Raw genomic sequence first — 288,358 nt, forward strand, 5'->3', positions numbered from 1 at the left:
TAAGAGGAATATTACTATAAAAGGATAGTATGGTTATAGTCCTAAGAGTACTGGGATGAGCACTGAACATTATACTGATTACAGCAGCAGTTACAGCACTCAAGTTAAATCCTAGGGTCACCACAGCATACTGGAGAAATATAAGCGCAAAAACTCCAAGCAAAACATTTTTGGGATAGGGCATATTGATGAATAAGATTCCTAATCAGCCACAGGCCAAATCAGGCAGCAGAGCCTAAGAGATTAACTAAAACACAGAGTTATATATTACAACGGCTATGATGACAACCTGTGACAGAAACATGGCAACTAACAATTATATGCAATAATTCTATCACTTGCATGTTTTTGAAGCCTGCTTGAGTCACACATATGTATGTTTAAATAAAACATTTGATTATTTGTATAAAAATGGTACAAGCCTGTAAATCAATCTGCTTAGGAAGTTGATGTGTTGAAAGCAAGAGGATCTGAGCAAGCTTTGCAAAGAACAAATGAGCTAGATGACTGGCTCAGAGACTCTATGGATTGGCAGGTCTTGTGGGGTACCTCACAAATGTGCCCAAGGAAAGACAACCGTTTAACTGACAACATGATCCTATCACTAGGGGATAGATGGCACCATATAACACACACATATATATATATATATATATATATATATATATATATATATATATATATATATATATATATATATATATATATATATATATAGGCAAACTAGCTGTGAGGCTCTGGGAAATATTTTAGAAAGAGTCTAAGGGTCCTGTTAACATCAACACCCACCCAAACATGGTAGCAGACCAAGTATGTTCAGGAACAGTTGAAGAAAAATAAATTGTACATTCAAGTCCGATTCATAGAGAGTTGCAATTATCCAAACTAAAAGACAACGTGTTTTGGTGGCACAAGGACGAACTGCAAAATGTTATAGATGATCAATGGAAATTCAACACACAGTGAGGTCAATTCATCCCGTGCTTGATTTACCAGTGCAAAAATCCCTTTGTCGTTGCTGTTCCTTTTAATTTTTAATTTTGTATGCATGCGGACCTCCTCTTGCTCTTTCTTTGCACCTGAAAATCCGCATCCGCACGATCTATGACACAGCTCGAGGTGGCGCTTGCGCTGCTCTCTATGCGCGCTCTGATTGGACCACGCACCAGTCTCTCAGAGGGCGAGAAGAGCTCTGGTACTCCAGAAGACACCGGTAAATGCGGTCTCGGTTAGCGCGAGGAAGAAAAACGAAAGAAAGATAATCGATCATGCCAGAGAAACCGGTAAGCGCGCACCAAACTTTCTTTAGGCCACTTTCACACGCGCGATCACCGCATCGGTGCCGGTGTTATGTAACATGTAGCGCAAAGCTTAAGCGCAGCTGAAGCGCGTTTCATTAAGACGCACCGCGCAACTTAATGCCGCATTTGCTCACAGCTGTGATCTGGATTGCGTAAAGTAAGTAGAGTCGGATTGTTATGGAAAGCACACGACTGCATAATAATAGATTTTTAAGACTGTTATTATTATTATTATTATTATTATTATTATTATTATTATTATTATTATTATTATTATTAGAATCTCTTTAAAGAAAGCAGCAGAGTATTTACCACCAACAATTCTGACAACACAGAACATAAAACCAATAACAGCACTGCCATACAATTCCCTTACAGATATAATTGCATAATACTGTATAGACATGAGGAAACGTCTATAAAGGTGCCTCACTGAATATGAAATAAAGACAACAACCAATACTGACCTATGTACCTATGGGTGAACCTATTCAAAAGTCTATGTACATCATATAGTTGTTGTTATAAATGTTTTCTTGTTTTGTTTTTGGAAGCTAAGAACTTTTGATTAACCAGTAAAACCTTAAAGATCTTTGAGAAATGAAGAGTGTAACTTCTCCTATTCCCAGTAATGCACAATAATCGCTGGGTTACTGCTTTTTTTTTTGTTTTTTGTTTGTTTTTGTTTGCTTAAATAATAATAATAATAATAATAATAATAATAATAATAATAATAATAATAATTGCACTCTCACTAATAGCTTTTTGTTCTTAACAGATTTTCAATTGCCAAGGGGATTTTTTTCCCAAGCAATCCACTACTAATGCTAAGGGTCTTGGAGTGGTCATATATTTAAAGTGTGTGATTGATTAAATGGCTCCCATAATGGAGGGCACACACACAGTGCTATGCCTGCACAAACGAATTGAGGAGTTTATTTACATCAGCCCATACTTCCCCACTAGGGGAGTGCGAGGCTTTACACGCAGTGGCCGCACCTCTCATCACTGCCAGCCCCTGTACACCAATCAGCATGTCCAGACAGCTGAAGATCCTGCAACGCAGAAACAAAGAAGCCAGTCTTACAAGCCAGCAAGCAAAGACTTACAGTCCCATGAAGGAAAAAAAGCTTTAGCTGGGCTTCACTGGCTCTCTGAGGAACATTGCCAGTTGCTTGTAGATCTCCTGTCTTTATGTGGTGACTGTGCATCAAGATTTAAAATGGGCAACCAGGATGGCAAGCTGCAAGCTCAAATTGAAGGATATGAAAACCATCTTTTTCAACATGTTAGCAGCAGCAACCTCCAGCATACCCTTTCTTTGTCCCCAGATCATAAGAGGTCAGCTTCTCAGGTTAGGAAGATCAAGAAACTAGGCAGCAAGAAGAGAATGGAATATGCTGAGGAATTCTTGCACACCAAGATGAAAAAAAAAGTACAGAGCATCAAAACTTTACAAGTGTTGAAAAATCATCTGGGTGAAGACTTGAGTCAAGAAATGGAAAACCAAAAGTTACCCGCAACCTCAGAGTCTATCCGTGTACAACATACCTCTGGCTCAGACTCCCATGGTAATGTCAACAGTGAGCCACTTCTCCCAATGGAAGAAGCCTTTTTGTCATGTCAGGAAGCCTGGGACTTTATGGATGACTCACATCTGTTTGAGTCAGAGATAGACCTCTGCAATGAGTTCAGTGAGTTTGAGGACCAGTTCAGTCTGAGTTATGGAGCATTTTCCTCTAGTCTCAAAGAAGCGAGGCAGTACTCTAGGCACCAGAAGCAAATGACCAAAGGAAATAATATTGCTTCACATGAAAAAATGGGTTACGATGGGAAATACAATTTGCAGAATGATCCTGGAGGTAAGACTGGAGTAATGTTTTACGGTGACATAAAGCAAGACATAGATGTTGAAGTGGCAACTAATTCCAAATATGGAGGCAAAGAAAATTCTTCTAATTTCTTTGAACTAGGACTTAATACTGCTAATAATAGCTCTACAATGAGAAACAACACCTGTCACCATATGAGGAAAGAAAAGCTGAACATTCAGGACATTAGACAGGAGAACAACGTGGAGCTAAAGTTTAAAGACAGCTGTTCTGAGGCAGTGACATTTCCCCTCATAGAATATCAAAATGGATCTTCCAACCTTAGAACTAAGACCAAAAGCCCTATATCTCCTTCTCTTTCTGGGGTTTTTAATGTGTCCTACTCTCCAGCTAATAGCCTCAAAAGTATGTCCCCAATTCTGTCTCCACTGTCATCTAAGCTCTCCAGTCCCCAACTAAACCACCGAATTGTATTACTGCCTGAAGGGGATGGGGGTACGGATGTGAATCAAGACAGGTGGTTCCATGAAACAGCTGGTTCATGGTTTAAAGCTGGGGATAAACTCAATGATACTTCAGAGTCTATAGACACAAATGGAAACAATAGAGCTATCACTGGATCTGGAAAATCATCTTCAGACTTCAGTGGTAGTGCAACCGCTTCCAAAATCCCAGGTGAGTGTAACATATGGTTTAATTATTTACCCACCGGTGTATAAAAGAGAGGGGGCTCGTCTTGTGCTTTGCAATGGGCTTAACCAGTTTGAATAAATTAAAAGATAACATTTGCTAGGAAATATTTAATATGTAAATTATATTACTTTAACTGTATTATGTCACATACTTTCATTGTCTTCATTTTCTTTTATTAAATACTGTACTATTATAGGTAGTTCAAGCTGCTACCTTTTCATTGTATATACATAGGTTTTTCATTCATAAAACTCAGTCAGATGGTTTATTAACGTGGACAGGTTTCCTCCCAAACACTGGAGATATTTTTTTCTCTCTTTGTGAACAAAAGTCAGTGCATATCTCATGTTGGTTACCAAAATTCTGTCTGTTGTTAGAGGCACTATAGTAAACAGAGCAACAGTTCAATCAGTAAAGCCTGAATAATGAATCTGCTACACATATGGCATTATCCTTTTGTTCTGTTTTATTATATAATATCAAATAAAGATAATGTGTGAAAAACATATGGTCTAATAGGCATAGACAAATTCTGGGATTTAGTAGAGATAGAGGGGAGAGAGTGTATTTCATGCAGTAAAAAAAAAAACCTTTGTGTTACATGTACATCACTCAAGGGCATTTAGTGGATACCCTAGACCACTAACACTCCTAGGGTATCCTGAGTGAAGATGTAGAACTTTCTTTCAATAATTTAATACTCCAGTAAATTTAGCAGGAAAACAAGGACAAAAATAGAATGTCTAAAACATTGTTGGTTAGAATGCCCTTTACAGTTTGCCCCGACAGAATTACATCCCTTGTAAGGCATACAGAAGTGAAGAAAGCAACACTGAACATGAACTGAACATGTCATTAACTTAATGGCAAATTAATATATTTTTTAAAGATTTAAGAATTTGAATCTTAACAATGCTAAATCATCTATGCTCTCTCGATGGTCTGTAGAGTATACTTGCTATCCCCTGTGAATCACAGTGAATCTAAGCAATTATTTCAATGTGTGAGGGTAGATATAGATTTTCTGTGAGTGTGTTACAATGTCCTGTGATGTAGCATGAGCAGCATTTCCGAAAGATGGATTAATGTGTCTCAGAAGGAACATGTGTTCATCTTTACACTTCCTGGTTTCCCCTCCCTGTCTGTTGAATGAGAAATGGCATGTAAACAAACTGGAGTGGAAAATGGAGATAATAATAAAAAAAGATATATGGAAATTATTTGGATAAATATATAATGCAGATGTGTAGAATATATGCATCCCAGAGTAAAAGCTTATAGCTTCTCTAAAACAGTAGCGCAACAATAATCCTGCCTTTGTCCTTTCTAGCATAAACTTAATTTTAGTAATATCTAAATAGTATTATCTAATCAGTCAATGGGTCATATGAGACTGATCATTCCATGGAGAATCAGCTGATATAGGTTTGTTTTTCAGGTCTAACCATCACCAAGAAATGTTGCACTATTCTCAGTGCTCTCAATTCTTTATTAAGTTATCATGAACAACACGAGACAGGGAGCATTTATTTTTCTGTAATAATTCATTTAAATTCGTTTTTATTTGTATAACACTTTTAACAATGAACATTGTCTCAAAGTATTTTTCACAGATAAAGTGGTAATAAAAGAAGGTAAAAGTTTTTTCATTATAATATGAAGTTTGTCCCTAATGAGCAAGCCTCTGATTACTGTGCTAATTAAAAAAAAAGTTCCTGATGCTGATTCTGAAATGTAAAGTTAGAGATATCGTTCTGCATTCTGCTGGGTATAAGAATTAAGAGATTTACTTAGCTTGTGTTTAATACTATATAGGTAACAAAACGTTTCTTTTTTTATTGGATAATTTAATGTACAGTATTAACATAGTGCAAAGTACTGCAGTTGTAGTGTTTCCTGTATGTGTGCAACATGCAAATTAAACATGACTGCACTTGAATTTATAACAGTGGTTACTATAATAAAAAATACCAGAATCTGGGACTGCTGGTCACAATATTGAATGAGAGGCTTAAAGCATTTTGCTGCAAAACAATAATTAGATTTTACTAATCTGAAACCCTCATGGTTTGGCCTTAGAGCATGTGGTCTGACATAAAATTATTATTCAGAAACACACAAACTTAAAGGCATAGTGTTTCAAGCCAGTAATCATGTTGTGCTCCATCCAAATAGCTCGGCAGCCAGCTCTTTTGTTTATACCACACAAAACCTGCATTTCTATAGGTGAAAGAAAGTTTGAATACTGTTGAGACTTAGAAGTCTATTGACTTCTAGCTTCTCCTCTACAGGCATTTGGAAAAATCAGAGGTTAAGAAAGAATTTCACTTCATTTGTGCTTATTTCATTAATTTATTTTCCATGTGCTCCATCAATTACTGCTAATATGCCGTAGATCAGCGGTCTCCAACTGTTTTTGCGCTACGGATTATTGTCAGACAATATTTTCACGGACCGGCCTTTAAGGTGTGGCGGATAAATACAACAAAATAAAATGATACGACCGGCATAAAAAATGGTATTTTCTAAATATAATAATAAACATTAATCCACTGTGTTGTTTTATGTTTATTTTGCTAGCTTGGGGGTTTTAAATTAGCGGTAATGTATCATGTGTTAACGGCCTAAGCAGCCCCTTTAAGAATTTTGCGTATGTAGGTAGACATGTAACCAAGGCAAGCATCTTGACATGCATCAAGAGTAAGTCATAGACAGATGTGGTGGAGAGAATACGGTATTTTCCCAAAATTAAACATTATTCAGAATGAGATAAATAAAACGGAAATAATGTAAGTTATGTATTCTTTCTGTGCGGATCCGCAGCCCGGGGGTAGGGGACCACTGCCGTAGATGCTTCAGAAAAGCAAGCTTATAATCAGTTTATTTTCATTGTACACAAAATTAAATGGTGTTTCATCATGTGCAATTTCCTACACATGCTATAAGCAAAAGGCTGTGTAAATCTACTGTTTGGGCTAGAAAGAAATCAGCCCCAGCAAACTACAAGGGAGGAGATAAAGAAAGACATGTGTGGGAGAACAGCATGCAGTTTCAAGGCAAACCAGAAATTCCAGGGAAGTATCAGAGAACAGGCAGACAGCATGACACTAGCGTAATCTATGATCAAAAACAAGTGTAAGACAAAACTGGTATATCAGACTAGGAAACATGAAACATTGTATGACAAATATACAAGTTTTAGAGCCAAGTGACACAGAAGCCTGATAAGATTACACATTGAACTATCAGAGGATTTAAACAGACTAATTAAAGGAAGAAATGAAAACCGGTGAGAAAAGCATTGATAGTGACGTGGGCCAGACACAAATAGCAACAAAGTGCACATACTCAGGCACTGTCGCTTAACTATACAGATACACAGAAGTGTGACATAAACTGTCTTGACAATACTATTTTGTGTTTTTACTTGTGGCTGTTGGGGGTGCTGCTGTTCTTGGTCTTACACATAAATCACTTTAAGCAATCTACTAACAGCTTATTTAATTCAATTGACCCTGGCTGTATGTAAGTACACACAAACATTAACTAACTACTGAATATGATTGCAAAAAAATTATTTACATTTTGTAACTGCAGCAAAAAAAAAAAATAAAATTGACACCAGATTTAAACATGTGAATACACAAACAGACCGTAACAGAAATCTGCTTTTTAAACATAGGCTAAAACAAGTGGAATTTTTCATGTGAAGAAAAGGTTGACAGATGCACATACAGGTGGGCAGTTTTAATAAAAAAATAAAAATAAATAAAAAACGTAGCAAATGACCTGTAGAACCCTCAGTAAGACTTGATAGATTCAACAGAAACAAATTTGCAGTTTTTGCTCTGTAAAGTACAAGTACATGCTCCTGTGTGTGTACTGCAGAATTATCCATCTTAGCCACTCTCTTTTATTGTAGCAGTTACCGAGAGACAGAACTTAGTAAGTGACCGTAATAAGATTCAGGTAGGAATTTTTACACATTCCCCTGTTTGTTTGATCTGAACCTGTTTATTCTGTTTGACATTTCAGTGTATCTTTTGCAATGCATAAAAGTTGGAGCGTTATTTTTATATACCACTGTGTGGACATGAATAATTGTGCACGGGTGTGCAGTTTTATTGTGCCCTGACATGATAGTTAATATATAAATCAATAATACAAACACAAACAATTGTTTAAAGATTCTAGTGGTTCAAAATGTTTTTGGTGGACAGTGCCGCCTGAGTGAAAATAAATTTTGAAAAACATGCTGATAGAAATCCACAAAGGATCTTTCATTTAGCAGATTCAAGTATGATGTGTTATAATGGAGGCAAAGATTAATAGTTAGTGGCCAATGTTTTAACTAATTTTTGAGTAAATGGAAGTATGGGCGGGTGGGTCATTTAAACTGTAATGAACATAACTGACATCCCAAAGCTGTTGGTGGCAGGTAGATTTGCTTGGAAACAAAGTGGTGTTTATTTAGTACCCTAAATCCAAACATCATGATCAAAGAATCACCAATACTTGACAATTAAATATAGAATCTTTTTTTGCTAAATTAGAACTTGGTGATTTAGATTGCACGCATTCTATGTGTGCATATTAGGGGGTTTCTTGACAGCACACTGTGCCCTCGCTTTGAAGTTCTAATTTAACTGGAATTACAGGCACAGCACAAAGGATTACACTTCACACACCACTAGAGTATTCGGAGAGTAAAAAAAGGATAATGTTTTGCTACATTGCACTTGACCTATTTAGATATGCTTGTGAGAAACAGAGGTTTTAGAACAGCGCTGAAGCTCTTTGTTCTAAAGAATAGGGAAAAGGAGAAATAATGTCTACTTTAATGTTATGAAACTTTCAACCTTTCCAATGTTGTATGAACAATATTGCACAACACAGCTGGTCTAGAATTAGTGTTGCCAACCAAATTGCGGTTTTCACTGTGAATTAAACATATAGTATACAGAGAAGTTCAATATCCAGTATTCACATTTTTCAGACTCTGAGATTTTACTTCAGCTACAATACACATGTCTGCCCTGTTTAGATCATGGGAGTTCTTATTCTCTTTCTCAACCTAATACGATGAGCCTAAAATCATTGAACATAGAGATTGGATGTTATAAATTAATCTGAAAAGCTATCAGCTTCTAACAACCTCTTTCTCATGATATACTACAAGTACTGTTCCAACAGCACCACACATTGACAAAATGAATGAACGAACTTATGTACATAGTATTTTTGTGTATGCATTTGCAGGTCTGCACACACTTTATGTAAGAAATAAAACCTGTACTTGGCAGCATGATGGTCTCATGTTTTATAGCGCAAAGTTGATTGGTTGCTTAAAAAAAAAAGGATGCCCTGATCTCTTAGAATTCTATGTATCAGGTTATAGAAGAGCAAATGGTTCAGGGAAAGGAAGACCAGTGGTAGGCGACGACCAGTTTTGACTAAATCAGGCGTCTTTATTGTATATTTCCTTTTTACACACACACACACACACACACACACACACACACACACACACACACACACACACACGTGTACACGGCCTCACCCTCCATTCACAAAATCGGCGGTTGGCCACAGAGGACATCATAAAATCATCTGGTCTTTATTAAATTAGGATAGAATTAGGTTAATGCAATGTCAGATGAACAATAATACATGACATAATGTATTACATGGTCATCATTTATTTTTACATGTATCAAGCCGAAATGAAGAAATTGTGTGTGAAAAATCCAATTTAACCAAATTTAATGATTCAATAGTTCATAGAACTGTCTTTAGCAGCAAATAGAGGTTTTTGTGTTCTGTATGACTATCAGTCTCTCACATAATGGAAAATAAATTCTTTAAGGGTTTTTTTGCCCATTTTGTTCTAGATTTGCTGGTGAGCTGGGTATTATTGTCCTGTTGCATGAACCAATTTAAGATAAGCTTCAGCTGTCAGACAGATGACTTTCAATTGACTCTAGAATACTTTGGTATACAATGACTTAAGATTCCCAGGCCCTGTCAAATAAAATTGAATTGACCATGAATAGAAAAGCAGTGATAACAGACAAAATCCAAAATTTGAGAAACAGAACTGTAATATCACAAAGAGAAAACAGAAAAAAAAAATAAAACAGAAGAGGACTTTCTATTTTAAGAAAACAATCAAAGATAGGGTACTGTGATGCATTAGAAATTAATTAAAGAGCATGCCGGTAAGCGTTCTATTTATAATAGTATTTAATTTATAGCAAACATTCGACATAAAATAATGAAATGCACAACATTTAGAATAAACATATTACCTTTAATTACTAATCACACACTTAGTATTAGTAGCTGTTTATTCTGTATAGTCTCTGTAGAACAGGAGGAATGTATTTGATTTGAGTTCCTGTACAGTGTTTGTATTCTATGGTCGATTTGTTAAGTAGATGGAGGCTTTTTGAGGACAAGTCTAATTTAGGGCAGGCTATCCAGACAGAAAGCATTGCACACACACACAACAGGATGACATGCCCCTGGAGCTAACACACACAGCAATGAAAAAAGAGTGAGGTAGTACACTTGTGTGTGCTCCTTAATAACATGCATTTAATGAATAGAGTTAATTATTCATGACAAGGTCTGTTTTGAGATTATATAATACCCTGTACAGCTTGCTCTAATGGTACTGAACTTAACTTAACCCACAATCAGTGCTGTGTGTTTTGTGTATCCCTCTAACAGTAGTTTTTTTTAGGCCTATTCTTATCCCAGCACATTAAATGCATGAGGCGTGCAGAGTTTAACTGAAATACATTTTTTCATGTACTCAAACTCTGACAGAAGTGTCTGTGTCGACATGGCAAGTAAGACAGTGCTAAAACATGTTTGGGAACAGTGCCAGACTTGGGGTTTAATCAGCAGTTTCCAGATTGCCAAATACAGCTATGCAACTCTTAGTAATATGAAATATTATGTGGGAATGGTTCAATTATTTTATAAGTCAGTTAAGGACTATTTCCTTTTATTTGGGCAAGAAATGTTTTGGCTATTATATAGAAAATATGATCATTCAAGGATAAAATGCACTTTACTATATGGGTAAAATACAAACAAATAAGTAATATATTAATACTTAAATAAATGATTCATAATGATGAATATATGCATTCATCCTTTGTTGATCTCAATAGAACTTTTGTATTACATTTATGTGTCATAATGTCTGTGAAATGTTAATAATGATGTGTTAAGTTTAGTTTGGACTTGTGAGTTCAGGAAAACATAAAATCCTTAAAAAAAAATATTAAAACAGAAATGAGTCTAATTATTATAACAGGTTGTTACTTATTTGTAGCTCTAGCCAGTGGGAGTTGCTTAGCCAGTTAATAAAGAAGAGAATTCTTGTGCAAATTTTTCTTTATCTCTGGATCCACTGTGACAACCCCTAAAAGAAGCAGCCCATAAGACAAGTGTAGTATTATTTGATATGAGGCATATCATTTAATGTCTGTACAGTATATTTAACAGACTGCAAAATAAAGTACAAGTGTATGTATGCTATATAACAGCCTTGTGTCCTTTGTTTCAACATTCCCATTAATCAACCCTCGACTCACTTATCAAACCTTGTTTGAATACATTAGTAATTGTAGAAATTTCAACTTGTGCAGCACACGGTGCACTACAACTGTGAAATCCAGTATTGTGATTTTTGGAATTTGAAAAAAAGGCCTCCAAAGTCACTGCTGGTGTTTTAATATTTGTCTAGACATTTAGAGTTCTTATTTATGGCATTTGGCAGAGGCTTTTATCCAGAGTGACTAAGTTGTCTCGGGTATATGGCTGAGCAATTGAGAGTTAAGGGGCTTGCTTAAAAGTATTGATGTAGTCATTTAGTTTGTTAATATTGGGTACTTATTTTTCATATGCAAATCAAATTTGCAAAGGCATTTTAATAGAATTGTGGATGTGGATGTAAATGTGATTGAAAGATGCCATTTTTTCATCCCCAAGGTGGCACTATTACACACTCATTGAAAAACTGACCAGTGGGTGTGTTTATGTGGCGCACAGTTTAATGTATTAGTTCACTAAAAATTATACCAAACTATAACAGAATATAACATACCGTTGAGAGTGTTAATATTCTAGAAGGCTAGATGTCAAGTCAAGTTTATTTTTAAAGCCTCTTTACAATGAACATTGTCTCAAAGCAGCTTTACAGAATTTAACAGTGAAGGTAAACGATGTGTATTTATCCCTGAAAAGCAAGCCATGGTGACTGTAGCAAGGACAAACTCATTTCGATGTTATGAGGAAGAAACCTTGAGAAGAAACCAAACTCAAAAGGGAAACCGTCCTCATTTGGGTGATATCAAGAGTGTGATTATAAATCTTTAAACAATACAGAACACTGGAGCGTGAGAACTAACATGAGCATTGGAATGTAATGTAAACTCTGGAATGTAAGATTATGAGTAATGTCCTTCTACATTCTTATACAGTCATTTGAGATTATGGAACCAGGAGCTACTGAACAACTCATAAAATAGCTCAACATTTGTGATCATCATAGATCCAACACCAGCTTTTCCATGCCACTCAACGGTGTCCAATGTCAAAATTCCACATGAAGTGGGCTCCAAATGGAGCTGGTACGTGTCTAGATGGTTTGGGATGTTTGCTGGCTCGACATCTACTTTTTTAAAGGTCCATAATCTTCATGAGGTGGGACGTGACTAGAGCTGGTGCAACCTCATCACGTCATCACGTCACTACGTCACTATTGACACAAAAACACTAAAACTTGTAAATAAAAGACATTAGTTGTCCATAGCAAAAGTAATCAAACAAAACCCAGAATAACTCACTAGACAGAAACAACTCAATAATTAAAGCCTAAACTTCCAAAGGTGACATCGTTGACAGCATTGTGCAGCTTGTACAGGATACAGCCGCACTGACAGAAACAAACAACACGAGAAAAGTAAAAGGAAACAAGAACAAAAACAAACAGCCTAAACAAAAACAGTAAATTAACAAAAGTAGCAAAAACAGCAGCTTGACCTGAAGTTGACTGTCCAGATCAGGACAATGCTGAAACAAAGAAAATAGCATTACCACTGGCAATCAGCCGATTAAGAATAAAAGAAGAAACAATATCCTGACCTACATACCTACACACAGAAAACAAAACAATTTGCCTTCTAAGATAGAAACAGCTTCCTACCTGTGAACCTAAGTTGTAACTTAAGCTGGGAATGGATGCCCATGGCATCAGAAACAAGCTAATTACAAAAAAACTAAGTTAACTTAGATCAGATATGGCCACACACGGCCCGTTGGGTTTATTAATCCGGCTCACCGAACGTGACCAAATTCTATTAAAATAGGTACGGGTAAACATTGTTCAATTTACCTTTCCCCTGTAATGCCCACATTTCCCCTAAAGATGTCGCACTTCAGCTCCATTGACGTTTTTCGCGTGCAATACTCTCTTCTTCTCTTTAGAGAGCTTAATCTGATACTCTTTAAAATACTGCGACAATTTCAGACAAACACCTCGGATCTATCCTGAGAATTGCCACAACAAAACTTACTCCAGACTTTGATGAACTGGCAAAATAAGGAGTTCAACAACATGTATATGTATATGCATGACCCGGCCCCTCTGTCAAAATTTAGAACCCATTGCGGCCCGTGAGTCAAAAAGTTTGCCCATCCGTGACTTCCATGGCTACAATGATTTAGCACACAGTACAACCCCTAGCTTGACAACAGGAACAGGTAACCAAAAAGGGTGGGAATCAACCGACCTTCCTACACTTAGTTTCTGGGCATTTAAATACAAGTAAAAGTACTACAACTAGACATCCAATTAACCACCTGTGAGGCAATACAGCACCAACACACAGGGAGTCGCTATTCTACTCTGTCACATTTAGATGTTACTATGTCTAAATATAGTGTGTTTATATGTCTTAGTCATATTGTTTTTTTTAATATATATTTCATTCACCTATTTGGTTGTATTGCATATATTAAAATGTTGGCTTTAAACCAGATGTTAATACCAAACATTTTACACAAAATGCTGTATATAAGAGTGAAGTGGACAGTAATTAGCTGCATAAGCAGATTTTCTGAGTAAGAATGATAAAGAGCAGTTTGCAGGGATAGGACTTTGCATTTGGAATCTAACCAAGATTGCAGTCAGCATTTCAAGGTCTGGCAGATTCAGGCTGGAGAAGCATTATCATAATGAAACTTTAATTAAGGTTTTTAGTTTTCCTTCCTAATTATGGATGTTGCTATTTTTATTTTGCTGATACAAAAGGATACATGTTTCATTGCTTGCATTTGGGCAAAAAAGATGTTTTACACAATTTTGGCATAGACAAATAACTATAGATATTGGTTACTATTATTATATCCCATGTCATCTTTAACCCCTGACTTATACATTTTAATCCAAAGAAATTTTGTAAAGCTACTTTATAAAAAAAAGATTTCATATTTTTTAGATCAAATGTAATTGAATTTATAAAAAATCTAAATGTAAAGTTATTTATTTACTTTGACATTTACTTTGACATTTATAGAATGTCTGGTTTATTTGAGAAAGTGAGATATGACTAATGTGCTATGCTTGTGTTTTGTACACCTGCTTATAAAAAAAATCATGATTTTACGAATTCACGACTGCTTATGCATTTTAAAAATCCGAGAGAAGAAAGCAGAAAAGAGTGGGAACAGTAATTCACAATAACCTGGGGCATTTAGGGCAAAGCTGATGATTCAAAATGACAATATATAATAAGAAGCGCGGTACAGTGTTAAACAAAGGTCTTTACTATACAATCAGTCTTATTATTATTTATTAACTAGTTAGCCATGGCTTTGACCTTTGTGTGGCAGTTGCACCGTGACTCGATTACAGACACTACATTTCTTGTTAGTCAAAAATTCAATTCAACTTTTAAACCTAATCAGTAAAGACATTAAAGCCCAGAGCAAAGGCTAGTTATAGTGGGTAGTTCGTTCCACACCCGGAAAAATGTTGATAGGTGCACTTTCATATAGAGGTTGCTCTAGATAATGGCCACAATGCCTACCAAATGCCAAAAATATAAATGTACATGTTTGAATTCATGTTTCCCAGTGCCAGCAGCACTCATGCAGCCCCAGACCATGATGCTACCACCACCATGCTTGTAGGCAAGACATAATTTTCTTGGTACTCCTCCAGAGGGTGTCACCACACATGCTGGACACTTAATTCATGCTCTTCGACAGATTGTCTTTAGCAAACTGTTTGCAGAGCTTTCTTTTGAGCCAGCTTCAAAAGAGGCTTCCTTCTGGGATGGCCATGCAAACCGACTTGTTGCAGTGTGCGGCTTATGGTCTAAGCACTGACCATCCACTTCTGCAACCTCTAAAATCATGCTGTCAGCACTCATGTGTCTGTTTATTGAAGCCAGCTTCTGCACCTGACACACAGCTTGAGGACTCAACTTCTTATTAATCAACCCTTGCGAGGCCTATTCTGAGTGGAACCCGTCTTGGAAAACCTTTCGAATGATTCTGCCCACTGTACTGTAACTCATTTCAGGGTGTTACTGTTCTTCTTATAGCCTAGGCCATCTTTGTGGAGAGCAACATCCAGTGGTTGAACATCCAGTGGTCCGTATAAGATAATTGTACTCAAAGCTAATACAAGATACACAAATGATGAATAGGACATGTGGCTTTGCATGGTTACATGACATGCAGCTGTTATAACTTAATGTGTACTTACGCCAGCTATTTAGACAATAATGCATACAGTATATAATGCATACACTTTCAGCCATAACATTATAACCACCTGGTTAATATCGTGTAAGATGGTGGACAGGGTGCAAGAATGCAGTAGCCATAGTTCTCACAAGGTCAAGAAAATATGATCACATAACCCTAATCTTATCGTCCATATACTGGCTACCTGTTAAGTTTTCAATCGACTACAAAATACTGCTTCTCATTTATAAAACATTAAGTTTAGCTCCCAATTATCTTTCCAGTCTTCTAACACGCTACAATCCGTCACGCTCTCTGAGATCTCAAAACTCCGGACTTCTAGTAGTTCCTTGAATAGCAAAGTCCACTAAAGGTGGTAGAGCATTTTCACATTTAGCTCCTAAACTTTGAAATAGTCTTCCTGACAGTGTTCGGGGCTCAGACACACTCTCCCAGGTTAAGTGCAGATTAAAAATGTATCATTTTAGCAAAGCCTACACATAGCAAACATCACATCATATTCTTGATACTTGCTCCAGAACATCTGATCACATGCACATTATCAACTTGTGCTGTTAATATCATTCACAGCAGCTATGCTAATTTTATTACCACAATGACTAAAAGACTGTAGAAAGATCATTACTCATAATCTTACACTCCAGTGCTCATGTTAGTTCTCACTCTGCAGTGTTCTGTATTGTCTAAAGACTATAATCACAGTCTTGATGTCACCCAAAGGAGGATGGGTTCACCTTTTGAGTTCCTCTCAAGGTTTCTTCCTCATAACATCTGAGGGAGTTTTTCCTTGCCACAGTCGCCATGGCTTGCTCATCAGGGATAAATGCACACCATTCACCTTAACTGTTAATTTCTGTACAGCTGCTTTGAGACAATGTATGTTGTGAAAAGAGCTATAGAAATAAACTTGACTTGACTTGACAGGGGTCTGCATCAGCAGTCTGACTGGTCTGTAGCTACATAGCCCCATACACATCAAGCTGTGATGCACTGTGTGCTCTGTTGTCTTTTGATAGTGCTTATAGGGCACCCATATACCCCTGTTGTTGGTTTACCAGTTGTCCTGCCTTTGGTCACTTATTGTAGATACTAACTACTGCATAACAGGGACACCCCAAAGCCCTGCTCTTTTAGAGATGGCCTGACCCAGCTGTCAATTAAACACAATCGGGTGCTCCGATTCTTACAATTGCTCATTTTTCCTGCCTCCAAATGATCAACTTTGAGAATGGGCTGTTCAAATGCAGCCTGATATATCCCACCCATGAAAGGTGTATTTGTAATCAGGCGATTAATGTCGTTCACCTCTCCTCTCAGTAGTTTTAAAGTTATGAAGCAACAGTTGGTGAAATGGTTCTTTATTATTTTACAGAAGATTCTCTGAGACAAGATGACATGTGGTTGATGGATGGTGATGGTGATGACTCTATTTCTAATAAGCCCCTGTGTCGAGCCACTAGACCTGATCATCTTGAATTTTTGAGGATCACACCACCAGAGGATGATATAATTGGAGAAACACTGTGCTATTCAAAACATGAGCCAGCGGTACGTAAAACACATACACACCACACACACACACACACACACACACACACACACACACACACACACACACACACACACACACACTCGTCACTAAAAAATAGTAACTAGTTACAGTTACTCGTTACATCATTCAAAAAGTTGATTATATATATATACAGTGGGTACGGAAAGTATTCAGACCCCCTTAAATTTTTCACTTTTTGTTATATTGCAGCCATTTGCTAAAATCATTTAAGTTCATTCTTCTTCCTCATGAATGTACACACAGCTCCCCATATTGACAGAAAAACACAGAATTGTTGACATTGTTGCAGATTTATTAAAAAAGAAAAACTAAAATATCACATGGTCCTAAGTATTCAGATCCTTTGCTGTGACACTCATATATTTAACTCAGGTCCTCTCCATTTCTTCTGATCATCCTTGAGATGGTTCTACACCTTCATTTGAGTCCAGAAATGTTTGATTATACTGATTGGACTTGATTAGGAAAGCCACACACCTGTTTATATAAGACCTTACAGATCACAATGCATGTCAGAGCAAATGAGAATCATTAAGGTCAAAGGAACTGCCTGAAGAGCTCAGAGACAGAATTGTGGCAAGGCACAGATCTGGCCAAGGTTCCAAAAAATTTTTTGCTGCACTTAAGGTTTCTAAGAGCACAGTGGCCTCCATAATCCTCAAATGGAAGACGTTTGGGACGACCAGAACCATTCCTAGAGCTGGCCGACCGGCCAAACTGAGCTATCGGGGGAGAAGAGCCTTGGTGAGAGAGGTAAAGAAGAACCCAAAGATCACTGTGGCTGAGCTCCAGAGATGCAGTCGGGAGATGGGAGAAAGTTGTAGAAAGTCAACCATCACTGCAGCCCTTCACCAGTGGGGCTTTATAGCAGAGTGGCCCGACGGAAGCCTCTCCTCAGTGCAGGACACATGAAAACCCGCATGGAGTTCTCCAAGATGGTGAGAAATAAGATTCTCTGGTCTGATGAGACCAAGATAGAACTTTTTGGCCTTAATTCTAAGCGGTATGTGTGGAGAAAACCAGGCACTGCTCATCACCTGTCCAGTACAGTCTCAACAATGAAGCATGGTGGTGGCAGCATCATGCTGTGGGGGTGTTTTTCAGCTGCAGGGACAGGACGACTGATTGCACTCAAGGGAAAGATGAATGCGGCCAAGCACAGGGATATCCTGGACGAAAACCTTCTCCAGAGTGCTTTGGACCTCAGACTGGGCTGAAGGTTTACCTTCCAACAAGACAATGACCCTAAGCACACAGTTAAAATAACGATGTAGTGGCTTCACAACAACTCTGTGACTGTTCTTGAATGGCCCAGCCAGAGCAATGACTTAAACCCAATTGAGCATCTCTGGAGAGACCTAAAAATAGCTGTCCACCAACGTTTACCGTCCAACCTGACAGAACTGGAGAGGATCTGCAAGGAGGAATGGCAGAGGATCCCTGAATCCAGGTGTGAAAAACTTGTTGCATCTTTCCCAAAAAGACTCCTGTCTGTATTAGATCAAAAGGGGGCTTCTACTAAATACTGAGCAAAGGGTCTGAATACTTAGGACCATGTGATATTTCAGTTTTTCTTTTTTAATAAATCTGCAACAGTGTCAAATATTCTGTGTTTTTCTGTCAATATAGGGTGCTATGTGTACATTAATGAGGAAAAGAAATGAACTTAAATGATTTTAGCAAATGGCTGCAAAATAAAAAAGAGTGAAAAATTTAAGGGGGTCTGAATACTTTCCGTACCCACTGTATATATATATATATATATATATATATATATATATATATATATATATATATATATATATATATATATATATATATATATATATATATATATATATGTGTGTGTGTGTGTGTGTGTGTGTGTGTGTATTATTTATATATATATATATATATATATATATATATATATATATATATATATATATATATATATATATATATATATATATATATATATATATACACACTCTATTTCTGACATAATGTCTTAAGCCCCTGGTCTTTAACCTGATTAGCTTAATGATTATACAAATGCACATGAGACAGTGGATAAATTTAATGGAGTAAAGGTAAAACTTTGATTTGCAAAACAACACTTTTAACTAACAATGTATGTATGTATGTATATATATATATATATATATACAGTGAGGAAAATAAGTATTTGAACACCCTGCTATTTTGCAAGTTCTCCCACTTAGAAATCATGGAGGGGTCTGAAATTGTCATCATAGGTGCATGTCCACTGTGAGAGACATAATCTAAAAAAATAAATCCAGAAATCACAATATATGATTTTTAAACTATTTATTTGTATGATACAGCTGCAAATGAGTATTTGAACACCTGTCTATCAGCTAGAATTCTGACCCTCAAAGACCTGTTAGTCTCCCTTTAAAATGTCCACCTCCACTACATTTATTATCCTAAATTAGATGAACCTGTTTGAGGTCGTTAGCTGCATAAAGACACCTGTCCACCCCATACAATCAGTAAGAATCCAACTACTTACATGGCCAAGACCAAAGAGCTGTCCAAAGACACTAGAGACAAAATTGTACACCTCCACAAGAATGGAAAGGGCTACGGGGAAATTGTCAAGCAGCTTGGTGAAAAAAGGTCCACTGTTGAAGCAATCATTAGAAAATGGAAGAAGCTAAACATGACTGTCAATCTCTTTTGGACTGGGGCTCCATGCAAGATCTCACCTCGTGGGGTCTCAATGATCCTTAGAAAGGTGAGAAATCAGCCCAGAACTACACGGGAGGAGCTGGTCAATGACCTGAAAAGAGCTGGGACCACCGTTTCCAAGGTTTCTGTTGGTAATACACTAAGACGTCATGGTTTGAAATAATGCATGGCACGGAAGGTTCCCCTGTTAAAACCAGCACATGTCCAGGCACGTCTTAAGTTTGCCAATGACCATTTGGATGATCCAGAGAAGTCATGGGAGAAAGTCATATGGTCAGATGAGACCAAAATAGAACTTTTGGGTCATAATTCCACTAAACGTGTTTGAAGGAAGAAGACTGATGAGTACCATCCCAAGAACACCATCTCTACTGTGAAGCATGGGGGTGGTAGCATCATGCTTTGGGGGTGTTTTTCTGCACATGGGACGGGGCGACTGCACTGTATTAAGGAGAGGATGACCGGGGTCATGTATTGCGAGATTTTGGGGAACAACCTCCTTCCCTCAGTTAGAGCATTGAAGATGGGTCGAGGCTGGGTCTTCCAACATGACAATGACCCGAAGCACACAGCCAGGATAACCAAGGAGTGGCTCTGTAAGAAGCATATCTAGGTTCTGGTGTGGCCTAGCCAGTCTCTCAGACCTAAACCCAATAGAGAATCTTTGGAGGGAGATCAAACTCCGTGTTTCTCAGCGACAGGCCAGAAACCTGACTGATCTAGAGAAGATCTGTGTGGAGGAGTGGGCCAAAAGCCCCCCTGCAGTGTGTGCAAACCTGGTGAAAAACTACAGGAAACGTTTGACCTCTGTAATTGCAAACAAACAAATATTAACATTGACTTTCTCAGGTGTTCAAATACTTATTTGCAGCTGTATCATACAAATAAATAGTAAAAAAATCATACATTGTGATTTCTGGATTTTTTTTTTAGATTATGTCTCTCACAGTTGACATGCACCTACGATGACAATTTCAGACCCCTCCATGATTTTTAAGTGGGAGAACTTGCAGAATAGCAGGGTGTTCAAATACTTATTTTCCTCACTGTATATATATATATATATATATATATATATATATATATATATATATATATATATATATATATATATATATATGTGTGTATGTATATATATATATATATATGTGTATGTATATATATATATATATATATATATATATATATATATATATATATATATATATATATGTGTATGTATATATATATATATATATATATATATATATATATATATATATATATATATATATATATATATATATATGTGTGTATGTATATATATATATATATATATATATATATATATATGTGTGTATGTATATATATATATATATATATACACACATACACACTGGTGATCAAGATTAGAGTACAATTTATAAACAATTGAACAATTCTGAAATAATGTCATCTTCACTGCTCAACAGTTGAAGGAGTTTTTGTCCTGTCTATACCATGCTACCAGAACACCTTTTCCACAAATTAACTAAGGCATTTCCAAAAAAAAACATCATTTTGCAAAAAACACACTGATCAAACAACAATGACTGTAGCATGGAAAAAGATTACAACAAAATTTTCTGAAGGTTACAACAGTCAGCAATTAGTAGGAAGTGTACAGGCTTCTGCTCTTCAGCACATCTGCGGCCACAGGACAGCACTAGTCTCTCACACTGCTCTGGTGTGATTTTGGTCCACTCTTCTTCCAGTCTCCTCCACAGTTCGGTGACTGTAGTGGGTTTCTTGGCCATAACTTTGTCGCCAAGGATTTTCCAGAGGTTCACTATTGGGTTGAGATCAGGACTCTGAGCAGGCCATGTCATTATTTTAATGTTTTCAGTTTCAAGGAACGGCTTTACCCGTTTTTCTGTGTGACATGGAGCGTTGTCCTGCATGAACACTGCAGGCTGATTGGGTGATGAACGCAGGGAAGGAACCATATGTTGTTGAAGAAGGTTCTGATAAACATTTGCATTCACTCTGCCATGTACCTGTATAAGAGGCCCATCTCCTGCTGCAGAAAACATGCCCCAAACCATGACACTTCCTCCTCAACTTTTCACTGAGTTCTTTACACACTTTGGGTTCAGTCTTTCTCCAGTTTGTCGCCGAACATAATGTTTCCCATCGGACCCAAATAAATTAAACTTGCTTTCATCACTTAAGTGAACTTTGGACCAGTTCTCCTCTGTCCACACAACATGCTCCTTAGCAAAGCTTAGTCTAGCCTTTTGATTTTTTCTGCTAATGAGGGGTTTGGTCACTGCAGAGTGGGCTTTCAGTCCAAATGCTCTTAAACGTTGAGACACTGTATGACGAGACAGATCCTTACCCTGTTCAGCGCTGAACTGGTAAACAATCCCAGCTGCAGTCTGGAAACGATTGCCCATTGAGATCCTCTGCAGTATCCTGTCCTCTCTTGTATTTGTCTTCCGTGGACAACCAACCTTCTTGGCGGACTTGAATGAGTTTGTGATGTTGTAAAGATTCAATATTCTTGAAATCACAGATTTGTAAACGACCAACTTTTTCTTGCTATGGCTGATAGGGTCATCCCATTGGCCTTCATCCGGACAACCTGCTGCCGGAGGCTTTCAGTCACTTTAGAACGGCCCACCATCTTGCAGAGTCAGTGAAACTGGAAGGTAGGCTGCCAGTTAAATAGGGGTTGACAGATAATCAAGGAAATTAGCACCAGGTACCAGATTAACACCAATAACTGGGAGGTATCTGAAAGTGTTCTCTAATTTTGATCAGTGTGTTTTCTGGAAAATAATGTTTTTTTTTGGAAATGCCTTAGTTATTTTGTGGAAAAGGTGTTCTGGTAGCATGGTATAGACAGGACAAAAACTCCCTCAACTGTTGAGCAGTGAAGATGACATTATTTCAGAAATGTTCAATTGTTTATAAATTGTTCTCTAATTTTGATCGCCAGTGTGTGGCGATCAGAAATATTTATTAGGTGGATGGAAAGGTATTTGGTAAAAGTGTGATGGGGAAATAAAAACAAAAACACTGGGGTATCGTAAATGGAAGGTGTATTGAAGTATGTACAATACGAAGCACCGGGACAGACTTCAGAGTGGACCAAGGCCAAAATAATAAACAAAAAGCACTTCGGACATACACTAACCACCTACAAATAAAACCCAAAATAAAAAAGACAAAACACTTCCCTAGCTCCCTCACCAAAAAACAGGGAACAAACACACCCAACAGAAATGGCAGCCACACCTCTACTACCGGTGAACAAAACAACAAATAAAAAACAGGACAAGGCAAACTTGGAGTCAGAACAGGCGTAGGTCAGTAACAGAAAATCACAAAAACGGACAGAATAACAAGCAAAGCGAGCGTTGGCCAAGCAAGCTCCCGAATACCAGCTTCCCCTGGACTTTATAGGCCTCCTCCTGGTGATGTCATCAGAAGGGAAGAGGGTGTGACTTTAGTTCACAGGACTGCAGTGAAGACCTGGACTGGAGTCTCGGGATGGCACCTGCATACAAATACAATACAACCCGCAAAATACTGCGCGTTGTAACACCCCCCCACACAAGTGTGAACCTACCACATTGGTTCACATAATTTAACAAAACAACAAAAAAAAAAAAACAAAGTAATCCTTTTCAGCTATGTGAAAGAGCGTCCGCAACAATATTAAGCACACCCTTCTTATGAGTGATGACCAGATCAAAACCTTGCACAATCAGGGCCCAACGCATCAACCTCTAATTAGTATTGCGCATTTGATGCAGGAAGTCTAAAGGGTTGTGATCCGTGGAAACATGAACTAGAGCACAACTGTCACCGAGATACACTTCAAAATGCTGTAAAGCTAACAGCATGGCCAGTGCCTCCTTCTCAATTGTAATGTAGTGAAGTTGATGTTTTAAAAACTTCTTGGAAAAGAAACACACAGGGTGCTCCACCCCATGATCATCCTCTTGGATGAGTACCGCACTGCCACTAGCATCTACCTCTAGCTTGAAAGTTTTGCTACGCTCGGGAGCAGCAAGAACGGGGGAGCTGGTGAGTAGAAGTTTCACCATATCAAAGGCAGCCTGGCACTCTGGGGACCACTTAAATAGGACACTTTTACACAAAAGATTTGTGATGGGTAACACAACATCTGAAAAAAGAGGTCTCGTCTCGACTTGTGAACAGGGAAGGTATTAATTGCCTGTATCTTAGCATTCAAAGGCTTGACTATACCTCGGCCCACTATTTTACCAAGTTAAGAGTCCACCCCATTGCCAAACTCACATTTGTCCAAATTCAATACTAAGAAGCCTTAGCAAGGCACGTGAATACAAGCTCCAGAAGGTTCAAGTGGTCTTCCCAAGTATCAGAATACACCACCACATCATCAAGGTAAGCAGCACAGTTCAAAACCCCTCCTAACACCTGGTTCATTAGCCTTTGAAAAGTCGAGGGTGCATTCTGGAGACCAAAAGCCATTACTGTATACTGGAGAAAGTTGTCTGGGATAGCAAAAGCAGAGATCTCAGATGCCCGAGGTGTGAGGGGCACCTGCCAATAACCTTTTAGAAGATCTAACTTAGTCGTAAACAGTGCTGTGCAGTGTGGAAAAAGTGTTTGCCCCTTCCTGATTTCTGGTTTTTTTTTTTTTTTTGGCATGTTTGTCACAATAATGTTTCAGATCATCAAAATCATTTGAATATTATAAAAAAATAACACAAGTGAACACAACATGCAGTTTTTAAATTAAGGTTTTTATTATTGAGGAAAAACAAAATCCAAAACTACATGGCCCTGTGTGAAAAAGTGTTTGCACCCCTGTTAAAACTGGTTTATCACACCTGAGTTCAATTTGTTTAGCCACACCGAGGCCTGATTACTGCCACACCTGTTCGCAACCAAGAAATCTCTTAAATAAGACCTGCCTGACAAAGTGAAGTAGACCAGATGATCCTCAAAAGCTAAACATCATGCCGAGATCCAAAGAAATTCAGAAACAAATGAGAAAGAAAGTAATTGAGATCTATCAGTCTGAAAAGGTTATAAAGCCATTTCTAAAGCTTTGGTACTCTATTGAAACACACTGAGGGCCATTATTCACAACTGGCAAAAACATGGAACAGTGGAGATCCTTCCCAGGAGCGACCAGCCGACCAAAATTACCCCAAGAGCACAGTGTCAACTCATCCAAGAGGTCACAAAAGACCCCACAACAACATCCAAAGAACTGCAGGCCTCACTTGCCTCAGTTAAGGCCAGTGTTCATGACTCCACCATAAGAAAGAGACTGTGCAAAAATAGTCTGCATGGCAGTGTTCCAAGACGAAAACCACTGCTGAGCAAAAAAAACATAAAGGCTTGTCTCAGTTTTGCCAGGAATCATCTTGATGATTCCCAAGACTTATGGGAAAATAATCTGTGGACTGGCAAAACAAAAGTTTAACTTTTTGGAACTTGTGTGTCCCATTCCGTCTGGCGTAAAAGTAACACCGTACCAACAGATGTTCTTTTTTCAGAAAAAGAACATCATACCAACAGTAAAATATGGTGGTGGTGGTAGTGTGATGGTCTGAGGTTTTGCTGCTTTAGGACCTGGAAGACTTGCTGTAATAAATGGAACCATGAATTCTGCTTTTTTCAAAAACATACTGAAGGATAATGTCTGGCCATCTATTTTGTGACCTCAAGCGAACTTGGGTTCTGCAGCAGGAAAATGGTCCAAAACACACCAGCAAGTCCACCTCTGAATGGCTGGAGAAAAACAAAATGAAGACTTTGGAGTGGCCTAGTCAAAGTCCTGACCTGAATCTTATTGAAATGCTGTGGCATGACCTTAAAAGGCGGTTCATGCTCAAAACCCTCCAATGTCGCTAAATTACAACAATACTGCATAGATGAGTGGGCCAAAATTCCTCCACAGCGCTGTAACAGACTAATTGCAAGTTATTGCAAACGTTTTATTGCAGTTGTTGGGTGGCCCAACCAGTTATTAGGTTTATGGGGCAAACACTTTTTCACACAGGGTCATGTAGTTTTGAATTTTGTTTTCCCTCAATAATAAAAACCTTCATTTAAAAATTACATGTTGTGTTCATGTGAGTTATCTTTTACTAATATTTAAATTAGTTTGATGATCTAAAATATTAAAGTTTGCCAAACATGCAAAAAAAAAAAAAAAGGAATCAGGAAACACTTTTTTTTTTCACACCACTGTATGTATGTATGTGTGTGTGTGTGTGTGTATATATATATATATATATATATATATATATATATATATATATATATATATATATATATGAATTAATACCAGTGCAGATGAGATTGGCAGTATTAGAAAATGTTATTTGGACAACGTAGATCTTAATATAGAAAACAGTTTATTTACACCACAGCACTGACAAAATACATAAATAACTTTGCAAAAATAGGGTAATTACTGCTCAGATATTTAGTATCTGTATCTTTATAGTTATAGCAATCTGTGTTATGTAAATGGGATTTAGCTTTAAATACAAATTAAGTATAAGAATTCAGTAATGGCCCAAATCACCAGGTGATTCTGTTCTGTCCGGGTGAAGGTAAATGTAATCATGGTCACACACACCTTTGCTTTGTATTGTTACAGGCATTATCACCCCAATTATTGGGTGATAGTATGATTCAAAAGCTAATCATGGTTACGTACACCTTTGGTCAGAGACTGTCCTTTTCTAAAGCCATTTCTAAAGCTGTATCACGGTATCTTGAAGTGGAATCTGGGTTGAGACAGTTTACAGTTTTTCTCACATCCGAAAGATCCAGTTTTCTGTGAAACTCAAGAAGCACAAATATGGATGGGACTGTAATTAATATAACCAGTCTGTTACAATGGCTTAATGCTGCATTTGGCATGAACAGTTTTGCCTGCAAGTGTCCCTCAGAACACAATTGATAATTTTACAATGATGGAACTATAATTAATGGACATCTGGTTACCCAGATCAGTTTGGTTTCCCTTTTGAGACTGGTTCTTTTCAAGATTTATTCCTCATACTATCTCAGAGAGCTTTTATTGGCCACTAAGTTATGATGCTAAAATGAATAGTCTCTATAATCTTTTTAATTCTGTGTAGCTGCACCCATCTTGTTTCAGTTTTTTTTTTTATATCTCACATATTCCTAATTAATAATTTTGTAGTAAATTAATTCCTTTAAGCCTGAGTATATCTACAAAACATTAAATATTTTTTATTTGTATTCCTCTTATTAACTGGGGTTAGCTTAATCTAGATCTATAACAAATTGTCTTTGTATTTCATATTTCAACATTTCAGCCTGAAAATAAACATGTAGCATTGTACATTTTATTTAGATGAGTTAAGGAAGGTAAGACATTACAATAATTATTATTTTAAAAATTATAAAACAAATTACAACACGTACTCCTCTTTGCATGCCTTTTTAAGCTGGTAGGACAGTATCATACTTTGTTTGGGTGTGGAGTTACACCCAAGCACAGATAAGCACAAAGGCATTTTTACATTTCTAAATATTCTGAAACATAATAGGTACATCCTTAGTGCATCCAACTAACAGCGCTTTAAATTATAATTAAAACAGAAGAAGAAGAAAAGCTGTTGTTTTTTTTTAGCAGTATATAATAAATTATTGGCAGCCTACATTATAGAATGACAGAATGGTTTGTATTTCATTAAATCCAGCTTTCTCAGTTCAGTTCAGACTTGATTTGGCTGTTTGTCAGGTGGAATGAATGGCATGTCACTAGCACTTGTAAAAGATGTTAAAGATAATACTTGCCTTTTTCAGTGGAAAATGCATAGCTATATTTAGCATTTCCAGACTGTTTATAGCTGAGGCTAAATGTTTATGTACAACTAGGTAAAAGATATTCAAACTCAATTTTTTACATTTTATGTTGCCCTACAAGTCCTGTGTTGTCAGTTACGGTGTCTAATTTATATCTACAGGAGGTTGTTTTATAATATATATAATAAATATAATAATAATATAATAAATAAGAGCCATCTTAATTACAGATTGGTCAAAATGTAGTATTTGATAGTATTAATTTTAATATTATTTTGTATGCTCTTTGCTTCTGACAAATCTGGTGTAACTGTAGAGACACACTTTTTAATTCAGTCACACAAATTGCATGAGTGTGAGGTCAGGACATTATTATGGCTTACCAGTCTTGGAGTTGGGGCATTCGCGCTCCACACTTTCAGGATAATGTGAAGTAGAAATCTCTAAATAGTTGATGTACATATTTGGTTCTTGATGCCTCTAAGTTCTCCAATGTTGTTTTGTCTTAGGTTTCAGTTGAAACTTTTGGAACAGTTTATCAATTGTGCCTCTTTTGTGAATTATGCAATGGCTGTGTGGTCCAATGATTTTTATATTACCTCATGGTACCATCAGTTGTTTGGAAATTACTCCAAAGGACCCAAACGTGTAGTGCTCTTGACTGATTTGCTCAGATTCTTCCATGATTTCAACAGCAAAATAGTTAAATAGTGCACTATTTCTAAAGCAAGACCTTTAACTTAAAATTATGAATAATTTTCTGAATCTTGTAGTCTGTTTAAAGAGATTGTGTATATAAACATTTGACCCACTGGTATTCTTATAAACTGAATTATAGCTTAAATAAATCTGTCTGAATTTGATTGTTATAAAATGACCTCTAATGTGAACAATGTGGATTTGTGATGTGAGAAAGCGCCGATTAGATGTTATAAGATAAATGTAAATTTTTGTCCTTAACTAAATAATGTATAATTAATGTATAATAATAACTAAAGTAAATGTGTATTTAGATGCCAGCTCTTATATTGTGTAATCAGACAAGTTGCATTTTGTAAAATAGCAGAAAGGAAACATCTGTCATGTTTCTTACATAAAAGCACCTAATACTATATGACTTTAATAAGAGCCCAGGATTTAAAAATATGTTGCAATGCCAAATTCTTTAAGCTGATTATTTCTTAAAGTATGCTAATGGTATTCAACTTATAGTACAAATTTACATGATTCTATTCTTTGTTCTTTCTTTTGTTTACTATTATACAATTATCTTTGTGCATTAATAAAGATGTTAACAGGTTACATTTTTAAGATGTATTTAAATACTATCAGCTCTAAATATGAATTGGCTGGATGATATATGGTGCAGTTCTACAAGAATTACTTTTAAGAAATATGAAACACATTACATTGTGACTTTGGAGTTATTTGCAGCAAGATAGATGACTGAGAGAGAGATAAATCTTTTATACCAGTAATGCATTATGGATTTAAATATTAGCACAATGAAGCATTTGCTGTTTTAAAAAAATTTATTAGTGCAGAATGTACTATATTTATATATAATTACATACATCTTTGCCCAAAAGGCTTAATTTCATACATTTGTTCAGTTTTAAAATGTGCAAGTAAACCAAGTTGTTTTTTGTTGTTGTTGTTTTAGCAGTGTGGAATGGTGGCGCTGTAGTGACTTAGCCTTATGGGCAAAAGCTTAATGCTTTGTACAGGGTTATTCAGTACCGCCCACTCCACCTGAGCCACTGGATTAGCAAGACAGAGAGGGAGGGCAAAAGAGAGAGAGAGAGAGAGAGAGAGAGAGAGAGAGAGAGAGAGAGAGAGAGAGAGAGAGAGAGAGAAAGAAAGAAGGAGGAGGAAGGGAGGGAGTGCCGTAGGTTGTACAGACTGCCATTATGAGGAAGTAAGTATAAGTAATAGGACACCTGGCAGTACAGTCTCTTCCCATGGAGCTGAGAGGGGGGGAAGTGTAGGTAAACCGGTGTGACGCATTCTAGACCGAACCTCACTGATATTCACAAAGACAGCGCTAAACTTTCTTTGGTAGACACACAGACTGTTAAATACTTTCAACAAGAAAGAAGAAAGCACAGTGCCAAGAGACTACCATGCACTGAAATTTTATGCTGAGGACAAATTGGACTACACTTGCTGGAGAGAAGTATAGCTTTTTAGCTTCCAGAAAGATTCTTTAAACTTCCAATGTTTTGTAAACAAGCAACATGGCCAGGACTGTCAGTCGGTTTTAACCTAATTTACAGCACTGGATGGTCTGATATTTGCTGGAAGAACTAAACATCATGTTGTGGTAAAGATTTATGTTTTTGTCTTGAAGAGGGCACAGCTCGAATACAGCTTTACCTGCCAAAAGGAAGCAAGATAAGAGGGAGCTTTATTGAGGCTATAATCGAAACACTCAAGAAGGCAAGAAAAACAAGCGGATTTGCTTTCACAAAAGACTTCTGTTTTCTGACCAAAATGTCACACTGGTCTTGATCACACTGAATGCATACAAAAGAGTGATTGAACAGTTTTATTTTTAAGTGGATTAAAGAAAGCTTTAAAATTCTTGTAATGGATGGGGACAATTCATGTGGGTCATTAATCCATAAGTTATTAGCCTCTCCTAGGTTTGCAAGAACAGACTCTCAGCAGCAAGCAGGGGAGAGCGCTGTGCTTAAGTCATTCCAGACATTGCCTGAAGAAGAGTCATTTCCACACCCTGCTAACTATGGTGATGTTAATAACAGCTTTCTTAATGTTCCTCCAAGTGCAGAAATGAAACATACTCTCAGATCTGGGCTAACAGTTAAACAGTTCAATACTGAGTACTATAAGGAGGAGAACTCTCTCTTTCCAAGTTGGAGAAGGCCTTTTTCTTCTTCCATTAATGTTTTTCCAGACTCAGATGTGGTTCAAGTCACCAGAGTGGAGACCTACAGTGACAATGAAAATGAGGAGGAAGATGGAGGGAGTCTTGGCCAGCATGAAGAGTCTAGAAATCATCATGCAAGGGAGAGTGATGTGTCTAAAACAAGTTTAAACTTTCCAGTTCTCACAGATAGAAGCGATTTGGAGTCTACAAGTAAAGATGGTGTATCTATTCTGAACAGGACATTTTCCAATAAGAGTTCTGACAGTCAGCAGGACTCTTCTCCATGTAAAGACCTTCTTGGAGATTCTTATCTATATAGTGGAGCAGACAGCAGTGGAGTAGAAATGGGTTTAGATATGTCATCTGCCAAAGATCACATATTCAGGGAACAAACCAATCTAGTTTTGCCTGGAGATTATAGTGCTGATGGACATACATTTTCTCCATCCAGGACTGAAGGCTCTCTTCCTGTTTCTCCATCTATGTCTGAAGACTCTGTTCTTCTTTCTCCTGGCAGGACTGAAGATTCTTTTCCTATTTCTCCATATAGGACCAAAGTCACTCTTTCTGCATACAACACTGAGGACTCTCTTCATGTGCCTTCAGCTTGCGAGTCTTCCATTAAGCTAACATTAGACTCTCCAGCTATACCAACAACAGATGGAAATGCTTTGGACTCCTCATCGATTTCAGAAAAGCAAGGAGACAGGAGTTGGGGAACACGAAAATTTAGTTTCACCGGGTCAGAGTCTCACAGCCCAATAAACGATACCTTTCCTATCTTAGCTCTTCAACCAAAGGACCCTTTATCCTTGGATCAGAAAGAGTCCCTAAATGATGTCATGCCAAGTGCCACTTCTCCTTCACAAGACATTAAAGAGGACATGTCTGCCACCAAGAAAACCACCACAAATCATTCCACAACTCTCTCTCCCAAATCACTCTCGTTAACATCCAAGGAACCCTTCCAGTTGCCAGCCCTTTTCAGTGGTTTACGGGTACTAAAGAAAGGTGCTGTAGGAGAGGATAGAGAGACTCTGTCTGAGATCAAGCAAAAAGATACAGATCGGGCATTGCTGAGTCTTAAACAGCATGTCAACAAAGCTAAACTGAAACAGCACCAGGCAAGCACTTCCACACACAAAAAGGGAGCTGATTCAAAAGAAAAGGCTGAGTCTAAGAATCAGTGGCGCGGATTGATATATTTTGATGACATCCGCAGTGAGGAGAGTGCAGAAAAAGGCCCAAAGGACACAGAAGCCCTTAATACAGGAGACAAAGGATTAGCAAAAGATACAACAGGAGAGTCTTTAAAGTTTTTGTCTAAGCCCTTATTAAACAACACTGTAGATGTTTCAGTGGATTTAGAGGCTGTCAAGAAGAAAATAAAAAATGAAAGAGAGATGCTGAAATCCATCTTTGAGAAACCTATAACTAAATCACCTAGCATTGACAAGAGTCCAGGAGAAGGCAAAGTATGTATCACTTAATTTATTTTCCAGTACGAATGACAAGTTTATAGATCCTTGAATTGCATCCTTAGTTGCTATAAGCTATGGCCACTGCCCAGGCTAGTTGTAGTCATCAGTCTATGATTACTATAGCTGGCCTAAAAGTCTATGATATTGTAGTTATATGACATAACTTTATTGTAATTATTACATATTCTAAACTTTGTGTCCTGTCTCTCAACCTACTGTGCATGAGGCAAGGATAATGAAAATAATCAGGATAATTGGTGTTATAAGTCATTAGGCACTGAAACTGGTGTTGAAATTGTTTCTGAAGCATTTTTCCTTTTTTTTTTGTATCAAGGATATAAAAAGACATTTATTGAAGATTGTTTTTTAATCCATATCAGTTTAAAAATGTAGTTATTATTTAATTGCTACATCACTGTGAGCTGAGGTGACCAGAAACCAAATAATGGAATATGGAACATATTTTTAATACAGAGTGGCCTATTCTTTTATTGTTTATCTAAATAAACAAGTAACAGGTATACTAAAATTATCCAACAAAGAAAAAAAAATGATTTGGATACTGTGGACGATTACTACTGCAAGCTGTCAAAAAAGAAAAGTAGTGGGGCAAAACATGGCATATCCAATTAAATACAAGTTTGTGTAGTCAAAGCTATATATTAGCTGTATAGGTGGCAACAAAGTTTTAAAACGTAATCTATAACCTTTTATAACATTGTCTTAACCGATTTCTTTTCTTCCAAGACTGAGCTGTCCTCCCCAGGAGATAATGATGACAGGACACCTGGGAGACTTCAAGCAATATGGCCCCCACCCAAGCCAAAGGATGAAGAAGAGAAAGTGGGACTCCGTTACACCGAAGCAGGTCAGATCATTTATCTATATACAGAAACATGCTTAAGACTTCTTTGACTGTTTGCTCTTACACCAGGCATTCTTCAGTCAAGACACCTCTCACATTATAATCTACTTCCATGTTGCTGAAAGCAGAAAAAAAACTTTGGATTCGAGTGGTAAAATCAATTGCTAAAAGAAAATAAGCTGGACAAAATCGATGACACCGTTGCATTTGATTATTTATGTAATATAATGCATTTCTGAACACAGTGCTAAATTTACAGGGTATTGTATCCAAATGACTTTTATTTTCTTTTAGAATATGGTAAATACATTTAAATGTTTGTTTCTCTAAATTACTTATATTTTACATTGAAAATGCATTGCATAGCTGAAAATTTCCCCTGCTTTTAATTAAAAGGAGTATAAATGCAAAACCAGTTTCACTGAGAAGTTCAGTGTATGTAAAATAGCCATAGCACTTTAGAATTGTAACCACTTGTGGAGTATAAAAGGAGGGGCAAAGGGGTAGAATAAAGGGCACATCTTTAGCCCATAGTCTACACCCTGCAATTACTGATGTGGCTATTGTGCATAGGCTCATACTCGACCATGTAGATAGAAATCACTGTTTAATTGGATTCTTTTAGTTGTAATTCATGTTTCCTTGTGCCTTCATGCCTTAGTAAAATTACATTGGTAAAAAAACACAATGGGGCATCAAGCATTTAATAAAATCATAATTTATTTTACTATATAAAAAACCTCTAACCTCTACACAAAGATGAAAACATTAAACATTTTGGAAAAATAGTAACCTTCTCTGTAGTCTATGATAACAATAATTAGCCTAGCAAATCGTGCTAACTATCATAAGAATGATAGTAACTTGTTTTGAATCATAGAAATCAGCCATTAAATATGATCACACTGTACTTCTGCAGACAACTTACAGCATAAGAAGTGAAAAATAGCTCATTATTATTGCTGTAATTGTTCATCATAAAATGCTTGTATGGTAATTGTTAGAATAATTACCATACAAAGCTCAAATCGGATTACTACTACTGGAATAATCTACTAAATTACTGATTTGTTGAAATATACCAAAAGGCTTCTTTGAGTCAAGTGGCATGGATTGATATCATGGCTGCATTTCTGGAAATATTTTAATGCTAACAGTCAGATCACATCAGCATGTGTGATGTATAAACTGGTTTAAAAGTCATTAATTCCCCTTACTCCACATTCCCTGGTAGACAAATCATCATCAGGTTGATGGATCATGATGGCATTTTTTTCCATCATTATTAAACACCAATGAGGGAATAGATTTGGTAAATCAGTCAAGTACAGTTCCAGAAACTTGTAGTAGCATTGACATGGTGCATCAAAAGTATTTTGATAGGTTTTGTGGTCCAATACCTTACTTAAACATGTTGTTTCCTTTAAATGTCACAAAACTGTAGAGTCAGTCTTTTTAGGCACAGGTTTGAGATCTGATCTGATAATGAACATGATGAAACTTTGTTTTGTTCCTGGATTTATTTAGTGATGATTTTCTTCTGGAAATCAGGAGAGTGTGGTGTTTTTCATTTGAGATTTGCTTAGGATAATATAGTGTATTTACATTAATAAATATATGAAATACTATTAATTCAATGTATTTACATAAATAAATAAATACATTAAATAATATTAATTATTTTCACGCTTATCCTTCCTGTCGGTGAAAGTATGATCAAATGTTTTTTGGTGGAGTGTCGGAGAATTCCCCTTGCTCTCTTTCTCTTTCTTTCTCTCTCAATTTATCTCCATTCTGCATGTGTGTCTGTCATCTCATACTTTTACTGTTTCTTAAGGAGATTGACAGAATTTTTTGCAACTCTACTCTTCTACTCTACACTTTTCAATTTGAACTGTTCTTTCAGAACACCAGGCTGCTCTTCTGCAGCTGAAGAGAGAATGTAAAGTGGAAGTAGAAAACCTGAAGGTAAGATCTACATTTTTCTTATCTTAGTTCCATTTAGAAAATGTAGTACGCTCAATAGGCACTAGATGTCAGCATACACAATTGATTCCACAGGTCATATGACAATTTGCTGTCTGCTCAGTCCTGATTTCCTGCACAAAACTAGTACAAGTGTGAGGTACTGCATTATAGCGCAGGAGTAATTATAGGTTAAAAAAAAATTATAGCCAGCAAATGCAGGTTCACGTAAAGTTTATTGTGCTATAGTAATCCACAGCAGGGGTTCTCACACTTTTTGGGGCACGGAAATCCTTTCAGGGGAGAAATTTTCACATGTATTCCAATTATAACATTATATTATTATAACATAATTACCATAATTTTTGTATTTTCAATTATAACAGTCATTAAGCATATGCTTGCTACAATTTGTACTCTTCGAGGCCATTGGATCTTTTGCAAAAAAAGATTTAACCTAAATACTTTAAAACTGAGATATCTTTTTAATGATTTTAATTAAAAATAATTAAATTTTTATAATAATTAATTTTATATTTAGCAAACAGCGCTCCACAGCAGAGGTTTACTGTAATGCTCTTTCTTTTTTTTCTTTTTTTTTTATTATAATAAAATTATATATAACGAATATTTAATAGAATTGTTATAATGAATTACACAATCACACAATATACTGTATCATTGCTACTACTGCATCTACCCTAGTAGTAGAAGTTACTCTCATAGAAGCTCTGGAGATGAAGTTCATGTGTCCAAGTCCCCTTATAGTAAGACGGCAAATGTGATGCACTACATGCATCATGCGTGCTTTGGTATGTTTTTAAAACTTATTGAATAGCTTTTAATAACTTTTGTGGTTTAATGTTCACAGACACTAGTCCATTTGAATGTTCACAGACACTAGCCATTTCTATCAAATTTGCTACATTGTGTGACGTTTCACGTTATACAGTTAGTTCAGTTGTTATGGCTGGATTTTAAAATCATCACAAAATCATAGTGTTCTAAAAAAATTAATTCTGACCCCCCAGGCTACAGGTCATAGACCCCTCAAGGGTCCGTAGACCATACTTTAAGAATGCCTGATTCATAGCACTAGCAGAATTAACTAAAGAAGCCATTCTGGACTTATAGTTTCCAGATGGAGGTCTATCTCCAGCTAGCTCCTCATATGAAACAAGATCAAAGTTTACAAGCTGGATGTGTCCTGACATTCCATCCATAGAAATTACAGTCAAAACCATTACTATTCTATATGGCAACTTTTTAAAATTATTTATTTGAGATACGCCAAAAAATAGGTTAGAATTAATTCCCATTGAATTCCCATTGTGCACCCTGTACTGATGTATCTGCTGTAGAAAAGGTCCAATTAATTGTTTATGCTGCTAAATGGCAATTTCAAATGCTTTTTTACAGAAATCTCAGGAGAGAGAATATTTCTGATACAGTTTTTTTTTTTTTACATCCTTTCTTTATGTTCTAAAAGTGATTTACATATGTAATGACAGACATTGACACATTAGAGGTTAGCACTCCGGTCTGGTTTTCTAAACAAATTAAGCCAGATTGAGTAGACCTTGTCAAATATGTTTAGATTGTCAGCGTGCATTGCTCAATAAAACTGTTTTTCACAGTCACTGGTGTTGAACTCAAGCCACCCATATGAAATAAAATTGCTTTGTTGAAGTAACTGTTAGTTTTAGTCTTTTGGGAACATTATTGTGTGTAACGCTATCCATGCATTATTTGTTATAAAATATTAAACTATTAATTGAATAAATATGCCTGCCAAAATAAGCCATTAGAGAGGCTTCAAACCATATGTTCTGTAGCATTTATTTTTTTTGCAGTCTTTTTACGTGTCATTGAGGATGATTAATGTTACCCTATGTAGCCACATCTATTGTGTCATAGCATGTTGTTTGTCACAGGCCCATTCGGTTTGAGGGAAAACAAAATGGAGATGTTTAGCACTGACAAGCAGAGCGCTGAAAGACAGAAACATGCCTCATTGGGTTCTTCATAGACTACATTATAATAAGAAACATGTGGAAATCATATAAAACATTTGTTGTTTTTCACATTTCAACAGACCAAAAATATTTTTGCATTTACTTTCATGGTTGAAACTTGATAATATTACCACAGAGCCTAGAAGAGTAGGAAGCTGAAGCAACTTGAATTGATATAGCCTGGAAGTGTTAAAAATTACTAAAACGTCAATTTTGCACTATGGGTGATATTATCATATCATTTTAATGAAATATTGTTTATCTTCTATAACACTATATGATAGTGTTTTAATGGCAGTTTGTAAGATAAATGTTTTATTTTATTTTTTTAATTGTTTTAATTGCTGCATGATTTATAAATCTTCATGATCATTGCTCAAGCAGAAAACAGGATTGCATTAGCAGAAACATTATTTCTAGGCCTTCCTCTAATTAATGTGTTTTAGATGAATGTCTATTCTGTCATATTCTGATGTTTCAATTGAAAAAAAGTTTTACAGATTAGAACTGTCAGTAAAGTCTTCACACTGTAATAATGTGTAATTTTTGTTTTTGTTGGCTGGCTTAAGATACATTTCAGGTTCATTGGACTTGTTATACTACTAGTAGACTCCTAAAGATCTGGTGATCTTAGTTTTTAAGTAATATTTCATGTATTAGCCATTTTCTTAATGCTTAGTTGCTTTATGACATGAATGATTGTCATTACATTATCACTCTCTACTAACACGAATATCTGTCAAATATCTATACCCGCATACAATTCCAGGCTGAGTTTGAGCTCAAGGTCTTCCGTCTGCGTGGAGAGCATGCAGTGTCTATTTCCCGGCTGCAAGAAACCATTACTAAAATTGAGCAGGACCAAGGCTATACACGGGGCAAGCGAAAAGTGCGTGATGCTTGTGTGTCCACAGAAGATGACGCATCCCTCAAAACATATCGTAATGTTTGCATACAAACTGACCGGGAAACTTTTTTGAAGACTCCAGAAAGTGAGAGCACCAAGCCTGTTCAAAGCCTGCCACGAAAACTTGACCTAGATTCAATCACCCAGAATCTAGGTGTGGTACCTGGAGCTCCACCTCCACCACCTCCTCCTCTGCCTGGCCAATTACATGTCCCACCAGCTTCGGGTCCAACACCACCGCCCCCACCACCACTGCCACCTCCGCCCCCACCACCACCACCACCTCTACCTGGGTCAACAGCACCACCCGCTCCACCTCCTTTACCTGGAGCTGGAAGTGCACCACCCCCACCTCCTCCACCCCTTCCTGGAGCCGGTCCTCCTCCTCCTCCTCCTCCTCCACCTGGTATGCCTGGAGCACCACCCCCACCTCCACCCTTTCCAGGGTTTGGCCCCCCACCTCCTTTACCGGCCTTTGGGACACCGATGGAAAAAAACCCACGCAAACCAGCAATAGAACCTGCATGTCCCATGAAGCCTCTCTACTGGACTCGAATTCAGGTTCAGGACAGCAAGTAAGGACACTTAAATATCTAATTTTGAAAGCACACACACAGACACAATAATGTGTACATACCTCACAAATATTAGGGAAAATGGACTACTTGTTTTAAAGTGCCTGTAGTTTATACAGCTGGAGGGCTTGGAGTGCAGCACAGGAGTTCTATGGACTCCTGTTACAGTAAGTAGGATTAAGACATGATCTGCACTGCCTTAGTGTCCTTCATCACTCAAGTCTAGAAGTATCAGGGCTAAACTCACTTTTCGTGTTAGTCATCAGTGCTAAAGTTTTATTTATTTTTTATACATAGACATATAAATATAGATTTGTTTTTATGTGTGTACTGAGAACACATCATTACACCCCATAAATCATGATTTTAGTCTTCAACGCTAGTCTTTGAGTTTGCACTCCTCACAAAGAAACCTTCAAAGGTAAAATTTTAAAATGTGTAAACATTGGCTCATCTCCAGCGAAATACTTTCAAGTTAAGGAAAGAACTAAGATGCATTAGAGCTTTTTAAAGCAGTGGGACAAATGGTAGGCAAAGAGTAAAATTCCCATCACATCCGTTTTAACAATACTGCTGGAAACCAGTTTCTCCAAATGCTTCAGATTAGTCTCACTTTTCCTTAATTGAATCACTGGCAGCATGGCTGATTGCTATGGTATTCTATCCGTGACCAACTATTTGACCCTTTTATGTACTTTAAAACCTCGTTTCTCGCTTGTAAAATCTTTTACTCAATCACAAACACACCCTGCCAAAGCTCTCCTTAATGTCAAGGCAGCTTATTATGTGAGGTAAACTCTGCTCAGATTATATCCCTAAAGCTTCAAATAAACAGAATTGAATTAAAATCTTAGGTTTATAGCAATGAGTTTATTCTGATATGTAATCATCTACAGTATATAGTAACTGCTCCTTTACAGTTGTTTGCATGGCAGAAGTGCTACATAATCTAAACAGGTTTAAAAAGCATGCTGATTTGCATGGTGAGGAATTGAGTAAGAAGAAAGAGGTTTTTATTTAATATTTATAGAAAAAGTTTCAGTTGTAAAAAATTCTTTTTATTTTTTACCATTCAATGCATTTTGCACTCTGTCTTGTGAATAGTCTTGAACCCACATTCTTTACACAAATTATAACAATACATCCTAAAAAATTGGTTCCATTAAACTGTCCTATGTGGCATAAGATTTATGCCTTTTTAAGCCCTCTCTGGCTTTTCCTCAGTCAGGAGCACTTTACATGAGCAGATGGAGATGAACTGCTGTATTATCTGAGGTTTTGATTCCCTCCCCCCCTTCTGGAGGAAGAGACAAAAAGGAAGGTAGCAGAGTCAATGAGGGCAATGTTAGTTTCCCCGCTTCTCCTGACTAGGCAGCCTGTTTGTATTAAACATGTTACTGAGCAACAGGCCAACTCAAATACCGCTCATTCATAATGACGCAGTCATTTTGGAGGAGACAGTGGTTCTGTCCAGACAAATGCAATGCTTCTGGAAGAACACTTGAATCATCTCTCTGTGACACGTGTGGGACAAAATCTTTTCAGAACCTTTTCTTTTTTATGCTCACTTTTACAAAAAAATCAACATTTCTCCTCATCTCGCAAAGCTTAAAAAATCTTTGGATAAACGTTTTAAGCATAAATAATTGTTGTTTACAGCAGGGAGTGAACACCATGCCTAATCTGCACTTTATAATCCTCCCTTACTCTGTCACAAACCGTTGTTTTTTTGCTGTCTGAAACGTAACATATCTCTACATGCTTTTTGTACAGTGATATGGCTGGTGTATCTCTTTTTCCAGTAATAACACATTGTGGGGCTCTCTGGAAGAGCCAGATATTGTTGACACGAAGGAGTTTGAAGAGCTTTTCTCCAAAGCTATGCTGCAGCCAAAGAAGAAGCCTCTTTCCGACACATATGAGGAGAAGCCCAAAGCCAAGAAGGTATGTCTTCTCCTCCCACTCCAACATGTTTGGACCAAATTGAGAGGTTAAGGTTTCTACTTTCATCCTGTAATGGCCAGTCATCAGTTTGAAGGCTTGTTATATTTGCTGTCCCTTAACTGAACTGGACACAAAAACGCACACAAAATATGCAGTATAGTCCTTTATTCCATATAATTAATAGAATGATGGAGTACTTTATTACTACCACTAGGGGGTATTTGGGGCTCATTTCAAATCATATTTCTGCACCATTATTCATTATTTCAGCACTTATTGATGCTGTCATGACACAGTTTTCCATCTTGCACTCTTTGTTTTGTTTTATGTTATACTTTTTAATGTTGCACACTGGCACCAACCCAAACCCAGTTCTTGTGAGCACATAAAGTATTTCCAATTCTGATTCCAAACAGTGTAATTGAAAACATGCTTATATTATACATTATACAGTTTATTTGAAGACCACTAGGCATGGCCCACAGCACTCTGCATAATTGCAGTTTCTTTACATTGTCCATGAAATATTTTAGATATAAAAGCTGAATATCTACATCTCATTTAAACACCTCTTCACATTTCTCCGTAACCAATTTCAAAGGCAAGCTTTTTCATAAAGTCTTTGACTTAAAACAATTACATTTTTTTTAGTATAATTAATAGAGTTAATAGGTGAAAAAAAAAACTTCTAAATCTCTAATAATAGCATACTGTAGTTCTTATTGCATATAATTCATATTCTAGTTCATTGTTCATATTTGCATAAAATATTATTTAAATGTTGCTGTTCTATACAAGGAATACAATACTTTGGCACTTGCTATTATAGGAAAATAATCACCTACAGGTGGAAACTGCACAACATAACCCAGTTATTGATTCTTTTCCTATAACAGCATACCCTGTTGTGTTTAAGTCCTCATTTATATGACTTGACTCATAAACACTCTGTTGTCAGGGTGTACATACAGACGTTAAGGCTCAACCAAAGAACCATTTAGGGGTATTGTGATGTTGCATTGTCACTGTGGTGCAGTTTGTGGTGTTTTAAAGGAACTTATAGTGCAAAAAAAACACTCTCTTGTCTATATGATATATTAATGGTAGACCAATATAAAAACAGACTGATATGTTTGGCCGGAACATTGAACGTTAATTCTGAAGACATCCAAACTATGAAAGAACATTAATGTAAATATGTAGTAAACAAAAACAGTGTTTAAATGTTTTTATATTTTAGATTGTCGAAAGTAGTTTATGCTCAAGGCATTCTCTCATCGGATTATTGAGGTAGTCACCTAGAATGGTCTTTCAAATATCTTGAGGAGTTTTCAGAGGTTTTCAGTGCTTGTTGGCTGCTTTTCCTTTACTCTCCTGTCCATCTTATCCCAAATCATCTCATCTAAATTTTGATTAGGGATTGTGAAGGCCAGGTCATTTGATGTAGCATTTCATCACTCTCCTTCTTGGAGAAATGTATTTTGCATAACCTGGAGGGTTGTTTATTATTGTACTGTTGGAAAACAAATGATTGTCCCACTAAGTACAAAACTTGTGTGCCCTCGATTTTAACTAAATCACCAACAGTGTTACCAGTTAAGCAACCCCACATCATCACACCTCCTCCTCTATACTTAGCTTGTTTGAAACCCCACATTCGGGGGAAAAATCCATTCAGCCTATGTAGTTCTAAAGAGGTTAGAAGCAAAAATCTGAAATGTTGACTCATCAGACCAACAGAGCACTGATGGATAAGGTGTGGGCAAATATTTGGTACTCTGTGTGTGTGTGTGGGTGTGTGTGTGTGTGTGTGTGTGTGTGTGTGTGTGTGTGTGTGTGTGTGTGTGTGTGTGTGTGTGTGTGTGTCAGAGGCAGGCCCTGCATTTCACACCTAGGATTTTAATGGTGTCATACCTAAATCAATTCACCTTTAAATAACATCATTATGACATCACAGTTATAGAAAATATCAATATTATACAAAAATGGAGTATAACAGAGCGTTGTATCATAGACAGGAATCTCATACAGCCAGAATGAATGCCATTACTAAAGCAAGAAACCCAATAAACACAAATCATCTCTAGCCGATTATTAACCATATAAAATGACCCAGGTTTTCTGTTGTTTTTTTTTTTTTTGCATGTTTCCACGCATTACCAGGGATTTAAACTTAAGGTAAACTGTATGTTTTTATGCAACTTTATGCAACAGGAACGAAAATTCAAACGTAGAAATGGTTCATGAAAAAACTTAACAACTGTTTTGAACTATTTTGGCTGACCTTTTCTCATGATGTCCATGATGTTTTTTCTTGAAAAGTATGTCTTGTCCTTGTGAGTATTTGCGACCAAATCAATTTCTTTTCCTCTGTCAACCAAATCGGATAAAAAAAAGTTATTTAATCCGCACCAATATATTTCATTTTGTGAAATTTGCCGCAGTTGCAGTTTGATAGCTCTGAGTAGCATGCTCTGACCATCCAATCAAAGAATGTGAAAATGCCAACGTGTTCTGATTGGTTCAAGCAACGTAGAGTTTATACAAAAAAAACACAATGCTCACAGTGCTGGCCTTACAGCAACTAATCTAATCTGAATTCTGCTGAAAAAATCAGCTGGAATCTGATTTTATAGAAACTCCAACATAAACAGGCACTCAGTGGTGTGGCTCCTAAATGCAGCATCTTTGAGAGCAAGGCTATGGTGAAGAGAATAGACTATTAGGAATAACTGAATACATATTGATGGACAAGAATATATTAAAACCTAAGTCAATATTCTGATAGAATTCAGGCCCACAAAGAAGGCCTTGCTGGCCCTAGTGGACCTGCATGCACACAGTATGCAGCATGTTATATCTGTCTCAATCAGCACACCTCCTAAAAGATTGTAAAGATTTAGACTGGTTTGAAAAGATTTTGGCTCCAACACTGACAATGATGTCCCATTTAACAAGTCAGCACTTTGCCTGGCATCCAGACAGCTCAGCTGGCCCTGTCTAGTCCTGCTTTAGATCCATACACATTCTCCTTCTGATCAATCAGTTGGGGCACCAAGTCGCCAATGTGTGCATGTCTGTTCACTCTGGCCTCAGAGGTGGCCTCAATGAATTTGATTTCAGACAGGCTGTGGTCTTTTCAGCTGTCTGTTTCCTAGAATCTCTACACACTGCAAGGCTAACACCTCATCACTCATCACTAGTTTGTTTGCTTTAACATACTGTATATATTCCACTGTTTTTGCCAATAATCTTGCTTTTTTTTACAGCAATGTTGCCGCAGTGTTATGTAAATTTGCTCTCTGTAGTGTATAATATTATAGCATAAATCTGTACCATATTTACTGTAAATGCAACATGTCTATGCAGTTTATTATATGCTCAAATTGCTTAGCATCACTGTTGGAAATGATCAGGAAGTTTCTGTTTGGTATGCCTTTTGCTCTTTTGTGTGTTAGCAACCTCTCAAGGAACAACAAATGGAAAATATGATATGATTGAAAAAATCCCTGAGCATAACTTTTCTAACTTCTCTAGCTTAATTTTTAATATTTAAAGTTCATTGAACTCAAATATTTTCAAAAACAAACTTTGAAAAGTAATAAGTAAGGACCATTATCAAGCTTTAACACTGTGTCAGATAAAAGTGACAGATGAACATTGGTGAGGATGTTCTTGGCAAGACCAAGCAATTTCCAAAAGGTCAGCTAAACAAAAGGAGCACGTTTACATCTCCATCTCTTTTTTTTTATTTTCAATTGTTTATGCTTCAAGGTATAAATAGTTTTCCTTCGTCATTCTTCCAAGAAATGATGGTGACCGAAAAACAAAAGATTTCAGGGTAAAAGAGTGGAGAAGTTTCAGGAGGAGGGGGTGGCTGACTCAGACAGCTAGACATGGCTCCTTGTCTGTTTCCTGCATTGGCCATCCTTACGCTGCAGTATAGGGGGAAAAAGCCAATAGTAGATAGCAGTCAGGTGTGTCAGGATTGGATCAATGGGATCTGAGGAACAATGTAGTGGACTGCAATGGGGTTTTGTGCATTGGCATCCTCTTTCATGAATACATTAGCAAAGAGTGATGACAGTGCTTGTGTGCATTACCAGCTCTCAAAGTGTTGCCAGATTGGGCCCGGGTCTCTTGCTTGAGGGTTTAAGGCCTTTTTTTTTGGTGGAAACTATATTCTGATCATTATGAAAGTTGGGTTTGTCCTTGTGGGTTTTTTGGTATCTTAGGTATCCCGACAACAATGCAGATATTGAATGTTTCCTCAAATTTTTTTTAAACTGAAACAAGTACCTCATCTTTCTACACAACTAAATGAGGTAGTTGTGTAAAGGGGGAAGGGAAAAACTAATTTGTTTCATGTGTCCCATTACACGTCGTGCATATTCCTAAGGCCTTCTCTCTTTCTCTTCATTATCATATGAAAGAAGGGGAGATGACATAAAGTAAAGGAAGTCTCTGTCATCTCAACCCACTGGACTCAACCTAATTGCAGGCATGTGGCTTCACTTGTGAAAAAGGCATGAACACAGCCTTTGATGAGACTTAAAACCTTGTTTTTTTAGCACATTTTTCTTGCTTTGCTGAGTATTGTTAAAAAAACAATGATGCATTATGTAAATTGTGTCCTAATCTATTTCCTTTCTTGTCATAGTAGAGGGCTTAGCATATGTAGCCTTAACACATAAACTTTACACAGCAGTTCTAGTCACTAGATTAATCACAGTTAATACACCGTTTGTTTAATGATAATGCTGGTCAAACAAACCAGTTTAATTGGTTCTGACTCACATGTTCTGTGATAATTTACAGGCACTATCACCTCATGTTTACTGAGCAGTTATTTTAGGATAGTTTTGAAGCCTGAGAGTGGGTTCATGATATTCAGCCAGTGGTTCTGGGTCAGGATGCTCTCTGGCAGAACTTTCCAGTGATTGTGTTATTTCAGTTGGTGTGTTAGTCTCAAGAATTTTGGCCTCAATATTTGCTAAATGCTGTTGATGGTGTTTAGTATTAGTAATCTTCACAGTTTGTGTAAAGAAAAAGTCTACATAAGTGTTGCAAAAGTCAAACATTTTACATGATTTTCATTTTGATTTTGACTTGATCAGCTGAATCATGAAATGAAGCACATGGTTCAATATGGCAATATGGGTTACAGTATATATATATTCATCCTTATGCTTGTTGCTTAATGTTTTCAACAAGGTGCATGTCACTTAGAAGTGTATCGGTACATGTATTCATACTGAAATTTTTCGCTTTCGGTTTGGTACACATGTCCTTTTTACGTGTGGAAGATAGAACATAAAATCTGAGTTCCTTCAGGAACAAGTAAGTGGCAGACCCGAAACTTGAAAACAAACACAACAATGGCAGGGGTATAAAAAAATTTACTAGAGTTAGCACAGGATGCAAGAGCTATGGATTCTTTACCGTTTTATGTCCAGCTTCAAGAATTCCTCTAAAAGGGAGAAAAACCTGACTTTCCACATTTTTAAGGGAGTGAATGAATAAAGGATGGAAGGAATGAAGAGATTCATTAAATTCTGCTGAAATAAGTAGAACAGTTAAGTAGATCATATCTTTAAAAAATTAAATATTAAATGTAAAACCTACACACACACTAACTTACACATCTGTAAGTTCATCCAAATGGGGTCTAACAAATGCAAACTATTTTATTTTCTCGTTTATTTAATTGTATGTAATCAATTTAATTTGTGCCAATACACCAGAAAACAGATACTGAACCCTTTCTCTAAATTGACAGCAAACAGTAAAGGTGGTTTCAAAACCTCACAAGGTTGTTTTCCCTGATTAGATCTGGGTAAAGCTGTGTCAGTCATGCCCCACTGATGCTAAAGAATTTGTTTCTCATAGTTGGCTTGGCAATGTCTGAGGATCTTACTGGAGAATCTGGGGTCTGAAAAGTGTTATTTGACCTTGTCAGCCTGTTACCAGTTATAGTATAAGCTTAATCATGTTTTATATGTTTCTTAATCCTATTCAATCAGCAACCTGCTACTTTCACAGTTAGATATTTTTGATATAATTGCTGACTTTTCTGCTGTGGAATTCATTTACGTTCCATAGATTCTTATCTATTAGTCATATTCAAGCTCTGCTAGTTTACCACAGTGCTTAATGTATTAGACCTGGTGAGCACTAGCGTCACTCAGTCATACCACAACACATGATTTATAAGGTTGGTTAGCTTTAACACTTTAGTTCATTAGAGGTGTTAAGAGAGGTGCTCTCACTTTTGCAGTGTCTCTGGGTGGGGAGACCAGTGTAGATCCCTGGTGACATTAATAATGAATGCAGGAGCAGCATGCCCACTTTGCTGGCTGTAATGCAATACTCACTTTAAAGACCCCTCTTGCTGATTCCCACTGAACGCCTTGCTAGCTCACTGCCTGTAAGAGTGTTCAATGGCTACCTAATGAATAAGTCTGAGACAATAACTTTAAAAGTGGGGCTTCAACTTGCCAAAAACTGTTTTGTCCTTTATGAGGATATTCACTCATATGTAATTGTGACCATGTGTAGGGACAAATAAAAACCGTGCAAATTTATAGTTTGTTATAAATGTTAGCCTGCTTGCCCAGAGCCAAAAGAATTTCTTTCATCATTCCATTTTGTTCTTTGTTTATTCCCAACTACATCCTAATTTTGACTATATTACAAAATGAAAGATTTTTTTGCTGTTTTATTTGTAATGAAATATGCTGCTGTATTTAAGCTTGAAAGTCTGATATGGTTGAATGATTAGGCATATTTTTAATCATATATTATTTTAAAGAAGTCTTGCCTGAATCAGTTATGTGGCATCTGGGTAAGACTTAGAGGTATGATTTAGGACTAGGATCCCAACAAGGAAAATTAGAGGTTTTTATGTTACTGTGGGCAGTGAGCAGTCAGAAAAGAAATCATCCCTAGTAACTGCCTGCTCAGGGCATATTTGCTTAAAATACTGTACTAGCTTGAATATATTTTTGAAAGCAGCTGATTTAATGAGAATGTATTGGTATTAAGTACAAAAGCATAATATGTAAGCAGGATTGGTGAAAAAACGGTGGTCTTTATTTCAGATCAATTATGAATTATACTCGTTGAAGCTGAAAATCTATCATAGCCAGAATTCACAGAAAATGCTGATATTTTTAGGTTTCTAGCTTTGACTAATGACCAATATTTCTACACTAGAAAATACATAGTTTCTAAAATAATTTAATAGAAACCTTAAGAGGCCAGGTGGAATCTTATAGCTTTTGACAAACAGAAAATTTTCTAGTATTTAAAGACCTATTTTGAAGCTGTCTTTTATTGATTTTCATTATTATTATTTTATTATTATTATTATTATCTTAAACTTTTTATATTTTATCATGTGGAACATTTTGATATATATATATATATATATATATATATATATATATATATATATATATATATATATATATATATATATATATAACAATTTTACTAGATCTTTGACTTAATACAAAGCAGCTTTTCAGGGATTATATTTTTGATGTTATAAAATTAGAATGTATTAGTTTAGTGACTATAAGTATGTTCCTTATAATTTTTTGTGTATCCATATCCACAGATGTGGATATAAATAAATGCCATTTTATAATCGATAGTTTTAAATGAATAAAAAACTTAATTGAAGTTTTTCAAATATTTGTATTCTTTTCAGATCATCAAGTTATTAGATGGGAAACGTTCCCAAGCAGTGGGGATCCTAATATCCAGCCTTCATCTGGAGATGAAGGACATTCAGCAAGGTAAGAACAGTACACTCCTCTGCACAACCTGTGCAAACATTTCCTGTTTTTCTTGAATGTTTCCCCACTTTTAATTGGACAGCAATTCACCTAAATCCTTCTTTCAGACTTGATAACTCACAGATGGGTCAATTATTATTAGCAGGGGAATATGTGAGCAATGCACAACTGTTATTTTCTCCCATTTTCACTTATGTCTTTTGATTTACTTTGTCAGCCTTTTTTTGGGGGAAATTCTTGCATTTTTGGTAAGCACTGGTGTCATTTGAATGTAATGTGTGTGTTTGTGTGTCTGTGGGTTGTTAAGTAAGTGAGAGACACAGTGCAGGAATTTGTGAAAGGGTTTATCCATTAATATATGCTTTTAAGATAATGGAAACATCTATTTCTTATAGATTATTTCTTATATCTTATATTCTTATTTCTTATATCTAACTTTCTATTTGACTAAGGGTAATGGACAGTGGGTATAGGTGAAGGTCCAGGAAGAAAATAGGACAAAGTAAGTGAGCAAGGCTGCAGTATTCTGTTTTGAATGTATATAAATTCACCTAATTATATATATATATATATATGGTCCCTTACGAGGGAAATATCAAGGTCCGTTACGTCGGAGTGACGTGGGGCCGCCTTCCCGTGGGCTCACCACCTGCAGGAGGGACTGTAAGGGACGGTGATGTGAGGATTGGGCTGCTGTCAAAACCGGGGGCCTGCTTAGACTGCTGCCCCCGCGACCCGAATTACGGATAAGCGGGAGAAAATGAATTAATGAATGAATATATATATATATATATATATATATATATATATATATATATATATATATATATATATATATATATATATATATATGAAAGAGAGAGCGAATACTACATAAATTAAAGGGTTTTTTTAATAGCAGAAATGGTATATATTTTTGAGTAGTCATTGTGCAGCTAGTATAGCACTACAGATTTACTGTCCTCTGAGAACTGAATTGACTGTTCTTTCAGCATGCAGCCATTATTGTAAAAAAAATACAAAAGTGAGTAAAACCTGAAGTGATCATGTCAAAACTGTGTCCAAAGTGTCAGTATTTTGTGTGAGCACCATTATTATCTAGCACTGCTTTAATCCTCGTGCTCATGGAATTCACCAGAGCTGCAACAGGTTGTTGCTGGGATCCTCTTGCACTCCTCTGTAATGACATTATGGAGTTTTTCCACCTCCTCTTGAAGATGTCCCACAGACATACTTGGCCACTCAATCAACTTCACCTTTAGCTTCCTCAGCAAGGTAGTTGTCATCTTGGCAGTGTGTTTGGGATCATTATTATGGTGAAAAAACTACCATTCTGCCAATGTCACAGTACATGTTGGAATCCATGTTTCCCTCAATGAACTGCAGCTCCCCAGTACCAGCAGGATTTATGCAGCCCCAGACCATGATGCTACCACCACCATGCTTGACTGTAGGCAAGACACAATTTTCTTGGTACTCCTCACCAGGGCATCACCACACATGCTGGACACCATCTGAGCCAAACAAGTTTATCTTGCTGGAACCAGGACAGCAGTGTACGGCATATGGTCTGAGCACTGACAAGCTTCCGCTTCTACAACCTCTAATGCAATGCTGGCAGCATTAATGCATCTGTTTTTTTTAAGCCATCTTCTGCATATCTTAAAATTCTTTGATGGACCCTTGTGTGGTCTGTTCTGAGTGGAACCCATATTAGAAAACCTCTGTATGACCCTGGGCGCTGTACTGTAACTTAGTTTCAGGGTGTTACCAAACCTCTTATAGCCTAGGATGTCTGTGTGGAGAGCAACAATTCTAATTCTCAAATCCTTAGAGAATTCTTTACATTAGGTTTCATATAGAACATCCAGTGGTCAATATAAGAGAATTGTATTTAAAGCACCACATTTTAACTGCTCTAATACAAGATACATACATTTGTATGGTCCTGTCAAGCAGGCAAAAACATGAAGATGATGAATAGGACATGTGGCTATGCATGGTAAAATTACGTACAGCTGTTATCACTTAGGGTGTACTCACTTTTGTGCCAGCTATTTAGACATTAATGGCTGTATGTTGAGTTATTTTCAGAGGACAGTAAATCTATACTGCTATACAAACTGCACACTGACTACTCTAAAAGATATCCAAGTTTTATTTGTATAGTATTGTCCCTTGAGAAGTTATACTAAAATGGTTGCTAAAAACGTGAGGGGTGTACTAAATTTTGTGAGATACTGTACATACACATAAATCTTTAATGTAAGTTTTTGGGAAAATGCAGCATCACGGTAAAACAAAGACTTATAGACATGTTGAAGATGCTAGCGTGGTATGGTGTACATACGTAAATCAGAAAGAAACAGGCATAGAATTCAGGTACAGAAACATTCTCATATGTATGCCTAAACTAATTTTGTGCCTGATAACACATACTAGGTGTATTTAGGTACTGATATTAGCTCGCTCAAACACTCGCACGCACACAGGCCCCTCACTTAAGGTGGCAGTAGCTGATTGCCTTTGATCTATAGGTGTTTAGAAATTTCCAGAACATGTGCTCCTCTACACCCCTTTATCAAATACACATAGCCTTAATCATTGTGTGACTAAACAAGGAATCAACAGATAAAAACCTGATCCACATCTGCTGTATATGTAAGTGAAACTGTCAATATCTTTTCTCAGCAGGGGAAAGCAGATAGCTGTAGTGTTATTTTAAGGGTATTGACATCTGCAAATCAAAAGGGAAAATCTCTTCTCTTCTCTTCTCTTCTCTTCTCTTCTCTTCTCTTCTCTTCTCTTCTCTTCTCTTCTCTTCTCTTCTCTTCTCTTCTCAAGCAATATTGATCATTAAAGAACTGTGGTAGTTCTCCCTGTGTGGGTCTTGAGGTTTAAACAATTACAGGCTTTGGTTGTGACCTATGGCCTAGAGGCTTTATCCACTATGCTTTTTGATGTATAATAAAGCACACAACACATACTTTTACAGCTTTACACAGGTTCGCATTCTGATTTTTTTTTATAATAGCTCATAATGAATCTTGACTAATGACTAATAAACTGAACATTGTGATTAAGTTTAGAATGGACTGATACAAAGAACTAAAAAAAAGTGATGTACATTATATTAGTGAAATCCATAAAAAAGTAAGAAGAGTGAAAAACACTTAAATTGTTGAATTGAGTAAAAGTTTTTAGTTTTTCTTATAATGCATAATTCTGTAGAACCAATACTGCATATACCACAATTTGTTGCAATACTGTGTTAACAATGGTGAAGTACACAATAATTTAGTGTTAACTGTCGGGAGAGCGAGCGGTTCAGGGGAAGGCAGAACAGTGGTGTGGCAACCAGTTCAAATGGAATCAGGTTCATTTAGATTGTTGTCACTTTCGCTCGTGCAAGCGTGCGTGCATGCGTGCGTGCGCACGCACACACACACACACACACACACACACACACACACACGTTTCTCTGTCTCTCTCTCTCACTAGCATCCTTCTCTCACTCCTTTTATCTGCTCCCTGCAAAAGAGAACACTGATTAGACACATTCCCAACAAGTGTGTGACTCTTTCCACTTCTCCCCTGGCCTTGCCCCTCATTCTCCAGTGCTTGACCATGCCCCCGCTGCCACATACCCCGACCACCCAACCCGGCGTGAGAGGAAATCGCCCACGGTCATCGGGGCCCCGGTCAGTGCCAGATACCACCGAGTGGTCCGCGCGTTGGTATCTTTCATGTGATGAAGACACTGGGGCATGGCATGGTCCGAACAGAGAGTGAAGGCCCATACCAACAGATAGTGCCAGAGGGTGAGGACTGCCCACTTGATGGCAAGACACGCCTTCTCAATGGTGCTGTACCGGCTTTTCCACACCGACAACTTACGGCTACTGTACAGCACCGGGTGCTCCTCCCCTCCACCACCTAAGACAACACAACCCCCAGCCCTCTGTCTGACACGTCTGTCTGCAAGACAAAGGAAAAAATAAGTCAGGAGAATGTTAAAGTGGTCCATTACAGAGTGCAACTTTTACATAAGACAAAGCCTGCTGGCACGACTCAGTCCACTGAACCGGATCTGGCGTTCCCTTTTTAGTCAGCGGGCTGGTGACGCCTGAATACTTAGGTACAAACATCCGGTAATAGTTTCTTTTTGGTCTTGGGTCTCAGACAGGCTGCAATCGCTGCTGTCTTATCATTTTGGGGACATACCTGCCCATGACCCAAGTGAAAACCCAGATAACGTACTTCTACCCGTCCAATTGCACACTTTTTTGGGTTCTGCCTGCTTCAAGGTCACCTCACTCTCTCTGAGGTGATGCCTACCCTTTATGGGGTTGGGGAATTCACTTCATGAGACGTTGAAACATTGCTGGCGCCCCGAACAAGCCAAACGGAAGTGTGAAGAACTGGAGTAAATTGACCGGAGTGAAAAAATAGTTTTTTTCACTGGACATTAATCAGGCAATATCCCTTGGTTAAATCCAGTGTTGACAAAAAATGTGCCAATCGAGCAGCTCGTTGATGTGAGGCATTGAATATGCGTCAAATTTAAACAACGCATTGACTTTTCGATAATCCACACAGAATCAGACCGACCTGTCCCTCTTGGGCACAAAGACCACCGGGCTGCTCCAATCATTGTAAGACTCCTCTATTACCCCCATGTCAAGCATAGCCTTGACTTCATCCTGTGCACATCTTTTGTGTTCGGGTAGTCGAACGCGAACGGTCAGCCAACTTCACGGAGCTTAAGGGAGCGGAATCACTGTCTGTCAAACTGAGCCTCACCGGAAAGGAGTGCCAGAAAGTGAAGGTCCGCTCATTTCCCGGGTTTCAGCACCAGTGTGTGCAGAGCGAGCTGTTCATGGGAAGGAAGAACAGTGAAGCGGCATCCAGTTTTAATAGAATCAGGTTCTTTATTAGATTGTTGCCATTTTTGCCTCTCTCTCTCTCTCTCTCTCTCTCTCTCTCTCTCTCTCTCTCTCGTCTTTCTTTCACTCCTCTTATCCGCTTACTGTAAAACAGAACAATGTTTAGACACATTCCCAACAGGTGTGTCCGTACAGCGGAGTCCCTGACTATCTTCAAGCGACGATTGAAGACTTACCTCTTCCTGATACACTTAAATTAGCATTTTCCAAGTTTGCTCTGTAGAATTTAAGAGTTATATTTATAAGTTTGTAATCTTGCATACCAGTGTAGATTTATTCATTGCTAGAGCCTCAAAGCACTTTTGTACGTCGCTCTGGATAAGGGCGCAAATGTAAATGTAAATGTGTGACTCTTACCGCTTGTCTTCCCCCAGCCTCGCCTTCCATTCACAAACTGGCGCTCGGCCATGGCACAGCTGCCCCAGTAACCTGTCAGCAATAAAAATATATTACTGATACATATCATATTTGACCAAATTTTTTTATTATTGTTCACTGTACTGCACTCTGGTGATCTAGTGAAAATGTATGTGGTCCACCACCAGGCAGTATGTTATGTTCTCTTTCTACAGTGGTAATGATGAAATATAAAAGAGAAAATTAAAAACATTCAGTGAGAATTACAAATTTCTTATAAGTGCAAAGAAGAAAATAATTAATTTTAATTTCTAAATGTGTGGTGGTGCAGCAGATCTGTGGTTTATTTCTGAGCTTTATGTTTTATTATGGTGACTTGAACATGAGAGCACAAAGGTAATTGTGTAGTCAATGCATCAGTGTCAGCCATTATAAAACAAAAGAAATACTGTAAATCATATCACTATCATTAATATTCATGTTTAAGAACTATCTACTTTAATGTTTGTCTTTATTAGGATTTTGACATCTAATGATATACAGTGTTACATCATGCATTATTCTAATGTGTAAAAATATGAAGTATAGAATATAAAATACCAATATGCTATGTGATAAATCCAGGTAGGAACCAGCTCTTGAAATCAGGTTCAGAAATGTTCAGAAATGTCAGAAGAATATACACATGCTTTCCAGTGTAATCACTAATATTGCAAGTTTGCAAAAGTTTATTATATATATGTGTGGGTGTTTTTTAATAAACCGATCTATTGTTGCAGCGGTTCTTAGAGTGGACAACTCCATAGTGGATTTGGAGACAATTGAAGCTTTATATGAAAATGTGAGTAATTTCATAGCAAACCTGATTTTGGCCTCTTTTTATTTTGGGTTACCATAATTTCCGGACAATAAAGCGCACCCATATATAAGCCGCACCCACTGAATTTGACAAAGATTTATATTTTAAACATAAATAAGCCGCACCTGTCTATAATAATAATTATACATTGAAACTAATGAACTTTACACAGGCTTTAACGACAGTGTCTGTTACACGGGTAAAATATGTTGTGGCTTCTTTAAGAGCAGAGCGGCATTTTGGGAATAGCCTGCCGCCGCATTTTTCCGCTATTACTGCATGTGTGCAAGACCGAGGAATATGTATTTATTATTTTCTGATGCTCATTTCTAAGTTTCTTTTACTAACCCGTAACGCTGTTGCCAAGAAAAATAAAAAAGCACGAGTTTTGGAAACCTGTCTGTGCTTATATGATTTCTGTTGCAACTGAAGTTAGTGAGCTATCCCTTGACCCATTGGTCTAATGTTATGGGGCTCAGTTTTTTTGGCTTGAAGTTTGTGAAACCGGGAAAAACCCAGGAAAAGTTCATAAATAAGCCGCTTCGTTGTTTAAGCCGCGGGGTACAAAACGTGGGAAAAAAGTAGCGGCTTATAGTCTGAAAAATACGGTAATTTTTTTCATTTCTTATTGTAGTTAATGGCAATTATAATAACACATAACATTTAGTTTCGATATTGTGCCAAAGTAACACATTGATAGCTCTGCTACTGCTTACCTTGACTCTTTTTCTAAGATTTATATTGTTATTTTATGTTATTATTAGCTTAACATTAGAAGTTGTTCTAATGTTAGGCTAATCAGTAATTGTTTGGTTTTAATTACAGAGGGCTCAAAATGATGAGCTGGAGAAGATCAAAAAACATTGCGCAAACTCAAAAGAAGATGAATTCAAACTTTTGGATAAGCCTGAACAGTATGTCTTTTTAATGGGTGGTTTTTTTTTGTTTTTGTTTTTTTATTGTTTAAATTGATTTGAAATATTAAGCTGCATGTACAGCTATGAACAGTTCAAATTTCTTGTTAGAAGAGTGGAAGGTTTTTGGACTAACATGTATAAGAATCTAAGCTAAACCTTACTTCAAATACAGTCATGTTCAGGAAAATGAAGTTTTTAACTTGTTTCACTCTGAGGTTCTGAGTTATTGATTCCAGCAGTATGCTATTTACATTGAAAATGAGCCTATGACACTCATAGCTTTGGTTCTTAAGTAAATCACACTTAATAGCTCTTAGTTGCATCCAGATTTTGCAGTTTGTGTTGAAAACCAGGTCTTCCATGACATCTCCAGTTTGCATGCAAACTGAAAAAATGGTAACTTATGTGCTAGTCCTTGTGGATTTTATGTAATTTTCCTCCCCTTTTTTTTCAAAGATTCCTTTATGAACTGGCTCAGATTCCAGATTTTGCGGGTCGAGCTCACTGCATCATATTCCAGGCTATGTTTCTTGACTCCATATCATCCATCCATAGTAAAGTGGAGATCATCTCTAGAGTGTGTAAGGTACGTCCAGATATTGGTGCCAGACTTTATTGCTGAGATGTAAATTGCTGTATTTATGTGATTATTATAAAAAAAAACTGTTTATAAATTAGCTTCTTTTTTACGATTTACCTGTAATATGTCTGTGTCTTTGTGTGACCCTGCAGGGTCTCTTGAACAGCGACAATATTAAAGAAGTGATAGGTCTTGTTCTGGCCTTCGGGAATTATATGAATGGAGGGAACAGGACCAGAGGGCAGGCTGACGGCTTTGGCTTAGAAATACTGCCCAAGTTGAAAGATGTCAAAAGCAGGGTAGTTCTACTCATCCTCACTGAAACATGAAGAGGCTATGCTGCCAGTAATTCCGAATAATTCCGAATGGCTTTTGCCAAATGGCTAATTAAATATAAATTGTTTGATATTGTAATATCAATCCTCTATATCAATCCTCTATATTTTTATTTAAAAATTAGGCTTGTGATACTGTGTGTAGTTTTGTTTGAATGAAACATTCGAATGAAACAGTTTAATTTAATAATAGAAATAAAGAAAACAGAAAGCACCATGCTACAAATCAACCCCATATAATCTCATGTGTATATTCTTATTTGGTTTAGTTAAGACATTCTAACAACATACAGGCAATATCAATTTTGTTTGAAGTGCACAGCTCTCCCTTACCCCTTATTGCCATTCACAGGACAGTCGCATCAGTCTGGTGGATTATGTGGTGTTATACTACCTACGAAACATAGATAAGGTAAGAACTACTGACAAGTCCTGAATTGTCGTTGATGTATAGTCTGCAGTTTTGCATCTGAAGTACGTGTTCTGTTGTTCGCCGCAGGATGCAGGAACGGATAAATGTATTTTCCCACTTCCCGAACCTCAGGACTTCTTCCTTGCTGCTCAAGTCAAGTTTGACGACCTCTTCAAAGACATGCGGAAGCTGAAGAAGGATCTCACAGGTATGAGAGTAGAGTGGTGGGAAAATTTCTTTAAAGGGTTTATGTATATCAAGGCACCAGTTAAAATACCTTTTGATGTTGCTCTAATGCCATGCCGTAATTTATTACTGCTCTTTTTTCTATTTTGCTTTTTGGGGTGTTGAGGAATATGAATCTGCCAGAAATAAGACCTAGGAGACACTTCCTCTGTACAACTTCACCATGCCCTGAACATTTCACAGTAAAACGTTTTAAGATTAGTAGATGATGGTGCATTTGTGTGTGGAACGGGGGGCTTTTACATTTTGCCGTCTACACGGCAGCTCTATAAGCAGCCGGGAGGTTGAGGGTCACGCTCCCACCAGCCCTCCATGTCTGCGATTATTTAAATCAACCAATAATACAACATATGAAACCAATTAGCTCTGTTCTCCCAACTCTTTTCTGCATTCACAGTTAAACAAAACACCCTAAACCTTACTGACCCTGGGGGGGATACAAAGTCATCTACAAAAGAGTTGCCTGCCTACCTTAAGGTGTCTTTCATTCATTTATTAGGAAGAAAATAGAAGACTTAGAGACAATAAATGCAACAAATGTGCTTTAGCATTTGATCTGGACCTCAAAAGAAAAAAACCTTGAAACATCTCACCTTTGAGTCCTCAGGGTATTGGCACCAAATTGTGAGAAATTGCAGCGCTTAGGAAAAGAGAGCCTTATTTATCTTTTATCCTCACCATGAGCTGACAGGATTAAATATTTATGCGCTGCTATCATAAACCACACTAAAGAGAGCAAGTGTTCTTAATTAACCCACTGGTAATAGAGCCAAGATCTGGTAATAAATATTGGTTTGTTCATAAGTTACACATGTAGAAGAGATAATTTTGCTTAATGCCTTATGTTTAACATCTACATAACTCTAGAGAGAATTAGTTAAGAATACATGCAAAACAATGTATCAAATGTATGTTCTACTTCATGGTAATTTAACAGAAAGAAAAAAAGTACTGTAGGTTCAAAGAAAGATGTACATTTTCTGAAAGGGCAAGAAATAATTTATACCTAGTTTAAAAACGTTTATAATATTTTATTTTTATTTTGATGCCTACAAATATTGTTTACTAGACAAAATGGAATTTATAGTTAAGTAAAATGCTTTATTATAATCTTGCCATATCTAATTATAGAGTAGAATGAAATTCATGAAATGCCTTCTCCAGGGCCTTGGTGCAATATATTACAGAAAAGTGACAAAGAGGTACTATCAGCAACATGTAATGCAAAAGTTGTGACATGGTAAATACACAAGACACAAGGCAATGACATTTTCACTAAGTGTCAAAACCCAGTACACACAAAACAACACGAAACAGCTACTTTTAAAGAAGCAATAGTTCAAAATTATATTTTGCATCCTACTTTTAAATTAAGATGATCGAGTGAGCGAGAGAGAAGTGAGAAAGCCTATGAGAAGGAGACATGCTGAGGAATCAAGGTGATAGTAGTCTGTGTGCTACATGTCTGTGTGTTTAGGGCCTCATGGGTCTTCTGCTTTTGCTGCACTCATGGTTTGGTACATGGCCTGATATAAGTTCAGGGTCAAAGAGCATGACTGAGCCTTGAGACACTCTGACCACTGTACTTCTTTCCATAAACCTGCAACCTGAGCTTTATTTAATCTATTTTTTTCTTCTTTTTTTTTAACCAGGACCCTTTGTGCCTTTCACTCACATTTACTCTCTCTCATTCTTTCCTTTCCTTTCCTTTCTTCTCTTTTATTTTATTTTGATATCAGTGTTTAGTTAGTGTAAGTGTTTTGGAAGGTTTCTTCTTGTAAATACATTACATTTTTTGAGAAGTGTACATGAATAGATTTGTCTGTATTTTTCTTTGGTCTTACAATCCTGATGAAATTGTATGATTAATATACTAATTCTTTTAGAAATTTTTACTTTAAATACTAATTTTTTATTTTTTTTTACTATTGACTATTATTATTATTATTTTAATTTCATTTCATTTCATCTTCTCCCGCTTATCCGTAATTTGAGTCGCTGGGGCAGCAGTCTAAGCAGATTCCCCAGACACTTCTCTGTGTCCGGGGATCGGGCTGCCCCGCCTTCGACTGCTGCCCAATCCTCTCAGCACCGGTCCCTTACGGTCCCTCCTGCAGGTGGTGAGCCCACGGGATGTCGGCCCCACGTCGCTCCGACGTCACGGTCCTTGATTTATTTTTCTCGTAAGGGTCCTCTGGAGCATAGAGGGTTAAGGGCCTTGCTCAAGGGCCCAAGAGTGGCAGCTTGGTGATACCGGGGCTTGAACCCCCAACCTTCCGATCAGTAACCCAGCGCCTTAACCGCTGGAGCCACCACTCCCCCAATTATTATTATTATTATTATTATTATTATTATTATTATTATTATTATTATTATTATTATTATTATTATTATTATTATTATGATGGCCTGAAGGTGCATTGGCACTTTCATAATAAAATACTTCTTCATCTTCCTTTTTTTAATTTATTTTTCCTCTTCTTTTATCGTTCTACTTCTTGCTAAGGTATCTAAAACAGCATCATGGAACTGTCTGATTTATTTTTGTTGATTGTCATAACCTTTAAATTATGAAATTATCAAAAATATAAAAGCCAGGCATCCCTGAATTTTGTGCGTCAATGTATAACGTTTCCAGTTAAATGCACTGTCCGTGATCTTAACATTACACCAGTGAGACTATAAATACACACTTGAATCGCTTTGCCTAAAGTTATAGCTCTGCTATCCGGTGTTTGATTAGGCAACTTGGCACGTTATTAACTGAAATATTCAATTCACTGCTTGGCCCCTAAAAATTGTATTATTATTATTATTATTATTATTATTATTATTATTATTAATATTAATATTAATATTGCTGTTGTTTTGTTGGTCGTGTTGTTACTGCTGCTACTACTACTACTAATAATTAATAATAATAATGATAATAATAATAATAATAATAATAATAATAATAATAATAATAATATACAATATCTGTAAGACAATAAAAACTATATACACTGAAAGTAAGAGGAAAAAAGATCTTCTTAAAGGCACCCCAGCAGTTGTTTTTTTTGAAGATCTAGATGTGCAGATGAGTTTGATCTATCGGGTTATAACCTCATGTTGTATACTCTGATGATAGTACTGACTATGCCAGTGTGAAAAAAGCTTTATAGTCCAAAAATATTTTCTCAGATACTATCTCAAGTGGTTCAAAAGAGTTCGGCTGTTTAACGAGCAGTCATGTTTTCAAGGACCACAGAGATTTTCAGTGCAATGTGATGAACATTGTCAGTCAATATGAGAACAATTCTGTAATTATATATTTATAATTCCAGCCACAAGAGAGTCCTTTGGAAGAGTAATATAAAACAAATATTTGTTGAACCTTTTTGTTAAGGGCTTGTGCTTGAATGCTTAACATGTATCACAGATGAAAGAAGCAAACAAGTGAAAACGCAAACATGTAAAAACACAAGGCTTTTGTCATGTTTTGGAAAATCTTTCCAGAGATGGGACCTTTGGCCATGTACTCTGTGATCTTTAATATGCCAAGTGGCGTATCATTTCCATTGCAGCAAAGCCGAAGAATTCAGCAGATAATCCACAATTATATACGAGCTCAGAGTGCTGTCAGTGCTCTACATAAATCCTGGCTATTACCTTCAGAAATATGAATCAGCCATGGTTCTTTTCCTCCCCACTGCAAACTCAGCTGTCTGCACCACAGCACCCACAGGAGGCTGTTTCACTGGAGCAAGCACATGTAGCATTTGTTGATTCCAATTAGACAGAACAGAGACACTAGAAATTTAGATAATTACTAAATTATATAAGTCTCTACAGAACTTTGACATTACCATGAGGTTACATGACATGACACTGTGAGACCACTAAACCGCATCTAATATACTCTCATGATTCATGCCCAGTGATAGTATACAAGATAAACTAATAGGCACTAACAGAAATTTACATTTATATAACCTTATTTATCTCTGTAAAGCTGCATTGGGATAATATACATTGTTAAAAGCGTTGAACAAATAAAACTGAATTCAATTTCAGAATTTCTCTAAAGGTATTTGAGGAAATTGGTCAGAATTTCTTTGGGAGTTTCATCATGGTTCCTTTGCTAGTGGGTGAAATTGGTTTGAATTTTTTCTGGGTGGCAATGTTTGCTAATAATTTCTTTAGGAGTGGACAGAATAAGACATAATTCCCAACATTCCTTTGGGAGTGGGTAAGAAACCTCTAGGATATTCTGCAACAAAGTTACCTGTTCAAGGCTGTATAATTTCTGTAATATAATTACCAGTACTCATTATCCCAATCAGATCAGTGTTATCCAACATTAAAGATTAAAACAGAAGTGTCATTATATACCTGCTAGTCATTTTTGTGCAGTGCTTATTGTCCAGGAAATGCAAACACTAGAGTAAAAAGGATTTAGTTACTACCAATTGAAACTCGGTAAACATAGAGGACAAAAACAGAAGAATTTCCATAATTTCTTTACTATTTTTATTGAATGTAGACAGTAATAGCCTCCACATAAAAATTACCGAACATGGATGGCAGGCAACAAAGCACAAAGAGGCTCTCTTTCTCTTTGGCGCCTTGTTTTCAAGTTTTGTCTGAACACATGGCGTGGTGTTGACTGTGCCGGTTCCACAAGCTCCAGTGAAAAGGGGCCCTCACACTAAAGACCTTGCCCGCTACTGACATTTAGGGCTGTTTAAAGCAGGAGCCTGCTGGCTGACTTGCTACAGTGATGGATGATTTAACCTCACTTGGACCCTTCTCTGAAACACTAACCTTTTCCGATTGCCAAGCAAGCTCTTGCAATATTCTTTCCATTCTGCATATCGTCCTCGTTTAGTAGCATAATTTTTTTTTTTTGCTGTTTACTAATATTTTTTCAAGTGGGGACAGAGCGGCTTCTGTTCTTTGAATGTCAGAGTCCAGCTCATAATTTCCAGTAGTCCAATCAAATGTATAAAATGGACAGAGAAAATTCACTGGGATTTGACTGGGAGGTGTTCTTAACTTTCTTACATAGTGTTCATAACTATCTTACTATATTATATAACTATCTAACATAAAGGTACACCGGTAAGCACATAGTTCAGCAACAAATACAGTGGTAAAAGTACAGAAGTTCACTTACTTTCACTTTCCCATACTTAGGTAAAAATACAATACCTGCCTTAATTTTTACTCCAGTAAAAGTACTTTTTGTAAATTTTTAATCGAGAGAAAAAGTTCCTTCTGTTCCTTATGTAGGTATATTCCTCTATGAGAAATATACTGTAAAATTGAATTTATAAAAAAATTTTTTTTTTCCATGCATCATACCTTTTCAACGAGAGAGATTTCTATTCTTACAGTCACACAGTGACAGAACCCTTACTCCATGCAAACTTTAGCAAGAGTTGTGGGTTTATGGTTGTGGTCTTGCCACCGTTTATGATTTAACGTAATCGCTGCATGTCAGGTTTTAATCACATCTCATGCCCAGTGTTTCCATCAGTGTATTTTTATCTTTCTTGACCTTGACCAGGATAATGCAGTTACTGAAGATGAAAGAATGAATATACTTGTGGCAGGACCACACTGAGTAAACAGGACCTTGCTACACAGAGGGCCTGAGGTTCCATAGTGTGCCACATTTGAGATGTTGTTGTAGTACCTGAACATTTTTGCAGTGTTGAGCCTAAAGAAAAAAAATCTTAACATCTTAACAGAGTGTATTCAAGATGTTTTATTTGTTTTACCAAATATTTAACATTAAACACGTTCCACATTAGACTGTTTAGATCATCATGCTTTCCACCTCAGGGTCCTTCCCTATGTTAACACTACCAGCAGCTTCTTCACAGCAGTGACTGTTAGATTCATGTTGAGTTCCAAAGCTTATTTAAAAGCACAGATCTCACAGAGTATTTACAGCCTTTGATAATGACTAGCAGGTGAAATAAATTTGGAAAGGCACTCTGCACTGTTTTTATATTATAACCCAAGATGGCTTGTTTTGAAGAACTAAAAAAAAAAAAAGAAGTTAGCGGTTGCCAAGTCTCTTTTCTCTCTCTCTCTCTCTCTCTCTCTCTCTCTATCTCTCTCTCTCTCTCTCTCTCTCTGTGTCTCTGTCTCTCTCTTTCTTTGTGGGCGTGTGCGAATCCAGTTGTTTGGCTAGACAACAAAGCCAAGCATTGGCACAAACAACACAAACATGTTTCACAGATTTAGAATGAGTCGAAACCCAGTCCAGTCACTATGTCTGGTCTAATTCCAATGATCTAAAATGATGTCAGCTTGTCTATATAATTGTTCCCATTACACTGTACAAAATGGTTTAAAAGCTCCGTTTTGATCATAGTTAAATCAGAGGTTGACTGCCGTACATTTAATATTTTGTGTCTCAAAGAAAATCATGTCATAATTAAAAATATTATGAGTTCTAGCTTTTCATATACGTATGCAGTATCTCTGATGTTATATGGTATTGTATATATTGCTGACTGTAAAACTGCAAACCAATTCTGGTTAATGTTAATATAAATATTATTCCATGATTTAATATTAGTAATAATGCTAACATAAATAATAAAAAAATATATATATTTAATTACAGATTAAATGTAAACATCGGTTGAAATATAGCACCTTATGCAGGGCATGATTTTCCACAAAAACTAAAACAGATGAAGCAAATAGAAGATATTTACGGGCTGAAAAGCTGGCTCAGTAATTACATTATGAGTTAAGTCAGGTGTCTTTGAACAGCGAAAACAAAAAACAGGCTGTGCATCTGTGCATGGGATCCCCGGGCCTGGAATTAGTAAGCGTTTCCAAAAAAACAACAAAATTGTGTCATTGTGTCCATGTTAAATGTGTTAATGAAAAGAAAAAGATTCTTTTTAAGTTGTGTTGCTATAAAATCTTGTTGAATCTCTGAAAGGCAGTGATTTTGATTACAGAAGACTGATCGGCTAATGAAAAGCATTGTTTCTTTTGTTACATTCTGAACTGGGCCCAACTTTGACTAAAAAAAGGTTTTTAATAGCCATCTGTTTGTATGTTTTCACGTATATACACACTCGTTTCTCTTCACGTGTTTTTTTTTAATACTTTTTTTTTTTTGCTTCAAGTGTTGTTAATGAGACAATCTCACATGCCTTTCATTATTATCTGGCCAGTTTGTACACCCTGTGGTGAAGCAAGCTGTAAGGATTTCCCCAGTGACTCCTGAATTGTACAGAGCGAAAAAAGAGTGCTATCCACCATCTTATACAGCATCACATCACTTGAAGTAGAAAATCATGAAACATGCTTTTTTGTCATCAAATTCTAACTTTAAATGAATTATTAGTTTGAACATAACATTTAAAGGAAAAGCTGTCAGAGTTCTGGACAGCAGTCAAAATTGTGTGTTTAGTGGAGTTTTGTTTGCCAGTTATATACAGGTGCATCTCAATAAATAAGAATATCATCAAAAAGTTGATTTATTTAAGTAATTTAAATTTCCACACACACAGACTGATACAAACCCGATTCCAAAAAAGTTGGGACACAACAAATTGTGAATAAAAACAGAATGCAATGATGTGTAAGTTTTAAATTTCATGGCATCAACACATCTCAAAAAAGGTTCCCTAGTGGTCTAGTGGTTAGGATTTGGTGCTCTCACCGCCACGGCCCGAGTTTGATTCCCGGTCAGTGAACCAAACCCAGCCATTAGGGTTGCACAAGCCAGTATGCATTAGTGTAGTGATTAATGTTAATCATTGTTGAATAATCTTGTTAATATTGTCTTTGTTTAGATAATACAAACATTTAAAGCTTTGTTTGTTGGTGTGTATTCAGAGTGTGGCACTGAAAGGTACTGTATATCCAACTTCTGATGACATGGCGTCCCAGTTTTCCAAAAAGAACTTCAAATTTTGATTCTTCTGACCACAGAACAGTTTTCCACTTTGCCACAGTCCATTTGAAATGAGCCTTTTCCCAGAGAAAACGCCTGCGCTTCTGGATCATGTTTAGATACGGCTTCTTTTTTGACCTATAGAGTTTTAGCTGGCGACGGCGAATGGCACGGTGGATTGTGTTCAACAACAATGTTTTCTGAAAGTATTCCTGAGCCCATTTTGTGATTTCCATTACAGTAGCATTCCTGTATGTGATGCAGTGCTGTCTAAGGGCCCGAAGATCACGGGCATCCAGTATGGTTTTCCGGCCTTGACCCTTACGCACAGAGATTGTTCCAGATTCTCTGAACCTTTTGGATGATATTATGTAGATGATGATAACTCCTTGATAATATTGCTCCACTATTTTTCGCCGCAACATTGGTGATCCTCTGCGCATCTTGACTGAGAGACACTGCCACTCTGAGAGGCTCTTTTTATACCCAATCATGTTGCCAATTGACATAAAAAGTTGCAAATTGGTCCTCCAGCTGTTCCTTATATGTACATTTAACTTTTTCAGCCTCTTATTGCTACCTGTCCCAACTTTTTTGGAATGTATAGCTCTCATGAAATCCAAAATGAGTCAATATTTGGCAAGACATTTCAAAATGTCTCACTTTCAACATTTGATATTTTATCTATATTCTATTGTGAATAAAATATAAGTTCCAAAATTCAGTATCTCAGAAAATTTGAATATTGTGAAAAAGTTCAAAATTGAAGACTTGTGGTCACTTTTTCACACTCTAATCAGCTAATTAAATCCAAACATCTGCAAAGATTTCCTGAGCCTTTAAATTGTGTCTCAGTCTGGTTTGGGCTACAAGACAATCACAATTAACTAAATTTATGTGAAAAGAATCCAAAGACACTCTTAGCACATCAGTCAATTAATAAGTCAAACACTGATTGATATCTATTAAAATTATAATGATACGAAAACCTTCTTTTAAACTACTTTAAAAAAAAAGGATCATGCTAATAAGGCCACAGGTGTTGTGGCAAGTTAGAGTCAGAATGCTCGTGAACCACCATTAGAATATATTTCTAGCACTTATTAGTTATGGATAATTTTGTCTGCCAAATGCCTTAAATGTACATTTAGAAAAATGTAAAATTAGAAACCAGTTTTGAAAATGTCTACAAGACTCCTGCAAAACAGACATGAGCACTTACACACTCCGAATACACACCAACAAACAAAGCTTTAAATGTTTGTATTATCTAAACAAAGACAATATTAAAAGATTAATCAACAATGATTCAAATTAATTACTTCACTAATGTTGGCAAAAAGTCTATGACCTTTTAATGTGGCAAGTGACTTTTAACTCTAACGATGAGCCAGAGAATATTGTAGATGTTAACTTGATAATCAGCATATCTTTTATTTAATAGAAAATAAAGTCTTAAACAATTTAGTACTGTACTATATGTATTTCAAGTTATACTTTAAAGCTGACAAATCCAAAACGCTAATCCAAATGATGATTAAGAAACAGGCAGAGTTCAGGCATAACTGAAGCAGATGTCTTGTTAACATCAAGCAGCAAAAGTCACATTAAGCATCGGGTGAAGTGGTAGCACAGTGGTTTAGGCTCTGGGTTACTAAAGATTGGTGGTTTGAGCCTCTGTATCGCCAAGCTGCCACTTTTGGGCTCTTGAGCAAAGACCTTAACCCTCTGTGCTCTAGAGGTGCTGTTACATGGCTGAACTTGTGCTCTGACCCCAACTTCCTACCATGAGATATGCAAAGAAAGACGTTCACTCTGCTGTAATGTACATGTGACAAGTAAAAAGCCCTAATACTTTTCACATTTATTATACATGAAAGTTCATGAAATAAGGTGTGTGTGTGTGTGTGTGTGTGTGTGTGTGTGTGTGTGTGTGTGTGTGTGTGTGTGTGTGTGTGTGTGTCTGTGTGTCTGTGTGTCTGTGTGTGTGTGTTCTGGGAGTTTAAGTCCATTGTGGCCATATTTTAATGCCCTAGTGGTTACTGGGAACGGAAGACTCAGGCTCAGATGTGAACATTTTCAGTCTATTATGAATTTTCAGCTTTTTCACAATTTGCCATAACAACAAATTACAAAAAAAACCCATCATTTAGTCCAGAAAATCAAGCAATTCTCAAAATTATATATAATTCTATATGTAGATATATATATAATTTATATAATTTTTCTATATGTCGTGACACAGTTTTATAGTTTCTTACTACTATACTACATATGTTGCGGTCAAATATTGAACCACCTTCCTGTTGTTTTCTGTTGTGTTCTGCAGCTTGTGAGAAAGATGTCCAAAATGTGTGTGCCAGCTCTTTAGAAGAACACCTCCAACCATTCAAAGACAAAATGGATACTTTTCTTACCACTGGTAAGTTAACATTTGGAGTCCTGTTTGTAAAATGGAGCATTTTACAGAATGGACAGGTCTGATGTGGTTTGTTTCTTGGTCAACCATTTAGCTTTGTGTGTGTGTGTGTGTGTGTGTGTGTGTGTGTGTGTGTGTGTGTGTGTGTGTGTGTGTGTGTGTGTGTGTGTGTGTGTGTGTGTGTATCTTTCTTCTTCTTCCTCTTCTTCTTCTTCTTTTTCTTCTTCTTCTTCTTCTTCTTTTTCTTCTTCTTCTTCTTCTTCTTTCGGCTTCTCCCATTATCGGTCGCCACAGCGGATCATCCTTCTCCATACACCTCTGTCCTCTACATGTGCCTTGGCATGTGCCTTGGCTGCATGTGCCTTGGCCTTCCTCTTTTCTTCCTTCCTGGTGGCTCCATTCTCAGCATTCTCCTACCAATATACCCCATGTCCCTCCTCTGCACATGTCAAAACCATCTCAATCTCGCCTCCCTCACCTTGTCACCAACCTACATGCGCTGCCTCTCTAATAAACTTATCTCTAATCCTGTCCATCCTCGTCACTCCTAATGAAAACCTCAACATCTTCAGCTCTGCTACCTCCAGCTCCACCTCCTGTTTTTTACTCTATGCCACTGTCACTAAACCATACAACATCGCAGGTCTCACCACAGTCCTATAAACTTTCCCTTTCACTCTTAAAAATACCCTTCAACACACTCTCCATTACTTTGCACTGTTGACCCCATGTACCTGAACTCCTCCACCTTCTCCGCCTCTTCTCCCTGCAAATGCACCACTCCACTGCCCTCCCTCTCATTTACACACATGTACTCTGTCTTACTCCTACTGACTTTCATTCCCCTTCTCTCCAGCACGTACTTCCACCCCTCCAGTCTCTTCTCAACCTGCTTCCTACTCTCACAACAAATCACAATATCATCCGCAAACATCATAGTCCATGGATACTCCTGTCTGACCTCGTCCGTCAACTTGTCCATCACCACTGCAAACAGGAAAGGGTTTAGAGCCGATCCTTGATGCAGTCCAACCTCCACCTTGAACCAGTCTGTCGTTCCTACTGCACACTTCACTGCTGTCACACTGTCCTCATACATGTCCTGCACCACCCTCACATATTTCTCTGACACACCTGACTTCCTCATACAATACCACAACTCCTCTCTTGGCACTCTGTCGTACGCTTTCTCTAAATCCACAAACACACAATGCAACTCCTTCTGACCTTCTCTATACTTCTCCATCAACATTCTCAAAGCAAATAATGCATCTGTGGTGCTCTTCCCCAGCATGAAACCATACTGCTGCTCACAAATGGTCACCTCTTCTCTCAGCCTGGCTTCCATTACTCTTTTCCATAACTTCATGGTGTGACTGATCAACTTAATTCCCCTGTAGTTACTGCAGGTCTGCACATCTTCCTTATTCTTAAAGATTGGTACCAGCACACTCCTTCTCCATTCCTCAGGCATCTTCTCACCTTCCAAAATCCTGTTAAACAGCCTTGTTAAAAACTCCACTGCCATCTCTCCTAAACATCTCCATGCTTCTACCAGTATGTCATCTTGTCCAACCGACTTTCCAATCTTCATCTTCCTAATTGCTGATTTCACTTCCTCCTTGCTAATCCTATCCACTTCCTGCGTTACCATCTCCACATCATCCAACCTTCTCTCTCTCTCATTTTCCTCATTCATCAGCTGTTTAAAATACTCCCTCCACCTTCTCAACACACTCTCCTCACTAGTCAACACATTTCCCTTTCCATCCTTTACTGCTCTAACTTGCAGCACATCCTTCCCAGCTCGGTCCCTCTGCCTGGCCAATCGGCACAAATCCTTTTCTCCTACCTTAGTGTCCAACTTCTCATACAGCGCCTCATATGCCTTTTCCTTGGCTTTCCCCACATCCCTCTTCTCTTGCTGCCGCAATTCGTTCCTGCCTCCTGCTTACTTTTCTAATCTCTCTGTCGAGTCCAATTCTGTTTTGCCAACCTCTTTCTCCTTATGCTGTCCTGCACTTCCTCATTCCACCACCACGTCTCTTTGTCTTCCTGTCTATTTCCAGATGTCACACCAAGTACCTTTCTAGCTTTCTAGCTCTCTTAATTTCTGAAGTAGTTGCCCAATCATTCAGCACCTCTTCACCACCACCGAGCCCCTGTCTGACCTCTTCCCTGAATCTCACACTACAGTCTTCCTACTTCAGTTTCCACCATCTTTTTCTTCTTTCAGTCCTCACTCTCCTCCTCTTTTTCTTCACCTCCAAAACCATTCTACAGACCACCATCCAATGCTGTCTAGCTACACTGTCCCCTGCCAACACCTTACAGTCTTCAATCTCCTTCAGGTTGCATCTCCTACATAGCACATAGTCCACCTGTGTGCACCTTGCTCCACTCTTATACATCACCCTATGATTCTCCTTCTTTTTAAAATAAGTGTTCACCACTGCCATTTCCATCCTTTAAGCAAAATCTACCACCATCTGCCCTTCCACATTCCTCTCCTCAAAGCCATACCTACCCATCACCTCCTCATCACCTCTGTTCGCTTCACCTACATGCCCATTTAAATCTGCCCCAATCAGCAATCTTTCATTCCTAGGTACCCCTTCTACCACTTCATCTAACTCACTCCAGAAATGATTTCCTTCTCCTTCATCTCACAACCCTCTTGTGGAGCATAAACACTGATGACATTTATCATCATGCCTTCAACTTCTAGCTTCATGTTCATCACCCTATCAGAAACTCTCTTCACCTCCATTACACTCTTACTAAACTATTCCTTCAGAATCACCCCTACACCATTTCTCTTTCCATCCACACCATGAAATAACAGTTTAAACCCACCTCAAATGTTTGCATTTTCTTGTGTTATCCACAGTGGGTTATTGTGTAAACTGGCTGTTTTGTGGTGACTCTAGAAAAATGTCTATTCATATTATTTAAATTAAAGTAAAAAGTGAGTATATCTCCCCTTGTAAGCTGTTACTTTCTACCCTCTAACCTTATTTTCATACATTTGTTCAGTCAGTTTAGATAACTTTTTTTGTCCATCACCAAAATAGCAATGATTGTTTATGGTGATCAAAAGAGACTTCTTAAATTTTAATTGTCGTGCATGTTCAATCGCAAGAACTGGACCAAGTTAAACATTATGGGCCCTTTTTTCCTCTGTACATCATCTGAGTCTTGACCTTTCCCTTCATTGAGAAGTCATTCACAGTGCTGCGGAATGCTAGCTGGTTTCACAGAGCGCCAACTTGAGGCCTTAACCCAGCCAAATAGGGATCAGGTTGCCCTAAACTAGCCGTATGTACTCAGTGGTGCTATAAAGCTAGCAGGACATCACTGAGTGAGCTCTCGTAAAGCCTGGCCTGCCTCAACAGGGACAGATTCAGGGGACCACCATGGTAGAAGATGCTGTGCCTTGGCTGTGTCTTCCGTTGTCTTTTTCTTTAGGTTTAAAATTCAATAGGTTTTTGTTGAATGCAACAATAAACCCTTATAAACAAATATACACAGGATGATTCAGAATGTATTATTAAGTCCACATCCATTCAATATGAATTCAGTGCTAAACAGATCTAAAAAGAAAAAACCATCAGCATTACAAATTACCGACTTACATTAATCATTAACTGTTATGTAAGATACTGGTTAAATCCAACATTCCTGAAGTCAGAATTTTTAATAACAGTTTCATAAAATAAAGCTAAATTTTACTTTGATCTGAGACATCCACAATCTATGAGAATTGCCAAATCTTTAGACAGTGCAACATTTTACCTTCCAAATTTACAGCTTCTTCTGTCCATTATATCCAATGTTTGAAACATAGCATTTGGGAGATTTGGCCATTAAAGATACATCTGTCAAAGTACATCTGTCCAGCTGTGCTGTGTGAGTGCATCTAACATCTGAGTTCATTTTAATATATCTGCACTCTTACTCAATCTGAAAAAGGCATTCCTTAAGATTTTATTGGATGCATAAGTCATCTTAGTCTAGTCATCTAAACAAAATCTACTTGAAGGAAGAATTCTCTGTTTTGGTTCTACATAAACCCTTTAAGGATTCACCCACACCATCAAACCAATGACCTCTTTAAGGTATCATATTGTGATGGAATCATGTGGCCTTAAGTTGAAATCTGTGATTTGTAATGTGTCTGCTTCATATTACCGTACTTTTTGTTTTACTCCTATGATCACTGTGATCACTGCTATGATGCTTATCTCTAGTTCACAAGCATCGTTATTAAAAAAAAAAAAAAAAAAAGTAATCTACATAGTGAGACATTAAATGAAAATGGAAATACTACTGGGAAAATACTGAATATTTTTCAACTAAATTGATTTAAATCATATTTCCTACTATAAGATTACAGGAAATCAAATGTAAGTTTATTAAACCTGTAAGTTTATTAAACCTGCAGGGGAAAAAATCTAAATGTTGTCATCACTTTTTTGTGGTTTAAACATGAACAGCTGTAAATATCTAATCTACTACTTTTTAAATATGTCCTGTCTGTGCATATGTAGATAGAAGTGTAAACTAAGGGGATTTGGGTAGAGTATTTAGCAGTTTTTATTAACCGGAATCTTGCTGATTAATGGTGTATTAGAGTATAATCTTGAGTCTTGTGGGCATTTGTTGTTGTGGGTTACTAGTTAGATGGTCAGGGGGTTCAAGCTTTGACAAGCTGCCACTGTTGGGCTCTTGAGTAAGTTTCTTAATGTTATCTGTTCCAGGGATACTGCACCTTTGACCCTCACTTCCTAACAAGGAATAGTCCATGGCTAGGTGTGCGTTACACGATTGTATTGAATGACACTGAATAGGAGTGTGTGTGTATGTGTGTATGTGTGTGTGTGTGTGTGTGTGTGTGTGTGTGTGTGTGTGTGTGTGTGTGTGTGTGTGTGTGTGTGTGTTATATAACATGGATCTTTGCTTTTTCTCTTCTAATAATGAAGCTGTTGTTGTTAAATCGTTGTTGTTTTTTTGTTATATGTTTTTTTTTTATTTGAACTTTATTCTCTCTGTCTGTTGTTCTTGAAAAACACTTTTACATTGAAAAATGGCTATATTCACGATGTCAGTTACACAAAATTAGCTGTTTAAGTCAGTAAGGTCATAATGAAAATTTTTCATCAACTTAATATCTTCTACAGCAGTTCTAATTGCCAGGCCAGGTTATGCCCCTGCTCGGTACCTATACTTACACCTCACACTGCTTAAATGTGTGTGTCCATGTGTGCAGTACTCTAATTTATATATGAATGCTTTACTGTGAGGTCTCGCTGACAGGGTCTGTCGCAACAGGAGGCGCAGTTGAACTCGAACGCCCTGTGTGCAAACTCTTAACACTGCCTGTGATCTGAGCAGCTTTAACATCTTCCAAACTCATTCATCCATTTTGCTATATTCCATTCATTACCCCTGCCCCCACCCCACCCCCCCCCACCCCCCCTTTCTGGCACATGACCTCTCGCCTCTTTTGTCAGACAGACCTCCCCCGCTGCTACCTTCGTAGGAGAGCCTAGATAGATAGATAGATAGATAGATAGATAGATAGATAGATAGATAGATAGATAGATAGATAGATAGATAGATAGATAGATAGATAGATAGAAGAGATAGAAGAGATAGAAGAGATGGGAAGTAATAAAGTAATGAATACTTCCTTACTTTAGTACATTTTTCTGGTATCAGTACTTTACTTCACTATTTATTTTTCAGACATTTTACTTTCATTTATTAAATCTTTTACACAAATATCTGTACTTTATACTTTTTACATTTTCAATTCAGGCTTGTTATTTTAGTTTTAATCTATTTGGAGACATAATTAATACTTCTTCTTCTCCTTACCCGGCGTTTTCTGCCCATCAACCTATATCTTGTCATTGCACTGCTTTTTTAACCTACAGTGCCACTGGTGTATTGTTTCCTGTCTATCATGCACTACAGACGTCTGCTAGCCTACGAAGATAACAACAAGCAAGGCAGAAGGCAACAAGAAATATAGGGTTAACGTAGATGAGACAGAAGAAAACCGCGATGTAAACATGACTGAGAACAGAGACATTCCTGATCACCTGAACATCATCATCTTTTATTTGCTTGTGTTCTATATGGTGGTTGTTCAGCCTGGATACATTCATTAGATAACAAAATTAGAAATTATTTTATATCAATATATTAATATGGTGTGAGGTCCATTTTTCAGCGTGACACTAAAAGAGGCAGTAGTAATGCTCCTTTTCACTTGAGTCCTGGTCAGAGCAAATACTTCTTTACATTAACTTGAGAAGAAAGTATAGTCAGTACTTTAACTTTTATAGTTTTTTTTAAACAGGAGTATGTACTTGTACATGAGTAAAGGATGTGTGTACTTTTGTGTACCATCTTAGATAGATAGATAGATAGATAGATAGATAGATAGATAGATAGATAGATAGATAGATAGATAGATAGATAGATAGATAGATAGATAGATAGATAGATAGATAGATAGATAGATAGATAGATAGCCAATGTCCTGATCTTATGAAGGATTTCGAAAATTGTCTATTAGAGTAAAAAGTTGCAATTGCAAAGTTAAAAGCCAAGAAGTGTATCTATACAATTAAAGTATACTAAATAGCAAAAAAATGTCCTGAATCTATATTTCCCTTAATTGTACATACAGATGAATAATATATAAATAATAGACAAAACATTTTAGATCACCTATTTTTAACCTGAAGGAGCCACTCTTTTGTGGATAGAAAAGGTTTCCTTATAGGATAAAGGTAACCAGCCTGAAGAAAAAGCCCCAATGAAAGCATAATTTTTAACATAGACAGTTGAGTACATGTGTTACATGTCAAAACTTGTTAGCGGACTTTGCAATTACAATTTAATTTCTAAACCGTGTTTCCAGGAGGCAAGTGGTGCTTTTCGAAAGGAGCGAGTCAAGCTTTTAAAGCCTTAATTTATTGTAGCTCTCAGCATGCGAGTCCCATAACTTTCTAGTTAGCTACTACTGGTTTCATGTTTACAGAGGGAGCTCTGGGGGGAAAAAATTCACACATCCTTTCACTCTATATACTCTCATGCTGCTCTTATGAGTGGCCCTGCCACCTCCAAACACACACACGCATCGAGAGAACGAGAGGGACCCTCGGCGCCAGTCCACCCCTGCTGAGACCAACGCCACTGGCCAGGGGCCGCCCCTTTTGTCCATTATCCCACCACAGTGCCCCTCTCCTGTCATTTGGCTCACCTCTGATAATCAGCCACACACATTCAGACTCACACACACACACATACATACACAAACACTATAATGGAACGGGGTGTTTTCTAGCACACACTCGACTCCCCCCCACACTTTTCCCCAACCTTCTCAGCTAAGACCCCAAAAACCTGCCTTTGAACAATTTTTGAAGACTTCCCCCCTCTTAAATCTTTTCGAGTAAGAAAAGGCCCGTCTCCCCTCATCAAAGTTTTTTTTTTTTTTAAATAGGATGAATCAGAAAAAATGCAATAAATCTGAGATCACAGGCTCTCTCTGGCCCTAGATAAATTCTTGCACCTCAGCTTGGCCCACCGTACACATCTGCCTTACATTTAGACACTTTTTACATGGTCCACTCTACAGCCTCTAGTACTAAAGCTTTACTTCTTGCTCCTGCTAAACACGCAAATATAGACAATCAAAACATTTTAATTATTCAGAAAAGCAGTCGTGCAGTTGTCTAGTCCATACTCACGGCAAAAGTGTTTTCAGGCTGCATTAAAGTACCTGTCAAAACATATTCACACTTTATCTCCACCTGATATGCACAGGATACAAATAAAATTTACAACTTAAGTGCTTTTAGGCTGAACTAGTAACAATGAAGGTAAATAGATCAGTGCATAGTATGTGCAAAATAATATATTATATCATATTGTACTAAATAATGACATACATTTATATAATGCACTCATGTGGACAGGCTGGTAATTGTGACACTGAGAGTGCAGCACACATATTTTTCAAAATATTGTGTAATATTGTGCATTTGGCTGTAGAATTGGCTTAATTTTTAAATTATTTTTAGCCTTGCGTGCTATGTTTACCTTTCTTTTCTAAATCTCCATTCAGAGTGTGTGTATGTCTGTGTGTGTGTGTGTGTGTGTGAGAGAGAGTGAAAAAGAGAGAAAGAGAGAATGCTAACTTAAAAATTGCTTATATTTTGTATTAGCCAGGAGTCAATACCATTAAATATGCTCCCCATTCTCCTGCACACACACACACATACACACACACACACACACACACACAGAGGTTTGCTACTTCTGTTTTGTCATATAGCCTTATCACATGCATTAGTGACTTCCATGCAACTTGTTTTGTTGATTTATGCAGAAACATTTGACTCGCTGACGCCAAACTGCAGAAAGTGTATCTGGATTGTTTCATAAATGGAAAATTACTTTTGAAATGTCAAACAAAGCAAATTGATATTTTTTCCTTATTTACTTAGAGACAAACGACAAAAGTGATAAAAGCTTATTAAAGCAAGAAAATGAATGGAAAAAAACTTTTTTTTTTCCAAAATGTAATATTGTGCATTTGGCTGTAAAATTGGCTACATTTCGTCCAAATTAATTTTAGCCTAGCGTGGTTTCTTTACCTTTTATTTCTGAATCTCTATTCAGTTTGCAACAAAGTTGTTCCACAGTCAATGAATTCATCATATAGTCTGTAAAACCCCTAAAATCTACTACTAAAAATTTTTTTGGAATGTATTTTAGAATGTCATTTATTCTGATTTCAACCAGCTCAATCCGAAGTGTAAGATTAAGCAGATGTTTGTGTTACATGCATAACATCAATATTATTGCAAGTTCAAATTTATATTAAGTTTTCTGTTGTCTGTTCATCTGCAGCAAAAGCAAAGTATACAGCTGAAGAGGAATGCCTCAACTCTGCCCAGAAAAGGTAGGTGATACATTAGTTATTACGAGACACTTGAAGTATGCAGTATTTGTTATAAGTTTGGATTAAAAACTGTGCATTGCTATGCATGGAAGTGTATGACATCCACTGTGGAGCCCAGCCAAGTGAGATTTATGAGAGATGTCAGCCAGGCATTGCTGGCTGTTCTACATGTTAGACAGATAAGCAAAGACCGCATCCTCATAACATTGGGTAATAGCAATGCTTTTATTTGTTGTCTGTGGCTGTTAGCGCTGGGTGATAAGGAATCAGGTGTGTGTGTGTGTGTGTGTGTGTGTGTGTGTGTGTGTGTGTGTGTGTGTGTGTGTGTGTGTGTGTGTGTGTGTGTGTGTGAGAGAGAGAGCGAGAGAGAGAGAGAGAGAGAGAAAGAGAGAGAGAGAGAAAGAAAGAAAGAAAGAATGCTCAGTTAATGTAATAACTTACAAAGTATTTTCTTCTTATACATTATTTTTACAATTGTTAGAAAGTGTATCTAAACGTGCATATGCATTTGTCATACTACCCTTGTTCAAACTATAAATGCAGCTACTAATATAAATCTACACAAAAGTTAAAATAAGGAACTAAGGAACCTTTTAGCTTTTTTAAATTATTTTTGTTAATAAAAACTTAAAAATTGCTTATATTTTGTATTAGCCAGGAGGCAATACGATTAAATATTTTATCCTTTTAGGGATACCATCCCATTCTCCTGCACACACACACACGCACACACGCACACACACACACACACACACACACAGAGGTGGGCTAATTCTGTTTTGTCATATAGCCTTATCACATGCATTAGTGACTCCCATGCAACCTCTTTTGTTGATTTATGCAGAAACATTTGACTCGAGATGCCAAACTGTAGAAAGTGTATCTGGAACTTGGAAACTTTCATAGATGGAAAATTACCTTTGAAATGACAAACAAAGCAAATTGATAATTTTTCCTTGTTCACTTAGAGACAAAGGACAATGAAAACAAGGCAGAATTATTCTATAAATAAAAAAGTGTTCGTGCATGCTATATAAAAGGACAATTAAATAATTGAACCCAAAACATCAAGCCTGGCTTTATCTCAGGGTATCCTAATGAGCCTTCGAGGTTAACCTGCCCACTTGGACTCCACTCTCATTGAGGTGTTGAATTAACTAATGTTGATCAAAAGGCCCAAGCAGCTAAAAAAAGGTATTTAATTCACCATTTATTTAGTCTACAAATGAGACCAAAGAGCTGTTCCGAGGTGGAGTGAGTACGCCCCCATTTCCCATGAACACACCTCATTAATGTGACATAGTGGTGATGGATGTGGCTGCACACTCAAACTCTTAGAGCTGGGTGGGCGTCCATACCAGAGGTGAATCTACTTTTGCACAGTTACATTATGTGGCCAGTGTGGGTGCCAAATTTCTTAGTGAAGCTTTGATCAGCAATTTTGCACTAACAAATAATTCCAGCATGGATATAATAAATTAAACAAAAACTAATAATAAAAAACATTTGATTATTAGTTATTGCATAATTTTTACTCAACTTTGCTTCTTAGTAACATAACTCTTTTTTAAAGCGTTTATTTAAAAAAAAAAAAAAAAGGATATATAACTCCAAATATCATATAATGCACAAATAGCACACTGGAAAGGAGGAGAAGGCTAAAACAGATTAAGAAACTTTTATTAAAACAAACAATCCAAGTCAGCAGGCAAAGTCAGAAACATAAAAGTGGCAAAGACTAGGCAATTGGCAAACAATGTACATGAGGCAAAACAAGAATGTGTATATGAACATGGAATAAAACCAAGATCAAAAACTGGGAAAACATGAAACATCAGCACTGTCAAGGCAGATAACTGAAGGTAATATTTTACAAAATATTTTACAAATAAAAACACTGGGGTACTTAAACACAAACAAATTACAAGGTAAATCATAGACAGCTGATAACAGAGGGACATGTGAGAGAAATGACAAATCACAATACGGGTGGGGAATTAGCATCAAATGAATCAAAACAAATATTCACAACATACAAGTCAGTCCAGTCAAATGTAGTGGCTTTTATTGTCTTTTCAAACATATACAGTACATTCCACACAATGACACGAAACTCACAGGACCAAGGTTCTAGATAGTCTTTTATTAAAGATCCTGTAAACATAAAAACAGAGAATAAAACCTGGAATTACACCACTCAGCATGAGGACGGTAATCTCTAACAGTGCTTCCTTGCCATTTGTTTTTATTTTTCTTGTCATTTCATAGAATTAACCAACATCACTGTTTTTTATAATAGATTATATTAAAGATTTACATGATTGTTTGAGATTGGCATGGTGGAACTAGGATCTACTGCAGCCTTAGTGCTCCAGGGTCCCAGGTTAAATCTCAAACTCAATACTCTATGGAGTTTTGCATGCTCTTTCTGGGCTTAATTTGATGTGGTTCATTCTTTTTTTAACCCACTTAATTTTTTTCCAACCTCCAAAAGTATGCCTGTTGGTGAATTGGCAACTTTACGTGTGTGTGTGTGTGTGTGTGTGTGTGTGTGTGTGTGTGTGTGTGTGTGTGTGTGTGTGTGTGTGTGTGTGTGTGTGTGCCTGCCTGCCTGCCTGCGTGCGTGCGTGCGTGCGTGCGTGCGTGCGTGCGTGCGTGTGTGTGTGTGTGTGTGTGCCTGTGTGTGTGTGTGTGTGAATTGGCATTTTAACCAGGATGTAGAATTTAAGACAGGCTCTCTAATACCAAGATGTCAGAGATAGTAGTCAAGGCATTTGCAGGCATTTACCTGTAAGTGAAGACCCAAAGTGATTAGTCGATCAAATTAAAGGGGTGAGTGAACATTTGTATTAATTCAGTTCTAATCTTGATGAGGCAAGGCAGATGAAGTAGTCAACTTAATTTTCTTCTTTACAGGATATTTCTAACATGTCTAATCTAAACAGCCCTTTAATTGTTTGTGATATTCTGAGTGCCACACAGGTTCCAATTAGTCACACTGTTCCACTTGCCTTGTGGCTTTCTAAATATGTTCTGCTCCCCAGTGTCTTTCTGTTTTCAATAAAAGATTAATTCTCGTAATCTTATCCCACTGTCATAACACAACCATTTAGTACAGAGTGTGGTGTCACAACAGCAGTCAAGAGTATAAGTAAAGGCAAAGACAATTTCCTCTACCTCTATATTTGTATAATTGTTTACAGGTTATAATGCATAACCTGTAAACAAACTATAATGCATAATGTTGAAAAAAAAAACTATTTCAACATTGTGCATAAACCTCTTTGTCAGAGACAATTATAATGTTTTATTTTTATTCTTGGTTATTCTTTAATGTTAATTCTGTGACTGAGGTTTGTATAAAAACAAGCTCTTTAAAATGTGCTTTATTAAGATTTAGTTTAAGTTTAGTTTCATAATAACTGAACCAGGTTGTATAACTTCTACTTTGAAAATAGGCTTTCATGGGTTAGCTGGGAATAGTTTTAGCTGGAAACAGATTTTCACTGTCGTGTATTTTGCTAAGACAGCCTCTGTGCTATTGCCATTTTCCTGCCTTTCAGAGGGAATGAGGAGAATGCTTGTACAGTTCCAAACTACTAACAGCAAGATGTACCATTATGATGGAGAAGGATCTGTTTTGTTCATGACCCTCTGTCTGTTTCATGTCCAGATCATAAAAGCATCTTGTGAGAAAATAGATCAGTGAGTCACAGTTCATAAAGCTCAGAATTTGCCCAAGAAATGAAAGGAACTGAATGTTCCTGCTAGGCCCTGGATAACAAATGACCAATGGTTTTATGCTGCGCACCGTACAGAAAGTTTGGAAGCATCTTGGCACTGGCATGGTGCCATCCAGTATGCAGCATGTCTCCTATTAGCACAGTGCTAGGCCTCATCCGTCTGGATGTCAGGGGAGCATTGTGAATCCCCATGCAACCTTCGAAGTCATGGCTGGCAGTAAGACAGTCATGACAGCAACAATAGGAGTGGTGCTTTAATCTCTGAATTAAAGCAGGTTGCTGAGCAGTGTGAAGCATCTGCAGCTTGTGGAACACTGCTGTGAATGCTGGGAAAACATCAGTTTTAGTTACAAATAAATTGTCTGTGGTACAGTGCAATAAACACTGCAATTACAATAAGCACACCCTCTCATTTGTGATACTGTGCTGAAAGTGGGACTGTGCAAATCAGTCGTTCAGCTGACTGAGGATTGCTCCAGGCCAAAGTTCTCAAATACTTCTAACCTGATTTCTTAAAATGTTAAAACATTGATGGACCAAAAATGTGCTCTTATGTTCTTTTATCTCCAATGATTCAGTACTTGTTCAGTCTGTGCTATCTTAGTCTTGGTTAACCCTCACTTTCTTTTTCCCCTCAGCTTTAAGGAAATGGCCACCTACTTTGGGCTTAAACCCAAATCCGGAGACAAGGAGGTTACACCTGAATATGTTTTCTTACTATGGTTTGAGTTCTGCAATGATTTCAAGAGTGTGTGGAAGCGTGAAAGTAAGAACATCTCCCAGGAAAAGTGAGTAAGGTTACAAAGTTGTCTGTAAGATTACTGCTTTCTTTTTTTCTTTTCTTTTTTTTAAGAAAAAGGATAAACTTGCCCCTGTGTATTTCTCTTGTTAGATAAACAAAAACATTTCAGCAATTTAAACAACTAATAGTTTTAGATTACTTTATTTAAACTTAGCCTATCCACTGGTTAGCCAATTCTGCAGAATATTTCCTCTATTTTTCAAATTAAATATGAGTGGATTTTCTATCTATTCAAATAAACAAATCTCTTAGAAAACGGTTTCATCCTGCACCTTTACAAAGTTTTTGATCTAACAGAATCCCTTAGCAGCAACGCAAGTAAATACAGTATTCATAAAGTCCATAAATTGTGTGTAAACAGATATAATACATATATGATTGGGAGTCCCACTCCTTTGTTGTATTTGTTTGTTTGGTTATTCACATGGCATGTGGTTAAGACTAAAAGTTTCCATCAAGATGGTATCCAGTGGGACGCAACAAACAAGTTGTGCGAGCAAGAGGTTTTAACTTTCATGCGATATGAGAGAGGTATCAGTTATAAAGTTAATGGATCACTGTTAATGCCTCTGTGACAATGTTGTGACAATGCTGTGTTCCTAGTAACTGCCTAATTAGGTTTGCAGAGGCAATAAGTTTACAAGATTATTACATATTACAAGATACAAGGAAGAATTATAGCAAAAATAAGGTACCTTAGTATCAAGGAAGCAAAGATAATAAATACACAAGTGCAATAATATCCACAGTCCTACACATTTCTACTTTTGACTAGTTAGGATCTCATGTGATCACAAGCCAGAATACACAGACCAGTGAATTTATCAAGGGTTTTAGTAAATGTAGGGTGTATATTTAATTTCAAAATCCAAATTGTATTGGTTGCATGCACAACCCTACAAAGTGAAGTGAAATGCTTTCGTTGATGGTCTGTGGCATAAAAATAGAATTTACATAGTAAAAGTAGAATTTGCAACATCAGAATGTGGACAAAAAATGAGAAAAAGAATATGGCAAATATAAAACTATAATATGTGAAAAACAAGGATGTGTGGTAGAAACAATATGACTTCATTCTGATTAAGCAATTTTCAATTCAATTCAATTTATTTTTATTTGTATAGCGCTTTTAACAATGAACATTGTCTCAAAGCAGCTTTACACAGATAATGTGGTGATTAAGAGTGAATATGTTCTTTATGAGTAAGTTTGTCCCTGATGAGCAAGCCGGTGGCAACAATTTGACTGCAATGAATATGGAATGAATAGTGTCCCAACTCTATTAATATTATTAAGCAGCCTTTAACTTTGCTTTTGTGTTGTTTGAAGTTAACACACATTATTGAAGTTGAACACTTACTCTACACCTTTACCATCATTAAAATTCTCACACTCTTTATCATGGCTTAGTACCTTTGGGTACTGTGTTTCAATTAGGCAACAAAGCGACTGAGCCCCATAACACATGCCAGACTTCCAATTGCGTCTACTCACTTGAGACCCAGCCCAAATTTTGCAGACGATGCAGACAAATAAAAATAAACTACTTTTAGGTCGTTGTTTAAGGTCCTAGGGGCATCAAAGCTTCGGCCCTGACCCAGGGCATCTCAGCCGGGGGCACAATACCTCTCACTGCGGCCCCCTGGAGGCTTTACTGGCACAGAATGGTGAGGGAGGCTGTTAAAGCTAGCGCACATGGTGATACTGTTTAAACCGAACTTCTAGCTGAGGAATTCAGAAAGCATGGTTACTGTCAGTGTGAAGACACTTTACGGATTGGACTACACGTTCAACATAAGATGCTCAGCTTTTCAGTTCAGAATCTTTTGCCCCTTGCTAATGATTTACATTGGGTGTAAAAAAAGTTAAAATCCATATTCTTAATATTTAATTTTGTTAATATTTAAAATAATGTTAACAGTTTGTCCACATTTCTTAAAATTCATACATAAATTTAGCTGACATGTCCTACCTTGATATTTAAATCTTAAATTTTAAACAGTAGCTGCTGTTGGAGTGGGAAGGTTTATGGTTCTACTCAGACCCACAAGCACCTCTATTCATCTTTTTGAGCTTATATCTATTATGCAGCAAATAATATCTCCAGAATTATTGTTTTTTCAAACATTATTACCAAGCAATAATTATTATGATTTTATGAATAAAGCAATAAATCTAACCCTAACTTTTAAATAAATAATTCATACTTTTTTTTTTTTTTAATCATTATTTTAATTTCATATTTAATTTGGAAATGGTAAGTATAAAGTACCTAGTTCAGGACTAAGCAAACAATCTGTTACATTTTATATTTTACTAGTGGTATGTTGTAAAACACCTATAATAAGGAATTCTAAAATATTAAGATTATGTAAACTTATACATAATTTCCAAACAGGGTGTGAGGAGATATATTTATTTATATATATATATATATATATATATATATATATATATATATATATATATATATATATATATATATATATATATAAAATGTTTAAGTGTTCAAAGTGATTATAATTGATTAATTCATTCAAATTTTTAATTGGTCTTATGGTCAACATACTTATGGCAATTTTATTTCATTTTATAACCTTATAGCTTGTTATTCCAAGGTGACCCAGTGTGCCATGTTAAGATATTTAATACTTCTACTACAAAACCATATGGTGTGTGAAGAAACTAAATTTGAATACCATTATATCCAGTTTGACAGTTATCATGCCATGAATTATATTCACATTGTTCCATCCTTTATTTATTAGTTATTTTTAATTATGAAAGATGTATAAAACATTTTAATACTTTGAAATTATCTTCTTAAATCTTAACGAGGAATTCAACGAGCAAAATAAAACAATAGAGATCATTAGAAAAATAGATATATATTTTTGAATGATTTTTAAACTTTGTAATGTCACATTTTTTAGGCTAAAGGAAGCTCAGCAGAATGTTAAAAAGATCACAGCTGAGAAAAAAGTGGAGACAAAAAAGGTCAATGCAAACAGTCTGGTAAGAAACACACAAACCCACAAATACATTTGTCACATTACCTCAGATACATCCTGAACATTTTTTACCCATGCTGTATATTCTATTACAGAAGGAAAGGCTAAGGCAAAAAGAGGCGAATGTGTCCTCCAGCTGAAGATGGCAGAGGGTACAGCCTGATAAAGCATAATTTCCTCCTCCATTAAAGAAAGTGTTTTGCACAGAAGTATGGCATTCTATTGTGCTACACTGCTCTTAAATGAAATCTCCACAAAAAAAATAAGACGTTTGGGTTTACATCTTTTTGTGGACACAAAATTGCAATCAGGAGCTGTGGGACATAGGACAGGAACCATCTCCACATGAAGGACAAGGATGTCTTCAGCAACATTTGTCTCCTGCTTACCTGGTTAGAACAGGTTCCATCATAATAAGTACATAGCAAGCATTTCCAATGGCAGAATCTCAGATTCCCCTGTAAAACCAAAAAATAAAGATTCACACACAAAAGGGCATTAAAAAGAAAAAAAAGAACAACCCAACCTTTTCACAGCCATCTTGTTAGGTTTAATGGATTAAATGTGAAGAAAGAGACAGAAAGAGAGAAAGATAAAGTTAATGCTTTGCCTATTCCACTTTATTTTTTAGAGAAACTACACCTTGCTGCAGACACCAGCAGAATGTCTGATCTTGTCCATCTAACCTCACTTACAGACCTCAAGCTATAAATAAAAAGAAGAGATACAAATCCTGCATTAATTAGAGCGGTTTAAAATTTTTGTCCTGTCATGATTTAATTTGAACTGTACAACTACACGTTCGGTCTAATAGCTGTAGCTTTATCACTGTTACATGCACTTTCCTGCTTGATACAGCAGCCCTTTTGCCACATCTAAATTATATATTTTACCTCCGTTGCAATGTATCATCACTTTTAGTCTCTATGCAATCTCCTTTTTGAGCAACAGCTATGGCTTGTGAGAGGATATATTTATTTTCATAGATTTTTCATAGCAAATATTCTTTAAATGGTGTGTTGAAAAGTGAACAACTTAGACCTGTACTGAAAATATTTATAACTTCTAATGGGTGAAGTATTTTTTCTCTCAAGTAAATTCCTCATCGTTACCAAATTGCTTGTGATTTCCCCCTTTTGCGTAGTAATAATAAATAAAGTGTCTTGGACGAGTAACCGGGTCAAGTAAACATAAATGTTCATTTTTTTTTTAATAAGCTAACATTTTGTTCTTATTTATTAATTCCAAATATGTAGTGTGTGCTTTCTTTTCTTTTCTTTTTTTGCCCTCTCCTGTCTGTCTTTCTGTTCCTATTAACTTTACCCAGTCCTAGTTGTGGTTTGTGTAAAGTTTCAACAGTCTGTTCATGTGCATTAAACTGAACCTAATGACCTCTGGGAAAATCAGGACATGAACAACCCTAACTCACACGTACCAAATGTTTTCCCCTCGCTTCACACCATCCAACACCAAAGTCATGCATTAAATCTGAAACATATTTGTGCTACTCTAATTTTTTTGTATTTGGTGTGTATTATTTTAGATTTTAAATAATGGGAAATGTTTCTCAGTAAATGCCATTTAATTTATTGTCTGATAGTTTTGAATTATGTTTTACACATGATATAAAGGCATTTCAGTCCTATTTACTTCCAAACACATAACAGGCTCTTCTTTTTTTTTTTTTAAACCATGTTACCATATAGGTAAGTGACAAGGATGGTTCATGGTCTATTTGTGTTTTTGATTAATACAGACACATACAATATCAAACAATATGCAAGTGTATAGTACTATTAAGTACTAGTTTCATATAAAACATAAAAAGAGACTTATAAATATATTTGTACTTTTTATTAACACAATAACTCAACAGGCCTACAGTCAAGATAAAGCAGCAATCCCATTTAACAGTCACAGAGAAAGACTTGTAAACAGAATGGACCACAATATGTTCATTATAACCAGGTTCTGTACTCTTCTTTTTTTTTTCTTTTGCATGATTTCAATTCTAATTTTAAATAAATCATATATGAAGGGTTTAAGATCATGTCATTCTCAGGCAGGTCGTATAATATTAATAATAATAGGTACATAAAAATATGTCTACAAAACAAAATTCACAACAAACAGACAGACAATATAATACACCAGCTATTATACAAGCGTCCTTCTATCATATTAAAATCATGTTAAATAAAAGTCTTCTTTACACGTTTTATTAGATCACCAATTATTTCCACATGGTGGAAAAAACACTTTCCAGCACTCTCCAAAAAGACAAAAAAAAAAAGATACCTGTTAATACTTATTACATGATTAGGCTTTAATGTCCCAAAAAGAATGCTGTGTGTTTTGCCAGTGTTCTGTTATTTGTATTTATTTATTTGTTTTACTTATTTTATGTATTTTTTTTATTATTATTTATTTATTCATTTTTTTTGGGGGGGGTGTTCTCTTTGTTTTGTAAACAGGTTGCAAAAGTGAGGAAAATAACACTTGCATATGTTTAATGTTTAGATGAAGCGTGTTTTTTCTGGAGGAAAACATGCGATAAGAACTCGTGATGGGATTGTTGAAGGCAGGATGAAATGCGTGTTGCGCTTGGATGGAGTTTGATTGCGCAATATCAGTGTCCAGTGTCCTCTTTTTCCCCTTTTAGAAAACGTGCTTTATGCTTTTCATCTAAATAAGTTTTCTGAATGTAATGCTGCGGTGTTCAAGTTCCGACAAAAAAAAAAGTAGATATTGTTTGATCGCACGCTTCAATCCAGTTCGATAGAGATGCAGCGGCACTGTTTGACGCGCTGCACGCGCTTCTTACGCGTGGGCGGCTGCAGGTCAGGGCAGGACAGTGTGTAGGTCATGGTGGTGAAGCGCCTGGGCTTGCAGAACGAGCACGACTGGAAGGCTCCCTCCTCACGGCGCACGTGGCGCGGGATGTAGAATGAGTTACACTGGCCGTAGCAGAAGCGGTTGATGATAGTCTTGCTCACGCAGCCTTCCTCGTGCAGCGTCTGCTTCAGCGGCTGCGTCTTGCACCAGTCGCGCTTCAGGTAGCGGCGCTCGGTCACATGCAGCGCTTCCTGACTCGACTCCAGCACCTCTTCTGCAGAGGACGACGTGCCTCTGCCTCTGCCCGAGGATGAGGATGATGTGGAAGAGCCGGTCTGCCGTCTCTCCGACTCGTTGGGTTTGTTTTTGCTCGGGTTAGGAATGGCGCCCTGGGTGGATCTGGTTTCCGCCGCGCAGGACACAAGAACCCACAGCAAGAGCACTGCGCACGTGAGCTGCACCGATCTGGTCATTCTGCCAAAATATATCGATACAAGATGCAACAAGATTTGTGGACGAGGTTAAAAATACTATTTTGCATTGCAAATTGTAATCACTCATATGCATCCTTTTACTCCAATACAAGAAATACAACTTGTTCATCACGTCCAAAATAAATAAATAAATAAATAAAAAAGGGGGTCCTGCTTTCTTCAGTTTTACTCTTGTACACCTTCTGATTGTTTTTGTTTTTGTGCAGTACTGATGCATGTATAGATGTACCTTTAAAGCAGTCATGTAAAACATTGTCTATTCGTGCACTATATAAAATATATGAATATAATATACAATACATAATATATATGTGTGTGTATAATCCTAAAGTCTGTGTTTTTTCGTGATGATGGTAAATCAACCTGTATAACGATCACAATTAATTGTGGTTATTAAGTTATTAATAACAAATGGCAAATATTAATTATTTGGCATTGTGGAAATATGTGGAAACAGGTTGCAGATACACAGACTACACGTTTAACTAGATGTTCCTCTGTGCATCTAGGGTTAGGCAAAAAAGACAGGTCCTGTGAGTGGAATAGATGAAGAAAATCAAGAACTTAAGAACATTTAAGCAATGAAGAAAACTTGTGATAAAGTCTCACATGTTTATAAATCGGTTTCTTAATCTTATAAAGTGCCAGTCCTCTTTTAGCACATATAATATATTGTAAGTCTGTAAGCACATATAAATTGTAAATGTAACGGAAATATATAAACATATGCATCAAGTATAACTGTAGAAAAATATGCATCAAATATAAATGTAGAAAAATATGCATCAGGGCATTCTGGGTTTTTTTTTTTTTTTTTTTTTTTTTTTGGTGTTTTCTTTCCCATTCAATGCACAGTGCCAAAAATAACTTTTTTGTGTTATAGTGTGTGTGAACGCGCACATAGCCAATCGTTGCTAAGCACAGGAACAGGCCCTAACAGCAAATCAGTTAAGGGCTGAGTTAGATTACAAATTGAGTTACATTAAATTAGATTAAAACAATCCTAATAAACATATTTCGTATATTCTATGCGTATTACTGTTTTACATTTAGACGGTTTCATGAGGCACGCGCACTCTCAGGGCCAAAATGTTCTTCATGGAATTTTTTAAGAAAAGTCCATGTTGAAGTTTTCTGTAAGGGTTTTAAAGAAACCTCGCTGTTACTGTAGTCTAATAGAAAATGCATGTTTTTGCCTGATGTATCCTATTACTCTGAAAATAATTAATGAGATAAGATCCTTAAGGTCTGATCATGCATCTTATATCATGTATGTGCACTACATGTACATGTCCAGGTGCGTGCGTGTGTGCAGAAAGCTCACCTGTCAAGGCTTAATGAGTGCTGTAAAGTCGGGACGTCCAAAGAAAAGGGAATTCACACAGTGGGAACCTGGTGTGTGATCAGTCCTTCTAACCAGAGAAAATCCAGTGAGGAATATGTGGATCAGATATGATCAAGTGCGCCGGAACGAGTGTACAAAGCTCATACCGATGCCTTAAACACTTACAAGCACGCGCACCGACAACCGCGCACGCACGCACGCACACACACACTGATGGAAGGTTTAAGCAGCGCCCGACTGTCTCCTTTTTAAATGATGTTCGCGGCTGCTCTCTGCACATTATTGGCCAGACGCGTGAGCAGACCCCAAACCTTCCGCCCTCATCTAACACTAACACCCCCCTTCATCACTTCCTAGAAGCCACTTGAGAAAAACGGACGAGCGCAGAGAAAAGATGGGAGGGACAGGAGTGTGTCTGTGGTTAAAGAGGTGAGGTCTGATGGCATTGATCTCACAGAAACCCAACTCCATCGAGCAGGTTTGGGAAAGTACCAGAGTCCTAGAGAGGGAGTACATGTACCAAGCTGACAGCTGGCAAATCCAGATTTATAATTATTTTAGTAAAAGTTTTCAATGAGGAGAAAATATACAAACAAGCAAGCAAACACACAGAGAGAAGATAGATAGACAGACAAAACATCTACTCTTTTTTTTTATTTCTGAGTGTACAGTACTAAATCTTGTGTTTGCAGGAGGATGATATTTAGTAAGAAAGTAAACGTATTCATCAGCCTTGCCCTGAGTATGATTTATTCTTATTTTGGGGTAAATAGGTCATAAAGGTGTATACCGGTGGGTAAAAAAACAGAAAGATATTAAGATTTCAATGATGATAACTTAACTGTTGGCCAGAATCAGCAGGAAAAAAATGTACTCCTTCAAACATCCTCCTGAAAGCTGCTTTGCCACTATATGCATGTTTGATTTTGCTGCAGTGAACTCTTTGGAAAAAGGCAAGAAGCAGGGAAATCGACTTACATAGACTTCTTTTATACAAAAGTCAAAATCTTAAATGCTAAAATAATTAAAATGTAAATGTAAATAGTTGATGGAAAACAAACAACTAACGTCTGGGTTAAATATATTTTGGGATGGTTTTTTTTCTTCGTAAAAGAGTAGTTATGATTTCGTTTTTTGCCACACCTGAAGCACCTCATCGAGGGCCAGATAACAAGCTCATAAATGGAACCAGAGGTGATAAAGTGGATAGAGATCTACTATGATCATTTTGGGCTTTTTGCCCAAGAATTTTGCATTGTGGGCTTAATTAGCCGATTAAACGTTCATCAATTTCATCATCTAATTGTCCTTTAACAGGATTTGGTGAACACAACCTGCATGTGTCATGTTTGTGTTGAAGGCAAACTAGGTGATCTGCATTCACAGGAAACAATTCACACAGAGATTAAAGCTAGATGCTTCCAAACTAAATCCAACTAGCAATGCCCATGTCTTTTTTCACAATTTAATTTCCTGTGTTCCTGTTTTATCAATGAGGTCAGACACAATTGGTGTACAAATCCCCTCTAATGCGAATGAAACCATCCGTAAAACTACATGTACTTGTTGAACGGAGGCCTGAGCGCGCTCCATTACACTCAGGCAGATGTAGTTAAATCACCCTGGAAAGGTAGACCTACATGTGTAACATAGCCAGTACAAATTACCTCCTTTACTTGGGTCCTTATCTAGTGACACCATTTGGTCCACAATATAGCTGTATATGTGCATAAAAAGCACTCAAACACAGACAAAATCCTGCTTTTGATTTATGCTTTTTTTTTTTCCAGTTTGACATGAACTGAATTTATTGTGTAGCACAATGGCAGATACTTGATGTTCTTTTTAATGTGCTGTATAAATAAAGACATGACTGAACTTTCAGCACTTGTGCATCCATTACATATGATTGTTTTGTCAGGGTTGGTGCATGATGATGGTGCATGGTGGATGATGGTGCATGGTGGTCACCCAGATTACACCATAGATTTGGATAGTTGGGGAGATTATATATATATATATATATATACACACACACACACACATCTATCTATCTATCTATCTATCTATCTATCTACCGATTTAAAAAGCCTGTGAAATTGAACAGAACAATCAGATTTGATATTTGTAGGGAAAGTATAAACAGGACACGTTGCAGTTGAGGCTGACGTGATTGTTTATTATAATAGTGTGTTGTTATTTTAGCATCGAGTCCCATGGTGATTTATTCCACATGGTCCCAAAGCAATCTGACAACAAATAGCAATTGTTTTAATGTATAAATGAATGTGGTCATGATTCTTGATTTTATTTAATGATGTGATACATGTAAAACTGCTTAATTCTGGTTATTGATTAGTTACATTGTCAGGCTCATTTGTATTCTCAAAGTAAACAAACAATGCAGTAGGACACAGAGAAATCCGTAAGTGCAATGTCCTCCGTCCTGAAAACAGTCTCTTGGCATCAACTTACTGAATATTACAGTGTTGACACCTTCCAAAAATGTTAAATAAAAAAGTAGTAATTTCAGGAATATATATTTTAGGCTAATAAACTATTACAAATCAAGCTGCTTAATGGCAATGTCCACTGTTAATAGCCCTCTGAACCATGTTTGTGTTAAATAGCCTTTACTTTGGTTTCACTGATGGTCACAGGAACACTTCTCAGAGAAACTTGGTAGACAAACTCTTAAAACGTGCAGCGCCGTACTGTGGTGTAAAAAGGAACTTCACGCGATACAAGAACATTGGTTTGTAATGGAATTTTATGCCTATACAAAGCTACATGACATAAGCATTATACATAACAGATTAAGAAAGTTTTGGATATTTTGGAATGTTCTATTCATAAAAAGCAATCTTCACACACAAGTATTTTTTTTTTTTTTTTTTACCACTCACATGAAAATCACTGTTTAAGACTTTAACCATGACATTTGAAATAAAAAAGTAAATAAATAAAACTCCAACAGGACCACGGTCAAAATCCTTCCATCCAGATCACCCAGACATACAGAACCATGCAAAATACAAACAGCAACTCTATCCTCTCACTTTACACTTTTACCTCCTACGTTCAATCTTTCACTTGCTTCACTTTCTTAAGAGTGTTACTTAACCCTCTGCCTTTACACATTAAAAATCAGATTTTGCTAAATTTATTATAAAAAAAAATGTTCAGGCTGATTTTTTTTTTTTTTTTTTACTGTTCAACACTTTTTTTTGGGTGTATAGAAGAAATAAGCTTTATGCAGCAGTATAAAAAAGAAATTCTTAAAGCCCTGAATATTGATCACATTTTTCACATTCTGGCCCATAACAAAAAATGTCATGGCTGAACTAAATGAAATATATATATACACACACACACACACACACACACACACCACACACACACACTAAAAAAACAAGTATAGCCCCAAATCAAATTTCATAAGAAATAAATTAAGACCCCTGAAATAGAATTGTAAAGCAATAAGTTGAAATGACTCATCATTTTATAGATCTATTGGCTTCATAGCAGTGAGAAGTGCGCCGTGTGTAAGGGGGTTCTTGGGTGAACCTCGGTAACCTTTCTCCTCTGCTTGAAGCAAGACAGACTTAACAGATTCAGATGCGGGACATTTTTGGGCTGTTCTGGTGTTCTTAGCCTTGGGGGCCACTTTATTGGTTACGTCACCCAAAACACAATGCTTACTGTTGAATGACTTTTGGGGAGACTCTGGGAGCTTTGGCTTTGAAGAGATTTCGTTACTAGGCAGTGTGCAGCAGACCATGACAGGTTGAGGAGGTTGTTGAATTTCCTGGAAATGACCTCCATCTAAACTAACTGCTTTATTAATTGAGGATCCTTGACTTCTTGTGCACCACCCATACCTGGAGTCTTTCCTCTGAACCAGGGAGTTGAACCTCTGGACTGACAGCTGTACCGGTGTCCTTTGGAACTTCAAAGGAGAACGAGTTTTGACATTGGGCGAATTGATAGTCAGCTTGTTGAAACGCTGGACATGATCAGCCACTCTCATCTGACGTGATGCCTTTGGACCAAGCGTGTCTGCATGCTGACTTAAAGACCTGGAATTTTTTTCTAACAAAAGGGGCTGTTTGGCCTTCTCAGAATTCAATTTATTGAGCTCCTCAGTTTGCACTCCGGTTTGCTCTCGTTCCGAAAATGGTGTAGACTGAACTGTGAGTAAGCTGTTTAGCCTGAAAGCAACAGGGCTTTGGATGTCCAGGGCATCAATCAGCTGGCTGCAGTCTGCAGGAGCTGCTGAATTGTCTCTAAACAGGAAACCACTCTCATTGTCATCACTTACTGAGGCCTTGTGAGCATCTTTGACTAAAACTGAACTATCTGCAGATTCAAACAGTGTACTGTCTATGTGCAGAGGAGACAATGGAAGAAGTTCGATTTGTCCAAAAGAGATATTATAATCATTCTCCTTCAGAACTTTCTGTGGTGTTTCAACATTATTCTTTAGTTCACCTGAATTTTGTAAAAGTGAAGAGGAACATAAAGAACCAGTGGTATCTTTCACAACAGAAGTATCCCCCGTTTTCTCTTTGTCAGTAGTATGACACTTGCTGTCAGATACGAGAGCTTCCCCGACCTCCTGAAGACTAGGAGCTGACTGAGAGCAGTCCTCTTGGGAAGAATCTGAACTAGTCAAGCTCTTAGCTCTAGTAACACAGCAGAGGCTCTTTGGAATGCTGCTGCTTATGGCTGGTTTGCTGATGACTATGGTTGGTCCAGAGCGGTAGCTGAGATACTCTTTCATTGGTGTATCAGAGAAAGAATGTTCTGTGATTTCATCTAGGGTTTCCCTGCTCCAGGACGTCCCGGGCTCTGTCACCTTACAAGGGGTCAGTAGGTTGTGCTCAGGTTCACCGAATTGGTATTTGGTTCCTGTAACGCAGATTTGGCAATAATGGTGTATTGCTTTACTTCATACAACAGCCACATACAAAAAAATCTCTAACGCTGCAAACCAGACTACAAATAATGCAGTTGATGAGGAAAGAAAATTATGAAGTCGTTATGTTCCCAAATCTAATGAACGTATAAAAGTGGCCCGTATATTATTCGCTTATGAATTTGCTCAAGTGTAAACAAATTCCAGTTTCTGTTGATCATATTTAGCATATGATATCTAATGATACGTGATATTCAAATTTTATGTAACCAAGTTATTGTACCATAAAACACATTTTCACTTAAATTATAATCTCACACTGTATGTGGGCAAGTTTTTTGTGCTGTGAAAAGGAAAAAAACAACTGTAAGCATGCCATAACTAGACTGTTATAGCTATAAATAAATGCCATCAATCTGCTAAATTGGCTGTATTTAGAATCAAGTTATTACCAATAAGTAGATTCACCTTGTATTTAAAATAAAAATACAAAAATAATTTGTACAAGCAGAAAAGTTGAACACAAACTGCTCTACCTGAGCTTTACTAAAAGGTTTTCTTTTTCCTACTCTACATTTACCGTTACTCCGAAATTGTTGAACTAATCTGCCGAATCCTGTATGCTCTTTTATAGTTGTAAACTTATCAGTGCTTCATTCTGATGCAGCTTGATCTTTTTATGACTCGGATAAACAACCCAGTTTGTATAAGTCTATGCGCTCAAGGTTACACAACTAAGTATTAAAGTGCAATATCTGAAACATAACTGGGGACATTTACAATCGACACTAAATGCTGCGCATGTTCCTTTATTATTTAATGGCTTTTTTAAAAACAGGAGCTTTAAAAAAATAAAACATTAAAATACAGCGAAAACACTCAAATACTGACCTTCTGTAGCACTGTTTGTGAGTACAGCTGGGCTAAATGCACCGTCTTTGAAGTGAAAAGCGGTGACGCTCTCTTGTGTCGCTAGGCGCCAGCCAATGACCTCTGACCCTTTTGGCACCGGTTGAGAATTTGAAATGACACTCTGTTGGAATAAAGGCACCTTCTTTTTAAACCCTGACCTATGTGACTCCTTTTGAAATGCTGTAAAGCAGCCTAAATGCTAAACTATCATAAGAATACAAAAAATAAAAATCAGTAAATAAATAAAAATTAATAATCGAGTGGCCAATGAGTGGAGTATTAATATAGATTTTATTTTGAGCAAATGGACATTTCAGTATAATGCATCAGGATAAAAGAAAAACCCAAAAACCAGACCATTTGCCAAAAAAGCTCGTTGAAAAAAAAAGTTAAAAATGTTAACCATTAGTGTCTTTCATTCTTAAAATATATTTATTTTTTAGTTACAGTAATATTTTTTAATAGAGCTAATAAAGTACTCTTCTCTTAAGATCATATTAATACAAAATGTGCAAATTTAGCCACCATCACAGAAAACATGTACATACAAAGACATCACAAATAATAATAAAAAAAATTATATTTTAAAATTAACAAAATACGCATTGCTTAAGAAAATTGCGTATTGCTTATTTTTTTTCTTATCTTCCCAACATCTTAATTCCTCATCCCAAGTTATGTTCAGTGATTATTTTTATTTTGATATTAAGTGATGTGCATGGCATTTATACTCATGTCATTTAAACAGCCACTGCATTGTTTTTTGTTTTCAACCTTCAGCAGCCTGTTCACTAGGGAACAGACTAAACTGTAGTGTTCTCTATATAAAATTTTAAAAAGACAGCTAGATGATAGTTGTAGCAGTCAAATTAGGATTTCAGATTTCCAGATACTGCATCCTTTTAAAGCGACTATCCCTCTGCACAGAGGGCAATGTCAAATGTCAGATTTTTACTTATTAACAAGAAATGCTCTGTTATATTATTGCCAAAAAGAGAGAAATATATTTAACAAAAGAACCAGCTATTTAGTGACAAATATAGACAATCAAAGGTGGTGACAGACAGCCACAAATATTATAAATATCCTAAAATGTATAATATTTATGATTGTATTACAGCCTTTAAATATAATCTAATCATTAAGTAAATTACCAGCTATCCAACATGCAACATTCGACATGCACAGTGAAACAGACATGCGGTTTTCTATAGCACTGACAAACAAGGAGACTGAAGCGGTTGATTAAAGTTGAATTGTGCAGTTTCTTGAGGAGGCAGACAGAGATGATGGACTTACACAATCTCGGTTGGTTTTTCCAAGGCTGAAGCGCAGACGCAAAGACTTTCTCATACTCTCTTTCTTGGCCACCCTTGGAGAAAAGCAGCCAGCTTTTCCTGACTCAGCTCTTATTTAAATATATATATAAAAAGAGAAAAGAAACAATGTACAAATTATTAGGTGATTTATATCAGAGTTCAGAATTTGCTTTTTAATTTAATCTGTTATCCACCAGGGGGCGCTTTTAACACTTAATCCTGTTTCGAATAAAAGTAGTGTGGAGCAGTCTACCTGTAGAAGATATTTAATGGTAGTCCTGGACGAGTTTCAGTGCATTTAACAATATCTAAGCAACCCTTAAAATAAAAGTATGACAAATTTAGCAAATTTACACTAGAGCCAATTTATACCACAGTCCTATCAAAGAGAAATAGAAAACTAGCATGATGCATTTAAAACTATTACGCATTAATGGTTAACTTGTACAAGATCATAACACGGAGCAGGTAATGAGAGGATGATCTAAGAGGCATGCTGTTTGAGAATTTTGCTTTCCTATGAAATGTTACGTGTATTCTTGTATAAATCCGTTGGGTGTGTTTGCAAGTATTAGGATGATTGAGATGTGGGGTATGACTTTGATTACGTGGTTTGTCTGTAAAAACTATTTTTTAGCATTTGCTAAATGACTCCCTGGTGTAGATACGTCTGTCTACAAGGGATACAATTTTTGATCGCGAAATCTTTGATTGCGTTTTAGGCAGTGTTTCTTCTGATGTACAATGATGGTATTATCGAAATGGTCAACCAATGTATAACATTGTTCTGGTACTTGGCACTGTATGATTGTGTTTTCATATGTAGTGTTGATTTCAGACTCTTGCTTTGAGTAAGCAGAGTAAAGGAGAGGGTGGTGATGGTGTTATTTAGGAAATAGGATGTTTCCTTAGCTATTTCATTCTTGATTGGCTTAACAGTACTTTAAAGCATATTTATGTTAACGTGTGTAGTTCTATGGATTATTTTGTATGGTATCAAGTGTAGATTAGTGTGTTTAGGCATGTTTGGTAAAATTCGTAGCTATAAATTTCTCAGTGTATTATTGCTAACCATTTTTTTGGAATAATAATTGTAGGATTGGGTTTGGTTGCTATTTTACATATTTTTAATATTTAGATATTTACTTTGTGTTTTCTATTAGATTTAATTATTTTAGTCCAAGCCTCAACTAGATTTCGTAATTATGTAAAGGTGTCCTAACATATGCAACATTTAACACATATGTAACACATGTACTCAAGAGTGGATGATTGTAATCTCCGTGTTTGTGAAGCCAGGGTTACGGCAGTGAGTTTGGCTCTCTCAGGGATGTAAATGTATTGTTTTATTACATTTCCACCAAGCTGTTAATTGTCACTGTAACAACTGGTTAGGGAGCTGCGTTTTAAGATAAAGCAACTATGCTACTCAGCATAAATTTGAAGCATATAAGACTTAATATAGTATATAAACATGAGAATGCTCTCCCAATGCCCCATCTAATGAGATTAGATTCACTGAATGGTGTCTTATGTGAATTAAATTTATTTGAGAGTGAGGAGTTTCTGGCAGGTTCTTTTTCCATGAACCCAAATGACTATTCTGCACGGTAATATTATAATGCTGTTTTATAAGCACATTTCTTAATAATCTATGGATCTGTTCTGTTATGACTCGTGAGCATCAGGTTGCGAAATCAGCTCGCTCGTGACATGATGGATTTAAAAAGCAGCAAATAACAGCAGCAGTAAACGATTATAGTTTTAATCACTGTTGTGGTTTTTAGCAAATGATGTATTTATACACCAATGCATATTTTTTTTTTTTTTTAAGCCTGTTAGCTTGCTGAGTTTCTCCGTTTTATTCTCTTTTATAGCATTTGCCTACTACAACAGTTAAACGTGATTTAATGCGCCTTTAGTATGTTCAAATGCTTGTTTAGTTAATTTAAGCATACACCATTTAATTATTATTACAAAATGTAATTAATTATATTTGTCCGATTAATTAATCATCATAATAAGGGTTAGTTGCCACCCTACTATCATCATCATCTTTCGGCTTCGCCCATTAGGGATCGCCACAGCAGATCATCCGTCTCCATACCCCTCTGTCCTCTACGTCTGCCACTTTCAACCCAACTACCTGCATGTCTTCCTTCACCACATCCATAAACCACCTTCTTGGTCTTCCTCAGCCCAACTATAATTATTTATTACATTGGCATTAAATATGTAGGGAACTTAAATATATAATAAACAAACAAATTTTAAGGACAGGGCTAAAATGATTCAATGACCAGAAAGATGCTTTAAAATGGGGTCAAATTGATTTTCTATATTTTTCAAGAACAATAGCCATTTCTAAACCAAAAAAACCAAACAAACAACAATAATAATAATAATACAATTTGCTCGGCAGACATCTCTTTAAGCAACCAAAAGATGCAAGAATGCAAAACTCCCTGTTTCTGTCAAAATGAATTGATGTTTCTTACCTGTTAATAAGGTTTCTCTGGTTCAGTCTCCTGCTCTTTCTTCTTGCTGAGCTGGCAGTCAGACGGCTATTTTTACTGACTGAGGGCGAGCCACATGAATCCAAGGTTCCTGAGGCACTGTGGACTGAGACAACCAACAACACAGATTTAATCTCCTACATGAAACAAAATGTTCCCAAAGTGTCTACTTTTATTAGTGATCAATTAAATATTATATTAATGATGACAATTTTAACATGTTACTAACAATACTGAGAAATATCCATGCCACCTATTGGATAGGAAACAATTGGATTGGATCCATACAACAAAATTGTGACATAATTCATTTTGAAAACAAGCATAGCAGTAACACAGCAGTTATCTTAAAATAAATTGGAGATAATTGGCTGTAAATAGCATCTGATGGTAATTTAAAATCATCTGTACCTGATCCAGGTGTGAAGTTTCCTCCAAAAAAGGCATTTGGTAGAAGTTCCAGTCCGAGGTTCTTGATAGACCTGCGCTTTTTGTTGGAGAGTCCACAACTATGTTCCTGCTCTAGAGTCAGTTTGCGCTTTGGGGTTCCAATAACAGGGGTACCAGAGGAAATGACTAGAATTCAAGATTGGATTCAGTTAGATGCATGAAATAAAAACATGTAGCAGCTAAAAAGCCAGTTTTTCTTCCTCAACCATTTCATCCATGACACATTGTCTCTTGGCTTTTAGCTTCTGACAGATATGCATTAAGTTTAAGTTAGTACCCTGGTTAGACTTGACTACAATGGTGTGTGTACATATAACTGCATCATAATTAATTTAATGCACATACACTGACTATAAAATGTTTCGATCTATAAAATCCATTGTATTCTTCTTATTCAATCTCCCCTGGTAAACCATATGTATAATGGACTGGTATTTGAGAAAAAGAAAGAAAAAAAAAAAGGAACTGACTTGTAGAAAGATACTGGATAAACTGAACACACATAATGAACAGTCATTAACTATGTGGAATTTATAGAGCAGAAGAAGCCAAGGTGGTATGAGCAAAGCACATTAAGACTAATCAAAATCAGCTCCATCTTTTTCGAATAAAAGATGGTATGTGTTCTCATTTAGAAAACAAAAACAAACAGGCAAGCTAAGAACTTGCCCTTTATTTTATATAGCAGTGAAAGCATGCTTACACCAGAAATAAAGACTGCAAAGCTTCAACAAAACCTCCAACCTAAATAGTTACGTATGTTCATTAACAAGAAATGCCAGCAAGCAGATTGTAAGAAACACTGTACTACAACCAAATCATCGTTTCCCAGCCTTTTGCTTAAAGCCAAACAAGCAGCATTTTTTTCTATTCCACTTCATGCATATTAAGGGCTAAGAAAGAAAAATAGCAGTTTAGCACAAGAGTATCTGTATAATAAAATGTTTAAATCCTGTTTCATAAAATTCTTTCCTAGCATTGAGCCTTGAATTCCTCTCCTAATGGTGATCTTTTGATACTTAAAATTATGGCTAAAAGCTTTAGTTGCTGTAAATATTTTCCCCTGGTATTTTACATCACCAGTCTGAACAGTTCTGAATTTGAAGCACGAAAGAAAAATCGGATAATTCCTTGTCAATTTGTCTGTAAAGCATCTAAATTTGTTAAAAAAAAAAATTTTTGTACAATCCAAGTCGGCTCTTCTTTTTTTATTTTTAAAATGGGCTGTTCACGCAATGTTCGAAACTACAAAGAAATTTGACAATAAATAAAAAGTTTTCAGCCATGAAGCTGCTCTCTAGCCTGATGACCTGCTTTCAGCCAATTTGTCTACACAGATTTCAGTGACTGGATAAATTACAGCAAGGAAATGGAATGCTATGGAAACTGTTCTACCATGCAATTATAAATGAATTAAAGTGGTCACTGTGGAACTGCAGCCATTTTGGGCATACACTGCACGCTGTACAATGCATGTTCAGTTTGTTCCACTATATTCTACACAGTGGTCCACTATGGACTCTAAAGGCTAGGCTGAAAAACGTTTTCCCAGTGACTGAATTTACTAGTGAGTGAATCTGCCCTAAACTCATCTACTGTATAATAGATAGTGAGGCAACATAACCTTCATGCATTTAGCGGACATGCAGCCAAGCCGAACATGAGCATACCCACCTGTTCCTTCAGGCTGAGGTGTATCTGAAGGGGTTCTATTACTTTTTAACTTAGTCAGAGCTCCATTTACCATATCTGGAATGCAAGACAAAACCACTCATCTGTGACGGCCTATGTTTTTTTTTTTTTTTTTAACACCTCTGTTCCACTGTATGTCAGGATACAAAAAGCACTGTTATAAGTTGTAAGACCACTGCTCTCTCTTACCTCCAAAACTTCGCCTGCACCTCTTTACACCAGATGGTGTGCTTCCTTGCTCTACAGCATCTGAAGGGGAAGACACTCCAGATTCACCACCGAGCATGGCTGGAACGTTGGCCAAAATAAAGTCTGGCACCACACCTAAAAATGACACAAACTAAATATTAGGACTGAACTGTCGAGTTAAGATATACTAAGAAAATAAAACTGTAGATTGCTTTTGCTTAAGATTCTTATTCACCTCTTAATCATAATCAATAGTACTGAAATACATACCTAGATCCTCAGCATTATCAATGAGGCAGTGCACAACAGCAGCTTGAAGCTTTAGTCTTTTCTCTGTGTTAGCATTCACTTTCTCTGTTCCCTCACCCCAATGAAAAAGGTTTGGGGCGAAAATTACGGAAAGATTGCTGCTGTCCATCTTGTTTTCAGCAGATCTGTAACAAAGGTGAAAATGACTGGAAACCTGAAAGGCACTACATTACGGAAAAAGGACTGATGCTAAAGGTCTACTACTAGGTCGTGACAAAGCACAAGACTAACAATGAGTGATTAAGTCATTCAAATGTTTTTAGCTTACCTCTGAGAAACCCTTTTCAGGAAGCTGCAGAAGTAGCGCAGTGCGTTTAAATTCTCATGCATCAACACACAGGACAGCAGAAGGGTTGCTGAAGTCCTCTTCTCTGAAGTGGGCAGCTCCTGGGCTTTTAGAAAGCTGCTCTGTAGGTCTGTGCTCAGAAGAGGCTCAGGCAGCTCCCTAAAGAACTGCTTCAGGAGTCCAGCTATGTCTGAAGGCAGTGCACTGGACAGGCACTCTTCTGCCTGATCCAACTTTACCTACAGTGTCAGAACAAGGCAGTCACTGTTTAACATGACATCCCAGTCAGGGCTTCTCATAAGAAAGTCAAAAAGAAAGTCAAGACAGGTCACACACCCTTAGTGCCTTCACTCGAACAATAGAACCAGATTTTCTAAACAGGCCCTCTGTGTCCAAATGCCCCAGGAGGCATGTACAAGCATCCACGAGGAAGCTAAATAGGGAAGCACATGTTAGAGCTGTATGTCAATTATATTAGCAAAATTTTTTGCAGATGTGAGTTTTACTACAGACTTTAATTCAGATAAATCTTTTTTTTTTATATAAAATAAAATGCAATTGTGAACTGAGAAAAAAAGAAAAGAAGAATCTTACCATGGTAAGTCTCCATAGTCAAGCACATGACAATGTGGTAAACTCTCCAAAGCCACCCCAAAGACCTTTGCCTGGGGAAAAAAACTATTATTATTGCATCTTTTATGGAAAAGATTTAAAACTACCGTAATTTCCAGACTATAAAGCGCACCCTTATATAAGCCGCACCCACTGAATTTGTCAAAGATTTTTATTTTGAACATAAATAAGCCGCACCTGTCTATAACCTGCTGTCTACACTGAAACTAATGAACTTTACACAGGCTTTAACGACAGACACTAAATGCAATATTTTGCGCTTCTATTAGGAGCATAGCGATATTTTGGGAACAGCATGCCACTGCATTCTTCCAGTAGTACTGCGTGTGTGGAGACCCGGGGATTATGTCCTTTTTATTTCTGATGCTCATTTCTAAGTTTCTTTGACTAACCCTTAACGCTGTTGCCAAGAAAAATAAAAAGCACGAGTTTTGGAAACCTGTCTGTGCTTATATGATTTCTGTTGTAACTGGAGTTAGCGAGCTCTCTCTTCACCCAGACTCAACGCGTTACAACGGCTTGTATCTAAACAGTAAGTCATTGTTCTCTGTCTTCCTCCTTCCTTTCACAACTACAGTGGTACCTTGACCTACGAGTGCATTAATGTACGAGTTTTCCGAGGTACGAGCGGTCATTCGGTAGATTTTTTTGCTTTGTTACACGACCAAAAAATTGAGGTGCGACCTCGAGACACCGCTGCTAGATGGTGAAGCGAAGCCAGAAAGCGAAGATTGTGACAAAAATTAAAATAAGCAAAGAAGAAAAAGTACAAACTTAAAAAGTTTAGGGATACGTAGTGTACAGGAGTGATGCTAAAAAACGAGTTTTCCCTCCGCCTCCGATTATCGCCTCTACCCCCCCTCCACACACACACACCCCACCGGCGTTTTCGTTAGCTCAAGTCGTCTCATCTCCAAAATACACTGAAAATACACTGATTAAAACCTTATTATATCTTTACATACTCTTTCTATTATGTTTTTAAACAAGATTTGTTATTTAGAAATGTATTTTCCAATTTAATAACATCAAACATAAAAACGGGGTGTCATTTTGAGGGTTGGAACGGATTAATGCCATTTTAAGTATTTTCAATATAGAAAACTGATTTGATGTGCGAGCAAATTAATATACGAGCTCATCCACGAAACGAATTAAACTCGTAGGTCAAAGTACCACTGTATTTCTCTGGGGAGTTTATCTTTTGTCATCGCCGTGCGCCACCGGTGGAAGTTTTTCTCGCGAACACAGAACACAGGTGAGGTGCTTTTTTTCGTTTCCGTTCGGAAATTTCATTGGTCTAAATGTTATGTCGCTCAGTTTTTTTTGGCTTGAAGTTTGTGAAACCGGGAAAAACCCGGGAAATATCCATAAATTAGCCGCTCCGTTGTTTAAGACGCGGGGTTCAAAACGTGGGGAAAAAGTAGGGGCTTATAGTCCGAAAAATACGGTATGCTTCTTTTTAATGCTAATTAGGCTATAAATCCTACTTTGATTTTAAATTAAGCACCTGCTATATTTCTGATCCTATACAAGAGAAAAATGTCAAGATGCTTGTTAAGACGCTCCTTAGCTGTGGGGCACAGCAGTTTTCGAAACCGACTGAACAGCTGCTTCAGGTCAGCCAAAATGAATTTAGGTTTTGAAGGGGGAAAAAAGAGAATGTGAACAATTCTTTCGAAAAAGTGAAACATCTAAACATTGCGCAACTTCCCAAATCTTCAAATTAATTTACTTAAAATTAAGTAACTGAAAACAAGTAAATCCAGTTTTAAAAATACTTCAATATAAAAGCCCATTCTTCACAGAGATGTAAAACTGCAAATTAAAAGGGAACGTCACAAATGAATTAAATTGATATCAGTTGCAGGGTTCTACACCTTCCATTTTTGCAGTCTGTCATATGTTCATATTCTTTTCCTAGTTTTAAGTTATTTATCAATTGACCAAAAAAAAAGCACATTTCTAACCAGTTTAATGAGTCTGCACTACACTCAAAACATACCAGATGATATGTTTAAATCCATCACAAGAAACAGTGCAGTTTACTACCATTTGAGTTTTTAGGCATTCTATAATGTGCCACTATACATTCCTAATGGCTCTAGCCTGGTGTACACCTGGCATTAACATCTGTCTCAACTGAACCAATCATTAGCTAAACAGTCAACCCCCAGTTCTAGTCACCTGAAATTTTAAACGAATTTCCAAAGCTCTTCTTGGCAGAGGAAAGCCAATAAATGTAAGATTCGATGATGGAAGCTACAAAAAGCAGTTAATTTCACCCATGATTAGCTACCTTTTAAAGTTTTTATTTCTGTGATTGGTTCAAAACATGTTAGAGACACTCACACAAGTATGTACTAAGGTGCATCATAATATCTGGTGTGATGGCGTATTCTAAGAATCATCTAAAACAAAATCCCAGGTGGACGGCTTTCAAGAGAATTCTAAAGATTTCAGTACGGTTCGTTATGAAGTTTATTAAATAAAGAAATAAAAAGTCCTGGCTACCTATGAACTCTTGTGGTGCAAGAACAAAAAGTTTTGGCTAGCATCGGGAAAGAGACTAATAAAGGAATTGTGGAACTGGAAATTAGAGAAGTGCTGTCTAACCACTTATGAGAGTCACAATAGGTCAATGGCATGAGGCATGAGTTGGTTTTGCAGGTTCGTCAACATAATTTCCTCTCTTTGCTGCTCACAAGCTTTAACACTAAAACAGAAGTTCATTACATGAACTGCATTACAGGGACCTGACTAAGCAAACATCCCGGTCTGTTGTTGAACGTTATCATTATACTGAGATCCAAAATTTCTAAAACCTAGTCAAGCTGCTTGCACCGAAGTCGCAACACCGTTTTCACCCAAACCACTTTTTCTAACTGCTTACGATCCCATCGACTTCCGTATTTTGCACTGCTATAACTACTTTACCTTCTATTCTACATACATTCACCAAGCTCAGCGTTGTCCAGTCAGCTGGATTTTTTTTTTTTATTGTCCCATAACACACAATAAAATAATGTAAAAAAAAAAAATAACAAAAAAAAAAAACACAAAAGCATTCATAGATTTACATTAAAGACATCCATAGACTTGCAGTGACTCACGTTTTAGGCTTCATTCGTAACGTTATAGATACAAACTCCAAAACTCCCTCACATCCCGAAGCCTCTACTTTCTCACACTTCATCTATCACGCAATCAATGAACCATTAACACACTTTCACTTAATCTTCCCATCAATGCCACACAATCAACCTGTATCACGGTTGATACCTCATTACGGTCAAGATGAGGAAAAAACCCTGAGAGGAACCAGACTCAAAAGAAACCCATTCTCATCCGAGTGGCACCAAATCCCCATTCATTATGGTTACATCACTGTTGAAGTTTGCTAGTGATGGGCGTTTAAATACACTACCGTTCATGCAAACTGCAGTCTTAAGCCATCATAGCAAACTTAATATTATGACAGTTTAATCCATCCTCATAGTCCTTGAGTTGCTTTGTAACTTAATGAATCTTTAGGCTGTTCATGTGGAACCAGCCTCAGCTGCACAGAGTGGTCTTCAATAGACTCCCCACTCCTTTCCTTTCTTTCAACTTCAAATTAATTTCAAGCTTACAAAAAAAGTTTCTCTTTTAGACCAACTTGGTCAAGTCGTCTCCTGACTTACTCTTTCTCACCCTCATGTTTTATGACACATGCAGGAAATTGGGCCACTTCCCCTACAAATCAACCAACATGATGCACCAAATCACTCAAAATCCACCAACATGATGCAGTCTGGAAACCCTTCTGTAAACCTTAAAATACATGGGATTTCAGAAAAAGTGCGCATCAAATGCAGGGTGAAAGTGTTGAACATTAAGAGGAAAAGTTACACCACAATGCAATACAGTGAAGGTTGGATTCACTCACCGTGTTGGCTGGCGTGGCCTTGCTGCTTTTGCATTTGTTCCAGTTCTTCGTCTTGATGCCGAAGGTTTTTCGAAGGTGCTGCACGGCTGCCAGACGCATCAGATTGTTTTCGGCGGTCTTCATATCGCTTCTTTTTTAATCTTACTATTATTATGACTAAGTTTAACACACCGGCTTGTCGCAAACAAGAATACAACTGAATGCAAATGCAGAGATCAGCTCCACTACGCGAGTTGGACTTCTCCAGCCTCACTCCATTGCAGGACTGTTCATTAAAAGCAGGAGCTCCAAATACAAAAGGGAAAACAAATGCGTTTTTATCGACTAATACAGCGATTTTTACTCTCGTCGTTCACTGTGTGAACACAAACGCGTAGCCAATCACCTGGAAAAGCGCCGCTACCTGCTCTTGTGTGTTTCAAACACGTTTACTGTGCTGCTCCTGTACAGTCTCTATGAGCGCTTTAAGCTGATCAGCCGGCCTACCTGTTCAACATGTTGAAGTCCCAACGACTGCATTTACTTCTAACCAGAATCATAACCGTCTTTTATACTTAAACAACATTAAATTATTGTGTTTTTCTCTCTCTTGTCCTCACCCACCACTGGTTAGCTCTCTGACTACTTCCTTTGTGGACGCGTTTCAAACGGCAGCGCTCAGCCCCAAGCGCAACGCCATTGGCTGCACAATCACGTTCAAATTTCGTAGCGCCGCGTCACCGCTGGTTGATTGGTTAGTCTCTGGTCACGTGCTTCCTCTGGTCACGTGCTTCCTGGCTCAGCAGCGCTAGCCTGCGGCGGAAGCCGTTATGTAACGAGCGGAACAGTAAACAACACAAGGCAATTTTTCCAGACATGGAGAGTCAGTCTTAATAACTTGCATATTGTTTGACATATATTAGCCATATATTATTTAATTATGCATTTAATTTCACATATAATGAAAAATAGACAAAATAATGCATACCCGGTTGGATCTTCGTTTATTGATGCCTAGAAAAGACTGCGACTAAAACAAGTGCAGGAAATTGCCATAGTTTATTTATTTTATTTTTTTTATAAAACATGCTGCAAAAGTCAATCAAAACGAATTTTTTTTAAAAAGTTTTTATTCTTTCTGTAAAACCTGGTACCGAAAGATGAAGAGCCCTGTGGTTGTGGACCTCTGATCTACAGTTTACCAGAGGGGCCCAAATGTTTTTCTTGATTGAAGGCTGTTGGCCAAAAATACATGTTGCATTATTTAAACTGTATTATGTATTATATTATAAAAATAAAATGTAAATTAACATTTGTATTGTTTGTAATAATAACTGCAGAGGGCAAGTTGACAATCATGCTTTAAAAAAATACAGAAATTTTGTTTATTTGTGAAGATATAAGCATAAATTTAATTTAGTATAATAATTAAGTGATATATGCATAAATTAAATATACATACATCGAAAGCAAGCATTTGAACGTAGTAAAGCCACCATAAATCACGTTCGAAAACAGAGAAGTTACTGTTGTAGTAGACAAATGCTATAAAATAGAATGGAACAGAGAAAAACATCAAGCTAACATGCTTAATAAAAGGAAAAAAATGTGCATTGGTGTGCAAATGCATAAACATTCACTGAAAAACAACAACAGTGAGTAAAAATATAATAGTTTACTGCTGCTGTTATTTGCTGCTTTTAGATTTCCTGTTTGTTCGCACCGTTTTAATTGAAGTGTGACTGTCCCTAAGTTACAAACAGTTTACACCATTTTCACATGATGAGGATTATACAGTTTTTGCTAATGTTTACGCTAAGCCGTAACTTGAGCAGCCCAAATAATCGATAACGCATTTGTTGCCAATGAATTTAATTAGCGATTATTATCGATTTTATCGAATAAGTTGTGGCTACACTATATCAGACCATAGAAACAATCCCATTTTTACTACAATATAGTAGAATACAGCTATATGCTTGCAATATGCAGCGACCTCTAATGAGAGACATGAAGCTGCTCCTTATTTTTTATAATTTGGAAAAACAATAATATGTTTTTCCATATTGGTCTGACATACTGAGAGTTTTAGATTATTTCTTAGTTCACACTTGGTCAAATTCATCAGTCTGCTCACAGAGGTTTTTGTAGCTTAAAATGTCATGTTCAATGGTAAACTAGATATAAATCTGTCAATTAGTTTTCTTGTTTTTTAAGCCCCTCTTCTCATACATGGCATGGAGGGCCAAAACAAAAAATCACCACAGGACAACTTTGGCCCATGTGCCCTAGTTTGGGCATAAAATCCCTTAGGAATATAAACCAAAGTAAACCCTCAGGAATATTTAGTTTGTTTAAAACTCAATCTAAAATTCAACAACAGTGAAGGTAATTTTATTATTTTACTCACTATTTTAGAATGATATTTTCTTTGCTGCTGCTGACTTAAAAATTTGCAATACGTATATGAAAAATGTAATGTCTGCACACATTGTGAAGCATACAAATAGTGGAGAACAATCAGATATATTTTTAAGTAAAGAAAGTAAAAAAAAAAAAAAAAGGGAAGTAAGATAAGATAAAGGGGATACAAGAAGATAAGATCAAATAAGATATACCTTTATTCACCCCACAGTGGGTAAATTTCTGTGTTGCAGTAGCAAAGAAAAAGAAATGTGCAAATATATATATATATATATATATATATATATATATATATATATATATATATATATATATATATATATATATATATATATATATATATATATATATTAAAAGAAGCATAATACAGTATGTAGAACAAAATGTATAAATACAATAAAGGAAAGGAGTTACGCTATCAAACATATTACACATAGGTAATATTTCAAATTATTGTTATTGTACATTTATTGCTTAAAAACGTTGTTATTGTTATAATTGCACAGTTAAACACAATAACAGTGTATATTTTGGTGACTGGTTCACTGGAAGCAGTTCTGATTGTAAAGTCTAATAGCAGCCGGGAGAAAAGACCGTCTGTATCGCTCCTTCAGACACTTAGGGTGTAACCGTCTGTCACTGAAGGAGCTGCTCACAGATTAAACTGTTTTATACAGGGGGTGAGAGTCGTTCTCCAGTAATTAGGATCGTTTAGCTACCATCCTCCTTTCTCTTACCTCCTGTAGAGTGTCCAGGGGATTCCCCAGGACTGAGATGGCCTTCCTGATCAGCTTGCCCAGTCTCTTCCTGTCTGCAGTAGAGATGCTGCTGCACCAGCAGACCAAGTCAAATGTATTTCTATAGTGCTTTTCACAACAGACATTGTTTCAAAGCAGCTTTACAGTGTTAAGGTGAATGATGTGCATTTATCCCTGATGAGCAGCCATAGCGACTGTGGCAAGAAAAAATTCCCTTAAATGTTATGAGCAAGAGACCTTGAGAGAAACCAGACTCAAAAGGGGAACCCATCCTCATTTGGGTGATATCAAGAGTGTGATTACACCATAGAAGACGGCTGAGGCCACCACAGAGTCAGAAAAGGTCTTCAGTAGCTCTCCCTGCACTCCAAAATACCTTAGTCTCCTCAGCAGAAAGAGTCTGATCTGTCCTTTCTTAGAAATTGCCTCAGTATTATCTGTACAGTCCATTTTGCCATACCCTAACTGCCGACATATATACACCCCTAAACTAATACCTTATATAACTTATTTGCTTATATTTCACAATTCATTCTTTTTTCTCTATCAGTGTAAGGCATCTTTACTTGACAATATTATCCCTCTCTTTCTTGCAAAAACATTCTAGAGCCATCAAATTGTAAGTGCATCTCCTGTGCAAAACCTGCTTCAAGTAACTTCACAGACTTTTAATTGGATTCAGGTCTCGTCTTTGGCTTGGTCATTCAAATACGTTGATTTGCTTTTGGTGAAACCATTACTTTGTTGATTTGAATGTTAGTGTATGGTAATTGTTATGTTAAAAGGTAAAAGACATTTTCATTTTCAGCTTAACGGCAGACTTGATGAAAAGCTCCAGATCTCGATGAAGAAAAGCAGCTCAAAAGCATGATAGTTTCACTGTCATGCTGCATTGTTGGGATCTGCTTCCATTTTGCACCAAACATTCCTTTTGTAATTAGTTTTATCACATTTCCCCACATAAATCAGGGTGAGTAAAGTTAACTTAACTCAATTTTTTTGTTTGTTTTTTTGAGAAAGGGCTTCTGAAATGATTTATCTGTATGTACACTGTATGTAAATTTGCAGTCCAATGACAGACAATACATTTGAAATATAAGAGCAATTGAAGCATGTGAAGACAAAAGACACTGTCATACTGATCAACATTTATTACAACATAACATGTATATACAGTAAAAGAGACAGTACAAATGGAAGGGATGCTGATTTAGAAGCACTTCCTGTGGACAATGGAGGGACCGGCCTCATCGTACTCCTGCTTGGTGATCCACATCTGCTGGAAGGTGGACAGGGAAGCCAGGATGGAGCCACCGATCCAGACGGAGTACTTACGCTCAGGGGGAGCAATGATCTGTAGTAAGAGAACATTTTGTTGAATTTATTTATTTATTTTAATTTGCATGATCAACTACATTCAACCAAAAGTGTTGAGTCTAATGTCAGCTTCCTCTTACCTTAATCTTCATGGTGCTGGGGGCCAGGGCAGTGATCTCCTTCTGCATACGGTCAGCAATACCAGGGTACATGGTGGTACCACCAGACAGGACATTGTTGGCGTACAGGTCCTTACGGATGTCAATATCGCACTTCATGATGCTGTTGTAAGCGGTCTCATGGATACCAGCAGACTCCATACCTGTGGTTCAATAAGATTTCGGTTAACATAAAGTATAAGTACATGGATTTAAATATTGGAATCATTCATTTCTTAGGTAATTATCTTATTTGACTGTAAAGAAAAAAAAATATCACCATGTTCAAATTTAAAAGTGAAGCTCACCAATGAAAGAGGGCTGGAAGAGGGTCTCAGGGCAACGGAAACGCTCGTTACCAATGGTGATGACCTGACCATCGGGAAGCTCATAGCTCTTCTCCAGGGAGGAGGAGGAAGCAGCGGTAGCCATCTCATTCTCGAAGTCCAGAGCCACGTAGCACAGCTTCTCCTTGATGTCACGCACGATCTCACGCTCAGCTAAGAAGGGCAGGTTTTAGAAGAATGATGACTGAACTGAAAACCTTCACAAAATCTACACACTACACAACAATTATATCCAGTACTTCCTTGAATATAATTCTACAAAGATGCATGTTTGTTTTCATAGGTACAACAAAAATCCAAATATACTTTTGTTCAAAAAAATAAATTTCTTAAAAAATATGGTTCCTTAAGGTTTCTTGGAGTCCTTAATGACTGTTAATACCATGCTTGATAGCTGGATACCACATTGATACCATGCGTGACAGCTTAATACCATAGCTTGATACAATGATATCCAAAAAACATTTAACATTTTTAGAGACTCTCTAAAGAGTGTGACAAATTAAATGTTTATTTGATTTGGTCGCACAACTTACCAGTTGTGACAAAAGAGTAGCCTCTCTCAGTCAGGATCTTCATCAAGTAGTCAGTCAAGTCGCGACCGGCCAGATCCAAACGCATGATGGCATGGGGGAGAGCGTAACCCTCATAGATGGGCACGTTGTGGGTAACACCATCACCGGAGTCCAGCACAATACCTGCAGAATGCAGATTTTAGCCACACATGCATTCTGTCACACAGAAATCCCTCAGAGAATGTGTCACATCATAAATGAGCCATGCTGCTGACTTCAGTGACCAGAGATGAAGCGTTTCTTCCAGGACATTAGGGATTATTGCTAATCCTATAAAATATACTGCTCTATTGTCTCGCTGTCTGTTAAACAAACCACTGTGCATGTTTAATTCATGTTATGTGTATTTAAAAAATGTTTGAATGGTAGCAGTACTTATTAATCACATTATTAATTATCCAGTAATAACTCACCATAGAGTCATAAAAATATTCTCCAAGTGTAAATAATGAATAATAACTAAAGACTAGATTCTGTTAACATGATTCAGTTATTTGTTTGAATTTAGCATGATTGATTTTAGCAGTCAGTAGCTTAATCATAAATTATATATTGTAGAGTCAAACTGCATTGCTGCCTATACTGACCAGTGGTACGGCCGGAGGCATACAGGGACAGGACAGCCTGGATGGCCACATACATGGCTGGGACGTTGAAGGTCTCAAACATGATCTACAAATGCACATTAGACATGTGTTAATAAAAGAGCACCTAAAAAAAACAGCAGGAAACATGGTCATGGAAGTTTAAGTACCTGGGTCATCTTTTCCCTGTTGGCCTTAGGGTTGAGGGGGGCCTCAGTGAGCAGAGTGGGGTGCTCCTCAGGAGCCACACGGAGCTCATTGTAGAAGGTGTGGTGCCAGATCTAAAAGGAATGAACAAACAGGGTTACATTTATTAAATCCAAAGGTGATGTTAGGCAATTATCTACAGATAAAGTGTACAAGGAAGCATTAAGGTTCTTATCTGATCACACACCTTCTCCATATCGTCCCAGTTGGTAATGATGCCATGCTCGATGGGGTACTTGAGGGTCAGGATACCCCTCTTGCTCTGGGCCTCATCACCAACATAGCTGTCCTTCTGACCCATACCAACCATCACACCCTGTGCAAGAAAGAGGATTAAATATGAAGGTGTATGTATTTATGCATAACTTTCCAGCTGTAGATATGTAAAGGATTTTGTTAAGGTAAGGAGGATTGCGTACCTGGTGGCGGGGCCTTCCAACAATGGAAGGGAAGACAGCACGGGGAGCGTCATCACCGGCAAATCCAGCCTTGACCAAGCCAGAGCCATTGTCGCACACAAGGGCGGTAGTTTCGTCGTCGTCACACATGGTTGGTTTCTGAGATGGTCTGTGGAAGAAACATTACATATTTATAACAAATAAATGTTTTCCAAATGTATATAAACTCGGCTTTGGGTCAGGTGAAGAGCCCAAAAAAACCCCAATACCAGCCTGCCTTGATAAAACTGGTAGTGCTAGAAAAAAATATTATTATGTTTAATCCATTTTATATTGATTTGGATTAAATTATTTATTTTTGCATTAAATTTTGGAAAATAATAGGGTGACCTATTTGCTAAAAACATCTTACCAAACTATTTATCACTGACAAAAAAAATCTCAAAAATAAAACTAAACAACTCGTTAAACTAACTATTAAAAAAAACCTTGGTGACCAGTGTTTACTCCTTCCACAGACTAATCTTTACTCCCCCCCACCCCCTTACTTAATGAAACTGTATCTCTGTAACCAAGCAGTTAAAGATTTTTAGCCTCCTAATGTAAAGCCAAAAATGCCACAACGCTGAAACCTAGATGTCTATTTTAAAGTCTATCTCTTTTTGTTTAAGGCCTATAGTGTTTCTTCTCTTCTGCTGTTTCTTATCTGAGCTCGGTGCTTGTTCACAGCAGCTGTCATCACATTTCAACACCTTGGTTTGATGTCATGGCCCCTGTCCCCTCAATTCCAAATGGCTTCATTCATGACATTCTGTGCTGTACTATGTAAATGTACCACGACAGCACAATTCATTCAGGCCCTGTCTAAATTAACAAGTAGAAACTCTTAACAACTATGGCTTTGGAAAAGAGTCTTCCTGTCATTTGTCTTATGATCGAACTTTGTTTTAAATTGAAATATATGCAATATATGTCTAAGTTCTAAACCAATAAAGCTTTACTAAATCCTGACATTTGTTTATACTTCACTGTACCTTTGAGCTAGTCATTATTAAAACTCTCATTACCACTGGTTGTTAAAATTATTCAGTAGTCATTTTGTGAATATATTAATGCACTTCTTCCTTTTTTCTAGATAAACCAACAACACCATGCACTCACCAAGTTGTCTCGCAGGACTGATGCTTCCACTGGGACAAAGTGTTGGGTGAGACAACTCCCCTTAAATAGGTCTCAGGCAAGGGGGTCTGGGGTGGAGCGTTCAGTTCGGAGAAGCCCAAATAAGAGCTTTTGAGAAAGAGAGCTGAGCCCTCCCCATCAGTCAAAGTATCTATCTTGATCAGATGGAGCAACTGGATCCTTCCCAAATGGAGCAGCATTTCCTTGGAAATAGCAGACCAGCCAAACTTAAAACTAAGATAGATGAGAGAACTCAAATGCTTTAACTGCATATGCTTTAATGTTTGTTTTATCCTTCAGACCTCTGCACTTAATAATATGTTTTGGAAGTGGAGTTTTGACTAAATGTAGTGAAAGACTTATAACCCTTGTATATTTATAATAGGAATTATATTATGTAATTACCATTTAAGAATCCTGGTATTTCATCCAATCTGAATTCTCAGTCTACTAATCTGGATTCTTATTATGTATCTTAAACTCAATATTTTAAAATTACAAAAATTACGTTCATTTTTTTAAAGCACTTTATTAACTGGGGTAACTGGGGAATGTTGTACTCTTGGCCTCCCGCTGAGATGGGAAACTGTATATGTCAGTAAGTCGGCTGACTGGTATGTAGTCTGGAACCCCAAACGTGGATAACAGCTGGTTTGAAGGGGGGTCAATCCATTTGGCCTTCTCCTTCTTACCTGCTTCCTGATTGGCTAGGCTGTATGGTAGCAAGCCACCGATTGGTCGAAATCTCTCCTTTTAGGGTTATGGTGGGAAGCAGGTGTTGTAATAGATATACTGTAGAAGTGAGAGTGTGAGCCTCATTCCTTATTTGGGATGACCTTTACAGCCCCAATTAGCATATGTCTCTTTGGTGCTATGCTGAATAAATGGACTAAGTGTGACACCTACCACTACTTCTACTTCTAAATCTTTCTGTAATGAGATTCTGGTTAAAAAAAAAAAAAATCCTTTGATGAGATTATGGTGTTATATAATGAAAGTCAGTCATTTGTTCCTCTTTATGGTGCACATGCACATGAAGTATAATGCATTGTTATTATTTTAAAAAATTTGATTTGATTTGATTTTTCATTCAACTATACAATTCACTACTATAACCAGATTATCTTCAAAATCAAATGAATAAACATTTCCGTTCACTTTGGTTAATTTTAGTCTTTAAAAAACTCTTTTTGTATAATCCAAGCAAAACTCTAAGCTGCATTTAGCTATTTACTAAATAAATAAAAAAAGATTGTCAAAAGCACTTTTAGTAATTAGGATCTTGCCTGACGACGGTGTCCTTTTTTTAGAAATAAGCTTATGAGATTTTTTTTTTCATGCATGACGTTGCTTTATGGGACTTAAATATGGGATAATTTGTTGTTTTTCAAAAGATTCATTTTTACTTTTTGTTTTGCAATCCTTTTTTGTTAACATTATAACCCGGTTCAGTATTACATCATTATTCTTTTTAAAGGACGTTTAAGAGTTGTACTATTTATATTCTAATATTTTGTATAACATTTTGTATAATTAGTGCAGTATACATTTTATATGTATTATATCAATATTATATAGATTTATATGTAATATGTTTTTAATTCACTTGCTTACTTTAAGAAACGGCTGTATTTTGAAGTTGTAGTGGATCCTCTGACTGTTATCTTGGGATTACTGGCCATAAGCGAAAATACATGAAACACCAGTTTTTTGCAGGGCATGACACACACACACACACACACACACACACACACACACACACACACACACACACACACACACACAGACACACATTCACAACTGAGGAAATTTATCTTAGTCTGTCAACCTATTGCCATTTTGTTTTTGGTGCTGGGAGAAAACCAGGGAGCCAGAAAGAAACCAGAGGGCAGGCACTGGAAAAAATTTAATAGAATCATACAAACAGTAACCCGAGTTCAAGACCAAAGTGGGGACCCTAAAGCTATGAGATGGCAATGCTCTAATATGCTTATTATTATTATTATTATTATTATTATTATTATTATTATTATTATTATTATTACAGCAATAGCCATAATAGCAATGGTAACAACAACAAGAAATAAATAAATAAATAAATAAATAAATAAATAAATAAATAAATAAATAAATAAATAATACAAATAAAAATAATAATAATAGGAACTTGTGGTCTGTGATAATTATATATGTGGGTTGATATAACTTTGTTGTTTGTCATTATAAACAGAAATGTGGGATAGTTGGAATAGAGATTAGAGGCTATAACAGAGATTTTATAGAAAATATACAAACAGAAAAGCACATCAATAAATAGCGGACAGATATATACAGAATGTAGATCTCTGCAAGAGAAGAACAGATGGTAAATAAATGTCATGTATGCCAGGGACAAACACATTATACCATTAGGTTCATCCATAACACATCTACAACTGAGGTATTTATATGTGGTAAAATAATCGTAATGTACTTGTAGTAGTAATACATACTGGTGTTGCAATTATTTTAATAATTAGCCAAACAATAGCTGACAATTAATGGTCAGCTATTGGCCTAGCACTGGTCATAAAATTGGGGCATTGCAAGTATTAGTTATTAATACACTGAATTTTGAAATTATATTTCAGAAACCACTGAACTCATCAAAAGAGCTTAACCAAAATAATTTAATGGTTTTATTTGTAATAAGATTATTTAAAATATAGAAGAGACTGTATAAAATACACTACCGGTCAAAAGTTTCTTCAACAGGATGAGCATGATGCCCTCCAACACTTCACATCTCCTCTACTACCTCATCATCATTATCACAATCACCATTGTTCTCCAACTCCCCCAGAGATCAAAACAAAAAATATTCACGACCAGTTGTATGCACCAACTTCCACCCCCTTCCTATTTGTCACTTCTGGCCACTTAATGAAACAGTGGGAGAAGCACAGTTTGCAACTAATTAAGTTAATTTTCAACAGGAATATAACACGATTCAGTATTAAACAGAAGAGCGGTTATTTGTCAAATATACATTACAGCACAGTGAAATTCGTTCTTCGCATATCCCAGCTTGCCCAGAAGCCATGATACGGCACCCCTGGAGCATAGAGTGTTAAGGGCCTTGCTCAATGGCCCAAGAGTGGCAGCTTGGCGATACTGGGGCTTGAACCCCCAACCTTCCAATCAGTAACCCAGCACCTTAACCACTAAACTACCACTACCCTATGTGTATTAAAGAAAGGCAGAGTCTCTCAGAAGTACTGTAATGGCAGGCAGAAGTTCACCAATGTGCAAAAAAAATGTGTCACAAATTGTGGAACAATTCCAGAATAATGTTCCTCAACATAAAATTGCAAATGATATGTCATATCTCAAAAAGTTGAATCTAATCTAATCTAATCTAATCTAATCTAATCTAATCTAATCATCTACGGTACATAACATCATGAAAAGATTCTAAGAATCTGGAGAATATCTGTCTGCATGGCACAAGGGCAAAAATCAACATTGGATGCCAGTGATTGAACCCTCAGATGCACTGCATTAAACACAGGCATAATTCCATAATGGAAATCACTGCATGGCTTATAAACAACTCCGGAAAGCAGCATAGTGTGAACAGCGACCAAAGACTACCAAAGAAACAAGTCTAAACCTTAATCCTGATATATCGATTTAGTTTATTATGAAATAGGGAGATACAAGCGATGCATGACCACTACACTGAATGATTAAAATGTCCAATTACTTTTGGACCTGTAAAAATTGAGAGACTGGAAAAAATGCTGTTATTACATTTAGTGTGAAGTGTTTGTAAAGCTGGTAAAGCCACACGTTAATCATTTGTGGTTTCTTTTAGAATCTATTTTGGTGGTCTACAGAGGCAAAGGGATGCAAATTGTGACTGATTATAGACTTAACTGTATTAATGATCTGGGTTGCCGTCATTAGGTATAAAACCCAAGTGCGTACATTTACAAAATGCAATGATTTTTGTATTTAATTCTGTTTTTTGGTTAATTTCAGAATGTTAATTTAAGTTTAAAGAAAATTAAGTTTGCTTTGGGTGCTTAAAGTACGCCAATGGGAAATTCACTTCGAGCTTAGCATGAAAGTCAATAATACGGACCTGGCAACACTGTTACCTGCACGCCAACGAGGCTTACCTTCAAACTCAGGATTGGTGAACAGAATCCTGTCATTCTGTGATGCGATTGGTTAATACATCTTACTCCCGCGGCACTTCCCAGCATGGGCAGCATTCTATTGGTGCCCTGAGTTTGATTGTAAACAAACAGCCAATCATTTTTTACAAGGCGGGATTTGTCAGGAAGCGGAAAAAAAACCCACGTTCAACGTGTTACGTCAGTCCTGCGACAGGGAACACTCGACGATTTCCACGCGACGGCTTGCGAGTTGTGTAGTGTTTTATTGCGTGACGTTTACGTATTTATGTTTCATTTAAGTTTATAGCCGCCATGATTTTGATATTCCACTGACTCTCTTGTGTAAGGACCGATAACATGATGGAGTGAGAAGAAGTTTGTTTCGGCTACTTGGTTTTGAAAGGCACTCGAGCGAGATATGTGTGCAGTGTCGCAGAATAATGAGCGGTTCTCTTCCTAACTCTCCGGATGGAAATGAAGACTATGTAGTGCAGCAGGAGAATGAGCTGGAAGCCCTTGCGTCCATATTCGGAGACGACTTTAAGGACATCCGGACTGAACATCCGTGGAAGGTTAGCCTAGTGATGACGCAGAGTTTAATAAATAAGCAGATCGAAGTAGCAGGAGGAAATTGCAGCTGGTTCAATCTTGCACAGTCACAATTATGTCATCAATATGTAAAAAAAGCTTCTTAGTACTAGCTGGTTTCGTGCATCTGGACATGCCCATAACTTGCGCATCTGGACATGCCCATAACTTGCGCATCTGGACATGCCCATAACTTGCGCATCTGGACATGCCCATAACTTGCGCATCTGGACATGCCCATAACTTGCGCATCTGGACATGCCCATAACTTGCGCATCTGGACATGCCCATAACTTGCGCATCTGGACATGCCCATAACTTGCGCATCTGGACATGCCCATAACTTGCGCATCTGGACATGCCCATAACTTGCGCAGCTGGACATGCCCATAACTTGCGCAGCTGGACATGCCCATAACTTGCGCAGCTGGACATGCCCATAACTTGCGCAGCTGGACATACCCATATATTGCGCAGCTGGACATACCCATGCCTTGCCCAGTGTTGTCCCTGCTCTGACACACCCACTTTAGCTTTGTCTGGTCTGGTCCCAAAAATATACAGGACCTGGGTGAGGTCTAGTGTGCTTTAACTGTCTGAAACGAGGTTCTGTCTGAGCCCAGACTTTTTCTGCTGCAGTTGCCAGATACTGTTGTTTGATTTCCAACATTCAGTTATAACAGTAATAATAATCATAACAATAATGTGTATTTTTATATAATGGCATTTTTAGATAATAGGCATAATCATAGTTATACTTCAATAATGTTAACAGGCAAACATAAGGGAGATTCGGATAACTTTCTCACTAGAAAGAGTCAAATCTAAAACTTAAAATGGAAAATATTGCACACAATTAGAAGGTTTATAAAGATATGAAAATGTACTTTTCTTGTTCACATAACTAGAACTATAAAAGCATACATTTTTGGTTATTATGTGCCTGGGAAGTCGATTGTTCTGTGCTTAAAATAAGCTTAAAAGTAAGCAAAGGTGTAAAAGATACTTTATTGGTTCTTGTTAGTTACATTGTAAATAAGTACAATAAAGAACTTTATACCTTAGATTTTTTTATAACCACACACAAACACACATCCAAAATAAATTTTTATTATATATTTTTCTTCCCCTAATTTAGATTAAGCGTCCTCCGGAAGTGTACCTTTACCTGCGCCCAAAAGGTTTGAGTCATGGTCAGGAGTGTTATGTGACTGTGGACTTGCAGGTCAGATGTCCACCAACATATCCGGATGTGTAAGTCTGCATGCACTCCAGCTCCACCACTGCGTCACACACAATCCTTGTTTTTCACTAATGGAAGTTGTCTATGAATTATTATGTGGTTGCCTTAGTTTGCTGTTACAGACAAAAAAAATCACATATCTTGAAAGAATGTAGCCCAACACGGCTGATGAGAAAGTTCTGGTTGCGTTGTAAATGATTGACTGTTGCGCTGATCTGATGCTTGTCTAAAAGCCACTTAGAGGAGGATGATGTTACCACTAATGATCACAAAGTGTATTCTTTCTCCATTCCAGTCTATCTTTTAACCCCAATTATTTCTTCATTTTCTGTTTCATTTTTAATGTTTGTATGTATTTTCCCAGCATATCATGGCCACTATTGTATTAAGGCTTGTTATGGTTTTCTGTTTGAGCTTGAACAGTGTTTTAATTCACTACATGGCAACAACTGTGCAACTTCTTTTTGTTAGTTTAATGATCTCTTTCTCTTGTGCACCAGGCCTCCAGAACTGGAACTAAAGAATGCCAAAGGTCTCTCAAATGACAAAATTCAAAACCTGCAAAGTCACCTGGCCAAACTTTCCCTGGACCGCTGTGGAGAGGTGAGTCAGTTGAGAGTTTGTGTGGGAATCAAGTTAATTTTCAGAAACAGGACGACAGCCATTGTCACACTATTTGGACGAGTTTGTGAAACCTTACCATAAGATTTGAATGTGCTTTTGAACATTCCATTCCACATTTTTGTCTCCTTTTGCTTTATAATAACCCCCACTCCTCAGGGAAATTATTGTGCTTGTGGAGATTTGTGCTCATTTGGCAACAAGGCCATGAATAAAATCATGTGATGTTGGTGAGAAGGCCGGGGGCGCAGTCAATGTTCCAGTTCATCCCAAAGATGTACAGTAGGTTTGAGGTCTGAGCTCTATAGGAGGCCACTCAAGATCTTCCAATATATAACCCATGTAAATAAAATCTTTATGGAGCTAGCTTTGTGTACAGGGTCATTGCCATGCTGAAACAGGTTTGGATCTCCTAGTTAAAGTCAGGGGGAAAATGTGGCCTGCAATAGATCTCTGACCTCAACCTTACTGTACTCATTTTTTTGTATAACCTAAATTACCTGATTTTACTATTATCCTTGTGGCTAAATTCTTACAAATCCTAACACTCCAAAATCTAGTAGAGTGAAGGTTATTATAACATCAAACAGGGACTATATATAGAAAGGGCAGATATGAATCTAATGGCCAGGGGTCCACAAACCTTTGTTTATATAAATGTATATGAATTCCCAGGAAGAGGTGACAGAGTTGACCTAGTTCTTCACCTTTTTACAAGTTTATGATACACAATGTTGTGCCATTTATTAAAAGTGAACAGGACACATGAGACAAGGTGTTTTCTCTTCGTATTACATACTACTATTATTATGTTTATTTTGCACAGCGCTTAATGTAGCTGGCTTTTGTTGGTGTTTGCATATACCTGAGTGTACTTGTACTTGAGTGTACCTGCGTGTTCCTGAACTTCTTTATTTTTTCTTTTACTAACGTATGCTGTTTAATTATACAGCATGGGCTATATTTATTATAATCATGAAGCATGTTTTGATTAAATGGGACATTTATTTAGCTGAAGAGAGGAGGGTCTTTTCTTTCCCTGCTTAAAATTAGTTCTTAGTCTACTATGGAAAAATGGTTTGGACATATAATATGTGTTCTGGCTTCCCTGTGAACACAATCTTAAAAATAAAAAAAAATTTGAAGGCTACAGAATTAAATTACTTGAAGCTTGAACATAAGGGATGCTAATCCTGTTTCAGATTTTAAATGTGACTTTTATGCAGTTTATGGAGCATTCATCTGTGCTGCCAGATGGATGGATTGATTTGGGGTGTGTGTGTGTGTGTGTGTGTGTGTGTGTGTGTGTGTGTGTGTGTGTGTGTGTGTGTGTGTGTGTGTGTGTGTGTGTGTGTGTGTGTGTGTGTGTGTGTGTGTGTGTGTGTGTGTGTGTGTGTGTGTGTGTATTAGGGCCGTAACATTTTTTCGAATAACTCGAGTAATTCAATTAAAGTTCATACAAAAATGTATAAAGGCAAAATAATTTGCTTAGTTTAGTCCATTTAACAAAACACAGAGTACTGTTACCCACGGACCATTATTACTGACGCACCGCTTGCTAAACTCTGGAGCGCTCTAGACATGTAACACAGAAGCATGAATAAAAAATGGAGGAACAGGGAGAAAACAGCGAGGGGTGAGGAGAAGATTCAGGCCAAAGAAAACGGCAGAAAGTTTTCAAAGTTTGGGATCATTTCAAACTATATCATAAAGAAAACACTGTACAGTGTGCAGAATGATGGGGAAATAAGACAAAACTACTTTTCTATATATAAAATCTGATTTTTACAATACTAAAGCACTGTAATTAGCTCAGGAAGTCATTCTTGCCTACTGCTCTCTGACTCTTCAACATGTGAAGACGTTTGGGAAACTGCGTGGACACTGGAGACAATGATCATGTGCACTGATTTTGCATAATGTCTATATTGCTACACTGCATATTACATAAGACATTTTTACATACAGACATTAAGACTTTACTTACGCTTTGTGGAGAAAGGTATTGGGACACCTGCCCTTTACTGCCATATGTGGTTCTTCTCCAAAAGGCTACCACAAAGCTGGAGGTAAACAACTGACGACTGCACCCCAGGCCTCCTCACCCTACCAAACCAGACTTTACCAACACCCCTGTGGCTGATGAACACAAATGTCCACAGGATAGAGGGAATTATAAGAGCAAATTGGGACTAAATGTGGAATTAATTCCTTATTCACTATGAACAATATTTCATCGTTATTTGTAGATACTGCATGGACAAGTTCTGGTGGCACTATATTGTGTTTTGTGTATTTGTCTTACACTGTCTTGTGTTGTCTTGCACTGTCCTGTATTGTCTTGCACTTTCTTGTGTTGTCGTTGCACTGTTTGCACCAGGTTGCACACAATGCACTTTATGTGGCGAGGACACTTACTAGTCCTTAGTCCTGTGTTTTCTGTTTTCTGTGATTGTTGTTTAATGTAGCATTAAGGTTCAGGAGGAATGTTGTTTCATTTCACTGTGTAATGTGTCAGCTATATATGGTTAAAATGACAATAAAAGCTTCTTGACTTGACTTGAGACACCTAACTTCTAGCTACTGTATTTTTCGGACTATAAGCCGCTTTTTCCTACGCTTTAAACCCCGCGGCTTAAACAACGAAGCGGCTTATTTATGAATTTTTCCTGGGTTTTTCCTGGAGTGACATAACATTAGACCAATTAATTTCTGAACGGAAACGAAAAAACTCACCTGTGTTCTGAGCTGCACGGCATCGGGAGAAAAGCTTCACCGATGGAGATTTTTAAACGCACGACGATGCCAAAAGATAAACTCCCGAGAGAAATAGTTGTGAAAGGAAGGAGGAAGACAGTGAACAATGACTTTCTTGGTAGGCTACTGTTTAGATACAAGCCGTTGTAACGCGTTGAGTCTGGGTGAAGGGAGAGCTCGCTAACTCCAGATGCAACAGAAATCATATAAGCACAGGCAGGTTTCCAAAACTCGTGCTTTTTTTATTATTCTTGGCAACAGCGTTACGGGTTAGTCAAAGAAACTTAGAAATGAGCATCAGAAAATAATAAGGACATAATCCTCGTCTTGAACACACGCAGTAATACCGGGAAAATGCAGTGGCAGGCAATTCCCAAAATACCGCTCTGCTCCTAAAGGAAGCGCAACATATTTCACCCGTTACACCATGTGTAACGTGTCTTTCGTTAAAGCCTGTGTAAAGTTCATTAGTGTAGACACCTGCAGCTTATTTATGTTTAAAATAAAAATATTTGTAAAATTCAGTGGGTGCGGCTTATATATGGCTGCGCTTTATAGTCCGGAAATTACGGTATATGCGGTTATTACCACCAAGTTGGAGGCACACAATTTTATAGAATGTTTTTGGATGTGGTAGCATCAACTTTTCCCTTCACTTGAACTAGGAGACCGAAACATGTTCCAGCATGGCCAAATGCCCCTGTGCACAAAGCAACTCCATAAATATATTATTTACATGGTTTAGAGTGCAAGATCTTTAATGGCCCTCTATAGGCCTCTGACCTCAACTCTACTGAACACTTTTTGGATTACTCACTGCATTCCATGCCTCCTCGCCCGACATCACCCTGACCTTACTGACACACTTCACTGGCTGAATGATCTCTCCAATCTGCAATCAAACAAAAGTGGACAATCTTCCCAGAAGAGTGAAGGTTATTTTAATAGCAAATGGGAACTAAATGTGTAATGTGAAGTTCACATACATATCTTATGGTCAGGTGTCTACAAATTTATGTCCATAGAGTGTATCGTGTGAGTTCGTCATGTCAAGAAGCTTTTATTGTCATTTCTACCATATATAGCTGATGCAGTACACAGTAAAAATGAGACAACGTTCCTCCAGAACCCTGGTGCTACATTAAACAACATAGAGCTACAACACATAACATAAAGCTACATAAAGTGCATCGAGTGCAAACAGTGCAGACAGACAACACAAGTGTGGGACAAATACGCATAACACAAAATACAAAATAGCGCAGACCAGTAAACCTACTGTATACTCTGATTATACAGTACTGACTATAAAGGACTATGAACAAAGAGCATTTGTAAACATAAACACAACGCAGTGCAAAAACAGCAGTAGCAGCAGTCAAGAGGTGTAAAAAAAACCCAGCATGTAAACAGTATAATATGATTAAATATAAATAGTAAATGAATGGTGGTGAAATGGATTGAGATGAATATTAAGTGTGTGTTGAGTTCAGGTTGTACAGTTCAGTAACAACTTCAAAATTGAATTTAAATTTCATTTAATTATATTAGTAAAATCTCTCTCTCTAATATGCTTTACTGTTGATACCAAATACAAAACAAATGGTAAATGGATGAACCTGGTGTCTCCTAAGCCTACCTACACAAAATATAATTATGGAATTGTGCAGTCAGTCCACTGTTCAGACTGAACTCTTCTATGTGAAAGGAAACCTAGGATTTAGAAGTCTCTCCCTCATACAAGCCTAGAATCAGTCTTGAGTACAGTGTCAAATATTCAGACAAAGCATTGAAATGCCCTTGGTTAGAGTTAGTTGGCAGCCTGTGCAAAGATTTTGAAAATATTTAAAATAAAATCTTGGCAATCTTATCAAAGCATAAAAGCTTTGTGCCTGTTTGCTATTTGCATCCCATTGATCGACTCAGTCATTCTCTTCACCTGATTTTCTCCTGCTGCAATGATTGCTTTACCTGCATAGCCTAAACATCACTATAACATTACTGGGAAAAGGTAATACAAAGAGTGTGTTAAGATTGATATGCATGGATGTATGCATTGCTTGGTTGGCCTACTAACCAGTTTTGCACTAAAGTCTCTTTTATTGAACAGTTGAGCTCAATACAACAGACTTTCCATTTAACACTATAATGAATTTAAAAATGACCCTGAAGCTTCTTCTTATAAGTTGCACACAATCTCATAGGGTCTTGTTTACATAATTGTACTTTTTGGCAATGCAGTTTCAGAAGAGAATGGAAAAATCACACTATCCTGTGTCAACCAGATGCAGATGGGTAACTTTTTAAATCTGGTTCCTCTCAATGCTTCCTGCTTATGTTGTCTCTCGTGGTTTTCCTGTCAACGGTCACCGCTGGCTTTGCTAGTTAGAGATACATATGTTACCATATACATTGTTTAATGTTCGATACAAATTAATTACAATTTAGCTTTTTTTCTGTGCAAGTGTTTATGTGCTTTTATTATTTGCTTTTATTATTAGTTTCATTCCTCAGGCTATTCAACACCACAGCTTGAGTCTAATCATGTATCATTTTCATTACTGTTAAAACAATTGTGTGCTGCTCACAGACAACCCAGGAGACATTGCTATGGCTGAATACTGGTAAACAGAAAAAAAAAATTCCATAGAAATGGCAAAATATTATGCTTTTAATGGTCTAAATAAGTCACTGGTCAATAAATGAGAACTATTCATACAAACCCAAAGTAACTCAGCATTGGAAGCTTTCCTCTTAGATTTCTTTAAGTCCTTTCGGTTAAACTTGAAGTTTTTTTCCAGAAAGAACACTCAGTGTTTTTCCCTTCACTGTTAATGAGCTTCAAACAGTTTAGGAGTTGCTGAAAAATGTTGTGAACCCAAACAGGTTTAATATTACATCAAACATTTTAAGCATTATTATGATTGTACCCTTTGCATGCAAGAACATTCTAGAAATTATTTGAGCCCCACGCCTCACTGCAGCAAAAGTCACAATGTCCTTTTTTTACTCAGATATAAAAAAAGTATTTATAAACAATTTTTAATCATTAAACATTTGTTCTACTGACACGCTAAGTCTCAAATCAAACACCAAAATCCGCCATCATGCACACATCTGGCAATTTAATCCATTCGTGTGGAAACCATTTGGTGTCCTGATAATTTACGTAATTTAAAACACCATAATTACTTAAAAACATTTACAAGAATGTTTTGTCTTCATGCTCTTTGTTGAGCAAAAGTTTTACTACTAATAAGCGTACATTTGCATAAAGCATCCATATTTGTTTATGCCTATGTTGATTAGAGTATTAAACATTTGAAAAGTATTAATTTAAGGTACATTTGAAACAGATACAAATGTGTGATTTAAATATTTAAATTGATTGACAGCCCTATACATTACACATTTATTTTATTTTATTTTTTACCTAAGCTGATTATTATTATTATTTTTTTAAATAAAAAACACATTAAAAAGATTAAGATTTCAGTTGTTGCGTGAACATGTACTGTTTTATTATTTCAGCATCTAGTAAAGTTGTTATCATAACCGTAATCAAATTTCTACACTTTCCCACTGCAGGTAATGATCTATGAGCTAGCAGACTTTGTGCAGGGCTTCCTTACAGAGCACAACGTTCCACCTTCTCGCTCCTTCCATGAGGAGATGCTGAAGAATCACCGGCGGGAGCAGGAACGTCTGGCTCTGGAGGAACAGCAGAGGATTGACCAGCGCCGCAGGCAGGAAGAACAGATGGTACATCCTTTTGACAGTCTCGTACGAGATTATCTTATTGATGCCTTAATAGATATATCGTTTTTATTGAAACTAGAATTAGCCTTTAGCTAGAAATGTTCCATGTTACACGTACTAACTATTTTCTACCATTTTGACAGCAAAATGAGATACTTGCTGAAATCCAGAGACGAGAAGAGGAGAAGCGAGAGGAAAAGAGGAAGAAAGAGATGGCCAAGTTGGTACGATTATAGAGAATACTGTTTTAGCTTAATACTAGCAAGGGATTATCATTTGCTTGTTATGCACTTCACAACTTATCTAATCAATAATTAACCAATTATGTGACAGCATACATAAAATCATGCAGATATACAGTCATGTGAATTGATCGTACACCCACTTTAAATTCTATTGTTTTACGTATGCGAAAATAAAAGAATTCTGGTCCTCAGCAGGTCTTAGAATTACATAAATATAACCGCAGATAAATAACAACACATGACATATTACACCGTGTTATTATTTATATCATATAAATAAAGTGAAAATGGAAAAGCTATATGTGTAAATCTAAGTACTCTTTTAAAGTTTGCATAGGATCTAAGATGCTAAGTAGCAGCTAAGTGCTACTAATAATATCTCTTTAATTAGCTGATGATCAGTAAGTGTGGCCACCTCAATAAAAGCCCAAGTTTTAGCAGTTTGCTGGTCTGTAGCATTGAGGTGTGTGTTAACATCAGCACTGATCCTTAATGTTCAATTCATGTTTCTGAAAGTACTATTAGAAAAAGACTAAACAAGTAAGACTTGTTTGGGAGGATTGTCAGGAGAAAGCTTCTTCTCTCTGTAAAGAGCATGGCAGCACAGTTTGCAAATTGTTGCACAGTTTGACTTCTGGAACAAAGTCCTTTGGACAGAAGAAACCAAAGTGGAGATATCTGACCATAATGCTCACTGTCCTTAAAACCATACTGATACTTAAAACCATAGAATTCAAAGATGATGTACTTTTTTGTAATGTATTTTCACACAACTATTGGTCATGTGCTTCATTTAATGTTCACATCTGAAATCAGAGTGGGTCAAATGTACCCTCAGTGACTTATTAGTTATGGCAGTTATTGTCTTTTGTCAGCACAAATATTTCAAAATTTTCAACTTTTCCACTCAAAACTTTCCACATCATTTAATTTTAGCTCTAGAGCGTGTTTATGTGAAAACTAGCAGTCTCTAAACTACTTAGGCTTGTGCATCTCCCACTAACAAACATGCCTTTGCCAAAGTCTCTAAATTCCTGAGATTTTTCCTCAATCTGATGTTAGATGTGAGCATGAATTGTAGCTGTTGACCTGTATCTGCATGATTTAATGCACTGCACTGCTGCCACGTGATATGCTGATTTGTAGATTTTTTCATGAATGAGCATGTGTTTTGATGAACGCAAGCTCTTGAACTTTATTTGCACGATTTTATGCATTGCTACTGATTGGATAATGGCCTGATCCGGTACACAGGAGTTCCTATTTATATTGAGTCAACTTAACATTAAAATACAGATATTGTGGGGAGTTACGTGATTGTATCTTATTATTTACGAATTTTATAAATACATTTTGACATTCAAGTGTCAATGAACAGTGTCTTTTTAATAAAGTATAAATACAAACATCTGTCAGCACATCAGAAAAAAACAAGATTCACAAAAGCTAGCTGAGACGAAAGAAATGCATAAACAAAATGTTCAGTTTTATTGAATGCAAACTATATAGACAGAAGTATGTGGAAATTTCTACAGCCACACTCCAAAATCTAGTGTAAGCCTTCCAAGAAGTTATTGTACCAAGGTGGAAGTAAATCTGGAGTTTCCCAGAGACAATATACTTTGTCGGGCTGCCAATAACCAAACTTTTGGTCACTTGTGTGAATCTTGAGCTGTGGATAATGTGAAATGCATTGATAAGAGAATCTTCACCGTCTTTCACACGTGGAACATTACGGTGTAAAGAAGCCCCACCTGGAATATTATTTGCCCAGAGTGAAGCATGGGGATGGATCAGTGATGATTTGGGTTGCAATGTCATGGCATTTCCTAGGCCCCCTATTCGAGCTAAATGGTCCTATCCTATCTGCATCCTGTGCTTTAAAATCTTGAATATTTGTGTGTGTAATATATATATATATATATATATATCACCCTACCTTTTCCATATCCACCCTACCTTCCTCTCTCCCAGTAGATAAAACATGCAAATCGAATAAAAAATGCAATCTTTGCTTCATTTCTCTAGTTTAACTTACTTGCAAAAACTAACAAACATGGTAACTTGCTTTTCTGGGCCACTGTTTTGAACAGAAATAATATGCTGACATTTCAAGCTGATTCTCCTGTAGGAGCGTTTGGAGAGTGTGTCTCAGCCGACTTTAGGAAGCCCAATAGCAGGCAGTGCCAGTTCCCCTGTACCTCTTACTGAAACAACAGAGAACAGAAGAGGAGTTTCTAACAGACGTCGCACTACTTCCAGCAGCAGACACAGGTGTGGAAAGTGGCCTCCATTTAGTTTTCTACATCCATTTACAGACTACCGAATGTCTGAACAATTGCTCTCTACATATTTTCCCTGATAAGGCGAGACACGTACAATGAAGACAATCCAAGTCCTCATGAAGTCCTACACTTCAGCAACAGTACTATGGGTGAGATCCTGGTTCACAGAGGAAAATGCATAGGTAAGCTTTTTTCATGGTGTTAATAATTCTGTGGTATTTTAAACCAAAATCTCAGTGACCTTTTTATGCAACATACACCATTGATTTCCGCTGTGTGTGTGTGTGTGTGTCCACGTGTGCAAGGTAAGAGTGAGAGGCTGGGCCGGAGTGTGTTCTATGCCCTCAATGCAACCTCAGGAGAATTTGCTGTTGTGTACGAATGGATGCTTTGCTGGAACAAGAAGATCGGGAAATTCTTCACCAGCCAGGAGAAAGAAAAGATTGAAAAATGTAAAAAACAGGTAGGAAGTTTTTATTTATTAATTTGTTAAAATGAAATGCAATGCACATGCAGTTTGCATCCAGATGTCGGCTGATACCCAGGTACCCTATTGGTTCATTTCAACATTTTCCATTAAATGTAAGTACATTGACCAAAACATAGGCATTGCATTGAGTCACTGTGTCCCAAGTTCTCGAGAGTAGAGAATCTTATACTGTTTATAATGCTTTCCCACTGTAATATTTATTTATTCAATTGCCCATTTATTAGAGCAATAATGCAGTATTTTATAAAATATCAACATGGTCCAAAAGCTTAAGACTTTCATTTAAAATTGGAAATAAACAGACAGTTAAGAAATATAAAAGTGTTGAAAACAAATAAAGAAATTTAATTATCTGCTTTGTATTTTTTATTTTTCACAAATATGGAGATTTTATTCATGTCTAGCCTTTTATTGAAGCATGATTTTATACACCACTCAAATGGCATAAACAATCACATACGAATCTAATATGGACTATACATTTTGCACAACCTTGTTGAATCTGTCCGTCCACTGTCATAAATCTGCCATAAAAGGAGACATACAAAATACCGTGAATTTCATATTAATATTTCAAAGATTAAAAATATGTGACATTCAGGCTGGTATCAGTAATATAATTTTTAATAAAACTTTTGTACTAAGTTAAAAATGAATTAATTTTCTGTAGTCAGCCCTGGACCTGGATATTTTTCAAAAACGTCTGAATACATTGACTTTTTTGATATTTGGTAAAATGCTAGTTCATATATTAGAGATGTAGCTGTGCACATATTCCTACCAAACTTTTTCTGTACAGGGCTTTAAGTAAGGTGCACATGTGTACCAAATGCAATCCTTTTTTCCATGTGAAACATAGTTAAATTCTGAGTTCCCTCAGGAAAGTGGGGGACTACAAGTTTGTCTAACCCTAACCCTCGCACTTTGAGTGCAGTAGAAAAAAACCAAGGAAACTAATTTGAACGCAGTGTCACTGTGACTGCTCACTCCATAGCAATTTGTAGCGATCAAATTCACCATTGCCATTCGTCATTGCCAACATTTTACGTCTGTCTCACGAGATGGAAGGATTAAAACCTTTGTTAAAGTATGCTGAAATAAGTAGAACATTTAAATAGAACATATCTTTAGAAAATGTAATATTAAATTTAAAACACACACACATGCTTATATATGCATCTGTATTACCCAAATGGGTTCTAACAAATGTATAGTATTTAATTACATTTTACCATTTATAAAATTTGATTGAAATAATAGAATTTGACAACTGATTACTCAATTTGATCAATATAATAAGTTTATTGCATTAATTTGATTTGTTGTTTTATTTTTTTATATATTCAATATTTTTATGTAAACCAAGCAGGCATTTTATTTAAAACCTTTAAAATGTTTTTCACAAATGTTAATAATAAACTGCAATGACAAGCATGTTGCATTTCTGCCCCCTAACTGTACCAAACATTTTACTGAACCGTGACTTAAAATCCGTTTTACACCCCTATCTCATCTAACTAAATTAGTTGAACATTACCAATAGGCATTGTCACAAACAGCTTTTCTGAAATCCAGTTGTAGATTTAGATCTGTGATGAGCAAGCCAGAGGTGACAGTGGCATAGAAAAACTCTCTGAGAAATCACAGAAAAGTATTTAGGATTACAGCAGTAGTTCTGCCATATTGGACTTGTTGATGTATGTAATACATGTAGAATAACACAGTAGATCGCAGGGGTGTCCAACTAAAATCTGTAAATGTGTAGGTATATAATATTTCTATATACAGTGAGGAAAATAAGTATTTGAACACCCTGCTATTTTGCAAGTTCTCCCACTTAGAAATCATGGAGGGGTCTGAAATTGTCATCTTAGGTGCATGTCCACTGTGAGAGACATAATCTAAAAAAAAAGAAATCCAGAAATCACAATATATGATTTTTTAACTATTTATTTGTATGATACAGCTGCAAATAAGTATTTGAACACCTAAGAAAGTCAATGTTAATATTTGGTACAGTAGCCTTTGTTTGCAATTACAGAGGTCAAACGTTTCCTGTAGTTTTTCACCAGGTTTGCACACACTGCAGGAGGGATTTTGGCCCACTCCTCCACACAGATCTTCTCTAGATCAGTCAGGTTTCTGGCCTGTCGCTCTATTGGGTTTAGGTCTGGAGACTGGCTAGGCCACGCCAGAACCTTGATATGCTTCTTACAGAGCTACTCCTTGGTTATCTTGGCTGTGTGCTTCAGGTCATTGTCATGTTGGAAGACCCAGCCTCGACCCATCTTCAATGCTCTAACTGAGGGAAGGAGGTTGTTCCCCAAAATCTCGCAATACATGGCCCCGGTCATCCTCTCTTTAATACAGTGCAGTCGCTCTGTCCCATGTGCAGAAAAACACCCCCAAAGCATGATGCTACCACCCCCATGCTTCACAGTAGGGATGGTGTTCTTGGGATGGTACTCATCATTCTGGATCATCCAAATGGTCATTGGCAAACTTAAGATGTGCCTGGACATGTGCTGGTTTAACATGCATGATTTCAAACCATGACGTCTTAGTGTATTACCAACAGTAACCTTGGAAATGGTGGTTCCAGCTCTTTTCAGGTCATTGACCAGCTCCTCCAGTGTAGTTCTGGGCTGATTTCTCACCTTCCTTAGGATAATTGAGACCCCACGAGGTGAGATCTTGCATGGAGCCCCAGTCCGAATGAGATTGACAGTCATGTTTAGCTTCTTCCATTTTCTAATGATTGCTCCAACAGTGGACCTTTTTTCACCAAGCTGCTTGGCAATTTCCCCGTAGCCCTTTCCAGCCTTGTGGAGGTGTACAATTTTGTCTCTAGTGTCTTTGGACAGCTCTTTGGTCTTGGCCATGTTAGTAGTTGGATTCTTACTGATTGTATGGGGTGGACAGGTGTCTTTATGCAGCTAACGACCTCAAACAGGTGCATCTAATTTAGGATAATAAATGTAGTGGAGGTGGACATTTTAAAGGCAGACTAACAGGTCTTTGAGGGTCAGAATTCTAGCTGATAGACAGGGGTTCAAATACTTATTTGCAGCTGTATCATACAAATAAAGAGTTAAAAAATCATATATTGTGATTTCTGGATTTTTTTTTTTTAGATTATGTCTCTCACAGTGGACATGGAAGTACGATGACAATTTCAGACCCCTCCATGATTTCTAAGTGGGAGAACTTGCAAAATAGCAGGGTGTTCAAATACTTATTTTCCTCACTGTATGATTTTATTTCTTGACTTTTAATGAACATGACCAAATAGTGACATCAGTTACCTTTTTAATGCTTAGAAAATGGCTGATTCATTTCTGGCTGTTAGTAAGGCAATTCACAGTTTAAACTGGTTTTGTTTTAGTTTAACTCTGGAGGATAAATGCATTCCCCTGTCTGTTCTGTTTTCATTTTAATATAAGCATATGGATCTGTTGGCAAATCAGACCACATAAAAAATAAAAGATTATTGGAAATGATGTTTGGAAATCTCTGGAAGTTCAAATATTTCTGTCCTCATATGATCTGTCTTGTCATCATTTGTTAGTATGATAGTATGCACATATCTCACCTTTCGCACCACGACACTTAAAACTCTGGACTCGCACAGCACAGTGCACTTTATATTTTATACCACACCATACCGCACACGGACATTTTACACCACACCATACCACACACAGACACTTTATGGACATTTTACATCACACCATACCGCACACGGACACTTTATGGACATTTTACATCACACCATACCGCACACGGACACTTTATGGACATTTTACATCACACCATACCGCACACGGACACTTTATGGACAATTTTAGTTTACTGTTTTTTACTGTTAACTGTTTACTGCCATAAGCATTTTTTGTATATACATCTTTTTCTCTCACATATACAGTGAGGAAAATAAGTATTTGAACACCCTGCTATTTTGCAAGTTCTCCCACTTAGAAATCATGGAGGGGTCTGATATTGTCATCGTAGGTGCATGTCCACTGTGAGAGACATAATCTAAAAAAAAAAAAATCCAGAAATCACAATATATGATTTTTAAACTATTTATTTGTATGATACAGCTGCAAATAAGTATTTGAACACCTGTCTATCAGCTTGAATTCTGGCCCTCAAAGACCTGTTAGTCTGCCTTTAAAATGTCCACCTCCACTACATTTATTATCTCAAATTAGATGCATCTGTTTGAGGTCGTTAGCTGCATAAAGACACCTGTCCACCCCATACAATCAGTAAGAATCCAACTACTAACATGGCCAAGACCAAAGAGCTGTCCAAAGACACTATAAACAAAATTGTACACCTCCACAAGGCTGGAAAGGGCTACGGGGAAATTGCCAAGCAGCTTGGTGAAAAAAGGTCCACTGTTGGAGCAATCATTAGAAAATGGAAGAAGCTAAACATGACTGTCAATCTCATTCGGACTGGGGCTCCATGCAAGATCTCACCTCGTGGGGTCTCAATTATCCTAAGGAAGGTGAGAAATCAGCCCAGAACTACACGGAAGAAGCTGGTCAATGACCTGAAAAGAGCTGGGACCACCGTTTCCAAGGTTACTGTTGGTAATACACTAAGACGTCATGGCTTGAAATCATGCATGGCACGGAAGGTTCCCCTGCTTAAACCAGCACATGTCCAGGCACGTCTTAAGTTTGCCAATGACCATTTGTATGATCCAGAGGAGTCATGGGAGAAAGTCATGTTGTCAGATGAGACCAAAATAGAACTTTTTGGTCATAATTCCACTAAACGTGTTTAAAGGAAGAAGAATGATGAGTACCATCCCAAGAACACCATCCCTACTGTAAAGCATAGGGGTGGTAGCATCATGCTTTGGGGGTGTTTTTCTGCACATGGGACAGGGCGACTGCACTGTATTAAGGAGAGGATGACCGGGGCCATGTATTGCAAGATTTTGGGGAACAACCTCCTTCCGTCAGTTAGAGCATTGAAGATGGGTTGAGGCTGGGTCTTCCAACATGACAATGACCCGAAGCACACAGCCAGGATAACCAAGGAGTGGCTCTGTAAGAAGCATATCAAGGTTCTGGCGTGGCCTAGCCAGTCTTCAGACCTGAACCCAATAGAGAATCTTTGGAGGGAGCTCAAACTCCATGTTTCTCAGTGACAGGCCAGACACCTGACTGATCTAGAGAAGATCTGTGTGGAGGAGTGGGCCAAAATCCCTCCTGCAGTGTGTGCAAACCTGGTGAAAAACTACAGGAAACGTTTGACCTCTGCAATTGCAAACAAAGGCTACTGTACCAAAAATTAACATTGACTTTCTCAGGTGTTCAAATACTTATTTGCAGCTGTATCATACAAATAAATAGTTTAAAAATCATACATTGTGATTTCTGGATTTTTTTTTTTAGATTGTCTCTCACAGTGGACATGCACCTACGATGACAATTTCAGACCCCTCCATGATTTCTAAGTGGGAGAACTTGCAAAATAGCAGGGTGTTCAAATACTTATTTTCCTCACTGTATATCTATCTTTATATCTTATTTATTCTTATATATTATTTTATATTGTTTTTATACTTTATTTATCAGTCTTCAGCTTTTCTTTGTATGATTTTTCTCCCCATCCTATTCCCTCATGCCGGACCCTCATAATAAGCATTTCACTGCATGTTGTAAACTGTATGTATGTGTATGTGACAAATAAAATTTGATTTGATTTGATTGGATGCGGCGCTTGGAGGATGTGCTACCGAAACTAAAGTTATTGTGGTGTTTTTATTATTTTTTTCTATGTGGTTCCTAGTATATTGTAGAAGCCAGCAGGAACCCAGATTCTTTTGGATTTAAATAACATTTATTTAAACACATGCCATTAATTACTTGCGGTATTTTTCAGTTAAGAAAAATGTTCAGTCACCTGCATGTTTATTTATTTATCTATTTATGTTTCCCCTGTAGATCCATGGAGCAGAGAGTGAGCTGAACTCACTACTAAAGCTGGACCACCCCAACCTGGTGTGCTACCAGGGGATGAGCTACAGTGAGCGTGAAGATTGTCTAGTGGTGGACCTTCTGGCTGAGCATGTGCCCGGTAGCAACCTGGCTCAGAGCCTCTCTGCAGGCACACAGCTACCCCCAGATCAGTTGAGGCACCACACCACCCAGCTACTCGCCGCTCTAGACTACCTCCACAACAATTCGGTGGTGCACAAGCAGCTGGCAGCCTCCTCTGTGCTTCTAGATGCCCAAGGCAATGTGAGGCTGACTGACTATAGCCTGGCTAAACGGTTAGGGGACGTATGCAAGGAGGACATTTTTGAGCAGGCTCACGTGCGCTTCAGCGAGGACACACTGCCAACACCCACCGGCAAGAAAGGGGACATCTGGAGCCTCGGGCTGCTTCTTTTGGCTCTCGCTCAGGGAAGCGAGGTCAAGGAGTACCCTGTGACCGTTCCATCCAGCCTACCTGCTGATCTTCAGGATTTCCTCAAAATGTAAGTTTACCATAAACATTCCGAAATGCCATGCATCCACCTACAAACTTCTGGGTTTTTGCATAAAAATAAGTTACAGTTTAGTGCTTCAGACATTCTCAATAAAACATGCCGTTTATTAAATGCGAGTGTGTGTCTGTGTGTTTGCCTATGCTGTGCTCGGCCCCTCAGTGTGAGCTGTTGCACAGGTGTATTTGTTTTAGTGGTGATGACTGAGGGAATTTTGTTAAAAGTCTGGTGTGTCATGGTTGTTTATCCTCCTCTGGGCTTCTACCGGCATGTTAAAGGAAAAAACAAACATGAGTAATGTTTTTTTTTATTTCAGACTTATGTTCTTGACTATATTTGGCAATTTGTGAGGTAGCCGAACGGATTGGGACATTAATGGAAAAAGGGCATGTTATTTGTTTCTTAAAATACAGATCAAAATTTTTTTTTAAATCAAGACATTTTATTAAAAGCATATTTCTTTTTATTTTTGTATAAGGATTGTATTTGATTTTATATATATATATATATATATATATATATATATATATATATATATATATATATACACACACACACACACACACACACACACACACACACACACACACACACACACACACACACAGTGGGTGCGGAAAGTATTCAGACCCCCTTAAATTTTTCACTCTTTGTTATATTGCAGCCATTTGCTAAAATCATTTAAGTTCATTTTTCGTCTTCATGAATGTACACACAGCTCCCCATATTGACAGAAAAACACAGAATTGTTGACATTGTTGCAGATTTATTAAAAAGGAAAAACTGAAATATCACATGGTCCTAAGTATTCAGACCCTTTGCTCAGTATTTAGTAGAAGCCCCCTTTTGATCTAATACAGCCAGGAGTCTTTTTGAGAAAGATGCAACAAGTCTTTCACACCTGGATTTGGGGATCCTCTGCCATTCCTCCTTGTAGATCCTCTTCAGTTTTGTCAGGTTGGATGGTAAACATTGGTGGACAGACATTTTTAGGTCTCTCCAGAGATGCTCAATTGGGTTTAAGTCAGGGCTCTGGCTGGGCCATTCAAGAACAGTCACGGAGTTGTTGTGAAGCCACTCCTTCGTTATTTTAGCTGTGTGCTTAGGGTCATTGTCTTGTTGAAAGGTAAACCTTCGGACAAGTCTGAGGTCCAGAGCACTCTGGAGAATGTTTTTGTCCAGGATATCCCTGTACTTGGCTGCATTCATCTTTCCCTCGATTGCAACCAGTCGTCCTGTCCCTGCAGCTGAAAAACACCCCCACAGCATGATGCTGCCACCACCATGCTTCATTGTTGAGACTGTATTGGACAGGTGATGAGCAGTGCCTGGTTTTCTCCACACATACCGCTTAGAATTAAGGCCAAAAATTTCTATCTTGGTCTCATCAGACCAGAAAATCTTATTTCTTTCCATCTTGGAGTCCTGCAGGTGTTTTTTAGCAAACTCCATGCGGGCTTTCATGTGTCTTGCACTGAGGAGAGGCTTCCGTCGGGCCACTCTGCCATAAAGCCCCGACTGGTGGAGGACTGCAGTGATGGTTGACTTTCTACAACTTTCTCCCATCTCCTGACTGCATCTCTGGAGCTCAGCCACAGTGATCTTCGGGTTCTTCTTTACCTCTCTCACCAAGGCTCTTCTCCCCCGATAGCTCAGTTTGGCCGGACGGCCAGCTCTAGGAAGGGTTCTGGTCGTCCCAAACGTCTTCCATTTAAGGATTATGGAGGCCACTGTGCTCTTAGGAACCTTAAGTGCAGCAAAAAATTTTTTGGAACCTTGGCCAGATCTGTGCCTTGCCACAATTCTGTCTCTGAGCTCTTCAGGCAGTTCCTTTGACCTCATGATTCTCATTTGCTCTGACATGCATTGTGATCTGGAAGGTCTTATATAGACAGGTGTGTGGCTTTCCTAATCAAGTCCAATCAGTATAATCAAACACAGCTGGACTCAAATGAAGGTGTAGAACCATCTCAAGGATGATCAGAAGAAATGGAGAGCACCTGAGTTAAATATATGAGTGTCACAGCAAAGGGTCTAAATACTTAGGACCATGTGATATTTCAGTTTTTCTTTTTTAATAAATCTGCAACAATGTCAACAATTCTGTTTTTTTGTCAATATGGGGTGCTATGTGTACATTCATGAGGAAAAGAAATGAACTTAAATGATTTTAATGTGAAATGTGTTTGTTTACGTTGGAGTTTCTATCCAATCATATTTCAGCCATCACATCACGCTTTGCCAAGTTCAATAGAATCTGCGTTGACCATTTAGAATCAGCGGTGTGATCGCCTTAAGCTTCAATCTATTACAATAAATTTTTTTACCTCAACCAATCAGACTTTGAGTTGAAGGCACTGGGGCCATTAAGCAGGTGTACAATAATGCCAGCATTTTTATGTCCTTTGATTGGATGTTCAGAGAACGCACAAGTCTGAGCTCACAAACGGCATCTGCTTTTGTGGTATGCGTAGCCTGCCACTGCTTTTATGATTATTGAATTTGAAGCGTTTTCATTTATTTGTGCAAATAATTAAATAAAAATTGCTTCAAACTAAATTTGTTGACTAATTTATTCCTCAACTGAAGAGTTAATTAATATGAGCCAAATCAAATAAACAAATCTGGCTTTATCAGTGAACTTTTTCCCATTAAATGTGTGCAGTATGCTGTAAGAAATAGCTGTTTCTTACTGCCTATACCATTAAGCACATAAAAATCATACACAATTAATGTTTATTAATGACCATCTTCTCAAATAAAGGGCAATGCAAGTTCCATGAAATATACAAAAACGATGATATGTTTGTCCGTGTGATTAGCACTTCTCTGTTGTATGGTTTTTGCAAATCTCGCTGTAGAATCTTTTCAAGAGCTTGGTGCAGCCATATGAATGTGTGTGCATGTCTGCAGGGGTGTAAGACTGACTCGTTTTTGTTTTGCAGGTGCGTTTGTCTTAATGATGCTGACCGCTGGAACACTCAGCAATTGCTAGAGCACCCGTTTCTGCTGCCACCCTCACCAAAGAGCCTTCCTCCATGCCAGGAGCCCAGTCCTGAGGGTACATCTATTGTCCCCTGTCTCACACACATGCACATCAAATAAGATATATGACTGTAAGTAACTGTTTAGAATAGTAGATAGTCTCGACTCCATGTCAAAGGTATGTTTGGTATGTATCTCTTTTTCAGAGATTTGGATTTGTAGCTTTAACGGTGCCATCTTGATTCAAAGTTTGTTACTTCTTGAGGAAATTGTGTCTTTGTTTCAAAAGCGTACATTGAAAAGTTAAAAGCCTATAGTTTGCCAAACAAGAGTGCTTTGCCAAATAAGTGCAATTTATGTCTTACTGTCAGACTTGGAGGTGGATTTTGCATCGACGGTTATCCCGCAGAGTCACCTTCTCAGCGCCCCTTTCAGTACAGTGGTGCAGAAACAGTTCTCTCGTTACTTCAGCGAGTTTGAGGAGCTCCAGCTGCTGGGGAAAGGTGCTTTCGGAGCAGTTATCAAGGTGATGGATACATTTCTGTTGAGCAATCATTTTGGTTTTTTTTGGCACACTCGTTCTTATGGTAATGTGTTTCTCTGATTACATTTCTCTGTGGTCATATGTTTTCTGGACCTGTAGGTACAGAACAAGTTGGACGGCTGCTATTACGCCGTCAAACGGATTCAGGTGAACCCAGCCAGCAAGCAGTTCCGCCGTATTAAGGGAGAGGTGACCCTTCTGTCACGCCTGAACCATGAGAACATTGTGCGTTATTACAACGCGTGGATCGAGAGACACGAGGCTCCGTCCACAGGGGCAGAGAACAGCGACACCTCCGAGCCAGCCAGCACTCCTGAGCTCCCTTCACGACCTGCCGCTGCGCCTCGCCTCAATGAGCTCGGCTTTCTCGACAACGTGGAGGACGATGCACCCCCGCCAGCACTGGCTAGTTCGGTGGAGTGGAGCACATCTCTGGAGAGATCATCCAGTGCCAAGTGCAATGCCACTGACTCCAGCGACGAGGATGATGATGATGATGATGAGGCAGATGTGTTCTGTGCGTCTTTTCTGTAAGTTCCTTCTGTAAGAGTCAGAAATTACATCTACATCGTCCTACCTGAATCAATCCACCTCTTCTAACCATCATTATCCCGCCACAGCTATAGAAACTCTTAGTCTTTTACAGAAAAGCACTATAGCTGAGTGTTGCATTGCAGACAGGTCAATAAATTTAATTAATAAAGCAAGAAACCCAATGAACACAGATCAACAAGTCTCCTTATACTGCATATACAGCTGCACCACCCGCATACATAATCTCTATCAGGAGCATCAATACTAACCTCATAAAATGACCCTGGATTTTACGTGGAATTTTATGCTTTTGTTTTCCTGCTAATTTGAAAAATAGGCAAATTTGGTGCAAAATTGATTGGAAAGAAAATGCAAAATTAAATACAGTAGGGCAAATAATTATTTGATCCCCTGTAGATTTTGTGAGTTTAATCCCTTACAAAGAAATGAACAGTCTAAAATTTTTATGGTAGGTTTATTTTAACAGAGAGAGACAGAATATAAAAAAAAATAAAAAATCCATGGAAGGTAACATTAAAGAAAGAATTTACATTGCAATAAGTATTTGATCCCGTACCAAATTAGCAAGAACTCTGACTCCCACACACTCAAATTAGGCATGGGGTCCAGTGAGGGTGGAAGCTGAGTCTTGATGTGCTTCATGACGAGCCGCTCGAAGCACTTCATTATGATGGTTGTGAGTGCGACGGGACGATAGTCATTGAGGCAGGAGACTGTAGACTTCTTCGGCTGTGGATTCGCTTGCCGTATGCGCGCTTCACCTCTCTGATGGCACGGGACAGTTTGGCTCTTGCTGTTCTTAAGGCCGTCTTGTCCCCGGCTCTGAAAGCGGATTCTCTAGATTTTAGCAGTCATCCACGGCTTCTGGTTGGAGTGTGTAGTAATGGATTTGGAAATGGTCACGTCATCAATACACTTGCACAAAGTCCACATGCTGATGAGTTTAGGAAGCACAGTCCTGAGATTCGCCTGGATGGAATCTCAGGCGATAATAAACAGTCCGTCGGGGTGAACATTCTGCAGGTCGCTAATAGCCAAATCGCACAGTGCCTCTTTAGCATTAGCACTGGGGGGGAATGTACACTTCGACAATGAAAGCAGTGGTGAATTCCTGTGGTAAATAAAATGGCCTGCATCTTACAGTCATGTAATTCATTTTTATTTGTATATCGCTTTTAACAATGAACATTGTCTAAAAGCAGCTTTATACAGATACTCCACTAGCGATGAGCAATAGCAGGAGAGTTCTTGCGTCATTCCGTGTTGATATAAACACCGGGAGTCTTACCGCACAGAGCTGCATTTCTATCGGCACGAAACGCGGTTAGCCCGTCTAGCTGGATAGCGGCGACTGGAAATCTATCGCTGACCCACATCTTCGTGAAAACAAAGACGCAGCAGTCTCTAAACCAGGGGTCACCAACTTGGTGCCCACATGAGTAGCCTGTGGGCCTTTTCTAAAAATAGCTGTTTCCTACTTTGTTAAATCATTGTTGATAATTATAATGAGAAATCATTAACATGATCAGCTTCTGACGTCCGACACAGAGGTTGCGAAGGTTATTAAGTACGTCCTCATGCAGATTTGTTGGCTGCATGATTTCTGTACCGTAACAGCGTCTGGTGGTCGTACACATGAACACAACTGTCTCTGGTGTTCATGTACTTCGAAAAGTCAGGCGAAAAAGACGCAAAAAGCACCATTTTGGTTCCAAAAAGGCCGCTGCGACCTACTGCCGCACCGCCATCCTAATGTAGTGGTGTAGTGGAGAGGTTCGAATGGAAGAGGTTAATTCTGTGACTGGTGTCATTTATACACGTCATAAGTTGATATTAGGAGTCCTTTTTTAAAGGTACAGGACTAATTTGGGTGTGTCTGAGTTTCACTCGATCAAATACAAATTAATTTATAACCTTTCTTTTCTTTCAACCCTAAAAATTCTAGACTGTTCATCTTTGTAAGGGAGTCAACTCATAAAATCAGAAGGGGTTCTAGATGTTCTTGAAATGTCTGTCTTGTAAATGTCCTTGTAAGTGTATGTTAGACCAAATCGGTTTCTCCTCTGTCAGCCATTGTTAAATGTATTTTAAATTTACATTAATATATTTGAGCCCTCAGTTAGCTCTCTGACCATCTAATCAAAGTACATGAAGATGCGGACGTTATTGTATACCTGCTAGATTTTCTATCAGACTGTGAGTTGACGGCACTAAGGGCCTAGTCTGATTAAAAATCAAGCTGTTGCTTTAACCAAACATTTCAAGCTATAGCTAGAGAAAGGCTATTAAGTGAAGAGAATAGACTATATTTAATACATAATTACAAAAAGTACAAGTTAAAAATCTTGACAACTTCCCTTTTGGTGGTTTATCTTTGTATTTTTATGTAGTTTATCTTTCCTAAAACCTGTTTAATGATGCATTATATCACCAGTATTCCTGGGAAGAGAGTATCAAAGGTCCATTGTTAAAAGTGCTAAACAAATAAAAAAATTATTGGAATAAATTAAAAAATTTGAAAATATGTTCTTTTGAAGGTACCTTATTGACAAGGTATAGTTTTGTTTACTTTTACTTTCTGAGTATTTGTAACCTATTTGTTATTGTAAGTCAAGTTGCAACTATGGAAAATATTTAAAAGACATGAAAGGGAGGTTTTTCTTAAATAAAAATTATTAGTTTTATTTTGAAAAATAGCATTTAAAGCTGACAACGATCAACTATTTAGTCTGTCCTAAAATCTAAACATAAAGCTTGTACAATTTTGTAGTTGGACAGATGTCCAGTAGGGGGCAGTGGTGTTTTGTGTATACTGGAAATCAGGGTCTGACACAACATATGTAAATTCTATGGGTTTACATTTTAGGATGTAATAAATAAATCATCTGGTCCTTATCAGGTCTTAAATACAACCTCAGATGAGCATCAACAAATGACATGTTATATTGCATTATTTGTTTTAACAAAAATTAAGCCAAAATAGAAAAAGAAAATACCTGTAAATAAATGTACACCTTAACTGTTTCCTTAGAGTTTAATAGGCTTAGTAGCAGCTATGTGCTGCTAATCAAATGCTCTTTTCTTAATTGATCAACAGCAACCATCTGTATAAAAGTTAGATTGTGCAGTGCAGCAGAGTTACATCTAAAACTCACATGCTTCAGGGAGCATGTTACATGTGAAAGTTTACAAGTATGGCTTGTTTGGATGGGATGCCAGGAGAAAGCCTTTTCTCTCTAAAAGAACATGGCTTCAGAATATGGCTTACATCTAAACAAAACTACAAGACTTCTGAAACAATGTCACTTGGACAGGTGGGAATAAATTGCAGATGTTTGGCCATGATGCACAGTGCCACATTTGGCAAAACCCAACACAGAATTTGATCATCATCACTGCACCCCGCAACATTGTATACCCGCCACAAATGGACATTCGGTGTAACCCAGATGAGGATGGGTTCCCTCTTGAGTCTGGTTCCTCTCAAGGTTTCTTCCTTATGCCATCTCGGGGAGTTTTTCCTTGCCACAGTCGCCAGTCGCCACCGGCTTGCTCATCAGGGACAAACTTACTCATAAAGAACATATTCATTTTTAATCACCGCATTATCTGTGTAAAGCTGCTTTGAGACAATGTTCATTGTTAAAAGCGCTATACAAATAAAAATAAATTGAATTGAATTGAATTGAATATCAGCACAAACACCTCATACCAACTGTTAAGCATGCTAGGGGAGGAGTGACGATCTAGGCTCGTTTCACGTTTTTTTTTTTTTTTTTTTTTTCTTTTTGTATAAAATTCAGATTTAAAAAAATGTTGCATTTATTAAACATTCACAGTCATGCATAAAATCAAGCAGTGTAACCACATAAAAATAGATCACAGTCTGTGACTAGGTCTGAATATATAACAACACCACTGAATTTTTGAATTTGATTAATCAGAAGGTGCTAAAGAAATTTCTACAATGCCAAATTTACTAGTAAGTCAGAGCAATTCATGCCATTATATATTTTTTCTTTTGTTTTACACATAATAAACACATAATCACATAATCTATGAATAACAATAAATCTTTTTTTTTTTTTTTTTTTTTACATATTGGTAAATAAAGCTGTCTGGAAGGAGAGTGTTTTTAGTATTAAAAGTCTCCAGGTTTAGCACTTTGTAATCACAAAAGTGGATTTAAATTTTTTTTTTTATTTGTCTTAATTAAAAATATATACTGTGGTATAGAGGATTGTGATCATTGAAATAGTTTTTACTTACCATAACTCGATTCTAATGCTTTTCTGTTGCTGGTTCAGCCTGATAGTTGTTGCAAAATATTGCAAAAAAAAAAAAATCAGGAGCACAGCAGTCTTATTAGAACGATGTACTTTGTATTTGATCCAATTCTGCATTTTCGACAGCCCATCCAGCAGCGGATCGGAAAGTGACATCATCTTTGACAATGGTGATGTGAGCCGAGACAGTATTGTGCAGGTCAGTATCGTGCTCTGAAGCCAGAATTCACGAGTTTGTAAAAATTCACATTCTTGTTTCTTCTTTATTTCGCACAGGAATCGTTGAGTAAACGGCAAGGTGTGGACACAGAAGAGAGCTTAGTATCCGAAAGGCCTCCACTTATTGCACATTATCTCTACATACAGGTGAGGGCGCACAGACAGTGAACTTAAGTTGTTTTCTTTTGGTGGTCAGCTGAGTGAACTTGGATGGTGGTATTATTGCCGTTTTCGTTGTCATTCGATATATTAAATACTGAATGTGAAATTGTGTCCGTTGAATGCAAGAGTGCGCGCGCGCGCGTGTGTGAGTATTGAGGAGTCAGAAGCTTCTTGGGGTAAGAAGATCTTACACAGTCTGGCTGTGATGATGCAAATGCCTCTGTACCTTTTGCAAGATAACAGGAGGGTGAAGAGTGTGTGTGAGAGGGGTGTGTGCGGTCATCCACAATGCTGGATGCTTTGCTGGTAGTCTGTGATCACCCTAATGTTCTTCTCAGCTGTCCTCATTATCGGCTGAAGGTCTTGAGATCTGAGGCAACAGGGTTTACATACCATGCAGCGATTCATCTGCTCAGTATGCTCTTGTCTTTTAGCTTAGGATAGAAGATCACCATTCACAGAAAGTACAGTTGTTGCTGGGGCCAGTTGAGGTTCTCCTTCTTCTTGACAATCTTCAAGAAGGAGCTTTTGATGTTCAGTAAATGGTGGTCACTTTGTCTTCTCAAAAGTCCACATTTAACTCTTGATTTTGTCCTTATTTAGAGACAGGTTTTTGATTGGCACCAGTCTGTTCGTTGCTCAACCTCCTCTTTCATTGTTCTTACTGATGAGACCCCTCCACATTTTTATTACCTGGATGATTTAGGCGGTGCACTGGTGCAGTCATGAGTTCTGTACAATTTATGCAAGGAGTTCTTTTTATCTATGTGTTTCTCTCTCCAGATGGAATACTGTGAAAAAAGTACTTTGAGGGACACAATAGACCAGGGTCTTTATCAGGACTGCAGTCGTCTTTGGAGACTCTTCAGGGAGATCCTGGATGGCATAGCATACATTCATGAACAGGTAGTCTAAATCTGTATCCACAGTGAGATTCAAACAGAAAAACTCTGAACACTATTTGAATATTAATGTCAAAAAAAAAAAAGAAAGAAAAAAAGTGGAGCAAGCCCAGAAGGCAGCTGATAGTTGACCCTATTTAGAAATGGTTGGCCATGTTGTTTGATTGCATGATCATGTTCTGTCTGCATCCTTAGGGAATGATTCACAGAGATTTGAAGCCTGTCAACATTTTCTTGGATTCTCGGGACCATGTCAAGATCGGAGACTTTGGCTTGGCTACTGACCATCCAGCTAGCATGGTACATAATGTATATTCAAAGCTATACATTTTTATTCATTATGTAAATAAACTGAAATACACGATTTACAATGAAATCTATTTCATTTCATTTGCACAAGTCAATAATTATAAGTTTTGTATGGATTGGTTAATGGTGGTTTTTGCAATGTACAGGAATTTAGGAAGGACCCTGACTCTCCTATAAATTTATTTTTGATTGGAACTGTTTTGCAAACTTAAACAACAGAGTAAATGTAACTCAATAATACAGAGAAGGTGGTAGCTTAGTAGTTATAGCATTGGATTTTGGATCGGAAGGTCAGAAGTTCAAATTAGCACCACCAAGCTGCCACTGCAGGGCAGTAAACTGTTCAATTGTAAGTTGCTTTTGATAAGACTATCTGCAAAATGCCGTAATTGTAAATGTAAATGTTCACAATTAGTGTTATTGTCATGTGAATTAGAATGTTTCACAGCATGTGTGTCTCTTACATACAGGCTTCAGGTATACTGGAGGTGGAGGACAACAGCTCAGGTCTTGTGTTAAAATCAGACCCAACAGGTAAAGTAGCAAAACCAAATACTGTGTGTGTGTGTGTGTGTGTGTGTGTAAGTGATTACACCCCTCACATTTCAGAAACCATGTTAGTATTTCTACTCAAGGGAAAAATACTATAGAAATGAAACTTGGATATATTTTAGAGTAGCCAATGTGCAGCTTGTAGAGCAGTACAGATTTACTGTCCTCTGAAAATAACTCAACATTACTGTCAAAATAACTGGCAACAAAAGTGAGTAGACCCTACGTGAACATGTCAAAACTGTTTCCAAAGTGTGAATATTTTGTGTGAGCACCATTATTATGTAGCACTGCCTCAATCCTCTGGGGAAAGGAATTCACCAGAGTTGCACAGGTGGTTGCTGGGATCCTCTTCCACCCCTCCATAATGACATCATGGAGCTGCTGAATGTTAAATACATGGCCCTTCACAACCTTCCACTTGAGAATGCCTCAAAGGTGCTCAATAAGGTTCAGATCTGGAGACATTCTTCACCTTCAGCAAGGCAGTTGTCATCTTGGTGGTGTGTTTGGGGTCGTTATGGAAACAGCTGTTCGGCTCAGGGAGCCAAGGGACTGCATCATGTTCTGCTTCAGAATGTCACAGCACATGTTAGAATCCATGCTTCCCTCAATGAACCACATCTCCCCAGTACCAGCAGCACTCATGCAGAATCAGACCATGATGCTACCAACACCATGCTTGACTGTAGGCAAGACACAAACAAGTTGATCTTAGTCTCCTCAGACCACAGGACATGGTTCCAGAAATTCATGGTCTTGGACAGGTTGTCTTCAGCAAACTGTTTGTGGGCTTTCTTGTGAGCCAGCTTCAGAAGAGGTTTCCTTCTGGGACGATGCAAACCGACTTGTCATGCAAATCGACTTGTTGCAGTGTGTGGCATATGGTCTATATATATATATATATATATATATATATATATATATATATATATATATATATATATATATATATATATATATATATATATATATATATATATATATATATATATATAACACAATGCTTATAAATTCATTTGTTATTTAGGTAACATGACTGGTATGGTTGGCACTGCCCTATATGTCAGCCCAGAGGTTCAAGGAAACACAAAAGCAACTTACAACCAGGTACAAGTAACATTAAAGTTTTGTCATATATACATTGCACTCAGAATATAGTCTTTTTATTTTTTTATTTTAATTTTTTATTTTAACTACAATCTTCGTATGTGAGGTTTTTCTTTTAGTACAAACTTATTTTATTATTATTTTTATTATTTTATTTTTTAAAGCTTTTTTATGCTAAAATGCTTACAATGGGCAAAATTGACAAATCTTCAGACCCTTTCCTATGGCATCAGAGACTTAGCTGAAGTATACCCAATTTCACTGAAACAACTTTAAGATGTTTCTCCATTTAGAGTGGAATTCAAGCCCCTTTAAAACATTTTTTTTTCTTTCAAATTCCAAGCAGGCTTTAATATGTCTTAAACTGAGAAGACTTCACTTTGACCACTCTGCCATTAAGCTCAGATTGGTGCAGTGTTGCAGTAATGGTTAATCAAATAGTTACTTACTAATAACAAATGGTTAACTAAAGTGACCATTAGGTTTTTTTGTTCACCTCTCTTTGTACTTTCTCCCCTGAATGTTTAGTTTGGCCAGTGAGTCAACACTAAGAAGTGCACTGGATGTTCCAAAATTCTTTCTTTTGAGGGTCGTGGAGGCCAAAATGTTTGGAACCGTTACTAGATCGACACAGTCTTGTCTCTGCACTCCAAAGGCAGTTTATTTAACCTCATGGTCTGAGCTACATTTAAAGTGTCATAGAAAATGCTTCTAATAGTTTGCATACCTGTGTTTTGTCTTTTTGTTACATTTTAATAAAGTTATCACAGATTCTTTTTTTCTTTATCATTATGGGGAAGTATTGTATACTGATGTGAAAAATTAGACCATGTTAAGCATTTTAGTATGAGGCTGTCACAAAAATGTGGAAAAATTAAGGAGTCCAAAAACTCTCTGAATTTAAAACCTGTATTTCTGTATTTAGAAAGTGGATCTGTTCAGTTTGGGCATCATCTTGTTTGAGATGTCTTACAGACCAATGACCACAGCTTCTGAACGCATCTCTGTCCTCAGCCAGCTCAGAAAGGTAAGTGTTGTACCAGGCATTGCAGAGTTTACAAATGTATGTGTTGAGTGTAACGTAATGATCTTGTCAAGTTATTTGCCCGGAATTCTGATGCGTTTTTTTTTTAATGTTTCACCATGTTTCTCATATCTAAATCAAAGGTTAGAAACTACTAACTTGTAGGGTACTGTAGCAGGTTCATGACTGGATTCAACACAACCTATTCTGTATTCTGTCATTCATCTTGGATTAGTGCAAAGCTTTAAAGACTTTTTATTGCTACTCCTCTTACAAAGTTTGTCCAGGCATCACCACATTTAGCAGACATCATATTCTTGCGATTAAACCTCACAAAAGTTATCAAATAGATTTAAAAAAAATGGTTTTCCAGAACTGGGCAAACAAACCTGTAACAGCAAACAGCTGTAACTCAGCAATGATGAAATATAAAAAAAAAAAAAAATTACATTTCAAACGAGTCTTAAATGCACATGGTCAGAATAGCAGCAGTTGCACAGCTCTCGATGTACACAGGATGATGTCTTTTGCCACACTGACCTATGAAGGTCGGTGCTTCCTGTGACTGTGCGTGCAGCTATTGGAAACTTATTTTCGCACATGCCTTTAAACGTGAGTCTGTTCTGTATTCTCTTTGCAGGAGACCATGGAGTTCCCAGAAGATTTTTTCGAATATGAGAATGGAACACAGGTGAGCTTTTGAAGCCAAATGTTTTATAATTTTTTCAAAAATTAATATTTTTTATTTGAGTCTGGTGCGACATGCTTGATTTTGCCCGAGTATAGAGGAGGGTGATTTGCTGGCTGCTGAGCCATGACCCTGCCCTGCGGCCCACAGCGCTGGAGCTTTTGAAGAGCGATCTCCTCCCTCCTCCTCAGATGGAGGAATCAGAGCTACATGAGGTGCTGCAGCACACCATGGCCAACATCAATGGCAAGGCCTACCGCACCATGGTGAACCAACTGTTCTCCCAGAACAACTCTCCTGTGATGGACTACACTTATGATATTGACATTCATAAGGTAACATGGCCGCATAACATAATCCATGTAGGCTAAAACAGGGACATGCTTCTTTTTTGGAAAGAAGAAAATTCTAATTCTGGATGTAAAAACGGAATGTTATGCTACGCCATCGTATCTGTGTTTCATGCTCCACTAATACAAAATAGTTATAGTTTTATATATTTTACAGTATAGTATATGACCTGAGCTATTATCAGCTTCTAGCAGACTGCAAAGTATTTCACGAAAGAAAAAAAAAATATTTTAGTCATACAAAGTATGAAAATCCTATCCCTATTTCAACTCCAATTATTATCCAATTATTATCAAATCACATATTTAACCAACTAGATTATTATAGGTTTCTTTTTTTTTTTTCCTAAAATGTTTCTACTTGTTTATATACCATTGACAATGGAAAAAGATCTTACATTTTTTATTTTGGTTTCAGTTTTTACATCACAAAAATCGTCAGTTTCAAGGTGTGGCTTTTAATATTGTACATAATTTCTAAAAAGTATTTGGACCATCATATGCATATGTGCGTTATGTACATCCCATTCCAGATTTATTTCACATTTACTGTTATTATTACATCAACTCTTCCAGAAAGGATTTTCATTACACTTTGGGGATTTATGCTCATTCAGCAGCAAATGGATAAGGCGTTGGTATTGGGTGAGGAGGTCTGGGGTGCAATCAGTGTTCTATTTCATCCCAAAGGTATTTTGTGGCCATGAGGAGAATTGTCATGCAACAGGTTTGGCCCGCTTAGATTCAGTTAAGTGGAATTGTAATGTTAAAGCAAAGAAAGACATCCTATGCTATTGTGGGCTTTAAGGAACGGTCTGGGGAAGAACCACATGGATGTGGTGCTCAAGAGTCCACATTTGTTTGGTCATTTAGTGTATAGTATGTGCAAAAATATGGTCAGAAATGCATAATGAATTTGGGTTTATGGTCATTTGTAACAGCGATATAAAGTAAACTTGTCTGTTTGCTTATAAATCAAAACACTTTTAATGCAGTAATGTATATATTTGGCATTAAAATGTATTATTGACACCTCTGATAAATTGACATGGTCATACAACTTTAAATTCTGTTTATTTTGGTTTCACAATTTACTGCATTGTTCTTTTCTTACCCCTAGATGTCAATATGTACATGTAAATATTTTTTAAACTTAATCACTTCTTTCCAAAATTCTCATCATCTGGTTCATATAATAGCTGCTATGTTCAAACAACCTTACAGCCACTGTTTCTTACCCGACCCCACACTGTTTTGTTTTTCCCTAGGGCAGTTTTAATTTCAACAGCGCAAAACTGCAGCAGTACGTGTATGAGACAATCACCAGGGTCTTCAGAAAGCATGGTGAGTGACTCAGAAGTTCAGAAGTGTCCTGCATGTTCAGCCTCTGCCTGAGAGAACTTATAGTTATCTTTTGACAGGCTTATATAATACTATAATAATGTACTGTAATACAAACCCGATTCCAAAAAAGTTGGGACACTGAACAAATTGTGAATAAAAACAGAAGGCAATAATGTGGAAGTTTCAAATTACAATATTTTATTTAGAATACAACATCGATGACATATCAAATGTTTAAACTGAAAAAAATTTAGCATTTTAAGGGAAAAATAAGTTGATTTAAAATTTCATGGCATCAACACATCTCAAAAAAGTTGGGACAAGGCCATGTTTACCACTGTGTGGCATCCCCTCTTCTTTTTATAACAGTCTACAAACATCTGGGGACTGAGGAGACAAGTTGCTCAAGTTTAGGAATAGGAATGTTGTCCCATTCTTGTCTAATACAGGCTTCTAGTTGCTCAACTGTCTTTATTTCTTCTTTGTCACATCTTTCTCTTTATGATGCGCCAAATGTTTTCTATGGGTGAAAGATCTGGACTGCAGGCTGGCCATTTCAGTACCCGGATCCTTCTTCTACTCAGCCAGGATGTTGTAATTGATGCAGTATGTGGTCTGGCATTGTCATGTTGGAAAATGCAAGGTCTTCCCTGAAAGAGACGACGTCTGGATGGGAGCATATGTTGTTCTAGAACTTGGATAGACCTTTCAGCATTGATGGTGCCTTTCCAGATGTGTAAGATGCCCATGCCACACGCACTCATGCAACCCCATACCATCAAAGATGCACGCTTCTGAACTGAGCGCTGATAACAACTTGGGTTGTCCTTGTCCTCTTTAGTCCGGATGACATGGCGTCCCAGTTTTCCAAAAAAAACCTTCAAATTTTGATTCGTCTGACCACAGAACAGTTTTCCACTTTGCCACAGTCCATTTTAAAATGAGCCTTTGCCCAGAGAAAACGCCTGCGCTTCTGGATCATGTTTAGATATGGCTTCTTTTTTGACCTATAGAGTTTTAGCTGGCGGCGGCGAATGGCACAGTGGATTGTGTTTACTGACAATGTTTTCTGAAAGTATTCCTGAGCCCCTGTTGTGATTTCCATTACAGTAGCATTCCTGTATGTGACGCAGTGTCGTCTAAGGTCCCGAAGATCACAGGCACCCAGTATAGTTTTTCGGCCTGACCCATATGCACAAAGATTGTTCCAGTTTCTCTGAATCTTTGGATGATATTATGCACTATAGATGATGATGATAACTTCAAACTCTTTGCAATTTTTTTCTGAGAAACTCCTTTCTGATATTGCTTAGGGCTGGTCGATAAATCGATTTTATCGATTAACTCGAATGTGTAGTTTACATCGATATATTTTAATAAAAATCGGTTATCTCTTCAATGTCCGCCGACGCCCCCCTCTGGGCTTCCATAGTTTCGAACGAACTCCCCCGCGCGCGTTTGCCATAGAGATACACAAACGACATGGCAGCGAGCAAGCAAAGGTAGCAGTACCACCAATTTACTGCAGCACCTCAAACAGAGGCATGCTGTCGAGTGGGAGAGATGTAGGGCCCTACGAAATGAACAAGACAGCAGCAGCACAAGACTGCGGTTAAGCAGCCGCATCCTGAAAATACACGGTTAAGCAGCCGCACTTTGTTTAGTGTTGCGCGTCCTTTCGTACACGTACGGTATGGGTGGTGGGAGCGGTCAAAATACCTGTAAAGACGCTTCGGAACGGCGTTTCCGTTAAGAAACAGAACAATCAGAGCATTTGAATCACTACAATCAAACACTCATAAAACAGTTTTTTGAGGTTTGCTCAATCTTTCAAATAATTCTTATTTAGAATCTCGCTGTCCATTATATTCCTATTTCAAATTTTAACTCAGTATACTGTGAAGTTTTTAATGAAAAGTGAAGGCAAAATCACTCCAAGCATCACTGCATTTTTAACCATGTTTCACATATAAACACTCATAAAACATTTTTCTTTATAGGTTTGCTCAATCTTTCAAATACTTCTAATTTACAGTGTCCCTGTCTATTACTTGAAATGTATTGTTAAATTTCAAGTCATTTTACTGTGGAGTTTTGGAGAAAAGTAAAGGCAAAAATCACTCAAAACCTCAGGTGCATTTTCAATCATGTTCCACATTTAAACACTCATAAAACATTTTTCTTTGTAGGTTTGCTCATTTTATGTTATGTTACGTTCTATTTTCACAATTTACAATGGCTTTTGTTTCTGATTGCACTTTGACCCATTTAATAAAGTTAAAACTTTTTTTTTTAACATTTTCTTTGTCATATGCAGGTTGATTTTAAGCAGGGGGAAAAAAAATCTATTTAAATCGCAAATCTGATTTTTTTGTGAAAAAATCTGGGATTTTTTTTTTTTTTTAGGCCATATCGCCAGCCCTAATATTGCTCCACTATTGGGGGAATTGGTTATCCTCTGCCCATCTTGACTTCTGAGAGACACTGACACTCTGAGAGGCTCTTTTTATACCTAATCATGTTGCCAATTGATCTAATAAGTTGCAAATTGGTCCTCCAGCTGTTCCTTATATGTACATTTAACTTTTCCAGCCTCTTATTGCTACCTGTCCCAACTTTTTTGGAATGTATAGCTCTCATGAAATCCAAAATGAGCCAATATTTGACATGACATTTCAAAATGTCTCACTTTCAACATTTGATATTTTATCTATATTCTATTGTGAATAAAATATAAGTTTATGAGATTTGTAAATTATTGCATTTCATTTTTATTCACAATTTGTACAGTGTTCCAACTTTTTTGGAATCGGGTTTGTATAATAAAATATCATATAAGACATATTCATGATTCATTTTTTTTTTGTTAATTTTATGCACTAGCGCAACCTTGCTAATACATTCTTCGACAGAAGTTTCTGATATATTTAATTGAATAATAATAAATATTAGCAAGTTGTTCTTAAATGATGTTCAGATGTTGGCAAAAAAAAACTTGAACTTTGAATTTCTATACTTGTTACTTAAATGTATTTGAATTGAAATGTCAGCAAGCATGCTAATATAATTAACTTGACTTGTAAAGAGCTTGTCTCTGTAATTAAATTGGGAATGACCAGGCTCGCTGATAATTCTCTCATTTTGGCAAGATGACAACCATATGCAGAGTTGTTTTAAGTTTTTTCTTTTTTTTTATCTAAACATAGCCTGTTCTACATCTTTTCTAAATGTACTGTATTTGCACAGTGTCCTTGTGTTAAGAAGCTCCCAAACTAAATCCTAAACTTATGCCCATGCTATAACACTACCTTCATATTTGACAGATAATATGGTATACTTTGCATCATGAGCCTTTTCTTTCCTTCTCCATGCATGTCTTTTGCCAAAATTCTGGTACAAGTTAATATTGGTTTCTTCTGTCCAATGAATCTTGTTTCAGAGCTAAGCAGGCTTTATTAATTACATTGCCCACCAAGGTGTTTCAGCCACATACTGAGAACAAGCCAATTTATCATATCACATCACTCAGCATTTGTACATGTGCAAATATTAGTTTTGCTATTATATACATTAAAAAATAATCAGTACAAATCTAGAGCCTATTTTCAAAGCTTTTATTCTAATACAAATGTTGTAATTTAACAAATTAGCATCATATAGCTGCATTCTGCATCTTGACCTTTTTTAAATCATCACTTACATTTGAAATTATTTTCTTCTCTTAAGGACATTGATTTTACAGAATAAACAACACATTAGCACAGAATCATTAAACACATCATTAACATTGTTAGCATGTTTCACAATGGCGTTTTTAGTATAATGGCTAGCAGATGATCAGAAAATGGTCATAGTTAATTGAAAATCATTATTTTGGTAGAACAAAGGCATTGCTTATTGGTCTTGAATGAGCTTTCAGTCCAAGCTGTGTTGATGCATGTCTCGTCTGTTTTAAAGTTGCATTAATATTCTCTTCAAAAGACCTTAAAAAAGATCCTTGCTTTTGTTGTTCATGCTGCTAATATTTATGGAATTGGGGAAAGTATGTGATCTGTGATTTTTCATGAGACAACAGCAGGCACAACAACAGGATTTGAGGCCCTAAGGTTTAGATTACAGGGTGTTTTGTATAACTGCCAAAGTTTGAAAGTTGCAGTGTTTGCTTTACGTCCATACTGGGTAGCATACTTATTTCTTTATTGTTAGGTTATAGGCTTTTGTTTTCTACATCTGTCTTGGATCATAGAAAGACTTTAATGTTGCCTAATATCATTATGACTCACTGCATGCCCCATTATGTTATAATAGGATGCTGGTCTATGCAACAAGACAAGTTCACTTTTGCTTTACTGAGCAAAAGTTTTTTCTCCCAATCTGGGTGTTCCAGAAAATCAGGAGAGGTCTTAATGGTTTGTATCTGCATGTTGGGTGTTCTACTGGATTTTCTCTTCTTTTATATCTCTGCTGCAGTCCTTTATTTTATAGGGGACTATTTTTTAAACCATAGAACACATTAAACTACCCAGTAATACAAAGGCTGAAAATGATTTTAGACTTGATGCTTTTTAGATCACACTGTTATAGAGGAAATAAATCAATTAGTGAAAGAAAATCATATTATATACACATTTATTATTATTCTGATTATTCTGATTATTACTTCAGGATATAGACTGCATTGGGACATACCAGGCTTAGATTAAATAGTTGAGAACTTCTGGAAGTGAGTGTGTGCAACATTGGAGCTCTTCTCCAGATATCCCTTTATATTCCTTGCATGTAGAATGCTGTCTAGAGCAGCTTCTTGGATGTATTTCCAGGTTGATACACACCTGGGAATTGAAGCCCTATGTTCCACCTCAGTAGATCCTGTTAGCCAGCATGCTTCAATAATGGGCCAGTCAGTGAGACTGGACAGTGACCGTAGCACTGAATACTCTCCTTTTCAGTGATTAAATTCACTCTGCCATGGTGCATGAGCGTATTCACCAATTCAAAAAGATTAAAATCTTTACAAATCTTTTTACAAAAAACAAAACTAAAAATCACATGTACAGCCTTACAAGTATTCACAGTTTTTTGCCATGACAATCCAAGCCATGAAGTCCAAGGAATTGTCTGTAGACCTCAGAGACTGGATTGTATCGAGGCACATATCTGGGGAAGGATAACGAAAAATATCTTAATGAGCACAATGGCCTCCATTATCTGTAAATGGAAGAAGTTTGGAACCACCAGGACTCTGCCTAGAGCAGGCCACCCGGCCAAACTGAGCGATCAGGGGAGGAAGGGCCTTAGTCAGGGAGGTGACCAAGAATCGATGGTCACTCTGAAAGAGCTCCAGCGTTTCTCCGTGGCGAATCGGAGATCGTTTCAGAAGAACAACTATCTCTGTAGCACTCTCCGAATCAAAAACAAAGATTAAACTCTTTGGCCTGAATGCCAAGCCTCATGTCTAGAGGAAACCAGGCACCGCTCATCACATGGCCAATTCCATCCTTATAGTGAAGCATGGTGGTGACAGCATCATGCTGTTGGGGATGTTTTTTAGCAGCAGGAACTGGGAGACTAGTCAGGATCGAGGGAAAGATGAATGCAGCAATGTACAGATACATCCGTGATGATAACCTGCTTCAGAGCGCTCTGGACCTCAGACCGGGGCGAAGGTTCATCTTCCAACAAGACGGTGATCCTAAGCACACAGCCAAGATAACAAAGGAGTGGCTCTGGGACGACTCTGTAAATGTCCTTGTGTGGCCCAGCAAGGTCAGATCTCTGGAGAGATCTGAAAATGGCTGTGCATCAAGGCTATCCATCCAAACAGATTGAGCTTAAGAAGTTCTGCAAAGAAGAACATGAGAACTTGCCCAAGAATTGGTGTGCCAAACTAAAAGACTTGAGGCTGTAATTGGTGCCAAAGTTGCTCAAAGTATAAAGCAAAGGCTGTAAATACGTTATGTATTTGTATGTTAAATATTGTTTGTAGATTTATGAATAAATTGAATTATTTTTGGAATAATGCTGTAACATAAAATGTGTAAAAATGAAGCGATGTGAATACTTTCTGGATTATATTTATTACCATCTTACAAAATTTACTTTAGGATCAGATCACTCAGTCTCACTCACCTTCTCTTTCTCTCTCTCTCTCTCTCTCTCTCTCTCTCTCTCTCTCTCTCTCTCTCTCTCTCTCTCTCTCTCCTTCTCTCTCTCAGGTGCAGTAAGGTTACAGACTCCTCTCCTCCTGCCCAGGAACAGGAAGCTATATGAAGGCTCTGAGATTGCCTGCTTTATGGATCACAGTGGCATGCTGGTCACTTTGCCCTATGACCTGAGGGTAAGTGTTCCAAGATCAGCATTCACAATACAATCCGATGTTTGTGATGTTAAACTAATCCATGCATAAAATGCATAATTTTGGCAGGAAGGACTGGAATGTTTGTAAAATAACAGTACGGTATGCTGTATTTATTTATTTATTGTATCCAAAATTCTCTTTTCATCAGGTCTCATTTGCCAGATTTGTGGCCAGAAATGGCATTTCACACCTCAAAAGGTAAGTTAAAAATTATATAAAACATATACATGTGAAACTTAATCAATGTTCCTTTATTATTATTATTATTATTATTATTATTAATAATAATAACTCTCGACGTTGATCAGGTACAGCATTGAGCGTGTGTTCAGGCCACGGAAGTTGGACAGAGCTCATCCGAAAGAGCTGCTTGAATGCGCGTTCGACATTGTTGTGCCTGCGACAACTAGCTTACTCCCTGACGCTGAGACCATCTACACCATCTCTGAGGTTATTCAAGAGTTCAGTGTGCTCCAGGTACAATTATGCTGCAGGTTTTGTCTGGTTCATGTTAAGTAATAAAGATGGTGTTTTTTTTTTTTTTGTTTTTTTTTTTTTAGTACATTGGGGTCTTGGACATAACATAATTGAATTGAGCGTTAAGGCGATGCACATAATCAAATGTTAATGGTTTAACGATGAATGTTCTCATTCTGCGTCGCAGGAAAGGAACTACACTATCTATGTGAACCACACAAGCCTGTTACGAGCTATTCTGCTGCACAGCGGTGTGCCAGAAGACAAACTAAGCCAGGCTTCCAGCATATTGTGTGACGCCATGGTAAGTTCAGACACATGTTCACACACCCTGACACCTTGATAAGCACATACCCAAACAATATGTATATATTCCCTCCATAAATTTTGTCAGGTCTATTTTTTAAGGACTAAAACCTGGCAGCTCTAGGGAAGTGATCTGTTCAGTGATTGGTTGGTGTGATGCATTGATTATTTTCCACTAACAATACATTTGAAATAAACTTTCCACTTGAAAAATAAACGTCATACGTTTTATCCGTATCTGTTTTGCAGTGCTTCTTGAGAAATTATCTGCCATAAGGATTTAAAAATGCGCTTAGGGGAAAAAGGATTGTCCTTCCCCATCAAATGTTAATGGTTACTATAGAAACAATAATGTATTAGCTGTCAGAGCTGCCGTTCAGAAAATCAATAAACACCTTTATTCCACACACACACACACACACACACACACACACACACACACACACACACACACACACACTTGAATGTTATTTCCATTCAGAGAGAGGTCAGTGTTTAGGGTTTTTTTTTTTTTTTTTTTTTTTAAACACTGTCTGCTCTCCACACAGTAATCCACATCATAGATAATGATTCATATCTTTTTAAATATGCCCTTAACTATGGTGATTTATAGAAATGTAATGTCTTGCTTAAAACATTTTCTCACATAGGCCAGGCTATAGCTTCAGCACGTCACTATACACTCAATGTCATTAATGAGCAAATTATACTACTGACGTCAACAAAGCGAAATGGAAAGTCCACCTTAGCAAACAAGGGAATACATTCAACCCTAAAACTAAAATACAAAAAATATATGTACAGTGAGGAAAATAAGTATTTGAACACCCTGCTATTTAGCAAGTTCTTCCACTTAGAAATCATGGAGGGGTCTGAAATTGTCATCGTAGGTGCATGTCCACTGTGAGAGACATAATCTAAAAAAAAAAATCCAGAAATCACAATGTATGATTTTTAAACTATTTACTTGTATGATACAACTGCAAATAAGTATTTGAACACCTGAGAAAGTCAATGTTAATATTTGGTACAGTAGCCTTTGTTTGCAATTACAGAGGTCAAACCTGTTGGAAATGTAGTTTTTCACCGGGTTTGCACATACTGCATTAGGGATTTTGGCCCACTCCTCCACACAGATCTTCTCTAGATCAGTCAGGTTTCTGGCCTGTCGCTGAGAAACACAGAGTTTGAGCTCCCTCCAAAGATCCTCTATTGGGTTTAGGTCTGGAGACTGGCTAGGCCACGGCAGAACCTTGATGTGCTCCTTACAGAGCCACTCCTTGGTTATCCTGGCTTTGTGCTTCGGGTCATTGTCATGTTGGAAGACCCAGCCTCGACCCATCTTCAATGCTCTAACTAAGGGAAGGAGGTTGTTCCCCAAAATCTCGCAATACATGACCCCGGTCATCCTCTCCTTAATACAGTGCAGTCGCCCTGTCCCATGTGCAGAAAAACACCCCCAAAGCATGATGCTACCAACCCCATGCTTCACTGTAGGGATGGTGTTCTTGGGATGGTACTCATCATTCTTCTTCCTCCAAACACATTTAGTGGAATTATGACCCAAAAGTTCCATTTTGGTCTCATCTGACCACATGACTTTCTCCCATGACTCCTCTGGATCATCCAAATGGTCATTGGCAAACTTAAGACGTGCCTGGACATGTGCTGGTTTAAGCAGGGGAACCTTCCGTGCCATGCATGATTTCAAACCATGACGTCTTAGTGTATTACCAACAGTAACCTTGGAAACGGTGGTCCCAGCTCTTTTCAGGTCATTGACCAGCTCCTCCCGTGTAGTTCTGGGCTGATTTCTCACCTTTCTTAGGATCATTGAGACCACACGAGGTGAGATCTTGCATGGAGCCCCAGTCCGAGGGAGATTGACAGTCATGTTTAGCTTCTTCCATTTTCTAATGATTGCTCCAACAGTGGATCTTTTTTCACCAAGCTGCTTGGCAATTTCCCCGTAGCCCTTTCCAGCCTTGTGAAGGTGTACAATTTTGTCTCTAGTGTCTTTGGACAGCTCTTTGTTCTTGGCCATGTTAGTAGTTGGATTCTTACTGATTGTATGGGGTGAGCACGTGTCTTTATGCAGCTAACGACCTCAAACAGGTGCATCTAATTTAGGATAATAAATGTAGTGGAGGTGGACATTTTAAAGGCAGACTAACAGGTCTTTGAGGGTCAGAGTTCTAGCTGATAGACAGGTGTTCAAATACTTATTTGCAGCTGTATCATACAAATAAATAGTTTAAAAATCATATATTGTGATTTCTGGATTTTTTTTTTTTAGATTATGTTTCTCACAGTGGACATGCACCAATTTCAGACCCCTCAATGATTTCTAAGTGGGAGAACTTGCAAAATAGCAGGGTGTTCAAATACTTATTTTCCTCACTGTATGTATTTTTGACTTGTATTTATAAATTTTTCTTGAGCTCACAGTTCACTGAGTTCTCTGCTTTCCTTGTAGTGCTAATTTTCTCCCTCAAGGTCTGTTCATGACATAACTTCTCGAATTCAATATCTCTCTTTCTCAACAGAGTGAGAAGCTGACGAAACGCGAAGTGGAAGCCAAGTTCTGCAACCTGTCCTTGTCTAATAACAGTGTACGTTACAGGAAATGAACAGTGTGTTAGGTCATAGTTCTAAATTGGATGTTGAGTATTTCAAGATCTAAGCTGTAGGTCCTAGAAAAACGTTTTTCAATGTTCACCCTGAAAGACTTGTGTGCCTGTTGGGCTTATACCTGTATTGCATGTGTATACTGCAAGATTTGTGATGGTTTAGTGATTCTTATCCGTAGGTTAGTGGCTGGTTTCTGTGCTTACGGTAGAGTGGGACATTGCTAGTACAGTGGCTTTTTCAGTAATCTCTCGCATAAGGGATTTAATCTTGCTCTGAGATCATAAAAATTAAATAGCAAGAGCTTCTTGTCTTACTCACTGTTTTCCAGCATCAAATTAATGAGAAATCCAGAGAGAAAATAAACATCATCTTTCAGAAAGAAGAAATAAACTTTAAATTAGAATCAGCTCAGAATTTTGTTACATGTAAATAAGCCAAGGTTTAATCAGAACATGAGAACAAACACATTTAAAAGATTTATATGCAAGTCATTCGGAACAGATTTTTCCTTTAAATAGATGCGACTTCTGACTATCTGAATAATAATTATACTGCAATACATCAGTGGTTAAAAATCTGGCATCATAGGATGACTTTGTGACCATCTGGAGTCTGTGTTCATCTGTTCAGGATCTCATTGAATAATTATTGAAAAATTAACCGAATTAAGCACATAAGCTTTTATTGTTTCTGCCTGTTTTACCATGGAGAACTAAGACTCATGTTAAGTGTGCATGTCTGTGCAGTTGCAGATGTTATATAAGTTCATTGAGCAAAAGGGAGAGCTGGGTGAAATCAGTCCTCTCATCAACTCTTTGGCCAAACAGAAGACTGCTGCAGTCACACAGCTGGCCAAGCAAGGCCTCAAAGATCTGGAGGAGCTTACAGGTTTGCTCAGGAGACTGGGAGTTAAAATACAGGTACTATTGACCATACTGCTCAGCTGTAACGATTTATTGGAAATATATCAGTATGAAAGACTGGCAAAAGAAACTGAGTTCAACTGATTAAAAAAATTACTCACTGTATTACCTACTTGCACGTTTGTGCACAAAAAACAGGAACTGAACACCAAGAAATCAGTTTCTTCTTATTACATAAAGAGTGGTGTACAGTAACAAAGTATATGTTATTCGTTACTGTACTTAAGTAGCCTTTTCGCATTCTTTACTAAAGGATTACAGTTAGTACTGCATTTTGTGAAATCGGAAAACGTACCTGGTCAAACACGCAGCAAGCCACCAATCAGGGTAGAGAGCATGCTCTTTTTTTTTTTTTTTTTTTTTTTTTTTTTACTTGTTTTGATTACCGCTTGGTTTTATCTACTTAGCTAACTTGTGCTGAGAGTAACATTAGAGTCTTTTCACATAAACTGAGTTGATTGAGGAAGAGTATTGTGACAAAAATGATAATAGGAACATTATAGCCATAATAAATCACAGGACTTTGGATACTTTGGTACATTTAAAGGCATATACTTTTGTACTTTTTTTCAAGTGAAAGTTTAAATGGAGCACATATACTTTTAATGGAGTTAAACTTTACCTACTACATGGTTTGTGTACTTCGTCCACCACTGACTGTATATGACATAAGGGTGTAACATCTACCGTTATGATGTGAAACATAATACAAATCAGTTTGAATGAATTCGGATTAGTGACATGAACGATGAGTCTCATATGGTTCCTAAGTTATATGGTTAATATAGTAAACAGAAGTAAACCCTACCATTGGCCTGTTTTATACTAACAGCTTTTTGCTGGGGTTACAGGTTATAGTCAATTTGGGCCTGGTCTACAAGGTGCAACAACACTGTGGGGTTGTCTTCCAGTTTGTGGCCTTTATCAAGAAGCGAAAGCGCACTGTTCCTGATATAATCGCAGCTGGAGGACGTTATGACCACCTGGTAGGTCAAACATGCCCACACTGCATTTTTGCAAAGAGTGCTGTTCCATTGGACACTTGTTTTTCAGAAACTTGCCTTTGACTTCACTCCAGATCCTGGACTTCCTTGGACCAGCAGCTACTGCATCTGTGGCCTCAGCGGTGGGGGCGAGCATAGCACTTGATAAGATTTGTATTGCCATGGCAGCCATGGAAGAACCGGTGAGACTGGTGCATCTGTTTTTTTGTCTGATTTCACTCATTGGTATTTTGTGGGCATGCCTGTCTCTAATTGGCTTTTTTGTGTCTTGTTTGTTTCCACAGCCTCCTGTAAGCTCGTGTGATGTGTTGGTGGTCCCTGTAGGCCACACATCAATGAGCAGAGCCATTAATGTCACGCAGAAGCTCTGGACTGCCGGAGTGTCGGCTGATTTGGTTTATGATGTGTCACAGGTCAGAGTTTTGACATTTGACCTAGGATTCAGAGAAGTGTAAAAGCTGCACATTCTTCTTGGTTTAGGATTAACGGTTTTGTTAGTTCCATCTTATTATTTAGTTACTTAACTACAGCATATTATTTCGTAAAAACGTATTTATTTAGTAACCGCAGTCATGCTTTAGCCGGGTTTAAACTGTTTGATTTATCAGCCTAGGGTTTACTGTTACAGACAAAAATACACATTGTAATAAAATTATTTGGGTTACTGATATCAGTGGGCCTTCAATGCATTATGTCACATGATTAATGATTTTTACCAACACAGGACCAATTTAATGACATTGCAACCAAAGACAGCTGAAACAATTTTGGTAGTGTCTGACGTTTAAATGTCTAAACCCCACTAAATGGGGGACAAAATTTAAATTAGATGAAAAATCATTAAACAGCTGCATACACTGTAGTGAACATGTTAATGAACAGAAAAACATAGTGGTACCTTTATTTCAGTTGGAAGAATATTTCAGTTTAATAGAATTAGAATTGTTGATCTTCAGGCTATAAGACGATCTTTAACACCCTGAAACTGAGTTACACTACAGTGGTCAGGGTCACACAGAGGTTTTCCAAGATGGGTTCCACTCGGAACAGACCTCGCAAGGGTCCATCAAAGAAATTGAGTCTACGTGATGTGCGTCAGGTGTGGAAGCTGCTTCAAAAAACAGATGCATGAGTGCTGCCAGCATTATTTTAGAGGTTGTAGAAGCAGAAGGTCTGCTTGTCAGTGCTCAGACAATACGCTGCACATTGCAACAAGTCGGTTTGCTTGTCCGACGTCCCCGAAGGAAGCCTCTTCTGAACCTGGCTTACAAGAAAACCCGCAAAAAGTTTGCTGAAGATAATCTGTCCAAGTGTCCAGCATCTGTGGCATGGAAAATTATGTCTTGCCTTCAGTCAAGCCTGGTGGTGGTAGCATCATGGTCTGGCGCTGCTGGTACTGGGAATCTGAGTTTCATTAAGGAAAACATTGATTCCAACATGCACTATGACATTCTGACGCAGAACCATTTAGAAACTGGGCAGAATGGCAGTTTTCCAACATAATAACGACCCCAAACATATCGCCAAGATGAGGCTATATCCAAGTTTTAATTCTATAGTATTGTCCCTTAAGATGATGTACTAAAATGGTTGCTGAAATTAAAGGGGTGTACTCACTTTTGTGAGATACTGTATATATGTCACACAATCAAACAGGCTTTAACAGAAATTAAAGAGTTAAATATGTATATAATATGACAATGTGGATAAATATAAATATAAAGGTGAATGATTATATGAGTGGATGCACATTAATGTAGTGCAAATAGTGAAGAGTTTCCATACTGTCACCATAGCGCTGTCACATTCTGCACTTTCATAGCACTCCCTCATCAGCGCCAAGGAGCTCTGCCTCAGCATCACACACCCAAATTACTCACACCTCGGTCTTGCACGCCATTCACTTCTCACTAGTCAGTACTCATATGAACTCCCCATCATTTATTAAGTGGTCCAAATTTCTAGCATATTTACTTGTTTTCTTTTTTTCTTTATGTAATCTGGTTTTATTTGTATGTTCTATTGTGTATCTTGGCTGACTATTAACCTCAAATCACTCAAATCTGTGCCCCAGCTCTCAAATCCAAAATCAACACTAAAAATTATTATTATTATATTTTGTTTTGGTCCCATTGTATTTTTTTCTTGACTGGAAAGGGATTATGTTGGTCCAAAATATGACTGTAGGCTGAAGTAAAAGTTATGACACAAATATAGCAAGATACGTGCATCATAGCTGAGGCAGACATTAGCGGTAGATAAATAATAAGAAAAAAAGCATGGTGTTTTTGTCTACTGCTAGAATCTTAACATAAATCCCTAGTATAATTACCTAAATCCCTACTAAAAATGTTAAATCGGTCTAGAAGTAGAGGTGTGCGCAGGAATTACAGGCATAACCACCCACCCCCGAAGGAATTCTGACAAATCCTGCCTATTTATCCAGACACGCTTAATCAGTCTCCTCTTGCTCCTTGTCTGCTCTAGCCCACGGAAGAAAGTAAAACACTTCTTTTTCTTCTTCTTCTTCTTCTTCTTCTTCTTTTGGCTTCTCCCAGCTCTGTACAGAGCAGGCTGTGATGCACTGTGCATCTTTGTATCATATCCAGTGTTCATGTTGTCAGTGATTTATGCTACAGTTGCTCTTCTGTGGCTAGCCTTTGCTCTCCACATGCATGACTGTGCATTGGGCACCCCTAACTCTGGCCGGCAGGTTTACTGGTTGTCTGTTTTTGGTAGGCCCTAACCACTACACACAAGACTTGCTATTATGGAGATGAGCTGACCAAGTCGTCTAGCTATCAATTTGGTGCTTGTCAAAGTCACGCATGTACAAAAGCTTGCTCTTTTTTTCCTTCAACACATCACTTCACATCAAATGACTGTTCAAAAGGTGCCTAATACAGTATCTCATAAAAGTTTGTACACCACTCACATTTCAGCAACATTCAGCTATTATTGTATACATAGCTGGCAACAAAAGTGAGTAGACCCTAAGTGAACATGTCAAAACTGTTTGCAAAGTGCCAATATTTTGTGTGAGCACCATTGATATGTAGCACTGCCTTAATCCTCCTGGGAAAGAAATTCACCAGAGCTGCAAAGGTTGTTGCTGGGATCCTCTTCCGATCCTCCATAATGACATCATGGAGCTGCTGGATGTTAGACACATGGCAATTCTCTGATTTCCACTTGAGGATGATCCACAGGTGCTCACTAGTGTTCAGGTCTGGAGACACACTTGGCCACTCCATCACCTTCAGCTTCCACAGCTGTGTGTCATTATTATGTTGGAAAATTGCCGTGCGGCCCAGTTTCTGAAGAGAGGGCATCATGTTCTGCTTCAGAATGTCACAGTACGTTAGAATATATTTGCGTCAATAAACTGCAGCTTCAGTACCAGCAGCACTTGTGCAGCCAAACAAGTTTATCTTTGTCTTTTCAGACCACAGGACATGGTTCCAGTAATTCATGCTCTTGAAAAGGTTTTCTTGTGAGCCAGCTTCAGAAGAGGTTTCCTTCTGGGACGATTGTTGCAGTGTGCGGCGTATGGTCTAAGCACTGATAAGCAGACCTTACGCTTCTGCAATGTCTAAAGCAATGCTGGCAGCACTGATGCGTCTGTTTTTTGAAGCAGCTTCTGTGCCTGATGCAGAGCACAAGGACTCAAATTCTTTGATGGACCCTTGGGAGGCCTGTTCCGAGTGAAACCGTCTTGAAAAACCTCTGTATGACCCTGACCACTGTACTGTAACACAGTTTCAGAGTGTTACAGATCTTCTTTTAGTCTTGGACATATTTGTGGAGAGCAACAATTCTACTTTTTAAATCCTCAAGGAGTCTTTGCCATGAGGGGCCATGTTGAACATACAGTGTGAGAGAATTGTACTTAAAGCACCAAATGTTAACTGCTCTAATGCAAGATACATAAATAAGTATGTTCCTGCCAAGCAGACAAAAACATGAACATGATGAATAGGACATGCAGCTTTGCATGGTTACAGGACGTAGAGCTGTTATCGCTTAGGGTGTACTCACTTTTGTTGCCAGTTATTTTGACAATAATGGCTGTATGTTGAGTTATTTTTAGAGGACAGTAAATCTATACAAGCTTCACAGTGACTACTCTAAAATATATCCAAATTTCATTTCTATGGTGTTGTCCTTTGAGTAGATCTACTAAAATGGTTGCTGAAATGTGAGGGGGTGTACTCACTTTTGTGAGATACTGTATATCCCACCCCTTGAATGCCATTGTAATGAGAGAATGCTATTCACTTCACTTCTTAGACGTTTTAATGTATGGCTGATCAGTAATTGTGTCATAAACACTGTATAAACACTGAAGGTGACGGATGCAATATGGTGCTACATGCTATTCGTTTTATGACAGGATTTCTCTATAAACCTTAATGTGAAACAGAATTTAACCCAAGCGAAAATAGTTTATTTGTGTGGGTGGGAGTTCAGAGTTTATTTGGGTTATAAACAGGGGGCATTCATCCGGCCAGTGACTGTCACAACAATGTAGGCAAGAATAAGAGGCCAGGTAGATGTGGAAACAAATTGTGGTATAGTGGAAGATTATGACCAGACAATAGCTTCTTTTAAGTGGTTAGTACAGATGAAGCGATGCTGCACATAATCTGAACGAGAAAATTATGTAACAAAGAAAGTTTGGATTTGATTTCATTTAAGTTTTAATATGTTTTTCTTAGGCCAAGCAGTGGATTTGGCCTGACAGGTTGTACTGGCCTTGCTTCTGCTCAGACAAGTGACAATATGTGACATTAGCAGAGATCAGGCACAGCAGCACAGTGATTTATACAAATTTAAGAGAATTTTTAAGTTTTTTTGTTTGTTTGTTTTTATTTTTTCCCTCAAATTGGATAAATGCCTGGTTCATGGTGCAAAAGTTAACCACAATGCAGTTTCAGCAGCGATGTTTACTAACACAGAACTATCAGTACTGAGTTATGGCTGTTGGATGATTATTAAGGTTGGTTGGCTAGGGCTGAGAGTGAGAGCCGAGTACAGCTCCAGCCACACTGCACAGAATGACGTCTGCACCACAGTTACTGTGCCAGACGCAGACGTCACACAGTGGGTGTGTTCAGGATAAATCTGCCCCCAGACACACGCATTGCATACATATGTGACGTACAAACCGACACATGTTCACCAGCCAGCCGTGTGCTGCGCATTGAAAAAATACACGAAAATGCAGCATCGCATTTATTCTAGAACCTTCTTGAGTGTCTGTGGATAAATTTAAACTGCATGCTTTACTTACAAAGAAGATCATTAATCTTGGTACCAGCACTAACTATAGTTTCACATTTTTATGTAAAGCAAATAAATTGAGTCATTTTAGATAAGTTACATTTTCATTGACCTAAGTAAAGTTATGTACACAAAGTTCAGAACTCTAAAAGTGTGAGTTAGGTAGAAAAGCTTTTAAGTACCCTAATTTCCTGACTATTAAGCGCACCTAAATATAAGCCGCACCCACTGGATTTAAAATTTTGTTTTCTTTTGAACATAAATACACCGCACCTGTCTATAAGCTGCAGGTGCCTACATTGGAACAAATGAACTTTACACAGGCTTTAACGAAAGACAGTGCCTTGTATCAAAACAGTAGCCTACCAAGAAAGTAATTGTTCACTGTCTTCCTCCTTACTTCCACAACAATTTCTCTCTGGAGTTCATCTTTTGGCTTCGTCGTGCGTTTGAAATTACCATTGTTGAAGCTTTTCTCCCGATGCCGTACAGCTCAGAACACAGGTGAAGTGTGTTTTTTCATGCCTGGTTGTTTTCAGCATGACGAATGATTCGCATTTCCTGTTGACAGTCCGAGTATGCGGCAGGTCAAACGTCAGAGGAACCTCATCCATATTTATGATGTGTTGCGGCCCGATTAAGTGGGAGCGCATATGAGTTTATATGAAGAGTTTAATTGGTTCACCTGAACCCGTTCGGCAAATTAATTGGTCTAATGTTACGGGGCTTAGTTTTTTGGTGGCATAAAACTCAGCCATTAGGGAGGCACAAGCCAGTGCACTCTTAGTGCCGGTCCCAAGCCCGGATAAATGGGGAGGGTTGCTTTAGGAATGGCATCCAGCGTAAAACATGTGCCAAATCGAATATGCGGATCACAAATAAGAATTTTATACCGGATCGGTCGAGGCCCGGGTTAACAACGACCGCCACAGGTATCGTTAGCTGACAGGGTACCGGTGGAAATTGGGCTACTGTTGGCCGAAGGAGGAGAAGGAGAGGAGGAAGACATCTACAGAGACAGCAGGAAAAGGAGAAGTGTAGGAGAGTGGAAGTTCGGGTTGGTACTTTAAATGTTGGTACTATGACTGGTAAAGGGAGGGAGATAGCTGATATGATGGAGAGGAGAAAGGTAGATATGTTGTGTGTTCAGGAGTGTTTCAAGTGGAAAGGGAGTAAGGCCAGGAACATGGGAGGTGGGTTTAAACTGTTCTATCATGGTGTGGATGGAAAGAGAAATGGTGTAGGCGTGATTCTGAAGTAAGAGTACAGTAAAAATGTAGTGGAGGTGAAGAAAGTTTCTGATAGGGTGATGAACCTGAAGCTGGAAGTTGAAGGGATGATGATAAATGTCATCAGTGCCTATGCTCCACAAGTCGGCTGTGAGATGGAGGAGAAGGAAATATTCTGGGGTGAATTAGATGAAGTGGTAGATGGTGTAACTAGGAAAGAACGATTGGTGATTGGGGCAGAATTTAATGGGCATGTAGGTGAAGGGAACAGAGGTGATGGGGAGGTGATGGGTAGGTATATCCTTAAGGAGAGGAAGGGCAGATGGTGGTGGATTTGCTAAAAGGATGGAAATGGCAGTGGTGAACACGTATTTTAAGAAGAAGGATGATCATAAGGTGACCTATAAGAGTGGAGAAAGGCGCACACAGGTGGACTATGTTCTATGCAGGAGATGCAACCTGAAGGAGATTGGAGACTGTAAGGTGTTGGCGGGGTACAGTGTAGCTAGACAGCATCGGATGGTGGTCTGTAGGATGGTTTTGGAGGCGAAGACGAAGAGGAGGTGAGTGAGGACTGAAAGAAGAATAAGATGGTGGAAGCTGAAGGAAGAAGAGTGTAGTGTGAGGTTTAGGTAAGAGGTCACACAGGGGCTCGGTGGTGGTGAAGAGGTGCTGGATGATTGGGAAACTACTGCAGGAGTGTTAAGGGTGGCAGCTAGTAAAGTACTTGGGGTGACATGTGGAAAGAGAAAGGAAGACAAGGAAAGGAAAGGAAGTGCAGGAGAGCATAAGGAGAAAGAGGTTGGCAAAACAGAAGTGGGATCGACAGAGTGATGAGAAAAGTAGGCAGGAGTACAAGGAGATGCGGCAGCAGGTAAAGAGGGATGTGGCGAAAGCCAAGGAAAAGGCATATGAGGAGCTGTATGAGATGTTGGACACTAAGGGAGGAGAAAAGAATTTGTACCGATTGGCCAGGCAGAGGGATCGAGCTGGGAAGGATGTACTGCAAGTTAGAGCAATAAAGGATGGAGAGGGAAATGTGTTGACTAGTGAGGAGAGTGTGTTGAGAAGTTGGAGGGAGTATTTTGAGCAGCTAATGAATGAGGAAAATCAGAGAGAGAGAGAAGGTTGGATGATGTGGAGATGTTGAAGCAAGATGTGGATAGGATTAGTAAGGAGGAAGTGAGAGCAGCGATTAAGAGGATGAAGAGTGGAAAGTTGGTTGGACCAGATGACATACCGCTAGAAGCATGGAGATGTTTAGGAGAGATGGCAGTGGAGTTTTTACCCAGATTGTTTAACAAGATTCTGAAAGGTGAGAGAATGCCTGAGGAATGGAGAAGGAGTGTGTGCTGGTACCGATCTTTAAGCATAAGGGAGATGTGCAGACCTGCAGTAACTACAGGGGAATTAAGTTGATCAGTCACACCATGAAGTTATGGGAAAGAGTAGTGGAAGCCAGGCTGAGAGAAAAGGTGACCATCTGTGAGCAGCAGTATGGTTTCATGCCGAGGGAGAGCACCACAGATGCCTTATTTGCTTTGAGAATGTTAATGGAGAAGTATAGAGAAGGACAGAAGGAGTTGCATTGTGTGTTTGTGGATTTAGAGAAAGCGTACGACAGAGTGCCAAGAGAGGAGTTGTGGTACTGTATGAGGAAGTCAGGTGTGTCACAGAAGTATGTGAGGGTGGTGCAGGACATGTATGAGGACAGTGTGACAGCAGTGAAGTGTGCAGTAGGAAAGACAGACTGGTTCAGGGTGAAGGTTGGACTGCATCAAGGATCGGCCCTGAGCCCTTTCCTGTTTGCAGTGGTGATGGACAGGTAGACGGACGAGGTCAGACAGGAGTCTCCCTGGACTATGATGTTTGCAGATGATATTGTGATTTGTGGTGAGAGTAGTGAGCAGGTTGAGAAGAGCCTGGAGAGCTGGAGATATGCGCTGGAGAAAAGGGGAATGAAAGTCAGTAGGAGTAAGACAGAGTACATGTGGGTAAATGAGAGGGAGGGCAGTGGAGTGGTGCGGTTACAGGGAAAAGAGGTGGAGAAGGTGGAGGAGTTCAGGTACCTGGGGTCAACAGTGCAAAGTAATGAAGAGTGTGTTAGAGAAGTAAAGAAAAGAGTGCAGGCAGGGTGGAGTGGGTGAAGAAGAGTGAGAGGAGTGATTTGTGATAGTAGACTATCTGCAAGTATGAAAGGGAAAGTTTATAGGACTGTAGTGAGACCTGCGATGTTGTATGGATTAGAGACAGTGGCATTGAGTAAAAGACAGGAGGCAGAGCTTGAGGTAGCAGAGCTGAAGATGTTGAGGTTTTCGTTGGGAGTGACGAGGATGGACAAAATTAGAAATGAGTTTATTAGAGGGACAGCGCATGTAGGATGTTTTGGTGACAAGGTGAGGGAGGCGAGATTGAGATGGTTTGGACATGTGCAGAGGAGGGACATGAATTATATTGGTAGAAGAATGCTGAGGATGGAGCCACCAGGTAGGAGGAAAAGAGAAAGGCGAAGGAGGAGGTTCATGGATGTGGTGAGGGAAGACATGCAGGTAGTTGGTGTGAAAGAGGCAGATGTAGAAGACAGGGTGGTATGGAGACGGTTGATCCGCTGTGGCGACCCCTAATGGGAGCAGCTGAAAGAAGAAGAAGAAGCTTGAGAAACCGGGAAAAACCTGGGAAAAATCCATTAATTAGGCGCTTCATTGTTTAAGCCGCGAGGTTCAAAGCATGGAAAAAACGTAGCGTCTTATAGTCCGGAAAATACGGTAAATAGAATATTGTGTGTAATTTTAGAAAATACAGTTAAAAGCATTGTGCTATTAAAAAAAATATGCTGAAGCTATCATGGTGAGTTACCTGTACAGACCTAAGTGCCATGACATGGTTAGCTGTTTCCTACCCAAACATGGTGCTGTTCTGTTTATGTCCATTTTAATGGAGCTAATTGGACAGCGCACTGCACTTGTGTGTCTTATCAACCTCTCTTACATGTGTCTGTGCTGCTTGTCAGCTGCGTACCAACACTCGTCATGCAACTTCTTTTTAGTGGCACTTAACATGCTTGTGCACTGATATACATCTGTGTTTTGCCCAAAGCAAATATACAATGGAATCAAAGGACATTTTGGAAATGAAGTCGTTTTAAAATGAATGCAGATTCAGATCAATGGGACCGTGTTGGACAAATAATAAACAGAAGTAACATGTGATCTCTTGTTAATCATTGATGTCACACCTTGATGATTTTAGTCTGGTTTCAATTTTCCAATATTTTTTCTCTGTAAATGTTTAGAAACTGGCATATTCTCAATATGTTTGTATGTGAGAAAGAGGTTTAGATGCAATGCTGTTTCCTGTTTAGAGTGGCTGAAGATACATAATACATATTCTGTGTATCTGTTTCAGTCTCAGGAGGCCCTTCTGGATTACTGCAGGCTTGCAGGCAGTACATTCATGGTTCTGGTCTCAGACAAAGAGGGCACCTATGTTAAAGTAAGCTGCAAGAATTTATATTTTTTTCTTTTTATCGTGTCAATTGTACACATGCATTAATTATATATTTCTGCTTGTTAGCTTGCCAGGTTTTCATGCGTAGATAATTTGTAAATGTAATCATTATTAGTCTACCAAAGTAGCAAAAGTTAAGCTGAACAGCTTAGGCTAAAATGTTAGCCACATTGATAACTAGGCTTTAAAGTGGTAGCAGATGTATTGCACTTTAGTAATGACTTTAATACAGTCTGAGGGAAATGAACATGTGTATGATTACGCTTTTTATTTGTCTTTGTGCCTTCAACTAAAAAAAAAAAAAAAAAAGAAGTCAACAATGTTTTGGCTTTAAGCTGGCGTGTTTTGTCTTCACATCCTGGGTAAATGATATGATTTGTGTCTGGCTAACATCTTTGCTTTCTGTCGACATTTTTAAGCAGAAGAGAGTAAGGATGGCTTTTTGCCAAACATTATTTTTTCTGGGTTTAGTTAGTGCCTCCACATGCCCACATGTTCCTGATTAGGAAAAGGTCCTACGTCATCTAATGAAACCTAATCAAAAACAAAAAGCAGAGATTTGTCTACTGAATGTATTATTAAACTAAACCATTTAAGCCATTCTTAAGATTTATCCAAATATATGAGGCTGCCTGGGATAACCCATAGGATCTGGAATTCTGTCAGAATGATATGAAAAAAACATAATAAAATATATTTTTTTAAATCTATTATTTTATTTTAATCCTGTCCTACCTAGGTTATGTTTCTGAATAAATCTTGTTATCTTGTTAAGGAGCTAGTTTAAGAAACACAGGCAGTCTACATAGAGAAATTTTGCTAACTGAATGAAATTTCCTCATGCTAAATGGAAAACTAAGGTAGTAAGTGGAAGGATAAGCTAGAAGAGGAAAGTGAGTGTCAGTGGGCACCGGTGAGCCAAGCTATACATTTAATAGCTAAGTGGTGCATTAAAATGTGGTGTTTTGTTCTTGATTCTTTCTGTGCCTTAGGTAAAATCTTTCGAGAAAGACCGTCAGTTAGAAAAGAGAATACAAGAGACGGACTTGGTGGATCACATCATCCAAAAATGCCGGCCCAAACTTTTTGATGAGAGAAGCCGGTAAATATAGTTTCTCTGGCTTTATTCTCTACATTGTTTAGCTTAGCAGTCAGCAACACAAAAGGGAAGTTAAAAAGAAAAACCCTTGTTTAACTTTTCTGCTTGTTTGTTCCAGAGAGGTATCGGAGGGAGGGTCTCTCCAGAATCCTAAGGGATCACTCTTGCTAAACTCAGGTATCATCTTTTCTGCTCAGCCTCTGTTGTTGTTTTGCTTTTTAAGCTGGAGGTGAGCTAAAATAGGCCACACACAGCTCAACAAGAATTTCATTTGAGGTTTGTTTACCTTCAGGGCAAATCCTCCAGTGTGTGCGCATGCATAAATAGTTGCATACTACACTCTGGAGACCTTAAAAGTTCAAACATATGAGGAGACTTTATAAGCCTCTGTTGTACAGTCTTGGCGGAATAATTGATTGGCTCATGCTCTGTTATTCAACGCTTTTACAGCGACTCACTTACATAAAGCAACAAAGCAGAAAGCATTTGTAAATCCCAAAGCGATTAAAATATCAATTCCACACCTTCCTCCTAATTCAACCATCCTATCCTTATTGTGTCTTTAAATAAATTGATTTATTTATAAAGGATGGAAAGTATAAGGGAATGAATGAATGATTGACATCTTAAATGAAGGATTGAATAAGAAAGAGAGGCGCGAATGAAGAAGGAAGGGAAAGAATGAAATAAACAGGAAGACATGAATATTGACGAATAGCAGGAATGTTAAGAATGAACAAATGACGTAGTGAAGGAAGGAAATATATAAAACAGAATGAATGAAGGATTGATCAAAGGTATGCAAAAATAAACAGCGGAAAGGCAATGAACAAAAAATGTCAGGAAAGAATGTTGAATATAAATTGAAGCATTTTATTAGATCTTTATTATAACTTTAGTGTGATATGTCAAGAATGAGTTTTTGAATGATTGTAGAAGTTAGATCTTATCCATCAGATAAACAGTACATTTTGGAATCTAAACAGGGTCAAGCTCTTAGCACGGTCGAATGTCAAATTTCCTTAAAGTATATTTTAAGCGTTTTTGCAGCACACAAATTATTAACAAGCTCTAAATATTCATCCTAGGTCTACTATTTAGGTAGGTCTATTCTTTTTTTGTATTTTTGGTTGTTTTTTATTTATTTTTTTAAAGTGCACTGTATTTCAGGGTCATCGGAGCAGCACGGGGGAGGTGCAACAATGAACATGAATGTAAACCTGGTTACTCCGGACAAGGTTTCAGCCAGCACACGACGCCGCTATGAGACACAGGTATCAGCAAAAGTACAGCGAGGTCCAGATATGCCAACATTCAATCTGGTGTTCCTCCAGCTCCTTCACTGACTCTCTTCAGCCATGCACAGTAAACACTGCACTTAAAAATACATGTCTTCAAGTCCTCACACCATTCTTAGATCCAAACAAGGTGTAAACCTCGCAGTTCCACATCTCCCCCATGTCCATAGCCTGCAAGCAGTCTTATGGGGTAAATTTGCATATCTGCCTTTAGCAAGGGGTTAGGGAGTATGAAGCGTTCTTTACTATTTCCATCACAGACTCCCCCCAGTGCATGCAAAGTATTCATGGACTCCTCTCAATTCTTAAGACAGAACTAAACACTTCATTGCTTTTTTCTTATACATAAGAATAAAAAGCATCCAATATTTATGTTTATTGTGATCAAGGAAGAAATGTTTTTTTCTTTTCTTCCAGATACAAACCAGATTGCAAAATCTTGGCAACAATTTGCAGAACAAGAGTAATGACATCGAGGTGTTGGCAGTAAGTGAATGTTATTTAGTTTTCTTTTTTCTGTTTCATTTCCTTTTTTATTTTTAACATTAAATAATTTTAGTTTTGGACGGGGAATAGGTCAATAGCTGCGTTTACATGTAAAAAATCATTTTAATAATCAGATTATTTCAGTTAGAATGAAAGCACAATTCAGAGTAAACAGTTGGAGTAAACTGAGGTAATTCTGAATGAAACTAGTATCTAACTGAACATACTGTATCTAATGTGGCCAGTCAGTTTTAATAATCCATGAAATAGAAGAATAGAGGCCATGTAAACCTGTGTGAGACTGAGTTGGTTCGTGAGGGTTTGTCACTATACACTCTTGATGCAATAAAATGGTCCTGTAAGACTGTAACATGAAAGAAAATATTTAGATTGTAATATTTGTGATAATAATTATGAGGGTGGATTGGTGCAAGAAACCAACTGCTATTGCAGCAGAATTAGGGGTAATTTAGCATATCCCCAGTACTGTGCAAAAGTTTTAGGCAGGTGTGCAAAAAAAAAAGCTGTAAAGTAAGAATGCTTTTGTGTTTAAATGTGTTAATAGTTTTAATTAATTTGTTACACCTGACTCATGCAAATGTACAAAGTGTGCAAGCCTAAGAATTGAAATCCAAATGGTAGTCATACCAAATATTGATTTTGATTTAGATTTGTCTTTCAGTTTGCTCAATGGCCATTTTGTAAATTGATCAAAATAAACAAATAAAATAAATCTTTCTGAAAGCTTTCATTACAGCATTTCTTCACTCCTGCCTAAACGGTTTGCACAGTACTGAATATGCAATACTTTTACTAGTTAAGTTCTGAGTTTTAGTATCCGTGTGCATTAACTTGTCATTTCAATGCCTTTGAATCTCGGTAAAATAATGTAATTAGAAAAGGCCTTTTGCTTATGCAGTCACAAACATTCCTTGTGTTTCTGTTTAATAATTACAGTCGGGTTCCCAAGTAGCGCAACAAATATGTTTTTCTGCCCATCATTTGCAGTGCACAATTGCAAATCCTAAAGGTGCCACAACCATTAGTAGCAGGGCACTGATAAAGAAAACTTGTTCTGTTAGTCACAGCTACAGTAGCCAATCATGGGCAAAAAACTATTTGGTTTAACCTTATCTTACCTAAGATTCTCTACATTTCTCAGTTCAGGATATAAAAAGTTGTTTTTATGACCATTTGATTTAAAGTGTTTACTGTGCAACTTTCAAAGTATACTACTTACTGAGTCTACATTGTCCAATCATTCTAAACTGTGGACTTTTGATGTGTACCAAAGCTGTGTTAAGCTTCAGACTGCTACTTGCAGTTGGAAAAAGCAAATAAAACAGGTCCTTGCACATTGTATTCATGTGTTTTTTGAATTGCAGTTGAAAAACAAAGTTGGAAAAAAAAAAGCTATTTGCACAAATAAAAAATTTTATTATACAAACCAAAGTAAAATATTACCAGTTTGCAGACAATCTAGAGGATCATGGTGTGGGGTAGACGGGCCCGGAGAACATTCTGCAATGAGTTTCTGAAGATTTTGCATGTTAAATTCACATTAAGTTCTCCGAGCAAAGTCAGAATGTTCAAATGAACGCATTGATGGATTATGAACTCACTGTTGAATCAGTTATTTTACATTTACTGGTTATTCAAGTGTACAAACAAAACTCATAATAAAAATAAAAAAAAAAGATTATAAGAAACTATAAATGAGGCATATTGATTTTATCGTTTGTTTTTCATTTGAGAAAAAAACAAAACAAAAAAAGGATACATGGGAAAAAACAATCTAATTACCAAAATCCTATATTTGTTGCCTCTGAAACCTCAGTCTCAGTTCACCAGAGCACTATAACGATTGTCCATTTATTTGTGTGCATTACAGACGTGTTTTTGCTACCTGCTCTTTACAGTAACTAATCTCTACTCAGTGGAACTTGACTTAGTCATCCAAGAGATGCTAAGACCCTTTTTGTTTTTTCATTCGAACTGGTACAGTGTGTGTATGCTGATAGTGTGTGTTGTGTATACAGCACATTCTAGATTAGACTCCATTGTGTCTGCAAAAGTAACATTGTTTCCATTTACTTTTAGGTTGACTTGTCCAAGGAGACCCTCATCAACTTCCTGTCTCTGGAGGTTTGTATTCGCTAGCCATTATAATAAGCTGTTGCAAGTCAATGAACTGAATTCCAGCAGAACAGAGTGGTGGGAAAAGTTTTGTTGGCACATAAACAGGAAAATTGAGGGGATCCTGTCTGATACGCACAGTATATAGGAAACGTGTCTTGGAGGTGTTTGCATTCTTGTTGTGAAGGGAAACCCCTGTCTTTAGTTGCTTTTTCATTTCATTCTCAGCATTGATTGAGCCACTTGAGCAGAACGGGAGGAAAAAGAGGGAGATTGTCCGGCTGCCAGAGCTGGGTGGTGGAAAAGAATCCGCCGGTCTTTGTTTGAATAAGAAAAAAAAAAAAGTAGAGCTAATGCGGTTTCAAGAAATATAAGTCCAGATGAGAAAATGTAATTGACGCAGGCTGACGTACTACACAGAATGAATGGATGTCTTGTCCTCAAAAACACACCGAGCAGTGGTGCATAGGAAAGTATGAAAAATAACTATGTGGGTTTAAAGCACAAAACAATACATAATGATCGAACCTATTACCTCAGGAAACCAAAGCCGAAAGGTGACTAAATGGAGCCTCTTATTAAAACACCACACCTCGTTTATTACCATTTTGTGTAAATATCTACTTGTATTACTAATGGTGCTAGTGAATAGTTATGTCTGTGTTACAGTTTGTAATATACCAATCCACAATTTGACTATTATATATTACAGACTTTCGCACAGTTATGTTCACTACTTAATATCATGAATGGGGGATTTAATCCAGGACTGGATTAAGTTTTAATAGCAATAATTCTATAATATTTGCAGGTGAGATTTAGAAATATCTAAGAATATTTAAGAAATATACACACTCACCAGACATATTATTATGAACACCATATTACTACTGGGTAGCTTTTCAAAGCTTCACAACATGGATTTCACAAAATAAAGACATTCCTTTGAAATTCTGATCCATGTCGAAAGGGTTGCAGAGTTGATCTCCAATTCTATAACATTCCGAAGGTGCTCTGTTACATTTTTCCTGAAATGAACTCATTGTTCATGAAATCATTAATGAGATGACTTGTACGTTGTGACTAAGCACATTATCATGCCATTTCTAAGATGGTGAAATATGGATGCACCAGCAGGCTGAATGGTAACACATGGCAGGTTGGGTTCATAAATTTGTGCTATTGGCACTAAACTCTATTGGCACTGACTCTTCCATCTGCATGTCTCAGCAAAAATCAGGAATCTTTAACTCCCGGATTCCTTGAATCTAGTGGGGTCTTCAGCTGTTGTAGCTCTTATGTTTGATATTTTCTGCTCAGGACAGTTGTAAAGAGTGATTTTTTTTCTTCTTATCTGATATCTGTCCTGTCAGCTCAAAGCATGCTGACCATTCTCCTTTGACCTGTGCCAGAGACTGTTGTGCATGACCAGCCTGTCTGGCCCCAACAACCATGTCAAGTCACAGAGATCCAATTTCTCTGTTATTCTGATCGTTGATGTGAACATTGACTAAAGCTGTTGACTCGTACCTCCAAAACTTAATGCATTGAATGAATGAGCAGCTATACATGTGTTTGTAATAAAGTGTCTGGTGAGCATATATGTTTAGATCTATAGTATCCTAAGTATTAGGAAGTACAAAATATTTTGCATGTGATTACAGTTAAACAGATTAAAAAAAACCTGAAGAAAACAAGTGGTCTGCCTTTGGTAATTGGTTTTTATAATCAAAACATTAATTATTTCTAGTAAATAAAATTTTTTAAGTACATGAAGTTTTGCTGAAAAACATTTAAAGAAATAAGTGAGCCAACTGTGCCCCCTTTGCTCTCTTAATCATGCAGTTTGAAGGAGAGGAGCAGTTCAACATCAGCGTTAAACACTTACTGATGCACCTGCCCAAGCAGCGCTATCTCAAATCCATCTGTGAAGAGATCCACCGTTTCAAGATGATTAAAAGGTAAAAGAAAAAAAAAGAAAAAGCTAATCTATCAAATTGTCAGTCGTGCCACTTAAGGGATCATATCAGTGTTATTTATTCACCCAGCCACTCACCCAACAAGTGCTCATTCAAGAAGCAACCTATCTAACCAAGCAAACCCACCCACCCACAAATCTAAGCCCCTCTACCCACACATCTATCCAACCAGGCCACCCAGCTAACCAAATATCCACCATACTAGTCAACAATATATCTTTCCAATAATCCAGCTGCCCATCCACCCACTAATACCCCCACACCCCCACCCTCCTGTAAATGCTTTAACCTGGTCAGCTTGTACCTACTGTAACTGCTTTACATTCATACTCAATGTCTATACTGGGAACATTGGATGTGAAAGCATGCCACACACACACATGCAATGCACACACATGCTTATAATAATATCTTACGCTTGCATGTTTTTGGGAGTTTGGGAAACCAGTGATTTAAGAAGATACCCACACAGACATGGGTAGAATGTGAACCTTTCCAGCAGAAGATTTAATACTTACCTTTATTTATCATGGGAAACTATTTTCTTTATAGAAAACTAAAATATTTACCAGAATTTTTGTGAAGTAAGCTTAGCACCTGACTCCAAGGGTGAAATATGAAACTCTTACAGGACCACTGCTTTGCAGATTTTCGAATTTTCACCTGCTTCTTCGCAGGAAAGCTTTAATAATTATCTGGTTCAGTTGTGTTTGGTCAACATATATTAATTTATTCAAGATGTATCTAAAACTGGTTTCCTCCACACAAGACCTCATTTAGAAGTTTGTCAGTTCTACTCAAGTTTCGGTTTGCTAACAGATAACAGAGAGAAATCTACCAATCTAGAGTTTTTACGTCATTTAAAAGAAAATTCATTTAATCAGTATGACTAAGCATCATTTGTCCACCTCTAGGATTCTCGATAGATTAGATAGAACTTGTTTGTTTGATTCAACTGTCTTCTTTGTGAAGTCATGTTAGCAATAAATTAGCATAAGATAAGAAGCATTCTGCTACATTTGGGGCTTAATGATTCTTTGAATAACAGGAAATAAGATATTTACAGCTTGACCTGACCAACCAAATTTATCATATCAAACATTGTTCAGTGGCCACTTTTTCAAGTATAACAATGTTTATATTTGGAAAAGTAACCATTGAAATCTCAATGTATTTTTCTTTGCAGGGTTGCAGTTGTTGTCTTGTACAGTTACAGAGATGACTACTACAAGATTCTTCTTTAACCTAGACAATGTCCTTCATTCTAGGTAATTATTTTCCAAGGACTCTTTAAGGACTGAAATTAAGTTTGTTCATTTGGGAGCTGGGGGGGGGGGGGTCTTTTTTATTGGCAATGACTTCGGTTTACATTTCTACCAAAGGAACAAATTATTCATTGTCATAGTGGTCCAGTAATGATTACCAGCTTTGAGCCTCTGGATTATATAATTCCCAAGTGTGGATTCTCTCCATAGTGATATGTCAATCTTTATTTTCCAAAACAGAGATCTGTTTTTGAGGATTTCAAAAGTGTTACTACTTGATGTATTATAAATGCTGAAATAAATACATTAAAATATGTATTTTTCCTTACAAATGTGCTTTATTTTAAAGGTGTATATAACATTTTATGGCTCAGTTAGCAACATATATTGGAACTGGGGGGTTGTGGATTGGTATAGATCTTTGCCTTACAAATTAAAGTGTCTTTTTTTTTCTCTCTCAGTGGTAGCAGAAGCAATAAAATAGCTTGAAAATAAACACTTAAGACCCTTGGATCACACAGTGATATACAGTATTTATTCCTTTTCAAAAAAAAAAAAAAAGCAGATAGACATGAAAATGGTTGACAAAATCAACAATGTACAGCAGCTTTGGCTACTATGGTTTCTGTCAACATCCAAACAGCACAAATTTCTTGGTACGCAAACTATAGTTCAGTATTAATAAATAAACTGTTTTGAAAAAATAAATAATGTACTCTTTATCTATGGTTTATCTACCTTTTTACATTTAAGAAATACGACACTAGAATGGCCATTATCATCATCATCATTTAAAGCCAACAGCTATAAAACTGTTCTTGCTTTTTGTTTTGCCCCTCTCCCACATTATAGTTTCAAGCCCCCCATTGCAACACTTATGACAAAAAAAATCCTAGCAAAAAACTGAGTCAAATTGTCCTGTGAATGTATTGTGTAACGCTTGGCTGTAAATCCCAAATAGAAACACTGTTTACTGAAGCAGTTTTACCATCTTGATATGAACGTGAAATCCCTGTCCATGCATCAGTCTTTCCTGGAATATTTTGCACATTTTTGGTAAGCAGCTGACCCTAATAATACCTGCTGCCATTTTTGCATCAGTCATGTGCATAGTAATACTGCAGGAACCAAAACCGTTTAAGACTTAGTTATTTTGATAGTCCAGTATTGCAATGGCCACAAATAGTTAGATCTGATTTACAGAGTTATCATCTAGCTATATCTCTTGTAGGCTACAGGGAGAAAAAGAAATATCTTAAAAGATTGTGAGCTTATTGTCAGTGACCTCATAGGTTTTAATCAATGGCTGACAAACATTTTTTTTGGCATACCATATTTTTTTTTTTTTTTTTAGATTCTGACCCACATAGGTTGTAATGGAATGGATTTTTACTCTAGGTTCTTAACCGTCACATCTTACTACTTAAAGAAGCCATAAAATAAACCATCAGGTCACTAAGACTACAATTAATATACTTAAAAGGTAAAATGAAAATAGACATAAACCAGAGTCTGAATATCCGGTCACCTTAAAGGGTGCTGATAATTCAGATTCTGCTGTTTGTTTAATGTACACTCACCCGGCCACTTTATCAGGAGCACAGGTACATACATGGATTAAATTTGATCAAAATCAATCACGTCAGAGCAGCGCAATGCAAAAAATCATTCAAATGCAGCTCATAAGGTTCAGTTTTCAAAAGGTTTCCTTCAAACATGGGAATTGTGGAAAATTGTCTGGCCCAGGCAGGCTGGTTTCAGTATTTTAGAAACTGGTGAACTGGGATTTTCACACAATGGAGATTAGACAGAACAGTTCAGAAAACAAAAACCATTCAGAGTTGCATTGGCAGAAAATACTTTGTGAGAGGAGAGTGAAAAATGGCTGAACTTGTTTGAGGGAAGCCTAAAGTACAGCAAATAAAAACTCCTAACAAATATGGTAAGCAGAAAAGTACTGCACAGTGGAACCTCGATATTCGCGACTTTTCATTTGGAACCGGACAAAGAGTAACTCGCGAAAAATCTGATAGTTCGTGAGAAGCCACGAGTGGCTCGAAAGTTCGGCATAACATTTTAAAACAGAGTTTGTACTAATAAATTACATAAAATGTTTGAAAAACTTATTGTTTTATTAATTTAAAGTAGTAAATAAAACATTTATGGCAACAAAACATTGTAAATTTCTTGAGTTTACAGAAACTCAATTCACCTTGAAAAAGGAACCATCAAAAGGAGAGTCAAAACCTCGCGATTTTTATTTTTTTTTGTTACTCGTGAGGGGTCATAGGACGTAACCCCCGCGAGTATCAACGTTGCACTGTGTCAAAATGCAAAACGGATCAAATCTTAGGGTGAATGGGCTTCAACAGCAGACGACCACATTGAGCTCCATTACTGTCTGATAAGAAGAATGATCTGAGATTTCAGTGGTCACTGATAGTTGAAGATGAGAGAAAAGATCAGAATATTGATTTTTTTTCAATTTAATAAAATCGCAGGTGATCAGCAGTTTCTGAAACCTCAAACCAGCGCATCAGCCCCCAGCACACCATGCCAGTCAGTGAGAATACATTTTTTTCCTGATGACCAAGATCACTTTTTCCTCCTGTACTGATGGCAAAACTCAAACTGGATCTGGATAATTTTATGCACTGGCTGATTGGATATTTGCTGGATTGCAGGTGTTCCGAATAAAATGGCTCATGAATATAGTTTAGTCATAGTAATTTCCAGTCTATTCATTATTATCCTGCCAAAGTCCATGAACGAATCAGCCAAAAAGCTGCCCTCCAATCTGGGTCACTGTATATACCCCACACAAGTTTTGCCTGAGCAAAACTCAAAGCTTGGTTGTAAACTTCTAGCATAAAATGTTAGAAAGGATAGATCCAAATAAGTAAATTGGAATTGTTACAGAAGTCTGTTGCAATGTTCGGTTAAAGTTTTTATAAACTCAATCTCAGCTTTTTTCCAGAGTGGGCCGTTATTGAGTCATTTTCAAATAAGTATGCTTTCCTCTCCTATTGCTCCTGAGAGCTATATATGGCAAGAATTTACCGTTCCAGAAAAGGGGGGTTGGGGGGGTAGATGGCAATATAATAAAGTAAGATGCATGGTTTCATAATAATCCTTCTTTCCTCCACTGGACACCTAAGATCTCTCTCAAGGGAAGGCAGAAGAATCCTTGGCATGTGGTTTGAGTTGCTCTGTGAGCTTCATGGATACGTATGAAACCAATAGAGATGAAAGGAAATTTCCTGTAGTCCCAGCAGGAGACCTTAACGCTGGACTCTCACATGTCCGTTGCTCAGCTTGGCCCGGGGGATGCTGATCCGCTCCCCATAGGTTGAACTCGTGCTTGGTGAGGAGGTCATGCTGCAGTCGTTCTTCACGCTCTGCAGCTTGTTCTCCTTGGATGGCTCAGTGTACACAACCGAGCTCTTGTTCACATGCTTCTTCAGGATCACAGTCTACGGAGGAAAAAGGAAAGCACCAAACAGCTTCATTACAGAACACTGCAAACCCTGCAAGCTTTTTAAAAAAGTATGCCTGAGTGGCTAACATTTAGAAGGAAAAGAATAAATACATTTCCCCTACACACAAGATGTGAGTGATGTTGAGATGCTTTTCACAATGTTCTTGTAATAGATCTCTGTTTGCATTATTAATGACAAAGAAATCCATACATTCCATTTACAGCTGCACAATATGACGTATTCATAAACAAGTACTCAAGGTCAGTCTTCATCCATTTAGGAATTTAAGAGAAGAAAATCTCTTGATTTACTACGTCTATAATTTTTTTTTTTCTTGGTCTGTCTGACAGAAATATGACCGCTTGCTAGCTGTAAAAGACTGTAGGAACAATTCCTTAGACCATGCTTACCTTTTTGGGTGCATCATAGCAGGACATCTGCACGCAGTTTTTCTTCTTGTTAATGAGAAGTGCCACAATAAAAAAAACAACTATAGACATGAGGAGGGCGGCCAGAATCCAGGCTATTGATTGGTAAATGTGGGAGATCTCCATCTTGGCCAGAAAGTCCTCATCTAGATTACCTATTCAAGAAAGACGAAAGTTTTGTGTCACATATACTAATATTTTACTATTACAATGTGCATGTTCTAATCTATTAATCGTAACTTTTGGGGCTTCAACGCCACTTTGATGTGCCAACATTGCTAACAGGAAATACGAGCAGTCGAAAAAAAAAAATATATATATATATTTTCCACAAATACCCTGGCATTAACCCCCCCAAAATGTTTGGTGTCACCAAGCAGCAGTAGGAAAACAGTGAGAACGTTTATTGTAAAATCTACTTAAAATGTGGGATGAGACTGGATATTGTTAATACCGTATTTTTCGGACTATAAGCCGCTACTTTCCCCCCACGTTTTGAACTCGCGGCTTAAACAACGAAGCGGCTTATTTATGAATTTTTCCTGGGTTTTTCCCGGTTTCACAAACTTCAAGCCAAAAAACTGAGCGACATAACATTAGACCAATGAAATTTCTGAACTGAAACGAAAAAAAAAAACGCACCTCACCTGTGTTCTGAGCTGCACGGCATTGGGAGAAAAAACGTTTTTTTTTTTTACGCACGACGATGCCAAAAGATAAAGTTGTGAAAGGAAGGAGGAAAACAGTGAACAATGACTTTCTTGGTAGGCTACTGTTTAGATACAAGTCGTTGTAACGTGTTGAGTCTGGGTGAAGGGAGAGCTCACTAACTCCAGTTGCGACAGAAATCATATAAGCACAGACAGGTTTCCAAAAGGCTTTTTTTTTTTTTTTTTGTCAACAGCGTTACGGGTTAGTCAAAGAAACTTAGAAATGAGCATCAGAAAATAATAAGGACATATTCCTCGGTCTTGCACACATGCAGTAATAGCGGCAAAATGCGGCGGCAGGCTATTCCCAAAATGCCGCTCTGCTCTTAAAGGAGCCACAACATATTTCACCCGTTACACCGTGTAACAGACACTGTCTTTCGTTAAAGCCTGTGTAAAGTTCATTAGTTTCAGTGTAGACACCTGCGGCTTATAGACAGGTGCGGCTTATTTATGTTTAAAATAAAATCTTAAAGTCTTTGTCAAATTCAGTGGGTGCGGCTTATATATGGGTGCGCTTTATAGTCCGGAAATTACGGTAGTTAAAATGCATACAGTGAACACCGTTTTTTTGCCCCCATTTTTCATGAGTTGAACTCAAAGATCTAAGACTTTTTCTATGTACACAAAAGGCCTATTTTTCTGTCAAATATTGTTCACAAATCTGTCTAAATCTGTTAGTGAGCACTAAGATAATCCATCCACCTCACAGGTGTGGCATATCAAGATGCTGATTAGACAGCATGATTATTACACAGGTGTGCTTTAGGCTGATCACAATAAAAGGCCACTCTAAAATGTGCAGTTTTATCACAGCACGATGCCAGATGTCACACTCACAGAAGTTTTGAGGAAGCGTGCTGGCATGCTGACTGCAGGAATGTCCACCAGAGCTGTTGCCTGTAAATTAAAATGTTAATTTCCCTACCATAAGCCGTCTCCAAAAGGCGTTTCAGAGAATTTGGCACTACATCCAACCGGCCTCACAATCGCAGACCACGCGTAACCACACCAGCCCAGGACCCCCACATCCAGCATCTTCACCTCTAAGATTGTCTGAGACCAGCCACCTGGATGGCTGCTGCAACAATCAGTTTGCGTCTCAGGGAAGCTCATCTGCATGCTCTTCGTCCTCATCGGGGTCTCGACCTGACTGCAGTTTGTCATCGTAACTGACTTGAGTGGGCAAATGCTCACATTCGATGGCGTCTGGCACTATGGACAGGTGCAGTGTTGGGCAGTAACGCGCTACTTTTGACAGTAACTAATACTGTAACACGTTACTTTTAAAAAATAAAGTAACTCTGTTACCGTTACCGTATGGTGCGTTACCCGTTTTTAAATGAATTAATTTTGGCTGAAGTGTAGACTACAGTCTAACCTGTTTACAGCGGCGACACATTGTAGGATTAGTGGATGAACCACTGTAAACACGAAGAAGACGCACTGTGGGCGTGTCTCCTTTTATTCAGGTCTGTGTAGCAGTAATGGCGAGTTGAGGCGAGAGCAAGACGAGTTTCTCAAAGTGGAAATATGCTCATTATTTCACTTTAGTTGAGCATAAAGACAAAAACTTTTTAGTCAAATGTAAGCCGTGTCTGAGTCAAAGGTCGTATCTACTGCGCTAAACAGCAACTCCAATCTGTCAAAGCTTCTCCAGAAACTCCATGCCTCAACAAAGCTAGAAGCTAACCCGGTGTTATGTTGTACATTGTTGATAGTTTTCATACTTAAGCTGTGAAAGGAACATTTTTAAGAGCTCAACACAACAGCAGAAGCCACATTGGTTTTTGATTGTGAATATATTATTCAGCTTGTTTTGTTATTTATTTCAGAAATCCTTATGATATATTCAGTTTGTGTTGGTCTGACCTTAATAAAATAGTTTTTAAAAATTACTTTGTGTTTAAGTCAGTTTTGTGATTGTATAGACCATAACGCATAAAAGGGCATTATTGGGAACATTAAAGAACGTTCTTTAAAAAAGTTACTTTTAACTGTAACGCTTTTTTTTTTTTGGTGTTGTTACTTTTTGAATGAAGTAACTAGTAACTGTAACTAGTTACTTTTTTTTTTTTTTTTTTTTTAGTAACTAGCACAACACTAGGTCCCCTGGTCGTCTAGTGGTTAAGACGCCTCGCTCTCACCGCTGCGACCCGGGTTCGATCTCCGGTCAGGGAACCATCCCCAGCCACTCTCAGTGCCGGTCCCAAGCCCGGATAAATTGGGGAGGGTTGCGTTAGGAAGGGCATCCAGCGTATCCCAGTTTTCACTGTACAGGGCAAAATGCATGAGGCAAATGGTGGTCACACCAGATACTGACTGGTTTTCGGAGTGGTCTTTTATTGTGGCCAGCCTAAAGCACACCTGTGCAATAATCATGCTGTCTAATTAGCATCCTGGTATGCCAAACCTGTGAGGTGGATAGATTATCTCGGCAAAGGAGAAGTGCTTACTAACACAGATTTAGACAGATTTGTGAACAATATTTGAGAGAAATAGGCCTTTTGTGTAAAGTCTTAGATCTTTGACTTCAGCTCATGAAAAATGGGGGAAAAACAAAAGTGTTACGTTTATAGTTTTGTTCAGTGTGTTTTACAGCGGTCACATATATAAACTCAAGTCAAGTCAAGTGGCTTTTATAGTCATTTCTACTATACAGTGGTACACAGTAAAAATGAGACAACATTCCTCCAGAATCCTGGTGCTGCAATTAACAATACAACACAAGCTACGTAAAGTGCATCGAGTGCAACCTAGTGCAAACAGTGCAGATGACAAACAGTACAAATAGACAACACAAGACAAAGCACATAATCCAAGATAGAGCCGACCAGTAAACCTACTGTATACTTTGATTATACAGTACTGTGTGAGGAGAACTGTAAAAACTATAACTGGGAGTAAATGTAAACAGACACAATGCAGTGCAAAAAAACAGCATTAACAGCAGTCAAAAGGTGCAAAAAACAGCAGGTAAACAGTGTAATGTGGTCAAGTATAAATAATAATAAATAAATGATGGTGAAATGGAATGAGATGAGTAATGAGTGTGTGCTTCGAAACCGCTTTCCTGATGGCAGGAGTGTGAAGTGTGTGTGTGTGTGACGGGTGTGTGGGGTCGTCCACAATGCTGTTGGCTTTGCGGATGCAGCGTGTGGTGTAAATATCCGTGATAGAGGGGAGAGAGACTTTGATGATGATCTCAGCTGTCCTCACCATCCTCTGTAGGGTCTTGCGATCCGAAACTTCTAACCTGTAGTTATTGGCATTTAACTTCTGGCTGATTTGTTTTGGAACTCAGGTGTGTTATAACAGAATACAGTAAAATCTACAGTACATCAGAACTATGGAAGTGACATATGTATGACATGTATTATACATCAAATTAATCTTTGGTCTTCCTGAAGAAGCATCTGGTTGTTATGGTATGATGTGGTGGATGTGCTAGTGTTCTACCTGTAACAGGAACTACTGTATGCACCGTGACCCAAACTTCACTTTCAGTGATTGTAACGAGGTCGCTGGCTTTGCTTTTACTTTTGTTTGTTGTTGTAGAGGTCATTGGCACTGAGGTTGTTGTAACATCTATGGACAAAAGAAACAAAAAGAGGGGTGTGAGTCTTATCACAGTGTCTCAAGGTATATAGGACGTTTAATTATCACACTAACACTGACGTTAACAATTTGTGTTTTGTGTTCATTGTTGAGTTTAGCTTTTTTTTATATATTTACATGGTAAACAGATAAACCACCTTCTTTTATGCTTTTTACACCTGCACTTGTATTTTATTTCACTTTCTCAATCAACGCTGGTGTGTTATGGATGTATCTATGAAGCAGGGTTGAATAAAATAGCCTTTATGGATTCTAATTCTAGAGCAGAAGCCATGCCTGATTCCAACTGTTTAAATCATCTGATCTTCAATTTCAGTAGACAATCAGGAAAGGCTCCTGTCTGGTTAGAATGAAAACCCTGCTCTGAGCCTAAAGAATTTAATTAAATAATTTATTTTCCACTGCTTGTATTTTCCTATTAGCAATGTTGGCACATTTGAGTAGAGTGTCTAGGTCAGTGGTGTTTAATCTTAAAAGATTAGATACCCCTGACCTAGACAGTGTTTCACTCTATATAATAGCTAATATGACATTCAATGTAGAGCTGTAGATTACCATAGCCAAAGACATTAGCCGCAGCCTCTATTTCATATACGTTTTTGTTCCCCTTTGAAAAAACTCAACTCCCCTCAATGCCCCTAACCATGTTTATAATTAAAGCATGGAAATTTGTTTTGGCATTGCAATTAAAGCACAAAAAAACTCCCCTCCACTAGCTATCTCTCCATGTTACCTTAGTGCCTATCACAGGTTTCTTTGAAGACACATGAAGCCAGTTAATAGACAATTAAGAACTGCTGCTTATGCTAGGTCACATGACAACACTTGCATCCATGAGCTTTTAGATGGCCACAAGTAAATATTGTTATTTAACAGGGTAGTCAGTAATGATATCACTTCTACCCAGACAGCTAAAGCAGTGTTGCTCTTATCGACTACTTTTCCAAGAGAACTATTTCATTTATCTAACATGGTATCAAAATGTATTTAGTTTTTGGTATACATCATACAATCAGCAGTTTAGGTAACCCAGTCGTTACTTACCGAGGCACTGTGGACAGCACTGTCCCTTGCGAAGAACTGGTACTTTGCATTTGGCAGCTGGACATCGCTGGGAGAAACACTGAATGGTCCCATTGTTGCAAATGCAACTAGTGCAGGCATTTGGTTTCCATGAATCGCCAGCCAAAAGGATGTCTCCATCACTGGATATACAATATTCTCGTTGGCTGTTATTGACCGGAAGGAGGGAGCTCTGTGTGTCCTCTGCAACACAAGTGTACGGAATGTTCATGGTAAACACAAGTGCTTCCTTCCCACTTTTAAATAGTATAGTAATTATAGCAGGACTTGGGTTTGCAGATAAGGCTTCTGTGCAAAGGGCTCAGGTTCATTTGCTACATGTTTCTCTCTGTGACGAATAGTGGAGTGCCTGTGGCAATTTAAAATTGATTGTCAATCATAGTTTGCCAGTCTGCATTTAGACACATTATGAGGCCTAATTCACATCTGGAGGAAGAATGTCTGGGATTTTAGACAGGCACAGGCTGTACATATGCCTGTGGAAATAAGGTTTATATTACTTTCTATAAAAGAACCAGTAAAAATGCTTCTCAGGCATTAATTTTAAAAGTATGATTTGGGGTTACAGTCTCACATACTACATGGACAGTGTTAAAGTCTATCTGAAGGAAATCACAAAGTGGGAAGCCAAAACAAACAAAACAAGCCACATTTCTTTTCCTATGGTGGCCATGTAAGGCATCCAGTTTGGGCCAGTGAATTTATTGGCCTAGGCTACATAGTAAAGTGCCTCTGTAGAGAGCTGCTGCGTCTGTGAAGCCCATCAAACAGCTTGAATGCAGAAATATGCTAATAAAATGCAATATTTCTGAGCCTTGCTGTACATAATATGGATTTAACCATTCTTTACTCCCTTTTCCTGCATAAATGTGTTACTGTGGAAAAACAGAAGTTCTTACTCAGGGTAGCATCTGTATACAATCAGTGTTCTTTCATCTTATCTGAAGTCTATTCCTGCATTTAAGGTGTCCTAGAAAATAACGGGAAAAAACACGCAGAATTGTTTCCAGAATGAAAAGAAAGAAAGATACCTTGGCAGATGTGGCAGCAGGTCCCTTTGATTCTGGTTGGTGTCTGGCAGAGGGCAGGAGGACATACTTCTGTGTCACACAGCACACGGCCCTGCCTACAGGTACAGCGGGTGCATTCATCCAGGTTCCAAGTATCACCCTCCACATAAAGCTCGTTCCCAGGAGCTTGGCAAACCACCATGTCCATTCCTTCAGGATGACCACTGCCTGTCTCCTCTGTATCAAACACAGAAAATTTGTATTAGTTAGATACATTTCTAAATTATGTTGTCCTAAAAAAATTTTTTTCTAAAGTACGTTACTAAGTAAGTTCTACTCATAATTTTTGCCAGGTGGTATTAAAAGTTAATTAGTTGTGTTCATTCATTTCAATGCATTTCAGGCTCTTGGCATTTCTTTTCATTTTTCCAGTCTGAGCACCATTTGCCAGGCATTTTTGAAACTTTACACAAACACATACTTGTACGTTCAGAGACAGGACCAGTCCCCAGTGTCTAGCAAGGTGTCTCAAAAAGTCACATGGTGTGGATAAAATAAAATGCCCTACATGTGGTATTTGGTCGCTTTTAGGTATTTGGGGGAAAAAAGATAGATATTGGAATTTGGTTATATTGGAAGGTAGGTGATGCTTTCATTTGGTGGGGTTCATTCCACCACTTTCTGGTCAGTTAGTAGGCCATAGTGACTGGTGTAGTCTATAGGTGTGGTCGTGTTTGCTTTGTGATTCAATATTTTGCCTACTGTAGAAAAATATAATGTAATGGAGAATTAGGTAAGAAACAGCTACCCATTAATTCTACTGAAAGGAGTTACATGCTGATTTATCAGAAAGTTTTGACTGTCCACTACGACACCAGTCAAATAATAAAAAGACCTTTAAATAGCTTTTTTTCTACGTTCACCCATTATTAGACAATTATCAAGGCAGTGTAAATTGGTACTCTAATAAAATTATGGTGGAGTCCAGAAGTCTGAGAGCAAAATGAAAATCCAGGATTATTCTGTAAAAAACTGAAATTGAAAGAAAAAAGGAATTGATTAAATGTTCATTGTTAAAAGTGCTGTACAAATAAAGATGAATTGAACTGAATTGATAATTAGATCTCCAACATGGTGCACACTTTTTTTTCAGAACATAACTTATTGCTTATAACATAATTTGTAATAAAAACCTTTGTGCCAAGTTGTATAGGCCAACCATTTTTATGCATAAAATGACCAAAGTTTTCATTACAACTGTACTGTTATTTACACTGTAATTTATTAACAGGTTTACTGACTGCAGGCTACTAAGTCACTCTGTGATACAAAGTGGTGTAGTCTTACATTTTTTCTTATCTCTCGGTAATTGTTTCTCCTATTATCTTCGCTGAGAAGCGGTCAAGAAGCTTTTATTGTCATTTGAACCATATATAGTTGGTGTAGTATAAAGTGAAATTAGACAATGTTTCTCCAGAACCCTGGAGAAGGTTTTAAAAAAAAAAGTTCCATTTAAACATCAACATAGGAGATTCTCAGAGAAATGCTGTGATTTCTTTTTTAAGAAGAAGGACACACTCATTATGCTTTTACAGCAGCCAAAGCAACAGCCAAATAAAACGTTATGTTAAAGACAGGAAGGCAGAAAAAAAAAATTCTTGCAATGCCTTGCAACTTATAATACCAATGACTAGGTTTTTATTATAATTTCAGACCCCCAAATACTGTATCAAGGACTGACATGAAATTGCTGCGTTCTCACCTCAGAACTCTATACTAATCAATCATTCTTCTTCTTCTAGTGGCGACTAGTGGTCGCCACAGCGGATCATCCGTCTCCATACCCCCTGTCCTCTACATCTGCCTCTTTCAACACAAACTCCTGCATGTCTTCCCTCACCACATCCATAAACCTCCTCCTTGGCCTCCCTCTTTTCCTCCTTCCTGGTGGCTCCATCCTCAGCATTCTCTTACCGATATACCCCATGTCCTTCATCTGCAGATGTCCAAACCATCTCAATCTCACCTTCCTCAAACCATCCTCAATCGTCAACTTGTCCATCACCACTGCAAACAGGAAAGGGCTCAGAGCCGATCCTTGATTCAGTTCAACCTCCAACTCGAACCAGTCTGTCAATCCTACTGCACACTTCACTGCTGTCACACTGTCCGCATACATGTCCAGCACCACCCTCACATACTTCTGACGCACCTGAATTCCTCATACAATACCACAACTCCACTCTCTGCACTCTGTCGTACACTTTCTCTAAATCCACAAACACACAATGCAACTCCCTCTGACCTTCTCTATACTTCATCAACATTCTCAATGCAAATAACGCATCTGTGGTGTCCTCCTCGGCATGAACTTTACTAATCCATCATTACTCTAATAAATCATTCTGACTCTAATGTGCTGTAAGTGTGGAACCTTTTTGCACTGGTTTCTACATACCTTCACAGCTGGGACAGCACTGGTGTGCCCTGAGCACAGGGTTTGTGCAGCTGGGTGCAGGGCAAGAGATGAGGACACACATTTCTCGTCCAGCATGGCAGTAACAGTCCCTGCAGCCGTCATGCCAGCTCTCACCCTCTTTAAACCGCTGACCATTCGCAGTCAGACAGTGGCTGCTCGCTGGAGGAGAAGTGGTAGTGCCAACACCATGCTCATTCTCTGAAAAAGTAAAACATTTCCCCCTGCTTTTTAAAAAAACATTTGACAAAAGTAGAGGTTTTCTTGCACTAGCTTTTATTAAATAACCATGAACTCACTGTGGATTTTTTTGTTGTAATTTAATAATTTCTATTTTAATTACAACCTAATACACATCCTACATTTTCACCTCAACAAAAAGGGCACATACTTTGAGAATGCTTATTTGCACATGGTAAATTGTTTCATGTAAACCAAGTCCCAGGCCCGGACATGCATTTGTTTGTTTCATGTCCCGAAATAGGCATTTATTTATTAACAGGAAGAAAGGACAGGGAACTAATCCAGATGTTTCAAAATAGCCACAATTTGTTTTACAATATTGTGAACAATGTATATTTTGAGTTGAAGTACTTATTAATAGGAAAAAAAAAACAAGCTCAAGTAGGCTTCTTATTATGAGCTTTTAACAACTTTGATCTGCTTTTATTCCTCTATTTCACAAAAAATAAATAAACTGTTGGCTGAACACACACAGTATACAGAAGAGACTCTTTAATAGTGCTGACTGAAAATAACCAGTCATCATTCCAGTACCTCTATTTTCCACAGAGGACATGGAACTATATGATTTAAACATTTCTAAGTGAAAGAAAATACGCTTTACTCTATATTGCACCTTCCACTGCAATGCAAATCAATTACACAGCTTGAAGCTACTGTAGACAACATGCATACATGATACTGTAACAGTATCCCTGCATTATAACCATCCATGAAAACTATTATGCAGCTAACATACACTCAAGTATGACAGAGTAACATGACAATATGAGGCTTTGACCACTCATTTACCTTTGCATATGCAGATGTTGCAGCCTTTTCTGTTCTGCTTATAGCCATCACTGCACTGCTTGTCACATGTGAAGGGGGGGCATTTTATGCAGCGGCACATCTCACATCCGTGTTTATTTCTCCTGCGGAAACATTTCTGTTGTACATTTTTCTGTTTTTTCTTAAAAAGCTAGTCATGTTATCTGGTTAAGACTAGAAGTGGACACATCTGGACTAGGGTTTTTTTGTGGGATGCAAAAAATATAAAATCATGCAAGAGGGAAGGTTTTTTCTTTCATGTAGGCAAAACAAACAAAGTGGGACAACAAAGACCACAACCCTTAACCTCCAAAACTGTGGGCAGATACAAACATTTGCACAAACTATGCAGTAACTTGTGCCTAACTTAACTGTAGTTAAAAGAAATTATGGGCTTGAATAATGTAAACCTTTGTTAGGTCCATAATCCTGGCATTTCTACATGTAATTTTTTTTTTCCACTAACATTGCTGGGGGCATAATGTAGGATTTCATATTAAAAAAGATAAATACATACATTTCTGCATTTTTGCATTCCTATCTTAATAGTCTTTTGTTGCCTTTCACCACAAATACTCACCAGTACTTCTTACAAAACCCAGTCACTGCAGCATGCCCCCTGCAAACTCAAAATCCACCTAAATTGCCAGCAGGTGTGTTATCTATGAACCATGAACCAACTAGCTAAGCACTAAGCACAGGCTCTTCAGGGAATAACACAATCTCACAATGAATGTACAATTATATAATTCTACTCACAAGCATGTAAATATATGATGTTCATATTTTTCATTCCAACTTGTCCTTCCTTTAACAATCATGATCTTATGAGCAATTAGTGTATATATGAGAATACAGGTCAATAACACAATGCTCAGTGCCCAGCTGCTAATTGGAAAAGGTATACGGGTAAGAGCACTAAGCCAGATGGTCAAGCTCGGAAACACCAGGGCATATGGTTCTGCTTTCTTCCCTACTATATTACTTCTCTTTGAAGAGTTCAGATAAAAGCAGCACTGAATTTTGCAAGATCCATGTGGTACACATGCAATTCTATCACTAACAAAGCATACAGTCTCCCTTGTCTCGTTAACTATAGTATTCATCTTATTTCATACAAGTTTAGATAAGAAAAGATATGCTTTGTCATGTGACATTTGGCTAATTTACCTCTAGGTGCATTCATTTTCTATCTAGTTTTTTTTTTTTTATCATGAGTATGTATTTTGTGTGTGTGTGTGTGTGTGTGTGTGTGTGTGTGTGTGTGTGTGTGTGTGTGTGTGTGTGTGTGTTAACATAAATCTCATTCACCTTTCTTCCCAAACACTGCCCACTGGTTCCTTAATTATATTAGTCTCTGTTGCTGCCCCAACCCTCATGAAAAGCAGTGTACAAATGCGGAGACAGGTTGTCCTGTGACCTTTCAAAAATGGCCTTTGTTTAACGTTGGGCTTGTGGAATTTCACCAGGGGCTATTGCTGGCTCAACAAATTCCATCATGCCTCTTCCAATGGCCCCGTTACAGCCTGTCAGATCAGATGATATTTTAGTTTCACTGGGAAGGGGAAACGATTTAAGTCCCTTATTGTTTAGAGCCCCAGGGTGCTGCACTGTGCCAAATGTTTAGTTCAAACAAACTTGGCCTTCACACACTGTGATGTACACAAGACCTTATAGTTTGGACATAATTTTCTTTACAGAAAGCAGAAGATTCTGAACTCAATTCACTTAGGGTCTCATGCACATAAGGGGCTGTTAGGTCATTTGCAAATGTATTTGGGGCCAAAAATGACCCTGATCCACAGTTCAGGTTTTCAAAGGCAGTCAGAATCTAGTCCAAAAATTATCTGTTTGTGGTGTAGCATAGACTGAATGAAGCATTAACTGAGAGCCAACACCAGACCATTTTTTTAATTTCCTATCAGCATGCAACAGGCAACTGAAACCCTATGACCTTCATATCCCCCATTTTCTGGATTGTTAGGTAAAAAGACTACTGCCAGTGTTTGTTTTTGAAACATCAATTTCCAAGTGCTTGTGGTCTAATTTATCATTTTTGGAGAGGTCACAGAAGCATCAACCATATTAAATCTTCAAAACAACAAACATATTCAAAGACAACCATTGTCTCTTCATGGGAATTGAGAGTATGAACATATGACAGGGAGACACAGCTGGACTAAATGCACTGGTTTATTAAGCGATAAGAGAAGCCTGTGCTTCCTGCTTGGACTTGTGTATAGTGAAGTCGAGCTTCCAGATGGTGAGTTGAAGGCAATATATATTTTTTGGAAATTATAAATGTTTTTCAGATTTTGATTCCTGTCCTACAAGACAGGTGACAGTGACCAAATAAAAATCCAGTATGCTTAAGTAAATTTGAAAGAAACCAGAGTAAAAAAGGAACGCATCCTCTTCTGGGTGACACTGAATAGTGTGATTCTAAATCATTACTTTACTGTCAATGTATACTATAATCTCATACAGAACTTAATGTGGTAAAATAAGGTTTATTATAAGCATAAAATTATACCAGCCCTTTTTAGGTACAAGTCTATGATTTCAAGCAAAATTAAGCACTGAAACAAGGCTAAATCTTGGGTATACATTAAGCAATCTTTTGAGTATCCATGTTAGACCATCCCCTGCAGCAGAGATATATGTTACAGTGATCATTTGTAGGTAAAACATATCCAGAATGGACCAAGAAAATAATTTAAGGTAGAATAGACTTACACATAGCCATAGGGGCAGGTCTTTCTGCAGGTCACAGGTCTACACACAGAGGGTGTGCTGCATTCGCATAATTCACAACCATAGTCATCCTTCTCATGTCCCATGGGGCACTGCTTGTTGCAGTAGCTGGACACTTTGGGGCAGGAATCATCTGTAATAGCCGAAAAAGATTATTGTAATCTAAGCTTATATGATAAGCTGACAGGTTTACATAGATAACTATATAATTGTTAAGTCTCATAAAACAAACACAGTGACTTAATTACATTAAATGAAAGGTAATTAGCCTATAACTTATCTATGTGCTGCTACACTCTACAGTTGCCTTTTGTGCTTAAAAGCTGCTTTTATTCAAGCAAAACAGAACATATCACTCCCATGATGAGGGATGACAACTATAGAGCATGCTGTGCCAAAGCTGTGTGTATTCAACAGGCATGATGAAACACTGACAATTTGACTGGCTTGCAAAATCGCTGAACATCAGTTCCTTTGGAGTCCCCCCCCCGAACTAACGAACAGCAGTCTATATCTGACAAAAATATGACACTATTACTCTAAAACCTAGTGGACACATGGCCATAAATCGCATGTGCTTTTGGTCATCCCATTCCAAATTTGGTTCCAGATTTGCTGTTAAAATAACGCTTAGAGGGGAGGCCTTTCACTAGATTTTAGAGTGTAGTAGAGGGGATTTGCTCGCTTAGTCACAAAAGCATTAGTGATGTACGTCACTGATGTTGGTGCAGTCAGCATTCCAGTTCATCCCAAGGGTTTTTACTTGGTTTAATGTCATAGTTCTATGTAAGAAACTCGTGTTTTCACTACAAAATTGGCAAAACCTTGGATTGCATCATGCTGGAGTCTGTTTGGGCCTCTTACTTCCAGTAAATAAGAATATTAATGTAACATCATACAAAGACCTCCTATGCAATTCTTTACTGCCAGTATTGTGTCAACATTTTGACTTTGATGGTTAGGTGTCCACAGAATTTTGGTCATATTGTGTATAAATGGCTTCAAAGTAGAGATTATAAGATGCATATGAGTTGATATAAAAAGCTGTTTTAAGTGGGTGGCCTGAAATTTACTTACTGCCAAGACATTGGCAAAGTAGACAGCCATTGTGGTCCTGCTGAAAACCAAAAGGACATTCATGTCCGGCCAGAGAGCAATTCTTAAGTGGAGGACACAGTAATGGGCTCACAGTCTCATATGAAGGCTCTGAAAGAACAAAAGAGAAATCAGTCAGTTGCTAATCTTCACAATCAGACTGTACACATCAAGTGTTTCATCAGCTTCCTTTCTGTATATATATATATATATATATATATATATATATATATATATATATATATATATATATATATATATATATATATATACATATATACAGTGAGGAAAATAAGTATTTGAACACCCTGCTATTTTGCAAGTTCTCCCACTTAAAAATCATGGAGGGGTCTGAAATTGTCATCGAGGTGCATGTCCACTGTGAGAGACATAATCTAAAAAAAAAAATCCAGAAATTACAATATATGATTTTTAAACTATTTATTTGTATGATTCAGCTGCAAATAAGTATTTGAACACCTGTCTATCAGCTAGAACTCTGACCCTCAAAGACCTGTTAGTCTGCCTTTAAAATGTCCACCTCCACTACATTTATTATCCTAAATTAGATGCACCTGTTTGAGGTCGTTAGCTGCGTAAAGACACCTGTCCACCCCATACAATCAGTAAGAATCCAACTACTAACATGGCCAAGACCAAAGAGCTGTCCAAAGACACTAGAGATAAAAATTGTACACCTCCACAAGGCTGGAAATTGCCAAGCAGCTTGGTGAAAAAAGGTCCACTGTTGGAGCAATAATTAGAAAATGGAAGAAGCTAAACATGACTGTCAATCTCCCTCGGACTGGGGCTCCATGCAAGATCTCACCTCCTGGGGTCTCAATGATCCTAAGGAAGGTGAGAAATCAGCCCAGAACTACATGGGAGGAGCTGGTCAATGACCTGAAAAGAGCTGGGACCACCGTTTCCAAGGTTACTTTTGGTAATACACTAAGACGTCATGGTTTGAAATCATGCATGGCACGGAAGGTTCCCCTGCTTAAACCAGCACATGTCCAGGCACGTCTTAAGTTTGCCAATGACCATTTGGATGATCCAGAGGAGTCATGGGAGAAAGTCATGTGGTCAGATGAGACCAAAATAGAACTTTTGGGTCATAATTCCACTTAACGTGTTTGGAGGAAGAAGAATGATGAGTACCATCCCAAGAACACCCTCCCTACTGTGAAGCATGGGGGTGGTAGCATCATGCTTTGGGGGTGTTTTTCTGCACATGGGACAGGGCGACTGCACTGTATTAAGGAGAGGATGACCGGGGCCATGTTTGGTGAGATTTTGGGGAACAACCTCCTTCCCTCAGTTAGAGCATTGAAGATGGGTCGAGGCTGGGTCTTCCAACATGACAATGACCCGAAGCACACAGCCAGGATAACCAAGGAGTGGCTCTGTAAGAAGCATATCAAGGTTCTGGCGTGGCCTAGCCAGTCTCCAGACCTAAACCCAATAGAGAATCTTTGGAGGGAGCTCAAACTCCGTGTTTCTCAGCGACAGGCCAGAAACCTGACTGATCTAGAGAAGATCTGTGTGGAGGAGTGGGCCAAATCCCTCCTGCAGTGTGTGCAAACCTGGTGAAAAACTACAGGAAACATTTGACCTCTGTAATTGCAAACAAAGGCTCCTGTACCAAATATTAACATTGACTTTCTCAGGTGTTCAAATACTTATTTACAGCTGAATCATACAAATAAATAGTTTAAAAAAATCATATATTGTGATTTCTGGATTTTTTTTTTAGATTATGTCTCTCACAGTGGACATGCACCTACGATGACAATTTCAGACCCCCCCATGATTTCTAAGTGGGAGAACTTGCAAAATAGCAGGGTGTTAAAATACTTATTTTCCTCACTGTATATATATATATACACACACACACACACACACACACACACACACACACTTAATACTATATTTTTATTATTATCATTATTATTTTAAAATGTATCGGTTTTTCAAGACATCAGCTTCATGCATCATTAGTCTGTTTAAGTGTACATATCTAAACACAGATTACAATATATGTTTCGATTGCAATGAATGCTCAGAAATTAAGAAACCAATGGGAATGTGTCCTTATTTTAATTAGGTTTTAATTGGTAACACGTTATATCCATCCATTTATCCATCCATCCATCCATCCATCCATCCATCCATCTAAACCCACTAAATTTTGGGTTGTAGTTGTAAAGATTTTGTTTTAGTATAGTAAAGGACTGATGAGTAGGAATGGGATGCAGTCAGCATTGGGTCAAGGTTGAGATCAGAGCTTTATTGCAGGCCACTCAAGATCCTCCATATCTTCATAGAGCTGGCTTTGTGCACATGGACACTGTCATCCTGGAACAGGTTTGGGTTTTCTAGTTCTAATAGAGGGAAAATTAAATTATACTGCACCCAAAGACATTATATACAACTGTGTGCCTCCAATTTCGTGTCAACAGGGAAAAAAGCATGTATGGCTTGAAAAGGCAAGCATCCCAATACATTTGTCAGTATAGTGTATATGTTACAGCACTCAATATAAGGAAAGTTCGAACAGTTTCACATGGCCAATTTTGTCATTTTCTGGCAGCAGCACTTATCTAAGTTGTCTGTTCAGTGTGTATAACTTTCCAAACATCAATTCTGTGATAAGATTTTTCCAGGTTTTAGTGATTATGGATAAATGCAGATGTGATTATCTCACAGTGATTCTCCTTATCTGGAAACTTTGATGAATAAACCACCTCTTAGAGTAGCTCAATTTTTCTTTTTTCTTTTTACAACCTCTCCCACTAAACCATTCACATCACATCTGTTGGTATTTATACGATGTCAAAATGAGACCCTCAGCTTAAGGAGTAGTATTTGTGGGCAGCACTGCTGTGATGGCACGTGTGCAACCCACTAATGCCTCTCAATGCTGGCAGGCAAAGAACCAAAAGGAGCTGTGACTAATTATGTTCACTTAGAACAATATTCTCCTGTTAAAAGAGGTAGGCCAGGTTCCATTTGGAACGTCAAACCTATAAAGAGCAAAGCTTCTGCAGTCTTTGGAATGTCTGCAGGCAAGCTTTAATGAGCTGTGAGGAAAACCATGCATGCTGGTGGTATTGGATCACTAACAAGCTATAGAAAGGTGAGACATTACACATGCAGTAACATTAAAAGGGTTACACTGCTTTTCTATGCACTTACCTCAAACAGAGCTATACAGTGACATCATAAAAAACATCAAGGTAGGACCTATTTAAATGCTCATATTAACTGTTTATGCCAAATGTAGCTCATGCCAACTGTTCCTTATGCTCCTGAACCTAAACATCTCCAAGACTGAAAATAGGATATTGCTTAAAGAAACCTTCATTATTCACTGTAAGTATAAGTCAAACTTCCACTACGAGAAAAAATTACTTTGTTAAACTTCCACAGACTCTAAAAAGAAATAAGCATGGTCACCATTTATAAGAAATACAATACAGTGGTAAAAAATGGCTTAATATGAATGTGTATCCTGTGGAATGTCTGTATTTGTGTATTTATATGATGACAAATGAATTGCTTCTCTTTATACTGACTAATCATACACATTGGTTCAAACTCTATTCTATTTGTATGCATGACCACAATGCAACTTTAAATAAATCAGAAGATTTCAATGTCTAGATGTGAAAGTGACAAGGAAAAACTCCAAGAAATGAAGCCAGAGCCAGAGCCAGAAGGTTCTACTCTTCCGAGTACGCTGTAGATTGTAGAGTGAGATTATAAAGTATATAAGTTACAAAATTAGGCAGTAGTGTGGTAAAGGTGTGCAGAAGGGATTTGAAGCAGATGAGCACTAACAGTTATAACCATCTAAAGTCTCTGCTCTAAAAACAATCAACACAGCTATCTAAACTGCTTTTAAACAACTGTTCCAGTCAACTTATTTGAATATTTATTCGGTGTTCCATGAGTGCCTGCATTTCCTACATTTCCACTGTGATGTTACATTGTGTGTATCAATCCACACTCCACAACACGTCTGTGTTCACCAAGTCAATTTCCAATTCCTAATTTACAGTTACTACAGCAGTGATAGTGACACCATGAGCAGGCATGGCAAACAATAGATTTAAAATAGAATTTTTGGCCAACAATATGAAGGCATATCAAATGAAGATAAGTAAGAAATTATACCAACTGTACTGGAAGCACCATTAACCGTTATAAAGCAAGTGTGGCTACTTCGGAATCCTTTGCCACAAAACCAAAATATTGTCTGAAATGTCACTAGATATTATTTTCTTGTATGTACAATTTTTGCATAAATCAATATCCTAATACAAACAAACGGACATGCTGTGTGGTTTACTAGCCTTACAACCAGTGCAATGCGCAGCATTTGTTCACAAATCACTTAAAATGCTACTCTTTCTATTAAAAAAGTCACCTTTAATTACCCTGGAGTCTGAACAAATAGCAGTAAAGCCTGGAGACAGAGTGGTAAGAGGAAGAGGTGTTAGAATAACAGAGAAAATGTAGTGAGAGAGGTAAAGAAGAAGAGTGCAAAGAGAAGATATAGGAAAATTGTGCCAGAAATATGGTGAATGCCTCACCCAATGCTGTCTCGCTGTGTTTTAATCATTCTTCACTCTCACCGGAATAAATTAATAAACCTGTTTGGTTCTGCTGTCTGTGTCTTCTGTTCACTAAATATATCTCTACTTGAACCAATATGTGAATTTTCTTTTAAAGCTTTACCAATTGTTTTGTCATTAGATACGTTTGTAAGCAGGCATTATTTCAAAGTGAAACCATGATGATTTAGGTCCAAAACAATACAGCAAGGGTCATTATTTTGTTCACAACAATGCCATCCTCATTTTAGATGAGCAAGACCGCTTAAACTGACGTAGTATGTGATGAATTGGGACAATGTCCAATTCCACATTTACCAAAGGTGCTCTTTCTGTTCTAATTCCTGATCTTGGTTTTTCTTCCTGAGGATGTATATGGCAGAGTATCGTGGAGGAAAATGATTATCATGCCGTGTTTTTTGCTTGACAAAATTTGTGATATGGATGAAATTGTTTACCCACCCAGAATAAAATAAAGGAAAAAATAATATAAACTTACAACAAAAAATGCCTTGATCCCCTTTGCAATATCCTATAATGTTCTCAGTCACCAATTTTAAATGCTTTAAAATATATGCACCCATACAAAAACTGGGAAGTTAATTTCCTTTTCCTTAAAACTCGTTTACTCATAGTAGGGAAAAAACCTGTATACTATCACTGAGAAACGTTCTGATGTGAAAGTAACAAAACTTTATGCTGTTATAGAAAAATAATCAAAAACTCATATATGCAAATTCTTAAAAAAATAAAAAAAAGTTATTTATAAAGAATGACACGTATATCGCCTGCATTCAGCATCACTTTATCACATTATAGCAGCTATAAACAGTCATTCTTAAACTCTCTAGTCTTTATGATTCCAATTTGGAAAATTTATTTACATTAAACTGATATTCAGCTACTTAAATGTACTTAACCCATGGTGTTGTACTTGTGATGGTGCAGCATTATCAGCTAGCAAAACATCATTACATTCTGAATCAAATCATAATTAGATGACTAGTCACATTCATCTTTATTTCGTTTTTTCTTATCAACTTTTTCCTTGATATGATACTGAGGCTTTGATAGGTTTGAGCCTTTCATGAGGAAAAACTTATCTGTTTGTACCTAACTCTTAGCTGAAACATTTATATCTCTTCCTAACAATAATACCCACTATCACCATGGATAATTATATATAATCATAAAGTATTACCTTAATAAAAATTGAAAAGAAAAATATAATAGTTAACTATAATATTAACAAGCGGAAGCAGATGTAATCTCTTTCTTGCAGGTTGGTATGTTGAGTGCTCCTAACAGAATTCTGTACCTGCTCAATGATTACACACAATTTCTAATCTTTTTATTGGGGGCATCTCCTATACATGCAGATTTAAATGAAAATATATGAAAGTCTAAATGTACTAATTAACCGCAAGAAGTCAAGTCTGAAATTTTGAAGTCAGAATTCTTTTCATGCAGATGTTAGAAAAAAAGATAAAATATGATTGTCTCTCTGTAGATGTACTCATGGGGTGTGTGTGGTCATGAAAACAGTTATGAGCTGGCAATCGTCTCGAATGTTTTTAATACTTAGCATACTCAGAATTTCTTAATATTGTGTTGAGATATTTTTCCTTAATAAGGAAGTGGGAAAGTGTGCTTGGGAATTTTGGTTAGACTGAGTCTGAACATTATATCATGCGCATATACGTGTGTGTGTGTTTCCCTGTCTACAATGGAAGTAATCCAAATACTTGTCTGTTCACCAGTTTTTATAAGCCAGTAGACTGTGTGTGTGTGTGTGTGTGTGTGTGTGTGTGTGTGTGTGTGTGTGTGTGTGTGTGTGTGTGTGTGTGTGTGTGTGTTCTTACCCTCACAGAAAGGGCAGCACTCTCCAGGGATCTTGACAGGGTTATGGCAGCTCTGTTTGCACACCATAGCTGTGCAGTGTGGTTCGCCATCTACACACTGGCAGAAAGTGCAGTCATCCTCCTTCCACTGTTCCTCGTGGTGCCGCAGCTTATTGTTCACCCAGCAGCTGGCTTTAGTACTGTCTGCTGACAAAAGCTCGACATCTGCAAAGAGAGAGAGAGAGAGAGAGAGAGAGAGAGAGAGAGAGAGAGAGAGAGAGAGAGAGAAAGATTTAAATAATTGGGTAATAATCCCTACTAAAAGTAATTATCCCAGAATTAAAATTACACCAGTTAATTAGGCTTTTTTATTTTCTTCTTACAAATGAATAATAAACAAGGTGAATTGTTAAGTAGTAGAAAATGCCTGAAATAAATAAGAAAAGAAAAGAAAAAGAGTTATTAAAGCTACACTAAAATTATTTCAACATGTTGATAATATAAATACAATAACATGATAATATTATATCTGCTACATTTTTAACACAGGGGCTTTTGGGGTAAAGTAGGTTTTTGTCCCCCGATCCAAAAATGATAAACATTGCTAATATACACTATAGGGACAGTCCCTCTAATTATTGAGATCAGGCATTTCAACCACATCCAATGCATAAAATAAAAAACACTGCTATGCAATCTAGATATGGGTCTATAAGCTCTTTCAACTTTAAACATGATGCTGTGATTGTATGTTCATGAACTTTCTGTTCTGCTAGCTTTGCCTAATCGACCATAAGTGCCATAAAGTGAATACAGTTTAACAATCCTATCTTCTATTGCATCATTTACTACAGAGATCTGCCTCTGAGCACAATATTGGCATATAGAAATGTTTTGGAAGCTTCATAAAATGTTTTCATAGTTGAAAAGCTGTTCTTAAGCTTAAGATCACTATGCCAAGCATCAGCTTGGAGTGTTGGAAACATGCTCTATGGAGTGATTAATCAAGCTTCACTGTCTGCCAGTCTGATGGACAAATCTGCCTTTGATGAATTCCAGGAAAATGATACCTGCTGGAATGCAGAGTGCCAACAGTAAAGTTGGATGGAGGAGGGATAATGGCTTAGGGATGTTCTGGGGTGTACTGCTAGACCTCTTAGCTCCATGAATGCCAATGGTTTTAGAAAGGGATGTTCAACACATTGATAATGTTGTTATGTGGGATGTCCACATACTTTTGCTTATAATGTATATGTCCTGAGGGTAATATAGCTAATGTATGTTCAGTCTCCATTCCAAGTCTGTGTCAGGGGTTAATATAACCACTAACACACTTGTACCTTGTCCTTTGACAGTCAACATCTCAAGATCTTCATGGGTGTTACGGAATCAAGAAACAACGTTGAACAGCATTATACCTACATTCACAACAGTACAAGCTGGGAACAGACTGAAAACAGTCTGAAAAAAGTCATATGTTTGAAAGCTTCCTGAGCTTTTGGCATGTTCTACTAACAGTTTACATATGGCCTGGTGGAAATGTCTAGGTAATGTTGGCAGCATTCCTAAAAATGCAGGTAATTGCTTCTGGTACTGTTTGCAATTAAGGTGGCTTTGTGGAGGTGTTACATTTTGCAGTTACCTGTTAGGTTTAATATTATTTAATAGCAGAAGACAGTCACATGAGCTTGTGTGCAGTTAAAACTAATAGTTCATGTACATTTTCCCTTTTTGTGATTGCAGCCATCTATCTATCAAATGAAATAATATTTTGATATATACCTTTGAGTGGGAATTCTCACCATCATCAACCATTTTGTTTTAAGATTATGAAACAGATTATAGTTTCACTTGCAATATAGTCTTTTTTAAGGAACATTTACTATCGTTTAATTATGGCTTTGTATGCATTGCGTTTTATTCTTTATGATGCATCGCTGGACACTTTATTAAGAACATCTGTACATTTGTACATTCATTTAATTATCCACATCAAATATTTGGCCTGTTTTGGATTGAGGTATTAATGGGTAATTATACCTAAATAAACATTGTCTGGCCACATGCGTCGCTTCTTATTATGACTACTTTCAGCATGATAATGCACCTCAAAGTTGTCTCACACATGTCCTATTAACAAGACCATGATTGGTGTACCCCAGCGGCCTCCCAAGTCACTAGATCTGAATTCATTATTGCACATTTGGGATGAATAAGAAATGGAGATTTATACCATGAACGTGCAGTGGCTGAATGTGCAGCAATTATGTAATGCAATCTTGTAAACATAAATCTGACTGTTCAAAAGGAACACTTTTGAACAGTCACCTTGTGGAATCTGTTTTATTTAGAACTGAGTGAAAACAGGCAGTCCTACCCAGTATCAGTATTTGTTCCAATTAAAATATTACATGTAAAGCCAGTAAGTATATATTAGTATATAACTGGATACCAGTAATTAATTTTTTAGCTGTGGTAATGCACAGTAAAACTTTGTTAAAGATTGTTTGGCGAATTATTATCATTACATTGGAGCTAATAAGCATTCAGATAAAATAAAATAAAATAAAATAACACAGGACAGGGTGGTGTTAAACTCTAAACTAGTGATTTTTAGATGTACTTTAAAACCATGGAGCACATCTAGAAGTTTTAATGATGTATTAAAGTACTAGAAGCCAGTAAGATAGATAACCAAGGTTTATGAAAAAGAGAATACTAGACTAACTTGCTAGGGGCCTTCGGTTGCTTGAATGTTTTAAGATGTTCATGATGTTTTAATGTTAATTATAGATCCAATTCAACTTTCAACTCAAGTGGTTCAAATTGGGTAACTTGGGTACTTTTTATCCAACTCACTTCAAAATGAACATAGCTGCTGCGAGGGCAGAAAACAATCCTTAACACTAATCAACTAAGATTAAAAGAAATTTAAGTCTGTCTGTAAATTCTGTTTTCTGAGTTGGGTTCTGGGCTTTCTAAGCGAAGTGCTCCTTTACTTTATTTTTATAGTGAAGGTCTCATTAAAACCTTTCCACTGTGTAAAACAGGCTGTAGCTGCCCTGAGATGAAAGCATTCTCTGATTGTAGAGCGCTTTAAATTCCAGGTGGCTCTCTTGAACTGACCGCTCATAACTCCCAATCCATCCTCTGATGTCTGCTGAACTCAGAAACAAGTAAAAATTACTGTCTTCTCTTTTTGTGTAAGCTATATGCACTGCTAAGCTACTTATAGTCTCGCTTGTCCACATGAAGGGGTGGGGGCAGATATATATATATATATATATATATATATATATATATATATATATTAGATAGATAGATAGATAGATAGATAGATAGATAGATAGATAGATAGATAGATAGATAGATAGATAGATAGATAGATAGATAGATAGATAGATAGATAGATAGATTTTTTTTGACAAATTCCAGTAACGTCCACAAATTAGGCAATTAGGCATAAAATACATACTAAAAAAATAGAGTTAAAAAAGAGTAATAAACTTAGTTTAAAATAACAATTATTAGTGTTTTTAAGAAATCCTATGCATAAATAAATACTTCTCAGTGGTTTGGTTATTGTTTTCCTATAAGTGAATCTTACTGTTCCTTCTTGATGTGACTGATTACATTTAACAAAAATAAAACAAACAAGCTAGATGATATTATTTTTCATAGTTTGCTAATTGCTTTAGCAATCTTAGAAATGTTTATCTTAGTTAATGACCTTTTCTGACCTTTTAGTTATATTTTTTAAAAATAATAGTCAAACAGATATGCTTTAAAATTAATTAGCATTAACGCGTTATTAATGTGTTTATTTTGACAGCCCTAAAATATGGATTATATTAGGGCATTATATTCATTATTTATAATTAGCAAGAATTAATACAAATATACAGTGGAACCTCGGGTTACGAATTTAATTCGTTCCAGAACTTTACTCGTAACCTGAATCCCGATACGAATTTCCCCATAAGAATTAACAGAAACTTCGGTAATTCGGTCTGGACAACCAAACATATTACTTCAAAAATAAAAATAAAGCCAATATTCACTAATATTATTTACTTTTAACATGTTATATTGAAATCATACCAGATAAAAACATATAAAAACATATAAGAGAGGAAAACATTATCTTTACTGGGTACTTTACTTTTGAGAAGACTCGCTGCTGGCATGATGGAGACGACGTTCGTAGAAGGGGGAGGAGGGGGAGTTATTGTTTGGAAGGAGAATCTCAGCAGAATATCGGGCAGACTGTCACATGAATCATTGTCATCACTTCTCTTTTTAGATTCACTTTGCTGGGTGGCGATACGAAAATAACCAACTTGAATGCGATGTTTTGGCGCGCGCCGTTCGTATGCCGAAATTTTGTTCGTAACCAGGGACAAAAATTTTGACAAACTGCGATTCGTAACCTGAATTATACGTATGCCGGGGAGTTCGTAACCCGAGATTCCACTGTATAAATATATATTTCATATAAATTAAAAAATTGTCAAAAATGTAAAGCTAAATTTGTAAAGAGTTTACTGGATTTTCAGCTTCCTAAAGGATTTCTACATGGATTTCTTTTCCCCAAAAGAGGCAACCTGTTGTATGATTTTGCAATAAATCTGCCAAAAAGACAAACTGATTAGGGTTTATAATATTTTAATGTTTTCCCAACTGCAATCTAGTTGTTTGTGTAACCTATAATTCTTGAATTTCAAATAGTTGACACTGTTCTGTTCTTCTTTTCATGACTGAGACATTATTTATCTCTTTCTCTCTGGGCCATGAATATTTATACTTAACATGTTAATGACTATGGCGTAGCTTTGTATTTAGACTAGATGTTGCTTAGGTATAAATCCTTCTATGAAGTATGTATGCCTCAAGTGAAAAGATTCATTCTCCTCATATTCAGGCCACACTTGAAGCATTTATTGGAAACCAGCTTACATACACCCGTTCATGAACATTCAGACATTTGCTGCCTCAAGAAATACAATGCATCTGAGTCATAATGCTATGATCCTACAAATGGCAAGTGTGACATACACAGGCAGAGACCATAGACAATTTAAAATATTTTTCAAATATGATTTTTTCTACATTTTAAATCAATATTTGGTAAAAACATATTTTCAGTGGCATGTAACTAGCACTGTGTTACTGTACTGACTTTGAATTAATAATAAAGATAAACAAAATAAACAAGAAATAATATTAGTGTGAAAATGTAGTGTACCTGTACAGACAGGGCAGCATTCACCCTCTGGGATATAAAAGTTATCGCACTCCAGCTCAGCACACTCAGCCTTGGAGCAGAATAAGATGCCTCCACGACACTGACACAGCAAGCAGGAGTCCATGCGGTACACCTCACCCTCGGCAAGCTCTGTCCCGTTGTGCACACACATGGGGGAAACTGCTGAAGCAAGACAAAGCAAAGTGGAGCAGACAAATTATTTTACAGCAACATTTTCTTTCATTTACTGATTACCTTAATATAATACCAGAGTTTCAAAGAAGTCATTTACAAAGAAGTGATATATCAGTGATATATCAGTATATATATCAGTGGTGGGCCATCAGGGCCAGCAAGGCCTTCTCTGCTGGCCTAAACACCATCAGAAGCACTGACCTACATTTATAACCAAAATTCTAATATTTGTTTCATGCAATTGTATTAATTTATTCCCAACAGTTTATTCTCTTCATTTCGTAGTGTTTCTCTTGGCTGCACTGCTTCCAGTACGTGTATGTGGATGTTAGAGGCTGAAATCTGATTGGACAAAAAATCTATCAGCTGCCATGTCAATCTAATCAGCCCAGGGCCTTCACAATTAGAAGTGCTAGCCGATGTACCTTAGACTATATTAGCAATGGGTCTGTTTCTTTAACCAATCAGATTTTAACATCGTCTCAGAATAGCGTCAGCATTTTTCCATCCTCCGATTGGTTGGTCAGAGCGAAACTGTTACAGCCAAGTTAGACTGGCAAAACACGTCTGTAGAGCTCTGCACACATTAATACATATAAGTTAACCTTTTTTCCACCCACAATGGCTGACAGAGGAAGATAAATTAATTTGGTCTCGGACATAGTTAAAAATACATTACATTTTTTATGTTTTTGTCATGTTATTAGACAAATATTGATTCTGAACTGCTTCAGATGATGTAGGTGGCAGTTGCAGTTGTAGTGTAGAGGTTTGAAGCTTGCTTTATTAAATAGGTATTATTATAAGCATACAGTATTTAAAGTTTACAGTACAGATAATCATTTCCTACAAAACATTTTTACTAACCCTCGCTCAATAGCTATGTTAATTGCACACATTTGCATACAATTCACAAATCAAAATATTTCTTAACTGCTAAAAAAAGAAATTATGAATTTTTTGTGAGCAGGTGATAAAAGTTTAATCTTATGCAAATGAGAAGCAAAAAAATGGGACAACAACCAATAGATTTGAGGGATGGTGACTTTTTTCTTTCAGGTAATGACTCCTTCTTTGCTTCTCTGTGATTTCCAGATAAACAACAGCACTATGTTTTTAATCAGTCTGTTTTGACTGATAAATCTGGCAGATGGCCTTATACAGAATGACTTACAAAAATATCTAATGCTGGTGCATTAGGACACAGACTAAAAATAAACATTCCATGCTACACACAAGCATTTATTTCTAAAATAATACGTTTTCTCTAGTTAGCTTGCAAGAATATGGTGATGGTCACAGGCATTAAGAACATGGGTCTGGTGTCACCAGTGCAATTACATGACATGATTATGATAAATGATAACATGACATGGTACATTTTGATTAAAGGCCATTTTTAAGACCTATAAGTAGCAATGGCTCTTGTACCTACAATGGATCTGAAAAAGTTGCTAAGTTAAGTCTGGACATCATAAACGTGAAGGGTTTTCAGTAGTAAAAAATACTGTACTACTCTTTGGTAAAGGCATAATGATCAATTTTATAAAAAATAAAAAAACTTTTATAACTTTCAGCTATATGAAAAAAAAAGCAGTATAAAGCTACTGAATATTTTCCAGGCAGCAATTCACAAACCAAACAATAGCTTTGGTTTTAGCACTGTTAGTGAAGATTAATATTGAGTGTGAATGATGCAGGTACTCACAAAGTATAATTTTTTAAAAACATTTTAGTTTTATTTTTTCCTGGCAACTCTTTATTGACTTATGCATTGCTGGTAATGGGGCCAAACAGTAACAATACCTGTATAAATAAAAAGCATGTGTTTTTTCATTTTTCTTTGAGTAATATTGATTTAAATTCTAACAATATAAAGTTCTTTTTAAATTAATCAGAAACATGTTGCAAGCATGTTGGTGAAAGCTCTATGTACAACTAAAGCTTATGCTCCTGAAAAGCAGGTTACAATAAAATGGGTCTAAAATATCCTAAAATCATAATATGAATTCCATCATAGCTGTGCTTACTTATTTTAAGTTTTAAGTTCACTTCATGTATTTTTGTTGTGGTTCTGGTCTTGTCTTCACCTCCATCCTGTAATTTATGTGTTTCCCAATTGTGTCCTACTGTCTAATGTTAATCCTATAATTAATTTTTATACCATCATGTTTCTTCATCTAATTGTGAAGTCTTATCTACGCAAGTGTCTGGGTCTGCTTTTTCAGCCTGTTTTTCTATGCTCTCAGTATGGCCTGACCTTTGCCAGTTTTCTCTCGTCTGATTATAAATTGCTTTAGGAAATGCTCAAATAAACAACATGCTGAATTTACACATTTACATCCTGCCTCATTTACTCACTCATTCTACTGTAATTCAGGACACCATCAATCCTTGCCAGACTTTTTCAAACAATAGCTATAATGATCAATGATACATCGGCAATGGACATGATTTCATTATCATCTGACCACAACACATGTTTCCCTCTAGTTCCAAACACTTAGTGCTTGTTGTTTTATGCTCTCATGAGGTTCTATAAACTATTTAGTTTTTGAAATAGTTTTGGAGATTATGGACAGTGAGTGCATTACTTTTTATACCGCAAGGAAACAGGAAATGTACTGAGAAAATTTGAAAAGGTAAAAAATATAAATACTGTATGTCGAAAAATACTCATAAATTTGATTTGCTGTGTGAAATAAACTTTGTGTTATAGAGGCCTAGTTTATCTGGATTTCACTTAATATAGCTGTTGCATATCTTCTCCAGCAAAGTTGAAGTACAGTGCAGTGCCAATGCTTTCAGACACACATGCAATTTATTACCAAAACACAACTGAATCACATTCTGAATGTGTCATCTAAAGTCCACTATCCTAAAAGGCAACCAGGAGAAACCAGCCAAGTAGCATTTATGTGCAGTACAAGTGCATCTGCCTAGAAATTATTAATATTCTAAGTACCAAACTGATATTCTCTTTCAGAGCTCATTCTCCCTGAGAGATGCAGGTCAGACAATGAATATTGGACAGATGGCACCAAAAAGGGCATGTTCCTCTAGGTAATTTTTTATCCAAATATTGAATCTCCCACTCCCACTGCTATACTTACAACCCTGCTGTCTGCACGCACACGCACACACACACACACACACACACACACACACACACACACACACACACACACACGCTCTTACACTCTTTATCACACCCCTTATATCCCTTAGTATCTTAGTAACTTTCCCAGACACACAGAACACATGCCTGTACAGATTCCTCTCAATGAACTGTTGAACCCCCTGCACTTCCCCACTTGGATGTGTCTGTGAGCAGACAAGCAAACCCAGACTCCATTCTCCCATTCGTAGCGAGACTGGTAGCCTAAGCGCTTTCCTTCTGTTCACCCGGCTTCCTCACTAAGTACATTAGTTCCACAACATGGCACACATTTACAGCTGGGCCAGGAGGCCAAAATGGGACTTTAGACTGTTGGTAAAACAGGGAATATTTAAAGCTGGCACAAAGTACACACTGTGTGAGTGAAGTCCCCTCAAACATGCTCTCAATAAGCCTCATTTATCAGAGTGGAAATTTATTTGTAAAATCAAGTTTGAAAAAACATTTGTATCCTCTATAGTTTGTATAAATGTACACAGATAGAGCCTCACTAATGCAAGCACTGACTGATAGGGTTCGTACTGCATAGCTGGCAATGAATGCCTGCGGATTATATTGCGAAGGTTAAATAGTGTAAATTATTTCCATTTAGTTGTTTACATCATTTTATATTACTGACTTGAAAGAAACCAATCCAAAACTGAAACTAGCCATTTAAAAAAAGATAAAAAAAACGGCATAAGTGAAAGATTTAGTGCAGGACACTAATTTGAATGCTTCCGCTGTTTAATCATTTTGTGGTTTTCAGCTGTGAGCTTTTCTGTGAGCTTTGCCTTTTATGGAGTTCTGTGGGTGTAAATCAACAGTGCTTACAAAGTGCATGGTCATTTCCTGGTGATTTATAACCATATACATGAATATAGAGTAAATCGGCTTTAGGGAAGGCTTTTAAAATCTGGTAAAAAATGTTTCGTTTAGATAAATGAATAAGTACAGCTCACTATGGGTCTCTTATGCTATAACTTTCTGATTTCACAAGTATTGATTGCATACTTTCCATTATGTAATAAAGTCTTTTGTTTTTACATTAAATGTCATGTTTTTTTTATTCAATAGCATATTTCATGTCACAAATATCTGAAACATTCGCTGATCAGACACGCACAGGGCCCAAACTGTGATTGCCATTGTCAATGCTTTGCACACCTTTTCAGTATCAAATATGTATCACTCAAAATTAAGTGCATGTTAGAAACTGAAATATGGTTATAAATATGAAATATTTGGTTATACTAGGATTCAACAGATTTCCTGAGTCCTGAGCCCCTGTTGTGTTTACCAATGCAGAGTCAGAGGAAAATTTCATTTAGCTGTCAAAATAACCTTTTGTTGTATTTACATATTGTAAATACAGTTATGTAAAATACATAAAGTCTTTCAGATTATTGGGTAGAAATTTTACTAAAAGCAAACTTTCCGATTACATAGCATCTTTGGATGGTGTTTCTGTTTCAGTGTGTACAGCAGTCAAAGACCTTGGTGTGATTATTGACCCGAGTCTTTCCTTTAAGGCTCACATGAATAATATTACCAGGATCGCCTTCTTTCACCTTAGAAATATTGCTAAAATTAGAAATATGATGTCATTACAGGATGCAGAAAAACTAGTTCATGCTTTTGTTACATCTAGATTAGACTACTGTAACGCTTTACTGTCTGGGTGTGCGAGTAGATGCATAAATAAGCTTTAGTTAGTTCAGAATGCAGCAGCAAGAGTCCTCACTAGATCTAGAAAATATGACCACATCACCCCTGTTTTAATCAGTCTACACTGGCTCCCAATTAAATCTCTCATTGATATAAATTGATATTAAATACTGCCGCAGTATCTGAGCGAACTTCTGTACCAGTATGATCCTCCACGCCTACTTAGATCAAAATTGTGCAGTCTATTTGTTGGTACCTCAAATAATGAAGACTACAACAGGGGGCAGATCTTTCTCTTATAAAGCCCCAAAGTTATGGAACAGCCTTTCAATCATTGTTCGGGATTTAGACACAGTCTAAGGGTTCAAGTCAAGGTTGAAAACATATTTATTTAGTCAAGTGTTTTATCAGTAGATTTTTTCTTAGTAAAGGCGCAGATCTGGAGGGATCATGGATATAGATTGTTTGGTGAACTGGGATATTTGTATGCTGTCGTCCCCTCACTCTCACACGTTCACTCGGGTTTGTTGACTGTGGTGTGGTGGGTCGTCTCTTATCCCAGAGATCCCTCATGTTTGTGTTACCTTCTGGTTCTCCCTTTTAGTTATGCTGCCATAGTGAGTCTTGCCGGAGTCCCAACTTCACAGTGTCATTAATTTTGATACAACAATAAGGACATAATAATCCATATTTTTCTCTTCCGGTCACCCCTTCTCTCTCTCTTTCTCTCTCTCTCTCTCTCTCTCTCTCTCTCTCTCTCTCTCTTCTCTCTCTCTCTCTCTCTCTCTCTCTCTCTCTCTCTCTCTCTCTCTCTCTCTCTCTTGCTCTCTCTCTCTCTCTTTCGGTCGAGTTAAACATGCTCCTGAGGTTCCAGTGACCACTGTTCCTGCCCCTTTTCACTCCATGGATCTTCCCACTTCATCATCCAGGCCTGCCTCTGGATAGTGTTCTTTCATTTGGAGGTCACTTTGTGCAGCTGGGGATGGTTTCTCAATGCCTTGGGGGTTCCATGAAATTCTGGAGTAAGAACGGGAGCTTTAAGGATGGATTTGGGCTGTAGTTAATGTCAACAGTCTACATTGACTCAGGACTACAGTCCACTTCTGATCACATCACTGTACTGCGCAACATCGTATATCTGCAATAAATGGACATTCGGTGCTACCCATACGAAGATGGGTTCCCTCTTGAGTCTGGTTCCTCTCAAGGTTTCTTCCTTTGCCATCTAGGAAAGTTTTTCCTTGCCACAGTCGCCACCGGCTTGCTCATCAGGGACAAACTTACTTATAAAGAACATATTCATTTTTTATCACCACATTATCTGTATAAAGCTGCTTTGAGACAATGTTCATTGTTAAAAGCGCTATACAAATAAAAATGAATTGAATTAATTTTGGAATCACTCTTCTTTACAGTATTACTTCAGTTCATTGAGATTTGCAGGCATTTGTTCAAATGTAACTTTGCAAACCTAAGCCATGCTTGCAAAGTGTTATTTTTAGAGAGAAGAGGCTTTAACCTTGCAACACCTTTGCAATTTCACTGAGCATTGCATGGTCTGACCTTGGGGTGAATTTGCAGAGAGGTCCACTTCTGGAAAGATTGGCTGTCTTGAACATTATTCACAAGTGAAAACCTGAATGATGAAGTGAAAAAATGGAAATCTTCCCAGATTGAGGGGCAGCAACAATTGCTTCACTATGATCAATGCTCCAGACCAGCAAACTGCTAAAACATGGGCTTTTATAAGGGTGTTCACTCAAGGCTATTTAATTAACATCAATTGGCTGCTACTTACTGTAGACTTAAATCTTATAGAAGCAATAAAGAATGAATAAAATACTAGTTTTACAATGTATTTTTTCCATTTTTACCTACTTTTTTTGTTTTATTTAGGCTTTATAAATATGGCCTAATACTAAAACCATTGAGTTAAAAGGGGATGTGCTTTTATTTTCACATGAGTGTATACAATATAATAGATTTTGTTTATTAACTCATGAAAGACTTCATAGTATAGATAAACTGATGATTAACACCAAGTCCAGCTCTATTGTAGCATTAATATATACCACTTTATTGGGAACACATGTACAACTATTTAATCAGCTAACAGTGTGGCAGCAGTGGAAAACATAAAATCATGCAGATATGGGTCAGTAATATTCAGTTCAACCATCAGAATGGGGAAAAATGTGATCACAGTAAATTTGACCATGGACTGATTATTGGTGCCAGTCAGGCGGTTTTGAGAATTTCTACAACTGCTGATCTGGGATTTCCACAGACAACTGACTCTAGAGTTTACTCATAATGGTGCAATTAAAAAAACACTCACAGAGTGACAGATAAGTGGACAGAATGCACTGTTGATGAGAGGTCAATAAAAAATTACCAGACTGGTTTAGGCTGACAGAAAGGCTACAGTAGCAGAAAACCATGTTGGATTCCACTTCTGTCAGCCAAGAACAGAAAGTTGACACTGTAAGAACAGGTTGTTCAAAACTGGACACTTAAAGATTGGAAAACACACAGCCTGGTCTGATGCAGCTCAGTTTCTTCTGGGTCAGCATTTATCAACCGGAAAACCGATTGTTCAGGCTGGTTCAAATGGTATAATGGTCCGGAGAATGATTTCTTGGCACAATTTGGGCACATTAATACCAACCAATCAGTGCTTGATTGCTACAGCCTATTTAAGTATTGTTGCCGACAATGTGCGTTTCTTCATGGGCACATTTTACCCTTTGTCTAATGGTTATTTTCAGCATTATAAAGCACCATGTCACAAAACAAAAGACATGTCTATCTAGTTTCATGAAGATGGCAATGAGTTCAGTGTTCTTCAGTGCCCAAAAAAAACTTTGAAATGAAGTCGAAAAGGAGATATGCAGCATGGAAATGCAATCATGCAATCATTCTAAATACGGAACAGAAACTCAAAAGGAATGTTCCCAACATCTTGTGGAATCCATGCCATGACTAATTAAGGCTGTTTTGAGAGCAAAGAAAGACCTTATTACTGTATTACCCAGTATTACTGTTTTGTTTCTAATGAAGTGCTCGGTCAGTATATATGTTAAACAAACTTCATTACCAAGAAAACATTTTTACTTTAATATATATAAAGACAACTTTATCAAGGTGATTTCTTTTCAATAATACTTTCATTCTTTACAATAATTAATTATTCAAAATGTCTACAAACCAATTGTACTTCTCATTGAAATGATATGAAACTGATATATGTCCTGTTCTTTTTTTTTTTCTATCAGTCTGATTCATGTTTTTTCTAATTGTTGTGAGTTTTCTAATTGTTGTGAGTTTTAATGATGAACGTCTGATATTGTTCTAACTGCTTTGGAATGTATGTTTCAGTTATTACTGCTTTTTTAGCATTACACCAAACAGGTTAGCAGTTGCCTTAAATTGAACACCAAAAAAAACCTTTTCATTTGCCTTTTTTTTTGGGGATTTTACCTTTCTCGCATGTGTAAGAGTGACAGCAGTTGCCTGGTGCTCCTGTAGCCTCACTGATGATCACAGTTTTGTGGCCACTGGGACATATTTGATGGGGTGGGCATTGAGCACAGGTGCACTGTAGTGATAAATTATAGCAGCAGATGCCAGGGGAGAGGTAGCTATGGGTCAGCACAGAGTCAAGAGGGCACTTGGGCACGGCTAGAGTTGGGCAGGTGATTGCAGCACACTTCAGCTCCACTGAAAAAAAGAGAGTAATGGAATGAGTGAAAGACAGATAGAGTGAAATGTTAACAAACAGTATGAACTACAGCTATAAACACCATCTATTCTGTTCAGGGATGAAGGGTTGGAGAAAAACAGTAGTTTTCTTTAGACACTACTACTACTACTACTACTACTACTACTACTACTACTAATAATAATAATAATAATAAGTTTTGTGATTATACACTAAAAAAGCACATCTATTTGCAGTAATAAATAATAAAAACGTACTTATTAGAAGCACAACTGACCCCATTACAGTGGTTTTCAGAAAGAGAGGCAGAGATCAGAGACTTTCTTGGCAGCAGTGTGTGTATCAGTAGTTTTGCACTGACAGCTTTATGTTTTTCTGGTCACCTGAGCGTGAGAACACTAACACATGCACTGATCTCTGTACTTCCTGTTCTTACAGGAAGCTGTGTACTTGTTTATTTCCATTAAAAAAAAAAAAAAGCATGCTGGGTTATTCAGTTACAACATAAACCCAGTCAAACCCCATTCAAACAGAGATTTTGACCTCACACAATTTTTCACTTCATAGCTTTTTCAGGCTACTTTTTGTACCTTGGAGACTATTTTGATTCCATTGTTTTTTTTTCCAGATTTTCCCATCCACAAAAGCCACTGCAGCCCTGTCCCAAAGGGGTACTCTGGGGTGTACTTTGGATAGCACTCAGGAAAAATATAATTGGTAGATTATTTCTACGTGTTGCTATTGAGGCAGTTGTTCAGTGATATTGTGGTAGAACATAGAGTTTGGGTTACACAGCTATTAAACATAGTTTATTTTAGGTTATTTTCTTAGTAGTATTCAGTTATATGGAATATTAATTATAACTGAAATGGGTATTTTGTGTTTATGTGCAAAGATTGACTTTTTTCAGTTTATGCAGATTTGGAGATGCACAATATAGCACTGTATGTCATGCTTTGGCTGAGGTATTTTTAAAAGGATTCATTTTGGACTAATTTATCCAGGTGCATGTCATCTAAAGTTTCAAGGCAAGATAAAGCTGTACACATTCTCCACGTTGTTTTAAAGCTTCAATCATGCAACACTGCCAAGTGAAGAACTTGTCTAGGGGAGAGAATTATTCAGCATCACTGTGTGACAAGGCAGATGCCCTGCTGAGTCAGAACATCACTGCAGTGAGACTTTGTCCCCCTACTAATTTTGCAGTTGCATTTCCCAGGAGTTCCAAAGAAGTTATACATACATGAGATATGACTAATGATTATGTCAGAAAACTGTATTTAGTTGACATGTTGACAATATATGTTGGCCATCTTGTTCTAGCCTGTGTTCAAACATGCAAGGCTATTTTTGACAAGTTGGTAATTGCTATAAAACCATCACACTCATGTAAACCAATGATGCTAGTTAATGGTTTCCAATAAGTGAAAGCTTGCATGGAAGAAAAACTAGTTCTTATCTTCATTAGCACTGGTTATGTGAATCAGAGGAGATACAGAAGACACAAGAGTAGCCAGCTTAAATGCAGCTGTACCAAAAAAGAAAAAAAAAAAACATGACAATAAATTGTCCCATATAAGTGAAATGTATGTAATAAATGTAAATTGTGAAATTGTTACTGTTCCAATAAAATAGGACCATGAAAGTATAATTTGCCAATGAGATTTTGGTAGTGTTTGGTCTAAAATCAACAAAAGCATAATGATAGCTAGGTATTTATTTTTCATCTCATGTAGTATAATAAGCATTATGTACTTTTTTAATCTATATTATAACTTGACAGTCCTTGCTTTTTAGGCTGTGATCTTTCTAGAGAATGGGTGGAAATCAAAGACAGGTTCAAGGTGTTAAAATGTATCCCCCTACTTAATTGAGTAATTAAGCTAGATCTTTACAAATGATGACAAATAAACTTTTTTTGTGGCTTGTGCTGTGTCTTTCAGAACGTGCTTTGCTGATTTAGTTCCCAGGCTCTAAACCTGTTATCCCATTTCCAAGCTTGCAACTCGACTCCCACTGAGGATGTTGACTACACTCTGACATTTACAGAACTGTAAACAGATACCCTTTATATCCCCACCAATACAGACACACAGAGACACACACACTCATACACTTTCACACACCATCCTCATTACCAGGTTATAAATAATAATAAAGGAAATTAGTAAAATAGTCTAATGGTCATGTTTTTTCAGAATTGAACAGATTCCCCTGTCGTGGTGATAGCTGTGGATAGGATTAAGAGATTTTCTGCGAGCAATACTGTTTTATCATTAACATATATTGGATAACTACATGGAACAGGACAGTTGGGAATTGGGAACTGGGTCAGTATTGCAAAATGCCCCACTGTAAAAAAAAAAAAAAAAAAAAAAAAGAAATTTTATGCTCATTCATGAAATGCCTAGAATATGTGTTTTACCTTTTATCTGATAGAATGTATTTAATCTCAATATTATAAATGATCAAAAATGGTAAACTGGTTGATCTAGTGTTAAAATAATTTCCCTCCTTAGATGCAATATATCCTGTTATCTGGTTCAACATGACATCATTAAGTAGTGGACGAACGGGGAATAAAGTCAAAGAGTTCTTGTGTGCGTGCATGCATGAGTGTGCGTATACGCATGTTTTGTTCATCTAAGAAGGGTACTATTTGGGTAGGAAGTCTGACAGTTGAGATTGAGGCAGCAGCCGTTGAATAAATAGTGAAGGAGTGTGAGGTATCTGTACAGCACTGTTTTCTTTAGCTGACTGTGAAACACCAGTTGCCAGGCACAAAGCTTACATTGATCAACTTTCTCAATGCATACTAACATTGAGAAAAGGAAAAAAAGTCCTCCTGCATTACGGTAGGCTGCAAGCTCTTATTAAACAGGCTTTAGGGTAAGTCCTACTTCAGCCAAATAAACATTCAGAGGCCTTATTTGGGAGGTTTCTCCAACTTTCAAATCACATTCATTCATTCATTCATTCATGTTTGCCTGTTATAAGGGTTGCGAAAAATGCCATGGTAATGTAAAGGAGAGTAATCAATGAAATTTGAAAAGACATCACTAAATGAGGGTGCTATTATGAGACAAAAGCAAGTAATTGTTCTCTTATTTGTAGAAATTGGTAGCCAGTAGCTATACCCAATCACAATAGGATAACTGTGATGGTGGTCCAAATTAATTCCATCAACACTGAGCTCAACAACTTATGCCCTTAATAAAATATGCTCCAGTACACACATACTAGTAATAGTATTAAATCTATGTGACAAAAGCATTGACATGCCAAATAACAGGTGACATGAAATAACAGATATGACAATTAAAAAGGCAATCAAAGCAGAGCAGACTGTAAGAAGATATCATTGGGCGATACATTAGCAACACTATAAAATAAGGAGGAGTTTATTACTACATATTAAAAAACACTGGCTAAATAAGCAAAATTCTTTACACACACACATGATACTAATTAAAATAACAGCTCTTACCAAATATATTGTTCTCGACTAACAGTTCCTATCGATTAAAGATTCCAATTAAAGGAAAACAAACAAAAAAATTTTCTTACAGCTGTATAAACCTTTATGTCCAAAGTAAAATCTTTATTGCAATCCGACTTCATTCTATTAGCCAATGCACTTAATGAAAATTAAATTCACCAGTGTGAACATTCATGTGTGCTTCTTATAGCCACTATTAAAACCAAGAAAATGTAAACAGAAATAATAAAACCCATGATTGATTAATACTATTGATGATTCTTTTTTAACTTGTTTTCCAATGTGGATATAATGTTTATGTGAAGTACATACTTAGACTTTGATTATTATTTACCTTTTTTACCAAAGTTTTAAAAGTTAGACTACATAAACTTTCAAGGCAAAAAAGACTTCCTGATTAAACAAACGTGTGCTTTTAGGGTACTACCCAAGTGACAGTTTAGTACCTTGTTTTCTGGTTATATGGTTAAAGGCACAATAGGAAATGTAGGGAAGACAAGCAGGATGAATTCAATAGCAAAATTATTTCTGGACCACTGTGTCCAGTAGGAGGTTCCAGGATAATTATCTAGTCAGTGACTATGAAAGCAATCTTTGCACCACAATAGTATCTATTCTTTTTGTTGAGCCAACAAAGACACAACGGCCTCTTTTGACATGGTTAATAAATTCAATCTACCCAAATGGCCTCTAATTTGCTTTCAATTGGCCGAATGGGACAGTACTTTGAAACGCTTAGCAACCGGTAGGTTCAGGCAACACAGCACAGAGCAAATGGCACACAAAATGGGATAAATTGGACATGGAAATTAGTTCATCACCAAAAAATACTCCATTGTAGACAATGCATGTACATCTGGCACATCCAACGCTCATTCATGAAAAGAAAAACAGCTTTATAAATGTGCTTTTCTTTTTAGTGGCGGACACGAGGGCGGCAGTTTTCCTCCATGTTCTCGTTTCCCGCGCGTCTCCTGCAGGCAGAGGAGGCTGTGTTGACAAGCCGGGTTTACTCATGGAAAAAAAGAAACGCACAATACAAGCACTGTTCGAAGACTGACTTTGGAACAAAGCTGCCTCAGTGCAGCTGCTCTTGCGTGGGCTTCTTTTTATATAGTTGTAATATGGGGGAAAAAAAAAACACAGACACTGAGATATCAGATAGTCAAGTCTGTTTTTGTTTAAGATCTACAGGTGATGTCAAAGAAGTAAACTAATGAAATAGGAATGCTTGATGGAAGGCAAGCTAACTTTGTGTTATGGAGATGAATAAGCATGATGAAATATTACAGTCAGAAGTAGATGTTTGTAAATTAGTGGACGCAGTGGCGGGCAGTCAGGGCCAGCAAAGCCACCTCTGCTGGCCTAAACACTATCAGAAGCACTGACCTACATTTACAACCTAAATTCTAATATTTGTTCCATGAAATTGTATTTATTTGTTCCAAACAGTTTATTCTCTTCATTTCGTAGCGTTTCTCTTGGCTGCACTGCTTCCAGTACGTGTATGTGGATGTTAAATCTTTTGTCCAATCAGATTATAGCCTCTATGTGCTGCCATGTCAATCTAATCTGTTCAGGGCCTGCAAAATCAGTTCTGCTGGCTCTTTTTACCATTCGCCTCATAGCGCCAGCTAGCTGGCCTGAGAATAGCATCAGCATTTTTCTGTCCTCTGATTGGTTGGTCAGAGGGAAACTGTTACAGCCAAGTTCAACTGGCAAAACACATCTGTAGCACGCTGCACACATTAATCAATCTGAGTTAGACTTTTTTATGCCTACGGAGGAAGAGAAATTTATTTGGTCTCAGACATATTTAAAAATCAATTTTCAAGAAAAGCTAGACATCGTGAGAAGGTCGGCCGACCCTGAATCTCGGGAAAGGGTTTGTTCTCCACTTCCAGACCAGTAAATACGAACAGTACCACTGGATTACAGCCTCTGAGGAGCAGTGCAAAATTATGAGTATGCATCTCTGGTGAGTAGGTTGTATTTAATTAAAATTTGAATGTTTTGTTATTAGACAAATATTGATTCTAAACTGCTCCAGATGATGTAGGTGGCAAGATTGCAGTTGTAGTGTAGAGATGTGTAGTTGTCTTAACTTTCTTGCTTTAGTAAAATGGTATTCACCCTCCATATGTGATATTTCTCTCTCTCTCTGTAATGCCACGCGTTGTTATATTTATGTTTTTGTATAGTATTCAAGGTTTCTATAATCGCAACGATATAGTGGTGGTATTTAGAGGTTGATTAAGTCGGGTAAGTCCCCACTGAAGGCCCAGGTACCAAATGCACGGCCTGCCACTGAGTGGACGCTATAAAAGAGTAGAAACATGGGATGGGCCACTCCACCTCCTCCATTAATACACCAGAGTAGGGTTGAAACGAATCCTCCAATAACTCGAGTAATTTGAATACAAAAAAAATCATCAAGGCAAATTATTTAACTACACACGGAGCATTTACACATAGCATTGTGTTTCCCCATGGACTATAAATACTGATGCACCACCAAACTCTGGAATGCTCTGGATACCATTTTTAAATATTTTAAATATATGAGAATAAAAAGGACTAAAATAGAAGTTTCTGAGTGTCTTGTGTTTTGGTGCACACTGTAGTACACCCTTCCCTTCTTTGTCAGATGTGACCGAAAGGGACCCAAGCCTTTATGATGCTGAACAAATGAAACAAAAGCTCTCTTCATGACAAAAGTCTTTTGTGCTATTGTTGAAGTCAGAAAAAAAGCTACTTAAATGTTCCTTAATTTCTGAGCTACGTGCAAAGGATGCTAAAATTTAGTAGGCAATATAATCACTATAAAATATATTTAGTTTAACACTCAACCCCGATGAGTACATAACATTGGAAAAAAAACAAGATGGAGAATCCTACTTTAATATGTTTTTTCTAATATATTAAATTCCTGTTTTAGAATTTACTCAAAAATGTATTCTTTAAGGTAACATAACGTTAGAAAATAATCTGTTATACTGTCTGTTGGATATTAATTTAAACTATGGTTTTTCAAATCCATTTTGTAGTTACAGACCCACATTCACTGTAAAACATTCCACATACTGTCTCAGAAATTAATTTCATGAGCATTATTTAAATAATGAAATCATGTGCACAGTAATTATTTTTGTCTATTATTTAAAGCCATACAGTTTTCTATTCCTGAATGTTCCACCAACAAAAGGTCCAAGTAGACATTATTTATAGACCAAGACCTGTTACAGACTCCATGGCTAGGCTTTACAAACCCCTAGGGCTCCCAGGATCTCACAGGGAGTACCACTGTGTGAATCCACTAAGATGTATTAAAGACATTCACAAGGCAAAAAACTATAAAATACAAAAACCATATGGATTTGAATATAAGTGATCATGGTTCTAATAAAGGTTTTTCTTAAGTTTCTCTTTATCTCTGTCTCTCACTCCTGTTTTTTTGGTTTTTTTTCAATAGTTTAAAAAGAGCGTATCATTATAAGTTCATTTCAAACTATTGACAAAAAGCAAGAGAGAAGAAATAAAAGAAAAAAAGAGACACTTTTAGCTACTTAATATTGTACAGCATGATATCACAAACTCAGTGAAGGCCACATTGTGCTTTTGCCAGGAAGCAGTGGTCTAGACAGCACTACAGCCACAGCACAAAGGGATGCCACTGATGCAGAACTAACATAAGGAGTGTAAATGAGAGATAGGGGATAAGGAATATGCAAATTTACTTTTAGGCTCAGGCTGAAGTAATCAATCTGCCTGAGTCCGTACTTATACTCTGATCAAACTGAACACTGTCTTTTATGTTTTTTGCAACAATAAGGATACTTAATAATCTTTATTTCTCTCTCACTGCGCCTCTACGCTCCGTCTGTATGTGTCCCTTTTTTCAATTTGGATCTGACTGTATCAATCTCGATGCACTACCTCTGGATGGAGTTCTCGCTAATTGGAGACCATGAACAGCGTAAAGATCCATTACGTTACTAAGCAACTCAAGGATTTTGACTGTAATTAATATTCACAGTCTGCAACAATGGCTTAGGGCTGCAGTTTGCATGAACAGTTCTGTATTTAAGCAACTATCACTGAACAGTACACCTCAAGAATGATGGAACTATATTGAACGGACATTCGGTGCCCCCCAGATGAGGATGGTTCCCTTTTGAGTCTGGTTCCTCTCAAGGTTCCTCATGCCATCTCAGGGAGTTTTTCCTTTCCACAGTCACCACTAGCTTGCTCATTAGGGATAAATTCAATTCAATTCAATTCATTTTTATTTGTATAGCGCTTTTAACAATGAACATTGTCTCAAAGCAGCTTTACACAGATAATGTGGTGATTAAACGTAAATATGTTCTTTGTAAGTATGTTTGTCCCTGATGAGCAACTGTGGCAAGGAAAAACTCCCCGAGATGGCATAAGGAAGAATCCTTGAGAGGAACCAGACTCAAGAGGGAACCCATCCTCATCTGGGTTGCACCAAATGTCCATATGAAGCAGATATACAATGCTGCGGGGTACAGTGATGACGATCAGAAGCAAACTGCACTCCCGAGTCAGTGCAGTGGATAAAGGATTATAAGGAACAATCTTATAAGCACTAAAGTTAAACATTCCAACTTCATAACTGCTTCATCTCTATAATGCGGCTTTGGAACAGTTTCCAATGTTAAAAGTGCAAATATTGCTGAAATAAATTGAACCTGCCAGTTCCACTTTACAGCATGGAATCACAGTAACATGGCTTGAGTCACATTATTCTAAGAAGAGAAGAGCTGAATATGCCATAAGAGCTGCAGATTGGGCCAGACCTTAGAACTCTTCTATTCTTTTGTTTTGAAATCTTTAAAAACCTGAAGTTCAAAATATTAACAGAAGAAGTCCTCATTGGGTACTCCTATGAGCCAAGAACAGGATGTTGCAGTAGGTAAGGGGTTACAGAAATTAGACAGTTGTAATTGTTTAAATGTCTTTTACAATAATGTATTTTATTTCAGTTAAAAATAGTACAGCATTTAATTTTTTATTATCATAATTTACATTTATTATAGTTATTAAAGATTAAATAATGTGTCAATCTCTGATGCTGAGAAGTTCTGCTTTCACTAATATCTTTAGAGGCAGAATATTAAAAGATATAAAAGATAAGAGCTGCTTGTGTGACTAGACCGCATGCAACTGCACTGAGATGGTCACATTGTGTTTTGGTGAATATCCCAAAAAGGACAAGTTGTTATTTTTAGTTACACTGTATATATTGGCAGTGAAATATTATTTGAGTCAGCATGTCCTGAATTTCCTTATTTGAGCTCACTTATAAGACCAATGTTTGTCATTCTTGCTTGTTCCCAAGTAGAAATTCGATTAGTCATGAGGTACAAGAATGCTTGACATCACTTAAGTAAGTAAAAACTGCTTATATATATATATATATATATATATATATATATATATATATATATATATATATATATATATATATATGTATATATATATATATATGTATATATATATATATATGTATATATATATATATATATATATATATATATATATATATATATATATATATATATATATATATATATATATATATATATATATATAAAATTATTTTTTTTTTATATTGGGGTATAGTATTACTATTGTTTTCATTGGACAACTTCCTGCAACTAAATTCCAAGAGAAAATACAAATCTGAATGACTTAATTTGATTAGCATCAGACATTCAGGCTATATAAACAATTATTTACAATGATCCCTTGTGACTGAGCCAAGTAGTATAGCCCACTGGTGAGTTTGTTTCCATTTGCGAGGGCGTACTGGAAGACAGAAGCGTGTTTGTCAGCCAATCATGGCTGCGGTTCATTAACACCCACTAAAATGTTCTTTGCAGAGGTCCTGGAAAAATTATTCCAATATTTCAAGAAGGTTTACAGAATTCTGTAAATTACAAGAGTTCACTTTTTGTTCCAGTCGCACGAGTAAGAAGTTTTAGCTATGTCTGTTTTTCATTACATGTTAAAAAATCAGAGCACATGCAGGTTTTACTTCAGCATCACTCTTTGTAATTTCAAAATAAATACATTTCCACCCACTGCTGATTTCTTTACTGATGTGGAACCAAACAGTGTTCATATGCTTCCTTGAAAACCCACTTTAATTCTTACAAACACATAATGAGAGACTAGTCAGTGCAACATGAGTCTAGAAAAAATGACACACAGTTAGCAACAATAGGATATTGAATATAGGAGGTCAGAATATTTTTTAGAAAATGTCAATCTAAGGAGGATTTTACATAACTGTTCACACCTTTTACTTTCTGCGGGGGGAAAAATGTGATTCCAAGATGACAATCTATTCGGTTATTTGGCATGACTTGTGTGTAACATTCACATACATGTAAATCTGTAATAGATAACTAAACACACACTGTAAAATTAAGGATGTATTTATGAGTACATTATTCAGAACTAACAAATAATTTATTTTAAACAGATATAAATAAATGATTATAAGTAATACAGAATATAGTTATATATTTAGGATGCAATAGGTGAGTAATGGTATCCTTGAACCCCCTAGAACCAACCAGGTCAATGACACATGAACATTTGATGAAATTTTGATGAAGCCCATTCAGAAGGGGTATCTGAGCAGGTTAGAGAAAACTACTGCTAAACCATAAATGTATGCATTTACAGTATTTATTATTATATAGACAGTTTCTGCACGGTCACTCTGTTATTGCCCTATTGTATTGTGTTTGCACTAAATGTAATTTGAACATGATTGCACAAGTGCACTATACATAGTGCTATGTATATATCTGGTTATTCTACTTCATTTATTTGTCATTTAGTGTTAATTTCTGTTATTGTATATAGCACTTTGTTACATTAAATGCTATGTTGTTTTGTTTCACTGTGCACTGTTATTGTATATCGTTGAAATGGCAATAAAAGCCTACTTGGCCTGACTTGACTAATAGCCAAGCAGGTTTAACAAAATATCTATGAGCCTGTATTCAAAGAAACTAATATTCTTGTGTTCACTTTTGCAAATGTTATCATGAATTTTACAGCTCATAGGACTGTAGCCAACATTTCTGAACATGCCTGCAAGAGGAACAATGACCCAAGACTGAATAGAGGGATTCCTCAAATGGTAGGGAAGAATCCAGAAAAAAACTTCAAGGCAGAGCCAAAATGACATTTAAGTTCAAGGTGCAACAGTTTTGAGTCGGGAAAATTAATTTTGTTGATTAAAGGCCAGGAGGATTCTACTTTTTACAGAGAAACACACAAAAAAACCTGACTGGCATTTGTCTAAGTGTATGTTGAATAGCTCCAGGCATTTTTGGATCGATGAGACATTAAGAGAGCTTTTTCAGTAAATCTCTATGTTTAAAGAAATGAAAATTAAGTTTTTTAAGAAAACAGCAGAGAAAACTATCCCTAGTGTGAATCCTGGACAAGCCTTATAGGTGATCTGAAATTGCCTCACTGACTCTGGCACTGAGTTCCTTATAAGTCGGCAGTGCAGTGCAAGTCAGAATACCATAAAGGAATTTTGCAGAAATATTCAACCCAACTATGCTCATATATCTAAAACCAAAAATAAAATCAGAAAAATTATACTGTAGCCTGCAATGTGCCTGGATTTGATCCCATTGAATATCTGTATAAAGAGCCAAATTTCCTATTTGGAAAAAGGTATCCACTAGACCTGTGGGAACTAGAGAAGATTGTTCAAGTCAAGAAATGCAAAAAAACTATTTTCACAGCTACGGAACGTGTCTGACTGCAGTTATTGTTAACCAAGTGGGTGTTTTGTCAATGACATTTTAATTTGCTTTATTATTTAAAACAAAACATTAAGTCATACAGCCGAACAAATATTCTGTTTTATTATTATACATTTTCTACATGACATATATTTGACTATTTTAACTTTCAAGATTCATGTTTCATTCTCTTTTTAAGACACGTCTATTATACCAAGAGCTAAATTGTGTCATCTGTCAACTGCTTGGTCATGAAGCCACTAGTAAAAAGGTCTCCTCAATGCCATAAGAAGAACGATGTGGGCAAACTATTCTCTTCTATAGTCAAGAAAAGAGGGGCAAAGTAAATATTCTACTTTCTTAATGATTATTACAGTATGTGTTATGGAAATGTCAACAAATCGAGCTGAAGTCAACCAAACTGGAGATTAAATACAGGGGACTTGTCATTCTGTATAATCAACCAATATAATAATCAAACCAAAACCAAATAATCTGCACTCTGTGCTGGAAAGAAATCAGTGTTACATTTTCATACAATTCTGCCAGCAAATAATCCACTGTGAAAGTGAAAGAAATGATGACTTTATAATTCTTACAGCTCCATCAAACATGAATTCAAAACAATGAATTCCAGATTTATTAAACAAACTTTTTCTGTTTTTCAAATCACAAACTTATAGCCTGTTAATTTCCACATATTTAACCTACCACTCTATATTTAATAATATGCATATTTCATTGTGGAAAGTTGCCAGTTTCTGTCTACATCACAAGTTAAGATCAGCAACTAGAGGGATAAAAGCCCAAGATAACTGATTGTCTGTAGAATTAAATACAGCCTGGCCTAGATATCTAAATAAATGATGATAAAGCAGCACAAAAATCACACAAACCTCTCTTTATGTTGTTATTGCAGTAAGGCCTGACATGTGTAAAGTTTAGCAATGCCATTAAATCTCAAATATGCCCATGCCCATTTGTCTCTGATCCACATTAGACACATGCATAAATTTACAGTAAGCTATGAATAATAAATGTTGCATGACTTAGCCAAGCTACAGAATATCATAGCACTTTTCAGGCTTAGTTTCCTTTCAGAATTTCTACAGAGGTAAGGGATTTGACTATGTTTAAACCTATTGCTTGAGCCTTCATCACCTCATCATCCAGAACATTCAATCATTCGCTGTTTCCTGACCACATGCCCAGAAGCTTGCCAATACACACACAAGGCTCTTACTACGATAGTTCTTTCTGTTTTAAGGTTTTCTGTTTCATTGGTTGCACTGCCTCGTAAAGCATGGCTGAACACTGGCATGCTGGCACACACATGCTGGGAGATGGAGATTTGCTTTGGCTTTGTGTGTTGCATTTCAGTCTGCACCACAATACACAAACAAAAATCAGGAAGATTTTGAGGAAGAACAATATGGAATTTTATGTAAAGTTTATGAGGATTGATACCAACAAAAGGTTTATATACTTTATAAATATGTTACCCAAGAGAATTGTATCTAGTAATGGATCATGTCTTCATTCTATATTCATTATTTGGTAACTTACTCTTTTAGACCAATAAAGACAAAAAAAAGTGCCTCTATGAGTTTTATCTTATGGTTAATAATAGAGTTTGGAATTAATTACCTGTTGCTAGTTGGCACTGGCTGCGGTTGGCAGAGGTGGAAGTGGGGGTGGCAGCATTGGGATGCATACTCACAGACTGTGGTGGTCAGGTTACAGCCAGAGAATACACAGGCTGGGTTTGAAAGACCCACAAACCTCCCCAACTTCTTCCATTGTTATGTCTTCATTATTAGTTGATACAGAGACAGAAATTAAACTGTATTTTTACCTCAGAGAAATTTGCACATTGTCTACTCTAAACCAAGAGTCATCAACTGGTGGCCCTGATCCAGATGCACACCCAATTGAGTTTAGTGACTGTAGCTTTAAAAACAACATGACATGTAGCAGATCTTCCGTTGTGGCCTATCCAATCAGATTCACATATGTAAATTATTTAGCTGAAGACAAATCATAAAACCAGAGAAAAGCTATTTTTTATTCACAATCCCGAGTATAATTTTTTAAAATAAGCTTTTTCCCTCACAATTCAATTTTTTTTTTAACAATTGTGAGAAATAAAGTCCGAATTGCAAGGTCTAAAGTCACAAATTGCGAGAAATAAAGTCAGAATTACTTGAAATAAAGCTGGAATTGCAAGTAAAGAAAGGTTAATTTGCCTTTTTTTTATGTGGCGGAAAACGGGCTTTCATAGTTCAGAGTCTTTTTACCAAAAGTGGTAACATAAAGCAGTACTATCAAACAAAAATAATGTGTCTAGTGTCTATGGCCTGCATCCCTAGGCAAAGCAGTACAGCTGGCAGAGGATCACTTGTTGATGGTTCCTCAGTCAGGCATTCCTGCTTTTTTCTCCCTCCTCCCCCTTTTGTTCCTGGTCCCAGCTCCCAGAAACCAGTGGTGTGGGATCCCCAAAACCAGCACCTCAACATTGATTTCCACTACTCGACCACATTTTTCCACAAGGGCCATAAATATAATAAATTGTGAAGTCTTCCCAGTTATTGAAGCAGCCTTGTGGTTTTTGTGCCCAAGAGCATCAGGTCAGTCTATTTTTGTATTAACTTCATAAAGGTAGTGCAGTGTCTAAATGAAAAATGCAGTGTCTAAATCCAATATCTGGGTTTCACTTGGGCCTTGGGCAGGTGAGTCCCCAAACTGTAAAGACAGCAAAGGATTTTTACATGCTCAGTGTCTCAATTTCTGGGGCTAGCTGACTGTTATTGGAGTTTTGCACCGAATATTTTGGACATCACCAACCCTCAGATACACTTCACTAAAAAGTCAGCTCTGCTCGGGTGGATAAACCCATATGAGAAGGCTTTATGCCAGGTATGCTAAGGCCAACTGTTGCATTTTGTCTACCTTGTGTTTTGTAGACAGAGGCCAGGGGCAATTTTGTCCCAGATGGTGAAAGTAAAGGACACGATAGAGAAGAAGATGCCAACGCATGAATTACATGTTGGTATCTGGCATTATTTAAATAATATGTGGTGGTACATTATTATGTTGCAGATGGTGGTGGCATATTACCTTTTCTGTCAAAAGGGGGGGTCAGCTGCAGGCTGGATGGTTCCCCAGCCTCGACTGGTTGGTGGGAGTACCTGGGAGCGAGGGCATGGTCAAGAGTCAGAAGTGACCAAAGAGGTGGCAGGTCCAACTGGCAGGTAATGTGTAATTATTCTCACTTGTGATTTATTACTCCCAGTTTACTTATGTCTGTCTCTTTGTGGTTTTAGTAACTGACTTAACAAGAAAGAAAAAGTGGCTCACACAATACACATACAAATGTCGAGCATGAATTTAAATTTAACAGAGCAAAGCTGTGAATCTGTTGCTAAAAAGATGTTTTAGTTTGTTGAGTTTTTTATCGGAATCAACCAGAGCCCAGGGTTCATCTAACATTCCACCTGTCCTCCAAGTCTTATTCCACACACATTACATATCTTTTGTCAAATGTAAGTTGAGTACAAAACTTAAAAAAAAAAATGTCCTGAAAAGTGTGATCAAGTAGACTAATTAAAAGTACCTTTTACCCACTTCTCAGTGTACTTTAGAAATAATGAGTGGGCTGTTATGAAATATATGACTCATTATCATTAATTTAATCTTTAGAAAACATATAGAAGACATCCACCTTCTGTTTAGGTAGGTACACAGTGTTAATCAATTTAGAGCTTTGGTACACACAAATGCAAAGATCAAACCATATTTGTGACCTTTAAAGTACCTCTGAAAGCATTTCCTAAAGCAAAAAGTTGTAAATCGTGGACTTGTGCCCGAAAGTTCTGCTCTTCCTAAACAGGAAAAAAAAAAAGTTAACCTTAAGTATTAAAGAAAGCAATTCATGGACTGAAAGCAGTACACAACCAGGCCTTTGGGACACATATTTGCACATCTGGCTAGGAACTAACTTGTGGATAAATGTGTCTACATTAAGCAGGAGACAGCGGCCCTTTCAGACAGACAGGTTAGCAATCTGAGCATAAGCAGACTTTTCAACCAAACCCTCAACTGGCCTCCACAGAACATTTACGTTTGCTTCCTGTCACCTTAAAATGATCTGTGCCTCCAACACTTTTCCATCCGGACCGTTCATATTTTTACACTTACAGCATGGATGTCACAAAGCAGGGGCTGTTTGAAATTCCCTAGTGTTGGAAATGGAAGTACTAGATGTTGATTAAAACCTTGGACATCATTTATACTGCACTCAGGCAAGGGGTACCAATCTAAAGTGTTATTACAGAGATTCCCTTGTGATGACAACCATTACTTCTAACTGTTAAACATTATGATATGTGAGTCTATGAAATACAAATCACTGTGGGTCTTAGAGACTTCATGTCTTGGTATCCAAGACCTGAAATGAAGCAGTTGACCCCAGAGGCCAGGCTTTGGCTGCTAGCTTAAATAAAATGAAGATAAGGCCAGTTTCAAGTGGAATGAACATGTAGTTCTTGTTACAAGCAAAGTTGACCTTTTAAATGTTTCTTAACCTAACAAATTAGGTGAAGGGAAGGTATTCAAGGTGCTTAGGTGGAAGTCAAATCTTCTGGTTCAATCTCTTGAAAAATCAAGTTAATAAAAAATTAATTTTCATATTGCAGAAGTATTTTAATAAAATTGCTAAACTAGAGTTATTTCAAACAACTTGCCTACAAATGTTGACTTGATAACTTAATGGTGAAAACATTTCTTGTTTAAAGATCGGCTTATGGTAAATAAGACAAATACAACTAGTTATGTTTGGAACTGGTGATTCACATAATACTTTTTACTAGAACCACAGACTTTGAATGAGAGATAGCCCAAATAACAAAAATAACCAATCCAGCCTACTTCCACAGTTATTTATTTGTTAGTTTGTTTTTTGCCTCTGGTTTTCTGTTAACTATTTTGAAGAAGTTTAAATGTTGTGATATTTTTCATATACAAAAAAAATCATCTTGATCCAAGCTAGATAAAGCATTTATAAAAGATGAATAAATTAATGTGTGAAAGTAAATGCTCTATATGCAACTTGTACATTCCCTTTTGGTGAATATGGCTTCTACTTATTACACAGGCATCATATCTAAGTGTCTGTATTATACAAAAAAAAAAAAAAACTGTTGGCAATTTCTACAACTTTTTGTCTCACTACACATATCTACTCTAAGGCATTTGTTTTAAACTTGTCGTTTTCTTGGTACACTTATATTTAAACATTGTGATTTAGTTAATTTATACTTTGACATTTTTAGCACTTTCTGGCCTAATAAGCTGTCTTTGGTGGAATAATTTTCATAAATGCATATGATTTGATAAACTGTAACAGAGGATCTGCTAAAAAGCTAAGAAGGTTTATACAACGAGTTGCTGAACTACAGTACTGCCAGTAGTCTTCAATACATAATTTTTCATATTTGATTAGGTCCATTGAAATACACTCCTAGGTCCTCATGTGGGACAACTATCCGACAGTCTTAATAATCCCATGGCACAAATCTTGAATGTGCAACACATACTCAATTTCTGTCCACCATGAATTCATTTTATTTGTATAGCGCTTTTAACAATGAACATTGTCTCAAAGCAGACAATGAACTCTGTTCTGACATGATACAAGTCTAACGAGATATGTGTCTGCTGCTGTAATTCAGCAAAATTATATATATATTTTTTTAATTCTTAGAATAAATATATTATTTATGTTGCACTGTTAAACCCACAACAACCAGGTTTGTAGCTACTCTGTTTTGTATCATTATATGCCATGCCTCTTTTGGTAGACAATGTTGCAGCACCAGTTTCTCTCGGAGATGTCTGTAGCTGGCTCAATGATTAAGGCTCTGGGTTGCTGATCAGAAGGCCAAGCACTACCACTATCAATCTGCAACAACTCGGCCCTTGAGTGTGGCTGACCCTGTGCTCTGACCCCAACTTCCTAATAAGTTTTGATAAGTAAAGAAAAGAATTTCACTGTGCTATAAAGAGTATTTGTAAGAAAGGGGTTTATTTTCTTTTTCAAAATGTTTCATCTGATGTGTTTGATTGAAGCTGCATGCAATCGATCACTGATGAGCATGATTCATAATTTATTCTAAAAAATACCAATCACAATTCGAAAACTATCCTTTACTATGTACAATCACTACAAATATTTAGATAATCGTGATTATCATAGAGTATATAGCCAGTGTTTTTCCAATTGTTACTTATTTTTATTAGAAGGGAAAAAAGTCCAGAGGAAACCCGGAAGAAATAAGAATGAAAAGAATTATGGGATGAGAATTGGATAAATTAGGCCGTCTCTTATCCCAGAGATCCCTCATGTCTGTGTTGCCTTCTGGTTCTCCCTTTTAGTTATGCTGCCATAGCGAGTCTTGACGGAGTCCAAACTGCACAGTGACTTTAACTCTCATGCAACAATAGGTACACTTAATAATCCATATCCTTCTCTTCCTGTCACCCTCTTCTCTCTCTCTCTCTCTCTCTCTCTCTCTCTCTCTCTCTCTTTCTCTCTCTCTCTCTCTCTCTCTCTCTCTCTCTCTCTCGGTCGAGTTAAACATGCTCCTGAGGCTCCAGTGACCACTGTTTCTGCCCCTCTTCCCCCCGTGGATCTTCCCACTTCATCCAGGCCTGCCTGGATTGGACTGTAGTTGATGTCAACAGTCTCCTACACTGACTCAGAAATACACTTCGCTTTTGATCATCATCACTGCACCCCGCAACATTGTATACCCGCCACAAATGGACATTCGGTGTAACCCAGATGAGGATGGGTTCCCTCTTGAGTCTGGTTCCTCTCAAGGTTTCTTCCTTATGCCATCTCGGGGAGTTTTTCCTTGCCACAGTCGCCAGTCGCCACTGGCTTGCTCATCAGGGACAAACTTACTCATAAAGAACATATTCACTTTTAATCACCGCATTATCTGTGTAAAGCTGCTTTGAGACAATGTTCATTGTTAAAAGCGCTATACAAATTAAAATGAATTGAATTGAATTAAATTATGTGACAAAATATAACCAATATATGCAAAAACCCTTAAATAATAGTAAGTAAATTAATTAATGATAATGTAATCGATCATATGCAGTCTCAAGATGTTGGATCTTAATTAGTTTCTTTGAGTCATCAGCAGAATAGAAATCACTTCATTTATTCATGCAACTCAAGTGAGATAATTAATGTATGATGGATCTTTGCATGCATAATACATTAGCGTGATTATACTTTAGCTGCTTGCAATCAGACAAGAGATGATGATTATACGCCTCATCAAGCTCTCATCAAATGATTTTACAGAACTATTTGAGATGATATATTCTGGAGTTAAAGTTAATTTTCTGTAACCAACCACATCCTGCACAATGTGCTGCTCCCCACCCCCACACACACAGTGAAAAAATGAAGAATAAACAGATGCAAAATTATATATATATATATATATATATATATATATATATATATATATATATATATATATATATATATATATATATATATATATAATAAAGTATATAATAAAGTATATAAAATAAAGTATTTTCAAACTTAATTTATATGAAATAGCATCAATAAGTGCGTTCAGACTGTGATAATCCAGTATCCGTTCTGCCTGTTTCACTTCAATCACAAAAGTCATTATCTTTGAGACTAAATCAAAGCAGCAAATGTGCCATGGGCACTCCAGGTCCAAATCAAGATTAACCTTTAGCCTTCCACTTGTAAATGCGTTTTAATCACAGTCCTTGTCCCCGAGGACAAAAAACTGGAACCCAACCAGACCCCCCATAATGATGGCATGAAATAGTCATTTAGCTCTAAGACCTTCAGGAAGGTTCTCACCTCTGCTTTCCCTCATGATTGTGTATTTGTGTCCTGAGCAATCCATTTGGTCATGCTGAGAGAATGTCCAGAACAATAATGGAATTGTGAAATTGTATTTTCTAAGATCTAAATGAGGTATTTAAGAAGGTGGTGATTTTTTCATGGATGCCAATAATTTGGCCAAAGTTCCATTAAATGTCTTTTATTATAAGTTGTTACCAGCACTGGTATAACAGTTTTCTGACAAAACAAGTTAATATAGCAGTGCCTTATGGCTTCAATTAATGTTCACTTACAGTGGGAGGGCCAGAATCCATAGTTTCTTATTAATTCAAACAAAATGATATATTGATTCATATTCTTATCTTATCTTATCTAGGTCCCCTGGTGGTCTAGTGGTTAAGATGCAGCGCTCCGATTCCCGGTCAGGGAACCATCCCCAGCCACTCTTAGTGCCGGTCCCAAGCCCGGATAAATTAGGGAGGGTTGCGTTAGGAAGGGCATCCAGCGTAAAACATGTGCCAAATCAAACGTGCGGAGGATCCGCTGTGGCGACCCTTAACGGGAGAAGCCGAAAAGAAATCCTTATCTTATCTAATATATTCTTATTTTTTTTATTTAATAATTCTATTACATCACCATAATTTGAATAACATTTCAAATTGAATATCAAGGAAAATCTGTCAGAACTTTCAAAGGTTTCAAACTCAGAAACTACTTTTGCTAATTTTTGGCTTCTTTCGATCGGTCCATGTGGAGAAAAAGAAGAAGGCATGGCACTCCCGCATCAAGTTCACGAGGCACGTGCATGCAATTATTGCGCGCGCGAGTAGACTGAGCCGTTTTTGCCTCGGCAATAAGAAGATATTCTTGCGGGCATCCACTTTAATAAGCTTTTCCTATTTTATTACGTGTTTTAAATGTTAAAAAACGTTTTAGGCGACCTACCACCTCAGTGCATTGCTTAATTCCCAACTCCGACACGCCTGCTTGTACAGGAGCTCGCGCCAGGTGTGTTTGATCGGGGGAGATGATAGTCATACCTTTCACATCCCCAACACTTTACTCAAAGGTGAAGGAAGCTATATTGCTTGGATATTTACAAGTATAAAACCCGCAATCGTATTATGTTTCAATGAAATTGTAATAAACTTATAAAATGACAAACCGTTATCTATTTCACACTCACCTGTGCAAACCCCAGTATTAGGAATGGCAACTGGACCGGTGTGGTTGACAGCGATGCACGTGAGCCCCAGAGCGCAGGAGCCCAGCTCCCAGTTCTCTCCGCCGCACGCCTCCGTCTCGAGTCGCGTGCACAGATCGCAGCAGCCGCACGGGTCCCGCGTCAGCACGCGCCCTTCCTCACAGCCCCGTGTGGGCACCGGTGGGCACGCGCGCTCTGAGCACGGCGCGCACCCACGGGCCGCGGACGCACGCAGCAGCAGCAGAAGCAGCATGCAAAAGTTCAACAAGGCCAGCGCGCGCTCAGTGAACATACTGATATCGGGAAAAGCCCGAAAGAAAGGAAAGCACGAGACACTCAGGCACAAGTCAAACAAAATAATCAAGTAACCTTGCACCTCTAATAACACGACTTTCTCGTCGAATTCCTAATTGAAGCAAAACGCGAACGGTGCCAGGTGTTCCCAAGTCCCGGGAATTAAAATCCACGTTGGATCAGGTCAGTTTTCTTGTAACGTTTCTTTCAAAGTTGTAGCTCAATGGGCCACCAATGCGATCCGTCAAATAATGATGCTGAAGCGCAACCCGCGTCTACCGGCACAACACTGAAGATGCGAGCTGAAACTCACACTGACCTTAAAGGAATGTAGGGGCCTGAGGCTCCGCCCTCTGACGTGATTGACAAGGGCTGTAATCAATAACAAGCGGCGAGGAGAGGGCGTTTCTGTGCCAGCCACCCAGAGGTCGATGCGCAAACTTATAACTTTGCGCAATAAAACATCCTTAATTTGGCTCAACTCAGTGTGCTATTACATAAACTCCTCTGAGGTAGATCAGGGACTATATGTACAATAACAAATACATTATACACTAATTCATAACTTTAATTCTTTTTAGATTGCTGTTAAGATTAAAACAGCAGTTTACTACTCTGTACTCAGGTGAGATTATTCTCTTAAAAATGAGGGATTTTTTGGCTTAATCTGTGCATAAAAGTAAAAAAGTATGTACACTGGTTTATGTTCCATTAACAGTCTGGTTTTGTGCAGCCTAATATGGTCATATATATTCAGTATATTTATATTCAATATTCTGGAATAAAATGTCACTCACCCAAGTTCAAAACCAGGACCCCATCATTATGAGACAGTTTAGACACAATGTACTTATAAATAGTTTAAACTAGAAGATTAGATACAACTGCAGCAGCTTTGAGCAGTAGTAAAGTATCAGGTTAAATCAAAACGTGGTTTTATATATTAGTAAATACTGTTGGATGTAAGGTCAGAGTTTTTTTATTTGAAATACAGTTTATGACAACAATCCTGATAATAGTGAAAAGTTTTGAAAGAAACACAACTTATTTGTTTTGTTGGCTTTGGCAGAGCAATGAATTATATGCAATAGCTAAAAGATTTTCAGTCCAACCTGGAAACATAACAGGATGTCTGTCTCTAATGTGCCATGTATAGTAAATGCCACTTTTAATCCTACAAATATACATAAAGTTTGCAGTTGAGTGCGTGAGCAGTGACTCCCATGTAGCTGCACATGTATAAACCAGGATAGATAGATAGATAGATAGATAGATAGATAGATAGATAGATAGATAGATAGATAGATAGATAGATAGATAGATAGATAGATAGATAGATAGATAGATAGATAGGAGAGAGAGAGAGAGAGAGAGAGAGAGAGAGAGAGAGAGAGAGAGAGAGAGAGAGAGAGAGAGAGATGAAATAGATAGGCTGAAAATGTTTACTGTGTTAATATAGTTATAAATTCAAATGGCTGCATTGTAACCACTGCAGGTGATGTTTATTCTCAGTTTGTAGGAGGTTGGAGGTGGGGTGGATGAGCTGCATGAGCACAATGAACACACAGTATTAAATGCTTTTATGGTTTGCCAATAATTACCTTCTTACTCCAATGCCCTACAGATTCTTCACTCGTATTAGTAAAAGATTATAATGATAATTTGAGGTAATCCATTTAGTACTGGAATCTTTGGATGCTGCTATGTATACATTCATACATTCCTCTTCAGTAAGCACTTTATCCACATCTAAAGTCTATACCTAGAACACATTGAGTAAAAGCTGAGAACACACCATCAGCTAGCCTTGTTTACACATACACACATGCACACAATTCACACACTCATTCACACCCATATTTATAGTATATTTCCAGATGTAAAATGATACACACATATTTATTATATTGTGCATTTATTGCACCAATTTTAATAGTGTAGCCTAAAACACTGATGTTTAAAATGTTAACAAAATGGAGGTGAGCGTGTTTTTGCCGTTGTACTTAATGTACCTATGGAAAAGGTGACTAGATGACTATTTTATTTTATTTTATTTTATTTTTTCATTTTTGTCCTACAATTAATTAAATTTTACATTTTACATTATTATTTAACAATTAATTTCTGCAAATCCCTACGAATGGCATAAAAGTTTATGGGAGGAAACTGGAAAACCCAGAGGAAAGCCACAAGAACAATCTGGTTTGGCAGATTTCCTGAGTACTATTTCAGTATTTTTAGAGCAGATATCTGGTGTACTTCAGAAATGCTTATGAATTACCTTTTTTTCTGTGTCACGTATGGTTATTTTTAAATCATTTGTCTTTTATGTCCATTTAAAAAAATATATATATTAATGTCGCTAAGATTAAGGATGAAATACTATGTAATAAAAAATAAATCTTCATATCTATATTCATGTTCTTCAAGGACATTTTATCTGTTAAATTATTATTAACAAATCAATTATTATATTAATCCAATATTGGAGTCTGTGCTGCTGAAGATGTTTTCCACACAAACAGTCTAAAGAGCCATGAAGTGACTGAGCAGGGTTAAACTTAAGAACCACAATTATAGATTTGGACTGTAATTATATAAACAGTTTGCCATGAACAGTCTTATATTCGAGTTACCTAAAAAATGATGGAACTTATAATTATATACAGTATATATAAATGAATAGACCAGGGTCCAAGGGAGCCTTTCTTGCCACTGCAGCCAATGGCTTGTTGTTGCCAATGTTTAGGGATAAAACTATAAGGATTGATTTATAAATTTAAAATTTACATTCGTAATCTAAATCTGTAAATCTACTTTGGGACAATGTCATTTGTTAAAAGCACTATTCATATAAAATGTAATTGAATTGAGTTACATCAAAATAATATTTTTCACTTTTACACAATTTTTTTTAGAGTTTATATTACAAAGGTGAACTGAATAGCTTTAAAAAAAACCCCAAAAAAAACTATAGTTCCACCAACTGGTCTGAACCATACTGCACATTACTACACCAATAGATTATTATGCTATATTTCTATTTGTTTATTTCTGTTGCATGCAATGTAGGACCAGTTCATGTTAAATATGTATAAACCAAGTTAAAAGAAACAGAATCCACACTCTTCCTGTATGTGTAATTCATTAAAAATATCAAAACAATGTTGGTGCCAACTTAGCACCCAAAGCTTTTGGCTATATATTCCGAGCTAACAACAAATTTCGTTGTTATTCACATTCATAACATCTTTTTCTTCAGAAACATCTGCAGACTCTAGCAGAATCCAAGACCAACACAATGTTTCAGAGATCATAAACATTACTAGACACATACCAGACACAACCCTCTTCTTTGTATCTTGCTATTATATATCTGCAGTATTTGTAATTATGGTATAAACATTGCATCGATCATAATATGCTTTTATCACGGTACATAATTATATACAACAATATCCAACAATTTAAAATTGACAAATAATTTGGGTGTTTCATAGACCCACCGAGGACTCACAACACCAGGTTCAAACTTTAAGTAGTAACTATGTGAGTAGTGCCCTGCCATCCAGGGTGTTTTCCTGCTTAATGAGCAGTGTTTCCAGAAAAAAAAGTCTGGATCCACCCTGACCCTGACCAGGAAAAAGATGAATGAAAGAATTTGCAGTGTTAATTTTCACATAAATATTGTGCACTCACTGATGAAAATTTGTGACCAGGTGTAGAGATGTGCACAAAATCAGGAAATGTTTTTGAAAAAAAGCCACCTCAGCTGACCCCTCTCGATGTGGAGGAGCAGCGGATCTACTCCGAGCTCCTCCCGAGTGACTAAGCTTCTCACCCTATCTCTAAGGGATCGCCCAGCCACCCTGCGGAGGAAGCACATTTCGGCCGCCTGTATCCGGGATCTTGTCCTTTCGGTCATGACCCAGAGCTCATGACCATAGGTGAGAGTAGGAACGTAGATTGACCGGTAAATCGAAAGTTTCGCCTTGCGGCTCAGCTCCTTCTTCACCACGACAGACCGGTACATCGACCGCATTACTGCAGAAGCTGCACCGATCCGTCTGTCAATCTCCCGTTCCACCCTTCCCTCACTCGTGAACAAAACCCCAAGATACTTAAACTCCTCCACTTGCGGCAGGAACTCCCCACCAACCTGAAGTGGGCAAGCCACCCTTTTCCGACTGAGGACCATGGCCTCGGATTTGGAGGTGCTGATTCTCATCCCAGCCGCTTCACACTCGGCTGCAAACCGTCCCAGTGCATGCTGAAGGTCCTGGTCTGATGAAGCCAACACGACAACATCATCTGCAAAGAGCAAAGACGAAATCGTGTAAAAATAAAAAATGAACAGAAATAAAAATTATGAACAGAACCGGTGACAAAGGGCAGCCCTGCCGGAGTCCAACATGCACCGGGAACAAGTCTGACTTACTGCCGGCAATGCGAACCAAGCTCCTGCTTCGGTCATACAGGGACCGGACAGCCCTTAGTAAAGGGCCCCCGACCCCATACTCCCGGAGCACCCTCCACAGGCCGCCGCGAGGGACACAGTCGAATGCCTTTTCCAAATCCACAAAGCACATGTGGACTGGTTGGGCAAACTCCCATGAACCCTCCAGCACCCTGTAGAGGGTATAGAGCTGGTCCAGTGTTCCACGGCCTGGACGAAAACCACATTGTTCCTCCTGAATCCGAGGTTCTACTATCGGCCGTATTCTCCTCTCCAGTACCCTGGCATAGACTTTCCCAGGTAGGCTGAGAAGTGTGATCCCCCTATAGTTGGAACACACCCTCCGGTCCCCCTTCTTAAAAAGAGGGACCACCACCCCGGTCTGCCATTCCAGAGGCACTGTCCCCGACCGCCACGCGATGCTGCAGAGGCGTGTCAGCCAAGACAGCCCCACAACATCCAGAGACTTGAGGTACTCAGGGCGGATCTCATCCACCCCCGGTGCCCTGCCACCGAGGAGTTTCTTTACTACCTCGGTGACTTCAGCTTGGGTGATGGACGAGTCCGCCTCTGAGCCCTCAGCCTCTGCTTCCTCAATGGAAGACGTGACGGCGGGATTGAGGAGATCCTCGAAGTATTCCTTCCACCGTCCAACGACATCCCCAGTTGAGGTCAACAGCTCCCCACCTCTACTGTAAACAACATTGGTGGGGCACTGCTTTCCCCTCCTGAGGCGCCGGACGGTTTGCCAGAATCTCTTCGAGGCCAGCCGATAGTCCTTCTCCATGGCCTCACCGAGCTCCTCCCAGGCCCGAGTTTTTGCCTCGATAACCACCCGGGCTGCAGTTCGCTTGGCCTGCCGGTACCCGTCAGCTGCCTCAGGAGTCCCACAAGCCAACCAGGCCAGGTAGGACTCCTTCTTCAGCTTGACGGCATCCCTTACTTCCGGTTTCCACCACCGGGTTCGGGGATTGCCGCCTCGACAGGCACCGGAGACCTTACTGCCACAGCTCCGAGCGGCCGCTTCGACAATGGAGGTGGAGAACATGGTCCACTCGGACTCAATATCTCCGGCCTCCCTCGGGATCTGGTCAAAGCTCCGCCGGAGGTGGGAGTTGAAGATCTCTCTGACAGGAGGCTCGGCCAAACGTTCCCAGCAGACCCTCACAGTACGCTTGGGTCTGCCGAGTCTGTCCAGCTTCCTCCCCCGCCATCGGATCCAACTCACCACCAGGTGGTGATCAGTTGACAGCTCTGCCCCTCTCTTTACCCGAGTGTCCAAGACATACGGCCGCAGGTCAGATGAAACGACCACAAAGTCGATCATCGACCTGCGGCCTAGGGTGTCCTGGTGCCACGTGTACTGATGGACACCCTTATGCTTGAACATGGTGTTCGTTATGGACAAACTGTAACTAGCACAGAAGTCCAATAACTGAACACCGCTCGGGTTCAGATCAGGGGGGCCGTTCCTCCCAATCACGCCCCTCCAGGTGTCACTGTCGCTGCCCACGTGTGCATTGAAGTCTCCTAGTAGAACGACGGAGTCCCCAGTCGGAGCACTGTCCAGCACCCCTCCCGGAGACCCCAAGAAGGCCGGGTACTCTATACTGCCGTTTGGCCCGTAGGCACACACGACAGTGAGAGACCTATCCCCGACCCGTAGGCGCAGGGAAACGACCCTCTCGTTCACCGGGGTAAACTCCAACACATGGCGGCTGAGCTGGGGGGCTATAAGCAAACCCACACCAGCCCGACGCCTTTCACCATGGGCAGCTCCAGAGTTGTAAAGAGTCCATCCTCTCTCGAGGAGTGTGGTTCCAGAGCCCAGGCCGTGCGTAGAGGTGATCCCGACGATCTCTAGTCGGAACCTCTCAACCTCACGCACAATCTCAGGCTCCTTCCCCGCCAGCGAGGTGACATTCCACGTCCCTAGAGCTAGCTTCCGTGTCCAGGGATCGGGTTGTCGAGGCCTCCACCTTCGACTGCTGCCCGATCCTCTTAGCACCGGCCCCTTACGGTCCCTCCTGCAGGTGGTGAGCCCACTGGAAGGCGGCCCCACGTCGCTCCTTCGGGCTGAGCCCGGCCGGACCCTGTGGGGGAAGGCCCGGCCACCAGGCGCTCGCATACGAGCCCCAACCCCGGGCCTGGCTCCAGGGTGGGGCCCCGGCTGCGCCATACCGGGCGACGTCACGGTCCCTGATGTAGTATCTCTCATAAGGGGTTTTGAACCTCTCCTCTCCTTGAACTGCCACCTTAACGTGGTGGAGGGGTTTGAGTACTCGAATGACCCTAGGAGCTATGTTGTCCGGGGCTATATGCCCCTGGTAGGGTCTCCCAAGGCAAACAGGTCCTGGGCGACGGGTCAGACTAAGAGCGGTTCAAAACCCCCCTTATATATATATATATATATATATATATATATATATATATATATATATATATATATATATATATATATATATATATATATATATATATGTGTGTGTGTGTGTGTGTGTGTGTGTGTGTGTGTGTGTGTGTGTGTGTGTGTGTGTGTGTATACAGGTATATCTTTATTCCTCTACCATTTTGTGATTTCAGTTCAGTTCGTTACTTCTCTCTGATTCATTCTGTGTCATTGTCAGAAAAGATATACGGTGTAAGTGCAACAGATATACTGGTGTGACAGGGTTCACCTTCGTTAAAAGCCTGTGCTGACTGTCATGATCAGAGCCAAGTCTATGTGACCTCTGCATGCTTTGGAAAAAACAGTCCACCACCCATATGATATATGAACTGAACTGTGTTTTATAAATCTTGGTATGTAAGCTCAGTCATATCTAAAGCATAGCCATTTAACCCTGACAGGCAATTGATATTTGGTTGGCATTGAAACATATGGAAGAATGATGAATATAAGGTGGCGCATGAGACGCAACAAAGAGTATGAACATGCAGAAATGGAAACGTGGCACAGGAAATCTTGCTAAGCAGCAAAACATGACAAGAAGCTGCGCTACTCATTGACCTTACAGCCCTCTGACCCTAAGGTGTTAACACTTAGCCAGATAGGATCAGTAGACACTTTTCTTTGTGTAAGACCCATGCTGTGTGTGTGTGTGTGTGTGTGTGTGTGTGTGTGTGTGTGTGTGTGTGTGTGTGTGTGTGTGTGTGTGTGTGTGAGGAAGTGACCTTCATCTGGTACGTGTCAGCCATCTAATAAATGGCTGCCACTGTTTTTTCTGATGAAATTTTAAGTGACACTAGACATGTTCTGAGGTGGAAATGAGAGACATGATGTGCATAGTGTAAATGAAAGATTCACACTGTGTAAATCAGCATTCAACATAAATGTACGCTGATCAGATACAAAGCATCTGACAGGTCGAGTAAATAGCATTGATTATGGCTTTACTGTCAAGGGGTGGGGATAAACACAGAACAGGCATAAGATTATGACCACTGACAGGTGAAGTGAATACCACTGATTATCTCTTTATCATGGCACCTGTTATTGGGTTGGATATATTAGGCAAAACGTTGATGTGTTAGAAGCAGAAAAAATGGGCAACTATAGGGATTTGAGTGAGTTTTACAAGGGCCAAATTGTCACGAAGCAAAAATAGAATGGTTTAAGGAGTTTGAGGTGTTGACTTGGCCTTTAAATTCCCCAAATCTCAATCTAATCAAGCATTTGTGCGATGTGATGGAAAAACATGTCTGATCCACAAAGGCCCCACCTCGCAAATTACAGGATTTTACAGGATCTGCTGCTAAAAACTTGGTGCACAGCACACCTCCAGGGGTCGGACTTCACTTTACTGTTCGGTGTATTAGGTAGCAAGTGAACAGTCAATTCTTCAGGTTTTGGAAACTGGAGAAAAAGGCCAACACAAGAATTTGAATGAGTTTGACAAGGGCCTAATTGTGACTAGACGACTGGGTCAGAATATATCCAAAACAACAGATTTTGTGGGGTGTTCCTTGCATACCTACCAAAATTGGTAAAAGTAAAGACAATTATTGATGTATATGTGAAGTAAAGGTTACCTTTCTGGTCTGATCCTATAGAAGTGTTACTATAGCACACATAGTACACTTGCTCTGATACTGGTTCTGGGGATAAATACAAAAAGTTCACTTATTTAAATTATAGTTTTATAATTCGTAAATTCTGTAAAGTTGCTCTGAGACAATGTCCATTGTGAAAAGCGATATAGAAATAAACTTAAGTTGAATTGGAATTGAAAACATAGCTAAAATAGTTAATGCTGGCAATGATAGAAAGGAGTCAGAACATACAGTGCATTTGAAGGGCTTCTTTGCTCCAAACCGGTCAGATGTTTGCCAACCTCTGTCTAAAACCAAAACTCTCTACACAATGGGCTTGTAAACAATTAAAACAAACCATGCAGCAATAGAAGTAGGTGGCCTGTTCTGATAAATTGTGTGCATAGCTGGGTGCGTGTGCCCAGTACCTCTCCAGTTGTTGTTTTTTCACACCATATGTTAAGCAAGAATGGACAAATGCCACTGATAGAAAAAATTTACTGTACTTGTATATCAATGTAGTGATGTCTGCCTACAAAAATCGAGCGTGTTATAATTATGCTGGCTCTGCCCTACAGGGTGATAGTTTGGTGAGTTAAAAACAAATGTATACTTCAAATTCATTACATTATTTTTATCTCAAGATCTGCTATTGACACATGTTTCTGATTTCCATTTTCTCCTCAAACATACCATATCTCAAAGCTTGCCAAATAACTTTTCTTGACATTTTAAATACAATAGTTTATATGATGCTACTGAGTCCACTGGGTGAGATTCTTGAGAAGGAAAGAGCACAACAGTACACTAAATCTATAACATTTGAGTGCTTCAGTAGGACATGTGCCCTGAAAGCCTTAAACCTTAGGGTATAAATGAAGCTGTGGTTCAGTAAGTTCATACATGCAGCATTTACCTTACAGTAGTGCTCCTTACTTGCATGCTACCTTATCTAGTGCTACATTAAAGCCAGTGTAAATCGAATTCAAGCAAAGCTTACTTTAACTTCAGTAACAGCTAAGCATAAAATGAGTAAACTATAAACAGGAACAACAGAGTACATTGTTTTCTGGTAAACAATTGTTCGAAACTAAGCATTTACTTGAAAGCATTTGGTCTGTACACACTGCTCCCATTTTGCAGCATTAAAAGAAGCAAGATGATGATGTAACTGGATGCTATTTCCCTCTTTAGGATTCTGGAATTTCTATTTGCATCTCATTTGTAAAACATAGATGTGTAATGTAGTAATACTCTCTGTATCTGTATATAATCAGTGCTCCAAATATTCATACATGTGTTGGAAATTGACACAAAGAAAGCATGGTTAAACAGACAGAGATGGAGTCAGAGTTAGAATTGTTTGCATTGTCAGTATGTTCTATAAATTCATATTTGGCACTAATAAGTTGGTCATTAAAAACTGGTCATTCATATTTGGTCTCAAATAGAGATGTAAGGTGGGCTGGGTTTATAAGCCCACTTATTCTTTCAGTTAATATTTGCCCATGATCTTTGAATATTCATATTCATATCTTTACTTTTTCTGAGCGCTTCCTATCTGACCACCCACTCATACCCACCAGTTTCACCAGGCAAACCACTTGACTTCATTAAACTAAATATGCATTCTGCATTCGACACACACACACACACACATGTGAAAAGAAGGAAGATATGTTAAGTCTATGTTTTACTATGTGTTTTGTGAAAGTTCACAAATTATGCGTAATTTGGATAAACTTTTACACACTGTAATTGCCTTCACACTTAAATTAACAGCAATGATATACATGGGTATGCTTGCTCATTAGGACCTCATGGGGAACTTAACATTGAGGCCAGGCATTTTTAGCATTTGTCAGCATATTAAATTCTTCTAAAAGTTATAGCATGAACTAGGATAATGGCAAAAATTCCCCCATTCCAACACCATGCCTGCTCCTGTCATTAAATCTGAAATACAACTAGGTTGAGTGACAGTATCACCTTCATTGTGGATGTTCTAGACAAACTACTTTCTCCAGCATTAACAGGTCAAGTGTTGCATTTGTGTGAACGATCAGAAAAGTCTGCACTATAGGGTCAGTTTTCTAGACTCCAGAGATGGGGGATCACCCCCAGGTAAGGCTCCAGTATTTATGGCCAAGCTTCCATCTGGTATTGGAATGTCAGACTTCTCTATTTCCAAGGGCGGTAAATCCCACACCATAATTACGGTGTCATCAGCTCAAGCTTAAAGGTAAAATTACCACCTTTGCTGGGGCCTGAGTGGTGTGTGCTTAAGGGTTTTGAAACACATTGTTGAGGCTACAGTATGTGTCCTGCACAATAACTACAGTATGTGTTCTTGTAGCCTGTTGCTGCTAAAAAAAAATGAACAAGAAATTATTGAAATAGCTTTATACATTTTTTTTTTTCAGAACCATCTATTGTACTGACCATATTAATCTTAATGCTGTATAAGTACAGTTTAGAAAGCAAAAGTATAAAATATAATAAAGAAAAAAAATACATTTTTATAATAGGAGATGCATTTGCACAATTCATAGAAAAAAAAGAAAAGCTCGCTACACTTATTATTCCAAACACAACCTTTATATAAAGTCTTTCAAAGATGTTAAACTATAATACTGCATTTTCTGGCCTTGGTGGTTTTCTAGCTCTCTCATGTAAAGAGTTTTACATCACTAAACATTACCATTACACTTTTTGGCACCCAAGACTCCATTTTATTTGTTTATGACAAAACTAGTTTAATTAAAGCAAAAATAGTAAAATTAATTTATAAACAGCTTCCAGTTACATCAGTTATATTTTGTCCTTTTATTTCTTTAAACAGCATATTTAACTGCTGAAATCAAACTATTTATAATTTTCCAGGAATTGCTTTCATTTTGGTAACAGATGGATCCTGATCCTATATAAGGGGACAATAACAATTTAGAGGAGCTAATTCAGCTACTGGAATATTTTGGGAATGAAAGCGGAGAACCTGGAGGAAATCCTTGTGAATACAGGGAGAACATGCAAAACTCTGCACAGACAGTAACTTAAGCTCAGGACCTACAACTGTACCAGTATGTAATCAGATAATGGTGAAAGATTAGATCAGATCAGATTAATAGTGAAAAAGATAATATTTGGTAATATTTAAAAGTGAACAGAACGGGAATGCCTCTTCTTCAAAGATAGAAACACAACTAAAACATCAGTACTGGACTGTTCAAAATCAAATACACTATGGCGTGTTTTGCGCAAATGTTAAATATTGTATCACTAAAAATAAGGGTAATAATGCATGTTTACGTTTTCCTTTTCTCACCTGTGATTAGTATTGTTGTAGATAAAGTAATTTTATAGCCCTGTATGAAGGTTCCCCCTGCTGGTCGCTTACACTTGTGACATCACTGTGAATGGCGTATATTTCTCTTCATGATAATAAAAAGTAATAGGTTTTTCAAGTGTCAAAAGTTGGCATGGTTCCACATATTTATGATTTCATTCTATTAAAAAACAAACAAAACAACAAAACAACCCCCCCACCGGAAAATCTTACTCTGTAATCTGCTTAACTACAGCAGTTTTATTTGCGAAGTTTTAGTTCAGTGAATCTTATAGTACAACGAGAAAAAATAGAAACAATGCGTAGGTATACTGGGAGTGTAATTAGATATAAATACTGTGTAATTAGAAACATAAAGCTGGTGCCAGTTTATTAAAACATTTTCCAAATGCATTTTTCCTTTTACTTCTTATGTATGGCATGGCCTAGTTTGGGCATCTTTGCTCTTGAATTTGAAAAACACTGACAAAAACATCACTGAAAACAAGGGCTACAATGAGGGGCAAAAAAGATTTTAAAAAGATCTGTCACTGACATGAAAAAGGATTACATTTCAAATTTAACACAGAAGCTTTTTTACACAGAAGCTCTGAAAAATATAATACATGACTAAGTATAAATTCAAATGAATGTCACAGTAAGCTAATTGTTAGAAAAGACATTGTAGGCTGACTTGTTAAAAATATCATCATAATTAAAAAAATTATGAGTACAACGTGTTTTGTCATTATTCACTATAATTTTAATCCTGCGTTTCTTCTAAATGAAAAAAATATTATTTTACCTATGAGATATTTACTCTTTTCTAATGATTTTGCACACTGCATATCAAAGAAAAGATAATAACTCTGCTTCGAGTTCAGGAACTCGAGCTGGATCAACAACAATTTGGGAACGTGCTTGTAATCTAACCAACCGAACCACGCAATGCCACCAGTGGGGTGACGTCATGACCAGGAAGCTATAAGAACACATGCGGTGGAAACGGTGCAAGCTTCCGTTTGGTCAGGAAGTGCTTTGTGTGTGTCTGTTCTACAGGAAAATGTAAGGTGTGGTAAAATTGTAAAAGAACGGATAGCAAGCAATCTTTCCGGCTGTGCATGTCGTTAGCTTGGGAGCGGAGAATGCTTCAACAAAACCTCTCTCTATTGACACTCAGGGTTAAGAAGCTCACCCACGATAGATCTAAAAAACTTATTTTCACATATCCAACCTTCCTTTACACAGGAAGTTCCTAAGGTTTGCATTTGGGGCCGAAGCTTACCAATATCAGGTCCTTCCGTTCGGCCTTGCACTTTCAACTTCACAAAGTGTGTGGCTGCATCTCTGGCTCCTCTGAGACTCCGGGGCATCTGCATACTGAACTTCATAGATGACTGGTTGATATTAGCTCAATCAGAGCACCTGGTGACCCGGCATCAAGATGTCATTCTCGCCCATATGACGGAATTGGGGTTAAGACTGAATGCTGAAAAGGGTTAGGGTTAGGGTTAACTGCGCTCTCTCTCCTCCGTGGGCCTAAGCATAGCTGCTTTCACTGAGAGCACTATAAATCCTGGGGCCACTGAATGAAGGAGCAGACGCCCTTTCAAGGCAAAAGAAGTGTGGGATCGAAAAGACGTCGAAAGTGTCAAAAGACGTCGCAGTGTTCTCTCTTGTTCTCTCTTACTCACCAGCTGGACGCCATCATACAGGCGTGGCCGAGGCGGCCTTTAAGGCCTTGTCCTCTTGGGTATCTCTCCAAGACATTTACAACACTGCGGCCTGGTCCACTGCATCCTTCATCAGGTCCTACAGCCTTGACCTTAGTGCCACAGGCAGTTCAAATTGGTCAGTGTGGTGATATTGTACACTCATTCCCAAAGCATTGTTGACGCAGCTAAAGTTCCTGATAGGGAATGTCTCTAGGTTACGTATGTAACCCTGGTTCCCTGAGGGAAGGAGACGCTGTGTCTCCATGACACACTTCCTGCATCCCTGCAAGCCCTTCCTTCACTCTTGAAGCACCACGCCAGTGATGTTGCGACATACCATTGGACAGATTACACACATGATTCAGATCCTGTTCATGCAGAAGCGTTTTCAAATCATTGTTGACACAGGATCTTGTTCCCTCAGGAAATCAGAGTTACATGCCTAGAGACTAGATACTGAAATACATTTTGAATTTGTCACCTGTAGCTCTTTCTAAACTTTCTTTCAGCTTCTTCCAATAGGGGTCGCCACAGCGGATCATCTGTATTCATGATCGGCATGTTCGATTTGGCACTTGTTTTTACGCTGAATGCCCTTCCTAACGCAACCCTCCCCATTTATCCGGGCTTGGGACCGGCACTAAGAGTGGACTGGCTTGTACAACCCTAATGGCTGGGGTCGGTTCCCTGACCAGGAATCAAACCCGGGCCGCAGCGGTGAGAGCGCCGCATCCTAACCACTAGACCACCAGGGAACCTACCTGTAGTTCTTTCGAATTTGCTTGAATATTGTCAAAAGTTTTAATTTGCTGGGTGTAAGAGATTATATGACCTTACAGCTTGGCATTCTGGATTTCTGGTTGTTATTATTATTATTATTCAGCCACACAACAGGAAACCGTATTGTATATGGCATTGAAATTAGCTAAGTTGTTGAACTGAGCTGAGGGCCTTTTTAGATGGTTTGTCAGTGTCAGTGACCTTTCTCTGCTAGGGTTGGTGATCCACCACCCATATGACAGATGGGTTGTCACAAAGTCAGTATACAGCACTCCCTTGTATTGCAAATGTTTATGACAGAATGTCAATAAATGCATTAAAAAAGGCAAGCGTACCTTATTAAAGCCACTTAGTGTATATTTCACTGGAAATATAAAAAGTTTACACACTTTTCAGGTATGAGTTTGTCTGCATGCAAGACTTCCTGTTTCTCTGCTTGCTCAAAATGCCAGCAAACAATGCTCGGAAAAGCAAGCCAGCTCTGTGTCTAGACACCAGTCTAACAATGCTCACCCTGGCATGGTTAATGTAACTCCAGAGAGTGATAAATACTGGCATGAGCTGCTCAAGCTGACAGAAGGAATGGGCGCTAGACATCTGATTGTGCACACAAACAGGAAGTGGGAAGACTGGGCCAAGGCAAAACCATTCCCAACTCAGCATGACCAAGAGGATCATCACTCATTTCATTAAAGAATGATTTATCTTCATATACATGCATTGTTTTAGCCCCAAGCTCTCCTAAGTCTTCCAACACTGATTACATTATATTTTTATTACATCACAGAGGGCTAACGATTTCGGCAGCAGGTCTGTTGTGGCCATGATGCAGTACAAAATATGACCAGAAGGAGTCAGAATGAGACAGTGTTTTTCTCTGTGTTTTTATGAGGAAGATGTCTGTGGGAATTTTGTATGACTAACACCAATATCTGTGGTATTAGTTGAATACTCTAACCTTATTCTGCTCCAAAAACGCTTAATTAGCGTGATCCAGTGTAGTTGTCTAATTCAGATCAAGTTATTATGTTTGTTGGTTTGTGTGTCGTTTATTAGTGTACTGGTGGGCATAGGCAAGATATTGCAGTGAGAATGAATTAGCCATAGCTTTTTTTCACACTGCCACGCACAATAAATGATAACTGATATATTTTTGGAAGTAACCCTTTTTATACTGAAGATCTTAATACAAAAATGTTAAATACAGTATTACAGAAGAGACATTCTGTGCAGTGTTTTGATTGATGCATTGACTTAAGAAATAGCCATTCATAGATTTCTAAAGCTGGGAAAGTGATTTTTTGAATATGTTATTATCATAGAATAGGCTGTATATAGTATATTGTAAATGATAACTGCAATAATGTACAAGCATTCAATTGGGTTTTTTTTTAATAATCAATATGTTTTCCGTTCTGCCTATTTGAAATTCAAAGGCAATTAAGATATTTTTTACTTCTAAAATATACCAATCCAAGGAAATTCAACTAAAACCTATGTTTCAGTACTGTTCTCAAAAAGAAAATTTTGATGCTGTTCCCTTTCAAGAACTCGAGCTGCGTCGAAACAATTTGGCAACGCCTCGCTGAATCACACGTGAAATCCGGTGTGAAAATCGGCGGGCGACGTTGCCTAAACCAGGAGCTATATAATGGCTGAGCGATGGTAGCGACATTAGCTTCTGATTGTTCAGGTAAGTGATTTTTGTGTAAATCTGTGCAGCCATGAGCTTTAAATGCAAGCAGAATCATCACTGTGTGTTCCTTCTTGCCCCGCTGGGGTTAAGACTGAATACAGGGAAGAGTGTGTTTTCTCCATTTCAGAGAATCACCTTCTTGGGCATAGTGTGGGACTCAACCATGTGCAGGCACAATTGTCTTCCTCCCAGATTGCAGCCATCCTCACAGCAGTCGGGACAGTAAGAGAAGGCCAACCACTCACTGTGAAGCTGTTCCAGAGGCTGCTAGGTCTCATGGCACCAACATCCAACGTGATTGCACTTGGCCTCCTCCATATTAAACCCTTTAAGTGGTGGCTCAGAGAGAGAGGGTTCTCCCGAGGGGACAACCCACTCCGCACTATCAAGGTCTCAAGGCGATCTCTTTGAACCTTAGATATATAGAGAGAACTTACGTTCCTGTCACAGGGCCCAGTCCTGAAAGCTTCTTGTCGTCGCATAACGCTGAATATGGACGCATCCCTCACGAGGTCTGTGGAACAAGCTACATTGTTCATGGCACATAAACTGCCTGGAGATGATGGCTGTGCTTATAGCACTCAAACACTTCTTCGGAGACCTGAGGGATCGCTACGTGCTGGTCTGTATGGACAACACGTCGGTGGTTTCATACATCAACCACCGGGAACCAATCTCTGGTGCGGCAGATCCTCCTATGGTCCTAGGGGAAACTCCTCTTACTAAGAGCAGTTTACATCCCAGGTCAGTTGAATTAGAGAGCAGATGCCCTTTCGAGGCAAGGGCTGAGGCCCGGCGAATGGAGGCTCCACACTGAGGTGGTGGAGCAGATATGGCAGAGATATTACAGAGCCCAGGTGGATCTGTTTGCAACTCGGGAGACTTTACTCTGTTCCCTCTGGTTCTCTCTTTCTCACCCAGCACTGGGGCTGGACGCCATGGTGCAGAGGTGGCCAAGGCGTTCTGGAGAGAATCTGCCAGGAAGCAGTATGTCTCCTCCAGCTGACACCTAGTTGGCCGGTCAGACCGTGGTTTACAGACCTGCTGTCCCTCCTCAACAGACCTCCTTGGGAAATTCCTTCCAGGAGGGATCTCCTTTTGCAGGCACGGGGAACCCTAGTTCACCCACGGCCAGAGTTATGGAAGCTATGGCTATGTCCCCTGGCACAGTTTCTAGCAGTTGGTCTCTCTACTAAGGTAGTTGAGACCATCCTCCATTCCAGAGCTCCCTCCACGAGGAGGTCGTATGCCACTAGATGGCTGCTGTTCACCACGTGGTGTGGGCACCACCAGTTAGACCCAGTCAACTGCCCAGTTGGTTTAGTGCTGGAGTTCTTGCAGGAACAGTTTGCCACAGGGTTGGCCCCATCCACCCTGAAGGTTTACGTGTCTGCTATCATAGCTTATTGCACCCGATGTTCCCGAGGTGGCCCTTAGGTACCTGTCAGTAAAGAGCGCCTTTTTTTTGGCAATATCCTCCCTTAAGAAGGTCGGGGACCTACAGACTCTGTCTGTGGCCCTGTCTCTCCTGGAGTTTACCCCTGGCATGCCCTCCTCCTTCCTAGCCCCAGACCAGGAAAAGCAAAATTGACTGTGTCCAGTGGGAGCACTGGATACATATCTCCACAGGACGAGTCCATGGAGAAAGTGGAAGCAGCTGTTTGTCTGCTATGACCCTCACAGCAAAGGTTTTTCTGCCAATAAGCAGACTTTTAGCAGATGGACCGTGGATGCTATTACCACATGTAAGAGTCCTCTGGTTTTCCCAATCCTTTCCGAGTCAAGGCTCATTTAACCCGGAGTATGGCGGCCTGGTCTGTAGGGGTTCCCTTACAGGACATATGCAACGCTGCGGGCTGGTCCACCCCTTTGAACTTTGTCAGGTTTTTGTCAACCTCGACATCAGAGCCACTCCTGGCTCCTCTGTCCTGCAGGCTGTTGGTGCTCGGACACACTAGGCAGGGTCTGGTCACTATGGACACTCGTTCCCAAAGTGTTTCAACGCAGCTCGAGTTCCAGAAAGGGAACGTCATTAGGTTACATATGTAACCCTAGTTCCCTGATTGAACCGGACGCTGCGTCAACAGGCCATACTCCCTGCATCCCTGAGGTGCTTACCTTCAATTAAATTCAATTCCTTTTTATTTGTATAGCGCTTTTAACAATGAACATTTTCTCAAAGCAGCTTTACACAGATAATGTGGTGATAAAAAATGAATATGTTCTTTATAAGTGTAAGTTTGTCCCTGATGAGCAAGCCAGTGGCGACTGTGGCTAAGAAAAACTCCCCGAGATGGCATAAGGAAGAAACCTTGAGAGGAACCAGACTCAAGAGGGAACCCATTTTCATCTGGGTTGCACTGAATGTCCATTTATTGCAATGTTGCGGGGTACAGTGATGTGATCAAAAGCAAACTGTAGTCATGAGTCAATGTAGCAGACTGTTGACATTAATTACAGTCCCAATCCATCCTCAAAGCTCCGTTGGAACCACCCAAACCACCTTCTCTCTTTTCAAAAGCTAATATTGCTACCATCGCTCAGCCATTTTGTAGCTTCCTGGTTTATGTGAAGTCGCCCGCTGATGACAATTCCCTCAGGGAACTAGGGTTACATACATAACCTAGTGACGATGTGTACTATCTATGTTGTTACACTCAGCTCTTAAAACCCACAGCTTGATAAATATCTGATTAGCTGGATCAGATGATAGTCATTTACTCCAACAGCACTGGTGTAACAAATATATTACCGGTGCAGCAATGGTGTGTTTTTGTTCAACTTTTAAATTTCTGCTGTACATTGAGAAAAATGTACTGACACAAAGCAGCTAGACAGAAATACAGATGTAGATTTCTATACATGATGAGCAAGCCAGAGGTGACAATGGCCAAAAAATCTCTCAAAACAGCAGGAAGAAGAAACCATGACAGGAACCAGACTCATAGGGGAACTCTTAGAAATGGCATAAGATTGTAAGTATATGAATCATTACTCTTCTACATCTGTATATTGTTGACAATTTTAAGTGTGTTTAAAGGATGCTTGGTGTTAGCATATTGTCAATTCGCACCATGGGACAGTGTACAAGCAGTAGTACCAAGGTAAAATTATCCACTGAAGCAAAAGTGAAACCTATGCCTAATCAGTTTTGGGAAGTGTAGAACTTCAGAAGTAAGAAATGCAGAAGCTTCAAATAGTAATAGAGTATAATGATGAATCAGCGAGTTTGTCGATTGAGAGAAGCCATAGTGTCAGGATGAGACAGTGATGTTTTAGCAACAGGGACATGTTGATTGACATATATTAAATATATGTATATACTAATATAGAAAATATTGTTGATTCTAAATAAAGTGTTCATAAAAATCTAAAAAATACTGATGGAAATATAATGGAAAAGAAATACTACAGTACTGTCCAAAAGTATTTTCAAAGAAATTGTGGTATTTGTACCATTCACTGGAGACATTTGTTGTAGTATTTTTAATGTAGGTTTTGGGGGTTATCACTTATTTGGGGGCTATTTTCCTAATATTTACATCTAGATTTATTAAACAACATGGTGCCTTTAGTTGCCTAAAACACTTACATGAGCAGAAGCTTTAATTGGAGTTATCAGGTAAAATATATTGGTATAAGCATATCCTTATATTGATATACATAAGCATATCCCTTGCTTTCAATAACTCATTAGCCCACTGTCTACAGGCTTGCTCTGTAGTTTCTTTTAGTTCTTATTTGTTTTGTGGTTTTTCTGCAGGATGTAAAATGCATGCTCAATTGTGGTATGGTGGGGTGATTGATGGCTATTATAAAACCTTCCAGTGAATTCATTCCCCTGATTAAGTCCTTTGTTGCATTGCTAGAGTTTTAAGTGATTGTTTTGTTGCTTGATGAAGTTTTTCCTGATTACATTAGATGTATTTCTCACTGTTGTCAGTCCATACAAAAAAAAAAAAAGACTAGAATGGCTGTTACAGTAGTTTTGCAGATGACTGTAAATTCCATTTTATAACACAAAATGCCATATTTTTTTTATGACCTGCTGTGCAATGGATTAGACATTTGACTATTGATCAAATGACTATTTGAATGTGTAACTGTTGCTCTTTGAATCTAAACAGTAGGAACAGGTTCCAATGCCATCTTAAAGCAGCACATGGCCTACATATGTCAGTGGTATGATTCCCATTGCAGTGTAATGAAACTGATGATCTCCTGGATTAGTGTTATTCAAACACCAAAGTATTCATTCATCTTCACTGTTTTGTTGTGGTCAGTGTTTTCTGAGAGCAGGAGGTGCTCTAGGTATTCCTAGTAGGGTGGAATTACAACCTGAGTATTAAGCAAATTAACCAAGCACATTTACACACATTCATACTCCTACATACAAGTTAGTTTTACCAATTTACCTACCAGCATGTTCCTGAAAGCTGTGCGAAAACAGAAACCCATGGGAAGAACATACAAAACTTCCAAAATAGGGACCCCTGAGCACCAACTGCGTATTGCTTTAACACACACCATATAGTCAAAAGTATATTGACTCCCCACCTAATCGTTGGTTATCCAGCATATCAGTCACACCCATATAAATGTGGTGCTGTCAAGAGAAGACAAGCAAGTTCAGAATTTTTTTTTTGTATTTATATTCCATTTCTGTGCACAGTACATCTCAACCAGCCACAACATGTTAGACCACGCAAAACTCACAGAGCACGGCTGCTTAGTGCTGAAGACAGACAATCAATTACAAAGTTTTACTCCTATTCACGAGAATGACTTAATTTCATTAATTTCCTCATCAAAATCATCCACCTGCATTCTCGATCCCTTGCCTACAAGTTTCTTTAAACAGATCATTCCAGAGGTAATTGAACCTGTTTTAAAAATAATAAACTCTTCCATTAGCACTGGTTTTGTACCAAAATCCTTCAAACTGGCAGTTATCCACCCCCTAATTAAGAAACCTGACCTTGACCCATGTCAGCTGTCCAACTACAGACCAATATCAAATCTCCCCTTCATAGCCAAAATTTTGGAAAAGGTTGTAGCACAGCATTTATGCTCACACCTACTTATGAATAATATTTTTGAAATGTATCAGTCAGGATTTCGGCCTCATCATAGCACAGAGACGGCGCTAGTTAAGGTGGTAAATGACCTGTTATTGGCCTCTGATCAGGGTTTTGTCTCCTTACTTGTTTTGCTCGACCTTAGTGCAGCTTTTGACACCATTGATCACACTATACTACTTGCTAGACTTGAGAACGTTGTTGGAATAAAGGGAACGGCTCTCTCTTGGCTCAGGTCTTATTTGACTGATCGCTATCAGTTTGTTGATGTTAATGGTGAGTTCTCCACACTCTCTGAGGTAAAGTTTGGTGTTCCTCAAGGATCTGTCTTAGGCCCTCTGCTTTTCTCTTTATATATGCTGCCTCTTGGAGAAATTATTCATAAACATGGTATTAGATTCCATTGCTATGCTGATGATACACAGCTATATATTTCAGCAAAGCCAGATGAGAGAGATCAGCTTAACAATGTTAAAAAATGTGTAAAGGACATTAGACAGTGGATGCTCGATAACTTTCTTCTGCTAAACTCAGATAAGACGGAAGTACTTTTACTAGGACCACATGCAGCTAGAAGCAAACTTTCCGATTACCTAACATCTCTGGATGGTGTTTCTGTTTCAGCGTGTACGGCTGTCAAAGACCTTGGTGTGATTATTGACTCGAGTCTTTCCTTTGAGGCTCACGTGAATAATATTACCAGGATCGCCTTCTTTCACCTTAGAAATATTGCTAAAATTAGAAATATGATGTCGTTACAGGATGCAGAAAAACTAGTTCATGCTTTTGTTACTTCTAGATTAGACTACTGTAACGCTTTACTGTCTGGGTGTGCGAGTAGGTGCATAAATAAGCTTCAGTTAGTTCAGAATGCAGCAGTAAGAGTCCTCACTAGATCTAGGAAATATGACCACATCACCCCTGTATTAATCAGTCTACACTGGCTCCCAATCAAATCTCGCATTGATTATAAAATTTTACTACTGACATATAAAGCACTTAATGGTCTCGCACCACCGTATCTGAGTGAACTTCTGTACTAGTATGATCCTCCACGCCTACTTAGATCAAAAGGTGCAGGCTATCTGTTGATTCCTCCAATAATGAAGATTACAGCAGGGGGCAGATCTTTCTCTTATAAAGCCCCGCAGTTATGGAACAGCCTTCCTATCAGTGTTCGGGACTCAGACACAGTCTCAGTGTTCAAGTCGAGGTTGAAAACATATTTATTCAGTCAAGCCTTTAATCAGTAGATTTTTTCTCAGGTAAAGGCTCAGATCTGGAGGGAACATTGATATAGAGTGTTTGGTGAACTGGGATATTTGTACGCTGTCGTCCCCTCACATTCACGTGTTCACTCAGGTTTGTTGATGGTGGTGTGGTGGGCCGTCTCTTATCCCAGAGATCCCTCATGTCTGTGTTGCCTTCTGGTTCTCCCTTTTAGTTATGCTGCTATAGCGAGTCTTGCCGGAGTCCAAACTGCACAGTGACTTTAACTCTCATGCAACAATAGGTACACTTAATAATCCATATCCTTCTCTTCCTGTCACCCTCTTCTCTCTCTCTCTCTCTCTCTCTCTCTCTCTCTCTCTCTCTCTCTCTCTCTCTCTCTCTCTCTCTCTCGGTCGAGTTAAACATGCTCCTGAGGCTCCAGTGACCACTGTTCCTGCCCCTCTCCCCCCCGTGGATCTTCCCACTTCATCCAGGCCTGCCTGGATTGGATGTCAACAGTCTCCTACACTGATGTCAACAGTCTCCTACACTGACTCAGAAATACACTTCGCTTTTGATCATCATCACTGCACCCCGCAACATTGTATACCCGCCACAAATGGACATTCGGTGTAACCCAGATGAGGATGGGTTCCCTCTTGAGTCTGGTTCCTCTCAAGGTTTCTTCCTTATGCCATCTCGGGGAGTTTTTCCTTGCCACAGTCGCCAGTCGCCACTGGCTTGCTCATCAGGGACAAACTTACTCATAAAGAACATATTCATTTTTAATCACCGCATTATCTGTGTAAAGCTGCTTTGAGACAATGTTCATTGTTAAAAGCGCTATACAAATAAAAATGAATTGAATTGAATTGTCTACTGTGTCAAAATTCCCTATGCTTTTTTGAGTCACTCAATACAGATTTTCAAACTGCATTTAGAAGCAACATTAGCATAAAACCTCTGCATTGGGAGCTTCATTATATGGCTTTTAATAGCTGAACAGCTGCACACAAGCCTGGGATCACTATGCATAATGTCAAATGTCAGCTGGTATAATGTAAAGCAGGGGTATCAAACTCATTTTCACCGAGGGCCACATGAGCATAATGGCTGTCCTCAACGGGCCAGATGTAACTTATAAATGTAACTAAATGTAATCGAATGTAATGTAAAATAAATGTAACTACTCCTTAATGTTAAATAACTCATTATTTATTATAACTTATTCAAGTGACAATTACAATTGCATAGAAAACATATGTTAGCTTGTTGCTCTAACATAAATCCTTTTAAATTTTGTCAGCTTATGAAAACCCACATAACTCCATTAATGAAGGATCAAACTGTCCAAGTGAATAAAGAAAAATAACATAAAACTGAGCTGCACAGAACATGTATGACACATGTAGCATTTTACAAAAAAAGGCTGCACACAGCCTTGCATCCAACTGATGGTTTGATGACAACAATTTGTCTGCATACACACATAAGACCTGCAAACATTAAATAATTACAACAGCAGCTACACATAAATAATATGTAATCAACTAAAAATACCAAAATAAAGGTTGACTCAGTTCACAACTATATTGGTCAAGTTTTTCGGTCAGTCTTTGATGAGGAGATGCTGCCTGTCCTTGAACACACCAAGTGGATTCTCTGTCTACTGTTGATTGATCATGTTCTGAAAATGATAAACACAAAACAAAATGCAAGCACAATTATTAAATTGCATACAGTTTAACTGTTCTTCTTCTTGGTTGAATTACATTTTATTATATTTTAATTAAGTTTTAAAAAAAATGCTTACCTGTGTGTTTTCTGACCAGATGTCTGACACCGTTTACCGTTGCCAGTGTGTCAATGTCTGGTTTTAGGTCCTGTGCTGAGGCAATGCGTAGAACAGCATGGAGGTTGTCATCCGTGAGGCGTGATCTGTGCTTGTTTTTGTTCAGATTCATTATGGAAAAAAAGTGTTCGCACAGATAGGTGCTCCCAAACATGGACAGAACACGGGCAGCATGAAGTCGAAGCTGTGGCATTAAACCAGGGGGCAGCAGAAGGTAAAAGTCCTGGATTGCAGCATCCTGGAACTTTGCTCTCAGGCCACTGTCGCTTTGAAGCTCAATTAGCTCCATCTGAAGGTGTTGGGGTGCAGTGCAGACATCGGTGGTGAAAGGATTGGCAAAGATGTCAAAGCCAGACTGTTGTGCTCTAAAGTCAGAGAAGCGCCGATCAAACTCAGTCTTTAACCAGCTCAGTTTGGTAGCAAACTGAGCACATGAAAAAGTCTCGGGAAATGAGGCTGACATGCTTTGACAAACAGGAAAGTGGACAAGATTGTCCTGTTTCACTTGCCACATCCATAAGTCCAATTTACGCTGGAAAGCCGTGATCGTGTCGGACATCTGCGTGATGACTTGTTTGCGTCCCTGCAGCTTCTGATTCAGCTGGGCGAGATGGTCGGTTATGTCACACAACACAGCAAAGTCACACATCCACTTTGGATCTGATAGTTCAGACATGAGTTTTCCTTTACTCTGCATAAAAAGAGCAATGTCTTCCCTGAGCTCAAAAAATCGCTTGAGGACTTTGCTCCTACTCAGCCACGGCACTTCTGTATGGTACAGCACATCCCCGTGTTCCGAGCCCATCTCCAGCAAAAACTGCTGGAACTGACGGTGATTCAGGCCACGCGCCCGAATGAAGTTAACTGTTTTCATGACTGTGGTCACAATGTCCTCCATCCCCAGCACCTTCCCACACAAAGCTTCTTGATGGATAATGCAATGATACGTTATCAGAGGCGTGTGACGGTTCATTTTTTGCATTTTCCCCTTCATTTGTCCAACCAAGCCCACTTTTCCTCCACACATTGCCGGTGCACCGTCTGTAGTTAATCCTACCAAGTTTTCCCACTGCAATGCATTTTTACTTACGGACTTCTCCACCACATCAAAAATGTCCTGTCCCGTCGTGGTCCCATGCATTGCAGCCACATCCAACAGCTCCTCAGTGATAGAGAGGTCCGACTTTACGCCTCTAATAAAAATTGATAAATGCGCTGTGTCCGTGTTATCTGTGCTTTCATCAACAGCTAATGAAAAAGCTGTGTAGCTGCGTGTCTCCTCGGCCAACTGTGTTGTAAGATTTTCTGCTAGGTCCTTCACTCGGTTGGCGATGGTGTTTCTTGATAAACTGACATTTTTAAAAGTCTGTAACTGGTCGGGACACACCTGCTCACAGACCTTCAGCATGCACTGCTTCAAAAACGCTCCCTCTGAAAAAGACTTGGAAGCGTGGGCGATTTCTTCAGCCACAATGAAGCTAGCTTTCACTGCGGCCTCGTTTTTGGCTGTGGATTTCATGAACAAACTCTGCTGCGACCGCAGTTTGCCTTTTAATTCTTGGGCAATTTGTTGCTTTTCTTGAAGGCTAGCTTTAGCGTACTTAGCTTCGTGTTTGGTGTCAAAATGTCGACGCAAATTGTACTCTTTGACAACCGACACCGCCTCGTAACACAAAAGACATACCGGTCTTTCTCCTTGAAGCACAAACAAGTATTCGCCTTCCCATCTTTCTTGAAACAGTCTTCCGTCTGCATCAACTTTTCTCTTTCTGGACATTTTGGGATCATTATTTATATCTCAATTTCACTCGTTGGCATGGACACTGCCGCGGCTAGCGTAGTCGAAAGGCGTTGTGGGGAAATGTAGTTTTTGGTCAAAGCACGCTCTTAATTTATTTTTTGCTATTTATTTTTAGACACTCAAAACTTTTAAGCTCTCGCGGGCCACATAAAATGACATGGCGGGCCACATCTGGCCCGCGGGCCTTGAGTTTGACACATGTGATGTAAAGCTTGTTCTCTGGTGTAAAACATATCATATGGAGTTATGAAAACTCCTTAATACAGGCAGCCTGATAGACAAATCTGGGACCCTTAGTTTCAATAAAAGGTAATATTAATGTTACTGCAAACAAGGACATTTAAGATGATTGTAATAATTTGTAGCAACAATTTGTTATCCAGGTATCTCAGTTTAAAATCCAGATCTGTGCACCACCTAACAAGGTGTTTGGAACAGAAAAAAATTACATGTTACCTGACAAGAGTTAACAACCTATTTCTTTAGAAAGAAAAATAAAAATCATCGCTTTAAAATATCAAAATATCGTTTTGATTTCCTGCATCCTTTACTTTCCGTTGGCTCCGTCTCGTGTATTTTTGCTTTCGGAAGAGCGTGTGGAGGACATTCCCACCAGAACTACGAACACACACTACATTACCCACATTAAGGTACGTAATTTCTCTGCTATGGCAAACATCCAGTTCATTCAGTGTGTGAAGTGTGACATGTTTAGTCAGTCTCTCTCCGTTGTTAGCGATAATTTTATCTGTAAGAAGTGTAAGCTAGTTTGCTCTTTGACGGAAAAGATCTTAGCATTAGAGGAGCGCATCCAGAGTCTAGAGAGAAGTAGTGGGTGCGAGAGCAGTCCAGGTTCTGCAGGGGAAAGTCTGGATCCCCCAGGTGTAGTTAATATTCCCCCCGACTCCGGCATTAGAGCCCTCGCAGCGGGGCGAATGGGTGACGACTCGGCGGCATACTCGCAAAGCCAAAGCTAACGCTAAGGCTCGCCCATGGGAGCACCATTCCTCTCCGCTTCACGTGTCCAACAGGTTTGCTCTCCTCAGTGAAGCACCCGCTGAGAAACCTGAAAGAGCTCTGGTTTTAGGAGACTCCATTCTGAGGCACGTGAAATTAGCTAGACCTTTATGGGCACCAGCAGCACAGGTAATGTGTATACCGGGAGCCAGGGCGCCGAACATAGCAGGTCAGTTTAGATTCTTAGGAAAGCACAGGTTCTCTAAGATAGTTTTTAACATAGGAGCTAATGATATACGCCTTTGACAGTCAGAGGTAACTAAGAGTAATATTATAGAGGTGTGTAAATTAGCGAAGGCAATGTCCGTTGCAGTAACATGCTTTGGCCCCATCCCAATGCGACGTGGCAATGTAGCCTACAGCAGGTTATGGTCGCTGAACTGCTGGATGTCCGAGTGGTGCTCCAAAAACAATGTAAGCTTCATTAATAATTAGAGCATTTTTGAGGGCAAGGCTGGCCTGTTAGGGCGGGACGGTGTCCATCCCACTCGGGAAGGTGCTGCTCTCATTTCTTGTAGTATAGGTCATAGTCTCAGAACAGCACTAGTTAACAAGTGACTGTCTAGAGCCAAGGCCAGGGAGCAGACAGACAGGCTAAACCGACCGTCTGCTAGCTGCACAGAGTCGTCACTCAGGATCCACCAAATTGAGACTGTGTTTGTCACCCGAGCGAAACCAAAATATAGGAATTCTCAGAAAGTCTGTTTTAGTAACCTGATTAACATTAAATTAAATAGGACTGAACGCACAGCCAGCACCTCTGATCTAAAGATAGGATTGCTGAATATTAGATCTCTCACGTCTAAATCGCTTACTATAAACGAAATTATTACCGACCAGGAGTTTAAAATAATGTGTTTAATAGAAACATGGATTAAACCGAATGAATATTTAGCATTAAATGAAGCGAGTCCTCCTGGGTATAGCTACATACACCAACCCCGTCTAAATGGCAGAGGAGGTGGAGTTGCAGCTATTTATAATAATAATCTAAGCGTCACACAAAAGACTAAACACAAATGTAAAACATATGAAGTTCTTTACACCAGCATAAAATATTCAGTGTCCGAAAGCAGGTCCAGTCAGTCAATTCCACTAATTATTATTTATAGACCCCCAGGGCCCTACTCTGATTTTCTCATAGAATTTGCAGGTTTCATCACAAATTTAGCTACTTCTCTAGACAAAGCATTAATTGTTGGTGATTTTAACATTCATTTTGATAATCAGGAAGACTCCTTTAGAGCAGCTGTTGTGTCCATTCTCGATTCAGTTGGAATTAATCAGAATGTTATAGGACCCACTCATAGTGGTGGACACACTCTCAATTTGTTGTTAACATTTGGATTAATAATAAAATACGTAGTCATAATTCCACAGTCTGAAGCTATTTCAGACCATTATCTCATCTCTTTTAAAATCTGCCTCAGTCATTGCATTACTACTTCACCACGTTATCGTGTTAAGCATACTTTCACGTCAGCAACAGCAGCGCGTTTAATTAACAATCTTCCAGAAATTATGATATTAGATAGATCTCCGTCTGACCCTGCAGAGCTCGACTGGGCCACTGAACACCTAGAATCAACATTACGTTATACCCTAGATGATGTAGCTCCCCTTAAGACCAAAATGATCAGGGAGAAAAAATTAGCACAGTGGTATAATGATCATACACGCACCTTAAAACAGACCACTAGAAAATTAGAACGTAAATGGCGTCAAACAAAATTAACAGTATTTCAAATAGCATGGAAGGAGAGCCTCCCAATTTATAGAAAATCTCTTAGTGCTGCTAGATCAGCATATTTCTCCACCCTCATAGAAAATAACAAGCATAATCCTAGATTTCTATTCAGCACGTTAGCAAAATTAACAGGGAATAAAAGCACTGCACTCACATGCACACCATCAATAGGTAGTAATGATTTCATGAACTTTTTTAATAATAAAATTGAAAACATCAGGCAAAAAATCCAGGCGGTTAATATAAATCCAAATTATTTTACAAGTAACCCTGTAGACAGCAGTGTAATTATAACAGACAATCAATTACAAAGTTTTACTCCTATTCACGAGAATGACTTAATTTAATTAATTTCCTCATCAAAATCATCAACCTGCATTCTCGATCCCTTGCCTACAAGTTTCTTTAAACAGATAATTCCAGAGGTAATTGAACCTGTTTTAAAAATAATAAACTCTTCCATTAGCACTGGTTTTGTACCAAAATCCTTCAAACTGGCAGTTATCCACCCCCTAATTAAGAAACCTGACCTTGACCCATGTCAGCTGTCAAACTACAGACCAATATCAAATCTCCCCTTCATTTCCAAAATTTTAGAAAAGGTTGTAGCACAGCAGTTATGCTCACACCTACTCATGAATAACATTTTTGAAATGTATTAGTCAGGATTTCGGCCTCATCATAGCACACAGACAGCACTAGTTAAGGTGGTAAATGACCTGTTATTGGCCTCTGATCAGGGTTTTGTCTTCTTACTGGTTTTGTGCAGCTTTTGACACCTTTGATCACACTCTACTACTTGCTAGACTTGAGAACGTTGTTGGAATAAAGGGAACAGCTCTCTCTTGGCTCAGGTCTTATTTGACTATCAGTTTGTTGATGTAAATGGTGAGTTCTCCACACTCTCTAAGGTAAAGTTTGGTGTTCCTCAAGGATCTGTCTTAGGCCCTCTGCTTTTCTCTTTATATATGCTGCTTCTTGGAGAAATTATTCATAAACATGGTATTAGATTCCATTGCAATGCTGATGATACACAGCTGTATATTTCAGCAAAGCCAGATGAGAGAGATCAGCTTAAAAATGTTGAAAAATGTGTAAAGGACATTAGACAGTGGATGCTCGATAACTTTCTTCTGCTAAACTCAGATAAGACGGAAGTACTTTTACTAGGACCACATGCAGCTAGAAGCAAACTTTCCGATTACGTAGCATCTCTGGATGGTTACATCTCTGGATACAACTTCTGTAGTATTATGATCTTCATGCCTACTCAGATCAAAAGGAGCAGGCTATTTGTTGGTACCTCAAATAATGAAGACTACAGCAAGGGGCAGATCTTTTTCTTACAAAGTCCCATAGTTATGGAACAACCTTCCAATTAGTGTTTGGGACTCAGACACAGTCTCAGAGTTCAAGTCGAGGCTAAAAACATATTTATTTAGTCGTCTTTTATCAGTAGATTTTTCTTAGGTAAAGGACCAGATACAGGGAGTGGTAGCTCAGTGGTTAAGGTGCTGGGTTACTGTTTAGAAGGTTGGGGGTTCAAACCCTGGTATCTCCAAGCTGCCACTCTTCGGCTCTTTAACAAAGCCCTTAACCCTCTATGCTCCAGGGGCACCGTATCATGTCTGACCCCATCTTCTGAGCAAGCTGGGATATGTGAAGAACTAATTTCACTGTGCTGTAATGTATATGTGACAAATAAAGGCTATTCTTCTTCTATAGATATTTTGGGTTAATGGATATGGACTTTTCGGCAAACTGGGATATTTGTATGCTGTCGTCCCATCACTCTCACACATTTACTCGGGTTTGATGATTTTCTGTATTGTTTAAAGATTAATAATCACACTCTTGATGTCACCCAAATGGGTTTCCCTATTGAGTCTGGTTCCTCTCAAGGCCTCAGCCTTAGGGTACCTCGGGGCCAAGTGGTGACCTACACACCATGTAGTGAGAGGGGCCACAGCCACCTCCTACACAGCTCAGGGTGGGGGGTAAAGCAAAGAGTCCCCTGCATTAAGGAGAGATGGTCCCTCCTGGGTGGAATCTCCCAGGAAGGGCGTTCGAGGAGGTTTTCCAGGTCGGTGAAACATGACCGCCAGGTGCTCAGATCGAGCTAATATCAACCAGTTGTTGATGTAGTTTAGTATGCGGATGCCCTGGAGTTTTAGAGGAGCCAGAGCCACATCCACACACTGTGAAGGTGCGGGTTGAGAGTGCAAGAGAACCCTGGACTCCCTGTCGAACAAAGGAACCACCTCGATGGCTCGCTTGCTCAAGGAATTTTCTACTTCTTGTTCCATAACCACAGCCTGCTCGGGCCCCACCAGAGTGGGACACACCCCATTGACCCGGGGTGGACCAGACCTGAACTGAATCATATAACCTCTCTCTACAGTGTGCAGGACCCACTGAGACACATCCGGCAGGTGTTTCCAGGCTGCCAGATAGTCTCAAGGTAATCAGTCTCTCTAGACTGACCCCTGGTGTGCCTACAGCGGGGGCTATGCAATAGCGCGTCTCTAGGGGTCAACGTCTCTAGAATGACCTCTGGTGTGTCTAGAGCCAGGGATATGCTCTGGCACAGCTCTAGGTGCCTCCTGAGAGGTGGCGAGCACCCCATCTACTAAATTTTTGGGCAGAGTGCCCTGAAGCATTTTTTGTTGCAGGGTTAATGAGCCAATCACCTTAAGGGCGCCATGGGGGGAGAGCCGCAAAAATCCAATGGCCCTAGTGGTTTCCTTTTTGGCGCTGACAGCCAGGTCTGTTGCACGACGCAGCTCTTTAACCCCATTGATGCCCGTAGGCATTCCCTTGTCCAGCTCTTGCAGCAGGTCACCCTGATGAGTCTGTAACATAGCCATGGTGTGCAGGCAGCTCAAGGCGGCTTGGTGGGCAGGAGCAGGGCCTCAAGGGATGATGCAGTACCCAGGGAGAGATAGCCAGCCAGTGTCTCTTCAACCTGGGGCATTGTTTCCCAACCACACTCCCTCAGCCCTGCTACATTAGCATAGAGAGAAACGTTGGGGCTGTAGAGGCGGGCCGAATAAGGGTTATTCCATGACTTGATTACCTCAGTGTGCAAGTCTGGGAAAAAAGGCAGACATAGCAACAGCACAAGTCACTACCTTCAGCAGCTCCTTCGAACAGAACTGGCGTGTTGGGGCGTGTAGGCCATAAGATCACTTACATCCATCCCCTCCCCCTCCTACTTTCTTACCACATTTTCTGTATAAAACTGCTTTTAAACAATGTCCATTGTTAAAAGTGCTATACAAATAAAAATTTACTGTTACTGAGTTGAGGTAATTGTAACAGCAAATGTGGAATGGGATGAACTAAAAGCACATATGAATCTCTATGGTCAGGTCTCCACAAACATTTGTCCATATTGTGCACATACTGCTATTTAGGCAATTTGTTTATAATGGTATATAGTGATTTTATACTGATATAAAATTGTTGCATTTTATTTGTTAAACCTGTCAAACAGACAGCATTAAGCCAGCTAAAGAGAGATGCAGGATGACAATTAAATGTCTATGGCTGTTTTTGTATGCTTCCATTACTGGTTTTGAGACTACCCTAGATCACATGTATGAACCATTCTCTCTCTCTCTCTCTCTCTCTCTCTCGCTCTCTCTCTCTCTCTTTACTCTCTGTTTGCAGGATATGATTTTTCATAGGTCAGCCTCAGGGCATACAATCTGTCATTGTGCGTTTAGGCTTACACTGGCCCTTGCACACTGCATTAGTAGATGCATAGATTGTAGCACACACCCACACACATGCACAGCCCTGCTATTTTCTTTTTCAGAGTCCCTTCACACAATGATCCGAATTATCCTTGTGAGCAGGCTCAATTTTCACTCCACCTCAGGCTCTCCCGTGCTTCCACTGACATGGTGAGAGGAAAACAGGAGGAGGGAGGGAGTGAAAAATAGAGACACACAATAACAATCTGTTTCCTGACATGTTGAGACCCGTCCACTAATCTGCTGCACCTGCTTCTTAAAGCTGAGATTGACATGACTCAAGTTCTCCAGGAGCTGGTGGCATGTGAGTCAAATGTAGTTGGAGCTCAGCCAGCATTTAATATACTGACCTCTGTGACCAAGTACTGATCTGTCTTTCTCTTCTTTAAACACACACACACACACACACACACACACACACACACACACACACACACACACACACACACACACACACACACCTGCACATTTGCAACCTAATCCAGAACCAAGCATGTGAATGTACATGCATTACATATATAGCACACACACACACACACACACACACACACAATGTGACCCTTTGGAATTTTTATTTAGGTAATGTGCAAAAAACTAATTTGTGTGTTAAACACTAAACACACCCAATACCCAAAGAAATAATTTGACATTCAACAATTTACATTATGCATCACCAAACGTTTCCTTTACCACTTTTCTCTTTCTGTCCTTCTGTTTTTGTGTGTGTGTGTGTGTGTGTGTGTGTGTGTGTGTGTGTGTGTGTGTGTGTGTGTGTAGTCATCTAGTGTAAAGGCTTGCTTATTACCCTCATTATGGAGGAAATGAAGTAACCAGTGTTGAGAACTAGTCCTTAGGGTTTCACTTGCCAACAGATTATTATCTTCATGGGCTTCAGGTTTGTATGGGGGCTTTAACTTTTTATCTTTATCTTTGGAAACACTTTTAATCAGAGTGGCACAAAAAATAAAATAATTATTTAAAAACTGTGTGTTGTTAGTATTCTGTGTGTAAGTTATACTTATACTGTGTGTAAGTTCAGTGAGTATCATTGCCACCTTATAGCTATATGTGCCACCTTATAGCTTTACACCAAGCTGCTTTCTTTCTTTTTTTTATTATGGTTAATACACAAATCATGTTTTGTGTCAAAGCACATTTTCACTTCACACTACATTGCACTTAGTTTGGAGAAAATAAAATAACCATTAAGTTACCACCCTAACCCAGCTACCAATCCTTAAGCAATTATTGTCCTTGCAAACCAACAAAAGCAGAAATTAATGGTACCTTTCCTTGTGGCCGTGCAAGTATTTTATCTTTTAATAAATTAAACAAAAGATGTAAGTACATCATTGGACTGCATCTTACAAAGTTTTGAAAGTACACAAACATGCACAATAATCGGACAAACATGTGCACTAAAGGCACATAACGCCAATAAGGGTACCATGAAGTTTCCAGGTGCAGTTTACTACCTTTTATTATGTGATTTTATGTATATTTTTTTTCTATCAAGTATAATTCTAAAATATAGACTACAATGATAATCCTTGGGGGTAATAAGGACATTATTCACATAAAAGCTCTTCTAATTACTATAGCAGTTTGGGAATACAATAACACTACATTAAATCTGGACCGATCTCACAAGTTCCAACTGTGAAGCAAATTAATCTTTGCCACCTTTTTTCCTAACCACACATTAATGCATCCGTGTGTCAGACTGCACTAATCACTTCAGCATGTACTAAAGAAAGAGAGAGGTTTTCACTGGCTAATCCAACACAATTTGGGAATAAAGCCAAATGACCCTTTCTTATTCAGATAACTAGATAAGACCAACAGGTCACTAATTATGGACATCAAATGCAGAACAACACTTGATTTTGCATTTTTATCCTTTTGGCTTGGATATCTGGCATATCTGGATATCTCATTCTAAATATTGATTTACTGGTAATGTGTTGCCTAAATGGTAATAAAGTATCTGACACAGAAACACTGACTGGACAGCTATTATATGCATAATTAATATTAGAAAATCACAATGATTACAGATAACAATTATACTATAACTATTTCTATTAATTTTTGCTGATCTCTGGTTGAACCCTCTGCAATTCTTTATTAAGAATCACAAATGTCCAGTTGGTTGTAGCATAACAGCAGAGCTCCAGCACATCCTGAAGTTGCACCATGGGTCTCTGCAGAGCATGCAGTATTTTTTTATTTAATGATCAGACCTTCTTCTTTGGAGCGGACATTCTTTAATGAAACTATGTTACTTCTTATACTTGATGGAACATATAGCACATGCTTTATTGCCAAAATGTAAAAACATTATGTTTAAAGGCCTCAGGGACAAATTTACAAGAGGTGTGTTTATTTCGAGGCATAATGACAGTCTCTGTCTGTCTGTCTGTCTGTCTGTCTGTCTGTCTGTCTGTCTGTCTGTCTCTCTCTCTCTCTCTCTCTCTCTCTCTCTCTCTCTCTCTCTATCTCTCTCACACACACACACACACACACACACACACACACACACACACACACACACACACACACACACACACACACACACACACACAAAAAATTACATGGTATTAATTTAATTTTAAGCATATAAATCTGTCATTTAAGTCAAATTTGAGTAAAATTTGCATTTGTGTTCAGTAGACATTTTAATCCTGTGGTTCAAACAAGTTTGCTAAATATTAATTAAGACTGATTTATTAATTCATTGCTGCATACTTTGGGCTGCATTCTGCTTGCTGATTCTGTCTTGACTTTCTTCTTTGTATTCAGTTATCTACTGTATTGTTTATAAGAATCAAACTCCAGTGTATACATGTGATTCTCTTGGTCCCCTGGTGTGAGAGGCTTCTGTGTGTTTTTACAAGGTCTCTTATAAAAGTGAAGAGCTGGCAGACTAGAACAGTTTGCCAAGAAGATAAAATGTCAACTGACCTTGAACTCAAAATGACAGGCTTGGCTATAATTAAGGTTTCATATCTCTCCCTCTGTCGTTTTCTTCCTGCTCTCTTCTCTATGCTTCTTCCCTTCCTTTTGTATGTTTTTATTATTTCGACATTTTGCCTCCCCCTCTCTTTCTCTGTCTTTTTCGTGTTTAGCACAAACTCTTGTCTGTCAAGAGAAACTCTACACCTTCACACACACATGTGCACGCACTCACACTCACTCACACACGCACACACACACACAAGTAAATTAGCCCTTTTCAGTGAAGGGAGAGGTGGGCCACTGCAGAAGGGTATTTGCTCAGCAGAATTTAATAGGAGTGGAGCTGCAGGGCCATTTCCCCATAGACACATCGATCTTGCAGTCGTGATGGGGACAATAGCTAACTGGCTCTTCAGAGACACAGGAGGCCTTGTTTGACATTTGAAAGGACTGCCCCCCTTCGTCTTTGTGTGTGTGTGTGTGTGTGTGTGTGTGTGTGTGTGTGTGTGTGTATGAGTGGGTGAGTGATTTTGTCCATGATTGTAAATGTGATGCAATACAAACCCAAGCGACTGGTTCAACAAGTCTGAATTTTTACCTGTTGCTACTTAAGTGGGATGCCAGCTAAATCTGTGCTGCTAAGATTTACTATTTTCATTACACAGTTTTGTTTGGTTTTAATATTATTTGTTACAGACCATCTTTTATTTCATACTTAGCATGTTCATCAGAGGTACGCACTGAGAAGAATAGTCATTAAAATCAATATTTGTTGGATTTGAATAGATCTTGAATGCTTCATTGCACCGTGTTGACACAGTATTCTTCTGCTATCCCTGTTGGCACCCAGGGTGTGTTTTACTCTTGTGTGTGTGTGTGTGTGTGTGTGTGTGTGTGTGCGCGCTCTGTTTTGAACTTGTTATAATTGCATGCTGGTAAAGGCTCTCTGTGGAGTGTGTGCTTCAATGTTTTGGTGCACACCCCCTCGCTCTCTTTACCCTCTTGGGATTTGTGGCTGCCCAGACCAAGAGTTCTCTTTCAATCACCCTCCACCCCCACTCCCTCCTCAAACACTCAACCAAGAACACCTGCATCCCCCCCCCTCCCCTTCCCTCCCCCCATCTCTCTCTCTCTCTCTCTCTCTCTCTCTCTCTCTCTCTCTCTCTCTCTCTCTCTCTCTCTCTCTCTCTCTCTCTCTCTCTCTTTTCTTCTTCTTCCCCTCTGAGAGAAACTCTTGTGGTATCTGGCACTGTGCCCACTGCATGCGCTGACACTCACCCCAACTGCTCGCGTGAGAGCCAGCTTCTCTCCAGGGATGGTTCTTGTTTATGTGTCCATGCGTGTTTGTGTGTGTCTCTGAGTAAAAGAGAACGAGACGATAGTGTGCTTTTTGTGTAAATTAGTTTTCAGTTCACTACTCCAACAGGGTTGCTTCTTTAAAACCTAAGACCTTAAAAAAAATTTATCACAAAGAATTATGGATACACAACATGTAAGATTTACATAAATTTGACTGCACTGATACATTTCCAAAGTGCAAAAATTACATTATTTTTTAAGTTAAGGCACAAGATATTGTAAAGACAGAAACTTACATTTAGGTTCATATATATTTTTGGTCACAGGCACAAATTTGTAATTTTAGCTTTTAACTAAAGCATGTTCAATTTACAGTTATATAATGTGAGATTAAAGTGTTATTTGCTTTAATTTGAGGGTGTTTTCATGCAAATTTGAAGAAGGGTTTAGGAATTACAGGTCTAGTTACCTGTGTGGGCTATTTCTTTAGTATTTCTTCATCAAATAAGCAAGTAAAAGGTCTGGAATTGATTCTAAGTGTGGGATTTGCATTTGGAAGCTGATGCTGTAAAGCTACATCATGTGGTCAAAGTAGCTCTCCATGCAAGAGAAACAGGCCATTGTTACACTTCAAAAACCAAACAAATCCATCAGCAAGACAGGAGGAAGATTAAAAACAGTTTGGTGCATACAGGGAAAAAAAGAAGGCATTGGTGAGCTCAGAAACATAAAAAGAGACTGGACATCCATGGAAGACAAAAGTGGTGGATTAATGCAGGATCATCTTCATGGTAAATAACATCCCTTAACTAGATTCAACCAAGAAATAAAATACATGTCATAGTCGAAGTCTACAATCAAGAGAATACTTCATGAGAGCAAATACAGTGGGTTCACCACAAGGTGGAAACCATTCATAAGCCTCAAGAATAGCAAAGCCAGGTTAGATTTTGGCAAAAAACATCTAAAAAAGCCAAACCACATATGGAAAAGCATTTTTGATTGGATGAAACTGGGCTCAACCTGCAGCAGAAATGACAGAAAGAAAAATTTCGGTTTAGACCAGGTAAAGATCCAAAGCATAGCACATACACTCTGGGATATACATTCTGTCTAGATTCAGCCAAATGCAGAAAAGGTTACTGGACAGCTCTTTACAATACAAATACACTGTGATTCAAAATATACTGAAAAAGCAATCCAAGATTTTTTTTAAGGTAAACAAGTGGAATATGGCCAAGTCAGCCACCTGATCTAAAACCTATTGAGAATAGAAAATTAAACAATAAGGATAAAATTGAATAAAATACTTACCACAATACTTCAGGAAGTATAACAAAAATGTAAAGTGAAACATCTAGAAATTTCAGGCATTTGTATTCACAGTCCCCTTATTTTAAGCTCAAATGTAATTGGACACATGAATTTGTGTCAATACTGAGAATCCTCTGCAAAAGATCCTCGTAGCTCCAGAACATCATCTCTTCACTACTCAACCCCCCTGCCACACCTGCTCCATCCTCCCTGACTGCTAATGACTTTGCCTTCTTCTATGATGAAGATTAAGGAAATCTGCCAGACCTTCACTTCCTCTCCAACAATCTCCTACTCATTCGTTGTCAAGCTTCTCAACCTTAACAGAAGATGAGATACTGCAAGTCATCCAATCTTGCAATTCCACCACCTGCTCTCTGGATCCAGTCCTTTCAATTACACTTCAGACCATTTCACAAGATCTCCTGCCCTTTATCTCCACAATCATCAACTGTTCATTAACATCTGGCTATGTGTCAACTACCTTCAAGTAAGTGTCATTCCCATCTAAAAGAAACCTGCTCTGGATCTATCAGACATCAACAACTACAGGCCGGTATCACTTCTCTCCTTTCTTTCTGAATCTCTGGAACACACTGTTTTTAACCAACTGTCTGTCTATCTCTCACAGAACAACCTCAATGATCCAAACCAGTCTGCTTTCAAAGTGGCACATTGCACAGAGATGGCCCTTTTGGCGGTTTCTGAGAAACTGCATGCTGCTCGATCAGCCAAGCTGTCATCTGTAATTATCTTCCAGGAAATTTCAGCAGCATTCGACAAGGTCAACCACAACACTCACCTCAGGATCCATTGAACAGCATGGGAATGGTTTGCTTCCTACCTGGAAGGTTGCTCATACCAGGTAACATGAAGGGGATCCACATCTGCCCTGTGCAGACTCACCACTGGTGTCCCACAAGGCTCGATACGTGGTCCCCTCCTTTTCTCCCCTTTATACCCACTCCATTGTGGAAGTCATATTCTCATATGGATTTTCTTACCACTGCTATTCAGATCAGAAATATCAGAATCAGAAATAGCTTTATTACCAAGTATGCTTACAAACACAAGGAATTCGACTTGGCGTCAGGAGCTTCCAGTGCAGAAGTACAGACATAATGTAACAGAGTAGTAAACCAGACAGTTAAATAATGCAATAAATACAGAGTAAAAGTGACCATTTGGATTCTATGAACAAAAATGACAATTATGATGGACAATGTGTAGTTAAGAATAATTTTAATTGTTCATGCTGATTATAGCCTGCGGGAAAAAAAAGTTTTTGTGCCTGGCTGTTCTGGTGGACGGAGCTCTGTAGCGCCGATCAGAAGGCAACAGTTCGAAGAGAGAGTGGGTTGGGTGTGTGGGGTCCAAAGTGGTTTTTGTAGACCTTTTATCCACTCTGGATGAGTAAAGATCTTGGAGATTGGGCAGTGGGGCACCAAACGAGACAATTATAGATCTACACAGGACAGACTGTCAATAATGGTCGAGTAGAATTGTTTCAGCAGCTCCTGTGGCATTTTGAATTTCCTCAGTTGACGAAGGAAGTACAACCTCTGCTGGGTCTTGGACTCAATATTATTGTCCCACTTCAGGTCCTGAAATATGTTTGAACCCAGAAACTTGAATGACTCCACTGTTGTTACAGTGCTGTTCATGATGATGAGTGGGGGGAGTGCTGGGGGATTTCTCCTTAAGTCCACGATCATCTCCACTGAACGTGTTGAGCTCCAGATTGTTGTGGTTGCACCAGACAGCCAGCTCTTTAACCTCCTGTCTGTAAGCAGACTCGTCTACATCCTGGATGAGGCTGATGACTATAGTGTCATCCACAAACTTCAGGAGCTTGACAGAGGGATTTTTAGAGGTGCAGTTATTTGTGTACAGTGACAAGAGCAGTGGGGAGAGAATGCAACCCTGGGGAGCACCAGTGCTGATAGTGAGAGACCTGGATTTGAGTTTGCCCAGCCTCTCTGTCTGCTGGCTATCGGTCAGGAAACTGGTAATCCACTGACAGATTAGAGTGGGCATGGAGAACTGGGTCAGTTTGGCTGAGAGAAGGTCAGGAATGATGGTATTAAAGGCCAAACTGAAGTCTACAAACAAGGTCCCGGGTCTGTCAAGATGTTGCAGTATATAATGCAGTCCCATGTCCCCATCCGCAGACCTGTTTGCTCTGTAGGCAAACTGAAGAGGATCCAGCAGCGGTCCAGTGATGTCCTTCAGGTAGGCCAGGACCAGTCTTTTATGACTTCATGATCACAGACGTGAGCGCAACAGGTCTGTAATCATTGGAACCAGTGATTTGGGGTTTTTTGGGGACTGGAATGATCGTGGAGCGTTTGAAGCAGTAGGGAACTACACACAGCTCCAGTGATCTGTTAAAGATCTGAATAAGGATATGGGCCAGTTGGTCAGCACAGGCGTTTAGGCAGGCAGGTGAAACACCATCTGGGCCAGAAGCTTTCCTAGTTGTCTGTCTTCTGTCATTTTACATCCTCTACACATACCTGCCATTGGCAGCCACGGCACTGAGCTCCGCAATTCGTCTACTGTTTTTACTATTACTGTGCCATGATGACACTCAACTCATCTTTTTTTTCTCATCTTTTCATTTTCATCACTCATCACCCTCGTCACACTCATCACTCATCTTTTCTTTCCCTGCCTCAGATACCACAGCTTCCACTCGGATCTTAGCATGCTTTACAGACATATCTTCATGGATGAGTACTCATCAATTAAAACAGAACTGCTGGTCATCCCAGGTGATTCATCTCCAGGTCAAGATCTCTGAATAGCTCTTCAACCTTGGGGTAACTATAGACAATCATATGGACAAGCCTCACATGTTGCTAATGTGGATCGTTCTTATCAATTTCTTTTCTACAACACCCAAGGATTTGACCATTTCTGTCCACACAGGCTGCCCAGGTGCTTGTTCAGTCTCTTGTCATTTCGAGACTGGACTACTGCAACTCTCCCCTGGCAGGTCTTCCTCTGAACGCTATACATTCGCTCCCTCCACTGGCTTCCAGTAGCTGCACGTATCAGATTCAATACACCATTTCTCTCTCTCTCTCTCTCTCTCTCTCTCTCTCTCTCTCTCTCTCTCTCTCTCTGTATATATATATATATATATATATATATATATATATATATATATATATATATATATATATATATATATAAAAATTTCTAAGGCACAAGCAAACCCATGCTGCCGGTCCCCCGCTTTCGGCGGAGAGTCATGTCAGTCGCTTATTTGATGACGTATCACTCAGTCACTCTCGTTGTTCAGTGCAGCAAAAACATTACTTATTTTAGGTTTATATTTTTATTTCACTAGAAATCTTGAAAAATTGCTTTCAAGAAAATCAGTGATGGTGCTGTGAAAACGAAAGTAAATAGAATTACCATTGAAACCAAGAAGGTTACCAGCATGGTGTGTGTCTCACACTCACAATCAACCACTACCACATGTGTAAGTGTTAAATGATGTTTACATTACGGTAATTTGCGGTGTATTTGTTTGTTAAAATAGGCTACAAATACTTTTTAAGTGCAGAAATAAGCGATCAAATGAGATCTCGAAACGAATTAAATCACTTTTACATTCATTCTTATGGGGAAAATTTTTCGAATGTACGAGCAAATGGACCTACGAGCAATATATATATATATATATATATATATATATATATATATATATATATATATATATATATATATATATATATATATATATATATCCTGTATCATACCAGCCAATTGCTTGGTTTTAGCTACCACCTCTATCCCTCACGCAACACATGGTTCTAATGGATTTAAATAATTTTTCCTGCTTCATTCTTCTATGTAGCTTTTGCGGCTCCCTTCTGTGAGCGTAAACCTTCTGTAGCTGTGGAGCTTTACATTTTTACTGTAGATCATAAGCTGGTCTACTTTCATTTTTGGTTCGAATGCATGTGCATACACCGACACAAACTGGCCATAACAGTGGAATGCTTGGTAATTAATAGGATGAATTAACATCTATAACTATTAAGGTTATTGATTATGTGAAAAAAATACATAAGACAAACATAGTATGTTTATTTTGAGAATGTGATAATGCAATGACCATTGACCATCAAAATTGTGCCCACAGAATGTAATTAAATAAAGTAAGCATAAATAAAGACTATAATATATAAATTAGAATCTAAGTACAAAAACATACAGTAGGATTCTTATCCACAGTAAATGTCTGCTTGTTTGTGGCTCTCAGCAGCCAGTTTCTTCAGATTTATGGTTATTCATGAGGACTTCTGCCAGTGTAAAATACTGTTGCAGATTTTACATTTCAATTTTTATTTTTAATAAAATAACTTGAAGTTACCCATTATAAACTATTTGCTAAACATTGCTAATTCTGGATCAGCTTGTTTGTAGATTTAGATAAAGCGTATGACAGGGTGCAGAGAGAGGAGTTGTGGTATTGTGGTATGAGGAAGTCAGGTGTGTCAGAGAAGTATTTGAGGGTGGTGCAGGACATGTATAAGGACAGTGTGACAGCAGGGAAGTGTGCAGTAGGAACGACAGACTGGTTTAAGGTGGAGGTTGGGTTGCATCAAGGATCGGCTCTGAGCCCTTTACTGTTTGCAGTGGTAATGGACAGGTTGACGGACGAGGTCAGACAGGAGTTTTCATGAACTATAATGTTTGCGGATGATATTGTGATTTGTGGTGAGAGTAGGGAGCAGGTTGAGAAGAGCCTGCAGAGGTGGAGGTACGTGCTGGAGAGAAGGGGAATGAAAGTCAGTAGGAGTAGGAGTAGGAGTTACATACTGTTACATACATATTTTATGTGTCAATAAGATGCAGTGGTGTGGTGCGGATGGACAAGAGTGACGAGGATAGACAAGATTAGAAACGAATTTATTAGAGGAACAGTGCATGTAGGGGAAAAAGTGACAGAGGCCTGATTGAGATGGTTTGGACATGTGCAGAGGAGCGACATGGGGTATATTGGTAGAATTCGGTATATTGGTGGAGAATGCTTAGAATAGAGCCACCAGGAAGGAGGAAAAGAGGAAGGCCAAAAAGGAGGTTCATGGATATGATGAAGGAAGACATGCAGGTAGTTGGTTTGAATGAGGCAGATGTAGAGGACAGATTAGTAGGGAGATGGATGATCTGCTGTGGTGACCCCTAATGGTAGCAGTCAAAAGAAGAAAAAGCTCATTCTGGATCAGTTGAGTAGTGTCATGATTGGAGGTCTATGGGTAAGCGCTATGTTTGTATGTATATCATTTACATTTTCTGTTCCTTAGTGCACTTAATCCAGCAATGCACAGTAACTGAAGGGTTCAGCTACTAAACAAGGAACACCAAAGGCTTTTTTGCTGTTGTTGTTGATACCTTTTACCATTTTAACACACTTTATTATAGCTAATTAGCAAGTTTAAGATATCAACTTTCTTAAAAATCTTTAGCTATCTTTAGCATCTTTAGCTATTTCATGAACATGAAAAAGCAGAACAATTGACAATTGATTATAATGCTCTAACGGAACACATGCATTCATATTTATTTATTTATTTATTTATTTATTTATTTATTTATTTATTTATTTATTTATTTAATGTATGCAGAATGGTTCACAGGGCAGCAGGTTCAACAGCAAGTTATGCAAATTGGAGTGTTTCACTTATCAGGAGATCAGATATGTAATGTATAAGACATAAAAAAAAAAATCATAAACGTAAGCAAATTCTGCATTTACAGTAAAGCTTTTATAAGATGAGGTCAGAGTCCAGTTAGACTTTAAAATGGCTGCCAGTTTGTTTACATTTTACAGCAATAGAGGCCAATATCATAGGTATTGTACCTATGATATGAAAAACCTGCATTAGCAAAAAATAAATCTGTTTAATTTAGCCCTCACCCACTTTGGGATTATGTCCAAAAATGCATACACATATGAATATTTGTAATAATCTTTACAGACAACTATACAAGTAATTACACCTATCTTTGCTCACACTATTTTTTGTCAGAGCCCTGCTCTCTTATTCTGGATCTTGTCATTCTCCAGAGCTGTCTTGTGGTCGTGCAGAGCGTGTGCTTGGCGTGCCACTGAATGTTATATTATGATCATTCAGTCCCCAAGGAGTTAGAGCTGTGATTCATTTCTGCCTTGGAGCACCAGCACTTTTTCCATTGCACATCTTTCTCCTTTTAGAAAAATAGGGAGAACGAGAGGCAGAAGATGTATGGTTCTCATTAGTATATTACCAGAAAGCAGTCACTCGTCAATCTCACACACATATACACACACACAGACACATGCACACACACAGCCTGACTGACCATTTAAATTCAAACTGGGCTGAGTGATATGAAGTTGTTTCCAGCACAGTTACGCTTGGGGGAGTTAATAAAGATCATTGCAGCTGAAGATGTTAGCCAGGAACAGTGTTATTACTCTCACTGAATCTGCAGCTTGATCACAGCCATATCTCTGGCAGTGTGGAATCTCCTGAGAAACTTGTCTCCATGGATCCTGCACTGTGGAAAGAGGCTACATGATTCAGTTTGGGTCTCATCCACCTCTATTCAACAGGGTGTGCCCCACTGGTATGGTGTGGCCCGAACAGGCTCTGGTTATGGAACAAGAAGTAGAAACTCTCTTGAAGAAGCTGGCCACCGAGGTGTTCCCTTTGTTCGACAGAGAGTCCGGGTTCTACAGCTGGTACTTTATAGTTTCCAAGAAGGAGAGGGGGCTGAGGCTCAGGTGCTAATGCTGAAACAGATCATGTCTCAAATTAGTCTTGGAGTTTGGTTTATCATGATAAATCTGAAGGATGCATACTTCCATGTACCCATCCTTCCTTCTCACAGGAAATTTCTAAGGTTTGCTTTAGGACCCCTTGCAGCAGTTGTTTCCTGTTCAAATAGATTCTATCCTCACAGCAGTCAGGAGAGTAAGAGAAGGTCAGTCACTCACTATAAAGCCGACTGCTGGGTCTGATGGCAGTTGCATCCAATGTGATGCCACCTGGACATGTGACCCCCGTGGTCACATTCAAGGTTTCTCCCCGACCTTTATGGGCCTTAAACATCTGGAGAGAACCTGGGTTCCTGTTAAAGGGCCCTGTGCTGGGGGCTAATTGTTGTTAACAACAGATGCCTCCCTCATGGGTTGGGGGGTGGTCATGAGTGGCTACTCCGCTAAAGGTCTATGGGGGGTCTAATGCCAGATTCGGGGGAATGTTAAGTCCACCTTAAGTCCAAGATGGTGGCACGGCAGTAGCTCGCAGCGGCCTCTCCAGATCCAAAAATGGTGCTTTTATATTTAGCCCGACCTATTACAATACATGGACACCAGAGTCAGCTGTGTTCATGTATACGACCACCAGACACTACTATGGTACAGGCATCATGCAACCAACAATCTGCATGATGGAGTTGTTAATAACCTTCGCGACTTTGGCTTGCTGTGACCTTGCTGCTCTCCCGTCCATTTTTCTTTCTAACGTCTGCTCCCTGGACAATAAACTGGACTACATCCGACTCCAGCGAACCACACGGCGAGAGTTTAGAGACTGTTGCGTCTTTGTTTTCACGGAGACGTGGCTCAGCGACAGAGTTCCAGAAGCCGCCATCCAGCTAGACGGGCTAACCGTGTTTCGAGCCGACAGAAACGCAGCTCAGTGCGGTAAGACTCGCGGTGGTGGCGTGTGTTTATATCAACACGGAATGGTGTAAAAACTATGTGCTTTACGGTACTGCTCATCGCTAGTGGAGCTTGCGACTGTCAGATGCAGACCTTTTTATTTACCACGGGAATTCACCACTGTTTACATTGTCAGAATGTACATTCCTCCCAGTGCTAATGCTAAGGAGGCACTGTGTGAACTCTACGCTATTAGCGACCTGCAGGATGCTCAGGATCGCCATTGGTTGCAGCCTCTCTAAACATGTCCCAGTCAGTGCACTCAAAACAGTCCTGAAGAGCAGAAGTAGCTACTCAGGAGTAGTAAACAGTGGTGAATTCCCGTGGTAAATAAAAAGGTCTGCATCTGACAGTCGCAAACTCCACTAGCGATGAGCAGTACCGTGAAACAAGCACATAGTTTTTACACCATTCCGTGTTGATATAAACACACGCCACCACCGCGAGTCTTACCGCACTGAGCTGCGTTTCTGTCGGCTCGAAACACGGTTAGCCCGTCTAGCTGGATGGCGGCTTCTGGAACTCTGTCGCTGAGCCACGTCTCCGGGCTTAGGGACATGTTTAGAGAGGCTGCAACCAATGGCGATTCCATCAACTTGGAGGAGTACACATCATCAGTGAACAGCTACATCAGTAAGTGCGTTGATGATGTGACCATCTCCAAGACAATCACTACACGCTCCAACCAGAAGCCGTGGATGACTGCAAATGTTCGTGTGCTGCTGAAACAAAGAGACTTTGCCTTCAGAACAGGGGACAAGGCGGCCAAAAATAGCAAGGGCCAAACTGTCCCGTAAAAAGCGCACACACCCGAAGAAAATCCACAACCACTTCCAGGACAGTGGAGACACTCGGCGCATGTGGCAGGGCATCCAGGCGATCACGAATTACAAGACCACATCACCTGCTTGTGACCGTGATGCCTCCCTCCCAGATGCGCTCAACGACTTCTACGCCCGGTTTGAGGTACAGAACAATGTGATGGCGAGGAAGGCCACCCCTCCTCCCACTGACCAGGTGCTCTGTCTAACCACAGCTGAAGTGAGGAAAACTCTATGCAGAGTTAACCCACGGAAGTCTGCTGGACCAGACAACATTCCTGGCGGAGTGCTCAGGGAATGTGCAGAACAGCTAGCGGATGTCTTTACTGACATCTTCAACATCTCCCTGAGCAGTAAAGTTGTTCCCACATGCTTCAAGACAACGACCATCGTTCCTGTGCCGAAGAAGTCTACCATATCCTGCCTCAATGACTATCGTCTCACTCCCATCGTGATGAAATGCTTTGAGAGGCTCATCATGAGGCACATTAAGACCCAGCTTCCACCATGCCTGGACCCCATGCAGTTTGCGTATCGTCCAAACCGTTCCACGGACGATGCTATCTCCACGACCCTCCATTTGGCCCTCAACCATCTGGATAACAAGGACTCATATGTACGAATGCTGTTCATTGACTTCAGTTCAGCATTCAACACAATCATTACTCAGCACCTGATTGAGAAGCTGAGCCTACTTGGCCTGAACACCTCCCTCTGTAACTGGATCCTGGACTTCCTGACCTCAATCAGTACAGATCGGGAACAGCATCTCCAGCACCACCACACTTAGCACTGGGGCACCCCAGGGCTGTGTGCTCAGTCCACTGCTGTTCACTTTGCTGACTCACGACTGTGTGGCAATGCACAGCTTGAATCATATCATCAAGTTTGCTGATGACACGACCATGCTGGGTCTAATCACCAAGAACGACGAGTCAGCATACAGAGAGGAGGTGCAATGGTTAACAGCCTGGTGTGGAGCAAACAACCTGTCTCTGAACGTGGACAAAAACGAAAGAGATGGTTGTGGACTTCAGGAGAGCACAGAGCGACCAATCTCCACTGATTATTGATGGATCCTCAGTGGAGATCGTCAAGAGCACCAAATTCCTTGGTGTTCATCTGCGGATAACCTCACCGGGTCACTCAACACTAGCTCCATCACCAAGAAAGCCCAGCAGCATCTCTACTTCCTGAGAAGGCTGAGGAAAGCCCATCTCCCTCCCCCCATCCTGACCATGTTCTACAGAGGGACCATTGAGAGCATCTTGAGCAGCTGCATCACTGCCTGGTTTGGGAATTGCACCGTCTCGGACTGCAAGACCCTACAGAGGATAGTGAGGACAGCTGAGAAGATCATCAAAGTCTCTCTCCCCTTTATCATGGACATTTACACGCTGCATCTACTAAACACACAGCATTGTGGATGACCACACACACCCGTCACACACACTTTTTACACTCCTGCCATCAAGTCAAGTCAAGTCAAGTTTATTTGTATAGCGCTTTTCACAACAGACATTGTCTCAAAGCAGCTTTACAGAAAACAACAGTGAAGGTGAATGGTGTGCGTTTGTCCCTGATGAGCAGCCGTGGCGACAGTGGCAAGGAAAAACTCCCTTAGATGATATGAGGAAGAAACCTTGAGAGGAACCAGACTCAAAGGGGAACCCATCCTCATATGGGTGACATCAAAAGTTTGGTCATAAATCTTTCAACAATACAGAACAATTTGTGATCATCATAGATCCAGCATCAGCTTCTCCATGCCAGGGCCTTTAAACACTCGGCATCTACTTCTCCATGATCATCCATAGGTCCATAATCTTCA

The 288,358-nt window shown here is 38.1% G+C and overlaps 6 protein-coding genes and 1 pseudogene across 13 annotated transcripts; 2 read left to right on the forward strand and 5 right to left on the reverse strand.

Annotated features, from left to right (window-relative positions):
* Nucleotides 1-950: 950 nt before the first annotated feature.
* LOC310731171 (formin) lies at nucleotides 951-85,325 on the forward strand. 3 transcript variants are annotated; one of them, XM_083550572.1, is made up of 19 exons: nucleotides 951-1,283; nucleotides 2,080-3,808; nucleotides 16,989-17,164; nucleotides 32,814-32,934; nucleotides 34,838-34,899; nucleotides 37,681-38,393; nucleotides 40,196-40,337; nucleotides 48,052-48,139; nucleotides 54,222-54,283; nucleotides 55,127-55,215; nucleotides 55,675-55,804; nucleotides 55,951-56,097; nucleotides 56,486-56,545; nucleotides 56,633-56,753; nucleotides 67,033-67,125; nucleotides 76,054-76,105; nucleotides 80,487-80,636; nucleotides 83,584-83,665; nucleotides 83,757-85,325. In XM_083550572.1, exons 2-19 carry the CDS (start codon nucleotides 2,176-2,178, stop codon nucleotides 83,799-83,801), a joined length of 3,966 nt encoding a protein of 1,321 aa, XP_083406698.1. In that variant the 5' UTR covers nucleotides 951-1,283; nucleotides 2,080-2,175; the 3' UTR covers nucleotides 83,802-85,325. The 3 variants fall into 3 exon arrangements, with proteins under 3 accessions (XP_083406698.1, XP_083406699.1, XP_083406700.1); XM_083550573.1 differs by having other exon boundaries at nucleotides 1,176-1,458; XM_083550574.1 differs by lacking the exons at nucleotides 951-1,283; nucleotides 2,080-3,808; nucleotides 16,989-17,164 and adding an exon at nucleotides 27,403-32,060.
* Nucleotides 85,326-85,500: 175 nt separating this feature from the next.
* On the reverse strand, nucleotides 85,501-88,684 carry grem1b (gremlin 1b). The gene is made up of 2 exons (XM_083550586.1): nucleotides 88,315-88,684; nucleotides 85,501-86,970 (listed from the first exon to the last, which is right to left on the reverse strand). Exon 2 carries the CDS (start codon nucleotides 86,967-86,969, stop codon nucleotides 86,427-86,429), a length of 543 nt encoding a protein of 180 aa, XP_083406712.1. The 5' UTR covers nucleotide 86,970; nucleotides 88,315-88,684; the 3' UTR covers nucleotides 85,501-86,426.
* A 2,403-nt stretch (nucleotides 88,685-91,087) lies between these two features.
* On the reverse strand, nucleotides 91,088-106,139 carry arhgap11a (Rho GTPase activating protein 11A). 2 transcript variants are annotated; one of them, XM_083549652.1, is made up of 12 exons: nucleotides 105,488-106,139; nucleotides 101,521-101,591; nucleotides 101,263-101,359; nucleotides 100,909-101,165; nucleotides 100,602-100,765; nucleotides 100,332-100,466; nucleotides 100,125-100,199; nucleotides 98,412-98,576; nucleotides 97,983-98,106; nucleotides 95,465-95,573; nucleotides 94,145-94,286; nucleotides 91,088-93,246 (listed from the first exon to the last, which is right to left on the reverse strand). In XM_083549652.1, the coding sequence occupies exons 1-12, from the start codon at nucleotides 105,608-105,610 to the stop codon at nucleotides 91,838-91,840; spliced, it is 2,871 nt and encodes a 956-aa protein (XP_083405778.1). In that variant the 5' UTR covers nucleotides 105,611-106,139; the 3' UTR covers nucleotides 91,088-91,837. The 2 variants fall into 2 exon arrangements, with proteins under 2 accessions (XP_083405778.1, XP_083405779.1); XM_083549653.1 differs by lacking the exon at nucleotides 100,125-100,199.
* A 3,637-nt stretch (nucleotides 106,140-109,776) lies between these two features.
* On the reverse strand, nucleotides 109,777-113,526 carry actc1b (actin alpha cardiac muscle 1b). Its single transcript, XM_083550258.1, has 9 exons — nucleotides 113,396-113,526; nucleotides 112,256-112,403; nucleotides 112,024-112,152; nucleotides 111,800-111,910; nucleotides 111,633-111,717; nucleotides 111,007-111,168; nucleotides 110,432-110,623; nucleotides 110,106-110,287; nucleotides 109,777-110,002 (listed from the first exon to the last, which is right to left on the reverse strand). The coding sequence occupies exons 2-9, from the start codon at nucleotides 112,382-112,384 to the stop codon at nucleotides 109,859-109,861; spliced, it is 1,134 nt and encodes a 377-aa protein (XP_083406384.1). The 5' UTR covers nucleotides 112,385-112,403; nucleotides 113,396-113,526; the 3' UTR covers nucleotides 109,777-109,858.
* A 4,230-nt stretch (nucleotides 113,527-117,756) lies between these two features.
* eif2ak4 (eukaryotic translation initiation factor 2 alpha kinase 4) lies at nucleotides 117,757-181,418 on the forward strand. Its single transcript, XM_083550569.1, has 39 exons — nucleotides 117,757-118,148; nucleotides 119,303-119,418; nucleotides 119,908-120,010; nucleotides 126,374-126,547; nucleotides 126,688-126,768; nucleotides 128,921-129,063; nucleotides 129,156-129,256; nucleotides 129,380-129,537; nucleotides 135,531-136,066; nucleotides 139,021-139,136; nucleotides 139,432-139,586; nucleotides 139,704-140,134; nucleotides 144,572-144,644; nucleotides 144,722-144,811; nucleotides 145,610-145,732; nucleotides 145,924-146,028; nucleotides 146,508-146,571; nucleotides 147,620-147,699; nucleotides 148,625-148,726; nucleotides 149,364-149,414; nucleotides 149,510-149,746; nucleotides 151,030-151,105; nucleotides 157,321-157,442; nucleotides 157,612-157,661; nucleotides 157,772-157,940; nucleotides 158,128-158,244; nucleotides 160,793-160,858; nucleotides 161,624-161,797; nucleotides 162,652-162,786; nucleotides 162,879-162,986; nucleotides 163,089-163,217; nucleotides 172,722-172,808; nucleotides 173,816-173,925; nucleotides 174,041-174,099; nucleotides 175,093-175,196; nucleotides 175,638-175,706; nucleotides 177,807-177,851; nucleotides 179,688-179,803; nucleotides 181,008-181,418. The coding sequence occupies exons 1-39, from the start codon at nucleotides 118,017-118,019 to the stop codon at nucleotides 181,063-181,065; spliced, it is 4,965 nt and encodes a 1,654-aa protein (XP_083406695.1). The 5' UTR covers nucleotides 117,757-118,016; the 3' UTR covers nucleotides 181,066-181,418.
* Nucleotides 181,419-181,599: 181 nt separating this feature from the next.
* Nucleotides 181,600-240,288, reverse strand: LOC310731172 (cysteine-rich motor neuron 1 protein). 4 transcript variants are annotated; one of them, XM_083550576.1, is made up of 13 exons: nucleotides 239,629-240,266; nucleotides 218,998-219,237; nucleotides 210,498-210,677; nucleotides 205,274-205,477; nucleotides 198,775-198,903; nucleotides 197,680-197,830; nucleotides 194,926-195,047; nucleotides 193,873-194,091; nucleotides 191,436-191,651; nucleotides 190,366-190,587; nucleotides 189,163-189,291; nucleotides 184,976-185,148; nucleotides 181,600-184,559 (listed from the first exon to the last, which is right to left on the reverse strand). In XM_083550576.1, exons 1-13 carry the CDS (start codon nucleotides 239,936-239,938, stop codon nucleotides 184,368-184,370), a joined length of 2,487 nt encoding a protein of 828 aa, XP_083406702.1. In that variant the 5' UTR covers nucleotides 239,939-240,266; the 3' UTR covers nucleotides 181,600-184,367. The 4 variants fall into 4 exon arrangements, with proteins under 4 accessions (XP_083406702.1, XP_083406701.1, XP_083406703.1 ...); XM_083550575.1 differs by having other exon boundaries at nucleotides 210,498-210,680; XM_083550577.1 differs by lacking the exon at nucleotides 218,998-219,237 and having other exon boundaries at nucleotides 210,498-210,680; nucleotides 239,629-240,288.
* A 23,612-nt stretch (nucleotides 240,289-263,900) lies between these two features.
* LOC310731598 (general transcription factor II-I repeat domain-containing protein 2B pseudogene) lies at nucleotides 263,901-265,863 on the reverse strand (annotated as a pseudogene). The gene is made up of 2 exons: nucleotides 264,085-265,863; nucleotides 263,901-263,921 (listed from the first exon to the last, which is right to left on the reverse strand). The product of its transcript is annotated as a general transcription factor II-I repeat domain-containing protein 2B pseudogene (transcript).
* Between the last annotated feature and the right edge of the window lie 22,495 nt (nucleotides 265,864-288,358).

Source organism: Silurus aristotelis (genome assembly GCF_946808225.1).
Source record: "Silurus aristotelis genome assembly, chromosome: 9".
Classification (NCBI taxonomy): Eukaryota; Metazoa; Chordata; class Actinopteri; order Siluriformes; family Siluridae; genus Silurus; species Silurus aristotelis.

Bases quoted from the DNA above. Each gene is read 5' to 3' on its own strand.
- arhgap11a (XM_083549652.1), bottom strand. From the start codon at position 105,610: ATGAAGACCGCCGAAAACAATCTGATGCGTCTGGCAGCCGTGCAGCAC. The intron at 101,360-101,520 runs GTAAGATTCTTC...TTCCCTATTTAG, and splicing joins GACTATGGAGACTTACCATG to CTTCCTCGTGGATGCTTGTA. The intron at 100,467-100,601 runs GTATGTATTTCA...TGTCATTTTTAG, and splicing joins TGATAATGCTGAGGATCTAG to GTGTGGTGCCAGACTTTATT.
- actc1b (XM_083550258.1), bottom strand. From the start codon at position 112,384: ATGTGTGACGACGACGAAACTACCGCCCTTGTGTGCGACAATGGCTCT. The intron at 110,624-111,006 runs GTAAGTTGTGCG...TGCCCTTCTTAG, and splicing joins CTACTCTTTTGTCACAACTG to CTGAGCGTGAGATCGTGCGT. The intron at 110,003-110,105 runs GTAAGAGGAAGC...CTCTTACTACAG, and splicing joins CCAGCACCATGAAGATTAAG to ATCATTGCTCCCCCTGAGCG.
- eif2ak4 (XM_083550569.1), top strand. From the start codon at position 118,017: ATGAGCGGTTCTCTTCCTAACTCTCCGGATGGAAATGAAGACTATGTA. The intron at 118,149-119,302 runs GTTAGCCTAGTG...CCCCTAATTTAG, and splicing joins GGACTGAACATCCGTGGAAG to ATTAAGCGTCCTCCGGAAGT. The intron at 145,733-145,923 runs GTAGTCTAAATC...CTGCATCCTTAG, and splicing joins TAGCATACATTCATGAACAG to GGAATGATTCACAGAGATTT.
- LOC310731171 (XM_083550572.1), top strand. From the start codon at position 2,176: ATGGCTCCCATAATGGAGGGCACACACACAGTGCTATGCCTGCACAAA. The intron at 3,809-16,988 runs GTGAGTGTAACA...ATTATTTTACAG, and splicing joins AACCGCTTCCAAAATCCCAG to AAGATTCTCTGAGACAAGAT. The intron at 38,394-40,195 runs GTAAGGACACTT...CTCTTTTTCCAG, and splicing joins ATTCAGGTTCAGGACAGCAA to TAATAACACATTGTGGGGCT.
- LOC310731172 (XM_083550575.1), bottom strand. From the start codon at position 239,938: ATGTTCACTGAGCGCGCGCTGGCCTTGTTGAACTTTTGCATGCTGCTT. The intron at 197,831-198,774 runs GTAAGTAAATTT...CGGCTATTACAG, and splicing joins ACTTTGCCAATGTCTTGGCA to ATGATTCCTGCCCCAAAGTG. The intron at 195,048-197,679 runs GTAAGTCTATTC...ATGTTTCCGCAG, and splicing joins ACCTGCCCCTATGGCTATGT to GAGAAATAAACACGGATGTG.
- grem1b (XM_083550586.1), bottom strand. From the start codon at position 86,969: ATGACCAGATCGGTGCAGCTCACGTGCGCAGTGCTCTTGCTGTGGGTT.